This window comes from Oncorhynchus tshawytscha, linkage group LG04, assembly GCF_018296145.1.
Source record: "Oncorhynchus tshawytscha isolate Ot180627B linkage group LG04, Otsh_v2.0, whole genome shotgun sequence".
Taxonomy (NCBI): domain Eukaryota; kingdom Metazoa; phylum Chordata; class Actinopteri; order Salmoniformes; family Salmonidae; genus Oncorhynchus; species Oncorhynchus tshawytscha.
The window spans coordinates 62,966,829-63,255,186 of NC_056432.1; the positions used below are offsets into that span (position 1 = coordinate 62,966,829).

A 288,358-nucleotide genomic window follows, 5' to 3' on the forward strand; every position below is an offset into this window, starting at 1 on the left:
CATCTCCAACATCAATCCCCTTCAGAAACAGTTCTCAACATTATAAAAACAGTTGACTACGCAATAGTTGAGAGCAATGTTAAAAGTTAAGATAGTAATCAGTTGCAAACCATTACCTTGTCAGTCTGTACAGGAAGGGCAAATCTTTTGCACTTTGGCACAGACATTGCGGAGGTCTTTGATTGTTCTTTTAACACATTTAGGTAGAACATGTTGTATAAGCTGGGATCTTCATAGGCGATAACATCAAAGATGACATGACCATCCTCTTCAAAGGCATTCACGTGATGGTACACTATCATTGCCTCTGTGTAGTACTTTATGCCCACTTCTTTGCCTGTCTTTCTATCGATCAGGTGAATCAGGGTCTGTCAAAATTGAAAACACAAAGGGACATCATTTCCATGAAATGGAAAAAACAACGTACTTGCACTTACATTGGACTCATTAAATTCATTGCCAAAGAAAATGAGTCTTATAACCCTTACATTTTCCTCAGGGAAAAACTTTAGACAACTAGCCCAGTTGACCCCTCTCATGTATGCTGTGGCCATCTTGAGGATGTCCAGTTTGAATGGCTGCTCAATGAAGATGAAGTAGTTGTCAGTCATGCCGAAGCTGTGGTAGTAGCTGGGGCTGAGGAGGGAGCGGCAGGGCACTGTGCAGATCACCTCAAGGTTCTTCAAGGCTGGAGAAGCATTGGCCTTACCTGATTAAACATATAAACAGATCATTTACAACCATTTACAGCTATTTGTAATGTTTTGTGAAAACTATCTGCTTCATGGTCAGGATACTTCTCTATCCATGGTGTAAAGCAATAAGACAAAACCCAGAAAGGTGATGGGTAAATGGTTCTGCTAAATGTTAGAGATTGTAAAATACAAGGTTATTGCTCAAATGGGTTAAAACATGACTTCAACAATTTAAAAAAGGTCTTGACCACTGCTATATGAGACTATGCATTTTCATCAGATACCAGTGAAGTTCAGAGTTTACAAGGTCAGTGGTCTAAAGTTTAACTCCTGGGGGGCAGACGTCTCTGCTGGCTGTCTCTATTTCCTTTTAATTGGTATCTGTTTTAGACTTGACAACAGAGGTGTGGACAGTGATCAAGTCCAAGGCAGAAACAACCTGGGGACTGGTGATACCCTATAACTAGGAATTAACTAACTCAAACAAAGATAGACAAGGTGATATTTTTGAAGATATACAGTACCAGTCAAAAGTTGGTACACACCTACTAATTCAAGGGTTTTTCTTTATTTTGACTATTTTCTACATTGTAGAATAATAGTGAAGACATCAAAACTATGAAATAACATATGGAATCATGTAGTAACCAACAAAAAAAAAAGTGTTAAACAAATCAAAAATCTATTTTATGTTTGAGATTCTTCAAAGTAGTCACCCTTTGTCTTGACAGCTTTGCACACTCCTGGCATTCTCTCATCCAGCTTCATGAGATAGTCACCTGGAATGTATTTCAATTAACAGCTGTGCCTTGTTAAAAGTTAATTTGTGGAATTTATCTTTCTTAATGCGTTTGAGACAATCAGTTGTGTTGTGACAAGGTAGGGGTGGTATACAGAAGATAGCCCTATTTGGTGAAAGACCAAGTCCATACTATGGCAAGAAAAGCTCAAATAAGCAAAGAGAAACAACAGTCCATCACTACTTGAAGACATGAAGGTCAGTCAATTAGGAACATTAAGAATTGTACATTTCTTCAAGTGCAGTCGCAAAAACCATCAAGCGCTGTGATGAAACTGGCTCTCATGAGGACCGCCACAGGAAAGGAAGACCCAGAGTTACCTCGGTTGCAGAGGATAAGTTCATTAGAGTTACCAGCCTCAGAAATTGCAGCCCAAATAAATGCTTCAGTGTTCAAGTAACATAACAGACATCTCAACATCAACTGTTCAGGAGAGACTGTGTGAATCAGGCCTGCAAAGAAACCACTACTAAAGGACACCAATAACACAGAGACTTTCTTGGGCCAAGAAACATGAGTAATGGACATTAGACCGGTGGAAATCTGTCCTTTGGTCTGATGAGTCCAAATTAGAGATTTTTCGTTCCAACCGCCGTGTCTTTGCGAGACGCAGAGTAGGTGAACAGATGACCTCTGCATGTGTGGTTCCCACTGTGAAGCATGGAGGAGGTGTGATGGTGCTTTGCTGATGACACTGTCAGTGATTTATTTAGAATTCAAGTCACACTTAAACGGCATGGCTACCACAGCATTCTGCAGCGATACGCCATCCTATCTGGTTTGCGATTAGTGGGACTATCATTTGTTTTTCAACAGGACAATGACCCAAAACACACCTTCAGGCTGTGTAAGGGCTATTTGACCAAGAAGGAGAGTGATGGTGCTGCATCAGATGACCTGGCCTCTACAATCACCCAACCTCAACCCAATCGAAAAGGTTTGGAATGAGTTGGACCGCAGAGTGAAGGAAAAGCAGCCAACAAGTGCTCAGCATTTGTGGGAACTCCTTCAATACTATTGAAAAGCATTCCTCATGAAGCTGGTTGAGAGAATGCCAAGATTGTGCAAAGATGTCATCAAGGCAAAGGGTGGCTCCTTTGAAGAATCTTAAATATGTTTTGATTTGTTCTACACTTTTTTGGTTACTACATGATTTCACATGTGTTATTTCAAAGTTTGATGTCTGCACTATTATTTTACCATGTAGAAAATAGTAAAAATAAAGAAAAACCCTTGAATGAGTAGGTGTGTCCAAACTTTTGACTGGTAGTGTACCTCCCGCAGTAGTGTCTGGAACCTTGAATAAGGTGTATTTAGTCTTTCCCTTCTCCGCTATTGAAGTTCCCATGTTGTAGGCTGTTCCGTCTTTATCGTAATGTGGATGGGATGTCACCAGGTTCACAGCAAGGTATTTCATGTAGTCAACCTAGTGAGATAACAAGATAGGCTTATAAACAGGTGTGTTCATACGTATGGTCATCCAGATGGCAACGCCAGTATTAACTTTAAATGACCTTGTCCTGAGTCTCCAGAGTCACAGGATCCACTTTGCGGATGTAGTTGGTTTCAGAGGTTGCATAATAATCCTTCCCATATCGAATGAAATTGTTGCCACAGTTGTCAGTGAAGTCTGGGACCGTGTGGTTAAGAAAGGTGATCACCCTGGAGACAAAGATCATTTAAATCAGCAACAGGCAAATTCATAGGGACAAATTAAATTAAATCATCAACATTCAGATCAGATGCACTATCGTGCCTGATCTTTTGCTACAGCATGCCAAAACATAATTGATTTCAACATCTTGCCTTTTTAATGTGCAAAAATGAACCATCTGTAATGTACTACCTAGATATGACGTTTTTGCCTGGGTCCGGGTAGGCCATTGTCCCCATTTCAGACACAACAATTCTTTTGGCTGCCATGTTGTCTTTGTATGTGTCTCCACGTAAATATCTGCTTCTGTAGATTACCTCACCTGAAGAAAATAATTGTACACACACACCACACACACACAATGATTTACTTCTATTGAGAGTTTAATTGCTAAATGTGGGAATTAATTGTACTCACACAACCCATGGCGCCCATAGCACTAAAAAGCCCAAAAGCTTGCCAATTGGACTTATCATCAGATCATCTTGTTCGAGTTTCTATATCACAAAAAAGAGAAACACTTCCAGTCATTTTACCATCTTTGAATGTAAAGCTGTGCATCAGTGCCATCCCATCGAACCAGTGGTTGTATGTGGTATCCCCCACTGAGAATATGCCTGGCCCATTGCGCAACAACGTGCCTTGCAGCCAGCTTGGAAGGTTTCCTATATAAAACAATAGTTTAGTTTTACAAAACAGCATGAGGGGGGGTCTATGACAATGTGTCCACTCCGCCAGCAAGAATAAGTAAGATACAGCAAGAATAAGGCTGTGTCCTCTGTGATTTTCCTTCAAAATAAAAGTTGTGCAATTAAGATGGCGAGAAATAATACAAAAGGTCAAAATTCATAACAGTATATGGGGAAATGTTAGCAGACTTACAATTTTGTTTAACAATAAGAAGAAATGTATAAAGTTAATCACCTTTACAGCACAAGTAATATTATAGCATTGACATTATTGCATTAAAATAATTACTAGATAGTTATGGTAACAGTAATACAAATAAAACATTCATAATGATACTATTAATAACAATATTATTATAATAAACTTTAGAAAACACTTAAATCCCATAGTTAATTAGCCTATTCGTATTGCACGATGTTCAGTACATTTTCATATTGGACATACAGTACTGCACAACTTCCTGTACATTCTGGCATAGTAAAAGGGGGGCCCTTCTACTCAGGAGCACCACTAGTTTCGAAATCCACAGGGTTTACAACCGAGGAGCGTCACTGCTCATTCTGCACCCCTTAAAACCTTTTCCTGCAGTGGGCTAGGTCAGGGTCACAGAGTGAAACAGAAGTATACAACTCACACACAGGGTTATGGGCTTTAAACATTAAAAACAACAACTGTACCATACCAGATATGGACTTGAAATGTATACAATTGTTTGCATCCCAATATTACACTTTCACAGAAGACTGAAATATAACAATCATTTGACATGGAAAAAACAGATTTTCAGCGGCTTTTTTGAAATCATGTTTATTAATTATGAAAAATATTAACATTCAACCCACGAGGTCATTTGACTGCAGGAAAGTGCTACAGAGTGGCCTATCAGCTTAAATCCAATCAGTTTTTCATATTGGACATACTGCACTGTACATAATTCTCTGTACATTGTGTCGCAGTAAAAGGGAGGCCCTTCTACTCAGGAGTGCCACTAGTTTCCAAATCAGAGCGTACACCCAGAGGAGTGTCGCTGCTCATTTTGCAGCCCTTAAAGTGTGGCCAATCAGCTTAAATCCCATAGTATTTTCATACTGGAAATACATATTGCTCTCATTTACAGCAATGACTGGGGAACATTTACAGGGGAGAGGAGAGGGAATGAGCGAAATTGGAAGCTGGGGAAGATTAGGTGGCCATGATGGTATGAGGGCCATATTGGGAATTTAGCAAGGACACTGAGGTTCACACCCCTATGCTTATAATAAGTGATATGGGATCTTTAGTGACCTTTAGTTTAAAGTCCCATCCAAAAGATGGCACTCTGCACAGTCTACTCAGGAGCACTTCTAGTTTCCAAATCCACAGAGTTTACACACAGAGGAGCGTCGCTGCTCATTTGGCGGCCCATCAACTTAAAAATCCAATGTTTTTTTACACATTGGACATTCATAGTGCACTGTACAAATGGGACAGCAAGCCTCACAAGGGCCGCCAAATACACAGCGACGCTTCTCTGGGTGTAAACTATTGGATTTCATTTCCAAAATCTGTGTCCCGGGAGTACTTCGTAATTTTGGCCTGCTTCGCAACGGTCACTCTGGCTACTATAACTGTAGTAGCCTAGTACTGGTGAATAACTAATAAGAGAAGAAATGGTCTTTGTTCCAGGAATGGTCTTTGTTCCAGGCCTCCAGAATATTGTTAATTGACTATGAGATACAATTTTGAAAACTGGGTTCAACATTTTGCGAAACAACCACATCCATTAGCCTTTCACATGGACATTATTTAAATCATTAAAAGCCTATAACTATGCGGTTCGTGCCATAAAGCTATTAACCGTCAGATTGTGGCAAATTGTGGGATGTCGTCATAGATATTAAAACCAGGGGATCTCTCTGACCCTGTATGTGTAGCCCATCTATCTGATGCGTTCTGGTCAGAAAGAGTATAACGTTGTTGCCACCAGTAGCATTGAATGCAAGGGAAGCCAGCAAGCATTTGGCCTCCCTTGACAAAATATATATATATATACACACACTGCTCAAAAAAATAAAGGGAACACTTAAACAACACAATGTAACTCCAAGTCAATCACACTTCTTGTGAAATCAAACTGTCCACTTAGGAAGCAACACTGATTGACAATACATTTCACATGCTGTTGTGCAAATGGAATAGACAACAGGTGGAAATGATAGGCAATTAGCAAGACACCCCAATAAAGGAGTGGTATGAGGGCCCGACGTCCACAGGTGGGGGTTATGCTTACAGCCCAACACCGTGCAGGACATTTGGCATTTGCCAGAGAACATCAAGATTGGCAAATTCGTCACTGGCGCCCTGTGCTCTTCACAGATGAAAGCAGGTTCACACCGAGCACGTGTAACAGACGTGACAGAGTCTGGAGACGCCGTGGAGAACGTTCTGCTGCCTGCAACATCCTCCAGCATGAAAGTGGTTTGGCGGTGGGTCAGTCATGGTGTGGGGTGGCATTTCTTTGGGGTCCGCACAGCCCTCCATGTGCTTGCCAGAGGTAGCCTGACTGCCATTAGGTACCGAGATGAGATCCTCAGACCCCTTGTGAGACCATATGCTGGTGCGGTTGGCCCTGGGTTCCTCCTAATGCAAGACAATGCTAGACCTCATGTGGCTGGAGTGTGTCAGCAGTTCCTGCAAGAGGAAGGCATTGATGCTCTGGACTGGCGCCCGTTCCCCAGACCTGAATCCAATTGAGCACATCATGTCTCGCTCCATCCACCAACGCCACGTTGCACCACAAACTGTCCAGGAGTTGGCGGATGCTTTAGTCCAGATCTGGGAGGAGATCCCTCAGGAGGCCATCCACCACCTCATCAGGAGCATGCCCAGGCGTTGTAGGGATTTCATACAGGCATGTGGAGGCCACACACACTACTGAGCCTCATTTTGACTTGTTTTAAGGACATTACATCAAAGTTGGATCAGCCTGTAGTGTGGTTTTCCACTTTAATTTTGAGTGTGACTCCAAATCCAGACCTCCATGGGTTGATAAATTTGATTTCCATTGATAATTTGTGTGATTTTGTTGTCAGCACATTCAACTATGTAAAGAAAAAAGTATTTAATTAGAATATTTCATTCATTCAGATCTAGGATGTGTTATTTTAGTGTTCCCTTTATTTTTTTTGAGCAGTGTACATTGATAGCCAATCAGCATTCAGCTAAACTGTGAATGATCCTGGTGCACAAAAAAAAAAAAAAGGAAAGCCAGTTTGGATTTGGCTTCACACCAATCACATCAAGCCAGATTTCATTGAGAGAAAAAAAATATTTAATTCTTGCCTCTCCTTGTGTTGTTGTCCTCCAGTGTCTGGCTAGCTAAAATTGTCCCTTTTCTAAATTAGCCATGGACAGAGATTTGAACTTGTGGTTTTACTTAATTCTCCTTACTGGCCAATGATTATAAAGGCGATTCTGATCCAACCAAAAATTCATAAGTTGTGCCTCTGGCCTGAGAGGATAGAAGTTCAACATGTAGCTAGATGTAGTAGGCTAATGTTTACTAGCTGGCTAATCATTGGCCATGAAATGCTTGCAAGCAAGCACTTTAGCCAGGTAGCTTATGACAACAAAAACTAAAAGCTTGTACTGTATGACAGTCATTGATGTTTCGGGACATGAAAGAGAGGAGGATGGCACTGGCGTTTCTCTACAAGTAGGGTGAAGCAACATGTTTTTCTAACAAACACACACACACACACACACACACACACACACAACACACACACACACACACACACACAGCGAGGGAAAGAAAGAAGTACCATGGACAGCCACATGATATTTAGCATACATTGATTGGACTACATTGTTTTTGGAATATTTTGGTTGTCACTGTATTAGACTAAGCTTAGGTGAGTTGATGATGTTGCCATTTTGATGTTGCCATTTTGAAGTTGAAATGGTGCTGGAATAGTGGAAGCAGCTCCTGTTTTCTTTGGGACTTGAGGTAACTCTCAGGTGTTCTAAATCAATAGTTGTTCAGTTGTCTGAAAATCTCAGAAACATTGATTTAATTGACCATGCTGTAGGTCATGTAACTGTTTGTTATATGCAATATGCTTTGTGGACTCCACCAGACAGATGTTTTCTCTGGTTTTGTGATGAAACAAAGTTATGGTTGAATATATTCTGCCACTGCCTCTTCTTATTGTCTCGGGCTTAGGCCAATATCACGATGTCAAGGCATATGAACAGGATAAAAGAAAACAAAGCAATTATCACAACCCCTAAATTGTAATAGGCAATTTTTTCCTGGCTTGGCTTCTCTAGTGATTTTACCCACGCACTGCTACTGCCCTAGTTATACCTGTGAATGTTACTGCGCATGTTATGTTGATAATGAAAATGATCTAAAGTTTCCATAACCATCTCACCAGGTTACATACCTTTGAGGTCTGCCTTCACTGGATCAGGTCTTTCTTCTATGTTTTTAGCGTAGTCGTAGGCCATCCTTATTGAGATGAAAGACAAATATTCATGCGTTACCTTCCTTAGAAGTTATGAGAGACGAAAAAGGGTGTCGTTTATATATTAGACAAAAGAAACCACTCCCATTTCTGAGTTTCCAAGTAGTAGCCTAATATAAGCGCAAGACGCTTACATTTGAGTCATTTAGCAGACGCTCTTATGTGGAGCGACTTATAGTAGTGAGTGCATACATTTTCATACTTTTTTTCGTACTGCCCCGCAGTGGTAATCGAACTCACAATGCTCTACCAACTGAGATACACGAAACTATAGCATATCATCTTTCTGTTATCTTGTCTACTGACTGACTATATTGTGTATGTTCCTGATCGGTCATTAGCAGTTCACATATGGAGCGAGATACCTGCCAAAAGGTTGAACGTACATACCATTAGGATCATAAGAAAAGTAAACTTGAAATTTAATCTGTGAACATACAAACACCATGTTACGATTACCAACTAACATTTTAAGCTTGAACAAATCTTGTGTTGCAATTCTGACCTACAATAATACCTTTTAGAGTTTTGGCAGTGTCATCTTAAGAACGCAAAAACAATGACACCAAAAGGCCACACTAACAAGCATAAAAAAACGGAAGTCAGAGAAACCAGAATGAGGTATGTTGCACATTATCAAGTTAAAAGTCTCCATTCTCTATTACTCCTCAGTTGAGTTTACTTCACATATTGGTAGTTAATGTAATAGATTTGTTTGCCAGGGCAAATCTAGATAGCACTAGCTCTATTATGCCTTTTATCTCTGGGTGACGTGGACATCCCCATGCTCGCACCTTATCAATATATGACTAATTCAATATTGCACCATCCCATTCTCTGAGCTCTATCTGCAATCATAACCAGTTGTATCTACCAAGAATAATGAAACATATAATAATAAATGTTTGGTGAGTCTATGAATGATTTAATTATTTAATAGACTCACTGCTACTCAATATTTTTTTTATTGAATATTTTGATATTTCTTTCATCACTTAAAATCTTGCCAAAGCATATTCTGTAGGAGGGGTTCATATAAATGTAAAATAATTGTAGAACTCGATTTGTGTTTTATAACTGTTTTTATTATAGGGCTCCCCTTAACAGGAGACTCTAGCTCACAGGCCTTTAAATATAGCCTCTAAATACATTTTAAACAAAATAGTTGAAGAAGCATGTGCAGTGGCAGTGGCTGATAGAAAAAAAACGATTTGGCAATACGAATAGGCAATAGATAGTTATGACCATTCCACTCAGGACAGGTTATATACTAGACTTAATCAAGATTTTGTTTAGTCTCTTTTATTGATATGGATAGGTAGTTAAATGACTACAGACCCGTAGCACCCACGTCCGTAGCCATGAAGTGCTTTGAAAGGCTGGTAATGGCTCACATCAACACCATTATCCCAGAAACCCTAGACCCACTCCAATTTGCATACTGCCCAAACAGATCCACAGATGATGCTCTCTCTCTTGCACTCCACACTGCGGTTTCCCACCTGGACAAAAGGAACACCTATGTGAGAATGCTGTTCATTGACTACAGCTCAGCGTTCAACACCATAGTACCCTCAAAGCTCATCACTAAGCTAAGGATCCTGGGACTAAACACCTCCATCTGCAACTGGTTCCTGGACTTCCTGACAGGCCGCCCTCAGTTGGTGAGGGTAGGTAGCAACACATCTGCCACACCGATCCTCAACACTGGAGCTCCCCAGGGGTGCGTGCTCAGTCCCCTCCTGTACTCCCTGTTCACCCACGACTGCATGGCCAGACACGACTCCAACACCATCATTAAGTTTGCTGACGACACAAACCGACAACGACGAGACAGCCGACAACGAGACAGCCTATAGGGAGGAGGTCAGAGACCTGGCCGGGTGGTGCCAGAATAACAACCTATCCCTCAATGTAACCAAGACTAAGGAGATGATTCAGGTTGGGCCACGTACGGCCCAGTAGATCACTGGGGCAAAGCTGCCTGCCATCCAGGACCTCTACACCAGGCGGTATCAGAGAAAGGCCCTAAAAATTGTCAAAGACCCCAGTCACCCCAGTCATAGACTGTTCTCTCTACTACCACATGGCAAGCGGTACCGGAGTGCCAAGTTTAGGACAAAAAAGGCTTCTCAACCGTTTTTATCCCCAAGCCATAAGACTTCTGAACCGGTAACCAATGGTTACCTGGACTATTTGCATTGTGTGCCCCTCCAACCCCTCTTTTACGCTGCTGTTACTCTCTGTTTATCTTAAATGCATAGTCACTTTAACTATACATTCATGTACATACTACCTCAATTGGCCAGACCAACCAGTGCTCCAGCACATTGCCTAACCGGGCTATCTGCATTGTGTCCCACCACCCGCCAACCCCTCTTTTTACGCTTCTGCTACTCTCTGTTCATCATATATGCACAGTCACTTTAACGATACCTACATGTACATACTACCTGACAAACAGGTGTCTGTGCATAGCCTTGCTACTCTTTTTTTCAAATGTCTTTCTACTGTTGTTTTATTTCTTTACTTACCTACACACACACACACCTTTTTTTGGCACCATTGGTTAGAGCCTGTAAGTAAGCATTTCAATGTAAGGTTTACACCTGTTGATTTCGGCACACATGACAAATAAACTTTGATTTGATAAAATCTCTGTGTGATGGAGTTGTGAAATGGAAATGGCTATAACAAGCCTACATACAGGGTGGGATTCCTGCAAAAATAATTTCGGATGAGCCTAGCTATGACCACAGGGCTGGAGAAGGAGAGGTAAAATGTTTAAACATAGGCTTATTTATGCGAAACACGCACAAATAGCCGTCGTTTGGTAAGCCAAGCTGACAACACACAGTGGCAGCTAGTAAACTGGCTAGCTAGTTAGCTTATAGCATAGTAGTAATACCAGGGGAGAGCGATGCCTAAGGGGGGCAATCCGAATCTCACATCATATACCGTTAGCTGGGTAGGCTGACAATCTTCCTAGATGCTGTTATCTAGGGAAGTGACCCATTCGAGTTTTAAATAGTCGAAGGAAGACTAGTGCCCGGTGGCCACGATAACGAGCACTGCAGTGGAGGATATCTTGACAAGGTTAGAAACACACACACTAGCTGAAGTACGGTGGCCAACACCCACACTGGCTGGTGGTCTAAGACAGCACAAAACAAGAAATCCCAATATCCTCAGATAAAAGGGATAGGTAGGGGAGAGCTGTCACTCAGCCTTAGAGGGCGAATTTCATGCTCTGACCCACAGGTCACAGGCTGTTGGTGATAGACTGACAGTACAGTATATTATTTTATTTTATTTAACCTTTATTTAACAGTCCATACAACTCATACAGAGTTTAGCTTACCCTACCATGACCTGGGAAGATGCAATCTGAAAAACGGGAGCAGTGGAGCAGTCAACTTGCGCGATACAACTAAGCCATACTTTGCGAGAGGAAATAAGAGACAGTGAGAGGAAAGAAGAGACAGTGCTTGGACTGACGTACAGTTTTATATGAACTGCGGGCATGTCCTCCCACGCTGTCACCTGCGTGACTTTGTTGTTACTATTACTCTACCCGTGCGGAGCAGGAGGGATATGATCCATACTTTCAACCGTACTGACGGTCTGAAAGGTATGAAGTAGAACTATAGAGGCAATGAGTGTCTTTGTCAAAAAGAATGACACCGATTGGCCTATAGGTGACGCTGTTATAAGCATCCTTTAAACTCTCATATCCGCTTGCCCGTTTTATCTAGAGACTTGTAGTATGTACAGTGCCTTCAAAAAGTATTCACACCACTGGACTTTTTCCACATTTTCTTGTGTTACAGCCTGATTTTCAAACGGATTCAATTTAGATTTTGTGTCATTGCCCTACACACAATACGCCATAATGTCAAAGAGACCTTTTTACAAATGAAACCTTTTAAGCTGAAATGTCTTCAGTAAATAAGTATCCAACCCCTTTGTTATGGCAAGCCTCAATAAATTCAGGAGTAAAAATGTGCTTCACAAGTCACATGATAAATTGCAACCTCGAAGAACAGGGAAGTTTTCCAATGCCTCCCAAGGGGGTCCTATTGCTACAGGGGTAAAAATAGAAAAGCAGATATTAAATATCCCTTTGAGCATGGTGAAGTTATTAGTTACTCTTTGGATGGTGTAGCAATGCACTCAGTCACTACAAAGATACAGGAGTTCTTCCTAACTCAGCTGCAGGAGAGGAAGGATAACACTCAGGGATTTCACCATGAGGCCAATTAAAACATTTACAGAGTTTAATGGCTGTGATAGGAGAAAACTGAGGATGGATCAACAACCTTGTAGTTACTCCACAATTGTAACCTAAATCACAGAGTGAAAAGAAGGAAGCCTGTACATAATACAAATATTCCAAAACTCGCATCCTGTTTGCAATAAGGCACTAAAGTAAAACTGCAAAAAAAACTGTGGCAAAGAAATTAACTTTTTGTCCTGAATACAAAGTGTTATATTTTGGGAAAATTCAACAACACTGAGTAGCACTCTTCATATTTTCAAGCATGGTGGTGGCTGCATCATGTTATGGGTGTGCTTGTCACCGGCAAGGACTAGGGAGTTTAGGATAAAAAGAATAAAGCTAAGCACAAGCAAAATCCTAGAGGAAAACCTGGTTCAGATTGCTTTCTATCAGACACTGGGAGACAAATTCACCTTTCAGCAGGACAATAACCTAAAATCCAATGCAAAATATACACTGAAGTTGCGTACCTAGACGATATTGAATGTTCCTGAGTAGCCTAGTTATAGTTTTGACTTAAATAGGCTTGAAAATCTATGGCAAGTCATTAAAATAGCTGTCTGTCACGTCTACTCCCACTCCTCCCCTCTGGCATTCGACGTCGCCGGTATACTACCACCGATCCTGGGATCTATCATTACCCGAACCTGCACGTCATCATGAAGCACACCTGGACTCCATTACCTCACTTATTACCTCCCCTATATCTGGCACTCCCTTAGGTTCTTTCTCCGGTCAGTATTGTTCTTGTATTTATGCGTAGACGCCACTGTTATGTTGTCTCGTTCCATGTTTTTTGTTTTATTAAACGTTTCCCCTGCAGCTGCTTCTCGACTCTCTCCGTCTCCGTTATAGAATACTGACTCCAACAACGGAAATCAGCAGGAAAACAGAATACCTCCTAGACTGCCGACGAACAGGGATACCTTCTATGTCAACACAATGACCAGCTAGCACAACTGGGGGTGGCTATGGAAGAGGTTCTTCGCAGTGTGCAACATCTCAAACATACCCGGGAGGCGTTGCCATCAACTAGCGGTGGATACTCTACAACCAGTCGACCCAGCACAACAGCCCATTCAGCAACCCGCTCAGGTCAGCGATGCCAGTTTGTTCCTCCCGGATAAATATGACGGCATCTTATCTAAATGCCGTGGCTTACTACTTCAGAGCTCCCTCTACTTTACGCACTAGATGGGAGCCCCCACCACCGAGAGGTTCAAGGTTGCCACGGTTATTTCTCTGCTGACTGGGCAGGCGTTGGAATGGGCCACAGCTGTCTGGGAGAGAAGAGAGGAGCAACTAGATTCATATGAGGGTTTCATGGCTCTGTTCAAATGCATTTTCAATCAACCCCTGGAGGGCAGAGAGGAGGTGAGCACTTGAGGGACAGTCACGTGATCTTCCACCTCCTGGGGCAGGAGTGAGTATTCCATCTTCATCACTTTCAGCTCAACTCTTTTTAGTGTCCATCACACTATTTGACAGTCCCTAATGTATTGTCTACAGCATTAGTGGATTCCGGTGCAGCATGGAACTTTATTGACCAGACCCTTGCCTTCTCTCTTATCATCTCATACCCACTCTCCTCAACTTTCCAGGTTCAAGACCTCGATAATCGGCCACTGGGATCTGAAACCATTACACACATCACCCAACCCCTCATCCTCTCCATGGAGTCCATTCATCAGGAGAACATCCCCTTCTTCATCACCAGTGTACCAGTTCACAATATCATCCTCGGCCTCCCTTGGCTTCAATGCCATAACCCCACCATCTCATGGTCGAGGATGAGAATCACAGACTGAATACCCGAATGCCAGAGGACCTGCATCCCCATCCCCTGTGGTTCCACATCGGTTGAGAGTCCTGTGGTTGTCCTTCAGCCCAACATCCGAAGGTATACCAGGACCTGCGGGAGGTATTCTCCAAGACCCACGCCACCTGTCTTCCTCCTCATCGCCCCTGGGACTTTCCCATCAAGTTGCTGGCAAGGTCTGTGCTTCCACACAGACGCATTTACACTCTGTCGGTGGCTGAGACACAGGCTATGGAGGATTACATCCAAGAGGGGCTCCAACAAGGTTTCACCCGCACATCCACTTCTCCTGCGTAAGCTTGTTTCTTCTTCGTGGCCAAGAATGGAGGGTTAGGTCCATATATTGATTACAGAGGACTCAATGAAATCACCAAAGTACCATTACCCTCTCCCGTTGGTGTCGGCAGTCATCGATCAGTTCCGCGGAGCCTGGTTCTTTACCAAACTGGAGTGAACACAATCTCATCCTCATCTTGGAGGGGGATGAATGGAAGACTAGGTTTGGCACGATGTCTGGCCACTATGAGTACTTGCTGTTGCCAGGCATTCGTTAACGAGGTGTTCAGGGCCATGCTCGGGCCAGATTGTCGTGGCCGTGTATATCGATGACATCCTGGTCTTACTTATGTTCAGAGAGTGATGATGGATGACAAGAAGGTAGATGCGATCAGGTTGTGGCCAGTCCCAACCCCCCTAAAGGGGTTACAACGGTATTTGGGGTTTGCCAACTTCTACTGCCGTTTCATCAGGAACTTCAGCTCCATCGCCACCCCTCTCACCTCTCTCCTCAAGGGTGGTCCCCCGTAGGTTGGTGTGGAGCCCAGCAGCTGATGAGGCCTTCGATCTACTCTAGGGGTGTTTCACCTCTGCCCCATTGCTCAAACACCTAGATCCCACGATATCATTTGTGGTGGAGGTGGTCACTTCAGAGGTGGGTGTGGGGGAAGTTCTGTCTCTAAGAAACTGTCCCCTGCAGAGAGGAATTATGACATTGGTGATCGAGAGCTCCTGGTGGTGTCGTTGGAATTAGAGTGTAGACATTGTCTGGAGGGTGCCAAGGAACCATTCGCCATCCTCACTGACCATCGGAACCTGGAGTACATACGGACAGCGAGGAGCCTGAATGCGGGCCAAACAAGTTGGGCCCTTTTCTTCACAAGGTTTGACTTCACGCTGACCTATCGCCCAGGTTAAAAATAAACTAAGGCCGATGCCCTGTCCCGTCTCTATGATTCGGGAGAGGGTCCGTGTCCAGAATGCACCTATAATCCCATCCTCCCGAGTCGCAGCTCCTGTGGTCTGGGACATAGATGTGGACATTTGCCGGCCTCTGGAGAGGGACCCCGCACCCACTAACTGTACTCCCGAGCACATCTACGTTCCTATGGGGATAAGGGATCAGGTGCTGACCTGGACACACACATCTGTCGTCACTGGAAATCCAGGTATTTCTCGCACTACCCAATCCATTTCTGAGAAGTACTGGTCACTCTCAACATCAACTCCTGTTCCGTATGTGCCCAAACCAAATTCCCCTGGAACGCTCCAGCAGAGGAACTCCTTCCCCTTCCCGTGCCTCAGCGCCCCTAGTCCCATCTATCCATTGACTTTGTTACTGATCTCCCCTCCTTTGACGGTTTCATCACCATTTTGGTGATTGTGGATAGATTTTCAAAATCCTGTCGCTTAATCCCTCTTTCTGGTTATGGGCACCTTCACGTCATCCTGAGGCACACCTGGACTCCATTACCTCACTTAATACCTCCCCTATATCTGGCACTCCCTTAGGTTCTTTCCCCAGTCAGTATTGTTCCTGTGTTTGTGTAGACGCTACTGTTATGTTGTCTCATTCCATGCTTGTTGTTTTATTAAACGTTTCACCTGCACCTCAACTCTCAGCGTCTCCATTATAATTTCAATGATCAACAACCAATTTGACAGAGCTTGAAGGCTCCAAGTGATGGCCAGTCCAATTCTGGCTGTGCCGGGTGGAGATTATAAGAGTACATGGCCATTAAGACCAGATCATTCTTTAAGATGTTCAAATGTTTTTAGATGACCATCTGGGTCAAATAATAATCATAGTGATTCTAGAGGATGCAACAGGTCAGCATCTCAGGAGTAAATGTCAGTTGGATTTTCATAGCCGAACATTCAGCGGTTGAGACAGCAGGTGCGGTAGATAGAGACAGGGTCGAAACAACAGATCCGGGACAAGGTAGCACATCTATGTGAACAGGGCAGGGCTCCATAGCCACAGGCAGAACAGCAGAAACTGGATTAGCACAAGACCAGGTGGACTGGGGACAGGGACAGCCAGGAGTAGTCAGGCCAGGTAGTCCTGGGGCATGGTATTAGGTCTCAGGTCCTAGGGCTGAGACAGAGACAAAGAAAGAAAGAAGAGAAAGAGAGAGTGAGAGGAAAATGAGAGCGACCATGCCTAAGATTACACAGATCAGATAAGACAGGAGAATTACACCAGATAGGACAAACTGACCCTAGCCCTCCAGCACATAGACTATTGCAACATAGATACTGAGGACTGAGATGGGGTGGCGGGAGACACTGTGGCGCAATCCAAAGTTACCCACAGACAGGGCCAACCAGGCAGGAAATAACCCCTCCCACTTTACCAAAGCACAGCCCCAACAGTACCAAAGGGATAGAAATAGACCACTAACTTACTACCCTGAGACTAAGCTGAGTATAGCCCACGAAGATCTCCCCCACCGCACAAGCCCGAGGGAGCGCAAAACTGAACAGGAAGATCACGTCTGTGACTTAACCCAATCAAGTCAAGTATAGCGAAAAAAGCCTGACATGACATGATGCACCCTCCTAGGGACAGTACGGGAGACTGCAAGCAAGGCCGTGACTCAGCCCCTTTAATAGTAAAAAAAACCAATTTGGGGGGGGGGCTTGCTTGTTTTGCATGCTATTTTGGCATTAATACGTGTCACATATCAGTTTGCAAACAATGTAAAAAAATATATACATGTAATTGAGTTAATAAAGCTGCATACAAACATGGTCTCATTTTGGTTTTCTTGAGTAAGGCAGCTCCAAAATGCAGGTCTTTCAGCCTAGCTCAGTGCTTTCCTAGTTTAAAACGATAAACATTCCACATTGGCCATTTTGTCAATGAAGTATGAATTGTGAAGCACTCAAAACTGTTAACTCGGAAGTGCAAAATCTAACTTTAGTGAGTACTAGACAACTGGGACCTCGGGGAAAATGAGCTTTGACTGGGAAAAAGTTTTGAACTTTCATCCAACTCGAAATTTTAAATTGGGAACTCGGCCTCTTTCTAGAGCTATAAACTGAAGATCATTGACGTCATCATGATTCAACCTTTTTTTCTCTCGAGTTCCCAGTTGTTTAGCACCATAAATCCAGAGAATGCCAGACTTTCATGACAAAGTTTGATGACAAGATTTGCCCATGAAAGACCGCAGCGTCACATTCCTGTTCAAGTGAGCACGGCACAACAAGGTGAGTCCAAACATGTCTTGATTCTTCTGCTTAAATTATGTATTTTAGTTTATTAATTCGACCATTTAAAAAAAACAAGCACACAAAACTTAAAAGCCATACATGCACATGAGTAAAATCATCGAGGATAACACACAAAGTCTATAACTTATTTCCATTCTGGTCCTACTGAGGCAAGATTGAACACCGTTAAACACAGTATGGCATTGTGATAATAAACATAAAAACAAAGAAGAACATTATCTCATCATTGTAGTTACATCATAGCGGTTATTCATATGGGCACAGAAGACAAACATTTTTAAAGCTGCCCAGAGAGGATGTTGTTTTTATGGGCAGAGGCAACTCATTCCATTCTGAGGCTCCAGAATAAAAGTACCTTTCCCAGCATTACTCCTGAACCTGTATAAGCACACATCAGCAACGCCTGATCTGGTGCTGTGATTGTGTGCATCCCTAACATGGGTAAAGTAATCAGTTAGATATGTGCGCAGAACCATAAATACTCCTGTAAACCAAACCTAGTCTAATCTGGGACACCCTAGCCTTAACAGGCAGCCAGTTTAGTTCCTGAAAGCAGCTCCTGCCTATATGAGTACGTGGACTCACCTTCAATACTACCCTGATCAGCTTATTCTGGGATATCTGGAGCTTCCCCTTCATAAACTTAGATAAGCCCCCAAACCAGGAAGTACTAGCATAGTCAAAATGGCATTGAATGAGGGCAGTAGCTAGCACTTTCATGGAGTCCTTATCAAGCAGCTTGGACATTCTAGACAATAACTTAGTCCTGGCATTAACCTTCCCTAGCACTTTATTGGCCATGCTCACACCTCCCAAGCTTCCATCAAGGATACATCCCAAGTAGCTAACAGAGGTTTTAGTAGTCAGCACCTCACCCCCTCCACTCTGATTTCAGATGACCTACACAATTTAGGTCTGGATCCAAAAATAATTGCTTCAGTTTTCCCCAAGTGCAGAGAGAGCTTATTACCTCCAAGCCGTTTGTTAATGTTAGTAGGTTCTGTGCTAAGTATGCTCTCTAACATAGTTCTACTTTTGTGAGACACCAGAAGTGTAGAGTCGTCCACATAATGGAAAAGATGACAAGAACAAGCAACTTTTTCATATCGTTAATATACAGTAAAGAGTACAGGCCCAAGCACACTCCCCTGTGGAACGCCACAACTCATTGGTTTTGCCTGAGACAGTGAACCATTAACCTCTATTACTTGCTTGTAATATGCCAGGAAGGTATGTATATTGTAGCTAAGAAAGTAATACTAAGTGTATGTTGTGTAGTAAGCTGTTAGTAGCCCATGTGCCTCACACTAATAATTTTGTCTATTTTCACCTTAATTTCACCTACTGTTCTGACTTGGTGGTGCACATGTAGCCTATAACCTGTTTGTGAGAAATGTAATCATAGAATATTGTAATAGCTTTTATTGTCTACTTATATGTCCCCTTTATTATCCTACACATTTCAAAAGTGCTGAACAAAGTTATATTGACAAAGTCTGGTCTAGCTCGCTCATTAATGTCTTAATCGAAATGACGGATTGCCTCTTATGCGCATGTCATCCACTTATGCCATAGTTTGTAGATCTCAATTGTCAGTAGACACCACATTTGTTTAAGCAAGCCAGCCATTTCAGCTATGTTTTTTTAAAAGCAGTAAATGAGGCTGAATGAATTGTTTCGCTGCCAGACAAGGCTCCGCTGATAGCCAGGTGTAGCAGTGGTATAGTGCATTACGGGTATTGTTTATTGTTGTGTTGTGTAGTGTAGTAGCTTTGCTGGCATGCATCCCACTTGTTTTATTTTTGCCCCACCAAGATTTACATGCTTAAACCGCCACTGAACAGGTTAAAAAATGATTTTAAGCCTTGAGACAATTAAGACATGCATTGTCGGTGTGTGCCATTCAGAGGGGGAATGGGCAAGACAAAACATTTAAGTGCCTTTGAACGGGGTCTGGTAGTAGGTGCCAGGCGCACCAGTTTGTGTCAAGAACTGCAACACTGCTAGGTTTGTCACGCTCAACAGTTTCCCGTGTGTATCAAGAATGGTCCACCACCCATAGGACATCGAGCCAACTTGACACAACTGTGAGAAGCATTGGGGTTAATATGGACCAGCATCCCTGTGGAAAGCTTTTGACACCTTGTACAGTCGATGCCCGATGTTTGGTGCATAGTGAAAACAGTAGTGGTTGTCACGAACCGGCGCAAAGCCTGTAACAAAAAGGGAGACAACGTGGAGATAAGGAGTAACAAAATATATATTTATTAAATAATTAACTAAGTACAATATACAATGGTGTGTGTAATCAGTAAGGTAAGTGAGTGTTTTGCATGCATGAATGTGATAATGCAGGGTGTTGAAAGGTGCCAAAGCAAACAACCAAAAGGCCACCAAGAAACACAACAAAATCTAGAAAGGTGTCTGCATGGAGAGAGTCTCTTCCATGAATGTGGAAGAGGTCTATTTATCCTGGGACACACCTGGGCCCAGGTGTTTCCCATGTAGCTGACGACCCTCTCAACTCCACCCACCGGCATCCTAATAAGGAAACAAGAACAAAGAGAGAATACGGCAGACAGAGTGGGAGGGTCATCACATGGTCCTCGAACTTAACCTTAAGGAACACTGAAACTTACCTTCATTTGTCAGAGGACAAACCCTCCACAGAGACAAACATATTTCAGACAGATTAGATCTATACCAGGCAAGAAATATTCTGCGTAGACCAATTAGGGTTTCCAATCCCTCCAAAATAATGTGAACAATGGTGTGGAAAGCAGCACGAAGGTCTAGGAACACAAGAACAGATGCAGAGCCTTGATCTGACGCTATTAAAATGTAATTTACCACCTTCACGATAGCAGTCTCAGTACTATGGTGGGGTCTGAAACCAGACTGGAGCGTTTCTTATACATTATTTGTCTTCAGGAAGGCAGTGAGTAGTTGAGCAACAGCTTTATCTGAAAATTAATTAGTGGAATGGGAGATCCGATATTTTTTAAATTTAATTTCCGGGTCAAGGTTTGTCTCCTTCAGTAGAGGCTGTATTAATGCCACTTTTAGTGAGTTTGGTACACATCCGGATGATAGAGAGCCATTTATTGTGTTCATGTGAGAATTGAAAATATGTTTTGTTTGCCATGTAGGCTTTTTGTTTGAGCTGAAGCTGCAATACAGGATTATGCAACATATAGTGTGACTAGCTGAGAGGCTGTGGTTAAGCTTGGGCGTAAACAGTATTTAGATCGTTGACACATGCATAGAAGAAGTGTTGCAAACAGTTAATTTTAGGTTGGAACACGAAAACAGGAACTGAGCCTGCGGCCACAGTCTCTAGGGTGCGATCGCATTGATAATCTGCACAGCAACAACTACGCCTGCCAACTGCAGCGCCTGGGAGCTGGGATCAGCCTGTGTGCCAACGATAGGCTGAGCAAGTTTAAACCAAACTCAGCCTCTACTCTGATAGGCCAGCTCAGAAGCTGGAACTATTTCTGTCAGAGTATTTAAGAAGAACCTTGTTAGGAACAGACCAGTTCTCTGCTTGCCCTGCGTGGTGTTGCATTGAGCCCATGTACACGAAGATTGCATTTATTATACCTAATTAAAACTTGTTACTGAGAACAATGACCTAGTCTTACACTGTCCTTTTTCACCCGATCTGATTCACACGACTTAACAATTGGTGACCCCAACGTGATCTGGTATAAGGACTTCGCTGGAACTTTGTCCAGACAATTGGCCATCGCTGTCGTCGAAACGGAGTGCCTCACAAATACAGACCAGTCAATCAAAAGGTAAGCAGATACCGATTGTTGAAAAACTAAAACTCTGCATATTGGCAATTATCAAAATTATTTTGAGACACCCGTTTGATGTAAGTGACTAAAGTTGTGAATTCTGAACATCTCTATAAACCTTATACTGTAATAACTTCAATCTAAAAAACTATGCATCGTAAATGATATAACAAATGTGTGTGTATAATGTACTAGGTACTGGGTACCAGGGTTGAATGGGTTCACAGGAAAAACCCCTGTCTCCCATCGGTCCATGGTTTGCAGCACGCGATCCATGGCTGTACCCAGTTTCTGCAGCATGGTCGCGTGCTGCTGAACGCGCTCTTCCATTTGAAGCAGAGGGCTGGCTGTACCTGCTGACTCCATGTATTATGGTGCGTGATTCTGTCAGAGTCTATCTAGAGGATAGCGAAGGAGTCAGGCGCAGGACACAGGCAAGAGTAAAACCACTATTTACTCCATTCGAGAACTGAACAAAAATCCTGTTATAAAACAAATACAAAACAGGATACGAACGCCAACACACGAAAGACAATCACGCACAACAGAAAGGGAAACCAGAGGGTTAAATAAGGAACATAATCATGAGATGGGAACCAGGTGTGTAAAACAGACAAAACAAACGGAAAAATGAAACATGGATCGGTGGCAGCTAGAAAGCCGGTGACGTCGACCGCCGAACACAGCCCGAACAAGGAGAGGGAACAACTTCGGTGGAAGTCTTGACAGCCATAGGGAAAACGGCACACATTGTGATGAGACACCCACTGGAAATCAACAAAGATCATGGAGTGACAGAATTTATTGCCTCAAAACTATTTATTCTGTCAAGCAAAAGGAAATCCAATATCACAAAACTGATCATGGCAAAGCACATCATGTATGTGACCAAAGGAACCAACATGACGGATGGAATGGGAGAGGGAGAGCCACATATCTGCGAGGAAAGAGCAGCAAAACAAGTAAAGGTTTGAATAGACCTTTAAAATACGCCACTGGATGGGGTAGGAAACACCCTATTCACAGATGGATGCTGCTACAGGTCAAAAGACCCAGGAGAAGTTGACAGAATTAAGAGCATTGAGGAGAGCATTGGAGCTAAGCAAAGGAAAGAGAGTAAACATCTACACTGACTCTGCTTACGCACACGGGATTGCACACATAGATGGCCCACAATGGATGAGGGGCTACCTAACCAGCTCAAATTAACCCATAAAACACAAACAAGAAGTGCAACGGCTGATTGAAGCAATCAAACTACCAACAAGTGTGGCCATCATGAAGTGTAAAGGACGCAGTAAAGAAAACACCAAAATAAGGGAGGGAAACGACATGGTAGACCTAGCACCCAAAAATGCAGAACACACTGCACAGCAGATGGTACAGAGAATGAGAGAAATGCAAGACAAACTAACAATGGACACAGTTAGGCAACTACAAGAGGCAGCGGACATATATGAACAGACCGTTTGGAGTAGGCATGGAGCTAGGAGAGATCATTAAGGCATCTAGAGGGCACACACTGGAAAGACTGTGGCACCCACCAAGCTGCTTAGGTCAACGATATGAGAGGAACACAACAAAGCGCATGGAAGATGGGGAAGTGTTGCAAAAACTCTGGAGGTAGTATGGTGGCACCCACACATGCTAGACATGACCAGGGAAGTGTCAGAAAGTTGCGAGGTGTGCAGAAGCTACAATAAAGTTTCATTGGGAGCTGTCATAGGCAGTTTCCCTGTACCGGATGCACCGTTCCAGGACATTTGCATAGACTTTACAGACATGGGACAGGACAACAGAGTGGAAGGCAAGAGGTACCTACTGGTAATGGTAGACAGGTTCACCAGATGGGTGGAAGCCATCCCAACAGCAAGGGAAGATGAAAAAGTGGTCCTAAAATGGTTAAGAAGGGAATTTATACCAAGATTCGGGGTACCTAGAATGATCAGATCCGACAACGGTACACATTTTAAGAATGTGCATCTGAAGGAGGTAGAACAGGCACTGGGAATAACCCACAAGTATGGGTCAGTATATCATCCTCAGTCCCAGGGTTTAGTGGAGAGAGGTAACCTGACACTTAAATGAAAAATGGCTCAAATAATGGCAGGGACAAAGCTGAAGTGGATAGATGCGTTGCCTTTAGCTTTAATGTCAATGAGAAATTCACCCGGGTCCGACACCCACCTTACTCCCCACGAGCTATTGACGGGACAAAGAATGCCAGGCCCACCTGCAGACAATTTGAGCCTATCTAGGTTAGATATTGCTAAAGTTAGATACACAGACTACATGCAGGCACTAACCTCTCTGGTCGAAAGACTATCCACACAGGTGGTGGCGGTCCGAACTCCGGCTGTGGAGACCACGGACGAGAACAGAGATATCCAAGTGGGAGACTGGGTAAGAGTCAAGGTGCACTCCAGGAAGTGGACAGAACCCAGATGGGAAGGACCCTATCAAGTAAAAGAGGTATCTAGTCACTCGTTGAGAGTGAACACAAAGCGAAAGGACACGTGGTATCACCGTACCCATTGTGCTAAAGACTCAGCCCCGAGTAGGACCCTAGACCAGGTTGTATCAGACGTGGCAGAGTCACAACCCTAGGAAAATGTACCTTATGTACATTTGAGGGTTTATGCTACTAATTGTAGGAACAGAGGGATCTACTGTAGTGAATGGTAGCATTTCCAAGGCTCTTGAAGGACTAGACAAGCTATCTGCAGAAATAAAGAACATGGCAGGAGTGGAGAGGACTGGACTGTTCTCCTGGTTGGGTGAGTGGTTCGGTAGGTACACAACATTGGTGGTTGCTGGATTTCTGACCCTGGTTGCGGTATTGGTTGTATTAATGTGCTGCGGTTGCTGTCTGAGAAAATCTATTACAGACGTGGTTCATGCCGCTGGGATGATGCCCCTGCTCAAGGTGAAGGATGATGAGGCAGACACCGAGTTGGGGCTGATGGAAGATGATCCCTGGTTTGCTACAGGGGAGGTTAATGAGTGACACCCTAGGGGGTGTCAAAAGGGGGACTCAAAAATAGTTATTTCTTATTCTATAAACATTTATTACTTTTATTAATGCTATTTAATAACGAGTTGTTGTTCTCCATTTCAAAGAGGGTTTTAAGTTCCTAGGTGGCTGGTAGCCAACCTAGTACATAGTGGGATCGAATGGAGGACATGAAGGTATAAACATTGTTGCATTTATTTGAATCATTGCTGCATTTATATTCACACCCTAATGGGTGTGAAAAGGGGGATTGTGAGAACTGAGAATATGTTTTGTTTGCTATCTAGGCTTTTTGTTTGAGCTGAAGCTGCAATACAGGATTGTGCAACATATAGTGTGACTAGCTGAGAGGCTGTCGTTAAGCTTGGGCGTAAACAGTATTTAGATCGTTGACACATGCATAGAAGAAGTGTTGCAAACAGTTAATTTTAGGTTGGAACACGAAAGCAGGTACTGTGCCTGCTGCCGCAGTCTCTAGGGTGCGATCACATAGATAATCTGCACAACAACAACTACGCCTGCCAACTGCAGCGCCTGGGAGCTGGGACCAGCCTGTGCGCCAACAATAGGCTGAGCAAGTTAAAACCACACTCAGCCTCTACTCTGATAGGCCAGCTCAGAAGCTGGAACTATTTCTGTCAGAGTATTTAAGAAGAACCTTGTTAGGAACAGACCAGCTCTCTGCTTGCCCTGCGTGGTGTTGCATTGAGCCCGTGTTCACAAAGACTGCATTTATTATACTTAATTCAAACTTGTTACTGAGAACAATGACCTAGTCTTACACTTTGTCCCTTTTCACCAGATTTGATTCACGCGACTTAACATTCAACATAGGAGGGCCAAGCACAGGAAGTTGCTCTTTCAGTAGTTTAGTTGGAATAGAGTCCAGTAGACAGCTGGAAGGTTTAGAGGCAATGATTATTTTAGTGAATGCGTCAAGAGATACAGGATTACAAATGTTTAGTGTCTCCATTGATCTAAGGTCCTGGCAGTTCTGTGCAGTCTCAGGACAACTGAGTTTTGGGAAAATATGCATATTCAAAGTCCGTAATTTGTTTTCTAATGATCTTGATCTTTTTTGTCAAAGAAGTTTATGAATTCATCACTGCTAAAGTGAAGGTCATCTTTACTTGGGGAATGCAGCTTTTTACTTCGATTTTGCACAGTACTGTCTTTCCAAGCTGTGTGGAAGACTTGCCATTTGGTGGAGCACCATTACTCACATGAATGCCAAAGTATAAAATTGGTGTGAGTACCAAAGATAAAGTCAAAATCGGAACAATTTAGATCCAGACCAAAACTTTAAGACCTAGACCAAGGATCAGTGGATCGAGACCATGACCAGTTTAAATGGATAAAAATAAGATCCCGGGGCCTGAAAATATGGCCCAAAACATACATGCACCAGTTGTCACACAAAAGTTGGCATTTAAAAAAAAACTGAACTTGACATGAGAATGTGCTTATCCTCACACAAACTTTAGAAAGTTTCTAGTGGTTAAGGTATTGCATTGCAATTAAGGCAAAAGTAACCTAGTAGTAGCCTACTGGGCTGTCACAGCTGTTGAAGGATGAGGACCAAGGTGCAGCGTGGTGAGCGTACATTTTCTATTTTATCCAAAATAATGACGCCGACAAAACAATATACAAAACAAACCATGCCGCTTAATGCAATGTGCCATCAAACAAGGTTAACTTCCCACACACACAGGTGGGAAAAGGGTACCTAAGTATGGTTCCCAATCAGAGACAACGATAGACAGCTGTCCCTGATTGAGAACCATACCCGGCCAAAACTTAGAAATAGAAAATCATAGAAACACAAAACATAGAATGCCCGCCCCCAACTCACACCCTGACCAAACCAAAATAGAGACATAAAAAGGATCTCTAAGGTCAGGGCGTGACAGGGCAGACGTCAGTTCAACGTCCAGTTTTGATTTAGATTGGGTTGAGATGTCAACTAATGGGAATTCAACTTGAAATAGATTTTTTTTAAATACCATGCCATTGGATTTAGGTTAAACGTTTGGTGAAAAAAATACGAAATTGCCATACATTAATGACTTTTTGCAAATCAATTCATCATCACATTGGATTTTTTAATTTTTGGAATACAACGTTGATTAAACCAGTTTTTGCCAAGTGTGAGCATTGTGAAGGGATATATGATGACACTTATAACAACAACAAAAAAACAGGCAGCTAAATATAGCAATGTAATCATTTGCCTTTAGTGAGAATATTTATTTTATCTTTGCATTCTAAAATAATTAGAAATAGGCATCTGTTTCCTATTTTTTAATTTCCATGATCATTGCATAATACATTCCTCACCTTTTCTGACTGTGATGGTTTCATAATGGCAAAATAGCCAGCCTAAAGGCCTACAACAAGTTAGGATAGGCTATATATGCCCCATCTCTCATTTAATTGGACCCACTTCACATTAGTAAATAGATAAGCTACAGTATTTAAACTATTTTGCACTATGCGATCTGATCCGTAGCGCAGTTTAAAGGTAGAACTCACGTCCATTGACGTTTTTACACTATGTCTAAATACTGTAATGTCAAATTTCATGATCAGACCATATTTAATTTACAACATAATACATAACCATTGCAGAATAAATTCCTCTCCTTTTCTGGCCATGATGAGTTCATATTCCGATGTAGACATAGGTCTATAACAAATGACCTTGTGCATCTCTATTTAATTGGGCCTATTAGACAGGCTATTATAATAAAAACATTTTGCTCTGAAAGTATTGTTATTTCTGACCATTCACCATGAGTGTCACGGTCGTCGTATGGAATGGTTAGAATACATTCCTATTATTGTAGGAAGAACACGAAGAACACTTAAACAAAAACGAACGTGACCGCTATATAAACAATGTGCTAACGCGCAACATAACATAGACATAGATAATCACTCACACAATATGGCTGCCTAAATATGGTTCCCAATCAGAGACAACGATAGACAGCTGCCTCTAATTGAGAACCAATCTAGGCAACCATAGACATTCAATTTACCTAGAAAGGAAACAGCCCCATAAACATACAAAACCCCTAGACAAGACAAACACATACATCACCCATGTCACACCCTGACCTAACCAAAAAAACAAGGAAAACAAAGAATACTAAGGTCAGGGTGTGACAATTAGTGCCTGAGCTAGAGTTTCCCCAGCAACCTATGTGTTATCAATGGCATTTTAACTCCATTTTACTCTCAGATAAGGAGTTTGTCCATTTAATTTCTCCAGAAATCACCTTATTCCTAGAAATGTATTCATCCCAAAGTACAGTGGGGCAAAAAAGTATTTAGTCAGCCACCAATTGTGCAAGTTCTCCCACTTAAAAAGATGAGAGGCCTGTAATTTTCATCATAGGTACACTTCAACTATGACAGACAAAATGAGAAAAGAAATCCAGAAAATCACATTGTAGGATTTTTAATGAATTTATTTGCAAATTATCGTGGAAAATAAGTAAATGACTAAATACTTTTTTGCCCCACTGTATGTCCTGCTCTTCCATATGGGAGTCCCTCAACGCAAATCTACATGGCCAAATTATTTCTTATACAGCCAACAAAAACAAAGCTTGCTCTCAGTGACTTCGAGGCCTGAGCAAAGCCATAGCTACACTGGATAAGAAGTATGCTACAGATCCTTCCTCTGATCTATATAAAGAATGCCAGCTACTCCAATCTGAATTTGACGAGCTCTCTACTCTTATGAGTTTGATACAGAGTGTATGAGCAAGATGACAAGGCCAGTAAACTCCATGCACATCAGATCCGTATTCTGAGGCCTCACGTTTAATCCCGCAAATAAGGATCCTGTCTGGTGCGACCACAGTTATACATAAAGAGATCAATGATCAATTCAAAAAAATGTACTCTGCTCTACTCCTCCGAACCTCCGAATCTCCTCAAGACCCTTTGTTGATTGATTCTTTCTTTGATGGTCTGAATATGCCTTCAATTGATATAGACTCCCATGATGGTTTAGAAGAACAATTTACACCAGAGGAAATTGCAACTACAGTGTCCACATTGAAAGTAGTGAATCACCGGGTCCGGACGGTTTTCCAAACAAATTTTCCAGGATGTTTTCCAGTCTGCTTTGCCCATTCCGGTGTCAATTATTTGCAGAGTGTCTTAAAACATCAAAGCTACCGCTGAGTCTTTATCAAGCCTCAATTTCATTACTATTAAAGAAAAACAAGGACCCCCTGGAATGTGGATCTTATCGCCCAATCTCGCCTTTAAACTGTGACTACAAAATCCTAGCCAAGCTCTTAGCCATCTGAATGGAAAACTCGCTGTACCAAGTAAGGGTAGCCTAGTGGTTAGAGCGTAGCCTAGTGGTTGGAGCGTTGGACTAGTAATCAGAAGGTTGCAAGTTCAAACCCCCAAGCCGACAAGATACAAATCTGTCGTTCTGCCCCTGAACAGGCAGTTAACCCACTGTTCCTAGGCTGTTATTGAAAATAAGAATTTGTTCTTAACTGACTTGCCTGGTTAAGTAAAGTTTTAAAAAAATAGACTCTGACCAGAATGGCTTTATGAGAAATAGGCATTTGCTTTTAAATATTAGACGCCTTATGAATGTACTCCCCAGCGTCGGGGGACCCGGGGTGGTGGTCTCGATCAATGTGAAAAAAGCTTTTGACCGCGTTGAGTGGGACTACCTAACTGCCGCCCTTTATAGATTTGGCTTAGGTCACAAATTCATTGCGTGGATAAAGATTCTTAATTTCTCTTCCATGGCTTCGGTACAGACTAACAACTTGTTCTCTGACTATTTTCCCCTGCACCTTGGATCCAGACAGGGTTGTCCACTCTCCCCCTTGTTGTTTGCTTTGGCAATCGAGCCCCTTTCCGTCGCACTGTGCTCAAATGATGCTATTCAAGGTATACTCAGGACAAGCTTAGAGCAGAAATACCTTATTTTGTTTATCTCCAACCCTGATACCTCATTACCACATTCCATATCTATTCTTAAACAGTTTGGAGCAATCTAAGGGTACAAGCTGAATCTAGGCAAGAATTATATTTTTCCTGTAAATAAGGCTGCTTTAAGTACTCTTTTACAAGCTTTCAGTTTAAGATTGTATACTTTTTTCAATGTTTACCCATTTCTATTCCAAAATCTTTTTTTAATTCACCGGATCAAACATTCATGTATTTAATTTGGGATGGCAAGGTACCACGGATTGGTAGAAGACATTTACAAAAGCCTAAGGTATTGGGTGAGTTAGCTATACCAAATTTCCAGACATACTATTGGACTGCAAATTTCAGAGCCCTTTTATACTGGCTGCAGGTTGACTCTACTGGCCCAAATCCACTCTGGGTCCAGATGGAGTCTGAATCATGTAAACCTGCTGCAATTTCCTCTGTGTTGTGCTCCTCTCTCCCAGTGTTCCTAGGAAAAAGGTGTGTCAACCCAATTGTAAAGCAGTCTCTTAAATGTGGATTCAGTTCCGTTTAGCCTTTAGCCTTCAAGGCTTTTCTCTATCAGGCCCAATCAATCAGAACATTTTATTTTCTCCATCTTTAAATGATGGGACTTTTGGCATCTGGCACTCACTGGGCCTCTCCTCACTAACCCAACTATTATTTGATGATACATTTGCCTCTTTTGCTCAGCTACAGGAAAAGTTCAACATCCCCCAATCCCACTTCTTCCATTATCTCCAGACTAGGAACTTTGTTAGAGCTACCACACCTGAACTTCCCAATATGCATCTTTGAGCTAAACAAGCTTCCTAAGTGTGCAATTTCCGATGTATATGCAATCATTAATGACTTACAGAACCCTTCTTTGTTGCCTTTAAAGACTCGATGGGAAAAGGATTTGGGGGAGGAACTTGGGGATGACACCTGGGAATCGGTTCTGCACAGGGTGCATTCTTCCTCTTTTAGCACTAGACACAGCCTCATTCAATTCACGGTGGTTCACCATATCCACTGGTCCGGTGACAAACTCTGAAGAATATTCTCTGATTTTGATCCTACTTGTGTTCGATGTAAAACAGAACCAGCCACACTGTTTCATATGTTTTGAGACTGTCATAAATTGTCTGGTTTCTGGGAATTAATATTTCAATGTTTCTCTGATATGACACTGTTATACATCCGTCTCCCCTTATAGCCCTTTTTGTAGTACTGCCCATACGTACCCCCCTGTCAATAATTCAGTCGGACACTATTGCTTATTCAACTGTTTTAGCTAGATGTCTAATACTCCAGAACTGGAAGATGGCGCTTCCCCATTATATAAATATTGGGTGGGAGATGTGTTGTGCTCTCTGAAATTATAAAAATGCAATTCAACACACATGGAAACTCCAAACTGTTTTATGAATCTTGGGCTCCAAACATCATAAAACAGTCTTACTTTGAACAGTCCACCCTCTGATGGCATTCTTATCTGTCAAGCGGTGGGTGTAGCTGGTGCAGGGAAGTCAGGCGCAGGAGAGCAGAGATGAGTGAACAAAGAAGCACTTTACTGAGGCAATAGTAAGAACAGAACGCAACCGCATCACAAAAACAAATGCCCAAAGAACAAGTGAGGCAGCACAAAGTACAACAACCAAGTACAACAACCAAGTACAAAGTACCGGCTGCCACAAATCACAGGTACAAATAAAACCCGGCGCAACCCAGCCGGAAGCGTGCCAACCTAGACAATAAACAATACCCCACACAGACATGGAGGGAACAGAGGGCTAAATACACATAGTAATCATGAGGAGATGTAAACCAGGTGTATGGAAAACAAGACAAAACAAATGGAAAAATGAAAGGTGGAGCGGCGATGGCTAGAAGACCGGTGACATCGACCGCCGAATGCCGCCCGAACAAGGAGAGGGACCAACTTCGGCGGAAGTCGTGACATTATCAAAACAAAAATAAGTCTGGTTGGTGGAGCATTTCTTTGTGGGTTTTTTGGGAGGTCATTGATACTTATTTAATGTGAATTGTGGATGCCTTATTCCTCTTGCTCTGTCAGAGCCTAACATGCAAGCTTGTTTTGCCCCGTTTTTTATTTATTACATTGTAAAAAAAATATTATAATAACATTGTAAACTTTAATTTTGGTCCATTGGCTGGTCAGTCTGTGGTCATGACTTGAGTGTGAGTGTTTTTTCTCCAACCCTTTCTCTCATCTGTTTACAGCAACAATGGTGAGGTGACCACTCTGTTCCTGTATTCATTTTAATTTATTCAAGATTTTTATTGTTGCTAGTTTTTTGCACTGCATTTGCATGATAACTCTGAAAAAGCTGACAACAGGAGGGCCCTTCCAAGGCCTCTCTAATCTAGGGAGGAGAGAACAGCGAGAAACTGCCAAGGCTGGTAGAAAAGTGATAAAACTGTGTGTGTGTGTGCGTAGAGGGAGTTATAAAATGACATGTCTTTGCATTTCTGACTTTAGAACGTTCTCTGAATAAACCTTACAAACCTTTTGCAGAAGCTGAGTCTTTGCCTAATTATTATTAAACCCAGGGTCTTACAAACCTCGGGGATTGGTCAAAGCTTAAATAATTGTTTAGTTATCATCATTGGGATTGAAAATTCTCGTGACACATGTAAAACATCACAGTGTAACAGTGTAAGTTCAAAGCAATTTGAGGATCTTTACTCCATTTGGAAATACACTACATGACCAAAAGTATGTGGACACCTGCATGTCGAACATCTCATTCCAAAATCATGGGCATTAATATGGAGTTGGTGCCCACTTTGCTACTATAACAGGCTCCACTCTTCTGGGAAAGATTTCCACTAGATGTTGGGACATTGCTACGAGGTCTTGCTGCCATTCAGCCAAAATAACATTAGTGAGGTCGGGCACTGATATTGGGCGATTAAGCCTGGCTCGCAGTCGGCGCTCTAATTCATTCCAAAGTTGTTTGATGGGGTTTAGGTCAGGCCAGTCAAGTTCTTCCACACAAATCTCAAAAATATATTTTCTGTATGGACCTCGCTTTATGCAGGGGGGCATTGTCATGCTGAAACAAGGGACCAAAACTGTTGCCATAAATTTGGAAGCACAGAATTGTCTAGAATGTCACTGTATGCTGTAACGTTAAGATTTCACGTCAATGCAACTAAGGGGCCTAGCCCGAACCATGAAAAACAGCCCCAGACAATTATTCCTTCTCCACCAAACTTTACAGTTGGCACTATGCATTTGGGCAGGTAGCGTTCTCCTGGCATCCGCCAAACCCAGATTCATCCGTCGGACTACCAGTTGATGAAGCATGATTCATCACTCCAGAAAACGCATTTCCACTGCTCCAGAGTCCAATTTGGCAGTGAGCTTTGCACCACTCCAGCCGAAACTTGGCATTAAGCATGGTGATCTTAGGCTTGTGTGCGGCTGCCCGGCCATGGAAACCCATTTCATGAAGCTCCCGACAAACAGTTCTTGTGCTGATGTTGCATCCAGAGGCAGTTTGGAACTCAGTAGTGAGTGTTGCAACCGAGGACAGAAGATTTTTATGCTCTACACGCTTCAGAACTCAGCGGTCCTGTTCTGTAAGCTTGTGTGGCCTACCACTTTGCAGCTGGGCAGTTGTTGCATTTAGATGTTTCCACTTCACAATAAAAGCACTTACATTTGACCGGGGCAGCTCTAACAGGGCAGAAATTTGACCAACTGACCTGCTGGTCATGGTCCCACGATGAAAGTTACTGAGCTCTTTTGTAAGGCCATTCTACTGCCAATGTTACCTATGGAGATTGCATGGCTGTGTGCTTGATTTTATACACCTGTCAGCAACGGGTGTGGCTGAAATAGACAAATTCACTCATTTGAAGGGGTGTCCACATACTTTGTATATATGTGTAGCTTTGACCCTCTCAGCTATGTACTCTATGATAAGGTAACTAGAACTGGAGATAAGCATATCAATATTTGGTACAATCATAAGCTCAGTCTTCCTAGAATGTTTCAAGACAGAATAAGGAAACTGCAACCTAAGATTAAGGTTTGTATACTCAGCTAAAGCATATATAGCCTTAGTATTGTTGACTGCAAAAGGATGGAAGTTGTATGACCACTGTTATCATACCCTAAAGGATAATCCATTCTTTGATTGCATGTTCAATTTGTTTTGCAAGTGTGCTAATGCTAAGCAATCTCACAGACCACTTTCCCACCATCCATAACATTAACTGCATTTGGTGATTTATTTGGGGTGAATTATTACTTTAAATTAAGTCATGCCAACTTTTTGTAACAAATGTATTTATTTGAATGCTATGACCTCATGCACACTTGGATTAGACCTATTTTAATTAAATTAAACTCTGCTGTTATACAGTAGAAGCTAGATTGACGGTTTTGTTGAGTGATCATGCTGTCATACTTCGGCTTAGTGAAACTAATGCCAGCAATATGTTTTGTAGAACAGAAATACCAGGATTTTTTTCACAATACAAAATCTCAAAAATGTCCATTTCATAGAATTGGTATTTGAATTATTATTTTTTTATTCTCAAAACTATGACAAACTAAACTACTGAACCAGATTTATGACACTATAACCTACATGTTTCTATGCTAATGCATAAATGGTATGCAACTAGACAAAGTCTACTTGGAAATACCATAGAACGGAATGAAATATACTACTGTATAATATGTATCAGGGGCAATATAAAATGCATTAGCAGAAGCAAATAAGCATAATACACCTCCACATATTCATATTCTACAGTATAGTGGACCATTTAAATACAACCACAAACCATGATCGTTGTATCAACTGAGATAATCAACCAGTGTCATAAGTATGTCTTTCATGAAATAGTGCCATGATGCATACAAGATCATATGTTGGGTTTTGATAGGGTATGACAGTTAAACTAGGCTCATGAGGAATTTGTAAGTTATATTTTTCAAGATCAAATGGGAACATATTATTTTAAAAGTCCAAAAATGGACATACCAATTGCAGACTGAACCTTTAAATTAACTCACCATGGTGCCCATTTATGTAACTCATCTGATGTACTTGGCTATAAACGCTGTACCAGATAGTAGGCCTAATCTTTGGTCTCTCTTTGTTACGTCTCTTGAACATTCTAGGAATTACAGTTATGGTTGCATATTTATGTCAGTCAACACTTTTATTACGCAGTTGGTTAAGACAGACCTGTGAAATTGATTTCCGTGAACTCTGTGACACTGCCTGTAAGACTGAAAAGCCTCTCCATTCATTCTGCTGTCTGAAAGGTAAGGACAAGACTAAGGTAAGGCTTCTCCTTACTGTAAGTGCCATGTTGTGACAAGTTTTTGGGTGGAGAAAATAGTGGAAGGATAGTAGTCAATTACTCCAGAGTTACAATAAATAGTCTGTCTTGGGTGATTTCATTTTTGCTGTGTGAAGCTGTCAAAATGGCCTCTCATGCACAGTAAATGTAAATAGCAAAATGAGATGAAACTTTGCAGTGATCTGAAAAGTCAAATTATTTTATAAAGATACCCATCTAAATAAAAGCATCTCTGTATTGTGTCTATGCTGTGAGGTAAGGTCGGGGGTAAGACATCATGGCAGTTATTTGCACTGAGTTACCCAATATATTATACTTGTATATCATCATTAGTCTTATCCCATCCTAGAGATTGCACCAGGTTACCTAATCTTATATTTTGTAAGCCATTGGTACCATGCTAGCCTATGCCAATTTCTTGTTCACTGTGCATGCCTGGCGCTGAGGGATATCTAGTGTCTCTTATTAGTGCAGGTGAAGTCCCAGAGTCAAACCACATTTCCCATGGGGGAAGGGGAGCTACACTATCATACTAACTGATCTTATCATATTTCTAGTTTTTCAGTAATATTCTTTGTACATATTTGTGTTTTGTGGGGACAGATTGGTTCCTCTACAAACATCAAGAGTTGTGGATAAAGCAGTTTTTTCCCTCTAGTTTTTATTTGTTAGCAAGCAAACATGTAGTTTACTGGCACAGCCATGTTGTTGGACTATATTACACAAAGAAATAGACATTTGTATTACTGTAGTTGTAAGCAATATGCTCATTTTAGCCGTTATTAATTATAAGGTGATGACATGGTCAGACTTTAAGGCTAATTGTTCAAGTAAACATTTACAGATATCAGGGGATCCATTTTAAGCAAAGTCACAGAATGATTTCAGAATCAAACTCAGACAAACACACTTAAAACAAAACATTAACAAACAATAACTTGGCATTTAATGCACAACAAATGGTCAAATTTCATTCTAACTTTAGAGCATTAATGTCTTGTTTCAGTCTTCCTCTAGAATGTACTAAATAAAAGTATACATGTTTTTTTTATGAGTGAATTAAATAAAAGTATTTAATAAACACAGTATTCTAATGGATATTTACAAACCTAATGTAAGTACATTGTAGTGACTCATGGTAATAATCATCATAATGTTGAATGAGGTAATTATGTGCACAGAAAGTGCTGTAAGTACTCACTTTTGAGAGAAGTAATGGTCATAGCAATGCCACAACTGATTTGCAGCACACTATTGTTTTCCTTAATTACCTGTTGTACAGAAAAACAATATAATTTACAATAGGGTGACCAGGATAGACGGAATGGATACATTATAAACCCTTTTAACATACAAAACTATATTGTATACATCCTGATTTACAAAAATAGAGGTTGTCGTTCTCTGTCTAAAAATAGGATTTAAAAGACACTTTGTGGTAGACGTTCTGTAAACATAAATTCTGCAACATTTGAGCAAATACGATTGGAGAGGTAGCCTAGTAATTGAAGGGCCCGGGGCTAGTTTTCTACTAAGCTATGTGGAATTGTTTCAAGATGGTCATACCAAGGATCATTTAGCTATTTGATTTAGCATTTTAGGACCCCTGTAGGTATACAATTTTTTAAATAAAACAAACATTTGATAAAACATTGAATTTGTTCTTACTGCTATTAGCCTTTAGAAACACATTGAATAACAGATTCATACATGGAAAAACATTTACTTTTCATATCAGGTTTAGAACTTATACAGTAGGTTAGGATAATTAAAGTAGCAGGTTAGGAGAATTAGGTTAAGGTTAGGAGAGGGGTTAGTGTTAGCTAAAATGCTAAAATAATCACCTTAGATGTCAATTTGACAATCTGTATCCCATCTAGACATGATCTTGAAGCTCTGCCTCCTACCGCAGATGCGGAAGGCCGTCATCAGCGGATGTGGTGGATTGAGACGCAGCCCACGCAAAACAGATCTCAACTTTAAACAGAATGATTTTAATGGGAATTTTTGTTTAATATGCTCATTGTATTTCCATGGGGGCACGGACATCAACTTTCCATGGTTGGGAACAATACTTTGCCCTCTACAATGTTAAGGTACAATTCTGCCCTCTGCTGGCTATGTCAGTTGGTGCTCTGTGTGGGAATGAAGTGTCCATGCAGATCCATGTGAATGCTGGCGTCAATTGAGGCACGAGCAATTACCTCAAAGGTTTTGGCATTAAGGACAAGCATGAAGGGGGATATCTTTGGATTGAGTGAGACGACTGAGGACAAAATGACTCCTGAAAACAGAAAATAAATAAATGTACTGTTATAGTGACAGAGCTGATTAAATGCTTTTATCGTGCAGAAGTAGGCCTACTGCCTCTCACCGTCATCCTCCTCCACAGCTCCTGGTGAAGCAACAAACACAGGCTCAGAGGGGTAGCAGTCCTCCTCTGTCCACTCAATGTACTTTCTGGTCACGATGTCCACCTTCCCAATCTGTGTAAGTATTAATAGCACAAACAGCAGCATGTTGTCAGTGAGAAATGAGGAGGACCCACTTCTCTATGTTAAGGAGAATACATTGGTAAGAGACTACCTTATTTGGGTGTGGAGTCCACTCCACTCTTGAGCCATAGAAATAACGGTACTTCTTGCCATTGAATTTGTAGTTCATCCCTGGCAACTCCAAACCTGTTTGTGTACAAATGGAGATATGCATTTACGAAATGTTCCATAAAAAAAAACGAACAACTATTTGACTAACAACTGCTTGACTCCACTTTTACTAACATAGCATTTGACCTCTTCATGCAGTGGTATATAATTCATATCGATCACTGATGTTCAGTTGATAAAGTCTCACCTTCAAATATTGTTTCAGGCAGGCAATACAGCGAGCAATCTCTCTGCATCACTGCTTTGGCTGTTGTGTCTTTGAGCCTCACCAGATTTGTTCCATTTGGAGTATCCTATAACATACACGTATCCAATCTTCAGTTGATGTATAAACATGTAATGGTAACATTTAATTTGAACAGGCTTCGTATGAAGCTTATTTTGCCTTGAAAACATGTGAATTCATAGCTAGTTCATGAAAATGTCTAAGCAAAATATCACAGGCCCTGATCAGTTCTAGATGTGATATATTCACAATATATCACAACCTCTCATGCTTTAATGCCTATTATGCTCTATGGCTCCCTCTTTAAGGTGCCCGGAATGTTTGAACTGTTCATACGGAGCTGCTTCATGTAAAGTCTAACAGAGTTTAATACCAGCGTATTCATGTATTTACAGGAAAGTTGGAGTCTTATCAATATATACCTTGTCAACAGTGAGAGGCAAGACAAATCTCTGGCAGACTGGTGGGGAGAAGTTGACCTTGTTGGTCTCAATGAATTCATGTGTTTCCTTTCTCAGGTTCGCTAAGTAGAACATTTCATACAGATTGCTGTCTTTGTAGGTGATCATGTCAAACACTACATGGCCGTCGTCCTCGAAGGCGTTGATATGGTGGAAAACTACCAGGGCATCTGTGTAGAACTTGGTGGACACAGCCTTCCCAGTCTTCTTGTCGACCAGGTGGATCAGAGTCTAAAGAATGGCCAAGGGGATCACCAGAGAGAATGTAAGAATTTTGATTGTTGCCAAAGTTAGTTGAAGATAAAAATGAACTTTCCATGAGGTTGTGATCAGACAAGTGTATCTTACAATGTCCTCTTTGTCGTATTTGAGGCAGCTGGCCCAGTTGACGCTTCTAAATATAGCTGTGGCCAGTCTGAGGATGTCCAGTTTGAATGGCTGCTCGACAAAGATGATGTAATTCTCTGTCATGCCGAAGCTGTGGAAGTAGCTGGGGAAGAGGGTAGAGCGAAACGGTATATTGCAGACCTGCTTCACCTTCCGCAGGGCAGGCTTCTTATGCTCCTTATCTGGAGAGGAAAAGAACACTTTCCTGTGAACACTTAAATGTGTAATCATTCATGGAGGTTTTTACCCTAACATGTATATGGCCAGGAACCCCCAAAATTAAAATGTTCCGATACCTGATGCATTTACTGGAACCTTGAAGATGACATAGTTGGGCATGCCAAACCTCATGAGGGCAGTTCCCATGTTATAGGTGTTTCCCTCATCGTCGTAGTGAGGGTGTGCAGTCGCCAAGTTCAGAGCAATGTGATTCCTGTAGTTCATCTGAGGTTGAGTTTACAGGACAGGCAAAGGGAGAATATAAAGCAAGTGATAAGACATAATGGACAACAGTGATCATTTCAACAGATTTTAATTTACCTTTCCAATTACGTCCAGGGTAATTGGGTCAATTTGATTCATGTAGTTGACTTCTGATGAGGCATAGTAGTCCTCCCCATATCTAATGATGTTTATCAGGTTGTTATCTGTGAAGTCTGGGATGGCAGCGAGAAGGTAGGAGAAGGCTCTGAAAAAAGGACAAGATGCATCATGTATTATGTGTTTTTGGTTGTTTGTCAAGATATATTTTGTGTGGACATCCATGTAAGGGAAATGTCAAATCAAAAACAAATAAACTATAAATCATGTTTAAAAATCGATTTACTTTGAAAATATGTTTTTGCAGGGATCGGGATAGATCATTGTCCCAAATTCTGAAACAACAATCTTGTTTGCCTTAGTGTTTTTCTTGAAGGTGTCACTTCTCAGGAATTTACTCCTGTAGTACACCTCACCTGTAAAACACAAAGATTCGCAGTGCTATTCAGCCAGTTGGAAATTGACCATTTGTGGAAATGTATAATGTCTTGTTCCGGTCTCACCATCTTTGAAGGTGAAACTATGAATTAAGGCCATGCCATCAAACCAGTGGTTGTATTCAGTGTCTCCCACTTTAAAGAGACCAGGCCCATTGCGCAGCAATGTCCCTTGTAGCCACTCAGGGACACATCCTGCAAGCACAGAAGGTACATTGTCACACCCTGGCCTTAGTATTTTCTTGATTATTTTGGTCAGGCCAGGGTGTGACATGGGTGATTTATGTGGTGTGTTTTGTAGGTTATGGGATTGTGTTTAGTGAAGTATGCTAGGTAAGTCTATAGTTGCCTGGAGTGGTTCTCAATCAGAGGCAGGTGTTTAATGTTGTCTCTGATTGGGAACCATATTTAGGCAGCCATATTCTTTAGGTCTCTTGTGGGTGATTGTTCCTGTCTCTGTGTTTTGCACCAGTTAGGACTGTTGTTGGTTTTCACGTTATGTTTTTTTTGTAAATTGTTCGTATTTTTCATCTTTCATTAAAGATGTATAAAGATAACCACGCTGTATTTGTCCTCCTCTCTTTCACCAGAAGAAAAACGTTATCATTTTTACCATATTCTAATGTGATAAACCAAACAATGTAGAAGCTGATCCCTGATAAAGTTTGACCTTCAGCCTATATATTTTTTTTTGAATGGCAAATTTGATAATTGTTGAAAGTTTACGTTAGAGGTTCATTATACCTCATGTTATATAGGTGTGTGTCCGTGGAGGCTCCTCAGAGGAGGAAGGGGAGGACCAGCCGCCTCAGTGATTTTGAGAAAAATGTCAATTGTAAAACATTTGATAAAACTATACTAAATATAATCACGTCACCAAATAATTGATTAAACATACTATTTTGCAATGAAGGTTTACAGCACAAATAGGCCTTCAACTTGTAAGCATTTCAATTTAGGCTATCATTGTGGGTACTGATGTCTTGCGGAATTATTTTTTTAAACTCTAGTTGTGTTTTTCTAATGTATTATAGGGCTACACTTAAGAAATCCTAGCTCACAGGCCTCTAAATATAGTCTTTACATCTTTTTTTTTTTACAAAATAGTTGAAGCAGCACGTGCAGTGGCTGATAAGGAAAACAGATCTGGCAATAAGAATAGGCTATAAATGGTCAAGACTATTTGGGACCCCTTGGCTATACCACAGCAGCCCCACACGAATACAAAAAAGAAAGATCTGTAACCAAGTAAAGGGAGACAAAGTAAGAATTGAAAGTGTAAATGTTCATTCATATTCGTAACTTTGGGTTTTTACATTTACAGATATAATTTAACGTTTACGTTTCATGTTTCATGCATGGCTTTTTCCATATGATTTTCTTAAGATCCTAACAATACTTATGTTCAACTTTTTGGCAGCTATCTCGCTCCATATTTTCTCAATCAATTCTGCAGCAAACGAGAGTGGGAGAAGCTGTCTGTAACAAATCAAAGCAACTGCGAACACACAGGCAGAAAAGCACAAAGAGAGGGAGGTGCGACGAGAGAGCGGTCGAAAACGCTACTTCGGGGACTGCAGCAAGACAAATTGGTGCTGTCACGTTGTCGCGGCAACAGCGAACCGTCATCTAGCGACTTCTAGCGGAGCCAATAGCGGATCTCACTGAAAAATAGTTGGAAACACTGCACGTGAGATTAATCAGAATGTGCCAATGTAAAAAGTAAAATTGCTCAGAAGTAATATTTTTATTATGCAAGTCATTAGAAAATTAAGTTACTGAAATAGCAATAACACTGAGCTACCTTGAAAGATCGTTTTTTAGTACATAAAGGGATACGCCTACGACTTACCTGTTACTTCTGCTTTGACAGGTTCAGGTGATTCAGTCCCGTTCTTGCCGATGAGGAATTGAGACATAGCATCAGCTATTAAGGCTATCGGCTGTTATGTGGTACAGTGGCCCCTTATCAACTAGAATAGTTTATATCAGACTAGACTATGACCGGTCCGTCTATATCTTTGACGACAATAGTCTAGGGGTAAAATTCCACATATGTTACATAACTGTATCACGTAGGCTACTAGGCGCCATCTACTGGCTTGTTTATGTAAAGCAATCACAGTGATCACTCACTAAAACGAATACTATCGCCATCTACTGGCAGGTGTATGTATAACCAAACTAACATAATGGTGGTTATCTAACATGACGAAGAAACATAAGTCAGACTTATTAATGCATTTATTACAACTTTGAATTGACACTAGACTTCTCCTTTACTTCTACATCTCCGTTAACAAATTGACTTCTTGAACTTGGGGCGGCACGTAGCCTAGCGGTTAGAGCGATGGGCCAGTAACTGAAAGGTTGCGATATCGAATTCCTAAACTGACAAGGTAAACATCTGTCGTTCTGCCTCTGATCAAGGCAGTTAACCCACTGTTCTTAGGCCGTCCTTGTAAAATAAGAATTACTTCAACCGACTTGCCTAGTTAAAAGGTGATATATTAGAAATTGAATGTGCTTTTGAGTTTAAACTATTGAGTTTAAAAGTGTAATGGGCTGCCCCACAGAAAGTGTTATTACTGAAAACTAAAAGTCCTCGGTGTATCCAGCTCATCCCTCACCTGGTAAACAGCTGAGGGGTGGGGCTGGAGAATGGTAAGCACCCATATTCATAGACATGGATGCAAGGACTGCTCATCCATGAGATAACATTTTTAGTTTTAACCATGTTGTTTTGGAGCATAGTGTTCATTTACAGGTACATTGTTTACAAACAATGGAGTAAAACAAGTTTATATTTAGGGTTCTGATGGTGTTAGACAGTTTGATATGATCATCAGGCATTACAAATTACATTTGTCAAGAATCAATGGCTATATACAGTGTCATTATTTTACAAGTAAAAACATGTACAGTGCATCTGGAAAGTATTCAGAACCCTTGACTTTTTCCAATTTGTTACAGCCTTACTCTAAAATGTATTAAATCCCCCCCAATCAAACTACACACAATGCCCCATAATGACAAAGCAAAAACAGGTTTAGAAATCTTTGCTAATTTATAATAAAAAATAACAGAAATTCCACATTTACAAATCAAATCAAATTTTATTTGTCACATACACATGGTTAGCAGATGTTAATGCGAGTGTAGCGAAATGCTTGTGCTTCTAGTTCCGACAATGCAGTAATAGCCAACAAGTAATCTCACTAACAATTCCAAAACTACTGTCTTATACACACAAGTGCCTGATCTAATGTCTCTCCAGAGATGTTACATCAAGTTCAACTCAGGGCTCTCGCTGGGCCACTGAAAAACATCCCCACAGCATGATGCTCCCACCACCATGCTTCACCATAGGGATGGTGCCAGGTTTCTTCCAGACGTGATGCTTGGCATTCAGACCAAAGAGTTCCAGCTTGGTTTCATCAGACCAGAGATGCTTGTTTCTCATGGTCTAAGAATCTTTAGGTGCCTTTTGGCCAACTCCAAGCGGGTTGTCATGTGCCTCTTACTGAAGAGTGGCTTCCGTCTGGCCACTCTCCCAGATCTGTGCCTCGACACAATCCTGTCTCGGCGCTCCACGGATGATTCCTTCGATCTCATTGCTTGGTTTTTGCTCTGAGATCTACTGTCAACTGTGGGACCTTATATAGAGAGGTATGTACCTTTCCAAATCATGACCAATCAAGTGAATTTACCACAGGTGGACTCCAAGTTGTAGAAACAGCTCAAGGATGATCAATGGAAACAGGATGCACCTGAGCACAATTTCAAGCCTCATAGCAAAGGTCTCTTTTTTTATACATTTGCAAAAATATATATATTTTCGCTTTGTCATTATGAGGTATTGTGTATATATTGATGAGGAACGTTTTTTATTTAATCCATTTTAGAATAAGGCTGTAACAAAATGTGGAAAAAGTGAAGGGGTCTGAGTACTTTCCGAATGCACTGTATGTGCCAACCCCAGATTGCCCCTTTAAGACCTTTTTACCTTTCATGATAAATTGGTCCCCTCTCAAACTTCCTCTCCGCCTCCCCAACAGAGATGTTGTCTCTGGCTGTCATGGCCTGGATAGTGGCCTGGGACGGTATTAAAAAACAATAATTAACCATTTTAACTTAATGAATGGATAAAGGGAAGTTAAAGGAGTAGACAGGCATACAGATGTTAAAATTCATGAAAGTGTCAGTAGATGGTTAGACTTCATTGGAACCTCACCTCTGGCAACAAAACATCCAAAATGAAAATAGACAAACGCGAGCGGTATGGCCCATGTACTATCAACCAGTCTGGCAGGCTGCTACATACACTGAAGTCTGAGGCACTACTGATCAGTCTGCCAGGCTACTATCTACAGTGACCAGCCTGGGAAGCCCAAGCATTATCTATTCTAGGCATATAAACTAGTAAGCATATGTTCACCAAAAAGATTAATGTTGTGGGTTTTGTAGCTGAACTGTATTTGCATGTTACACAGCTAAGAGCCATTAGTCCATGAGCCAGACCCCCAAATTTGCTCCGTCAGGCTCACATGAGGTGGCGATGTCTCTGAGTGATTTTTTTGAAGGTCTACGTCCCTAGAGTTGGAAAATGTGTGATAGCAGTGCAGCAATTGGAGCCTTCTCCAGTAATAACTCTCATCCCTCAATCCCATACAATTTTCCCATAGGGGTTTTACCCTGTACAGAATGCTATTGCTCACATACAAGCTGTAATTATATATCATTGGAAAGATTGACAGCTATCCATCAGACACATTTTTGGAATTTTCAGGTCAACAGAAGTTTAACCTTTGACCTATAGGGTATTTAACAGAATGACCTGTATAAATTGCTTTAAGGAAACCCTGACACATTTTAAACTTTGACAAGTGGTTCTGAAAGGTCATGAAATATATATATATAATATATATATATATATATAATATAACTTTGAAAGCACTAGCTACAACTATTTTTTAATAATCACCCATATTATGCCATTGTGTGAGAGATTTGGTGCCTCTATCACCAAAGATACAATTAAAAAAACATAGTTGCCCCACTACATGGAATTCTATGGCTAAGCTTCCGACATTATAATGAATGTTGGAAGCTTATCCATAGAATTCCATGTAGTGGGGCAACTATGTTTTTGAATTGTTACTTTGGTGATAGAAGCACCAAATTTGACAAAAACAGCTAGAACAGGGTTTTAACCAGATTTGTAGATACAGGGCCATCACAGGATTCAGGTGTGCGGGTGAGTGTAATGAGACAAGACAGTCTGGGGTTGATGGTAATGAATCCAGTTCAGTGACACCTAGAAAGCCAGTGACGTAGACCTCCGAAGCTGGTGAATGAGCAGCAGTACCGGTGGGATCCGTGACAGCTTCCAACATTCTTTTATTTATTTTTTACCCCTTTTTCTCCCTAATTTCGTGGTACCCAGAAGCCAGCTGCACCAATGTGTCGGGGGAAACACCGTACACCTGGCAACCATGTCGGCGTGCACTGCACTCGGCCTGCCACAGGAGTTGCTAGTGCGCAATGGGACAAAATCCCTATGGGAAAATGAATGGGGATGGAGGGATGAAAGAAAGAGTGATAACTGGAGAAAGCTCCAATTGCTGCAATGCTATCACACATTTTCCAACTCTAGGGACATAGACCTTTAAAGAAATCACTATGAGACATCTCCACCCCAAGTGAGCCCGACTGATCCCGCCCTGGCTCATGGACTAGTATGCACACTCCACACAAAAGTGCACGCATGCACGCACACACATGCCTTTTCAACTATGCTTGCAAAAGATAACAGTTTGTGTCACAACAATTTCTCAGGTTATCTAAATTATCACGCAATTCTTTCAAACACAGATCATGTCTGTTATCTTTAAACACACGATAAGGCCACACACATTCAGGCATCTGGGAATAACACATTTAATATGTTCTGTTATCTCAGTGCAATTATTGTAGCGTATTAAGATTCATGTTGAGATGATGTAATGCAACTTGAGTTTAATCCCACACACTCCTTGGAGTTTATAAAATGTATCCAAATGGAAAATGCGTTCATCCACCATGGCCTGGATTCTCTTTAGTCAATTAGAAAATGTAGAGCAGGCCTATACTTTGGACCTAAGTTTATTTGCCTTTATCTGTGCACATAATTAGCTATTTGTGTTTATGGTTTTATAGAGGTCAATTCTACTGTTACTGATTACCACATAGTACAGCTGGTCTAGAGCAGCGCTTCCCAAACTCGGTCCTGGGGCCCCCCATGGGTGCACGTTTAGTTTTTTTGCTCTACCACTACACCGCTGAATCAAATAACCAACTCATCATCAAGCTTTGATTATTCGCATCAGCTGATTATTGCTAGGGCAAAAACCAAAACGTGCACCCAGGGGGGCCCCAGGGCCGAGTTTGGGAAATGCTGGTCTAGAGTCCCATATACGCCAACATTCTTTCATTAGATTACATTTTCATACACAAGGGACCTAAAACTGAATAAACTTTAAATTACATGATACAGTGGCTTGCAAAAATATTCAACTGTACTTTACAATACTCAACTTTACAACTGAGGATGTCAAAAGTCCAGAAGAGTTGGGCATTACCGTCGGGAGACAAGACCACTGTCTGGGTCAGTGGTTGATTGAAAAGTAATCTCACAGCAGTAACAATGTTGATCATGAAATTCTTGGCCCTGTAAAGTTTAATATGTGGTATAAATATAAAGAGTCTCTGTATTTTAGACTTTGATAACTCGGATGTTCTTTATCTGGGTCATTGGTTTGTTGCTGCCAAACCTGTATAAAGTTGATCTACACCTGCAAGCAGCAGTGTGTTACATTAATGACAGCCTTCAGAGGCACCCATTATTACTGTTGACAGAGGGTCCTTCCCTGAGGACCTTATTGCAAACCATTCACTATATGCCTGTGGTCTGTTGGTTTGTACACAAGGATTATGTCCATTGGAACTTCACAAAGAAAGTGCAGTCAGACATAACAGGTCATTCTGTAATGTCAGTCCCCTTTAAAGACACCATGTCAGCAGGCTGCCTGTAACAGTGAAGATGGACAGTACTAATCTCTCTGTGTTGCTCTTGATGGCTCTCCTCTTAAGCCTGTCTTGTGCTGAGGTTGAGATAGCACCTCTATTATGAGTTTGTGGCTCTACCGCATTCCTTCCTCACTGCACAGGGTTGGTGTGAGCGAGGTGGTGCACACCTGGCCTTCATTCTAAATATCGATACACAGCAGTTCCTACGGAAGCACCTGCAGCCAGAGCAGGACTGGTGGCTGGGTCTGGCACCTGCCTCCCCAAACCTAACACTGTTGCTAAAGGTAAGAGAGCAGCCCATTCAACTAAAGTGGGCATTATTTGATAACACTAATGCATTAGATCCTTTGATCATGCAAAGGATCTCCAAAGGGTGGGAGTAGAGTGCATTGTATTCAGTTGAGCAGAAATTGTACAGAAAACCGTTCAATTTCCACTGGTCTCCCAACCTAAGACTAAGATGCTGGGCTTGTTGACTCCCACGTCAGCTGGCCTCTTGCTGGGAGATTTATAATGTATTAATCTCAAACCATTGCTAGGAGACCATGCCACATTTAGATATCTCCTTTTAGCAGCTAATGAGGAACACTTGTCATTCAATAGTGTCTTCAATAGGGTATGCTGTCCAGTCCTTTGATTTTGTTCTCATCCCTCACGAGAACGCAAGCTATCATAGTATTTATCAAATTAACTAGATAGTACACAGTAAGCATGTCAGGTTGAACATCTAATATTGTGGGAAAATAATACTTTATTTCCTCTCCTTTGAAGAGCAGGTGTTCCTAATGTTTTGTACCCTCAGTGTATATAGAATATAATACTTTCATTGGTGTTTGTGCTGTAAATCCTCAGGTCCTCTCTCCTGGCTTGATGGCTCTGATGTCAGCTACTCTAACTGGGTGAATGACCCTGATCCAGGGGCTGGCTGTGGTCACATACTGAGGAGCTCAGGGTTTCAGTGGGAGGCAACAAGCAACTGTAGCCAGGAGCTGCACTTCATCTGCCAATTTGGTTTGTATTTGATGTGTGTGTGTTTGTGAGGCAGAGAGTGAGGAGTGCAGCTGTATAGAACTTTTAATATTGTAAAACAAACACAGCTGTAGCGAAGGAGGGAAATGCACTAAAACAAAATTCTACTTGAGGAAGGAGCTATTGTATAATCAACATAAAATATGTCTTTATCACACAGGAAACCACAGTACCTGAATAAAAGAAAAGCCACTGAGTATAGCCTTTCAATGGAAATGATGTGCTTTGGATGTAAAAACAATACAAAGAAATAGAAATACAAGGTAGTAAATATTGACCTTCGCATTTAAAGTATTCAACTCTTTGTGCTCCTGAGCTTGTGTTTCATGCATGAATGGCAGACATTTAGAGTAGGCATTGTAATAAGGATCCTCTATCTAAACCATGTGTACTGATACCCCTCCCATAAATGTAATGGCTTTTGTACAACTCAATTCTAAAAAGGACAACAGCCTAATGATGAAAACGATCATGGAAATCACATATAATTCACATTATTAGTAGCACTTTCTGTAGTGACAAAAGCAGGCCTACAATATATGCCCCTTATTATCTACACAGCTTATATCACTCTGCTACAGTATGTACTATGTAAAGTGATTTTCCTCTCCTGCAGTATATAGGAAGCAGTGGTTGCTGTACGGCTTTCGGACAGTACCTGTACTACGTGCTTCTCTGCTTGATTCTAATCTCTCTACCTCTTATCAGTTGGATTACACAACAACTAATCTTTACCACAATGTGAAAAATAACACAGCATCATCAGCCAATGAACTGTAGTTGTCCCTCAGACACATTCAAATAATACAGTAACACACATGAAAATAAATGAAATTCAAATACAGAATGCAATGTGATGCATTTCAAATTAAACTAAACTAAAATACCCAAGTAAGCCATTAACTTTGTTCTAGTTTGGTAAATTTCAGTTCTTGAATTTGAAGACATTGGCAAGCTTGAGCGGAGGCTAGCACCTAGCACACACAGTCATATTCATCACCCAGCTGTGTCTCTGGTCCACAGTCCAGAAAAACGTCATCCTTCAGGAGCCCATCGGGGAGTTTGGTGTCATCAAGTGCTATAGCATGAACCAATCAACAGATGGAGCAAACTGCAAGGCCCTGTATGGCAGTCCCCTTCAAATCCAGGTTGAAGTAGAAGCTGGTAAGTAAAACCAACATGAGCAGAAATAAAAGCATCTGGTCTTACATTTCCAAGAGTACAAATCTTGGTAGAATGAGACAACTTTTCTATCTACGAATGTGACCTACAAAGGTACGAATGTGACCTACAAAGTCCACCGTGGTGAGATGTTGGTGGCCAATTCATCAGCAGTCAGAGGAATCGTCCCCCACAACATCACAGTGGGATCAGAGGTGGAGCAACAACTGGGCTCTGGCTGCCACCAGCTGACCCTGCATGCCTCTAACGGGGTCTCGGTCTTGGGAGTGTCCGCTGAGCTGCAGGTGTGTCTACTGGAGCCTGTGGAGGGCCTGCTGGGATCAGTGATGGCTGAGGAGGGAGAGTATCCAGACTCAGACCTCTATGTTACTATCTCCCTTCTCTTCCAGGTGTCTGGAGCCAACGGCAGCATCTCAAAGACCAGAGACATTTGAAAACGGAAGCATGCAGGTTTACAATATCTCAACCACTATCCAAGGTACCTAACCTATCTACTCAAACTGTCATCCAACAAACCTTACGCAGAGATTAAAACAGAGACTGATGAAGATACCTTTTTTTTTAGAGTCTTTATAATATTATTGTTTATATTATTCATATCAAATGTTTTGTTACAGGATATTTGCAAGTGAAAGTCAGGTCCTGGATTGTCTTCTCACACATGGATGTGGATAACACAGCAGTTGTTTGTCACAACAGTTCAGACCTCAGGTAGGATGGCTATGCAAACACAGTATGTTAAATAGCTAAGAATTACAAAAATATATACTGTATATTTATTTTTCACTAATGTGAAGGTAATTATTTTCCTGCAGTTTTTCTTCACATATTTGTTTTCATCCCCAGACAGAAACGCATATGAGAGTTCGCCGAGCCTATACCTTGAGAATTTACTGCCAGTCCAGAAACTGATAGTCAAGACACTGAAAGCGTCAAACTTGAGGTAACTGGCTTAGGAGGACTATCTAATGGAAAGCAGAGCAAATTTGAATGTGAATGCAGTAAGTACCAGTTAAGGCCTTTAAGCCACAGGGCTGTTGAAGAGAACCCTCTCACCCCACCCTATTCCAGTATAAAATGAAAACAATGACTGTAAACTTTGTTTTATAACATCCATTTTCTGTAACAATCTTAATCGTTTTTTTCACTGTTTACTCAGTGTCGTGTCTCATCTTTTTACAGCAGGTGGTGTTTTCTAACCATTTTCCCTTTCCAACTCCAGTAGAAGAAGACTGTAAGGGTAAGGTAAACTGCAACGATAAAACAACGGACAAGACTTGTTTGATTGAAAAAGACTGTCTTCCAAACCCATTCGAGCACTTTTTGCTGTGAAGAGACGGATTGGCAATGGGAAATGGGTTGACTGGATTTAAACATTGCGATGCATCACGGTTACTCCAACAAAATTCAACAACTTTAGAATTTGGTAATATGGGGATAGGCCTAAAATAGTGAAGTGAATATATATGTCAGTATCATTATAAAACAGGCAATGACAATATTATACAAATTGCAATTTAAATATCACTACAATTCTAGTATCATCATCATAATCATCCTCAGAGAAGTACAAGTAACTTCCAAAATGAAGGAAACACCAACATAAAGTGTCTTAATAGGGTGTTGGGCCACCACGAGCCGCCAGAACTGTTTCAATGCACCTTGCATAGATTCTACAAGTGCCTGGATCTCTACTGGAGGGAGGCGACACCAATTGTCCTCTAGAAATTCCATAATTTTGTGTTTTGTTGATGCTGGTGGACAACGCTGTCTCAGGCGCCACTCCGGAATCTCCAATAAGTGTTCAATTGCGTTGAGATCTGGTGACTGAGACAAACACACACACACACACCTTAAACCCTGTATGCTCCTTTGAGACCCCTCTTTCAAAGTCACTGACATCTCTTCATCCAGCCATGGTAGCCAAAATAATGGGCAACTGGGCATTTTTATACATGACCCTTAGAATGAAGGGATAATAATAATTGCATAATTAACTCAGGAACCACACCTGTGTGGAAGGACCTGCTTTCAATATACTTTGTATCCCTCATTTAATCAAGTGTTTCCTTTATTTTGGCAGTTACATGTGTTGGACATCATAATGCTTTTGGACTGGCCTAAGTGGCCATACAGAATGTTGATAAATATCTGTAATGAATCGAGTTAGAAATTATTTAGCTTAAACTATTGACAGATCTGTAATCCTTAAGTGTACAACAGGGTAATGACATTAGCATGTTAATTGCCTGATTTAATTAGAATTCAGAAGTAAATTGGTCACATTTAACATGAGTTACTCTCATGCCTATGGAGCATGCTGTAATTACACTAATAATAATGTTGCATTAAATGCCCAATAATTACATAATAATGTATGTATTGCTTTGTTATTACAAAGGTAAACTGTTTCTGGTACAACACTGTTACTATTACCATTTGTATGATAACAATAACTGTCCATTGCTATGTATTTACAAAGCAATAATCAAGTTACTATGTTACAAAATGTGAATTCAATGTTTTTAAGATTATCTATTTTATGCTAAAAAACAGTACCTATATTATTTCAGTTGCCAGGATAATTGTAATACAGTGGATGTAAAATGTAACAAAAAATATGTACAATTAAAATTGGACTGTAACTCCAGTTGCCCAAAGGTAATATGGCATATTGAGGACCCAAAACCTTCAATAGTAAGTCTGAGATTCCTTTATTGTTGCATGCTGAATGCAATCATATTTTTTATTGGTATCAAACCAAATTTTATTTGTCCCATACACGTGTTTAGCAGATGTTATTGCGGGTGTAGCGAAATGCTTATTTTCATGTGTGAATGAGTTTCGTTGGAGTGCATGAATCAATTTATTGACTAACCCATGCTGTCTAATTTGGAGTTGACATATTGTAGATAAATAAAACAAATTGATGCATAAACCCATTATTTTTGGACTGCAGGTGATTGACTATACAATAGCCAGAGTTCAGTGTACATGAGGACAACATTTTGAACTCTGTGGTCTTCTAGGGTGCCCTGCAAAACTGTTACAACAACGCAGGGAAAAAGCCACTTAAGGAGAGAAAGATCAAGATGGTCAGAAAGAGTACACAGTCTGCAAAAACTACCTGAAAGAAGCTTCAGATAGGTTTCAGAATCTCCATGTGATAGTTTATGGTGAGTATCTATTCCTTGTATTCAATTCCAAAAACACTATAAGTACAGGCTAAATGTTTGGTTAACTCAGTTGATAACAGGATGTCCTTCAGATATGTTGAACTTGCATCAAACTGTTCTTTAGCGTATCGACAGAAAAAAAGTCAACCAATTGTCATATTTAGACATTTTCCCGACTGATCAATTCGCATTTTCTGTTTGAGATATTTATAGGAGCTGATTTTGGACTGATTCATCCTCAGAAAGTATGGACCTAATGTAACATGTTCACGAGTGGAAATAATATTGTTTTAAAACTGACCAAGGTGAGTATTCCTCTTTTTCCAGTGTTATATCTTTCAGGAGACCTACTCCCATCAAAACAGTTTAGCACCAGAGCCAGATTAAGATAAAATGCCATATTGATTTAGTTTTTAAAAAAGACATAAGTAATCAGATTGTTTTTCTTCTATATCTTTTAGGTAAACATCTGCGCTGCAGTTCTGTAAATAAAGTCACGTTCATCTTTTTACTTGTTGGGGAGCAACTACAGCTGTCGGTAAGGTGACTGTTACAGAATTGAACACAAAGACTCGTGGAAGTACCACAATCACCACTGAGGTTTGTTATTACCAAACAAAATCAATAATCAATTATATAATTTACTAATGATTTAATGTATGGGCTCCATCTTGCCTTTCATCTCCATAGTTCACATCCATTTAGTAATTGGAGCACTCATTTAATTGTTATCCCCCAAGGTGCAGCCAGCCAAGCCCGGTACCCCAGTGCAGGAGCTCCAATCTGCAGTGGCGAACACAGTGTCTAATCTACATAAGCAACCCACTACCCAATTAGGTAGTGCATTTAAACCCTCTCTCTTGATTCACTATTTCCCACTTGTTACAGATGCTGAGTTTGAAGAATAACCCATTTTCATGGAGCGAGGAGAACAATATTACCGGCACTGTGGGGTCTGTCTCCCTGACTAGAGAAGATGGTTCTGTCATCCCCATAGAGAACCTATCTGAGGAGATTGAGGTCAGGGCGCTGCAAATCCCTGCATATTCTATGTCATTTGAGAGTGAAACAACTCTACTGTTGCCTCTTTTTTGAAAAACATAATCTCTTCTTTGATGCTCAGATCTTCTTGCCAAGGCCTGAAGGAGGGCAAGCAAAAAGCACAATACTGTACTTGGGAAACTACAGCACACTGATGATCGACGTCCCTTCATCTGATGTAACACTGGTGCTGAAGATAAAGCCATCGAAGGACATAACCTTTCAACTGTTCCTGGGGTATAAAGACGACACAAACGATAAACAATACATAGCCAAGACTCAGATGCCTCACCAGAGCAACACGCAAGGTGATGTACCTCCTGAACGTACATATGAATCACGTAGACATAACAATTGTGAAGTATGATGAACGGATAACATTTAATGTTTAGAAAATGTGTGTGTGTATTTTGAGTCCAGAGGAGAGATACACCTGGATCCTGGGTCCCAATGATTTGACAGGAAAAGTTGGGGTGCATTACCTTGTGGTGAGGCCCATTGTAGAAGCAGGGGTTAAATCTGTCAATGCCACTGTGACTGTCACCTCCATTGCTGCAAAGTGCAAGTATTGGAATGAAACCTTATCCACCTGGAGTGAAGATGGCTGCAGGGTGAGTTCAACAAGTACGACACAACACCTTATAATAAAACAAAGGCACATTGCAGAATCCCTGCAATCCTAGACCAGGCCATAATTAAATACATAAACCAACTGTGATCTCCTTAGGTTGGTCCTTTAACCACGCTATTGGCCACCCAGTGCTTATATACGCACTTGACCTTCTTCGGGAACTCTTTCTTCGTCGTGCCCAATCTCGTAGACGTGTCACGTACAGCTGAGCTCTTTGCCACCTTTGCCCAAAATCCTGTGGTGGTGTGCTTTATTGGTTCCATCTTTGTTGCTTACGTATTGGTGGTAATATGGGCACGCGGGAAGGACATCCAGGACACAACCAAGGTCTGACTTGAAAAACCACTGCTACCATTTTATCATCTTTGCCGTTGAACTTGCTGTTGATGCAAAGTTTTACCTTCAAGTGTTTACTTCTTGTAGGTGAAGGTAACATTGTTGGAAGATAATGACCCCTTGGCTGAATACCGTTACATGCTGAATATCAGCACTGGGCATCGGCGTGGTGCTTCCACCTCCTCTCAGGTCAGTACCAACAGTTCCCACTGCTGCAGGACATCATATTCTGTTCTCTGATAAAACCACACTCAGTCACCCTGACCCTGTGTTGCTGCTGCAGGTTACTGTGACTGCTGGGCACGGAGGGAGAGAGTGAGCCACACCACCTCGCTGACCCTGACAAGCCTGTGTTTGAGAGGGGGGCAGTGGATACGTTCCTGTTGACCACACCCTTCTCTCTGGGGGAGCTGCAGAGCATCAGGCTGTGGCACGACAACTCAGTTGGACACCCTGCCTGGTAGGAAAGGGGGAGGAGGAGAAAAATCCATGATCAAAGTTTAACTTTGAAGTAAAGATCTAGGCCTAGTTAACGATACGTTTTCGTGCAGGTATATAAACAAAATATGGTGCAAGATGTAGAGACAGGACAGAAGTGGCACTTCCTGTGTAACTTATGGCTGGCCATAGATATAAGTGAGTGCACTCTGGATAGTTTTCTCTGTAGCCACAGAGATGGATTTGTAGAAATTCAGGTGACATGAAACTTGAATGCACCTTCGAATGGTAAAACATAAATAACAAGATAATTGTCCATTATGTAACAAGCTTCCTATACCGTATATTCTGCAGTAATCTGTTCTTCATGAGGACGGCAAAGGATTTCCGCGATGGCCACATCTGGTTTTCTGTGATCAGCCGGCCTCCAACGAGCACCTTCACATGTGTCCAGCGAGTCTCCTGCTGTTTCTCTCTGCTGCTGTGCACCATGCTGACCAGCATCATGTTCTGGGGCATCCCTACCGACCCCTCTGAGCAGACCATGGACCTGGGTATGGACGCCTGCACAGTATTGGTGCTGTATGGAAATAATAACGTGTTTTCAGAACATTAAGATTTTCTCTCTCTCTCTCCTGTAGGTCATATCGACTTCACCTGGCAGCAGCTGATGATTGGAGTTCAGAGTTCAATCATAATGTTTCTAACTCATCTCCTCCTTGTGAGTATCTTCAGAAACACCCGCCCCCGAGAGACGAAGCCTGGAAAGCCCAAGGCAGAGGTATCCAAGCAGGGGAAGACTGGCAGTGTCTCCCTCACAGCCTCTGTCCCCAAAGAGGGACAGAGAACTCACACCAGACACAGTCAAGGTAAAATAAGTCAATATATTAGTATTCCAATTGAAGCCAACATATCCCTACCATAAAAACAAATTTTAGATACTGTATGTCAGTCATGATTTGTAAGTAGACAATTGTAAGTGTAATCTCATCCTGACTGTCTTTATTCTGTATTCTCGCCACATTAGCAAGGCTGTTACTGTACTGTATTCTCTCGGGACATAAAGAAGATTGCTATGAAGAGCCCCATTCCACACCTGGAGTTAGAGATGAAGCCTGGACAACAAACTCTCTGCTCTCTCTGGTGGAGGACGTCATCCGGCAGCAGAACCGAGCCAGTGGAGAGTTCTACACTGATGCCTCCAAGAAAGAGGGATCGCTCATTCTCTCACTAGAGGTAGCCAATCTGCAAGGTACAGCCCGAGCCTCCAGATCCTACAATGATGATCATCAGTATTAGTTAAAAAATGTTAAACTCTGTCTGACCCACAACCTCAAACAGTCACACTCCAAACTCCACTATGGCCAAGACCAAAGAGCTCTCAAAGGACACCAGAAACAAAATTGTAGACCTGCACCAGGCTGGGAAGACTGAATCTGCAATAGGTAAGCAGCTTGGTTTGAAGAAATCAACTGTGGGAGCAATTATTAGGAAATGGAAGACATACAAGACCACTGATAATCTCCCTCGATCTGGGGCTCCACGCAAGATCTCACCCCGTGGGGTCAAAATGATCACAAGAACGGTGAGAAAAAATCCCAGAACCACACGGGGGGACCTAGTGAATGACCTGCAGAGAGCTGGGACCAAAGTAACAAAGCCTACCATCAGTAACACACTACGCCGCCAGGGACTCAAATCCTGCAGTGCCAGATGTGTCCCCCTGCTTAAGCCAGTACATGTCCAGGCCCGTGATAATGCCCTAGAAGCCGGTGTTTGAAGGATATATTAGCACAGTTGGCCAACACCCATGCCAAAATATCATCCAAACACCGGCTTCATGGGCATTATCATTTAAACAATACAGTATCAACTACCCCATTTAACAGTGACCATTGGCTACTGTAGGTGTATCAATGTCAGACCAATATACCAGATTTGACTGATCTTTCTTTTTTTTTGCAGCCCTCAGAGGAAGAGGAGATAGTGCTGATGCTGATGAAGTTCTGCAGCTTGTTCGGGATCAAATATAAGAAAGAAGATAAAGAAGAAAGTAACAGTCCCAGGGTGATTGCCAACAATGCCTCTGTTACTAAGAAAGGACCCTCCACTATATCCTCATAGATGCTTAGTTCTCAGTAAAGATCTGCCACTCTGTATGAATTGATATTGGAACTGCTTTCATTTATGTAGTTCAATAGGAGTATTAAAACACGTTATATCAAGACTTTTGCACCACTTGTACCTTTATTTGAGTATTTGAATGGTTACAACTAAGTTGTATTTTCAAATACTATTTTCAAATAACTGGGTTAAATGCATGAGTGTATAATTTATAATGGTCGAGAGTCTTAGTAGCGCGAGTAGGACAGTCAATATATTGGTAGAATTTCGGCAAACTAGTCCTCCGATTTGCTTTGATAAAATTCCCAGTTACAATAAATGCAGCCTCAGAATATGTGGTTTGAGGTGGGATCTAAATGGCCGTGGCGATGATGGAGGAGAATTGTCTTGGGAGATAATATGATCGGCATTTAATTGTGAGGTATTCTAGGCCGGGTGAACAAAATTACTTGAGTTCCTGTATGTTCATAGAATTACACCATGAGTCGTTAATCATGAAACACCCCCCTTTCTGCTTCCCGGAGAGATATTTATTCCTGTCTGCGTGATGTACTGGGAATCCTGTTGGCTTTACTGACTCCGACAGAGTATCCCGAGAGAGTCATGTTTCCGTGAAGCAAAGTATGTTACAGGCCCCGATGTCTCTCTGGAAAGAAATCCTTAATCTAAGCTCATCAACTTTATTATCCAAATACTGAACATAAGCAAGTAATATACTCGGAAGCGGTGGGTGGTGTGCACGCCTCCTAAGTCGAACCAGCAGGCCGCCTTGAGTGTCTCTCCTCTGCCGGCGATGTTTTGGGTCAGCCTCTGGAATAAGTGCAATTGCTCTGGGGAGAGTGAACAAAGGACCTGCTCCAGGGAAGTCGTATTCCTGGTCGTAATGCTGGTAGTTCTGGTGAGTTACCGCCACTCTAATATCCAATAGTTCTTCCCGGCTGTTTGTAATGACACAAAACATTTCCTGAGTTAATAATATAAAAAGAAATCATCAAAAAATCAAAACACACTGCAAAGTTTTCTAAGAGCCAGTTGCGATGCTGTCATCTCCGGCGGCGCCATCTTCAACCACCGGTGTTTGCATCAGGTCTACCATCCTCTATCCCAAAAATATAAATAAGCCACACAATGAAACAATGGAAACGAATACAGTTGGTTATTGGCTAAGCTAGCCCTACCATGCATAGATTAAGCAGAAATCTAGCTTGGCTAGACTGGCCCATAGTTGCATGGATAAACTGCAAGCTTGGCTAGCGACTGTAGCTAGCTACAACATAGGTGCTTTTCGCAATGCGGGTATATTTACAGAGGCCTCCATCATTCTGAAATGGAAGAAGTTTGAAACCACCAAGACTTTTCTTAGAGCTTGCCACCCGGCCAAACTGAGCAATCGGGGGATAAGGACCTTGGTCAGGAAGGTGACCAAGAACCCGATGGTCACTCTGACAGAGCTATAGAGTTCCTCTGTGGAGAAGCTTCCAGAAGGACAGCCATCTATGTAGCACTCCACCAATAAGGCCTGTATGGTAGAGTGGCCAGACGAAAGCCACTCCTTAGTAAAAAGCACATGACAGCACGCTTGGAGTTTGCCAAAAGGCACCTAAAGGACTCTCAGACCAAGAGAAACAAGATTCTATGGTTTGATGAAACCAAGATTCAACTCTTTGGACTGAATGCCAAGCGTCACGTATGGAGGAAACCTGGCACCATCTCTACGGTGAAGCATAGTGGTGGCAGCATCATGCTGTATTTTCTTTCAGCTGCAGGGACTGGGAGACTAGTCAGGTTCGAGGCAAAGATGAATGGAGCAAAGTACAGAGAGCTCCTTGATGAACAGGATGCAGTGCCATCCATTTTGTCACCAAAGCCACATATACCACCCACCACTGAGACCTGTATGCTCTCGTCGGCAGGCCCTCGCTACATATTCGTCGCCAGACTCACTGGCTCCAGGTCATCTATAAGTCTTTGCTAGGTTAAGCTCCGCCTTATCTCAGCTCACTGGTCACCATAACAACACCCACCCGTAGCACACGCTCTAGCAGGTATATTTCACTGGTTATCCCCAAAGCCAACACTTACTTTGGCCGCCTTTCCTTCCAGTTCTTTGCTGCCAATGACTGGAACGAATTGCAAAAAATCACTGAAGTTGGAGACTTATATCTCCCTCACTAACTTTAAGCATCAGCTATATGAGCAGCTGACCGATCACTGCAGCTGTACACAGCCCATCTGTAAATAGCCCATCCAACTACTAACCTCATCCCCATATTGTTTTTATTTACTTTTTTGCTCAGTTGCACACCAGTATTTCTACTTGCACATTATCATCTGCACATCTATCACTCGTGTTAATTTGCTAAATTGTAATTACTTCGCTACTATGGCCTATTTATTGCCTTACCTCCTTACTCCATTTGCACACATTGTGTATAGATTTTTCTATTGTGTTATTGACTGTACTTTTGTTTATCCCACGTGTAACTCTGTGTTGTTTATTTTCACACTGCTTTGCTTTATCTTGGCCTGGTCGTAGTTGTAAATGACAACTTATTCTCAACTGGCCTACCTGGTTAAATAAAGGTGAAATTTAAAAAATGAAAACCTGCTCAGGACCTCAGACTGGAACGAAGGTTCACCTTCCAACAGGACAACAACCCTAAGCACACAGCCAAGACAACGCAGGAGTGGCTTCGGGATATGTCTCTGAATATCCTTGACTGGCCCAGCCAGAGCCCGGACTTGAAACCGACCGAACATGTGCAGCAACGCTACCCATCCAACCTGACAGAGCTTGAAATGATCTGCAGAGAAGAATGGGAGAAGCTCCCCAAATACAGGTGTGCCAAGCTTCTAGAGTCATACCCAAGAAGACTGTAAATGCTGCCAAAGGTGCTTCAACAAAGTACTGAGCAAAGGGTCTGAATGCTTATGTAAAAGTTTAAGTTTTTTATTTGAAATAAATTAGCACAAAAAAAAAGTTTGCTTTGTCATTATGGGGTATTGTGTCTAGATTTGATGAGGGGAAAAAACAATTTGTCAATTTTAGAATAAGGCTGTAACCCAACAAAATGAGGAAAAAGTCAAGGGGTCTGAATACTTTCCCGAAGGCACTTGTTTTGGAGGGGCGCGGGGGGCTGCCACACTGTATATGTACAGTTGAAGTCGGAAGTTTACATACACTTAGGTTGGAGTCATTAAAACTTGTTTTTCAACCACACCACAAATTCCTTAACAATCTATAATTTTGGGAAGTTGTTTAGGACATCTACTTTGTGCATGACACAAGTCATTTTTCCAACAATTGTTTACAGACAGATTATTTCACTTAAAATTCACTGTATCACAATTCTAGTGGGTCAGAAGTTTACATACACTAAGTTGACTGTGCCTTTAAACAGCTTGGAAAATTCCAGAAAATGATGTCATGGCTTTAGAAGCTTCTGATAAACTAATTGACATAATTTCAGTCAATTGGAGGTGTACCTGTGGATGATTTCAAGGCCTACCTTCAAACTCAGTGCCTCTTTGCTTGAAATCATGGGAAAATCAAAAGAAACCAGCCAAGACCTCAGAAAAAAAATTGTAGACCTCCACAAGTCTGGTTCATCCTTGGGAGCAATTTCCAAACGCCTGAAGGTACCACGTTCATCTGTACAAACAATAGTACGCAAGTATAAACACCATGGGACCACGCAGCCATCATACCGCTCAGGAAGGAGACGCGTTCTGTCTCCAAGAGATGAACATACTTTGGTGCGAAAAGTGCAAATCAATCCCAGAACAACAGCAAAGGAACTTGTGAAGATGCTGGAGGAAACAGGCACAAAAGGTATCTATATCCCCAGTAAAACGAGTCCTATATTGACATAACCTGAAAGGCCGCTCAGCAAGGAAGAAGCCACTGCTCCAAAACCGCCATAAAAAAGCCAGGCCATGGTTTGCAACTGCACATGGGGACAAAGATCGTACTTTTGGAGAAATGTCCTCTGGTCTGATGAAACAAAAATAGAACTGTTTGGCCATAATGACCATCATTGTGTTTGGAAGAAAAAGGGGGAGGCTTGCAAGCCGAAGAACACCATCCCAACCGTGAAGCACGGGGGTGGAAAAATCATGTTGTGGGGGTGCTTTGCTGCTGGAGGGACTGGTGCACTTCACAAAATAGATGGCATCATGATGGAGGACAATTATGTGGATATATTGAAGCAACATCTCAAGACATCTGTCAGGAAGTTAAAGCTTGGTTTCAAATGGGTCTTCCAAATGGACAATGACCTCAATCATACTTCCAAAGTTGTGGCAAAATGGCTTAAGGACAACAAAGTCAAGGTATTAGAGTGGCCATCACAAAGACCTGACCTCAATACTGTAGAACATTTGTGGGCAGAACTTAAAAAGCATGTGCGAGCAAGGAGGCCTACAAACCTGACTCAGTTACACCAGCTCTGTCAGGAGGAATGGGCCAAAATTCACCCAACTTATTGTGGGAAGCATGTGGAAGGCTACCCAAAATGTTTAACCCAAGTTAAACAATTTAAAGGCAATGCTACCAAATACTAATTGAGTGTATGTAAACTTCTGAACCACTGGGAATGTGATGAAAGAAATACAATCTTAAATAAATCATTCTCTCTACTATTATTCTGACATTTAACATTCTTAAAATAAATTGGTGATCCTAACTGACCTAAGACAGGGAATTTTTACTCAAATTAAATGTCAGGAATTGTGAAAAACTGAGTTTAAAGGTATTTGGCTAAGGTGTATGTAAACTTCCAACTTCAACTGTATGTATATGTATGTGTGTATTTCGGAGGGGTTGGGTTAAAAGGCGGAAGTAGAATTTAAATTGGACCTTGTGTGCAATTGACCATTAAACTGATCTTAATAGTAATCTATTGTATTGGGAGCTATGGAGGGGGTGGATAACAAAATGTTGCTGGATATGTACTGCACAATCCCCCTCCAAAACGACACATTCTTGGTTAGTAAAGATCCTACTGAGTATTTTCCACCCCACTTTAGCTAAGACAGTATAGTTATTTTCTCTACAGCCCAATATTCTAAAATTACCAGTGTCAGCATTTTATTATTTCATTATTGAATTTTTTATTTTTAAACCATATATATATATTTTGGGATTTCATAAAATACTTATTGCCTTACCTTATTGCCACAATAAAAGGGGCCAATTTCAATTTCAATATCTTTTTAATAAGCTAATGATATAATTACAATCTGTTGAAATGCAGGCTTTTATTTTATTAAGTTTTCCTCATTCCCCTACAAAAGTGACATCAAATTGACTGGCAGTATAGTACTGGGTTGAGAGCGGGAACAGTTAATTGTGGATCTAATACTTCTACTACTATTTTGATATGTCCTTGATATACGTTGAAAAGGACCGTCTGACAGTAAAAATATATTGATTTCTTATAATTTGAATAAGGCAGGTTAGAGCTTCAGCTAGGGTTTGAATAGTGGTTGGATATACAGTATAAAGGTCTCTCTCTAACCAGAGTAGCCTACTGGAGTGTATAGCACTGCGTACTGGACACAATCATCTTATACTGCATGCAGGCTGCAATGAGTGCTACATCATTGGCAACCTTAAAGAAAGAGTCAAACTCAGAGGCTGTTGACAGACGGGCCAGAGGACCTTATTATAGCCCATTCACTGTAGGCCTTTGCTCTGTTTGTTTGTGAACAAGGATAATGCAACCAATGGGAACTCACAAAGCCAGACTGTAAGGCGGACAGCCCTTTGTTGGAGCCAGAATGTTGAAGTGGTGACAGGGAATTGCTGACGTCAGTCCCCTTTAAAGATAGCATGTCACCAGGCTGCCTGTAACAGTGTACAGGTGAAGGGGTGAAGATGGACAGCACTAAGCTCTCTGTTTTACTCTTGAATGCTTTCCTCTTATGCCTGTCTTGTGCTGAGGATGAGATAGCACCTCTATCCTGCCCAGAGTACCAAGAGAGCTTTGACGGCTCCTGTTATGAGTTTGTGGGTCCACCTCGTTCGCGTTCCTTCCTCAGTGCACAGGGTTGGTGTGAGCGAGGTGGTGGACACCTGGCCTTCATTTTAAACGACGAAACCCAGCAGTTCCTACAGAAGCACCTGCAGATGGAGCAGGACTGGTGGCTGGGTCTGGCACCTGCCTCCCCAAACCTAACACTGGACTCTGCTGCTGCTGAGGGTAAGAGGACAATTGAAGAAAACACTAATTGCCATCAACATACTGTACAATAATAGATATGATTATGTAAAGGAAATCAAAGGTTGAGAGTAGACTGTCTTGTGCATGGATGTATTTGCAAGTTATTTTATTGTGTTAGAGTGTATTATTTAAAGTCTTATGAAATTGCCATGATATGAGGGAATTGTGATGTAAAAGGACCCATAAGCACTAACAAGAGAAGTTCATAGGATCATATCAAATCTAGCATCATATAAAAGCTATATTTTTTTAAATGAAGGAATATATACATTTTTCCGACCATTTTCTATCCTAAATATTAGGAATAACAAGCAAAGGCTTTGACTGCAGGTCAAACAGATGGAAAAGGGGTCTTAGATCTACCAGATGTTGGTTCAGATTTGATCCGATCCGAACCAATAAAATGCTGTCTTGTTTTGGGAGGAGCTCATTATTAAAATAATAGCCAGTGTGTAGAATAATACCCAAATATGCAAAGGTGGATATACAATTGAAGTCGGAAGATTACTTACACTTAGGTTGGAGTCATTAAAACTTGTTTTTCAACCACTCCACAAATTTCTTGTTAACAAACTATAGTTTTGGCAAGTCGGTTAGGACATCTACTTTGTGCATGACACAAGTCATTTTTCCAACAATTGTTTACAGACAGATTATTTTATTTATAATTCACTGTATCACAATTCCAGTGGGTCAGAAGTTTACATACACTAAGTTGACTGTGCCTTTAAACAGCTTGGAAAATTACAGAAAATGATGTCATGGTTTTATGAGCTTCTGATAGGCTAATTGACATCATTTGAGTCAATTGGAGGTGTATGATTATGATGTTATCCATAATAATGTTGTTGGGTGTGTAAATCCACTTCATTACTGTAGGTCAATATCCAAAAGAGGTTCAAGGTTATGGTTTCATGTCATAGCTGACACCCCATTGTCTTTTGAATCTTCCTTCGGAGCAGATATTTAACTGAGTTTTTGGAAAACGTGGTCCCGTAAAAACCTGAGGGAGATTTTACCAAAATTTTGTTACCAAATATGCATCTGCACAGTTTTTCCAGTAAATGTGTTTTTGTAAAATGTTCAGTTTAAATTGTTAAAAGTAGTCTTATGTAAAACATCAGCGCAATTACAGTGCATTTGGATATTATTCAGACCCCCTTGACTTTTTCCACAGTTGGTTACGTTACAGCCTTATTCTAAAATGGATTAAATACATTTGTTCCTCATCAATCTACACACAATAAACCATAAGGACAATGCAAAAACAGATTTACATTTTTTGGGGCAAATTTATAAAAAATAAATAACCGATACCTTATTTACATAAGTATTCAGACCCTTTGCTATGAGACTCGAAATTTAGCTCAGGTGCATCCTGTTTCCATTGATCATCCTTGAGATGTTTCTACAACTTGATTGGAGTCCACCTGTGGTAAATTCAATTGATTGGAAATTATTTGGAAAGGAACAAACCTGTCCATATAATGCCAAGAATCACATCTGGAGGAAACCTGGCACCATCCCTACGGTGAAGCATGGTAGTGGCAGCATCATGCTGTGGGGATGTTTTTCAGCGGTAGGGACTGGGAGACTAGTCAAGATCGAGGCAAAGATGAATGGAGCAAAGTACAAAGAGATCCTTGATGAAAGACAATGCAGGAGCGGCTTGGCGACAAGTCTCTGAATGTCCTTGTGTGACCCAGCCAGAGCCCAGACTTGAACTCATTTGAACATCTCTGGAGAGACCTGAAAATAGCTGTGCAACGACACTCCCCATCCAACCTGACAGAGCTTGAGAGGATCTGCAGAGAAGAATGGGAGAAACTCCCCAAATACAGGTATGCTAAGCTTGTAGCGTCATACCCAAGAAGACTCGAGGCTGTAATCGCTGCCAAAGGTGCTTGAACAAAGTACTGAATAAACGGTCTGGGATATTTCATTATTATTATTTTTTTTTAATACATTTTCAAAAATTTCCACAAACCTGTTTTTGCTTTGTCATTATGGGGTATTGTGTGTAGATTGATGAGGGAGAAATTTTAGAATTTTAGAATAAGGCTGTAACGTAAAAGAATGTGGAAAAAGTGAAAGGGTCTGAATACTTTCTGAATGCACTGTACATTACCATGGAATTGCCCATGATGACTTTGTCTGAGAGTAGGCCTAAATATTTCATTGATATTTGAAAGAGGTAATAGTGTTTTGGGGTTGTTTTTTCACAGAATAATCCTACTCCTTTGCTGAGCTGTGGCAGAAGTATTCCTCACAATCATTTTTTTTTTCATGATTATTTGCATCAGAAATCAGTTCAATTCCCAGTCTCCTAAACTAACATGATCCGCCCACCACTTCTCTTGAGACAAAGATGGTTCCTCTTGGTCTTGTTTTATCAGTAGACCTTCTTTGATCTGGCAGTAAAACTGGAAGTAGACACAGGCTGGGTTTGGTGGCTATCTCTCAAGTCAGCTGGCCTTCCTGTGTCTCGCTGGGAGATTTATAATGTATTTACCTCGCACCATTGCTAGGAGACCATGCCACATTAAGATATCTCCTTTTAGCAGCACCTGGCTGATGAAGAACACTTGTCATTCAATTGTATCTGCTGTCCAGTCCCTTGATTTAGACAGGCCTTTTTTATTCCCGTACAAAGGACCAACTTTATCACCTATTCACAGCCGGCTCCTGTGGCATTGACTTTGTTTTCTTACGTCATATCCCTTACACTGCTTTTCAAGTGTTTTATTACGTGAATTAGAGTATTAACAGAATGATGTATCAGGATGAACAGCTGGGATATCATTTTGTAGGAATATATGTCACAAATATAATATAATATAACAGAGTACTTACATACTTTATTTCCTCTCCTTTGAAGAGCAGGTGTTCCTAATGTTTTGTACCCTCAGTGTATATAGAATATAATACTTTCATTGGTGTTTGTGCTGTAAATCCTCAGGTCCTCTCTCCTGGCTTGATGGCTCTGATGTCAGCTACTCTAACTGGGTGAACGACCCTGATCCAGGGGCTGGCTGTGGTCACATACTGAGGAGCTCAGGGTTTCAGTGGGAGGCAACAAGCAACTGTAGCCAGGAGCTGCACTTCATCTGCCAATTTGGTTTGTATTTGATGTGTGTGTGTGCACACATGCATCTGTGTGTGCACACATGCAGAATAACAAGGTAGCGAGGAATATACTGTATGCGCTTGCTATTCCCTTTAACTCTAATTATTAAACCTTATTTACTTCTTTGTCTCAGAATCTGGGCGCTCCATTGCTTGTGCTGCCCACAATGCAACACTACAGTGTGGTTCTGGTCAGGTGATAGAGATTGATGACAGCTTCTATGGTCGTAAGACGGTTCACTACTGCCGGACGAGTCCCACTTCTTCAGCCACCTCCACACAGGAGGAGTGTAGCTGGATAGATGTTGTAGATTCAGTGACAGGTATGGTGTGAAGTCTAATGTTTTTGAAACTTTTGAAATATTGTGCAAGGTGTATTTTGTCCATCACTCAGGATAGTGATATATGTTTTGGTTTGACTATTGATTCAAGAATAGTCATGTTCTTACATTGTATGAGTAAGAACAGTAAAGGTCCAATGCAGCCGTTTTTTAAAATCTCAAAATCAAATCATTTCAAATCAATTCATAACAATTAAGTACCTTACTGTGATTGCTTTCAATTAAAATGGTCAAAAAGAAACAAAAATAGCTTCTTAGGATAGAGTCATTTCTAAAGCAAGAATTTTGCTAGGACTGTCTGGGAGTGGTCTGAGTGGGGAGGGGAAAACTGAAAACTAGCTGTTATTAGCAGAGAGGTTTGGATTTAACTATATTTCTTATTGGTCTATTAACTAACTTATCGCCTGGTGATGTCGCGAGGCAGGCCAACACTCCATCCCACCAAAACAGGCTGACATTTCACACAGTCTTTTCAAACAGCTCTCACACTAAAAGGGCATTATCATAATTTGCACAATATCACAGTATTATTCCAGCCTAATAGAGTAGAAATACAGTGGGGAGAACAAGTATTTGATACACTGCCAATTTTGCAGGTTTTCCTACTTACAAATCATGTGGAGGTCTGTAATTTTTTATCATAGGTAGTACACTTCAACTGAGAGACGGAATCTAAAACAAAAATCCAGAAAATCACATTGTATGATTTTTAAGTAATTAATTGACATTTTATTGCATGACATAAGTATTTGATACATCAGAAAAGCCAAACTTAATATTTGGTACAGAAACCTTTGTTTGTAATTATAGAGATCATATGTTTCCTGTAGTTCTTGACCAGGTTTGCACACACTGCAGCAGGGATTTTGACCCACTCCTCCATACAGACCTTCTCCAGATCCTTCAGGTTTCGGGGCTGTCGCTGGGCAATACGGACTTTCAGCTCCCTCCAAAGATGCTCTATTGGGTTCAGGTCTGGAGACTGGCTAGGCCACTCCAGGAACTTGAGATGCTTCTTACGGAGCCACTCATTAGTTGCCCTGGATGTGTATTTCGGGTCGTTGTCATGCTGGAAGACCCAGCCACGACCCATCTCCAATGCTCTTACTGAGGGAAGGAGGTTCTTGGCCAAGATCTCGCGATACATGGCCCCATCCATCCTCCCCTCAATACGGTGCAGTCGTCCTGTCCCCTTTGCAGAAAAGCATCCTCAAAGAATGATGTTTCCACCTCCATGCTTCACGGTTGGGATGGTGTTCTTGGGGTTGTACTCATCTTTCTTCTTTCTCCAAACGCAGCGAGTGGAGTTTAGACCAAAAAGCTCTATTTTTGTCTCATCAGACCACATGACCTTCTCCCATTCCTCCTCTGGATCATCCAGATGGTCATTGGCAAACTTCAGACATGCCTGACCATGCGCTGGCTTGAGCAGGGGGAACTTGCGTGCGCTGCAGGATTTTAATCCATGACGGCGTAGTGTGTTACTAATGGTTTTCTTTGAGACTGTGGTCCCAGCTCTCTTCAGGTCATTGACCAGGTCCTGCCATGTAGTTCTGGGCTGATCCCTCACCTTCCTCATGATCATTGATGCCCCACGAGGTGAGATCTTGCATGGAGCCCCAGACCGAGGGTGATTGACCTTCATCTTGAACTTCTTCCATTTTCTAATAATTGCGCCAACAGTTGTTGTCTTCTCACCAAGCTGCTTGTCTATTGTCCTGTAGCCCATCCCAGCCTTGTGCAGGTCTACAATTTTATCCCTGATGTCCTTACACAGCTCTCTAGTCTTGGCCATTGTGGAGAGGTTGGAGTCTGTTTGATTGAGTGTGTGGACAGGTGTCTTTTATACAGGTGCAGTTAATACAGGTAATGAGTGGAGAACAAGAGGGCTTCTTAAAGAAAAACTAACAGGTCTGTGAGAGACGGAATTCTTACGGGTTGTCATGCATGTCATGCAATAAAATGCAAATTAATTACTTAAAAATCATACAATGTGATTCTCTGGATTTTTGTTTTAGATTCTGTCTCTCACAGTTGAAGTGTACCTATGACAAAAATTACAGACCTCTACATGCTTTGTAAGTAGGAAAACCTGCAAAATCGGCAGTGTATCAAATACTTGTTCTCCCCACTGTATATACAGTGCCTTGCGAAAGTATTCGGCCCCCTTGAACTTTGCGACCTTTTGCCACATTTCAGGCTTCAAACATAAAGATATAAAACTGTATTTTTTTGTGAAGAATCAACAACAAGTGGGACACAATCATGAAGTGGAACGACATTTATTGGATATTTCAAACTTTTTTAACAAATCAAAAACTGAAAAATTGGGCGTGCAAAATTATTAAATATTGTAAAACAAACACAGATTCAATAAAGGGCCCAGCAATTCAATAGAGGCAGCAATTCAACTTAGTTTCACTTTAGCAGGATGCTATTACCAAACAACTACATGATGAACAATATTTAAACATTGAGCTATTAGAACATGTTTGCATTTGCAAAGCATAGAGCAGAACTGTAAATAGTGTAAAACACACACAGCTTCAACAACGGCACCAGATGCACTGAGGCTGCAATAACACTTAATTGCACAAAGCACCAAAAAAATATGTATTTGTGTCTTAACAAAAACCATAATAGAGGTACATATGCTGGTACAATGTCAAGACTGAAAGTAAAGCCACAAAATGTACCAGTTTTAAATGGTTGTAATACTGTCAATGAAATCTAAATGTACTGCACTAAATACGGACCGCAGGTTTAAGCCATTGCTTAAGTTAGTGCTTCATGTATGAATGACAAATAGAATAGGCATTGTGATAATAATCCTTCCTCTGAACAGTGTGCACACAATTTATATTTTCAGAGCACTTGGATAAGTCTATTATAATGATAATGTGGATGATGATCTTAATGATGATTCTGATGACAATTATGGTGGAAAACACTTCTATTTCTTCACCTCTCATATCTCTATTTAATGTACATTATTTCCAGGAGACTGCCATGGGCTGCAGGCGTGCCAAGCCATGGCAGATGTGGCCTCTTTTGGTGAACCATGCCCAGGGCTTGGAAGCTACCTGTCTGTGGAATACAACTGCAAAGATGGTCAGAACATTCTACCCTGTTACTGTCTCTCATTCCCTCCCTTCTACATTCCATTTAAATACTCAAATATGTTTTCAGCTAGTGAAGTGCTCAATTTACGTTTTCTCTAATGTTGTATTTCAACACATTATGAGTGGCGGCTAGCACACACAATCTAACCTAGCCATGTCTGTGGTCCACAGGTCTCCACTTATTAATGAGCAAGTTGGCTGCCGTCTTTGACAATGTCTCCATAACAGTGAAGTGGCTTCTCCATCCCTTCCAGGGCAACCTGACCTGCACTCTAAGTGCTGGAGATGGGCACAACATTGATCCTTATAGTCCAGAAGAGTGAGTAACTGAGTAATGTATATCACACAACATCAAAGCCAAAAAGTCCCTAATTCATTCACAATTAATGGAATTTACCCTCTCACAGGTTGGAGAGCAGTGTGGTTCATAAATACACCCGTCCGGGTGTCTTCATAGTTGGGGTGGAGTGTACCACCAGTGAGTGGCATGTGACAGCTCAGAAAGCAATCACCATTCAGGAGCCCATCGGGGAGTTTGGCGTCATTAAGTGCTATAGCATGAACCAATCAACAGATGGAGCAAACTGCAAGGCCCTGTATGGTAGTCCCCTTCAAATCCAGGTTGAAGTAGAATCTGGTAAGTAAAACCAACATGAGCAGAAATAAAAGCATTTGGTCTTACATTTCCGAGAGTACAAATCTTGCTAGAATGAGACAACTTTGCTATCTACAGGTACGAATGTGACCTACAAAGTCCACCGTGGTGAGATGTTGGTGGCCAATTCATCAGCAGTCAGAGGAATCGTCCCCCACAACATCACAATGGGACCAGAGGTGGAGCAACAACTGGGCTCTGGCTGCCACCAGCTGACCCTGCATGCCTCTAACGGGGTCTCGGTCTTGGGCGTGTCCACTGAGCTGCAGGTGTGTCTGCTGGAGCCTGTGGAGGGCCTGCAGGGATCAGTGATGGCTGAGGAGGGAGAGTGTCCAGACTCAGACCTCTACGTTAGTGTCTCCCTGGACCGGGGGTCCCCGGTGAAGCTTCTCTTCCAGGTGTCTGGAGCCAACGACAGCATCTCCGAGACCAGAGACATGCAAAACAGAAGCATGCAGGTTTACAATATCTCAACCACTATCCAAGGTACCTACCCAAATACAATCAGAAACAATGACAGAAGATAGGAAAAGATTACACGTTTCCTTGTTAATTTATATCAGTTGTTTTGTTACAGGAGATTTGCAAGTGAAAGTCAGGGCCTGGAATGTCTTCTCACACATGGACGTGGATGTGGGGAACACAGCAGCAGTTTGTTACAATAAATCAGACTTTCAGACAGAGGAGCATAAAAGGCTTCCCCGGGCTAATGTGGAAATCACTTCTGATCCAGAAAGTCCATCTGACTTCACTCAAAGTGTCACACTTGGGTTAACTGGCTTGAGTGGAGTACTCGGAATCAGTGAACCTGGAATACTACTTGAATGGGAATGCAGTAAGTACCAGAGCTGAGAACACTCACCTCTCAGTTCAACTCATTAGTAGGCTACAGTAACAAAGTCTGTCAAGACTTTTACGTGGCCCACTTGTTCAAGTCTTATCTTCAAGGCCTGTAATAGTTATAAATCTGAAATCCGAAGATTTTACTTTTCAGTTCAGGCACAATCTTTCTATGAATAGAATTGTTCTTCTAAACTCACTAAGTAACAACGGCGGTATTTCTCTGGTTTCCGGGTGACCGTATAGATTGTGTAGGACCTTTAATGTCCTTTCAGCACAGATGTTATACTCAAACCATGTTCCCCATTTATTCCAACAGATGAACAATGTAAATGCAGAGACAAAACAAACCAGGAGACTCATGTGATTATAGCAGCCTGTCTTCCAGACCCATTTATTTTTTATATATACAGTTTTACTGTGCAGAAGAAAAATGGGGCTGAAGTGGCTAAAGCAGAGAAATGCATCACTGTCACTCCGCCAGAATTCACCGATGTTACCATAAGGTAAAACGAGGGAGGGAATGGCTCATTAGACAGATGTATAGTCCCGAGTGACATTTTGTTTGTTAGGAGAGGTTTGCATTATCAAACGAAGAAGCTAAATGGCTGATTTGAATCAAATTCAAAGTTACAGTAATCTATGTCCCAGAAGATCTATTGTATGATAAAAGTTAACCTTTGTTCTTTTAGTTGTTCTAATTGTAACCCAGTGAACATAAACAACGATGTAACCCTCAAATTGGAGTGTACCACCGCAATGAGTTGCCCAACAGTAGTTTGGCATGTTGAGGACACAAGACCTTTGACAGTAAGTGTGAGACTCCTCTATTGTGCACACAAGCATATTTATGAATAGTGGTTTCAGTGCATGAATAGATAGAATTTATGTTGTCTAATTTAAGATTAGATATACTTTATTACTCCAGACAGAAATATGTCTGCTGTTAACCAACCCCTCCGACATGCACACAAACACACAGGTGTTTGAACACACATACACACAAACATACATTCATTTGTAATTTGTCACATGAGCAAAATAAGTAACCTGAAATGAACGCATGCGCAGCTGGATTGTACAAAAGCTGTAGTCATTCTGTACAACGACAGTGTCTATGAAGGAAACAGATTTCATTTGGAGCTAATTTCTTCTAGGGAGACCTCAAACACTGCTACAAAAAAGCAAAGCAAAGACCACTGCTACACAGAATAGATGGTGGCAATGAATACATGGTGACAAGTGACAATCTGAAAAATGCCCAGTCCAGATCTCTGAATCTCAATGTGATAGCGTATGGTAGGTATTCATTGATTTTAGAGTATGTGTTGTTACAAATGCTTTAGTTACAGATAATAGTAGGATGAGCATCACTTATGTTGAACCTGACATCAGAATGTCAAATTAGCCATTGTAATGTGGGCCATAAAATGAATCAAGTGTTCCAATGTGTTATATTTTAGGTAGTGTATCATTTGATCATGGATATTTAGAGTAAATAGTGTACAGCCAGACCAACATTTACAGAATGCATTTATTTACATTAATGTAACCTATTCAACTTTTTGTTGTAGGTAAGACGACATCTGGCGTTGTCAAGTACACCATTCAGATACCAGGTGTTGCAACACTTGCACCTGTTGCCACTAACATACCGCCTGCTACTACCTTACCGGCTGCTACCACCATCTTACCGGCTGTTACTACTCGTCCAGCTGCTACTACAATACCTGTTGCTACCATCCCACTGGTAGCTACTGCCCTACTGGCTGCTACCACCATAGCGGCAACTACTACTGTATCTGTAACTGTACCTGAAAGAACAGCCCCAACTACCATCACCAGCCTCCCTTCCTGTATAATTTCCCCTCAGTCAGGCACAGTTCTAGATGCTTTCAATATCACCTGTGCAACAACCTCCTGCTCCACAGGCAAATGCCAATATTGTTTCAAAACTGACAAAGGTGAGTTGTCAGAAATCTGTCGACAATGTAGTCTATTTCAAGAGACTTTCCCCTATCAAAGATGTTGAATAGTAGGACAGTAAATCAAAATAAAAAAATTCAGTTCCCTGTATACAGATGAAGCTTCATCCACTGTATGAAAACACATTATATAATATTTATTTATATTTCAGATAAACATTTGCGCTGCAGTTATGGAAATGAAGTAAAGTCAATCTTCCTACCTCTCGGGAACAAAAGTTACAACTACAGTCTGTCTGTGGTGGTTACTCTAACAAATGGGGATAGAAAAACCAATGCCACGATCTCCACTGAGGTTTGTCATCAAGTAAAAATCCTATCATTCACTTAATGATTTAATGCATGGTAACTGTCCTGCCTTTCTGCTCCATAGAGCTCACATATATAATGTAGTATCTGGAGCTCACATTTGATTGTTGTCCACCAAGGTGTGGCCAGCCAACTCCAGTTCCTCAGTGGAGAATCTGCAGTCTGTGGTTGAGAACACTGTCGCTCAGCTAGAGCAGCAGGGGTTGCTCACTGGGGAGACCCTAGGACAGATGTTCAAGTCTGTGTCTGACATTCTGAACAAGGGCTCCAGTGAGGATCAGAAAGGTGCCAGGGAGGAGGTGAGAACGGGATAATATTCTAAGGTCATAGGGAGCATGGGCTTTGCTGCCAGGAATGTCTACGCCAGGGATTGGCAACCCACGACCCGCTTTTGTAGTCTCATGGATCAATTTCCAAAAACGAAGCACCAATAATTATAATAGTTTATAGCCTTTATAGACTAATAATGAGCAGTTTATATCATGTACATATACTCATCATGGTTGGCTCCAGGCATAAGCGGTCACTTAGGGCCCCTGGCTGCTAAGACGGGGATCAGTCAAATAAATTGGCCCACGAGGTACAAGGCCAAGTCTCGCAGACCTGCGAGCCACTGCAGCTCGTCATGATGAGTTCACATTTTTTGTTTCCCCTCACCCCCATCAAAGTTGGCCATCCCTGGTCTAGGGACTCTGTGTATTGTTGAACGTAAGACATTACACTAAACTAAAAGAGTTATGATAAATGAGTATGAAGTTCAAGACAAAAGGAAGTGTCTCTTTAGATGGATGTTTGTGAGGTGTTCTGATTGATGTTCCAGCTGCGAGAACAGATGCTGAGCACCATGACTGCAGTGCTGAAGAATGTCCCCAACAACACTCCTCAGGAAGTGCAGCTGACGGCCAGAGCAGTGGCAGGGATCACCAAGAGGAGGGAAGAGGTCAATTCCGCTGCTCAGGTACAATTGGATATGAGAGCAAGGCAACATAATCTTTTCCAAACATGTATTGCTGAAAGAGAGCAGAGATTTAGTTCCCAATGGTCTATGTTATGCTGTGGATCTTTTCCAGCTAGAAGCTAGCTCCCTGGTGGCAGAGCTCAGCTCTTCCCTCCTCTATATGAATGTCAGTGAGCATGGTGGACAAGAGATGGTGCAGGCAGCTACACCAATTGTAGAGGCAGCCAGCAATATCCTGGGAGTCTCTTCAAATGCAAGCACACAGGTGATATACAGTTGAAGGCGGAGGTTTACATACACTTAGGTTGGAATCATTAAAACTTGTTTTTCAACCACTCTACAAATTTCTTGTTAACAAACTATAGTTTTGGCAAGTCGGTTAGGACATCTACTTTGTGCATGACACAAGTAATGTTTCCAGAGGCAAAATAAATGCACACCTATTTAGATGAGGTGCTGGCTAGCGGAGTGGAACACTTAAATAAATTAAGGAGAGCCGCACACTAGGAGCTCAGATGCAAAAATATTTATGTACAACGTTTCGACAGACAAGCGGTCTTCATCAGGGTATTAGCTATAAACTATACAAACTATAGTTTTGGCAAGTCGGTTAGGACATCTACTTTGTGCATGACACAAGTAATGTTTAAAACAAATGTTTACAGGCTGATTAATTCACTGTATCACAATTCCAGTGGGTCTGAAGTTTACATACACTAAGTTGATTGTGCCATTAAACAGCTTGGAAAATTCCAGAAAATGATGTCATGGCTTTAGAAGCTTCTGATAGGTTAGTTGACATCATTTGAGTCAATTGGAAGTGTACCTGTGGATGTATTTCAAGGCCTACCTTCAAACTAAGTGCCTCTTTGCTTGACATCATGGGAAAATCAAAAGAAATCAGCCAAGACCTCAGAAAAAGAAATGTAGACCTCCACAAGTCTGGTTCATCCTTGGGAGCAATTTCCAAACACCAGAAGGTACCACATTCATCTGTACAAACAATAGTATGCAAGTATAAACACCATGGGACCACGCAGCCGTCATACCGCTCAGGAAGGAGACACGTTCTGTCTCCTAGAGATGAACGTACTTTGGTGCAAAAAGTGCAAATCAATCCCAGAACAACAGCAAAGGACCTTGTGAAGATGCTGAAGGAAACGGGTACAAAACTTTCTATATCCACAGTAAAACAAGTCCTATATCGACATAACCTGAAAGGCCATTCAGCAAGGAAGAAGCCACTGCTCCAAAACCGCCATAAAAAAGCCAGACTACGGTTTGCAACTGCACATGGGGACAAAGGTCGTACTTTCTGGAGAAATGTCCTCTGGTCTGATGAAACAAAAATATAACTTTTTGGCCATAACAACTATCGTCATGTTTGGAGGGAAAAGGGGGAGGCTTGCAAGCCGAAGAACACCATCCCAACCGTGAAGCACGGGGGTGGCTGCATCATGGTGTGGGGGTGCTTTGCTGCAGGAGGGACTGGTGCACTTCACAAAATAGATGGCGTGATGAGGAAGGAAAATGATGTGTATATATTGATGCAACATCTCAAGACATCAGTCAGGAAGTTAAATCTTGGTCGCAAATGGGTCTTCCAAATGGACAATGACCCCAAGCATACTTCCAAAGTTGTGGCAAAAAAGGACAACAAAGTCAAGGTATTAGAATGGCCATAACAAAGCCCTGACCTCAATCCTATAGAACATTTGTGGGCAGAACTGAAAAAGCGAGTGTGAGCAAGGAGGCCTACAAACCTGATTCAGTTACACCAGCTCTGTCAGGAGTAATGGGTCAAAATTCACCCAACTTATTGTGGGAAGCTTGTGGAAGGCTACCCAAAACGTTTGACTCAAGTTAAACAATTTAAAGGCAATGCCACCAAATACTAATCGAGTGTATGTAAACTTCTGACCTACTGGGAATGTGATTAAATAAATAAAAGTTGAAATAAATAATTGTCTCTACTATTATTCTGACATTTCACATTCTTAAAATAAAGTGGTGATACTAATTGACCTGAAACAGGGCATTCTTACTAGGATTAAATGTCAGGAATTGTAAAAAACTGAGTTTAAAAGTATTTGCCTAAGGTGGATGTAAACTTCCGACTTCAACTGTATATAGCTTCACTGAGTTCCCTGATGAGAGTTATGAATTATGGTTACTTTTCAGCCCTTTTCAGGACTACTGCATTATGTTTGTCTTTCACAGAGAAAGGTCTCAAAGACTCTCCTGAACAGTATGGACAATGTGCAGAGTGCACTGTTAAATGGTAAAAAGGTTGGCCAGGAGCCTGCCATTATCAAGAGCCCTGAGATCAGTGTGTATGCTAACAGGTAAGAGACAGAGCGTTGGAGTGGAAACATTACTATAAAAAATGCAAGGCCTGTCACATAAATGTAACTTGAAATATGTCATTTGTATTTACAATACAATATCTCAAATACAAAATGCTCCTGTTAAGTTGCCTCAATTTTGAGTTACAGTATATTATACACTCTCTTCTCTTAGGATGTCTCCAAATAGCATTCAGATGCAGTCTATAAACATCCCAGATAGCTCCTCTGCAAGCTTTTCCTTCCCTCCCCTGGGTGCTGATGTCCTTTCTCCAGAGGAACCAGTGGATGTGCGAGTAAGTGTGAATGTCTGTGAGTGAATGTGTGGAGGTTAGTGAGGGATTTATCACAGAAGTGAATACGGCAGTGAAAGTGTTTTTTTTGTGTGTCAAGCATTAGGGAGGTTTTCATTTGGTTAATTGTTCATGTAGTAATTGTCTATTAGTATATTGTGGACGGTTTTAACCCTCATTCTCTTGTCTCATAATTTCCTTATTTTTTACAGATGCTGAGTTTTGAGAAGAACCCTTATTCTTGGAGTGAGGGGGGTAACATCAGTGGTGCCATGGCGTCTGTGACACTCACCAGACAGGATGGATCAGCCATCCCTGTGGAGAACCTGTCTGAGGAAATTGAGGTCAGAACCCTGCAAACGTGTACCAATTTTAGTGGGGCTTTTCTCTTGAGAGCCCTTGATGTCCAAGATGTACAGTATATCTTCTAAGATAATGTCCAAGACATATACTTTAAAGACTATATGATCAAGTAGACAGAATTATGATTACAGTTGTATATATTACAACATCTTCTATGATTCTCAGATCCTCTTGCCGAGACTTGAAGGCGGGCAGGTAAACAGCACAATCCTTGAACTGGGAAACTACAGCACACTGATGATTGACGTCCCTTCACCAGACATAACACTGGTGCTAAAGATGGAGCCCTCAGAGGACATACCATTTGTACTGTTGCTGGGGTATAAAGACTACCCAAAGGACAAGCAATATGTAGCCAAGACGCAGATGCCTCATCAAGGCAATTCACAAGGTGATCAACCTCCTGAACTGACTTCTTGTAAATGGCAGACATAGAACTATTGTGAAGCATAATGAACCAACAACACTGAGTGTTTAGAAACATAAATGTGATTGTGTTGTGTTTATTTTGGGTACAGAGAGATACACCTGGGTCCTGGGTCCCAATGATTTGACAGGAAAAGTTGGGGTGCATTACCTTGTGGTGAGGCCCATTGTAGAAGCAGGGGTTAAATCTGTCAATGCCACTATGACTGTCACCTCCATTGCTGCTCAGTGCAAGTATTGGAATGAAACCTTATCCACCTGGAGTGAAGATGGCTGCAGGGTGAGTGAAACAAGTACTACACAACACCTTATAATAAAATATTGGCACATCACTGCAACCAGGCACTGCCAATATCAAATGCATAAACTGACTGTGGTCTCCTTAGGTTGGTCCTTTAACCACGTCATTGGTCACTCAATGCTTATGTAACCATTTGACCTTCTTCGGGAGCTCTTTCTTCATCATGCCCAACCTTGTGGATGTGTCCCGTACCACTGAGCTCTTTGCCACCTTCTCAGACAACCCTGTGGTGGTGTGCTTTGTTGGTGCCATCTTCATTGCTTATCTCTTGGTGGTCGTGTGGGCACGCAGGAAGGACATCAAGGACATAGCCAAGGTCTGCCTTGAACAATCGCTACCGCCATTTTCTAGACAATTTTTGTCCAGACTATACAGACACCTTGAGAACATGCTACTCTGGTGACCCAATCAGCAGATTTCCAGTGCTTAGATTTACCAGTTTGAGAATGCATCATCCTGTTGGTTTGCTGTTGATGCATAGTTTCATCTTCAAGTGTTACTTCTTGTAGGTGAAGGTAACATTGTTGGAAGATAATGACCCCTTGGCTGAATACCGTTACATGCTGAATATCAGCACTGGGCATCGGCGTGGTGCTTCCACCTCCTCTCAGGTCAGTACCAACAGTTTCCACAGCTGCAGGACATCATATTCTGTTCTCTGATAAAACCACACTCAGTCACCCTGACCCTGTGTTGCTGCTGCAGGTTACTGTGACTCTGCTGGGCACGGAGGGAGAGAGTGAGCCACACCACCTCGCTGACCCTGACAAGCCTGTGTTTGAGAGGGGGGCAGTGGATACGTTCCTGTTGACCACACCCTTCTCTCTGGGGGAGCTGCAAAGCATCAGGCTGTGGCACGACAACTCAGGGGGGCACCCTGCCTGGTAGGAGAGTGGACGGGGAGGATGTCTCACAGTAGTAGAGGGACAGATGGATTTTACGTTAATTAAAGCTGACGTTTGAAATTGTAAATGTAGTTGACAATAACGGTTTTCATGCAGGTATATAAACAAAGTGACGGTGCAGGATCTAGAAACTGGACAGAAGTGGCACTTCCTGTGTAACTCATGGCTGGCCATAGATATGGGCGAGTGCATCCTTGATAAAGTCTTCCCTGTTGCCTCTGACATAGATTTGAAGAAATTCAGGTGAGGTAAAGCATGGATGCACCTTGGTATGGCAATATATATATCCCAGGACAATTGTCCATCATGTAACTAAATCTTCTTACATTGTATATTCTGCAGTAATCTGTTCTTCATGAAAACGGCAAAGGATTTCCGTGATGGCCACATCTGGTTTTCTGTGATTAGCCGGCCTCCAACGAGCACCTTCACATGTGTCCAGCGAGTCTCCTGCTGTTTCTCTCTGCTGCTGTGTACCATGCTGACCAGCATCATGTTCTGGGGCATCCCTACCGACCCCTCTGAGCAGACCATGGACCTGGGTATGGATGCCTGCACAGTATTGGTGCTGTATGGAAATAACAACATGTTTTCAGAACATTAACATTTTCTCGCTCTCTCTCCTGTAGGTCATATCGAGTTCACCTGGCAGCAGGTGATGATCGGCGTTCAGAGTTCAATCATAATGTTTCCAATTAATCTCCTCATTGTGAGTATCTTCAGAAACACCCGCCCCCGAGAGACGAAGCCTGGAAAGCCCAAGGCAGAGGTATCCAAGCAGGGGAAGACTGGCAGAGTGACTCCTTCACAGCCTCCGTCCCCACAGAGGGAGAGAGAACTCACACCAGACACTGTCATAAAGGTAAAAGAAGTAAACAATTTGATATTTAACAGAATTTGTGATCAAGAGTCACCCCCAGTTTGCATCGCCACAGTAGCAAAGCTGTTAATACAGTGCATTCGGAAAGTATTCTTTTCCTTTTTCCATATATTTTGTTACGTTACAGCCTTATTCTAAAATGGACTAAATAAATACAAATCCTCATCATACCCCATAATGACAGAGTGAAATCTGTTTTTTTCCCTCAAATGTATAAAAAACAAAAACAAAACAGACCTTATTTACATAAGTATTCAGACCCTTTGCTATGAGACTCAAAATTGAGCTCAGGTGCATCCTGTTTCCATTGATCATCCTTGAGATGTTTCTACAACTTGATTGGAGTCCACCTGTGGTAAATTCAATTGATTTGACATGATTTGTAAAGGCACACACCTGCCTATATAAGGTCCCACAGTTGACAGTGCATGTCAGAGCAAAAACCAAGCCATGAGGTCAAAGGAATTGTCTTAAAGCTCCGAGACAGGATCGTGTCGAGGCACAGATCTAGGGAAGGGTTCCAAAACATTTCTGCAGCATTGAAGGTCCCCAAGAACACAGTGTCCTCCATCATTTTAAATGGAAGAAGTTTGGAACCACTAGGACTCTTCTTAGAGCTGTCCGCACGGCCAAACTGAGCAATCGGGGGAGAAGGTCCTTGGTCAGGGTGGGGACCAAGAGCCCTATGGTCACTCTGACAGAGCTCCAGAATTACTCTGTGGAGATGGGAGAACCTTCCAGAAGGACAACCATCTCTGCAGCACTTCACCCATCAGGCCTTTATGGTACATTGGCCAGACGGAAGCCACTCCTCAGTAAAAGGCACATGACAGCCCGCTTGGAGTTTGCCAAAAGGCATCTAAAGGACTCTCAGACCATGACAAACAAGATTTTCTGGTCTGATGAAACCAAGATTGAACTCTTTGGCCTGAATGCCAAGCACCTGGCACCATCCCTATGGTGAAGCATGGTGGTGGCAGCATCATGCTGTTGGGATGTTTTTAGAGGCAGGGACTGGGAGACTAGTCAGGATTGAGGGAAAGATGAATGGAGCAAAGAACAGAGTGATGAAAACCTGCTCCGGAGCGCACAGGGCCTCAGACTGGGGTGAAGGTTCACCTTCCAACAGGACAACTACCCTAAGCACACAGCCAAGACAACGCAGGAGTGGCTTTGGGACAAGTCTCTGAATGTCCTTGAGTGGCCCAGTCAGAGACCAGACTTGAACCCGACCTGAAAATAGCTGTGAGGTGACGCTCCCCACCAACCTGACAGAACTTGTGAGGATCTGCAGAGAAGAATGGGAGAAACTCCACAAATACAAGGGTGCCAAGCTTATAGTGCCATACCCAAGAAGACGCTAGGCTGTAATCGCTTCCAAAGGTGCTTCAACAAAGTACTAAGTAAAGAATCTGAATACTTTTATGAATGTAATATTTAAGTTGTTTTATTTTAAATAAATGAGCAAATAAACCGTTTTGGCTTTGTCATTATGGGGTAGTGTGTGTAGATTCATGAGGGGGGAAAAACTATTTAATCAATTTTAGAATAAATCCAATCAAATTGTATTAGTCACATGCGCCCAATACAACAGGTAGTCTAGCTATTACGGTGAAATGCTTACTTCCGAGCCCCTAATCAACAATGCAGTTTAAAAAAAATATGTATAAGAATAAGAAATAAAAGTAACAAGTAATTAAAGAGCAGCAGTAAAATAACAATAGCTAGACTATATACAGGCGGGTACCGGTACAGAGTTCATATGCGGGGGGCACCGGTTAGTTGAGGTAATATGTACATGTACAGTGCCTTGCAAAAGTATTCATCCCCCTTGGCGTTTTTCCTATTTTGTTGCATTACGACCTGTAATTTAAATCGATTTTTATTTGGATTTCATGGAATGGATATATACAAAATAGTGCAAATTGGTAAAGTGAAATTTAAAAAATTACTTGTTTAAAAAAATTCAAAAAAAATTCAGACGGAAAAGTGGTGAGTGCAAATGTATTCACCCCCTTCGCTATGTAGCCCCTAAATAAGATCTGGTGCAACCAATTACCTTCAGAAGTCATAACATAATTAGTTATATAAAGTCCACCTGTGTGCAATCTAAGTGTCACATGATCTGTCACACAATCTCAGTATATATACACCTGTTCTGAAAGACCCCAGAGTCTGCAACACCACTAAGCAAGGGGCACCACCAAGCAGCATCATGAAGACCAAGGAGCTCTCCAAACAGGTCAGGGACAAAGTTGTGGAGAAGTGCATATCAGGATTGGGTTATGAAAAAATATCAGAAACTTTGAACATCCCACAAAGCACCATTAAATCCATTATTAAAAAATGGAAAGAATATGGCACCACAACAAACCTGCCAAAAGAGGGCCGCCTACCAAAACTCACGGACCAAGCAAGGAGGGCATTAATCAGAGAGGCAACAAAGAGACCAAGGATAACCCTGAAGGAGCTGCAAAGCTCCACAGCGGAGATTGGAGAATCTGTCCATAGGACCACTTTAAGCCGTACACTCCTCAGCGCTGGGCTTTACGGAAGAGTGGCCAGAAAAAAGCCATTGCTTAAAGAAAAAAATTAACTAATACGTTTCGTGTTCGCCAAAACATATGGAAGAAGGTACTCTGGTCAGATGAGACTAACATTTGAGCTTTTTGGCCATCGAGGAAAACGCTATGTCTGGCGCAAACCCAACACCTCATCACCCCGAGAAACTATCCCCACAGTGAAGCAGCATGGGGACTGTGGGGATGTTTTTCATCGGCAGGGACTGGGAAACTGGACAGAATTGAAGGAATGATGGATGGTGCTAAATACAGGGAAATTATTGAGGGAAACCTGTTTCAGTCTTCCAGAGATTTGAGACTGGGAAGGAGGTTCACCTTCCAGCAGGATAACCTTCCAGCACCTTCCAGCTAAAACAACACTCGAGTGGTTTAAGGGGAGACATTTAAATGTCTTGGAATGGCCTAGTCAAAGCCCAGTCCTCAATCCAATTGAGAGTCTGTGGTATGACTTAAAGATTGCTGTACACCAGCGGAACCAATCCAACTTGAAGGAGCTGGAGCAGTTTTGCCTTGAAGAATGGGAAAAAAATCCCAGTGGCTAGATGTGCCAAGCTTATAGAAACATACCTCAAGAGACTTGCAGCTGTAATTGCTGCAAAAGGTGGCTCTACAAAGTATTGACTTTTGGGGGGGTGAATAGTTATGCAAGCTCAAGTTCTGTTTTTTGTCTTATTTCTTGTTTGTTTCACAATAGAACATATTTTGCATCTTCAAAGTGGTGCAAATCAAATGATACAAACCCCCCCAAAAAATCTATTTTAATTCCAGGCAACAAAATAGGAAAAACTCAAAGGGGGTGAATACTTCCGCAAGCCACTGTAGGTAAAGTTGGAAGTTTCCATACACCTTAGCCAAATACATTTCAACTCAGTTTTTCACAATTCCTGACATTTAATCCTAGTAAAAATTCATGTCAGGTCAGTTAGGATCACCACTTTATTTTAAGAATGTGAAATGTCAGAATAATAGTAGAGAGTGATTTATTTCAGATTGTATTTATTTCATCACATTCCCAGTGTGTCAGAAGTTTACATACACTCAATTAGTATTTGGTAGCATTGCCTTGAAATTGTTTAACTTGGGTCAAACATTTTGGGTAGCCTTCCACAAGCTTCCCACAATAAGTTGGGTGAATTTTGTCCCATTCCACCTGACAGAGCTGGTGTAACGGAGTCAGGTTTGTAGGCCTCCTTGCTCGCACACGCTTTTTCAGTTCTGCCCACAAATGTTCTATAGGATTGAGGTCAGGGCTTTGTGATGGCCACTCCAATACCTTGACTTTGTCGTCAGTAAATTTTGCCACAACTTTGGAAGTATGCTTGGGGTCATTTGCGACCAAACTTTAACTTCCTGACATGTCTTGAGATGTTGCTTTAATATATGCACATAATTGTCCACCCTCATGATGCCATCTATTTTGTGAAGTGCACCAGTCCCTCCTGCAGCAAAGCACCACCCCGTGCTTCACGGTTAGGATGGTGTTCTTTGGCTTACAAAACTCCCCCTTTTCCTCCAAACATAACAATGGTCATTATGTCCAAACAGTTCTATTTTTGTTTCTTCAGACCAGAGGACATTCCTCCAAAAAGTATGATCTTTGTCCCCACGTGCAGTTGCAAACCGTAGTCTGGCTTTTTTATGGCGGTTTTGGAGCAGTGACTTCTTCCTTGCTGAGCGGCCTTTCAGGTTATGTCGATATAGGCCTAATTTTTACTGTGGATATAGATACTTTTGTACCTTTTTCCTCCAGCATCTTCACAAGGTCCTTTGCTGTTCTGTTATTGATTTGCACTTTTCATACCAAAGTACATTCATCTCTAGGAGACAGAACGCGTCTCCTTCCTGAGCGGTACGACGGCTACGTGGTCCCATGGTGTTTATACTTGCGTACTATTGTTTGTACAGATGAACATGGTACCTTCAGGCATTTGGAAATTGCTCCGATGGATGAACCAGACTTGTGGAGGTCTACAATTGTTTTCTGAGTTCTTGGCTGATTTCTTTAATTTTCTCATGTCAAGCAAAGAGGCACTGAAGGTAGGCCTTGAAATACATCCACAGGTACACCTCCAATTGATTTAAATTATGTCAATTAGCCTATCAGAAGCTTCTAAAGCCATGACATCATTTTCTGGAATTTTCCAAGCTGTTTGAAGGCACAGTCAATTTAGTGTATGTAAACTTCTGACCCACTGGAATTGCGATACAGTGAATTGTTGGAAAAAATTGCTTGTGTCATGCACAAAGTAGATGTCCTAACCAACTTGACAAAACTATAGTTTGTTAACAAGAAATTTGTGGAGTGGTTGAAAAACCAGTTTTAATGACTCCAACCTAAATGTATGAGAACTTCCAACTTCAACTGTAAATACGTTATTCTCTCAGGACATAAAGAAGATTGCTCAGTCACTCTCCAAGGCTATGAAGAGCCCCATTCCACACCTGGAGTTAGAGATGAAGCCTGGACAACAAACTGATATCAACTCTCTGCTCTCTCTGGTGGAGGACATCATCCGGCAGCAGAACAGAGCCAGTGGAGAGTTCTACACTGATGCCTCCAAGAAAGAGGGATCGCTCATTCTCTCACTAGAGGTAGCCAATCTGCAAGGTACAGCCCAGTTGGGGGGGGCATTGCACTGCTGGTTAATCTGATGTTCTGGTAGCTTGTCCAGAGATGCAATATTTACAGTATTTAGTGGCCAAAGTTTAATCATTGCTGTCAGTCAGCAAAAGTATAATCATATGATATTTGGCTCAAACTCAGAAATTATAACCAGATTAAAAACAGCTAGGATCCAGAACCCTGTGTCACCTCTCACCTTACAAGAAACCAAAAGATCCCTGTGTGCCACGTTGACAACCGGGATACTGCCTCTGGCAATTAAGGTAAGCAGGTTAAATGCAATAATTGAAGAGCAGCTAGGGGCGATTTAGGGCAGGTTGAGAATGAACTGTATTTTACATTTACATTTTGATTTACATGATAATGTAAGAGTAACTGTGTTTGATAAAATGCAACAACTGAAACCAGAAATTAGATATGAAGAGAAACTGGAATGCTTATTTAGAAAATAAGTGTTGCTGGTCACAAATGTTTCCAAAGCATGGAAGATACATCAAGATAAGCTACACTGAGTATACACAACATTAAGAACCCCTGCTCTTTCCATGACATATACTAAGTGAATCAAGGTGAAAGCTATGATCCCGTATTGATGTCACTTGTTAAATCCACTTCAATCAGTGTAGATGAAGGAGAGGAGACAGGTGAATTAAATAAGGATTTTAAAGCCCTGAGACAATTGAGACATGGATTGTGTGTGTGCCATTCAGAGGGTGAATGGGCAAGACAAAATAGTTTAGTGACTTTGAACAGGGTATGGTAGAAGGTCCCAGATGCACCGGTTTGAGTGTCAAGAACTGCAATGCTGCTGGGTTTTTCACGCTCAACAGTTTCCCGTGTGTATCAAGAATGGGCCACCATCCAAAGGACATCCAGCCAACTTGACAGCTATGGGAAGCATTGGAGTCAACATGGGCCAGCATCCCTGTGGAACGCTTAACAAACCTTGTACAGTCCATGCCCAGACAAATTGAGGCTGTTCTGTGGGTCAAAGGGGGTGCAACTCAATATTAGGAAGGTGTTCCTAATGTTTGTACATATTTTTTGTCAAAATTGTTCAAACTCAGTACATTTGGTTGGGAATAATTTATGGACAACAAATATTCAAACCTTGTCCCTGATTTCCGAGCTAATTTAAGTCAGGACCACGCAGGAACACTTAACCCCTATTGAAAAGCCACTCCGGTGTGTCTTTGGCAGTACCCATAACATGATGCTGCCACCACAATAGTTGAAAATACAGAGGATCAACAACATTGCATTCACTCCACATTACTGACCTGTATGAAAAGTGAAAAGAAGGAACCCTGCATAAAAAAAATCCACTCCAAATCTGTTTGCAACAAGGCTGTTAAGTAATACTGCAAGACAATATGGCAAATTAATGTACTTTTAAAAATGACAGGTTTGGGTCAAATACATCACACAGTAAAGCCCTTTGTAATTTCAAGTATTGTGGTGGCAGCATCATGTTATGGGTATGCTTGTCACCAGCAGGGACTGGGGAGTTTCTCAGGATCAAAATAAATATGACAGGAACAGTTGAATTTTAACTGGGGAGTTTGTATGTGTGCATATATATAATTATTGTCTTTGCTACTGCAGATACAGTGCTCCTACAAGCCCATGTGGGCTGGGCATTTTGAAAATGCAAGACACTTTAATAATGAAATAAATCAAATCAAGAATTGCTGTTTTCAGAGACCAGCCTGTGTGGGAGCCCTGAGAAGACTGGGGATGGGAGACAGAAAAGGATCAACAACAGCCAATATCTGTACAGGCAGCTACGCCATGTAGAGAAGGAGCTGAGCCTACTGGGACCTTCTCGCTTCCCCAACCCAGACAGCTACTGCCGGGCAGTGCAGCAGGTCCAAGGCATGAGGGGTCTGCTAGAGTCCCACCTCTCCTCTTCCAGCCTGGGAGGGGACCAGCTGTCTCAAAGCCCCAGCCCAGCAGAGAGCAGTGAGGGAGACAGCAGTAGTAAGAAGCAGGGCGGGCTGCCCTGGTGGTTTGTGTTTATTGGCTGGATTCTGGTGTTAGCCACCAGCGGAGTATCAGGATACTTCACCATGATGTATGGGTTGACCTATGGGAAGGACCGCTCTATAAGCTGGCTCATCTCCATGGTCGTGTCTTTCTTTGAGAGCCTCTTTATCACTCAGCCGCTGAAGGTGAGACCTACAGTACAATACATACTGTACAATGTCAAATGCCGTGCAGCATGTATCTGAAATCTGGGTATTACTTTGTGGATTTCCTATCACAGGTGCTTGGTTTTGCAGCCTTCTTTGCTCTCGTTCTAAAGAAAGTTGATCAGGAGGAGTATGGGGATGCAAAGTTTGAGGGGGAGCTCCGAAACCCAGGTGCTTTATCTTCAAGCTAATTTTCCATATCTCAGGCATAACAACATATAAATTCTGCTTTCCTAAATCATTGTTATGAATATTGTGTTTACTTGTATATGAGATAGCTAAGACTAGATACAGCTTGTTTTCAACTTTTACAACCATCTTGTCCACAGATGACCCTGATGTGGTGCGGGCTGTCAGGAGGGATAGCACATGCAGCTTCTACCAGCCCCCTCCTCCAACAGACATCGAGAGGATGAGGAGCAACATGATCAAGGAGCAGAAGGTCTTTGCCCTCATCAAAGAGATTCTCAGTAAGAGGAACCGCTTTTTCATTCACCGCACTGTCATTCACCGCACTTATTGGTTAACATACATGTTTAAGGCCTATGATTCTGTTGCAGCCTACATGGGGTTCATGTGGATGTTGCTCCTGGTGGCATATGGCCAGCGGGACCCTAATGCTTACTTCCTGACTCAGCACATTCGGCAGAGTTTCAGCCAAGGGATCTCAGACAGCATGAGTCACAAAGATGTGTTCACCTGGGCAAATACCGCTCTTCTCAGCAACCTCTTCGGAGAGTACCCAGGTAGGATTCTCTAAAGAGGATGTTTATTTCAGAGAGAACATTAATTTCTAGAAAGTTAAAGAGAAAATGTATAGCTGGAAGCGTGCTAGCGTTTTATCTTTTGCATGCTGTGTTATAGGTTTCATCACTGATGGGAACTCCAAACTGGTTGGTAATGCCCGACTTCGCCAGGTGAGGGTGCAGAAGAACTCCTGCCGCATCGCCCGCTCCATGCGCCAGGCTGTACCTGACTGCCATGCTCCATACTCATGGGAGGTGGAGGACATGGGCTCCTATGGGCCAGGCTGGAACCGCTCTGCGAGCGAAAACGCCTCAAAGACCCTCCACAGTCCCTGGCAGTACCAAACCCAGGCCAGACTCAGAGCCCAACCCACCTGGGGCAGTGTGGTCCTCTACAAGGGAGGGGGGTTTGTGGTGGACCTGGGCCCAGAGTCACAGAATGCTAGCAGGTAAATTAACATTTACAGTACTTAATGTTTAAAAATGATCACAATTATCAAACCATCTTTGTGGTAGAGAAAGATGTTATTTTATTCATCCATGTATTCTGTCCCTGCAGTACCCTTCAGTATCTGTTTGACAACACCTGGCTTGATATGTTCACCCGAGCAGTCTTTGTAGAGTTCACAGTGTACAATGCCAATGTCAACCTCTTCTGCACTGTCACACTCATGCTGGAGACCACAGCTGTAGGTGAGACAGTTTTTATATCACTCCATGAATACAGCACGAAGTAAGTATTTTAAAGGCGTCCAAAGCTCAGATTGTCAGCACCTGTCTTATTCTCTCAGGAGCGTTCCAGTTTCGCAGTGAGCTGCAGAGTGTCCGACTATACCAGTCCACCGGTGGACTCCATATCTTTGTCATGGCATCTGAGGTCATCTATTTCCTCTTTATCCTCTACTATATGTATGTTCAGGTAAGCGTTCATTTAAATACCTTTCTTATGTGTATAGAGTATAACATCTGTGAAACAATGGTCTAGTACCATTGTTCTGGAATTCCTCCTCAGTCTAACTCTTCTCATCTCCTCACAGGGAAAGCTGATGAAGCTGCAGAAGTGGGCTTACTTCAAGACAAAGTGGAACCTGCTGGAGCTCGCCATCATCCTCCTGAGCTGGAGCGCGCTGTCTGTCTTCATTAAGAGGACCCTGTTAGGGAACCGGGACATGGAGTACTACCACAACCATAAAGACCAGTGAGTTCACACTGGGTTGGGGTATCACGGGTTTCTGCTTTAGTTTCGCCAGTCTGCTACCCCTATTGTTGATCAGTTGCTCCTGTGTGATGTTCAACTTCTCCGCTCTCTATCCAGGTTTGCCAGTTTCCATGAGACAGCCACAGCAGATGCAGTGCTGGGGTATCTGATCGCATTCCTGGTGCTACTGGCTACAGTCAAACTGTGGCATCTGCTGAGGCTCAACCCCAAGCTACACATGATCACAGCCACACTGCAACGGGCCTGGACTGACATATCAGGCTTCCTCGTGGTCATCACCATTATGTTCCTGGCCTATTCTATCGCTGTAAGCGTCTTTCTGAAACACCTAACCTAGAAGTTGTCCATGGTACAGTCATTCTTCAACTTCATCCTCATTCTCTTCTTATGTGATGTTGTGCTTGTGTATGATGGGTGTTCCCTCGACTTTCTGCGTGAGTGTCTAAACTGTGATCATTCTCTGTCTGCAGTCTTATCTAATGTATGGCTGGAAGCTGTACTCATATAGGACTCTCCTGGATGCTGCTCTGACCATGGTCAGCTTACAACTGGGCATCTTCAACTATGATGAGGTTAGTAAAGTAGGACAGCTCTACTAGACTCCTGATTACTGCTGTAGTCATGATGGGAGCTTTGTGATTAAATTCTGTAACTTCTCCTTCTAATCCAGGTTCTTGATTACAACCCGGTGCTTGGTGCGTTCCTCATCGGCTCCTGCATTATATTCATGACCTTTGTGGTTTTAAACCTGTTCATCTCAGTCATCCTGGTGGCGTTCACTCAAGAGCAAATACATCACAAGGTACTGCACATCAATCGTTACACTATGTAAAATTAACCTTGTTCTGGTCACATTAGGTTGTATTTGAATATCAAAATATAGAATAGAATCAACAGGGACCAATACCTTAATACATTTTGACAGAGGTGGTCACTTGACTATCAATTCTGAGCTGTCTGTTCACTATTCCACAGCCCTCAGAGGAGGAGGAGATAGTGGATCTGATGCTGATGAAGCTCTGCAGCTTGTTTGGAATCAAAATGATGAAGAAGGAGGAGAAAGAAGACAGTGACAACCCCAAGGAGAATGGCATGACTGCCTCAGCAACTAACAAAGGATTCTCCACTATATCCTCATAGATGTTACTTCTAAGTACTGGTGTATCACTCTGTATGTATTCATAGTGAGCTGTCATTTTCATTTCTGTTGCTTTCTAGGAGCGGTGATGCTTTTGTTGACTTGTTGCCTCTAGCTGTTCAATTATCTAACATATCACGCATAAATGAGGCTATTTGTGCCGTTTTGTGATCTAATGCAAAGCTTTAAAAAGAAGTTAGAGGAAATAACAGCTCCTTCTGTTACCTCACACTCTGTCAGAAATACACATATGTATGGTTACTATGGTAACATGTTAGGAGACAACAATGAGGAGAGAAGGATACAAAGATAATTCCAATGTTGTTGTATTAGTAATATGTTTGTTGTGAAATTAATAAAAATGGTTGAAACATTAACCAAATGAGCTGCATAAGAATAAAAAAACTATAAGATTTATATGGAGTAGATAACCAAATAGCCAATTCCCTTCACTCTTTGAATCCATTAAAAAAAGATAGTGTCTGGCAGGTGGGGAGAACGAAGAAAAAAAGCCAGTCCGTAGTCCGAAATGAGCATTGCTTCATTTTTTGTCCTTCTTATCTTTCTTAGTGTCTCCCTTCTCTTTTTCCTTGTCCTCTTTCTTCTCTTTCTTGCTGTCATCTTTTTCCTGGCCTTCCTTCTTCTCTGCATCTCGGTTGGCGATCTTGTTGTTGAGGTTGTGAAGAGCAACCACGGAGCGGATGAGTGAAGCCAGGTAAACCACCAGCATCTGGTCATTGGTCTTGAGGTAAAATGCCTTGATGAACTCTTGAAGGTTGACGTCAGGCAGCAGGTTGAAGACATCCTGCAGCTGGTAGATGATCTGGTGGTTGATGGGCAGCTTACCTGCGGCAACTTTGTCCAAATACCCTTTGATATCCACTAACTTGCAGTTGAGGCCCTTTAGGCCATGCACCTGGTTGGTGATGCGTTGAGACCGGGTGCCAACTGTTGTGTCCTTGATGTCTCTGGATAGAGATACAAATCATTTTATTTTAGAATCTTGCATGTTTGAAGTTACCCTGTTTCCCTCTTTGGTGGCAAAACTGGCCTTACATTTTTATGGTATGAATCAGACTTGGGTTCAAATACTAGTTCAAATTTTTCAGTTACTTTCACATACATTTAAAGTACTGTCCAGGCAAAAGTTTGGACACACCTACTCATTCAAGGGTTTTTCTTTATTTGTACTATTTTCTACATTGTAGAAATCAAAACAATGAAATCACACATGAAATCAAGTAGTAACTTATATTTTGATTTGTTTAAATATATATTTAAGATTCTTCAAAGTAGCCTTGATGACAACGTTGCACACTCATCGCATTCTCTCAACAAGCTTCACCTGGAATGCTTTTCCAACAGTCTTGAAGGAGTTCCCACATATGCTGAGCACTTGTCGGCTGTTTTTCCTTAACTCTGCAGTCCAACTCAAGTCAGGTGATTGTGGAGGCCAGGTCATCTGATGCAGTACTCCATTACTCTCCTTCTTGGTCAAATAGCCCTTACACAGCCTGGAGGTGTGTTTGGGGTCATTGTCCTATTGAAAAACAAATGATAGTCCCACTAAGCGCAAACAAGATGGGATGGCGTATTGCTGCAGAATGCTATGGAAGCCATGCTGGTTAAGTGTGCCTTGAATTCTAAATAAATCACTGACCGTGTCAACAGCAAAGCACCCCCACACTATCACACCTCCTTCTCCATGCTTCACTTGAGAACCACACATGCGGCGATCATCACCTACTCTGCGTCTCACAAAGACACGGCAGTTGGAACCAAAAATCTTACATTTCGACTCAGACCAAAGGACATATTTCCACCAGTCTAAATGTCCATTGCTCGTGTTTCTTGGCCCAAGCAAGTCTCATCTTATTGGTGTCTTTTATTAGTGGTTTCTTTACAGAAATTCAAACATGAAGGCCTAATTCACGCAGTCTCCTCTTAACAGTTGATGTTGAGATGTGTCTGTTACTTGAACTCTGTGAAGCATTTATTTGGGCTGCAAAGGCTGGTAACTCTAATGAACTCATCCTCTGCAGTAGAATTAACTCTGGGTCTTACTTTCCTGTGGTGGTCCTCATGAGAGCCCGTTTCATCATTGCGCTCAATGTTTTTTTTTTGACTGAACTTGAAGAAACGTTCTTGAAACTGTTTGCATTGACTGACCTACATGTCTTAAAGTAATAATGCGGTTGTTTCTCTTTGCTTATTTGAGCTGTTCTTGACATGGACTTGGTCTTTTACCAAATAGGGCTATCTTCTGTATACCACCCCTACCTTTTCACAACACAACTGAAAATAAATTCCACAAATTAGGTGACTGGTACTATATGTATTCAGAAACATTTTACTTGGAAAGTAGTTGAATATTTTAGTGTACACTGAACAAAAATATAACCGCAACATGTAAAGTGTTGCTCCCATGTTTCATGAGCTGATGTCAACATTGTGACCAGAGTGCCCTACGGTGGTGGTGGGGTTATGGTATGGGCAGGCATAAGCTACAGACCATGAACACAACTGCATTTTATCGATGGCAATTTCAATGCAAAGAGATACCGTGTCGAGATCCTTAGGCCCACTGTCGTGCCATTAATCCACCGCCATCACGTTTCAGCATGATGAGACATGTGGCCGTGCATTAAGGATCTGTACACAATCCTAGAAGCAGAAAATGTCCCCGTTCTTCCATGGCCTGCATACTCACCAGACATGTCACCCATTGAGCCCGTTTGGGATGCTCTGGGTCAACATGTACAACAGCATGCTCCAGTTCCCGCCAATAACCAGCAACTTCGCTGGAGGAATGGGAAAACATTCTACAGGCCACAATCAACAGCCTGATAAACACTATGCAAAGGAGATGTGTCGCTCTGCATGAGGCAAATGGTGGTCACACCAGATACTGACTGGCGTTCTGATCCATGCCCCTATTCTATTTAAGGTATCTGTGGCCAACAGATGCATATCTGCATTCCTAGTCATGTGAAATCCATAGATTAGGCCCTAATAAATGTATTTAAATGGACTGATTTCCTTATATGAACAACTCAGTAAAGTCTTTGAAATTGTTGTATGTTGCATTTATATTTTTGTCCAGTATATTTAGAAATACACTTGGAAAGCATTGAAAACACTCGAATACACACCCATGCACCCAGATATTTGAAAATAGTATTTGAAAATGGTTTCAAATACAATTTGGTAGACTTTTTAAAATATTTATTTATTTATTTTAATTTTACAAATAAACATTCAAATACTCAAGTAAAAGTACTTGTTTTGGGCTGTGTATTTGAAAACCCTCAGAGAAAAGTATTTGAAATACCAGATAATCAAATATAAATATATATGTATTTGAACCCAGGTCTGGTATGAAAAAAATATGAGCAATAATACAAGAACAGTAATTTACATATTGAACTTCAAGACCAATGACAAGAACAAACACATTGACCACATGCATGGGCCCAGTCTTACAGGAGTAAATGCTCCACGCCCACTTCCTCTGCTTCTTCAGCACCAATCTCACTGGTGACATGTTCAAAGGTCTTGGATGTGGGAGTGCCATCCTAAAAACAAAAGGAATGTTACAACCATTAGACCGTCTCAAGCAAATGTGCAGGTTTTCCTCAACATTAAAGCTCAAAAGGCATCTGTTGCTCCACAGATGGAGAGGGGGAGGGGTCAGCCAGATCAACAAGAAACCAGAGTGTAATCAAAGAATGGACCGTGGTTGTAGAAATAGGTAACGTTAGGAAACTCACCTGCAAAGCTGTTGGACACATCAAGAACCTTCTTATGCCATGAGCCGAGCAGTACACCCACAACCCTCTTCTGACTTCCAACTTTACGGATTCTGATCAAATACAGCATGAGAGTAGGCTGTTAGCTACAGACACGGAGTTTCTGAACTGTCTTTGCTACAGACATGTGACAGCATTATCCCTGACAGGAGAGCGCGGATGGAGCTAACGCGTTATAAGCTGGTTAACGTTAGCTAGCTACAACAGCTAGTAAAGTGCATAAAATGATGCACTAACCGTAGAGGAAACCTGCCATTTGTGTAATATGACAACTTGTGTATTTAGCTAGCGTCTAGCTATACTGTATAGCATTAGGTGAACCATAGCCTTCTGAGGTGAATCAGCTAGTTAGCTAACGTTAGCTTGGTTGCTCTACGTTAATTTACTGTCGCTAGCTAGTCGCTAACGTTAGTTAGCTAGCTAGCTAAACTTTACTGTTATGTGGGAAACAACAATAAGTCCACATTTTATAACAATCATCAACAACTGTCTAGCTCATTCGAATCATTTACCTGTTAAAATGATCCACCACACTCAGGAGCACCAAGGGATGGACAATCACTTTTTCAACAGCCAAATCCGGCATGTTTATGTGTGAATTAAATTCAATAGAAAATATTTTCGCGATAGAGAACCACAACCACCGTCAGTGCTCCACAATCCTTCGCGTAGGGTCATGTGACCAAAGAGCCAAAGGGGATGCATTCATTTGAATACTCTTTCAAAAACATTTTTAGGCGGGTGAAATATCTTAATTTGACATGCTATTGTTTTTACCCAAATGAGTTGAGAATATACTTTGTGTAGATTCATTGCGAAGTTCATGTTCATTTTTTTTTTGTATGAATTCCTCCATGGGTTCGGCTGTCCCTGCTTTTAACACTAGAGGGCTGTAAACGCATAAATAATAACTCTTACAAATCAAATCAAATTTTATTTGTCACATACACATGGTTAGCAGATGTTAATGCGCGTGTAGCGAAATGCTTGTGCTTCTAGTTCCGACAATGCAGTAATAACCAACAAGTAATCTAACTAACAATTCCAAAACTACAGTTTATACACAGTGTAAGGGATTAAGAATATGTACATAAGGATATATGAATGAGTGATGGTACAGAGGAGCATAGGCAAGATACAGTAGATGGTATCGAGTACAGTATATACATATGAGATGAGTATGTAAACAAAGTGGCATAGTTAAAGTGGCTAGTGATACATGTATTACATAAGGATGCAGTCGATCATATAGAGTACAGTATATACGTATGCATATGAGATGAATAATGTAGGGTAAGTAACATTATATAAGGTAGCATTGTTTAAAGTGGCTAGTGATATATTTACATTTCCCATCAATTCCCATTATTAAAGTGGCTGGAGTTGAGTCAGTGTCAGTGTCAGTGTGTTGGCAGCAGCCACTCAATGTTAGTGGTGGCTGTTTAACAGTCTGATGGCCTTGAGATAGAAGCTGTTTTTCAGTCTCTCGGTCCCAGCTTTGATGCACCTGTACTGACCTCGCCTTCTGGATGATAGCGGGTGAACAGGCAGTGGCTCGGGTGGTTGATGTCCTTGAACCCATCTGGACAAGAGGAATACCTATGTGAGAATGCTGTTCATCGACTACAGCTCGGCATTCAACACCATAGTACCCTCCAAGCTCGTCATCAAGCTCGAGACCCTGGGTCTCGACACCTGTACTGACCTCGCCTTCTGGATGATAGCGGGGTGAACAGGCAGTGGCTCGGGTGGTTGATGTCCTTGATGATCTTTATGGCCTTCCTGTAACATCGGGTGGTGTAGGTGTCCTGGAGGGCAGGTAGTTTGCCCCCGGTGATGCGTTGTGCAGACCTCACTACCCTCTGGAGAGCCTTACGGTTGTGGGCGGAGCAGTTGCCGTACCAGGCGGTGATACAGCCCGCCAGGATGCTCTCGATTGTGCATCTGTAGAAGTTTGTGAGTGCTTTTGGTGACAAGCCAAATTTCTTCAGCCTCCTGAGGTTGAAGAGGCGCTGCTGCGCCTTCTTCACGATGCTGTCTGTGTGAGTGGACCAATTCAGTTTGTCTGTGATGTGTATGCCGAGGAACTTAAAACTTGCTACCCTCTCCACTACTGTTCCATCGATGTGGATAGGGGGTGTTCCCTCTGCTGTTTCCTGAAGTCCACAATCATCTCCTTAGTTTTGTTGATCTTTATGGCCTTCCTGTAACATCGTTGAGTGTGAGGTTATTTTCCTGACACCACACTCCGAGGGCCCTCACCTCCTCCCTGTAGGCCGTCTCGTCGTTGTTGGTAATCAAGCCTACCACTGTTGTGTCGTCCGCAAACTTGATGATTGAGTTGGAGGCGCGCGTGGCCACGCAGTCGTGGGTGAACAGGGAGTACAGGAGAGGGCTCAGAACGCACCCTTGTGGGGCCCCAGTGTTGAGGATCAGCGGGGTGGAGATGTTGTTGCCTACCCTCACCACCTGGGGGCGGCCCGTCAGGAAGTCCAGTACCCAGTTGCACAGGGGGGGTCGAGACCCAGGGTCTCGAGCTTGATGACGAGCTTGGAGGGTACTATGGTGTTGAATGCCGAGCTGTAGTCGATGAACAGCATTCTCACATAGGTATTCCTCTTGTCCAGATGGGTTAGGGCAGTGTGCAGTGTGGTTGAGATTGCATCGTCTGTGGACCTATTTGGGCGGTAAGCAAATTGGAGTGGGTCTAGGGTGTCAGGTAGGGTGGAGGTGATATGGTCCTTGACTAGTCTCTCAAAGCACTTCATGATGACGGAAGTGAGTGCTACGGGGCGGTAGTCGTTTAGCTCAGTTACCTTAGCTTTCTTGGGAACAGGAACAATGGTGGCCCTCTTGAAGCATGTGGGAACAGCAGACTGGTATAGGGATTGATTGAATATGTCCGTAAACACACCGGCCAGCTGGTCTGCGCATGCTCTGAGGGCGCGGCTGGGGATGCCGTCTGGGCCTGCAGCCTTGCGAGGGTTAACACGTTTAAATGCCTTACTCACCGCGGCTGCAGTGAAGGGGAGTCCGCATGTTTTCGTTGCAGGCCGTGTCAGTGGCACTGTATTGTCCTCAAAGCGGGCAAAAAAGTTATTTAGTCTGCCTGGGAGCAAGACATCCTGGTCCGTGACTGGGCTGGATTTCTTCTTGTAGTCCGTGATTGACTGTAGACCCTGCCACATGCCCACGTCCCCTCCTGTCATAGTTTGATTCTAGCATGAAAGTGCTTTTGAATTTAGACATTTTACCTATTGTCAATGTTGCTCATGATGGCAATACAGACAGGGATCTTGGTGGACAAATTGGTGGACAAAAATTGTATCCTAATTTATTTCCCATCGTTTATAGCTGTAGCTCTTAGAGTTGGTGCTTCACTTTATACTGAACTCTCTTCTCGCGTTTCTTTAGAGTAAATAATAATCCGCCTTTGGTAACTTAATTATCCTCATGCTCATCCAAGGTTAGAAGTAGTTGCCACATGATGTGTGCATGACATGCTTCACCCTGGGTGTGTTATCTAACGTACATAATATTTCGAATTTTGGTTGTGTGGTATTTTCTGGTTGTGTGGTATTTTCTACAAAGGTTGATGAGGCTTCTTGTGATTGAGGAGTTAGGGTAGTGCCTTTATACACTAATAATGAGCAGTTTATAAACTACTTATAACCCTCGTTATAAATCCTTAGGTTGTTGCTACAAGCTGGGCAGGGAGCTATTTTATTGCAGGCCAACAGTCTATTTTACTTCAAATGTAGCCTACCGGTAAAACATTTTTTATGATTAACCGTTTCTTGTGTCCACCATAGGAGGCAAATTAAGATGTTACCACTGAACAGAAATTATTTGGAAGGGTGGTCAGAGAGGCCTGATGATCATCAAAATCAGGGGGTAAATAAAGGCATTAAATCCCAAGGACAGGGTCATAAACACTAAGGCCACAGGTCGTTTGAAGTTTATTTTTCCGTGTTCCTTTCTTTTTATAGAAAGAGTAATGAATGAACTTGTGAATTTGAAGCAACTGATGAAACATTAACTCAATGCACTGAGAAAGTGATGATCAAATACACATTTAGACCATGACATGTGAATGGCTATTTTAGGAGGCACGTGGTGAGTGCAGTGGTGAGATTAGGTCTCTGCATTGTTCGGAATGGGCCCGTAAATAAGCATTTAACTGTAAAATCTACACCTATTGTACTCGGCGCATGCAACCAATACAATTTGATTTGATGTCCAATGATGTTGGGATGTGATCAGGCAGAAGTCAGGATAGAGTACTTTAATGCCTATCTGCAAACCTGCAAACTTTCTAAAGGGTTCATATGACATGAATAACGAAAAAGTCTCACATACCTCACAAGATCTACAGTACAGTGCAGTACACCCATTGTTACAGTCATGCCCCAATCAACAAATTGGTTTCTGCAATTACCTTGCTGCTGAGTTAACTTTGCTCTTGGCCATTGTTAGGATTTATAAGCATATCATTATTCATTCCACTCAAGAAGCCCATTGTGTTTTATAATTGTTGTTTTTAAAAAGTCTGTATATCTATTTAAACTTTTGAAAGTTATAGGAGTTGCAGTGCCACAGTCTTTGTTAACTAATTTAATATCACATATGACATAACACGTCAGAAGTGTCCAATGTGATGAGTGGATGCACCTGCATGACTTATAGCCACTATGCCCGAAAGAAAGAAAAGCTGTGACCAATCTCATCATGACCATTTGCTTGTGCATTATCCTATAACTACATTACAGTTAGGGGGAGATCACCAAATGCAAGAATGAAAATTATTCGATTTACTTTTCCCTTATATGTGTAGGTTTAGTGCTTTTACACGTTCAATTATGCACATTTCACACTAGTTGTAGGCCTACAATCATGTGACAGATTATTGTCCAGTGGCTACTGTTTTATCTTGGCTGACGGGTTTGCGTCATGGGTGGGCGGGGCTGTACAGAAAATAGACGAACTGAACATATTTGACAAATACTAATGTAAAGGAGGCAGAAAGAAGCGTGTTACACAGGCTAATAACGACTGGTTCAAGATATACATAGCCTATATGTCAAATAGCGTTTTGTTTAGTATCAGTATATTTATTTCCCATTAATTTGGTGTCAGAGAAATATTTATTTCTAGTTTGCTAGCTCAACGACGGTCATATCTGAGGGGGTCCGATTTCCCCTCTTCAGATGCATTACGATGCCCTCTGATTTTATATCCCTACTCAGCGCGGATCTCGACTTGAATTCCCCCAAATCCCTATATTCCAAAGGTAATACATCTATTTTATGTTAAGCGGAGACTGTCCTATTTTCTTGTTTGTGTTGTTTTGGTTCTGTTCGTTGATATACGCTGTTGTTATTCTCGTACATGTGTGTTGAGAGCGCTGCCCTGTGTTTTTACTGCACCGGTCGGCGTGAACGCCAGCGCACCGTGTCGCTTTGGCATTGAATCTAACCTAAACCGTGGCTATATAGCTGCTGCCGCGTTCAGAACAACTGGGAAATCGGAAATATCCGTTTTACAATGCATTTAAGTAAACTGGGAACTCGGGGAAAAAAAGAGCTCCGGTTGGGAAAAATCGGTTTGAACGGTCATCCAATATGGAATTCCAAGTTGGAAATCGGAAACGCATCTTCCTAGCGCGCCGACTTTTCCGACCTGAAGATCACTGACGTCATGATTTGACCTCGTTTTTTCCAAGTTCCCAGTTGTCTTGAAAGCACCATCAAGTGATCTGTTGCGTATGAGAGCCATATGTAGATTATCTAAGAAAGCAGAAAGTTGCCTCTTAATTATAGGCTAGTCTTATGAATGTAAGACATTTTAAGATTTTGATACCATTCAATGTACCTTTATATGATATACAGACTGGTATCTGATAATGGACCAAAATCTGCTTACCTTGATGCAATGTCAACATGTTACTCTTGTTCGTCACAAGTCAACTAGGCTATTTATTCAGCTGGTAAATGATTACACTAACTATTTAATTTTTATTTTCCATGTAATTATGGTAATTAAACTATTTGTTTTTATGGTCCCATACCCTACACATATTTTAGGTGCTGTCGTGAGTGTGAGAGGATAAAGACTGCCTCATTGATGTCACAACACAAAAATAGTTCATTCCTGATACCCTATGTTGAAAGCATATTCATGCATTCAGTCGAAGTGTTTACCAACACTATGCCAGCAGTAATTGCAATATTTAATGTAAACAAACACACTCATCACTCAGATGGTGGTTTTAAAAAAGAGGCAGATACTAGAGTACAATATAGGCCTAGGCCCTATTTGTATGGTGTAGTTGTAGGTCTAAATAGATTATATTCACCACGGCCTAGTCCCACTGAACAACAACCAAGGGGGGGAGTGCACTGGTTGTCTGAACAGTTTTCATATATTTTGGCAATATGACTCAATACAGCACTTCAACAACATATCTATAAGCCCTTTGACAAACAATGGTATTAATGTCCAATGTCACAGTAAAAGTTCATTGTGAAACAAACAGCCCATGGACTTAGGCTAGCCTATGTCTCTTTTTTTTACTCCCTCAAATCCCCTACAAAGTGGAAAATGCAGTCTTTATTAAAATCAGAACTTTTTTTGTAACCCATTCCTGAAAACATGTTTTTAATATCCTGAGTATACTGCAGAGATATATATTCTGCTTGTAAATATACACACGTCTTTGGTTCCTAGTACAGGACCCCAGTAATCTCTGTGCAATTTAGTCTGAGAGAAATTCAACTTTTATCCTGGTATCTTTTATCAAACCCCTAATTACTATACATTTACCAGCATTTTCATGCAGTAAGTCCAGAGGGTGCGTGTGAATATTCAACTTCAATCGCACTGTTAGGCAAGTAGGGACTCTGCGGGTGTAGTGTTGCACCTGAGTCTTGAGTTCCTTAGCATTTTAGAGGACTCTTCAGTCTTCATTGCCTACTTTCAAAGACAGATACTGTATAACTTAAGCTGCATTTCCCTCAACTGAGAAAGGGGAAAAACAGTGTGTATGTTTTTCTGATGTCTTTGGTATGTTTGTGGTTTGCTGAAGGTATCCATAAGACTTTGACTGTGGTTTTCAACTGAATTCACAATAATCTGGGTAACCTGAAGTATAAAGGGCTGTATTGACTTTCTGTTAGGTGCTGAAATAGAGAAGTGGGTGTGTCTGACCGTGCTGTGCATTGCTGTTAATCCTCTACCTGGCTGGCTGCTGGCAGTGACCACACAGAGGCTGTATGCCCAGAGTAATCTCTGTACAAACGATCAGATTGTATCTGTGGCTCAGATTTGCTGAGAGTAGCCTAAATATCATAGGCCCAGCAGTGTTGGAGAGGTGGCAGACTGAATCCCAGAGGGGGTCAAAGAGCCACCCTTAATTTGTGTGGTTTAAAGCCAGCGGAGTGAAGAAATGACTTAATCATCCTCTTGACTAATGTCAGGGAGTTGCTCATAAATGGGTCAACTTGAGTTGGCCTGATTTGAGGCTGTTTTGGACTGCCCCATGTCAGAATATGCAAATGATTTGGCTAGGCCTAGTTTCTTCACTGAAAGTCTGCTTCTTGAGGAGCTAAAGATGGATATCATTACAGTAGGCTCACATGGCTATCTATTTTTTCTGTCACTACTTTTTTAAGGGTGGAATGAGTGACCGGGCATGTATGATTCTCTACACTGGCAGGCCCCTTACATAATCATAATCCAAAAGATGTTGTGCGGGCTTAGAGGACGTTTATCCACTTTTGTAATAAGAAGGGAAAGTAGAGATTTGAGGAAGAGAGAGCATCCTCAAAAAAAATGTATTTAACTAGGCAAGTCAGTTAAGAACAAATTCTTATTTACAATGACAGCCTACCAGGGAACAGTGGGTTAACTGCCTTGTTCAGGGGCAGAACAACAGATTTTTATCTTGTCAGCTCGGGGATTCGATCCAGCAACCTTTCGGTTACTGGCCCAACGCCCGGTCACTCTTGTTCTTAACCACTAGGCTACCTGCCGATACCTTCTCATAGACTTCCAGTCATTGAGCCAACGACTATCCTTTTAAAAGCACGTCTTGGCAGAAATATATATATTTTTTTGCAGTGAAATTAATATAGGGGAGACACTGGGATGATAAAGCAGATGTTGCTGTCAGCCGAAGCATGGTGATAAGCATTACATAGACAGGACAGAGTGCAATGAACGTCCACCGTTCTGTTGACTCTCTTAACCTGATTTTTAGGCTATAAGTGGTAGTTTATTAAATCAATTGTCAAACACCTAAATACTTGTACGTAGGTTACATCTATTACAATGTAATGTGGCTGGTATAAAACTGTACAAGGACTTTTATGATGGACAAGCAACAAGCATTTCGCTACACTTGCATTAACACACTCTGCCAACCATGTGTATGTGACCAATAACATTTGATTTGATTTGGGTAAGGATTTTCATCCTTGTGTATTTTAGAGTATTCTTTTCATGTTAAAGGATAGAAATATATGTGAATTGAAACATGCAAAGTGTGAATGCAAAGTTTGCCTGCAGCTGAAGTTGAATCCAAAACATGAAACATTCACAGCTTACATGGAAGTTGGAGCAGACAGCTGTTTCCCTCATGGCTGCGTGAGGTTGTGTCGTCATACTGTACTTTTCTTTGCTGTCATTTATGGATCATATTGTGGTGTCCCCCTCTGGCTCAGAGAGAGTTCCAGGGGCCTCTGGGAGCTCTCTAATGAGGCAGTGAATCACACTACACTGCAAACACGGCTGTGGAGATGGAGCCAAGCATATGGCCATGTCTCTGCTGTCCTGAAAACATGGCAGAATGCCCTAGAGGTGAAACACTTCTATTTCTAGCACATCTCTCCTATTACATCTGTTTTTAGTCAGAATTCACATAGTCTATATGTAGATGTAGGGGCAGTGAGGGCTTAGGTTGCATTTAGTACATCTCAGTTGGGTTTTGTAATGTGATCCAGGTACAGTACCATAGATGTAAGAATATTTGAAACTGTAGGACAAGGGCATACTTTGCTTGTCTTAGGGCTGGCAATTGCGACAGACCTTACAATATGATATCACAATACTTAGTTCTGATACGATAGAATCTTGATCATCTCAATACATATGTGTTGTGTTTTGATATTCCAAACATATTGCTCACTATATGTCTGCTGCAGAGAGAAGAGAGCATGATAACATTTTGTTTTGATCAGTCATGATAATAAAAGCTGAAAAGATGTTGGCTCAATATTTTTCTAAAGAAGATTGAGGATATAGGATGAAAAGTACTGGAGGTTTGGCGCAGGTACAGCCACTAGTGCTAGCAAATGCTACCTAGCAAAAAAAATGTTTTGCAATTTTCTTTACCCCCATCACTAGAGTGTGACCATTTTGCAATGTGACAGGCATTTTAGGAGAAGGTGTAACTACCATTAGAAGTCAAATGGAATTGGTAGATTACAAGGCAAGATATTTGAAATGGCCAGCCATACAATGAAACCTTTACTCCTGAACACTTACTTCACTGTTAAGTTAACTGGTTGGCCCAATTTACAAACCCTGTGGTTTTAGTAAGCTTAAGAGCTCAGGCCTAGGGAGACTGGTCCCTGTGTTAATGACTGTATTTCACAGTGATGCTTTCCATCAGTATTGGTGTCTTTGTCCTACCCTGGACCACAGATCTCCCTTTGGCAGAGGCCCTCTTTATCTCTACTAAACTGGCCCACCAGAGCCCATAGGGTCAATCATTAACCATCACAAGGGAGCGGCTGCTTTGTGTGTAAACCTGTGCTTGCGCTCAATTAATATTGACTCTGCTATGTTAAACAAACTTGGCGGCATGCGCTTAAAAATATTTGATTGCCTTGAATGCTAATATATTTATGATGATGAAAGACCAAAGACCTCAGAGGGACAACAAATGAAGCCAGTTTTTGATTAGATTCTTGATAATAATTTTACTTGTTTGACTTTCTCATCGGAACAATGAGACTACAATACCAATCTCCTCTCTCTTTTAAAACCGATGAACAAACATTCAGTCCCACACTCCTGTGCTTGCACTTCTACCTCAAATCTGCAGGCATGGCATACATAGAGAAAGGACGGATTAGTGATCTCTCTTTTTAACCTTTGGGATCATCGTTTAGAGAGAAGCCAGAATCAGCTATCCCACTCTTTTTCTGCTCCACACAATTGAATTTTGCTTAATCACAGCAGTTGATGGTGTCAATTTCACACTACTACCCAGGCACACTTTTGAAACATGCCCTAAAGCCTTCCGATGAGGGTGTGCAAAGTTACGGCCTAGGTTATATTTTCTCAGACATTTCCTTATGAAATAATCTCCTTGTTCACTGGATGGTTGCTTGGGTTTTTATTCATGGTTTTAGAGGCTCGAAAGTTCATTTGTTTTGTGTTTCAAGAGGTACAAAAAGTTTTCCTCTCAAAAATAATTTTGTGGGCCTCCCGGGTGGCGCAGTGGTCTAAGGCACTGCATCGCAGTGCTAGCTGTGCCACCAGAGACTCTGGGCTCGAGCCCAGGCTCTGTCGCAGCCGGCCATGACCGGGAGGTCCATGGGGCCACGCACAATTGGCCTAGCGTCGTCCGGGTTAGGGAGGGTTTGGCCGGTAGGGATATCATTGTCTCATCGTGCACTAGCAACTCCTGTGGTGGACCGGGTAGTGCAGTGCACGCTAAACAGGTCGCTAGGTGCACGGTGTTTCCTCCGACACATTGGTGCAGCTGGCTTCCGGGTTGGATGTGCGCTGTGTTAAGAAGCAGTACGGCTTGGTTGGGTTGTGTTTCGGAGGATGCATGGCTTTCGATCTTCGTCTCTCCCGAGCCCGTACGGAAGTTGTAGCGATGAGACAAGATAGTAACTACTAACAATTGGATACCATGAAAAAGGGGGGTAAAATAAAAAATTAAAAACATAATTTTGCCAGAGACCAAGTTATAATACGCTGGGTATTATATGTCATGCAGGGAAGATTATGCCAGCTGGGATGCTACAGGTACAAGGGCTGCAGAGGGCTGTTACAACGCCATCCGTGTCAGTGAGTTAGGCTGAGTTAGGATCCACAGTGGGTTAGTTAGGGGCAAGTGTATGTCACCACCAACATAGAAGGAAATGGGTCGGCATCACGTCCGCTGTGTTGACATGGCTGAGAGTGGTGGTTCTTTCACTTGGTTCAAAGAGCCAATACAGATGACAATTACGGGTGTAGGATCTTAATTTGACCTGTATTGTCGCAGCAAAATAGTCCTGCAGCAACAGGATTTGAACGTTTAGTCTATAATGTTGCTTCATCGGTGGTTAGGTAATTAACTGGTCAAAATGAGGCTACATGAAACTTGGAATACTGTTAATATAACTGTGTTTTAGTGCAGTAACTGACATGATGAGGATTTTCTGTAAATCACAATCTGCATTTCCTGTAAATCAGGAAAATTCTCAGCAACAAGAGTGATCAAATTAAAATCCTTAATCTGTATGTGAAAACAACACGTTTTCAGGAAGATGATAGGTTTACCAATAGCCTAGTTTTTTCACCCAATGTTATTGTTCAAACTATGTCTTGGGCCAATGTGTTTAACAGGTTCACAATGCTTTTTATGTTCTCAGAGTACAATGTTGTCAATGAACAAGAGCTGTCAGCACTAGCTGAGTTATTAAAGCGGTGTATGCATAAAAGTGAGACTTGTTTTGAGAAATGAAATTTGAACGCACAGCCCACTCCCCCTCAACAAACTAGCCTACTTCAAACCAGGCTGCACACTAAGTCTTCACTTATGGACCTAAAACCCACATTTTGCCATGACTTATTCCATGTTCATATGACACCTGAGTGAGAGTGAATATCAAAATCAATGAGGGTCCTGACCTCTAGGGGACCCTCATTGATTTTGATATTCACTCTCACTGGGAACATGCCTTGAGTGCCCAGTCACTAATTCATGACTAAAACAAGGTTTAGATTAGCTGGCTAGACTAACTTACCTCGCAAACTAAACTGTTAGCTGACATGGGCTTATTGACTGGCTGCCAGTAACTGACATAACGAGTAATACTTCCTTTTGGTTGGGGGTCCCATAGCGGCCGTGGGGCCCTCCCCCATAACTTCCTTCTCCCCCATAACTTCCTTTTAGAAACTCTCAGAGGTTAATGGTTAACACTAACCAAACCTCAGTAAAGAGGAGCAATTTGCATCAGGTCAAATCATTACCTCTTCCAGTATTTACTGTGATCTTGTTTAGACTTTAACCATTCTATGCGTGGGCGGTTTAACCTCCTAGCACCCCTAGCAACAGTCACTGATAGTAACATCAACACTTGTCATTTCACCTTGCAGTGGTTATCATCCTTGTTCTCGAATCAAATTGACAGATTATTTTATTTTTATTTTACCCCGTTTTTCTCCCCAATTTCGTGGTATCCAATTGTTTAGTAGCTACTATCTTGTCTCATCGCTACAACTCCCGTACGGGCTCAGGAGAGACGAAGGTTGAAAGTCATGCGTCCTCCGATACACAACCCAACCAAGCCGCACTGCTTCTTAACACAGCGCGCATCCAACCCGGAAGCCACCTTCACCAATGTGTCGAAAGGAAACACTGTGCACCTGGCAACCTTGGTTAGCGTGCACTGCGCCACCCGGGAGGCCCAAATTGACAGATTTCTGACGGTATTATGCTACGAGGCTTTCATTTATCTGTTCTTTTTTCTTATGTACTTTTTTTGTTTAAAATGACTGCAGAACAATGTAGCCAGTGGCATAGACACCCTGATCATAATTTGGCAAGGGAGTACTAGGTCAGATGAGTGTGAGAAAATATGTAGAGCAAAAGCCACAATGGTTGCAGGGCTACAATCTCTATAAAGCATGTCAAGAGGTTGGCAATACAACAAGGCCAGTTGGTTAAGGCCTACCTTTCTCAAAAGTCACTGCTGTGAATGAAGTGCCTTGTCTCATTGAGTTTAAAAGTGTGTCTTTTATCAGTACTGTTAAATGCCATTTGTGATTTTGGTGAACTTCAAGACTGTGGTCTCATGTGACTCTAATTGATTACATAGGGCTTGCATTTCAGAAACCCTCTTTTAGGAGCTATTGAAGGGATTCCCAGATCAGTTGTCTGTTGGGGACAATTCAAGAAAGACACAATTGTGCAGGAAGAATGACACATCGTGCAGCAGGTAGCCAAGAAGTTAGAGAGGCGAGCCAGCTACCAGAGGGTTGCCAGTTTGAATCCCGGGTCTGAAGGGGGGGAAATCTGGCGGAAAGTGAGCCAGGCAATTGGAGGGTTGCTGGTATCCTAGATGCCATTGCCTGCCGCTGTGCCCTTGAGCAAGGCAGTAAACTCCCCGTAACAACTGCTCCATGGGCGCCCAGTGTGGCAACCCCTACTCCAACCTCTCCAACCTGTATGTGTCTTTTGGTGGGGTTGGGATAAAGCAGAAGTCACATTTCGGTTAGACATTCTGTACAATCAACAAAGTGATCATAATCTTGTGCCACATGATCTGCACGTACCCAAGTTCTAGCTTATCTTTGGAATCAGAACTTGGCACTATTTGATTTCTGCTACTGGCAGTAACTATAAGGAAATACATGTCGGCCTTATGTAGGCCTATGCCGTTAACAGCATAGTCTCTGACCAAATAGGGCCTTAAATTGGGCGATACAATTGCCCAGTCTCAACACTGTCCCTTGGCTTTTGTCTCAGAGACAGATCCTGCTGTATTCAGTGATACCCTGTGCCCACAGGGTACCCTGTGCCCACTCCGGTGGTAGATTCATTCTCATGTTTAGTATTTCAGAAATCTCTTGTTGACAGATGCACGTAACATAAATGGTAATAGCAGCTGTCGACAGAGTGTGATGCGACGACTAAAGCCTGCTGCATGCTTCCCAATCGAAACATTTTGTGGATATATTATGAAAACATTTGGTGAAGTTTTGGTGTTTGGCAGGGTTTTTTTCATCTGTTCACGCGCACACAAAAAATTCTTACGGCGAGTCGAAGTTTGGTAGCTGAAGTCTGTTCCCCTTCGTCAGTGATTGGTCAACAGTACTACTCCTAGTAGGAGTGGGAACTATGGACAGGATTTATCAATAGTGTTTGTTGTCATTGAATGAGAGACAACTAGTTTTCATACATTTTTTAAAACTTAAATACTCCAGTTAGATGTGAAATTGCACAACTAAGACCTCCTTTGCAAAATCGTCCAAATGAATTACAGGTTTCTTGATTTATCTTTGAGTAATTATTTTGAGGAAGTGTTACTGGGTATGTTGTTGCTACAGCATCTCAAGAGGGAAAAATAATAATTTTGCTGCTTTTTTTTCTAGTTTTTCCAAGCAAAGGTGTTTTTTAAAGGACCACGCGAGGCACAGATGTTCACTTTGCCTCGCCGGGTTCTGCTAGGAGCAAACCGAACCTAGTATGCTGACGCCATTTACGTGGAGCTTTCAGGTACACAGATTTTTTTGTCACTGGTCTTTTGGACAAATCACGATTTAGCAGGTCCTCACATCTTTCAAATTTCAGAAGGGGAAGAGGTATCTGGGCTGTAGACTTGCCCCAAACTGTCTGAGAGTTTATGTTTAGAGGGGCGGAGACCGCTTGTCTCATTAGTAATTTTTCAAATACGTCTCCCCCCTATAACCTAATCGAGCAACTGACGCAATTACGCAAGGTTTTAGTTCTGGATGTCCGAGGTTAGTGGTTTATTAAATCCTCTTTGGCCACAGGTGCTGTACCAGTGATAGACGGGATTGTCTGGGAGGTTGGCTGTGGCGCTCTCTGCTCTCGCTGTGCCTCTCCCTCGTAGGAGACTGATTTGTGACGCCTTTCTGTGAAAACCCAAATGCGTCTCCGAGCTCTGATCCCTCTGTTTCTACCCAGAGCGAAATGAAGACTTTTTTTTACGTCAACAAAGATGTTAAATATTTAGAGGGCTAAATCATAGCTGTCAGGAGCTTTTCCGTTAGCAGCTGAGGAGACACGGTCAGGTTTCAGTGTAGGCTTACAGCTCTTCTAGTCCCTCCTCAAAGAGCTTGGCTCCTTATGTGGACTTCGTGACATGTCTGTCCCACTTGGATCCACCGCTAATGAGCATTGTTCATCAATCTTAACCAAAGACCATAAGCCTTTTCCTCTTGTGGTAGTTTTCAGATAACCCCTTGCTCTTTAGTGCTATTTAAAGTCCTATTCCTGATTTGTGATTATTGTTAAAGCTGTTTCTCTCCTCCCTCCCTCTGCTCCTGCCATTGCCACACCAACACGTGTTCTGTGTCAGAGAGCTTGCCCAACAATAGATTATTATACACAGGAGGTATGCCAAGGGCTTTGGCAACACTGTGACTTCAAGGGGGGTATAAAGAGACAAACATTCCAGCACACCATAACGGTTGTGCAATCTCAATTTCCTGTGTTTTCATTCCTTTTTCCTGAGTCACCTGTTAGTTCCCAGGGAGGTGGGGGCAGAAAGAATGGCACCTTTTGGAGTGACAGTGTCCTATTGTTCCCCCTAACATCCTGTCATAAAAAATATATATATTTTACGTTTTATGTAAGTAGCTTAGCTACCTGTCTTAAGTCTCAATAACTTGTAATTGGGAGCATAATAAGGTTCACTTTCACTGAAGTACAGTTAGTTATCATTTTACCTCAGCTGAACTGCCTCTTAGTCACAGCCTGATAAATTGTGAAATGTTAGAAGGGTTTTGGTGAGTGGGAAAACCAGACGTCATCATCAGGTATGACGGTGCCCCACTGCCAAGCTCTGAACCAGATGGAACCTGTTTCTGGTTAGAGATGGGACTGATTACATTTTATCTCAGGGCCTCTTGCTTGATAGCACTGTTTAATCAATCTGTGTGGCAAAAAAAATGGGCTACTACCTTTCTCAAAACGTATCTGGAACAGCATTCATTGTCCCTCATAGTTTTGAATCCCATCCAATACAGCCTTGGCAACCGAACAATTCTGCTGAACTAAATTATGTAGCTTAATTCATTTTGTTCTTCTCAGGATAACACCCTCGCCTACAAACATTGCAAACTGAGTTGCCATCAATTATTTATTTGTGGTGGTGTTGGCATGTACCATTGCTCTGATAATAGCCTCATTCTCCCATGGTTATTTCTAATTAATCAGCAGACATTCTAAAGCCTTAATTAGATTTTGTGCCAAATCCTCTTAGGTGATTAATATACTGTATGTGTGGTCTTAGTATGGCTGGGAGAGGTGAGACTGAAGGACAAATTAGCACTGCCGTGCAGCACTGGCCAAGGCAAAGACCGCTCCAACCCCACACAGCCCTCCATGCGGCACCATCATGGTCCAACTGAAGAATTCAATCAGGATTGTGGTCAATGTGTACAGCAAGCCTATCACATCAGGGGTTAAATTATACAAATGGGTAAATACACAGTTGGTTTCATTTTGGTTGTTCTGACTGCTGTTGCTGCAGTCCTTCATAGTGCTCTGCTCAGTAATAACCTATGTTATTTTCATGTTTGTCGATTATTCTAAATGCATCCACAACCTCCCTCCCCAACCCCCATGAAGGGGGAGCCTCAAGGCCAAAACAACCCTTCCTAACATAAATTGTTAATGCCAAATATTTTATCAGCTTATTTCAACATTCTTATCAGCAGAGTCAACATGCGCCCGTAGCAAAATCAAGAGCAAATACACAAAGGTTCCAAATTTGGAGCCTTGTGACGCCGCAGGCTATTTTTAAGCATATCACTAATAACTCTCCTGGGCTTTATAGATGGATGGTAGGAAAGGAGTCTCTGTTTCCCCATGCTCTACAGAGCTGACGTTTGACTGTGGATTTCATGGGCTGCTGGGTAAATGGTTTGGAGTCTTTCATAGTTCTCCTATGTCAACATGGCTGGTACTGATAGAGCCTCAACCACTAACCATTGTTCATCAATCATTCACTTGGGAAGAGATGCATTTTTCTCCTTCATATGATCCTGGGTAAATCAGTATCAGACTATACCAGTATTGCAATTTATTTTTTCCATGACAAAAATGAAACCATGAAGCAGACTATTTGGTCCTTTAACCTGCTGTGTGTAAAATATTCTGTACTATAGCTTGGAAAATAAATAAATGTGACTCTGGATGACAACATAATGATGTTTGTTTCCAACATTAGGGCTGTTTTCTGATTCATTAGATACTGATATCTTCCTGATCCTAGTAAATAGTATTTCCCTTTTTGTCTTTTAACAAAATCTAAATCTAATCCATTTGTATTTGTCACATACAGAGTTTACAGCAGGTATAAAGGGGGAAGCAAAATGCTTATGTGCTAGATCCACTGAGATATAAGAAGAACTAGAAACTGCCTACAAGATGGCCGACCGTTGTTTTCAACTTAATCTTCTCACGTTCGCATATACCGTTCTGTGGTTGCTGCCAACTTTCTTACTGGGTCTACGCCGCCTGCGCGTTAGCACTCTGTGCGCACTGGACAGACAGCAGTATCGCGCGAACCTGCTCCGAGAACTCAGTCAAAGCAGGTGGGCAGCTAAACAAGCCAACCGGCACTTCCCCTGGCTAGCTGGGGTCATGACCTCAGAGCAAGAATATAAAATGTTAACTTCTGCTGTGAGTGATGAAAAAAATATTTAAAAGGACTCTCAGCGACAATTATTTGAATAATTCAATGGTTGTTTTGTGCATAAAGGGGGTGACTAAAGTCTTGTTGCAAATTTTATAATTCGACTTCTCTACGGAGCCGTCAATGGGAATTGTCTTTCTTGGCCAGGATTCAGTTAAACTGCAATACTGTAGGTGCAGTCAAAAGTATGCTTCCAGACTGGAACCCTGGCCCCTTGATTAGCTCCCTCAACAATGCAGTACTTCAGTCAATAACAATAATACCCGAAAAAAGAGTCAAAAATAACAAGTAATAAGAGAGGTATTATGCATAGTAATAATGGACTGTATTACGATATTTTTATACATATCGATTGGGTAGTGACTTGGTCACGCAGTGAAATAAATATAATATAGTAGAACTGCAGTGTTGACTGTGTGTGTGTGAGAGCTATTAGTACATGTGGGGGCTTGTTTGTGTGTGTAGTCAGTAGGGCTGGGAATTGCCATGGACTTCACAAGACAATATTATCACAATATTTAGGTGCCGATACGATATGTTTTGCGGTTCTCATTATGCTAATATATACCATGGGGCAAAAAAGTATTTAGTCAGCCACCAATTGTGCAAGTTCTCCCACTTAAAAATATGAGAGAGGCCTGTAATTTTCATCATAGCTACACTTAAACTATGACAGACAAAATGAGAAAGAAAATCCAGAAAATCACATTGTAGGATTTTTAATGAATTTATTTGCAAATTATGGTGGAAAATAAGTATTTGGTCGCCTACAAACAAGCAAGATTTCTGGCTCTCACAGACCTGTAACTTCTTCTTTAAGAGGCTCATCTGTCCTCCACTCGTTACCTGTATTAATGGCACCTGTTTGAACTTGTTATCAGTATAAAAGACACCTGTCCACAACCTCAAACACTCACACTCCAAACTCCACTATGGCCAAGACCAAAGAGCTGTCAAAGGACACCAGAAACAAAATTGTAGACCTGCACCAGGCTGGGAAGACTGAATCTGCAATAGGTAAGCAGCTTGGTTTGAAGAAATCAACTGTGGGAGCAATTATTAGGAAATGGAAGACATACAAGACCACTGATAATCTCCCTTGATCTGGGGCTCCACGCAAGATCTCACCCCGTGGGGTCAAAATGATCACAAGCAAGAATTCCAGAGAAAAAATCCCAGAACCACACGGCGGGACCTAGTGAATGACCTGCAGAGAGCTGGGACCAACGTAACAAAGCCTACCATCAGTAACACACTACGCCGCCGGGGACTCAAATCCTGCAGTGCCAGACCTGTCCCCCTGCTTAAGCCAGTATATGTCCAGGCCCGTCTGAAGTTTGCAAGAGAGCATTTGGATGATCCAGAAGAAGATTGGGAGAATGTCATATGGTCAGATGAAACCAAAATATAACTTTTTGGTAAAAACTCAACTCGTTGTGTTTGGAGGACAAAGAATGCTGAGTTGCATCCAAAGAACACCATACCTACTGTGAAACATGGGGGTGGAAACATCATGCTTTGGGGCTGTTTTTCTGCAAAGGGACCAGGACGACTGATCCGTGTAAAGGAAAGAATGAATGGGACCATGTATCGTGAGATTTTGAGTGAAAGCCTCCTTCCATCAGCAAGGGCATTGAAGATTAAACGTGGCTGGGTCTTTCAGCATGACAATGATCCCAAACACATCGCCCGGGCAACGAAGGAGTGGCTTCGTAAGAAGCATTTCAAGGTCCTGGAGTGGCCTAGCCAGTCTCCAGATCTCAACCCCATAGAAAATCTTTGGAGGGAGTTGAAAGTCCGTGTTGCCCAGCAACAGCCCCAAAACATCCCTGCTCTAGAGGAGATCTGCATGGAGGAATGGGCCAAAATACCAGCAACAGTGTGTGAAAACCTTGTGAAGACTTACAGAAAACGTTTGACCTCTGTCATTGCCAACAAAGGGTATATAACAAAGTATTGAGATAAACGGTTGTTATTGACCAAATACTTATTTTCCACCATAATTTGCAAATACATAAATTTAAAATCCTACAATGTGATTTTCTGGATTTTTTTTCTAATTTTGTCTGTAGTTGAAGTGTACCTATGTTGGAAATTACAGGCCTCTCTCATCTTTTTAAGTGGGAGAACTTTCACAATTGGTGGCTGACTAAATACTTTTTTGACACACTTTACATATACACACAGTGGGATCCAAAACTACTGGCACCCCTGACTGGCAATACACAAACAATACTTACAAAAATATAAACAATATAATTATAGAGAAACTCAAAATACCAACATGTGAGAAATACTGTACTTTATTAATGTTTCAATGGAACCAACCAAAATCATTTATAGATCCTCCAAATCAGGTTTTCACAATTAATGGCATCCTTAAAGATGATTGTAAATAACATCTAACAAAATTAAACCAGGAATTAAATTCCACTTATTTAAGTTGATCTAAGTCTTAAGAAACTATATTCAGCCATTACATCACTTCCTGTTTCACTAGGGTATAAAAATGAGGTAACGCATGCAATATCCCTTTGTCATCCAACACCATGAAGAAAACAAAAGAACTGGCAGTTTAAAAGAGACCGGTGGTTGTAGACCAGGTTTCAAAAAGCACCATCAGACTCCACCTCCACAACCACAGGCTCTTTGGAAGGGTTGCCAGGCTCATTCTGACACCAAAACAAAGATGCAAGTGCTTGGAGTTTGCCAACCGTCATTTAATTTATGACTGGAAGAAGGTGCTCTGGTCAGATAAGACCAACATTTAACATTTTGGTCAGATACAGCATCGGTATGTTTGGCATCGAAACAGAGATGCATAATAGGAGAGGCACCTCGTACCCACGGTGAAATATGGTGGTGGGTCAGTGATGTTCTGGGGTTGTTTTAATTCCAGAGGTCCAGGGGCACTGGTTAAGATTGATGGCATAATGAATTCCACCAAGTTTCAGGCAATTTTTGGCTGAGAATCTGGTTGCCTCTGCCAGAAGGCTGGGACTTGGCCGTAGGTGGACTTTCCAACAAGACAATGACCTAAAACATACCTCAAAATCCACACAGAAATGATTCTGTGACAACAAAATCAATGTTCTGCCATGGCCATCTCAGTCACCGGACCTCAATCCAATCGAAAACCCGTGGGTTGAGTTGAGGAGGGCAGTTGAGAAGCGCAAAGCCAAGAATGTGAAGAATCTTGAAAGGATCTGCAAAATCTCTCCAAATGTGTTCTATAACCTTGTCAAACATTACAGGAAAAGACTCCATGCTGTTATCCTTGCCAGAGGTGGTTGCACTAAGTACTAAATTAGGATAAATAAATCAAATAAAAGGAGTGCCAAAAATGATGAAACCTTGAATTTGGTGAAGTGTATTTTGTATTAAATAATTGTATGATTTTGGTTAGTTCCATTGAAACATTAATAAAGTACAGTATTTCTCACATGTTGGTATTTTTAGTTTCTCTCTATAAAAAATATAAACAATATAATTTAAAGTATTGTTTGTGCATTGCCAGTCAGGGGTGCCAGTAATTTTGGATCCCACTGTATAAATACTTACATTTTATTGCTGTTCCGTGTTACAAACATATTGCTCACCATATGTCTTCTGCAGAGGGACGAGAGAGCCATGAGAAAATGAATTTGATCAGTTGTGGCAATAAAAGTGCTCAAACCAAATTGGCTCCCTATTTAAAAACAAGATGGAGAACAAGCTATGAAGGAAAAATACTGGAACTTTGGTGCAACTAGCACAAAAATATTGCGATATTGTCAAAATGAAACGATACATCGTCCAAAATGATATCCCGATATGTAACTGTATGGATTTTTTTTCATCACTAGTCAGTGCAATTAATCTCTACGGTGCAGATACTCTCTGAGGTAAATGAACTCTAATTTCAGTGTTTTCTATGGCTGGTTGTTTTTCTGATTGTCCTGTTTGGGAGGCTGAGAAGCTAAAAGCTTGGCTTGGTGATGTCATGCAGTGAGTGTATTTGTGCGTACTGAGTGACCACAGGCCTCCTTGTTGCCTAAGCATGGTTTTCCCGCTGGCTGGAGAAATGCCTATGTGGGCACACTAAGCTCATTGTGAAGCAGCGTCCTTGTGAATATGGGGGAATGGGGGAATGGCAGTCCTGTGATGTGTCCTATGAATGAGACAAGCAGTAACAAGATAGATATTAGCAGATGGACCCGATTGTGACTGACAGCCTGATGGTATGCAATCGTACCGGTAAATTGACAGTTGATGAGTCGGATTAAATGATTGTCGTAATAGGTAAAGAAGGAAGTGTTTAAAATGGCTAAATAAAGGTTGGCAATAAATAGGTTTAGCTACTTAAGAATCATACTGCATGTTTATGGACTAAAATCTGTAGATCGGTGCGTGTATGTGTGTTCTCACTTCTCAAACTATGGCAGATTTCAGCTGTTCAGACAGAATGTGCATCGTCGTTTAATCTTTTTTTGCTACCCTCGCTCTCTCTGTTAAATATATTATCCACAGATATGGCTTCGTAGTGAATGTAATCACCATTAGCTAGTTCTCATAGTCTCTGAAAACTCAACAAATGATTGAGTTATTTCGAATTTAGTCATGGCAGCTGAGTTGTTTAGAGGTGCGTCCTGACGGCAACAAAAAAAAAATCAAATATATTCCAGATCACAGAAAATGACTAAAAATACTAGTTTCATAACAATTCATGATCACAAATCATGACGTTATGTTGGACCCATTTGCATTGAATAGATATTCTCAAACTAACAGCAGTGCCTATATGATGTCCTTCCATACAGGCGTGACATGCTGGAGTGATTCTGCTATGCAAATGTTGTTGATCAGTAGGCTACTATACGTCCCAAATAGAAGGGAAACAGATTGTCATCTGTAGCATCCACTGATCAGCTAAAACAAGCTCAATAACTCAATGCATGCACACACTCTTATTGAATATGCATTCACATGTATTGTGAGTAGGCCTATGCCATCTTAATTTACCCAGTTTATCAAGAGATTTACCATTCAAATAAAAAGTTATGAAGTTAGATTGGTAAAAAAAAAAAAGAATGCAAATGTATTGTTAGATTTTCTTTAATTGATGAATTAATGCATACATGGCTGTCTCTGGGAAATTTAATGAAATTGAATATCGGCCTAAAATACCAAATTAGTATGGACATTAGCCCTAAAAAATCCATATCGGTCGTTCTCTAAACAGAACATGCAACTCACAGATGCAACAGCATTCGTCCTTCTTACTGAATTCCGATGTGCAGTTTGAAGATGTTAGAATAACTGTCCACATAATGTTTCTCAGCCAACAAGATGAGTAACGAACAGCAAAATCTGTAGCCTATGTCAATCTACTATCCTCCATAGTAAAAAAGTTGACCTACTCTGTTGGTCAGCTTGTTGTTCTGTGCGAGAAAGAAATTCCAAACAGACTCTGGGACAGTTGTGCGACAACAGATCCCATATTCATACAACTAGTACATCAAAATAACTTTAAAAAGCATTGAGGCTGATGCAACAGATCAGAACTTTTGGCTTAAAATTATGTTAAACAATTATTTCTTAACATTATAGCTGTGTGGCAATGCACACACGTCAGTAGGCTATGCGTGAATGTTCCTTCCATAATGCAATTAGAGAGAAAACAACATGGTTATCAAAAGCACACTGCACATGCAAGTGGTTTCATGTGACAGAGATGAATGAAAATATCCATTAGAAATTTTGAGAGATGGGAGATCTAAAGATGCAGCAACAAACATGGGTTGCTAATATGACTAGGATTGTGCCTTAGGCTACTGGACAATGAAAGAAAGTTGAATTTGAAAAACCAATAGAACATGAGAGAAATCGGCTAATTGTTTCAGTGGCATATGGAGTTATTTTTTTAAATAATTGCCTCCTCGTTTATAGAAACGGATTTTGGCTCGGCTACTTTGAAGCAATGTAAAGACATGCCTCATGATATGAAGTAAAACGTTAAGGTTTCACACAATACGTATACGTTTTCAAAATGCATACTGCTTCCAGCTCTTGTGGTGGGATTATCTGAATCCTGCCCACTGTTGCCTAAGCACTTGAATGGCGAATGAGAAGCGCTCTTCAATTACCAGTTGAGAAATAAAAAATAGTATATATCTTTAAGCGTGACCATCAAATCTGTAGAATTGTTGCACAATGATTGGGCTAATAGAATCACGTTTCACTCCAGCAGCAACAGGATCTGTAGCAGCAGCTCTCGCACAGATCTTCCACTCAAATTACGCTCTGTATCTGTAAACTGTGCATGCGTGATAATTAAGAATCATAACAACTAACAAAAATTCACGCACAATTTAATTCCACAGTAGGGCTCACTGTGACTGGCTAGTTTATCCTGATGATGGTTGGTGGTGTTGTCTTGCGAACCAGTCGGAGGTAGGCCTAGTCTGATTCCAAGAAGTGGTCTCTGGTCACCGTGAGATTAGCTGGACAGAAACAGGAAGCAGGTCACGATCTCTGAGCCTTGCATGACACCAACGGCTGCCCTTAACCCAGGACCTGGCTGCCTTTCACAAACAAACACAGATGGAGAAAGAATAAAGAGTGAGAAGACCAAAGATGCATAGACGACACAGATCACATTCTGAGAGGTGATATGGGACCTGATAAAGATAATGCACAGTCTATAAATCAAACCTCTCAACTTACCTTGTGATGCGTTTCACTCAATGGTTAACAAACCTCGGCTAGTTTGTTTCTTCCCCTGTCATACTGAATGGAATAAATGACACACACTAGGAAGCACATGGAAGGGAAATTATAAACATCCACTCTGTTAACCCCTCTGTCCATGCACTGCTCTTGCATTGGTCTAAAATTGTCTTCTTTCATCTCAGTGTTAAGATATTGTTTGCGTGAGACGTTATGGCGCTGTACTAATGGTCAACCACACAGATACACACTGGACTGGTTGTGTGGAAAGAAGCCTGAAGTACATCTGCTCTCACCTAACCTCTACACTCCTCGTGACTCCTTCCAAACATTCTACTGCAACTGGTATATAAATCAAATATTGCCACTCATTAAGTAATTTATTTGAGCTATTTGCCCCAACAACATTGTTCCAAGTAGTACAGTGATTTGAAAATACAGATAAAATTGAGAATCCTCATCTTGTTCTTTGTGATCAAATTCACCTAAAATGTTCCTACGAAGCAGGAAGTGCACTGGACGCTGAGGGCATGGGCTCCTGTGTAAGTCACACATTGTGTTTTGTTTTTCTTTCAGGTGGTTGATTCCTCTCTGTCTCTGTGTGAAGAATAGATCTGCTCTGGGATTCAATTCCATGGAGAGCATTGTCATAAAACATTCATCAGTGGATGGTTTAGGTGACAGGACATGGCACAGGAAGTAGGTGAGAAGACCAGACCTGCTCTATTGGATTAATGAAGCCATTATGTTTTTTTCTCAGGTAGTGAGAGATTGTGACTAGTCTGGGGCTGAGGATGGTCACATTTGCATTTGGTTTCCGGTTTTCAGGTACCCTAGATGGAGATATGAATGTTCCTTTGGTTATGCACAGATAGAGACCCCAGTTCAGCTGTGTGGTGGGGCAATGTATTGGGAACCTGTAGGAGTTTCTTCTATGACTGGAACTGTGTGTGGGAGAGAACATAAAGTAATAGTTGTTTCTGTTGTGCTTTTAACCAAACTGTTTCCACAAGACTGTGACTGACACACATCATCACAGTGTCTTTGTTAGTCTTTTTTGCAATGTCCTTGTTGGAGGTGTGCTGGTGACCACATCTATAATGATGTCACTAGGCCGTGTGGTCCTTGTTTACACCTCTATTTGGGCAGCGGGCACAGCAGCAAGAGATGAGGGTTGATGATGGTACGGTGACATTGGTAACGCGCAGGCCAACTGTGCTATGAATTGAGCTTGCCCCCTAGATGTCAACACATGGAGGATGTGAACATTTACATTAATCCCTGACACCAGAGCTGGTGACCCCTCATATTTGTTCTCCACCACCCCTCCAGTTTTCCTGGAGAGAGTGAGAGGGGACAGATTTGCTGTTGGGTGATACAGATTTTATCACTGTTGTCAGGTTTGAATCATGCCTCTGTTAGGTTGGCCAAATTGAACCGAAGCATTTTAGATTGTCATAGTTGCCTTTGGGGAAACCATCCTTGGTGATATAGGTTACTGTAGTTGTCAGGCGCATTTGAATCATGCCTCTGTTAGGTTGGCCAAATTGAACCGAAGGGCATTGCAATGGTTGAGATTGTCATAGTTGCCTTTGGGGAAACCTTTTTGTTGTGGCTTGAGTGGACTCTTGGTGATATAGGTTACTGTTGGGTGTGAGAATCACAGTGGACAGGGTAGGCTAGGCCTACTTGTCAAATAAGTTTTGGTTGACATTTGTGGTGAATACTTTTAGCACTTATTTTTGTCACAACAATTTCACCATGTTTCAGTCATACATTTTATCAAGTCGCATGGGTGGCAACATCTTCCTTCCTGTTGAACAAATTTGAAACCACTTTTGACGTCATCATTCAACATTCCTCACTCAAAATCGTATTTTTCTGTGTCAATGTTTTACAAAGTAGGCCGGCCGGCCGTATGTGACTTGTGCTTCAATGGTTTGTGTTGGTTTGCCATTAGGAGTGTATTTTGCGAAGATGTTGAGTTCTCCCTCTGGGCTCATACCAGAGTAGCACCTGATTTGAATATAGAGTTGATTGATGGCTGCCCAGACCCTTTGACTGCTTTAGATGTCAGGGTAGGCCGTGGGTGGCGTTCAAAGATTTGAACGATTATTATAATTTTTTTTTTAACACGTGTGTGTTACCATTGCTTACTGAGATGATTCTGCAGTATTTACAGTAACTCTGGCAGTTGTTGAAATAGCCACCTGTAATATTAGGCTAACTTATTTAGGGATATATGTGTCTGTTTTTCTCCTCATTAGCTCAGGAGAAGAGACAACTCTCTTCTGGAAAGTGCCCCCATGTTCCCTGTTACTATGGTGTCAGTGGCAGCCCTCATGTAGGCTTGGTTGTAAACATATCAGGAGTGTTGTAAATAGCTCACTGCAGGTGCCAGCCCTCTGAATGTGTTTCTCCCTGCCTGTGTTGCACATCAGATGTGCTGCTGTGAAGGTAAGCCTATTCTTTATCCTTCCTAGTGTCTCTTCATTTAGTGTTGTCCCACCATAATGTAGCCTAGCCACCCTGCACCTTTATCCTACTTTGGCTGTTTGTGTTTTTCTCAATGGCCTCCATTTCTATTTGACAAGCTTCAAATGACAAGTTGAACAAGCTGATAGAAAAAGGTTGGTGAACACCATAACAAGACAAGTGGTGGGAGGGGAGGGGCACAGAAGGGGTGTTAACAGTCATTCGGCCAAAAGCACAGTGCCACGCCCCAGGTGCTAGGGCTAGTGAGAGCAAGCAGCAGGAATGTGAGGGAAATGAATGGGAGTGTAAGTCCTGCCTTTCCCATGGTGAGTGGTCTCTCTTTACACTTTTACTTCGACATAGAGTTGTGCAGTAAAAACTGAACACAAGGGTGGCACATGCTATGGGAACGATTTTTAACTGTGTGGATGTTTAGAGATCCACTTCGCTTGGATTTGCCTCTAAAGAAGTTGAATCTTTGAACAGTAGGCTACATGTGGCAGATCTTAGGCTTGGCAGAGTTGGGCTAAAGAAATTGTACCTGTATCTTAATTTGTACCCTATCATCATTGCATGTGTAGTAACAGCATTATTTATTTGAGAAATGGGATGGTGGCATCTTTCCCTTCATTCATTTTAGTTTAGAAGCAGATCAAATCAAATAATTGGCATCTTAAATCCAGTTTTGGAGCTGTGAACTGATTCACTTTCTGAACTGTGACGTCTGTCAGAATAGGAGAGGAAATTAAGTTATCCTCATTTTCAGTCTGACTTGATCAAATTCACAGAACAGCAAAACAGAGCGTATTAGAATGGAGGCAACACATGGTGTCAAGTCAATGTGTTTATTTAGCCAGTTAATGATATTGACCCTTGTTTTTCTTTTCCTCATGCGAAAGGAAAATCGTGTTTAGCGATGTGAAAAGAAAGCACTGTGCTCTGTTTGCGAGGGAGGAAACTATGCAGCAGAATAGGAATTTTCACTCTTTATAAAGTCCTGGGACTGTGGAAACACTAAAACAGGCCAGCCACTGATTCGAGAGCAGAGCTCTGAGAGCAGAGTACACACTTTCTGTCTGTGCGGTCTGCATTCTGTTTACTGGAAGGGCCCCGTGCAGAGTGCACATGTTCCCGCATGTGCCATCAGTGTGGCCAGGGAGGACTGGTAGAGGGACTGGTAAACGGAGTGGCAGACTCAGAGAATGGGAGAGAAAGTGTGTGTTTGTTTATGCCTTTCTTTTCTGAAGGGGTTACCTAACGTAGAAGCATTCAAACCACACCAGGTCCCCTTGTGCCGCTGCAACGTGAAGCAGGGATGAGGAGGCGGCGGACTTTGTCATTTTCAGGCCCCTCTGTGTGGGAAACTGTGCTTTCATCCAGAATGAGCCATGCTGTGGGACTCTCAAGGCCTGTGGGCTTGTTTCACTGCTTGCTTCCCAGGTTAGTCTGTAGTAGACAGCCAGCGGTAACAATGGGAGGGTTAAGTATCTGATACACACACCAAACCCCGGGACTCAGCTGCAAGTAATTAAAGCTGGCAGTTGACAGAGAGTCAGGCAACTGTAATGGTCACTGTAAGTTCATACCATAATATTTGGAAGATGAATAGGGTCTGGCAGTAAACGTGTTGTATTGTTGTTGACCTAAGGCTTTCTAGCTCCCCTCCCTCTGTCCTGTTCACCCTAATGGGGGAGTCCGAGGGAGACAGGCCCTCTGTAAATCCTGCTCTCTCTACTGTAATCACTTCTGAAATGCTACTTATTGACATGCGAGGGCTTTTGTTGTGACCTGCATAGTCTTGTTTTTTCCATAGAAGTCGTTTATCCCTGAGGTTTTACCGTCTCGGGTTTGAAAGTAAAAGATGGTTTCCTTCTCAGAGAACCCTCAGCAGGCCATTCATTTGATTCTAATTTGACACGACTGCATGGATTCATTCAGATCTGGTGTTGCAATCTCAATCATAAAGAGAAAAGTAGCTATTGAGCTTTTTGTCTTGTAAAATATATAAAGTATCAGCAGGGGCTTTACTAGGACACTAAAAGCAATCTATTCAAATGATAATTGGGATAGGGAATTTGGTGCTCAGTAGGACTTGTTTGTTTGGGCTGACGATGGCCCTATTCCCACTACGAGATATGAAGGTCTGAGGAGCGGGGTGGTGAAAGAAAATTCAACTTTTCAATTCACATTACATCCTTGCTTTACCTTTCGTAGTGGCAGGCAACACAACATTCTTTGTCCGCAGCTCAAATTTAACATAAATATCACAGTAGCCACTAGCCATAAAGCACGAACTATTCAACAATATCCAACTTTTCTTCTAAAACATATAACATTGTTGAATAATGCAACCAAACCATATTACACTCTTGAATAATACAAGAATTCACAAGCATGTATGTGCAGACAATTAAAGGGTTTGTTTTCTCGTCCATAGCCTACACTCGTTACATTTTAGCATAGAGTTGCTATAACGGCATGTTATAGCAAAGTTAGCCTATCAAAGCTGTTTTATATGGAAGCCCATAACTGCCACAAAAAAATAAAATTCCTCATGATTTGTCAATGTGCACAATTAGTCTGATCTTCAGTCTGATCAACTGTAGTCTACTGATAACAACCACAGCTGCAGGTAGCCTAGAGAAGCCTATGCGATTCCATCCCATCTGCGCCTGGCCAGGGGAAACATAACGTCATGTTGTTATAGCCTACACTGTGTATTTATAGTTGGGATATAACGATTCACCCGATTTTTCAGTTGTTTAACATCGGTCGGTGGACCTCAAAACGATCCAAATGTAGCATGCATAAGTCAGAAAATCGATTCAAACATTGCGAATCGCCGGTTCACTTTTTTTCTGTGACAACTGATGTGTCCTCTCATATATTGTCAAACTAGCCGTATAACTGTGTTGACAATCATTGATCTACAAGTCATTTTGCATGCCGAACAACCCCAGAGAATATCAGTAGCCTAGTCAAACTGAGCACTGTGCCCAGCTTTGCGTGCTGACCAACACGGGTTAGGCGGCCTGTCCCTGCAGGATCATGTACATCTGTGCGGCACCTTTAGCATTCAACTGCTAAAATGGCTTGCACGATATTAGGCTTTATTAGTTGATTGACAGCATACGTAATTTTCTAGATGGTTATCAATGTGCTGTTGAAAATGGTGTTTTACCGGAATAAAAGTAAGCTACCAGAGACTACTCTCAACTGGCTATACCTGCTGAACGGGGCTTACAATAGATTTTATTTCAGGGGCCTCCCAAGTGGCTCAGTGGTCTAAGGCACTTCATTGCACTAGAGATCCTGGTTCGAGTCCAGGCTCTGTCACAGCCGGCCTCGACAGAGAGACCCATGGGGCGGCGCACAATTGGCCCAGCGTCATCCGGGTTTGGGGAGGGTTGGATACCACGTAATTGGGGAGCAAGGGGTTAAAAAAGAAATAATAATAATAAGAAGAAGAAATATATATGATTTCAATTGTTCAGGTTTACCATCAGCAATCGTTTTGGTACTTTTGCTTTAAATGTCAAACGTTCAAACCAGTCGGTTTTGAGATGGGGTGAAATCCAAAGTTGCGCTATATTCATTGACTATGTCATAGCTAATTTGTAAACAATAAATATTGATACATTACTTGCCCAAACACTTAATCTGCAAAAATGACAAATTAATTAATGGGCACAATTGATTTCAGAACCAAAGTGGGGAGACAAAAAACATAAACTACATTGCCCCCCTAAATCTGATAGTGGTGGTAGATTTCTAGTCTCTCTTATGGCTCAGATCAGGCTCAGTGCAGCCGGCACCTACTGCGACAATTTCAGAATGTAACAGGCTGTTACTGCAATTTCAGGTAAAAACTCAATAAAACAAGTCTCAAATATTAGGAAAACGCCTATACATTTCAGCCGTTTCAAAAACATTGCTCTGGTATTGCCATTTATACTCTAGGAGTGTTGGCTCAATGAGACAATTCTGTTCGCACTGCCCTGCTTCAAGGGGGCAACTGTCGGGTGAGTGTCATGCGCTACCTCTGAAGTAAATCAAATCAAATCAAATTTTATTTGTCACATACACATGGTTAGCAGATGTTAATGCGAGTGTAGCGAAATGCTTGTGCTTCTAGTTCCGACAATGCAGTAATAACGAACAAGTAATCTAACTAACAATTCCAAAAAAACTACTGTCTTATACACAGTGTAAGGGGATAAAGAATATGTACATAAGGATATATGAATGAGTGATGGTACAGAGCAGCATAGGCAAGATACAGTAGATGATATCGAGTACAGTATATACATATGAGATGAGTATGTAAACCAAGTGGCATAGTTAAAGTGGCTAGTGATACATGTATTACATAAGGATGCAGTCGATGATATAGAGTACAGTATCTACGTATGCATATGAGATGAATAATGTAGGGTAAGTAACATTATATAAGGTAGCATTGTTTAAAGTGGCTAGTGATATATTTACATCATTTCCCATCAATTCCCATTATTAAAGTGGCTGGAGTAGAGTCAGTGTCATTGACAGTGTGTTGGCAGTAGCCACTCAATGTTAGTGGTGGCTGTTTAACAGTCTGATGGCCTTGAGATAGAAGCTGTTTTTCAGTCTCTCGGTCCCAGCTTTGATGCACCTGTACTGACCTCGCCTTCTGGATGACAGCGGGGTGAACAGGCAGTGGCTCGGGTGGTTGATGTCCTTGATGATCTTTATGGCCTTCCTGTAGCATCGGGTGGTGTAGGTGTCCTGGAGGGCAGGTAGTTTGCCCCCGGTGATGCGTTGTGCAGACCTCACTACCCTCTGGAGAGCCTTACGGTTGAGGGCGGTGCAGTTGCCATACCAGGCGGTGATACAGCCCGCCAGGATGCTCTCGATTGTGCATCTGTAGAAGTTTGTGAGTGCTTTTGGTGACAAGCCGAATTTCTTCAGCCTCCTGAGGTTGAAGAGGCGCTGCTGCGCCTTCCTCACGATGCTGTCTGTGTGAGTGGACCAATTCAGTTTGTCTGTGATGTGTATGCCGAGGAACTTAAAACTTGCTACCCTCTCCACTACTCTTCCATCGATGTGGATGGGGGGGTGTTCCCTCTGCTGTTTCCTGAAGTCCACAATCATCTCCTTAGTTTTGTTGACGTTGAGTGTGAGGTTATTTTCCTGACACCACACTCCGAGGGCCCTCACCTCCTCCCTGTAGGCCGTCTCGTCGTTGTTGGTAATCAAGCCTACCACTGTTGTGTCGTCCGCAAACTTGATGATTGAGTTGGAGGCGTGCATGGCCACGCAGTCGTGGGTGAACAGGGAGTACAGGAGAGGGCTCAGAACGCACCCTTGTGGGGCCCCAGTGTTGAGGATCAGCGGGGAGGAGATGTTGTTGCCTACCCTCACCACCTGGGGGCGGCCCGTCAGGAAGTCCAGAACCCAGTTGCACAGGGCGGGGTCGAGACCCAGGGTCTCGAGCTTGATGACGAGCTTGGAGGGTACTATGGTGTTGAATGCCGAGCTGTAGTCGATGAACAGCATTCTCACATAGGTATTCCTCTTGTCCAGATGGGTTAGGGCAGTGTGCAGTGTGGTTGAGATTGCATCGTCTGTGGACCTATTTGGGCGGTAAGCAAATTGGAGTGGGTCTAGGGTGTCAGGTAGGGTGGAGGTGATATGGTCCTTGACTAGTCTCTCAAAGCACTTCATGATGACGGATGTGAGTGCTACGGGGCGGTAGTCGAAGTAATATGTGTAACCAACGTTATATTAGTAAAAGTCTAGTAAGTGTGAAGAGACTCTATCTGCAGAACCATAGATAGTCCTATTGAATGGAGGAGTTGGATGTGTGAATGTTCTGGTCGTCATCACAAGTAGTGTAGCGCTTGAAGTCACCTCCCTCCACACCCGCTTTCCTCCAGTCCTCCTCAGCCCCTATTGTTTTCATTGTGGTGCTCATCAGCATACTTAACATGGCTCGGGGGGCATTGCGCTCTTGTTCCTCGAAATAGCTCCCTGACATTTTTCAGGGAGGGGGCCTAGCAAGACCTCCCAGTTCCCTGGCACAGGCACGTGGGGATGGGGGTTGGTAGGTGGTAGGGGCATCCGGGCAGCAGCTGATAGGCCAGGCTGTGGAGACATGGTAGGAATCTGGACTGGGTCTGTATTTATCACTATAGTGCATTTTATAAACTGCTAGGTCATTTTCCAGAGTGCTGGCCAGGCAGGATAATGCTCTGGGCCTGGTACAGGGACAGTGTCAACTGACAAAGGCATGCTGTACCATGTTTATGAAGGTTATTGTTTTCGTTGTTTAACATTTTCCTTGATGTTTATAAGGAGAGCCTATAAGTATAGGTGAAAGGAAAAAAAGAACCATACTCACAGAATTGTATTTTACAATTTTACTCAAATTTTGAAAAGGAGGAGCTTCAAATTTAAACTTGTCTTTAGATTTCTGAAAGAGCTTCATCTACAGTAAATCTGCTGACTTCTTTGTAAGTGCTCTCATGCTGTTAGATTATGAACAGCCTTTCAAGTCCTTACAAAGGGACTCGACTCATCTCCTGAACCCCCCCCCCTCTCTCTACACAGAATCAGTGTATGACCTTCTACCCAAAGAGCTGCAGCTGCCATCCTCCACTCAGCAAAACCCAACAGCAGCCATGAGCCAGAAGAGCGGTGGAGAGGCAGTTCCTCCTCCCTCAGCTGCCCTTGACTCAGGTAAGCCCCTCCTCCTCTACCCCCTCTTCTCTTCTGCCTCCATGGTAACAGTGAGCAGTGCTGGTAATGGTTCCATCCTGTTTCCTGGAGTCAACCCTTCTTTAGGCTACCTGCAAGACCACTTCCAACTACATTAGGGGTAGGCAGCACACAGCCTGTACCTGTAGGCTTACACCTGCATGTAGAGAGTACAGCCAATAGGCAAGGAGCAGCTGCTGAAGACCGGAGTTATGAGGCCTTATTGCCCTCTCCCTTGGGCGTCCTGTGGCCCTCAGAAAACATACTGCACACAATGCCAGCCAGCCATCCCTGGGCCCTGGGGGCTTGCTCACATCTCTGAAGACTGAACAGTTCTGACTGTGAGTGATGGGAACGACCTGTTCCTGTTTTTTTGTTTTGGTGTGCATTATCCCCTGGGTTTTACACAGAGATAATTATTGCAGACATGCAGAACTATGAGCACCTTTATATCATGATCTGTTGCTGGTTTCTATAAACCTCACAGCTCAGATGTAATCAGCTCCAGCTGCAGCCCCTTTTAGAATCCCAATCAGAGGGCTAGACTGAAAATGAGCTGTAGTAAAGCATTGCCTGGTTTTGTGCTGAAACAATGATTCTATACAAGGACTCTAGGATCCAAACATCTCTTTATGACACAGGCCTACAGGTTGCAAGCAGATCAGAAAGGCCTCTTTTTAATGTGCTTTAGAGTAGACATTTTTAAAGGTTTTCCCATCAGGGCGTAGGGGCTGTTACACACAATCAGAGAGGGCATTCTTGCTCTCCATAGAAATCCAACTTCATGATCCTAGCTCAACAATTGGCTAAACGGATTGCACTGTTTTCAGTGGTTGGGTTATGCCAAAACAAAGTCATGCCTACAGTCCTTGCTGGGAACACTGTGCCTTGCAGTTGGAGTCTAAAGAAACTCTCTTCATTCCATGCCATTAGAGGACACCCCTGATTCTTTCGGGGCACACAAGACCTACGGAGTCCCCATCTTCTTGGGCTGTCTGAATTATCTTCAATATGGCAGTCTGTCTATTTGGGGTCCACTAAATCACGAAAGGCAAAATGTACCCCATTAATTGACAATAGCAATTGGCTCCCAGTCTGTTATTGTACATTTGTGAATATAGATGTTATAAAAATGCAAACCATCTCTCTTTGGGACAAGACACAAGTCAGAAGCCGGGTACAAAACCATTTCTGTACTGCTCACAAAATCATTGTTTGAGATCCAAAAATGTTAAGTAATTCAGTGATAACTCTTTGCAAAATTCCAGAAATATCACTAACTGTTTACTTGTGTGTTTTGCAGCTATTTTGCTTAACCAGTTACTGCCACACCATTAGTTCAAGTAGTATCTTCTGACACCATGCATCAGTCTGTGTAAGGCTAAATAGTACATCTAGTACACTACAGTACTTGCACATAAGGAATCCAGAGAATCTAGTATGTTTGCAACTGTAGGCCTAAATGTTAATTAAACCAATATCATATTCAAAGCAAGAGGAAAAAATATAAAACAAAACACCTTTTTCTGGATAAATCTGTCACAACCTGAACGTTCAAAATGCAATTCACTTTAGCTCTTTTTACTCTGCCCCTTACCAAAGTGCCCCGGTTTAGAGTGAGTTTCAGTAGAACCAGAAGTCTGTTGCCTTCGGACATCAGTGCTTCAATGCAGCCAATGCAGCCCTCAGACAAGGCGGGACATACTGACTGTAGCTGGAGGAAGGTGAAGTATTTTTCAGTTTACATGAAATTTAATTTGGGACTGTAGGTTTTACTGCAAATTGGCCTTACTTCTTCTGGCTATCTCTTCTTCTTTTCACTTTTTTTGTGAATTTTATTTTGTACCACAAATCTTTCAAATCAAGTATTGAAAAAATACTTTGACATTAAAATGTAGGTTTCTATTGGTTACCTGTCAAATGAGGACAACTTTTTAATTTTAGGCTGTCCAGCAGTTCAGGTTATTTTTTTTTGGTCACACCAGACAATTTTCCCCATCGCTTTGGCTCTTTGTTCAAGTAGTTTCTCCCTCCCCGTATCCCTGCACAGCCTTCCTCCATTTGCCAGCCATATAGCTCTCTGCTGAAGCATCTCTGCCCTGGCCTTTTTACACCTTTACTGTTCTGTGCCGTTACTGTACTTTGCAAGGCGGGTGCATGCTGGCTGTGATATTACCCTACTCCCATCACCCATCCGTGGCCTGCCCTGCTACTTTTTATAGCTTGGCCTGGCTGTCACCACATCCCTGATGCCAGTGTCCTTACTGTTTAGCTCTATGCGGCTGCACACTTCCATGTTCCTATCCCTGTTCTTATCCCTGTCCTACCACCCCTGCCTGTAACTTTAAGGCTTGGTTACTTATGTTTGTCCTCTCCCCTGTTCCCTCCGTTTTGAGATATGGCTGAATGGAGATGTAGCATCACTCTAGGTTGGATTCAGCTGTTATGTAGGAATGTCGGCTATTTTTAGTCAACTCTGGCCATACAAAATTCATATTGCTTTTACTTTGTTGATTAGCTCACCCCTTTTTATTTTTCTAATTGATGTAAGATGTTATTGATTTCCATTTAGAAGTCTGAAATGAGCATTAATTATTTGTTGTCTGAGGTCAACTTTCTTCCTTGCCTTTCAGTCAGTCTACAGTCGAGGCCAAAAGTTTTGAGAATGACACAAATATTCATTTCCACAAAGTCTGCTGCCTCAGTGTCTTTAGATATTTTTGTCAGATATTACTATGGAATACTGAAGTATAATTACAAGCATTTCATAAGTGTCAAAGGCTTTGATTAACAATTACATGAAGTTGATGCAAAGAGTCAATATTTGCAGTGTTGAACCTTCTTTTTCCAGACCTCTGCAATCTGCCCTGGCATGCTGTCAATTAACTTCTAGGCCACATCCTGACTGATGGCAGCCCATTCTTGCATAATCAATGCTTGGAGTTTGCAGAATTTGTGGGTTTTTGTTTGTCCACCCGCCTCTTGAGGATTGACCACAAGCTCTCAATGGGATTAAGGTCTGGGGAGTTTCCTGGCCATGGACCCAAAATATTGATGTTTTGTTCCCCGAGCCACTTAGTTATCACTTTTTCCTTATGACAAGGTGCTCCATCATGCTGGAAAAGGCATTGTTCTTCACCAAACTGTTCCTGGATGGTTGGGAGAAGTTGCTCTCTGAGGATGTGTTGGTACCATTCTTTATTCATGGCTGTGTTCTTAGGCAAAATTGTGAGTGAGCCCACTCCCTTGGCTGAGAAGCAACCCCACACATGAATGGTCTCAGGATGCTTTACTGTTGGCATGACATAGGACTGATGGTAGTGCTCTCACCTTGTCTTCTCCGGACAAGCTTTTTTCCGGATGCCCCAACCAATCGGAAAGGAGATTCATCAGAGAAAATGACTACACCAGTCCAATCCCTGTACCTTTTGCAGAATATCAGTCTGTCCCTGGTGTTTTTCCTGGAGAGAAGTGGCTTCTTTGCTGCCCTTCTTGACACCAGGCCATCCTCAAAGTCTTCACCTCACTGTGCATACAGATGCACTCACCTGCCTGCTGCCATTCCTAAGCAAGCTCTGTGCTGGTGGTGCCCCGATCCTGCAGCTGAATCAACTTTAGGAGACGGTCCTGGCGCTTGCTGGACTTTCTTGGGCACCCCGAAGCCTTCTTCACAACAATTGAACCACTCTCCTTGAAGTTCTTGATGGTCTGATAAATGGTTGATTTAGGTGCAATCTTACTGGCAGCAATATCCTTGCCTGTGAAGCCCTTTTGTGCAAAGCAATGATGATGGCACATGTTTCCTTGCAGGTAACCACAGTTGACAGAGGAAGAACAATGATTCCAAGCACCAGCCTCCTTTTGAAGCTTCCAGTCTGTTATTCAAACTCAATCAGCATGACAGAGTGATCTCCAGCCTTGTCCTTGTCAACACTCACACCTGTGTTAACGAGAGAATCACTGACATGATGTCAGCTGGTCCTTTTGTGACAGGGCTGAAATGCAGTGGAAATGTTTTTTGGGGATTCAGTTCATTTGCATGGCAACAAGGGACTTTGCAATTCATTGCAATTCATCTGACCACTCTTCATAACATTCTGGAGTAACTGCAAATTGCCATCATACAAACTGAGGCAGCAGAATATGTGAAAATTAATATTTGTGGAATTCTCAGAACTTTTGGCCATGACTGTATATGGGAAAACATTTTGTAAAAGGAAATCCAAATTGGATCTAATGCCAAGCCATTTAAGGGAGGTCATTTCAAGTAGTGCAGTTCACAAGAGAGTCTGTTTTTCCGTTTTAAGTAGGTAATTGCAGTGGGAGTCTTTTTATAGGTGAACAGCCATTAGAGAGGGAAAGGACCTTATGTTACTTTTGCCCATAATTTCATTCAGTTCATCTTTAGGAATGTTTGTTCAGTTCAGACCTTACTATCCCAGCCACTCCTTCTCCTGCTTCCCACCCATGCTAAAGGGTCCGAGTTTGCTTGTGCCAACTTAGCTTCTGCATGAGTTTAAAGTGGAAATGCATTTTATTTTACAAGCTCCAAAATGACACTCAGCCTGTACATTGAACAGCACCTGATCAATATCGTCATCCACACACCTCAGCAATATATTGACAAGTGAACATACTCCACAAAGCCTTTGAAATGTTCTTCCTTTCTTTGTTTCAATAATATTCAGCAAATGCACAAAGTGAATTGCTTTTTTGTTGATTGGATGCAAGTTGTTTTGCTATTAATGAATTTAACTTGCATTTTAGCTGGGCCCCACAGGTGTCGTGGTGGGTTGGGGTACTGTGTCTGTCTATCAGTAGTGAAGACATTTAGTCCCAAGGGCTCTTAACCCATCAAAATTCACCCAGGGTGTTGAGTAGGTCCGTCTAAACTTTTAGACTTCTTATTATTTTCATTTACTGCATTTACCATTTTTTGTATTGTATTGCAACTGAGTTTTTGATGTCAAAAGTTTTGTTTCTTTAATTCTGCATTTAAATGGTAGTGGAACATATTGTAGAAGGAGTGGAGTTAAAGGGACATAAAATGCAAAAAAATGTCATCGATTTCATATTCATCATCTCCAGCACCACCCCAACATCAACATATGCGGAAAAAGGTGCATTTCTGTGTTTTGTAGTAAAAAATATAAAGATCTGTTTTTCCAATGACATCATCAACCAATTAGTAGGTAATATCTACTCAAAATGTGTCAATCGCACGATGCACACCGATGTCGTCATTGGAAACACTTATCTTCCGCTATCTTTTTTTACTATAAAACATAGAAAAGCTCCATTTTCCCTTATGTTGATTTTGGGGTGGTGCTGGAGATGATGAATATGACGTTGAGAAAAGGTTTTCCTTCATGGGTTTAAGGGTACAGAAAAGCAGAACTTGGGCTAGGATGGAACATGCAATGGTCCCATAGGTGGAGGCATGGGTCTTCGGTAATGCGTTTACAATAAGAGCAAATGTTCTGTGTTTATTTGAAAATGTATTAAGTCCACGCTGTAATACACCTTGAGTATTATTGCCTCCATCTGCTGGGACTGGGCAATAATCACATTGGTTTTAAGAGCATGGTGATTTGCAGCCACTTTCAGCATTTTTGTTAAGTGGAAATTGGTAGAGTTTGTGGAAAGAATAGCCTAAATATATTGAGTGATACTACCGGTACTACCATTTTATGGCCGAAACAAATCGTTCCAGTGCCTTCAGAAAGTATTCATACCCTTTGACTTATTACATATTTTGTTGTGTTAAGACCTGAATTCAAAATGTATGAAATAGTTTTTTTCTCTCCCCCATCTACACGCAATACCACATAATGACAAAATTAAAACATGTATTTAAACATTTTAGCAAATTTATTGAAAATGAATACAGAAATATTGAATTTACATAAGTTTTCACACCGCTGAGTTAATACTTTCTAGAAGCACCTTTGGCAGTGATTACAGCTGTGTACGTCTGCTTTCCACACCTATTTTAAACACTGTCAAATTGGTTGTTGATCATTGCAAAAACTCGGCCACTTGGGAATATTCACTGTCTTGTTAAGCAACTCCAGTGTAGATTTGGCTTTGTGTTTTAGGTTATTGTCCTGCTGGAAGGTGAATTAATCTCCCAGTGTCTGGTGGAAAGCAGACTGAACCAGGTTTTCCTCTAGGATTTTGCCTGTGCTTAGCTCCATTCTGTTTTATTTTTTTTATCCTGAAAACCAGTCCTTAATGATTACATTACATCATCCTCAGGTTTTGCCCATCACAGCCATTAAACTCTAACTGTTTAAATGTCACCATTGGCCTCGTGGTGAAATCCTTTGGCAGTTTCCTTACTCTCCGGCAACTGAGTTAGGAAGGATACCTGTATCTTTGTAGTGACTGGGTGTATTGAAACACCATCCAACGTGTAATAACTTCACCATGCTCAAAGGGATATTCATGTCTGCTTTTTTATTTCAATGTCTGCCCTTCTTTAGGAGGCATTTGAAATCCTCCCTGGTCTTTGTGGTTGAATCTGTGTTTGAAATTCACTGCTCGACTGAGGGACATTACAGATAATTGTATGTGCGCGGTATCATGTTAAACGCTATTATTGCACATAGAGTGAGTCCATGCAACTTATTGTGTGACTTGTTAAGCAAATTTTTACTTCTGAACTTATTTAGGCTTGCCATAACAGAGGTTGAATACTTATCGACTCAAGGCAGTTAATATTATTTTTTTCTACTTTGACGTTATGGGGTATTGTGTGTAGGTTAGTGACAAATCTCAATTGAATCAATTTTAAATTCAGGCTGTAACATCTACTGTGTGAATACTTTCTGAAGGCACTGTATAAAATTTGTTCATAATTGACACAATTTTATGTATGAAGTTCTCTAGCTTCAACCTATCTGTACTCTGTTCCTCTGGATGTCTCGGAACCAAACCTCCTCAGAGTAATTATACATGAAGCCTTCAACCTTTTGTCCTCAATCTCCCTTTGAATATTGAATTGCAATGCATTTCGTTAGCCAGGGTATTATGCACAAACGGAGCAGGTGATGACTCAAAATTCAAGCAAGAAATAAATCCTGAATCCCTGCCCTTCAAGTCAGCCATTTTGGTGGTTATAGCTGTCCTATTGGCCAGCTGTCTTTTTCTATTAGAATGGATGGGCTCCTATTGAACAGGTTGTCTTCATTACCACCTGGCGCTCAGCATTTCAAGGTTATCAGATGTACTGTGCGGTTTACAGGTATAATAGTTTGTCAAGATCAAAAGGTTTAACACCAGGCAATGCTTTACGAGGGCCAATTTCCTGGACCCAGATTAAGCATACTCCTGAATTAAAAAGACTCTCCAATGAAAGTGCTTTTTAGTCCAGAAATAGTCTTAACTTGACATGATGATGACCAAAAGACACATTATGCTTTAAAGAGGCTTAACAACAGGGGTTAAAAGGTTTATGTGATAAATGCCTCTTTCTGTGGCCAGGTGTCTTTCTCCTGTGATAAATCAGACTTCCTGATTTTAAATGATTTATACCCTGGATAAAGAGATGCAGCAGTGCTCTCCTCCGTCCTCCCTGTAGGTGTCTCTGGGTTTTCTCTTCTTTAAGACCTGGCTACATTTTAAACAAACAATCAGCCCTGCGTGTTTAGACTAGAAGGCTAATGGGGGCGTGGTAGAGGGAGGGACGTAGAGGGAGATTCTATCCAACAGTTCTACTGCTCCACAGCACAGGCCAATAACAGAGGGATTTCATTCTCTCCCGCAGCGTTTGCTGTCCTGACGTTTATTACACGGTTGTCTTTAGTTTCATTACACTCAGAGCAGGGCAACTCGTTTTATATGAGAAAAAACTAGATTACCTCCCTCTGGACAGACAGCAGGACATAAAAGGGCAGTTGTTTGAAATGTGTACACAACTCACGGATGGGACCATTTACTCAGGCATATTTGCCAATGTACAGTAGTCTACAGAAAGCTTTTAGGCCATATACATAAGTCTGGAGGGAGCTGTGAACCTTTACAAAGCTGGAGAGATTTACTGGACTGGGTTTCTTTGAGGCCTTTGTTTCTCCAGTTTCTGTGAGTGTTTTTAAGTGTGGTGAGAGGGCGCTCAAAGTGGCTGCAAATCATTCACTGCGGTTCCAATCTTAGCAGGGCCTGTACGTTTCTCATGTTTGCTACGCTTCCACAAATCTGCATGAACAGCACATCATGAAATGTGTTTCAAAGGAATGTGTCATATTTAGATTTTGTACTTGACATCATTTTGTAATTAACTAATCCTTCAGCATTTCAAATCCACTGTTCTGTTATGTTTATTCTTGTTTTAAAACTGATTTTCATTTGATATTACATGGTTGTGAAAATGGAACTAGTTCTTTTTGTTCTGTGGGAGGAAGCTTACAACTGCCATGGAGAACAAATTGCTGTCTTGCTGCCATGGGGAACAAATTGCTGTCTTGCTCGATACCAATCGAACTAAAATTATTCCTGTCTCTTGAATAAAACATTTAATTATAATCTATTGGGTAAAATAGCTGCTCCCTACCATCTGCAATCAGGTGGAAGTTTTTTGTCTGTTTGCTAGATTGCTTCTGTTTGCAGAAATCCATACAATGTGCTGTATGTTTTGAAAGCATTCCTGTTCATCAGAGCATAAATAGATGTATGGCTTTATACATTTCTTCTTTTTATCATGGCTACTCTTCAATAAATTCAAATAGTTTAGCCACTAAAATTAATTTGAGAAAAATTAATGATGTTCCATATTGTTGCAGTAAGGGATAGTTCCTACATATGAGTGCATTTGGAATGGGAAAAGGGAGAGGGCTTGTGGGTGGAATGTAAAGTGACTGGAATTTCTTCATAGACAATGCACCACATTGGCTTGTAATGAGTCATAGATATCTGGCATTCTTCCGATTGCCAACAAAAAGCTATCTTATTTTTCAGTCAAAAGCACTGTAGCTACAGTTTCGAATGATGTGCCGCTTAGTTGCACCTCTTATTTTTCATTGTTTTTATTGACATGTTGAATTCACAGTAGCGATAAAGGTTTTACAAATCAGGATAGCTTGTCTACCTCTCCTCTCCCTTTCTCCTGCAGCAGTCTTCAGGATTTCACCTCCATGCTCAGACCTTAGCCTAGGGCTAGGCCCTTAGGCCACCAAAGGCTTCCATTTCTTCCATCATATCATCTTGAGTAGACAGTCGGGTATTGCGTGTTTATTTCCTACCATGGGGTGTCATAAGCTTTCTCCAACTCCCATGTTTTTTGTCGCCCTTTTATGCCAGTAGCCAAACTATCCAGTTTGTTTTCACAGAAGTGGAAGATGACAATCTACCATGCAGCATCTGCCATTGCACCTGCTTGAAGCTGCACTCTACTGTACCCTGCATTGAGGACCTGATAACTAGGAATGCTTTTGAAATGTACTCCACATGACATACTCCACATGACATTCAGAAAAACATATTGAGCAGGAATAGAACGAGACCCTTGAATGACGGTTCCATTTTCACATATTCTTTTTGTTCAACAGTTTTTTTTTTTTTTTTAATTACATTTGAATGTTCAGCTCTTATTGCTCATTCGCTGTCTCGTTTTTATTCCAGGAAGTTCCCTCTGAAGCAGGGAGTGTCTGCATATAAAATGGTCTGCAGTTCTCTGCTTCATAGGTCAGAAGCTTGTTTATTTTGTCTCTGTGGCTACGTTCAGTCCCAACTAAATTGTTTGAACCTGTATGAGAAAAAGCTCTATTTGGCACGCATCATCTTACACACCAGATAATCTTCATTTCATTTGAACATCCCTCTACGTGTAGATTTCCCAGTTAATTTCTGTTCATGGCAAATGCTATTGAAAATCAAGGTCCAGTGTCACTGAAAGATGGCTAGAGAATTGGATTACTGCACGTTCTGGGACACAATTTTTTTGCAGATTGAATTAGAAACTCTCTACGTATCAATTTCAGATAATTAGATATTCATGTCAGAAAATGCATGACTTTCCATGTATATTATGTCCTATAATATGACTCTTTTCCCCCATTTTTTTGTGTTAGAACACACTACATACACTCTCACACACATAGACACACTCACACATCATGATGCAATAAAAGAAAAGGGAAAATTATAATTGGATGACCAAAGAAAAGGAAAAAAAAACAAAAAAAACAATTATGCACAAATTTCGCTGCTTGAATGGGACTGCTAGCCAATGCTGGTTGAGATGCATTTATTTACTGTCTAATTATATACACTGTAGATGCCACCACCGTCTCCTCTTCTATGACCATGGGAGGCCCTCGCAGTGCTTTTCCCACCTCTTCCAGCTCCACCATGCACTCCAGTACTTCAGCCACCGACCACACCTCTGCTCATACCGGCATCGCCGCTCCAGACGAAGGTGTAAGTAGCAGAGCGGTGGCGGAGATGCTTGGCGCCGAGGGCGGGACTGGCAACAGTGGGAGTACTGGTGGCGGAAGGGCTGGCGGCGAGAAAGGAGGAGGGGCTGGATCCCTAGGTGGAGGAGGAAGAGGGGGGGCATCCCAGGAGGCCCAGCAGCACCACCAGATGACCCCTTCCAAGCGGCGCACGGTGCTGAACATCTCGCCTCCGCCCGAGGACCTGTTTGACGACAGCCGCATGTCCTGCCAGGAGGATCAGCTCCAGGACTCCGAGCTGAGCAACAGCATCTGGATGGATGACTCCGCCTCCAACTTCAGCATCGTCAGCTCCAGCTCCTACAACGACAACACAGAGGTGCCCCGGAAGTCGCGCAAGCGCACCCCCCGCCAGCGACCCGGGCCCAAGCCTGCCTCGGCCGAGGAGGCCAGCATGGATGTGTTTGATGCAGACAGTGCCAAAGGTCCTCACTTTGTGCTCTCACAGCTGGGCTCAGACAGCAAGGCCTGTACCAAAGGAAGGTGGGTGCCCCTAGATCTCTTTTACAGTGAAATTAGCCCATGTGGAAACATATCTAGCCTACTGTTTACTTCCTTTTGGTCTGCAGAGTTAACTTTCCTGTTCTTTTACATCTCTGAGATGGCTCTATGGACTTTGGTTGAGTTTCCGTTTTCAGTTTGAATCTTGTCTGGAACACAGAATGGAAATACATTTAGAAATACATTAAGACAAGTTAAATGTCATAAAATTATTAATTCATCGAAAAACACTTATAAACTTATACCATTACAACTACTATTGAATGGACATCTCAACAGAACTGTTCATACCTTGCCTGATTTTGAAGAAGTTTATCTAAATTTGCTCCATACTTATTCCCATTGTTAAGATATGTAAACCCCTATACCACAAGTGGAAATCGAACCAAACCACTGGTTTGTCTGTGCTTGAAGAAGAGCTGGCAGATCAGAGGCTAGGGAGGGGCAGGATACCACAGCACAAACAATGGTCAGCCATGGTGAATCACACTGAGCCTCTTTGAAAAGTGTTGAGAAAGCAGAGCAGATTAAATAAACCAATAAGTCCATCTCCTAAGAGGTTCTGATGGACCCTGCTTGGTAGTGAGCCTCCAAACTCTGCATTGCTCACTAGTGTCACTGGGAAACCATGGCAGCTATTTGGGGATCCCTCACTAGTCCCCTGCTGCTCTCCAGTTCCGAATACCCCCTATGCTCCACCATACACACATACTGACACTCACTCACACACAAACACACACAGATATTTGCTGGTGGGGGTCACAGCTTGGCTGGAACTTTGATAGTAAGTGGATGGTCTCCAAGTCCTGTCAAGTTCTCTTCCACTGAGAGGAAGCTTGGTGCCAACAGTGGAGCTGATCTTTCCTCCCCTTACATAAATGAACACAAGGAGGAGCGGAGAGGAGGAGTGGAGGTGAGGGTTGCTGCCACTGCCACCCAACACCAGGTTGTGCGGCCCTCAGTCCCCAATGATTACAAGGTCACAGGCAGGGTTAGGGTTAGCAGGGGACAGTGCTGTGAATGAGTGAAAGGAAACAGTCCCCTGCATTAAATATATGTGGAAGTGTATTGTTGTTAGTGTTGCGTGTTTCAATGTAGGTTGTTTAGGAGCTGTTGGGCTTACACAGTACCTAACCAGTCTGTCTTGCAGTTCGGCAGATGGCTCCCAAACAACCCATCAGAAATGTGGGACCCTAGCGAGCCAGTTCCCTCAGAAGAGTGAGTGCAAGGAGCTGAAGATCCTGGTCCAGCCTGAGACCCAGCACAGAGCCCGCTACCTGACTGAGGGCAGCAGGGGGTCAGTGAAGGACCGCACTCAGCAGGGCTTCCCTACCCTAAAGGTACGCCTTAAACCAGCACCAGGACCAGGGGGGCTGTGGCCTCTAGGGCTTTTTGTGGATGGTCAGTGCCCCATACACGTGTCACTGTTTTGACTCTACCCCTTTGAAAGTATGCCTTTATCTGTCCTTTATCAAATGTCACCATCAACCTGCTCCATACTCATTGTTACATAACACCTCTACATTGGCTTAACATTCTTAAGTCAGTGATTCAGTGATTGTCACAGGCTATGTAGAAACTTGTATAAAAAGTGATGCAACATATCAACCCCAGGTTATTTTCTTTTTATGAAACAAGGTTTAATAGCTAGCGGTTACAACACACCTTGGAAGGCAGCACTCAGGTGGTAGAGCATGGCTCTTGCAAAGCCAGGATAGTGGGTTCAATTCCCATGAATGAATGACTAAGTCGCTTTGGATAAATGTGCCTGCTAAATACAATATAGTATATAAACTACATAAACACAACAGATTTTCTTGTCCACCGAGAAAAGAGGTAACTATCATTATTCTCTTGAAATGATTACAACCGCAAATCGTGACTTTGTTTGCATTCCTTTGTCATATCTCAGTATCAGCAATGTATTCCATATTTCAAATGTTTTACTCTCAAAGTAGACAGCAAAACAGACAGTTGTGCAGTGACAGCTCTGTTATCATAGAATGCTATTAGATATCATCTTACTAAGCAGAAAGCTGCCACTGTCTATTCACCTTTGTATGTTATTTTAGCTCCACCCCACTTGCACAATATATTCCACGCTCAAAATTCTCTAGTGACTTACAAAAATAGGTAGAGTTGACTTTGGAGCAGCTGTGCTATTTTCTGATTTGAGTGTTCTTTGTTTCCTTCTTGTCCACAGCTGGAGGGTGTGAATGAGGCAGTGGTGCTGCAGGTGTTTGTGGGTAATGACGCTGGGCGTGTGAAGCCACATGGGTTCTACCAGGCCTGCAGGGTGACGGGGCGCAACACTACAGCCTGCAAGGAGGTGGACATAGAGGGCACCACTGTCATTGAAGTGTCCCTGGACCCCAGCAATAATATGACCCTGGCGTATGTATCTGCTTATTGCCATAGCTGTTGCAATTCTGTAAAATCACACATACTGGAGACTGCTCCTCTTAGTAGATCTCCAATGGGAGTGCTTTGGGGGCTGTTGCAGCCGCTCGGGCCTTGTTCAGCAGGCCTGCTTGCCAGTCTAACATCTGTGCTGTGTGTGTCTCTCTCTGCAGGGTGGACTGTGTGGGGATCCTGAAACTGCGTAACGCTGATGTGGAAGCTCGTATCGGGGTGGCCGGCTCCAAAAAGAAGAGCACGCGTGCCAGGCTGGTGTTTCGGGTCAACATCTCCAGGCCGGACGGCTCGGTGCTCACGTTACAGACACCGTCGTCCCCCATCCTGTGCAGTGAGTGGCTTTAGGTTATTCATAGCATCTGCCCACCGGAGTTCTCTCAGGAACGCTGTCGGAGCTTAGAGCTGACGCACGTCACCAGGGGATTAGGGGGAGGTTCATTCAGGGGGTTGGGTGGACAGGAGGAAAATGAAAAGGAGCTTGGGTCAGGACAATGATGTAAATAATGAAGTCTCCATTGGGAGCCGTTACTGTCAAAATTTGACTGGATAGTCTTACGAGCATTTGTAATATAGGTTTGTTTTATTGTTTTCATCTCGTTTTTAAGTTCCACGCTGAAGACTTGGACACTTTGAAGAGTTGATTCAGTCTAGAAGTTCCATTTCTAATGCGTTATGTATGCTTAGCAGATCATTTTCTAATTTAAGTACATTTTCAGAGACCATGTCTATAGACTCTCTTCAGCATCATGTGTTCCTCCCGTTGTGGGCATAGCGTGTGGCTATGAGTGGCAAAAACAGGAAAGACTGCTCTGGGGTATAAGAAATTCTATTTGTCGGTGGTTTTAGAAGCAGAACTCCAAAAAAACGAGGGAGAGAAAGAAAGGCCGGTGAAAGAGGTGTGGACTTTTTTGTTTACAATGCCAGAGTGCAATCCGACCAAGCAAAAATCTGTCCAGAACATATAAATCTCCAATGGCGTCTGTCTGTGTGTGTTGTGGAGCGGGGTGGTGAGAGTGTGGAAGGCCTGTGAAAACTGGGGAGGGAGGAGGAGTGGGAGGAGTCTGAGCTTGTTGTTTATAGAAACTTGGGGATTTCTATTTGCCTGTGAGAAAGGGGGACTGCAAAGAGTGTCAACTTTACCTATAGTACAGTCATTTTACTGTCTGGTTAATGATCATATACTGTAAAATAACAAAACAAATGTACTTAAAATCTCAAGTACATGCACATACACACCATTTTTTAAACACCAGCTCAGCTCACATTTTTCCTGGCAAAGCAATTAAAGCACAATTACTATTTCCCCACGATTACACATGTGCCTTCCAAGAAATCACAAGGTACTCTTGAGCAATTGGTTTAAGCTTTTCTGTCAGCTTCCCCTAGTTCCTCCGAGAAGGCCAGCAGTTCTGTACTCGTGACAGAATATTAGTTAAAGAAGCTAGGTCAAGCAGAACTCAGAGCCTGACGGTCTGTTGGTGTCCTGTCTACAGCCCAGCCTGCAGGGGTGCCTGAGATTCTGAAGAAGTCCCTCCACAGTTGCTCGGTGAGGGGGGGTGAGGAGGTCTTCATCATTGGGAAGAACTTCCTCAAGGACACCAAAGTCATATTCCAGGAAAATGTATCAGGTAGGTCTACACAACCAATTATTGTCTGAAATCCAAGTCCTTACAGTATATGAATAATGAAAAACATTTATATTTGTTCCTTTACCTACCATACTAATGAAACCGTTCATTGTTTTCCCCCCTAAGATGAGAAGTGTTGGAAGGCAGAGGCTGAAATTGACATGGAGCTGTTTCACCAGGTAAATAAGCTTATTCTCTGCTTATTGTGGTCCAAATCAAATCAAATCAAATCAAATGGTCCTAGAATGATTCATGCTAATGATTTAACAGGGTGATTAGATAACAGCAGCCATTTGAGATTTGTAGGTTTAGATGTAATCATCTTAAATTGCTACTCACTCAGGGAGGTGAATGGCCTCATTGTTTTGTCACCTAATTACTGTGAGCCACGGTGGTAAGTAGGTCTCAACAGTCCTGCATAAACCTTTGCCCTTGGGAGCCAGAGGGTCAGAGCTTCGTTAGCTAAGCCTCAATCAGTTGCCTGAGCCCTGGGGTGTTTAGATGTCTTTCACATGTTATTCACAATTTGTAACCATGTGTAACCAGGCAAACTCTGTAAATCATCGCCACACCTTCTACTAGTCAGCAAAGTTTGAAAGGTGTTGCACATCTGAACTAGTTGATGACGTATGGAGTCTCCAGTTCATCGTCTGTGCCAGGATTATGTCCATTGTGGCTCTCTCTCTCTCTTTCAACTCTACATTGTGCTGACATCACTTGATTATTTAATCTAAGTAATTTTGCGCTTGCGCCTGTTTTATAAGGGATGTTGACACGTTTGTCACATGACTTGATGTATGTAATTATAAGACTGGGGCTACTGTACATTTCTGTTAGCTAAGTCGATTTGTCTGTTATGCGTTTCCCCTCAGAATCACTTGATTGTGAAGGTTCCTCCTTACCAGAACCCAGCCATCGCGTCTGCAGTGTGTGTGGGAATCTACGTGGTGACCAATGCTGGCCGATCCCACGACGTGCAGCCTTTTACATACACTCCAGAACCAGGTCTGTGATAAGTCCATGAACAAATGATCTTTTGTTTCACCTTCTGCGCCACATTAGGACCAAAACAACATTTCCTCAGACCATGTCTTCGGCCAGTGTAAATTACAACCATTACTCTACCACGACAACTGTATTAGGTGGATATATCATCTAGCCTGCTGTAAATTTACCATTACAGTCTTTAGTACAGGAAGCCATGTCAACTTGGGAACAGGGGGGTATTTGTCTCCTCCTTTTTCCTCATCACTTCCAGGCATCAAAACGTCCTTTGGGCACTGTGGCACGAACTATCAATGAGCGGGCAGGAAGTGACAGGGAAAGGAACTAAAACAATGAAACAAAACATGGAAGTGTAGATGATCCATCTAAAAACAAAAATGCCCTTCTATATACAGTATGTACTAAACATGATACCGGATTAGGCAGCGCCCTATCCAAAAAGTCAAGTCATACAGATTTAGTCCTGATTGTTTTTCACTCTATACAGTTTCATTTCATATTATATTTTTTGTATATGAAAACCTGACATGCAGACGAGGGAGAATGAGACTGGGTATGAAGAATAAGGTCATCTGATTTGCATGTCCTTAACTCAACCTGCTTATCTGTGTACGTCTCAGTGGACATATCTGTGAAGAAAGAAGTTCCATCTCCAGGCAAGCCCTGCCCTTTTGATCAACGGATGAAAGGTATAGTATATCTCTACCATGCTGTATGGTGTGTTCTTGTTTGTAATGCATAGGTGTGTGTGTGTGTGTGTGTGTGTGTGCGTGTGTACTCCTTCCTGTATGACAAAATTGTAACATTGTCCCTACATGCCCCTACAGTAATTGATGGTGCCTTGATGCCCCCAATGTTGCCTCTTGTGAAGAGAGAAGAGGTCACTCCAATGGAGGTCTCCAGCAACCTCCCTTCTGCTGGCGTGTTCAAGGTAAAAGCTCTACAAATGGATTCCCAGCCTTGGCTGTGATAATGCCTCATTAAATAGTAGAATCATATCCATATGAACCATATCGATCTTTCCCCCAATATATATGAAAAGCTAGCAGGTATCATCTGTTTTTTGTATTCTCAGCAGACCCCCGATGTCATGTGTTCCGCCCAGCAGACGCTGGACATGAGTTCTAACCTTCCCCCCAACAACAGCCCGTTCTCCAACTCCTTGCCGCGGCCTGCCAAGGACCCTGCCGAATCCCAAACAGCAGTCTTCAACAGTGCAGAGGCCCTGAGCACCATACAGAAGCAGGACATTGCACTCACCAACTCCTTCCCCGTGCCTGCAGACTCTCTACTCCAAACTGGGCCTCAGCAGTTCCTCCTGGAGCCCAGAGAGGGGCTTGGTCAGGACAGGGCTGGCAACAATGCTGGGGCGGTAGGGAGGCTCAGTCAACAAGTGGAGGCCCCTCAACCTGCCCCCCAGCAGCACCAGCTGCCCATATTCCCCCCAGACGAGGTGGCCCAACTGGAACAAGCAGTGAGACAACTGCAGGCAAAAGGGTACTGCAGCCAGCAGCAACAGCGACAACAGCAACAAATTCAACAACAACAAATTCAGCAACAACAGCAGCAACAAATTCAGCAACAACAGCAACTACAGCAACAGCAACTACAGCAACAACAACAGATTCAGCAGCAACAGGTTCAGCAGCAACAGGTTCAGCAGCAACAGGTTCAGCAGCAACAGGTTCAGCAGCAACAGATTCAGCAGCAACAGATTCAGCAGCAACAGATTCAACACCAACAAATTCAACACCAACAAATTCAACACCAACAACAGCAACAGCATGTGTTGGAGAACCTGCGGCAGGAGCTGTTTAAATCACAGATGCCAATGCAGTGTGACATATTTCAGGGCGGTTCTCTAGGTGAGAACACTGAACAGCAGGGTTCCCAGCAGGGCATGGTGCAGAACCATGGTTCCCTCTTTCAGCAGGCCCAACAGCAGCAGAGGCAACAACAGAAACAGCAGCAGCAAGCAGCACTCTTTCAGCAAGCCAATGAGCTCCTGTCCATTCAGACCAACTTCCTCCATCAGACCCCTTCTCATCCCTCTCCACCCCTCTTCCATAATCCCAGCCCCCTGGCTGAGGCACAGGACCCACAGGGGGCGCTGTTCCACACTCAGAAGGCCTCTCCCACCCAGGAGCAGGTCCAGGCAACCCTCTTCCAGAACACCCTGACAGTGTTGAGTAGGACCAGCCTCTCCCCAGAGCAGCCCCCCTCTGCCGCCAACCTGTTCCTCCCCCAGAGTGCCCTGCCTGGTCAGCTCTCCGCTAGTGGCAGCCAGCAGCAGCAGCTGGCCTTCCTCAGTGCCCTGCAGACCTCTGCCCCTGAGCCCCAGTCAGTGTTCCAGGCTCAGACCCAGCTTTCTCCTATCCAGCAGGGGACCCCCATGGAGCAGCAGCAGCCCCCCCAGCCTCAGCCACCTCAGCAGAATTCTATGTTTCAGAACATCTCCCCTCATCCACCTGCAAACACTCTCTCTCAGACCCAGCAGCAGCAGGCTGGCCTACTGTTCTGCAGCAAACACCTCTCCACTCCAGAGCAGCCCCCCAGTCTGCTGTTTAGTGGCCAGGGCCAGATGCCCCCCATGAGCAGCAGCAGCCTGAACTCTCAGGAGCCCCAAAACCCCTCCATGCTGTTCTCTCAGGCCAACATGGTGACTGTTAGCCAGCAGGAATCCTCTGAGCCCATGGCCTTCCAGGACCAGAGCCAGGTGGTGGGGAACCCCTCAGAGCCTCGCCATCACAGCCTGTTCCAAGAGCAGCAGCCCATGCAGCTGATCACCAACTCCAACAACGGCCCAGAGCAGCCCGTCTCTCTCTTCATGCCCCAATCCAACATGTCTGCCCTGCAGGCTTGCATGGCTGCCCGGGAACTCCCGCAGACAGGCATCTTCAGCACTCAGAATGGGGTGGCAGGCCTGCAGACCACCACCTCCTCCCCCGTACAGCAGCCAGGGTCTCTGTTCCAGACAGCAGTCAGTGGGAGCCTCAACCAGCCCAGCGAGGCCCAGCAGCCAGGCCTCTTCCTCTTTGGGATTCAGAATGGTAAGGATTCATGATTATGTGATCTGTCCTTTTATCAAATGTCATATTTTTTTTAATATGCTCCAGAAAAGCGTATGACATTGTTTGGTTTTCGTTAGCATTTCATGTGGCATGTAGTCAGTGACTACCCCTTTCTTCCCCATACAGAGTGTGGCCAGCTGATAACCTCTCCTGGAACCACTCTGTCTGATCAGATCATTGCCATCAGTCAGTCTGGTCAGAACCAGAGAGAGAGCGAGGCCCAGATCCAGTCGCTGCTCAACCAGTCCATGTCTGAGTCAGGGAGCATGCAGAACAGCATGACCGCCTCCCAGAACATGGAGAAGATAGATGACCTGCTTGTCAGCCTGCAGGAGCAGGGCAACAACCTCACTCGCTCCTACTAGGCCTGCTATAGGTTTCAGGTGAATGCTCATCTTTCTATTAACATGTTAAAAAGTTTGTTTTAACAATGTGTTTAAAACAGTTGTACTTTCGTTGTTCATTTTAAACATCTTTGAGGGTATTTCAGAAAGCAGGATTAACCATTTGGAATTCTAGTTCCAATTTGTATCACTGACTACTGTTTACATGCTTCTATGTCTTTAAACATGTAATTGCCCCTCCCTTTAGGAGCCCAGAAGACCCCAGTGTGGACCCCCATTACAGATGGCAGAAGACCCCCAGTGTGGACCCCCATTACAGACAGCAGAAGACCCCCGGTGTGGACCCCCATTGCAGATGGCAGAAGACCCCGGTGTGGACCCCCATTACAGACGGCATAAGAATGAAAACAAACTCAATGGTGGGCTCCTGTCCGAACTCCAAGTTACATGTAAGCCTCAGCGGCCTTTTTCTCCAAGGACAGTCTTCATGTGTAGATGCTCCACAGTGGCGCCGAGCGGGGTACCAGTCCTCCACTGCATCTAAACCTGGACCTCAAAATAGGACATAGGTTGTAGTTACCCCACAACTGTCATTGTATCTCGCAGCTAGTCGCCTCCAGCTCTTAATGAAACATGACACTATGTAATGTTTGGCTAACTCATCAGTTCTCAGAGCAGCACTTTGCGGTGTGGTTTTATAAGGATGGTGGTGGAAGCTAGCACAGCATTCTGTCTTCTCCAGGACCAGAGTGTGGGCTCACAATTGTTTAGAACGCATTGTTGTCCTTTTTATACGATATTAAAAGTATTTTAGGAAATAGCAAAAGAAAATATACAATTCATGAAAAATAAACCTTTGTAATATATTTTGACTTTAGTTCTTTCAGCACTTTACGATGCTTTCAGATTGTGGCCAGTTACTCATTAAGTTGGCCTATGCATTCGCTAGTCAGCTATTTAGTCAGTACATCTCGACAACTTTATTACTCATGCATGTGTTTTGAGTTATGGCTTTAGTTTTTTTATTGTTCCTTTCATGAAATACCAGTTTCTTATTGGCAGCCATCTTCCCATTACCCATTCATGAGAATAACTCCAAATATTTGAGTATTACACCATGGATTTCTTTCCCTGATTAGACTCTGTAGTACGAGAGATGCTCTAGATTAGGGTCAATGTGGATCAAGAGAAAAAAATCATCCAGCTTTTCAATTATTAATTTCCAGTCTACATAATTAAATAGGCCTACATTTTGAATAAATCAGAACCATATATGTGTACTATATACCAGTGTGCACGGTTGTCTGATGTAATTAAAGAGTATATTGTTATTTGTATCATTCTATTGCAAATGTAGATAATGTGTTGTTTTGTGATGATGTCTCCATGGAAGATGTTTGTATTAGCTAACATCTGGCACGCACAAACTGGACTTTTATCCATAGATCAGAGAGGAGTTTTCCGTATGTTTGTCTTACTGTAAAATACCAACTCTCTTGCCTACAGTGGGCCACCCCAGGACCTGAGTCAAGGCCTCAAGTCACAGCCTCCTTTTTCGTCTTCATGAATGGCCAGTTTTATGGCTCATATTGATTGGTGTGTTCATATTTGTCGTTTGAGACTCGCCATGTTTTGACAGGACGAAAGTGGTGAAAGTGACTGGAGCAGTTATCTGTTTTGCCTTGAGCATGAATGGTTGTTTGTAGTTGGATTATTAGTGTCAGGCGTGATATACAGATGTATGATCTTAATGTATGATCTTTTGTTGCTGAGAATTTTCCTGCACTGGAAGAAAAACTTTTTTATTATTATTTGTATTTTATAATTTTTGTATATACTTTTGTTGTACTTTTTACCCCGAATTTCATGATATCCAATTGGTAGTTAGTCTTGTACCATCGCTGCAACTCTGCAACTGCAACACGACTCTGCCAAGCCGCTCTGCTTCTTGACACACAGCTCGCTTGTGTGTCAAATTTCGAACTTTGAAATTTCAGACTTGATTTACCCTAATGAAAAATGTATCAACCTCTACAAAAATGTCCATTAATTATAATCCACAGAATAATTCACATTTCCTTTTGCTGCAGGATTATTTTTCTGCTATAGCAAACTGGCTCAAATTAAGACCCTACACCTGTACTGCTGCCAAACTGGTTTGTGCTTTTATTCTTTACATGTGAGTATTGGGCTGGAGTGGAGCCAACAGTAAGATTGTGTCTTGTTTTTTGTCTGAATCTGAGTATACACATGAACAAGGGGCTGGTCTCTGATGACAACAATAACAGCTTCGTTGAGTGCCTCCATCTTTCTCTCTTAGTGTTGTATTTTATTGTGTGTTCTTAACATCATTACTTTTTTTCACTTTAAAAACAAGCAGATTTTTTAAATGGAAAGTATTTAAATTATTTTTAGTAATGTGATTGGTGGGGCCCCATATTCCCCATCCCAGAGCTTGAGCTGTGTTCTTTTAGATATTTAAAGGGACCCTACTCATGAAGAATGAACCGTTAAGTTGCTTTGGAGAAAAGAGCTGTCTGTGATTGGCCTTCTTCAACTCTTGTGAAATACTAGTAGTTTTGTTTCCAGTAGTCATGAGTATTTGTGAATTTTTATCATATTTACAAATATTTTATCATATCTTTTTTACTGGTGTAGTTCTAATACATCTTTTCAGAAATCATATCTAATTTATTTGGTATTTCTTGTTTTAGATATTGTCTAAATTGTGTCCCACAATCATATTTGTGCTACAAATGACTTGATGTACAAGTTTGGTTCTGATTTAACTCCGTAATTGTATTAATATTAGTTATGTGGATTTGGCCCTTCCCCACCTGTTGAAACTGTAGTTGGCTGTGGTCTTGTGTGACATATCTGTCAGTGAAGCTTTTCTTCTCCTTGTAGATGTGAGGACAGGGATACAACTTTATGATTGAGGGAGTTAAAATGTAACATGTACACTGAGTCACATGTACATTCCTGTACATTGTTTTCTTCCCTTTGATAGATTTCCGTATGCCAGGTTGAGATCAATTGTACAGTATGTTTGTCCAAATCTGATAGTTTAAAGTCAAACCCTTGTGATATCATCCATGAAACATTTAACCTATACTGTCACATCTACAACTTATTTCACCTCTTGAATAAGGAAAGAGCAGGAAGTTATTGGACAACTATGCCAGTTATAAAGCCATACAGACAGTTAAAACAGCATCTATTAAATATTTGTTAATAGGGTTTACAAAAAACTCCAAACACAGAATGTGTTTGTTACCTCAACCAGAGCAGGTTGCTAATCAGGCCACCTTACTCAACATTGGACCAATTTCAATGATAAAGTACATTCTTTATATATAGTATACATACAATATTTTGTTAGCAACATGTTAATGTTTTGTGTTATGAATACACAATAAGATTATTGTTATTTTCAAGCATAAGGATATTGAGGAAAGAAATACCTATTTTGAAATGTAACCCATGAATATCCCATGTAGTATGAGCTTTGACAAAAATATTTGTCAAGTAGGCTACATGTTTTACATTGATGACGACATGAGTCTTTGTAATTGAGTGGCGCTATACTTTATTGTGCCGGTAAAGGTTTAATTTATTGAAGACCTAAAAATTAACGACTTTTCCTACTCAACCAATGACTACAGAAATGCAGGGGTCACCTTGAAAGTTCATCTATATTTTTACCATATTTGCACCCAGACTAACCAATGATTTATGACATCACAGCGTACAGCAAATATATTTTAGAAGTATTGCTCAGTACATTGGATGATATACTTGTGCCTTGACAAACTTTTTATAGTAGAGACCAGATTTATCTTGTACCAGTGTTGCCTATTTTATTCACCGCTGTGACACTATTGTCAGTGGTTATTAGCCCTTGATAACTAGTATCTTGCAAGCCATACGACTTGTGTGCTTCAAATGCCGTACAGAAATGAGTGACCAGATAAATGTATAGTGTTGTGCAAGTTCTTGTGCATCTGATTTATTTTCACGAAAATATGAATTGCATTTGTTTCACGTCGTTGCAATTTAAGTTTTGTCTCAAACTGCTATGCAGCTTGATTCAATATAAATGTATATCTGTTACTTTTTTAATATATATTTTATCTATCTAGCCTCTCTTGATTGTTCATTGCAAAGGGGAAACTATAACGAAATATTGTAATTATGTTAATTATTTATGTAACTTTTTGAAATAGTATTGATACTGTGTGCCACCGGGATTTGTTTTTATTTTTATGATTGGGCTTGTGTCAGTCAAGACCAACACATATTTCACCTAATTCAAACAAAGTTGTCATTCAGAATTTTCATCATGTGTGTTTTGTTTTTATTGTAAATGTCATCAGTCAGTCTGTTCACACACTGTTCTGTTTGTGTCCCCTTAACCTGTCTGGCTTTGGTTTGATGTGAAAGTCTGCTTTGTTTCCATGAGGTTAGTAGGATAGTAATGAACCTGTTGATAGCATTGACAGGTTATAGGTATGGGGAGTGCATATCACCTATGTGTTTTTAGCTACTGTGTGAACAACTGTTAAATATTACCTTTAAAAAAAAAATGAATCTATATAAAAATGTCTTTTTGCTTTTGTTGGGGCATTTGTATACTCTTGCAATTATATTTATGTAAACCTGCTGGTATCTATATTAATAAAGATAGATGATACGTTTTCCTTTGTCTAGTTGATTTCCCCACCCTCTGATGTTTGGTTTTCGTTCGATTTTTGCATTGATCAAATTTTTGGTTTTGCTCAGAAGAGACAGAAAGACAACATGAATTTCCCATACCGTGAAAGATTGGAAAAGGCAAAATCACAAGCACACCAATCTAATTACGTTTCAAGATTAACATAAATAATCATTAATCAAATGCGCCATGGCCTTACCCTAGTTGTCCATCCAAAACATGTTTTAACATTATGAAGGGAGGAGAGCGAGGGAAGTAGAAAGGGAAAAACATGCTTGCATGCTCAGAAACCAGATGAATATGATCACATATTAAAATGTCATTTAATATTGTGATTAGAGATTTATAATTAGTAAATGACCTGTGTTCTTCAATGAAGAAGGTGAGGGTTTGGCCGTCATTGTAAATAATAATTTGTTCTGAACTGACTTGCCTAGTTACATACATTTAAAAAAATGAAGATCACCTGCAACAAAATTAACTAACCTGATCCCCCTGGTGGTCTGGGTGCAGTACTACTTTTGCGCAGTGTCTTCTGTGACTGATCCCCTCGAACACGCTGAGACGTCATTGCGTACAGTTCAACGTCAAAGTGTGTATACGTGCGTTGATCTCGTTTGGAGCTGGAGAGGATGGAGGGCCAGGATAGAAGTAAGGTAATGTGGTGTAGGGAAACGGATCGATGGAAATGACCAAGTGATGGAAAACCTGATAGTAATGAAAGATGTGGTGTGCTTGAATGATGGCCGAGGGACCAGGATTGATGTAGCCATAGGGAAGGAGTCTGCCTTGGCCCTCACTCTGGTGTCTAGTGTGATAGCAGGAATCATTTGAGTGGAATGTATGGGAGGAGTTGACAGTAGGGAGTGATCATTATCCCATACTATGTTACAGTAGGTCGGAGGAGGTGTCAGTGGAGTAGACCGGTGGGTGTTTGGAAGGGCAAAGTGGGATCAGTTTCAGGAGCTGAGTGAGCAGGTGATGGCTTGGGTGGATATAAGTGGGGATGTGGATAGTATGAATACCTGAGTGGGACAGCTACTGTGGCTATACCTAAGAGTTCAGGAAGGAGGAGGAGGAAAGCAGTCCCATGGTGGACGGAGGAGTGTGGGGCAATGGCAATGGAGGAGTAGAAAGAGGGCATTTAGAGTACTGAAAAGGACGCATGACTTCCAACATCTGATTCGGTATAAGAAGGCCCTGGTGAGGAGAACTATCCGTCAGGCAAAGAGGTCATGTTGGCGTCGGTTCTGTGACACCATTGGAAGGGCGACACCTGTGGGAGAAGTGGGGTTAAAGGGAGTGAGATTATCCAGTGTTGACGAATGGGGAGGATATGGCAGTAACAGATGAGAAGGCAGAGATGATGGCCAAAATGTTTGTCCAAGTGCATAGCACAGCAAATTTGGCAGAGGGGCAGAGGGGGAGAGAGAGAACAAGAAAGGAGCACCCAGGAGTGCTGGACAGGAGGGAGGATGTAAATGATGTGTTGAATGCACCATTTCCCATGTCAGAGGTGAAAAGGGCAATAGGTAAGGCTGGGTTATCTTCACCTGGGAAATATGAACTGTGCTATGTTATGTCGACCCATCTTCTTGATGGGGCACTGGATAAGGTATTGGTGTTGTACATCAACGTGTGGGAGGAGGGGAAACTACCAGGCAGTTGGGAGGCAGTAGTGGTACCAATCCGGAAGCCAGGGAAGGACCCAGCGAGGCCAACAAGTTATTGGCCAATAGATTTAACATCACGTGTGAAAGATTATGGAACATATGATTACGGCGGGGCTAACTTCCTTCCTGGAGAGCAAGGGGCTAGTATCACCACATCAGAGTGGGTTCAGGAAGGGAAGGGGGACTATGGACCCAGTGCTCTGCTTAGAATCAGAGGTCAAAGGCTCAGGTGAACAAGGAGAATGTTGTAGCTGTCTTTTTGATGTGGAGAAGGCGTATGATATGATGTGGAAGGAGGGGTTGTTAATCTAGCTTGATATTATGGGGGTAGGAGGAAGAACGTACAACTGGTTAAAGGATTTTCTGTTTGGAGGTACAGTTGAAGTCGGAAGTTTACATACACCTTAGCCAAATACATTCATAATTCCTGACATTTAATTCTAGTAAAAAATTGGGTAGCCTTCCACAAGCTTCCCACAATAAATTGGGTGAATTTTGACCCATTCCACCTGACAGAGCTGGTGTAGCGGAGTCAGGTTTGTAAGGCCTCCTTGCTCGCACACACTTTTTCAGTTCTGTCCACAAATTTTATATGGGATTGAGCTTTGTTATGGCCACTCCAATACCTTGACTTTGTTGTCCTTAAGCCATTTTGCCACAACTTTGGAAGTATGCTTGGGGTCATTGTGCATTTGGAAGACCCATTTGCGACAAAGCTTTAACTTCCTGACTGATGTCTTGAGATGTTGCTTCAATATATCCACATAATTTTCCTCCCTCATGATGCCATCTATTTTGTACACCAGTCCCTCCTGCAGCACAGCACCCCACAACATGATGCTGCCACCCCCGTGCTTCACGGTTGGGATGGTGTTCTTCGGCTTGTAAGCCTCCCCGTTTTTCCTCCAAACATAATGATGGTCATTATGGCCAAACAGTTCTATTTTTGTTTCACCAGATCAGAGGACATTTCTCCAAAAAGTATGATCTTTGTCCCCATGTGCAGTTGCAAACCGTAGTCTGGCTTTATGGCAGTTTTTGAGCAGTGGCTTCTTCCTTGCTGAGTGACCTTTCAGGTTATGTCATTATAGGACTCGTTTTATTGTGGATATAGAAACTTTTGTACCTGTTTCCTCCAGCATCTTCACAAGGTCTTTGCTGTTGTTCTGGGATTGATTTGCCCTTTTCGCACCAAAGTCCGTTAATCCGCGTTAGACCGAACGCGTCTCCTTCCTGAGCGTTATGACGGCTGCTTGGTCCCATGGTGCTTATACTTGCATACTATTGTTTATACAGATGAACGTGGTACCTTCAGGCGTTTGGAAATTGCTCCCAAGGATGAACCAGGCTTGTGCAGGTCTACAATTTATTTTCTGAGGTCTTGGCTGATTTCTTTTGATTTTCCCATGATGTCAAGCAAAGAGGCACTGCGTTTGAAGGTAGGCCTTGAAATACATCCACAGGTACACCTCCAATTGACTCAAATGATGTCAATTAGCCTATCAGAAGCTTCTAAAGCCATGACATCATTTTCTGGAATTTTCCAAGCTGTTTAAAGGCGGAGTCAACTTAGTGTATGTGAACTTCTGACCCACTGGAATTATGATACAGTGAATGATAAGTGAAATAATCTGTCTGTAAAAATATTGTTGGAAAAATTACTTGTCATGCACAAAGTAGATGTCCTAACCGACTTGCCAAAACTATAGTTTGTTAACAAGATATTTGTGGAGTGGTTGAAAAACGAGTTTTAATGACTGCAACCTAAGTGTATGTAAACTTCAGACTTCAACTGTACATAGGGCATCAGCCTCTAAGGTGCAGGGTTTCAGTAACCGGGTGGTAACCAGCTAGTGATGGCTATTTAACAGTCTAATAGCCTTGAGATAGAAGCTGTTTTTCAGTCGCTTGGTCCCAGCTTTGATCCAACTGTACTGACCTCGTCTTCTGGATGATAGCGGGGTGAACCGGCCGTGGCTCGGGTGGTTGATGTCCTTGATGATCTTTTTGGCCTTCCTGTGACATCGGGTGCTGGAGGGCCGGCAGTGTTCCCCCGGTGATGCATTGGGCAGACCACACCACCCTCTGGAGAGCACTTTGGTTGTAGGCAGTGCAGTTGCCATACCAAGGGGTGGTACAGCCCAACAGGATGCTTTCAATTGTGCATCTGTAAAAGTTTGTGGGGCCAAGACAAAGTCTTTAGGGGCTAAGACAAATGTATTCAGCCTCCTGAGGTTGAAGAGGCACTGTTGTGCCTTTTTCACCACACTGTTTGTGTGGGTGGACCATTTCAGGTTGCCAATGATGTGCAGTCCAAGGAACTTGAAGCTTTTCACCGTCTCCACTGTAGTCCTGTCGATGTGGATAGGGGCGTGCACCCTCTGCTGTCTCCTGAAGTCCATTATCAGCTTCTTCATTTGTTGACATTGAGGGAGAGGTTATTTTCCTGGCACCACTACGCCAGGGCCCTCGCCTCCTCCCTGTAGGTAATCAGGCCTGCTACTGTTGTGTCGTCCGCAAACTTGATGATTGAGTTGGAGGTGTGAGTGGCCACGCAGTCATGGGTGAACAGGGAGTACAGGAGGGGGCTGAGCACGCACCCTTGTCAGGCCCCTGTGTTGAAAATCAGCTCAGTGGAGGTGATGTTTCCAACCTTCACCACCTGGGGGTAGCCCTTCAGGAAGTCCAGGACCCAGTTGCACAGGACGGGGTTCAGACTCTGGGCCCAAGCTTGGAGGGTACTATGGTGTTGAAGGCTGAGCTATAGTTAATGAACAGCATTCTTACATAGGTATTCCTCTTGTCCAGATGGGAAGGACAAGGCAGCTACCTGGTGGATAACGATACACCGCTTGGGGAGAGTAATTAGGCCTTTGTTGTTTTCATTCATGGTCAATGATGTTTACTCTCAGGTATGGCGCGATATTTAGAGGTCGTCATCCAGGTCCTGGATGCCAGGAGACAGTGGAGCGTGTATTGATACAGTGTGGGCAGTATGAGAGGGAAAGAGAGAGGCAGAGATCTTGTATGGGGGAGAAGGGAATACAGGAAATTAGTTTAAAGAGGATATGTATATTGAATAGAACGTCATTAGATATAGTCTCAAATATTTGTATCTTTTTTAAGAGAAACGTGGCTGGCAGGTAGAAGTTCATTTCTCCCTTGCTCTGGCCCACAGTCCAGTACAGAAGGTGGCGGTAATGCACCATAACTTGGATGCCAACGCCCGACAAAGCCTTGCGAAAGAGAAAAATAAGATGGCAGACGTTATGGAGGTGGATGCAGAGAAACTAAGCAAAAAGCCATTGTCAATTCACTCGTTTATTGGACAGCATTTATGAAGACGTGTGCAACACGTTGATGGTGTGTGTGGATCACTTCCGTGTTGTTATTCCATAAAATCAGTAGGATATTGTTGCACACGGTTGCATCAGATCGGATAAAGCACAATGGAAAAATAAGTGTACCATAGCGAATGTACATACATATTCTAATGGTCCATTAGGGTCAAGCAGCTTATCACACGTGCTGCTTGCAGTTCATTAATGTACACGTATGCATGCTCTCCATCCTATTCTGTGAGTGGATATAACTACAAAACCGATATTGCATCGTATAAATTACCCAAGGTTATTTGCTGATTTGAAGTTTCTTGTTTTCATGTAGGTTGATTAACAAAACTACGTTTTAGCTAACGAAGTGTTTGCCTTTTTAGCTTTATCATAATGAGTCGCTTGCCAAATTCACCAACCTTGCAGGTCATACTGATGTGCTATTTATGTGAAGAAACATTGAACTCATCAGTATTTTGCATTATTCTATAATCTCACTTCTGTAATGGGATGGCTTGCTAGCTAGTGTATTTAGCTTGCTACTTCTGGGCTACGTGGTCTTGTAACGGTTTTCTTCTGGTGAAAGAGAGGCGGACCAAAATGCAGCGTGGTTATTTTTGTACATCTTTAATAAAGATGAAAACAGAACAATCTACAAAACAAGAAACCGAAAGTCCTATCTGGTGCCACAAACACAAAGACAGGAACAATCACCCATAAAACCTAACACAAAACAGGCTACCTAAATATGGCTCCCAATCAGAGACAATGACTAACACCTGCCTCTGATTGAGAACCATATCCGGCCCAACCACAGAAACAGACAACCAAGACATCCAACATAGAATGCCCACTCAGATCACACCCTGACCAAACAAAACATAGAACATACAAAGCAAACTAGGTGCGGACTCCGGCCGCAAAACCTGAACCTATTGGGGAGGGTCTGGGTGGGCATCTGTCCGCGGTGGCGGCTCTGGTGCTGGACGTGGCCTCCACTTCACCATAGTCTTAGTCCGCCCCATTGTCCGCTTCCGTGGCCTCCTAACCACAGCGACCCTTCTAAATGAACCCACTGGACTGAGGGGCAGCTCGGGACAGAGGGGCAGCTCGGGACAGAGGGGCAGCTCGGGACAGAGGGGCAGCTCGGGACAGAGGGGCAGCTCGGGACAGAGGGGCAGCTCGGGACAGACTGACGACTCTGGCAGATCCTGGCTGACTGGCAGCTCTGGCGGATCCTGGCTGAATGGCGGCTCTGGCGGATCCTGGCTGACTGGCGGCTCTGGCGGATCCTGGCTGACTGGCGGCACTGGCGGATCATGGCTGACTGGCGGCACTGGCGGATCATGGCTGACTGGCGGCACTGGCGGCTCCTGGCGGCACTGGCGGCACCTGGCAGACTGGCGGCACTGGCGGCTCCTGGCGGCTCCTGGCAGACTGGCGGCTCCTGGCAGATTGGCGGCACTGGCGGCCCCTGGCAGCACTGGCGGCGCTGGGCAGACGGGAGACTCTGATGGCGCTGGGCAGACGGGTAGCTCAGGCGGTGCTGGAGAGGAGGAAGGCTCCGGCGGCGCTGGAGAGGAGGAAGGCTCCGGCAGCGCTGGACTGAGTGGCTCTGGCGCCTCTGGACTGAGGGGCTCTGGCGCCTCTGGACTGAGGGGCCCTGGCGCCTCTGGACTGAGGGGCTCTGGCGCCTCTGGACTGAGGGGCGGAAGCTCTGGTAGCGCCGAACAGGCGGTAGCACCTGTCTTGATGGGACGGAGAAACAGCCTGGTGCGGGGAGCCGGCACTGGTGGTACCGGGCCGGGGACACGCACCTCCGGTTCAAGGAACAGGACACACCGGGTTGTGAAGGTGTACTGGAGACCTGGTGTGTATAGCCGGCATCAAATCCTCCGGAACGCCAACACAAGTTTCAGGTTGAGTACGAGGAACTGACACAGGTGGCATCGGACAGCTAACACGCTCCTCAGGGCGAATGCCGTGCATACTATTCCAAATCAACTGCTCTCTCGCCTCACACTCCCCCAATTCTATTAACACCTCCTCGAGTGTCTCCTCATCTCCCATCTGTTCTCTCTCCTCCATTCTGTCCAATAACTCCTCGACCCTCTCAGACTCAGCCCTCAGCTTCGCCGATAGCTCCGATAACATCCATGGCTCCTTACGATAAACAGGGGGAGTTGGCTCAGGTCTGACACCTGACTCTCCCACACTCTCCCTGTGCCCCCGCCCCAAGACATTTTTGGGACTGCCTCTCGGGCTTCCAGACGCTCTGCCGTGCTAGCTCCTCATAATGCCGCTTCTCTGCTTTCGCTGCCTCCAGCTCGGCTTTGGGGCGGCAATATTCCCCTGGCTCTGCCCAGGGTCCTTTCCCGTCTAGGATCTCCTCCCAAGTCCATTCTTCCAAATAGTGCAGCCTCTCCCACTGCTGCTGCTGCTGCTCCTGCTGCTTCTCCTGCTGCTGCTTTTGCTGCTGCTGCTGTTGCTCCTGCTTTTGCTGCTGCTTTTGCTGCTGCTGCTGTTGCTCCTGCTGCTGCTTTTGCTGCTGCTTTTGCTGCTGCCTCTGTTTGCCACGGCGCTTGGTCCTTGGTTGGTGATTCTGTAACGGTTTTCTTCTGGTGAAAGAGAGGCGGACCAAAATGCAGCATGGTTATTTTTGTACATCTTTAATAAAGATGAAAAATAGAACAATCTACAAAACAAGAAACGTGAAAAAAAACAAAACAGTCCTATCTGGTGCAACAAACACAAAGACAGGAACAATCACCCACAAAACCCAACACAAAACAGGCTACCTAAATATGGCTCCCAATCAGAGACAATGACTAACACCTGCCTCTGATTGAGAACCATATCAGGCCCAACCACAGAAACAGACAACCAAGACATCTAACATAGAATGCCCACTCAGATCACACCCTGACCAAACAAAACATAGAACATACAAAGCAAACTATGGTCAGGGTGTGACAGGTCTGACTGATCAGCTCAGAATGAAAGTGAAAATGTTCTTCCTACTCAGTGGAACAAGTACCCAATTGTCATAAAGTAAAGATACCTGAATAGAAAATGACTCAAGTGAAAGTCAGAGTAAAATATATTCCTTGAGAAAAGTCTGTTTGTTTTTATGTATACTTAATTCTCAGAAGTAAAAAATACTATTACTTTTATTACTTATATTTGGCAAGTCAGAAAGCATGATTTTTGTTTAAAAACAAAATCTCAAACACAAAGTAGACAGGACACACCAGAAAGCATTTTTTTTATATACATTGGATAAAAACACAGACTACAAAATAGTATATCTATATCAAACACTACACTGGTTACCTTGTAACCCCACTTCTGAGAAAATGGCCCTTGTTTTGGCACACCTACTGGAGAGTTCTTATTTCTCTAAACCCATTCAGCAGAGTTCACACCCTCTTAAGCCTTAGCCCCACCCATCTCTTTAAGTATTCACATGTGAGGCCATGTGCGAAACAAACAAAGTTTTCAAGACTTCAAGTGGTGAAAGTAGCAGCAAAAAGTATTAGTACACTTTATCTAGTCCTTGGCCTAAATCCTAATCTGACTTTGGTGCAGGTCATGTTGTTCTTCACATTACCATCTCTGGTAAACACACACGATATATCAAATCAAAGTTTGTCACATGCACAGGATACAGAAGGTGTAAAAGCTACAGTGAAATGGTCTTGTCTTGCATGTCTGCTTTTGCAATATAAAAAATAGAACGTGTCCAGATGAAAATATTGGATAAATATTTTATTATTAAATGATGCTTACCCGGACACACTTGTCTAAATTGATGGTTCATGTGAAAGAAATGCTGTAACCACCCCCCAGCCATAAATAGCTAAGTGGATGGGTCACAATTGTCTAGACATGTACACATGTTCATGAAATACAGGCATTGGACAAAGGTATATGGACACCCCTTCAAATCAGTTGATTCAGCTATTTCAGCTACACCCATTGCTGAAAGGTGTATAAAATTGAGCACACAACCATGCAATCTCTGTAGACAAACATTGGCAGTAGAATGGCCCGCATTGAAGAGCTCAGGGACTTTCAACGTGGCACTGTCATAGGATGCCACCTTTCCAACAGATGTCGTGGAAATTCTAACCAAGTTAGAGAGACTCTGAAGTAATGACAAACAATCATCTGGTGATCACTGAGAACCTCAAAACAGAGTTGGGTTAAGATGGCAAAGATACAACCTCTTAGTCTACATGACAAACAACATGTGTGGAATGGGTCAAAGGGTGAGGTTTTGTATTTGAGAAAGGAGTATCCCCCAGCCAGATATAATTTGCTGTGAAAACTGTTCTAATTGTATAGAAACCAAAGTTTGGCCCCTAAGACAAGGTTATTCTTATCAGCTGTCCATACCAGAGCCATCTCCTCCCTGGTACCTCAGAGTACACAAACACCAGAATACCAGGCTCTGAGAGAGGACAAGACCATCCTAAATCAGTTGCTAGCTCAAACCCCAGAGGCCAACTCAGTTAACACAGACACAGATGAGGAAGTACTGAGAAACCGTATTCGATGCATAAACAGTATTAACACAATCTCGTAATTTTCTACCATATAAGTCAATTTGTCAAATCTCTGCCTTGCTAGAGCTGCCCCAATCATCTGTAAGTGCTGTTATTGTTTAGTGGAAACGTCTAGGAGTAATGTCTCAGCTGCCAAGTGGTAGGCCACACAAACTCACAGAATGGGACCACCGAGTGCTGAAGCGCGTAGCGCGTAAAAGTTGTCTGTCCTCGGTTGCAACACTCACTACTGAGTTTCAAACTGCCTCTGGAAGCAACGTCAGCACAATAACTATTTGTCGGGAACTTTGTGAAACGGGTTTCCATGGCCGAGCAGCCGCACACAAACCTAAGATAGCCATTGGACTCTAGAGCAAGTGGAAACGCATTCTCTGCAGTGAGGTATCATGCTTCACCATCTAGCTAGCTAAACAATAAACCATAATTCCAACCCATACAGTGCAAACAGATTGTCATAGCTAGTCACTGTTGGATTCTGGGTGAAACTTTGAACATTGTTATACTCAGAAGTATAGGAACATTAGTTGCAAAAGAGACATGAGGGGTGCCATAATGAAGCTTGGGAGGGGCTGAGTGCAGGGAACACTGATTGCATGTGGCAATACTGAGTCACTCCGGTTCACACTGACAGTGTGCAGAAAGTAGTCCATCACAACTTTTTCTCACTGATCTTTCTCACTCATGCATGTAGCACAATGGCAACATTAAACGATTGATTAAATAATAAAGGGATGATGCCTTTCTATAACATGGCAGTGTTCTCCTCTCAGATCTATAAATAAGTCTAGTTTGTGCATGCCAGACACAAGCCAATACAAACATCTTCCATGGAGACATCACTACAAAACACATTATGTACATTTGCCATAGAACGATACAAATAATAATATACTATTTAATTACATCAAACAGACAACCGTGCACACTGGTATACAGTGTATTCAGACCCCTTCACGTTTTTGTTACGTTACAGCCTTATTCTAAAATAGATTTTCCCTCGTCAATCTACACACCATACCCCATTATGACGAAGTGAAAACAGATTTTTAGAAATTGTAGCAAATGTATTAAAAATAAAAAACATAACATATTTGATTTGGTAAAATAAGTATTCAGACCCTTTTTCTATGAGACTCAAAATTGAGCTCAGGTGCATCCTGTTTCCATTGATCATCCTTGAGATGTTTCTTGGACATTGACCAAGTTATTATTATTGTAGCTGTCTGCCACAGCATATTGGAGTTGAAATTAAATAAGGAGCTGAAAGTGTAGACGTTCATTTGAGGGTATTTACATCCAAATCGGGTGACCGGTGTAGGAATTACAGCACTTTTTATATGTGCCCCCCTTTTTTTAAGGGACTAAAAGTAATTTGGACAATTGGCTGCTCAGCTGTTCAATGGCCAGGTGTGCGTTATTCCCTCATTAGTTAATTTACAAATAAGCAGATAAAAGGTCTAGAGCTGATTTCAAGTGTGACATTTGCATTTGGGATCTGTTGCTGTTAACCCTCAATATGAAGTCCAAAGAGCTGTCACTGCCAGTGAAGCAAGCCATCATTAGGCTGAAAATCAAAACAAACACATCAGAGAGATAGCAAAAACATTATGTGTGACCAAATCAACTATTTGGTACATTCTTAAAAAGAAAGAACACACTGGTGAGCTCAGGAACACTAAAAGGCCTGGAAGACCATTGAAAACAACTGTGTTGGATGACACTTAATTATTTCCCTAGTGAAAAAAAAAACCTTCACAACAGTTGGCCAGATCAAGAACACCCTCTAGGAGGTAGGCGTTTCTGTGTCAAAGTCAACAATCAAGAGAAGACTTCACCAGAGTAAATACAGAGGGTTTACCACAAGATGTAAACCATTGGTAAGCCGCAAAAACAGGAAGACCAGATTAGTTTGCTAAAAAAAGCCTATACAGTTCTGGAACAACATCCTATGTGAAGATAAGACAAAGAGAACTTGTACCAGAATGATGAGAAGGGAAGAAACTGCTCATGATTCGAAGCATTCCATCTGATCTGTGAAGCATGGTGGAGGTGGTGTTATGGCGTGGACATGTATGGCTGCCAATGGAACTGGTTCTGTTGTATTTATTGATGATGTGACTGCTGACAAAAGCAGCAGGATTCATTCTGAAGTGTTTAGGGCTATATTATCTGCTCAGATTCAGCCAAATGCTTCAAAACTCATTGGACGGTGCTTCACAGTGCAGATGGACAATGACCCAAAGCATACAGTGGAAGCAACCCAATTATGTTTTTAAGGTAAGGAAGTGGAATGTTCTCCAATGGCAAAGTCAATCACTTGGCATGAATCCAATTGAGCATGCATTTCACTTGCTGAAGGCAAAACTGAAGGCAAATAGCCCCAAGAACAAGCAGGAACTGTGTCACTGTCCAAATTCTTATGGACCTGACTGAATAAGGTCCCACAGTTGACAGTGCATGTCAGAGCAAAAACCAAGCCATGAGGTCAAAGGAATTGTCCGTAGAGCTCCGAGACAGGATTGTGTCGAGGCACAGATTTGGAAGTATACCAACAAATTTCTGCAGCATTGAAGGCCCCCAAAAACACAGTGGACTCCATCATTCATAAATGGAAGAAATTTTGAACCACTGAGACTCTTCCTAGAGCTGGCTGCCCGGCCAAACTGAGCAATCGGGGATAAGGGTCTTGGTCAGACGCCTCACAAGTCCTGAACTGGCAGCTTCATTAAACAGTTCCCGCAGAACACCAGTCTGTGTCAACAGTGAAGAGGCGACTCCAGGATGCTGGCCTTCTAGACAGAGTTCCTCTGTCCAGTGTCTGTGTTCTTTTGCCCAATTTAATATTTTATTTTTATTAGCCAGTCTGAGATATGGCTTTTTCTTTGCAACTCTGTTTAGAAGGCCAGCATCCCGGGGTTGCCTCTTCACTGTTGACATTGAGACGGGTGTTTTGCGGGTACTATTAATGAAGCTGCCAGTTAAGGACTTGTGAGGTGTCTGTTTCTCAAACTAGACACTAATGTACTTGTTCTCTTGCTCAGTTGTGCACCGGGTCCTCTCACTCCTCTTTCTATTCAGGTTAGAGACAGTTTGTGCTGTTCTGTGAAGGGAGTAGTGCACAGCGTTGTACGAGATCTTCAGTGTCTTGGCAATTTCTCGCATGGAATAGCCTTCATTTCTCAGAAATAAGAATAGACTGACGAGTTTCAGAAGAAAGTTCTTTGTTCTTTGTTTTCCATTTTGAGCCTGTAATCAAACCCACAAATGCTGATGCTCCAGATACTCTGACAAACAGTTTTCAGCTGTGCTAACATAATTGCAAAAGGGTTTTCTAATGATCAATTAGCCTTTTAAAATTATAAACTTGGATTAGCTAACAACATGCCATTGGAACACGGGAGTATTGGTTGCTGATAATGAACCTCTGTACACCTATGTAAATATTCCATAAAAAAATCAGCCATTTCCAGCTACAATAGTCATTTCCAACATTAACAATGTCTACACTGTGTTTCTGATCAATTTTATGTTATTTTAATGGACCAAAATTGTTATTTTCTTTCAAAAACAAGAATTTCTAAGTGACCCCAAACTTTTGAATGGTAGTGTGCATCTGTTACTTTTTTAATATATATTTGATCTATTTAGCCTCTCTTGATTGTTCATTGCAAAGGGGAAACTATAACGAAACATTGTAATTCTATGAGTTATTTATGTAGCTTTTTGAATAGTATTGATACTGTGTGCCACTGGGTTTTCATTTTATTTTTATGATTGTGCTTTTGTCAACCAAGACAAACACATTTCACCTAATTCAAACAAACTTGCCATTTTTGGGGGGGGGATCAGTAGTGAACCTGTTGATAGCACTGACAGGTTATAGGTATGGGGAGTGCATGTCACCTATGTGTTTTTAGCTACCATGTTAACTGTTAAATGTTACCTTTAAAAAAATGGATCCATATAAAAATGTATTTTTGCTTTTGTTGGGGCATTTGTATATTCTTGTAGTTATGACATTTTTGGCCGATACGATATCCGATATTTTCCTTGCCAAAAAACGATACCCATAACCGGAACTTAAAATGTTAGTAGCCTTTTAAGCATTCTAGTACAGTTAAATAGTTGAAACACACACACACACACACTGACCAAAAAGTTATTTTGTTGGCATTTACATATGTCCCCATTACCAGTAAAACATAATGAAACCCATTTCTTTCACTTACTTGCTGTGCTGTTTCGTTGTTCATTTGTTCAGTCTCAACCAGGATTTCGTCATAAATGTCAAGCAGTTAAGTTTCAGCTCTGTCTGTCTGTGGCGTCTCTCCCTCGGTGCACACTGTCACTGTGTCCGTTTCCATCTTGTCCAGCTCTGTCTGTAACATTTCACGTAAACCCTGTTTCTTGTCTGCATCGAAGTAGCGGTCCTTGTACCTAGCATCAAGCTTGGTGGTGACACAGTAGACTCAGAGAAAGTGCCACCAGATCACTTGTTCACAGCCTCTAGTAGAGTACTTTTTGAAGTTAACCTGACGGTCTGTGTTGGTATTTTTGTTGAGCAGGTGTTTCTATGCCATGACAGTGTATCACGTCTGCTGCAGACGCAGTTGACCTTATTTCTTGAGTCAGTTGTTCGAATGGAGCTTGGAGTGTTCGTGTTTCCAAGTTTCAAACATGTTCTCAAATGCCATTGAAATGGCAGCAGTGCTATGAGAACCAGCACATTCTTGGGGTGGCAATACGGCTTTCCTCAGTAGGAAATCCTTGTTGACCCACTGTGCTGTCAGACTCATCATGCTCATGTGGGCTAGGTTATGAATGCTGTGTTTCACGTGTAGCGCTTTATTTTTTGTGGCGTCATCTACCTACGTTATATAGGTATGCACGTCATCTTTGACATCGGTTTTGCACATCTGCGTTAAACTAGACATCGGGCCGATGCTGATGTTGGCATTTTTAGCTAATATTGGCCTATTCCAATATGCTTACTGATATATTGTGCATCCCTAGTAGTTATATTTATGTAAACCTGCTGGTATCTATATTAATAAAGATAGATGATGTGTTTTCCTTTGTCTAATTTATTTACCCACTCTGATGTTTGGTTTTAGTTCAATTTTTGCATTGATCAACTTTTCTTTTGTTGTTCAGGAGACACATGTATTTCCCATACCGTGAAAGATTTGAAATGTCAAAATCACAAGCACATCAATCTAATTACGTTTGAAGAGTAACATAACTTATCATCAATTAAATGCATAGTGGCCATACCCTAGTTGTCCATCCAAAACATGTCCTAAAATTATGAAGGGAGGGAAGGATGCTCAGAAACCAGATGAATATGATCACATATTGACATGTATTTTAATATTCGCATTAGACATTTATAATTAGTAAAGGACCTATGTTCTTCAACGAAGATAAAAATGAAGGCCACCCATGGAGTTATTTGAAACAACAAAACAAACTCATATGATCCCCTGGTTGTCTGAGTGCTGTCCTACTTTTACGCAGCGTCTTGCGTCAGACTGATGCCCTCGAACGCGTTGAGACGTCATTGCGTACAGTTGTGTGTGTGTTGGCGTTGATTTTGCTTGCAGCACTCACTTGCTGCAAGAGGAAGATGGCTGACGTTATAGAGGTGGACGCAAGTGAACTCAGCAAAAAGTAAGCCAATGTCGATTCACTTTTCTATTGGAAATAATCTATGAAGATGTGTGCAACACGTTGATGATGTGTGTTTCACTTCCGTGTTATTATTCGATCAAATGTTTCGGATATTGTTGCACACAGTTGCATCAGATCGGATAAAGATCGATGGTTAAACGAGTGTTCCATTGCGAATGTGCATACCAATTCCAATGGTCTTTTCTGTCAAGCGACATGGATGCTCTTCATCCTATTCTGTTAATGGTGATGATCACAAAATCCATATTGCACCGTAGAAATTACCCAGGTAATTTGCTGAAGTGAAGTTCCTTATTTTCAGCTAGGTTTATTGACAAAACCACGTTTTAGCTGAAGAAGGGTTTGCCTTTTTGGCTTTACCATAAAGAGTTGCTTGCCAACTTCACCAACCTTTCAGGTCATACAGATATGCTATATATTTGAGGAAACATTGAAGTAGTCAGCTTTATGCATCCAAGCTAAATATCCTATTTCACTTCCGTAATGTGATGGCTTGAAAGATAGTGAATGTAGCTAGCTACTTCTGGGTTACGTGGTCTGATCAGCTCAGAATGAAAGTGAAAATGTTCATACTTCAGTAAAAGTGAAGTTACTGTAATAGAAAATGACTCAAGTGAAAGAGTAAAATATTACCTGAGTAAAAGCATTTGGTTTGAAATATACTTAATTATCAAAAGCCAAAGAAAATGCTTGATTTGGACACTCAAACGTGACTAGGCAGGACAAACTCATTTTCACGATGTCAGGTATATCATCAAAATAAATCAATTACAGAAATATTTGGACCCATTCAGCAGTTTTTACCTGATTTTAATTAGAATACTATTGGAAATTAATGTTAAATTCCATTGTTATTCCGAAAACAAATTGAAATCAGCTACAAAATGGTGTATCATACACTGCACTTGAGGAATAATGGAAGTAATTCACCTTTGAAAGTTAATAAACATGTCACCACTTTCGAGAAAATGGACATTGAATGTTTTGGTACACCTACTGGAGAGCTTTGTCTACATCCATTCAGCATAGTTCACACCCTTCTTAAGCCTGTCCCCACCCATCTCTTTAAGGATTCACATGTGAGGCCATGTGCTAAACAAAGTAAGAGTAGTGTAGTAAATAACCAAAGATTTCAAGACTAAATGTGTTGAAAGTAGTAGTAAAAATACACTTTACCAAGGCATATATCCTAATCTGACTTCGGTGCAGGTCATATTGTTCTTCACATTACCGTCTTTGGTAAACACACACTATATATCAACATGTATTTGTCACAGGCACAGGATACAGAAGGTGTAAACGGCACAGTGAAATTGTTATTTGCATAGTAAGTGTCCACATAAAAATATTTTATAATTATTAGATGATGCTTACCCAGACACACTTGTTTAAATTGATGGGTCATGTGGGGGAAAAAATGCTATAACCACCCCCCAGCCACATCTACCTAAGTGGATGTGTCACTATTGTCTAGACATGTACATGTGTTCATGAAATACAATAGATGGTTGTAATCATCCCCAGACACATCTGGCTAACTTGATGGGTTGTGTAATCATCTGGCGAGTCTCTTGTTTAGGTAGCTAGCTAGCTAAACAGTGAACCATAATCCCAACCCATACAGTACAAACGGATTGACGTACTGAGTAGCTCATGTTATAAACAGAAGCATGCTACATTGCAGACTAATCCTAACTCATCTCTCGGCATGTCCATCCCATCCATTATTTCAGCCAATCATGTCTAGCGGGAAGGTTCCTGTCTTTTTCTGTAGCTAAATCAACTAGGCTTGTAATTTAACATGTTGATTCATATTTACAGATGGCATTCAAGTTTGTTATTAAGGCACATGAAAGTTCACATTCTATTTTTATCCCCAAAAATGTTTTACATTTAATTCTCTTGTGTATTAGCGCCGTGCGACATTCGCCTAGCTTCCTGAAACGGGCCATGTTTTGATTTGGGGGTCGCCAAAACGAAGGGAAATGCAACACTTATTTGTCAATCACTCATATCGATATCACATTGTAATCAATAGAACAAGGTGGGGGGTCAGGTTGCAAATCCTGTTCAAAGGAACCCTACTGAAAAAGCACATGGAATCTGGGAATAGTGTGCATATCACTGGTTAGAGGACAACTTGTAAAAAATAGCCAGCTACATTTTCGATTGTTGCATTTTGTTCAAAGTGGGTTGCCAACGTGGAAAGGTTAACGTGACACTATTTTGTTAATCACTCATATTGATATCACATTAACATCAATAGAACGGGAGGAAATAATTGGGTTGTATGCGCTATTTAAAGTTGAACTGACGGCGCTTTAACTACTCAGCAGATATGAAGAAATGTAACTAATCCTGGGGATTGCAATACAATATACCTAGCAAGGGCAATGATCACAGGTCAGTCATAACGTGGCTAATCAGCTATCATATCTATTTATGTAGCTATTTATTTAGTAAGTTAAAGCATGGCGCCTAACGTTAGCTAGCTAAGTAGGATGTCATTGGGTAAGTGAGTGAGTGACTGACCCTTTCCCCTCTTATTGTTTTTCGGTGGCTACAGCTAGAGATACAGATGTCATTTAGTCATTCTAGGAGGCTGCCGAAATGGAAAAGAAGCTAAATCAGTTGCTTGGTTATTTAACTTAACCAAATCACGACCGGAAATAGGATATCAACACTGACAAGGGTTGGTTGTTCATTTTGAATGACGGTTTGACTCTTAAATCCGTATATTGGTGTGAGGCCAGGGACCTTTATAGAGAGACATCCCTGACTCAGAGAGACATCCCATATCTCAGGGCCATTTGAAAATGATGGCAGAGTTTTCGAACTGCAAAGTCCTGCAACTTTTACTCCAATGTAGTGGAGTAAAAATTGTCAAAATATAAATAGTAAAGTACAAGACACCCCCCCAAAAAATGACTTAAGTAGTACTTCAAAGTATTTCTACTTACTTTACACCACTGTTACTAAACCCGTTAACACCGAACAAAAATATAAACGCAACATGTAAAGTGTTGGTCCCATGTTTCAAATTCACAGAAATAAGTCAGCTGTGCTCTGTGTGTGTGTGTGTGTCTCCAGGTCTGGTCATTGACTGGTGTAGCACAGTAGGTCATCCTGCCTCACCATGCTGACTCTGGTGGTCAGAACTGCCAGGCACCAGGTGTGCCAAGCCTTTGGGGTCAGGGCTCAGGGGGTAAAGTTCGCTCTCCCCAGTGCAGCGTCAGTCCCAGCTCTAATTCAGGGGAATCGCTGGCGAGGTGACAAAAGGTTGGTGGCTTTTCCATTCAGTGAGAAAAACAACCACCCTTTTGTCATGAATGATTCCCTTTTTAGGCATTACTTGTATGGCTTTATTAAGTAGTCCCCTCAAACCCGATGCAGAGTCCACTAGATACCCTGATGTTACCCTCTGTGTCTGTGTTGTTGTTGTCAGTGAGCTGAAGAGACGAATGAAAGCTGAGAAGAAGGCATCTGAGAAGGAAGCCAAAGTCAAAGTGCAGGTTGAGCAGAAGGAGACCAATGACCAGGCAGATCAGAATGCAGATGAGGAGACCCTGGACCCTAACGTGAGCTATATGGATGTTTATGTTCATCCTTCCCTCCCTCTTGTGATTTGCTTGAGAACATTTACTGCTGATCTTAGTAGAATATTACTAAGTCAAGGGTTTTTCCTTATTTTTACCGTTTTCATCATTGTAGAATAATAGTGAAGACATCAAAACTATGAAAAAACACATATGGAATCATATAGTAACCACAAATCTAAATATATTTGAGATTCTTCAAATAGCCACCCTTTGCCTTGATGACAGCTTTGCGCACTCTTGGCATTCTCTCAACCAGCTTCATGAGGTAGTCACCTGGAATGCATTTCAATTAACAGGTGTGCTTTGTTAATTTGTGGAATTTCTTTCCTTCTTAATGCGTTTGATCCAATCAGTTGTGTTGTGACAAGGTAGGGGGATATACAGAAGATAGCCCTATTTGATAAAATACCAAATCCATATAATGGCCAGAAGAGCTCAAATAAGCAAAGAGTCCATCATTACCTTAAGACATGAAGGTCAGTCAATACGGAACATTTCAATGACTTTGACAGTTTCTCCAAGTGCAGTCTCAAAAACCATCAAGCGCTATGATGAAACTGGCTCTCATGAGGATTGCCACAGGAATGGAAGACCCAGAGTTACCTCTACAATCTGCTGCAGAGGAAGTTCGTTAGAGTTACCAGCCTCAGAAATTGCTTCCCAAATAAATGCTTCAGAGTTCAAGTAACAGACACATCTCTGTTCAGATTTTGTCCTTTTGTCTGGAGTCCAAATTGGAGATTTTTTTTGTTCCAACCACGTGTGTATTTCCCACCATGAAGCATGGAGGAGATGGTGTTATGGTGTGGGGGTGCTTTGCTGGTTACGCCATCTGTGATTTATTTAGAATTCAAGGCACACTTAACCAGCATGGCTACCACCGCATTCTGCTGCGATACGCCTTCCCATCAGGTTTGGGCTTAGTGGGACAACCTTTTTTTTCAACAAGACAATGACCCAACACACCTCTACGGCTGTGTAAGGGCTATTTTACCAAGAAGGAGAGTGATGGAGTGCTGCATCAGATGACCTGGCCTTCACAGTCTCCTGACCTCAACCTAATTGAGATGGTTTGGGATGAGTTGGACCGCAGAGTGAAAGAAAAGCAGCCAACAAGTGCTCAGCATATATGGGAACTCCTTCAAGACTGTTGGAAAAGCATTCCAGGTGAAGCTGGTTGAGAGAATGTGCCAAGTTGTCATCAAGGCAAATGGTGGCTATTTGAAGAATATCAAATGTAAAATATATTTTGATTTGTGTAACAACACTTTTTTTGCTTACTACATGATTCCATATGTGTTATTTCATAGTTGATGTCTTCACTATTATTCTACAATGTAGAATATATATATATTTTTAAACTTGAATGAGTAGGTGTGTACAAACCTTTGACTGGAACTGTACATGCAAACCTGACATTTTGTAACATGACGGTGTTCTAAAACTTTTGACCGGTGGTGTATTTCTCAAAAATAGGGCTGTAGTAATTGAGCTCATGTACATTTGCAGTAACCTCACTTTATATTGTTTATCCCAATAGCAATACTTTAAGATCCGCACTCAAGCCATCCAGGCTCTGAAGGGCACGGCAGAGGACCCATACCCTCACAAGTACAATGTAGATCTGTCGCTCACAGAGTTCATTGAGAAATACAACCACCTACAGCCTGGAGACCAGCTAACAGACATTGTCCTCAATGTATCAGGTACTGACAACTGTTTTCAACTATTGTGTGTTGGAATAATGTGTTTTGATGGTCAATCTGTATTTTTGACATATGTGAAACTCTGTTGTTGGCAGGTCGTGTCCATGCCAAGAGAGAGTCTGGGGCCAAGTTAATCTTCTATGACTTGCGAGGGGAAGGCGTCAAGCTGCAAGTTATGGCAACCAACAGGTACAGAACATGGTCCTTCCCAGAACTACACTACTCATGTGAGCTCATAACTCCCACATGTATCTTTTCTAACCCCTTCTGTCAATCTTCCCTGTCAGGAGCTACAAGTCTGAGGAGGAATTTGTGCGCATCAACAACAAGCTGCGGCGTGGTGACATCATCGGTGTTCGTGGTAATCCAGGAAAGACCAAGAAGGGCGAACTGAGCATCATTCCCATAGAGATGACCCTGCTTTCACCTTGCTTGCACATGCTGCCCCACCTGCACTTTGGTCTCAAGGACAAGGTGAGCACCTTCACAATCCTGTAGTGGACATACAGAAAACATGTCAGGCCTTCAAATGAATGAGAGATGATACAGGACACCTTTAATTCATGTAATCTGCAGAAGAAATTACAATTTTTAGGGATCCTCACACTATCTCTAACCAATTGCCTCCAGGAAACACGATTCCGTCAGCGATACCTGGATCTGATTCTCAATGACTATGTGAGGCAGAAGTTTGTAACACGTGCCAAGATCATCACTTACCTCCGCAGCTTCCTGGACGGGCTGGGATTCCTGGAGGTGAGGGAAATGGGCACTTGTGTCAGGGAAATTACATTGGAGTGTGGAGGAGTTCCGGTTAAGAGTTCAAGAGGAGTAAAGCTGTCTTCTCTTTGATGTGGAAAGTCATTTTAAAGGCTTCTTTTTCACAAACATGGTTTTGGATGGAGATAGGTAACTGAGACTTTAAAACCACAACACACATTTTTTACAGATTGAGACGCCCATGATGAACCTGATTCCTGGTGGGGCTGTGGCCAAACCCTTTGTGACCTACCATAATGACCTAGACATGAACCTTTACATGAGGATTGCTCCTGAGCTCTACCACAAGGTAACATGTCCCCTGAGGAAGGACCAATAACACATGAAAAAACACTTTCAACTCCACGCTCATATTTACGTGTCTTCTTTCCCCAGATGCTTGTGGTTGGGGGGTTTGACAGAGTGTATGAAATTGGACGGCAGTTCAGAAACGAAGGCATTGACCTCACCCACAATCCAGAGTTCACCACCTGCGAATTCTATATGGCCTATGCAGATTACTATGACTTGATGGATATCACAGAGAAGCTTCTCTCGGGTGAATGAAGGGGGTGTTTCTACTTCATCATTCTGGAATGTGAATATATATATATGTGTGTGTGTATATATATATGTGTGTGTTACTCACAGTGATATGTAGGTGTGTCGCTGGTAGGTTCCCTTACTAACTGGTCTGCTCTCTCTCTTTCCATCAGGGATGGTCAAGCACATCACTGGAGAGTACAAAGTGAAGTATCATCCAGAGGGTCCAGAGGGCCCGACCTATGAGATCGACTTCACTCCTCCCTTCAGGAGGGTCAGCATGACGCACGACCTGGAGAAGGAGATGGGCGTCAAGTTCCCAGCTGCTGACACCTACGACAGTGACGGTAGGAGAATGAATGGCGGTCAATACAGTGCCACAGCTATACCTCTATATATTTATAGAATTTCCTAGGCTGTCTTACTGACCTGTCCCTCTCCACCCTCCCCAGAGACCCGTACATTCTTTGATGAACTGTGTGCCCAGAAAGGAGTGGAGTGCCCTCCTCCTAGAACCACTGCCCGCCTCCTTGACAAGGTGTCTTTCTAATCTACATCAGGAAACCCTCCTCCTATAGCCCTTCCATGTTGTTGACATCACGACTAAACTGAAGTTGATGTTTATCCCTGCAGTTGGTGGGAGATTTCCTGGAAGTTACGTGTATCAACCCCACGTTCATCTGTGACCACCCACAGATCATGAGCCCCCTGGCCAAATGGTGAGCTCTTCCTATCCATATTACACTCATTTAAAAACAAGCACAAGTGCTCTTATTCACATTCCAATGGACTGCAGTTTACCATTTGAAACTGAGTCATAGGTATTGCAGTGCCCCCTGCTTGTCAATCCTGATGTATCTATCTATGCTCTCCTTGATCTCTCCCCATACAGGCACCGGTCAGAGAAAGGCCTGACGGAGCGTTTTGAGCTGTTTGTATTGAAGAAGGAGATCTGTAATGCCTACACTGAGTTGAACGACCCTATCAGACAGAGGGAGCTCTTTGAGCAACAGGCTAAGGTCAGTGTGCCTGGGCAAGTCGGCTGAGTAATGCTAGAAACTACAGTTGAAGTCGGAAGTTTACATACACTTAGGTTGGAGTCATTAAAACTGGCTTTAGAAGCTTTTTCAACCATTCCCTGTGGATGTATTTCAAGGCAAAACTTTCTTGTTAACAAACTACCTCCAGTGGGTCAGAAGTTTACATACGACTGTGCCTTTAAATAGCTTGGAAAATTCCAGAAAATTATGTCATGGCTTTAAAGCTTCTGATAGGCATGTATTTCAAGGCCTCCTTCAAACTCAGTGCCTCTTTGCTTGACATCATGGGAAAATCAAAAGAAATCAGCCAAGACCTCGGAAAAACAATTGTAGTCGGTTAGGACATTACTCCCTTAAGGGGAACTGACCTCACCTCCTGACCTCAACCCCTCCTTCCCCTAGTCCATAGATGTCAGTCTGTCTCCCCTATCTCAACCGTTGCTCTACTCCTTTCCACCAACACATTCCAAAGCTATCCGTCTTCCCACAGAGAACCATTAACTTCTGACACACAACCCTGTCTCTTTCACTCTTCCTATTCAAGGCTTCTTCTCTATCATTTATTTAGTATCTCAATGCTCAAAGTTTAGCCGATTCCAACAGTACTACATTAATCTGTACAAACAATGGTACACAAGTATAAACACCATGGGACCACGCAGCCGTCATACTGCTCAGGAAGGAGATGCGTTCTGTCTCCTAGAGATGAACGTACTTTGGTGCAAAAAGTGCAAATCAATCCCAGAACAACAGCAAAGGACCTTGTGAAGATGCTGGTGGAAACAGGTACTAAAAGGTTTTGAGAATGACACAAATATTAATTTCCACAAAGCTTGCTGCTTCAGTGTCTTTGGATATTTTTGTCAGATGTTACTATGGAATACTGAAGTATAATTACAAGCATTTCGTAAGTGTCAAAGGCTTTTATTGACAATTACATGAAGTTGATGCAAAGAGTCAATATTTGCTGTGTTGACCCTTCTTTTTCAAGACCTCTGCAATCCGCCCTGGCATGCTGTCAATTAACTTCTGGGCCACATCCTGACTGATGGCAGCCCATTCTTGCATAATCAATGCTTGGAGTTTGTCAGAACTTGTGGGTTTTTGTTTGTCCACCTGCCTCTTGAAGATTGACCACAGGTTCTCAATGGGATTAAGGTCTGGGGAGTTTCCTGGCCATGGACCCAAAATATCGATGTTTTGTTCCCCAAGCCACTTCGTTATCACTTATGCCAAGGTGCTCATCATGCTGGAAAAGGCATTGTTCTTCACCAAACTGTTCCTGGATGGTTGGGAGAAGTTGCTCTCTGAGGATGTGTTGGTACCATTCTTTATTCATGGCTGTGTTCTTAGGCAAAATTGTGAGTGAGCCCACTCCCTTGGCTGAGAAGCAACCCCACACATGAATGGTCTCAGGATGCTTTACTGTTGGCATGACACAGGACTGATGGTAGCGCTCACCATGTCTTCTCCGGACAAGCTCTTTTCCGGATGCCCCAAACAATCGGAAAGGGGATTCATCAGAGAAAATGACTTCACCCCAGTCCTCACCAGTCCAATCCCTGTACCTTTTGCAGAATATCAGTCTGTCCCTGATGTTTTTCCTGGAGAGAAGTGGCTTCTTTGCTGCCCTTCTTGACACCAGGCCATCCTCAAAGTCTTCACCTCACTGTGTGTGCAGATGCACTCACACTTGCCTGCTGCCATTCCTGAGCAAGCTCTACTGGTGGTGCCCCGATCCCGCATCTGAATCAACTTTAGGAGACGGTCCTGGCGCTTGCTGGACTTTCTTGGGCACCCTGAAGCATTCTTCACAACAATTGAACCGCTCTCCTTGAAGTTCTTGATGATCCGATAAATGGTTGATTTAGGTGCAATCTTACTGGCAGCAATATCCTTGCCTCTGAATCCCTTTTTTGTGCAAAGCAATGATGATGGAACGTGTTTCCTTGCAGGTAACCACGGTTGACAGAGGAAGAACAAGGATTCCAAGCACCACCCTCCTTTTGAAGCTTCCAGTCAGTTATTCGAACTCAATCAGCATGAGAAAGCAATCTCCAGCCTTGTCATCGTCAACATTCACACCTGTGTTAATGAGAGAATCACTGACATGGTGTCAGCTGATCCTTTTGTGACAGGGCTGAAATGCAGTGGAAATGTTTTTTGGGGATACAGTTCATTTGCATGACAGAGGGGACTTTGCAATTCATCTGATCACTCTTCATAACATTCTGGAGTAACTGCAAATTGCCATCATACAAACTGAGGCAAGCAGACTTTGAGAAAATGTATATTTGTCATTCTCAAAACTTTTGGTCATGACTGTATATCCACAGTAAAATGAGTCCTATATCAACATAACCTGAAATGCTGCTCAGCAAGGAAAAAGCCACTGCTCCAAAACCGACCTAAAAAAAGCCAGACTACGGTTTGCAACTGCACATGGGGACAAAGATCATACTTTTTGTAGAAATGTCCTCTGGTCTGATGAAACCAAAATATAACTGTTTGGCCATGATGACCATCGTTATGTTTGGAGGAAAAAGGGGAGGCTTGCAAGCCGAAGAATACCATCCCAACCGTGAAGCACGGGGGTGGCAGCATCATGTTGTGGGGGTGCTTTGCTGCAGGAGGGACTGGTGCACCTCACAAAATAGATGGCATCGTGTGGAAGGGAAATTATGTGGATATATTGAAGCAACATCTCAAGACATCAGTCAGGAAGTTAATGCTTGGTCACAAATGAGTCTTCCAAATCGACAATGACCCCAAGCATACTTCCAAAGTTGTGGCAAAATGGCTTAAGGTCAACAAAGTCAAGGTATTGGGGTGGCCATCACAAAGCCCTGTGGGCAGAACTGAAAAAGCGTGTGCGAGCAGGGAGGCCTACAACCCGGACTCAGTTACAGCAGCTCTATCAGGAGGAATGGGCCAAAATTCACCCAACGTATTGTGGGAAGCTTGTGGAAGGCTACCCAAAACGTTTGACCCAAGTTAAACAATTTTAAGGCAATGCTACCAAATACTAATTTAGTGTATGTAAACTTCTGACCCACTGGGAATGTGATGAAATAAATAAAAGCTGAAATAGATCACTCTACTATTATACTGACATTTCACATTCTTAAAATAAAGTGGTGATCCTAGCTGACCTAAGAGGGAATTTTTACTAGGATTACATTTCAGGAATTGTGAAAAACCGAGTTTAAATATATTTGGCTAAGGTGTATGTAAACTTCCGACTTTAACTGTTTGTAGTAGTAGCGGGCCACTGAACTGAAGTATTTTCCGAAAAGTCTTCCCTTACGTCAACTTAGTTACCATTGGTGCTTCATTTTCTTTCTGATATTTTCCTGTTTGAGTCACCACCCTGTAAATCTTGATGAGCTACTTATTTTTAGTTTCTCATCTAGCTCCTGTGTGTATTTTTGTGTTTTATTAGGCCAAGGCAGAGGGTGATGACGAGAGCATGTCTGTTGATGAGACTTTCTGCACGGCACTAGAGTATGGCCTGCCACCAACTGCTGGCTGGGGCATGGGCCTTGACCGTCTTACCATGTTCCTCACAGACTCCAACAACATTAAGGTACAGTCAAAGTACATACAGGCAGAGGCCAATGTAGATCCTTTACAATCTCTAAAGCCTTGTTCACACTGTAGGCCTTAATGCTCAAATTAATGTCGTTTTTAAGCTCGTTTTGAAATACTGACTGTCCAAACAGGAATTTACAAGTGACCAAATCCGATTTTTGTATGTTCAGACAGCAGTCATTTGCAGACATGGCTATGCTAGTTGTCATAGTAACGACTGGTGTGTGCGCAGTGGTTTAGGCTGATTGGTGGTGCTCCTGCTTCCTATCACTCATGTTATGTAGCAAGCTAAGGCGAGAACAATGTCTGCAATGAATGTTTCCCTGTTCCTTTAAATGTTAAAAGTCATAGTGTAAGAACACTTATAAAGCCTCAAACTATAAGCTGATCCACCTTTCAAAAGGAGTCCTTTTTGGCTAGCCACAACAGTCCGCTAGCTAGGTAGCTGTTAAGCTTTCTAGCACATTCACTCATTTGTTTGTAAACCATTAAAAAGCTAGTTAGCTACCACATGTTCTTATCAAACTGTCAAACTGTCAACAGAGTAGCTAGCAAACAAGATAAGTCAAAAACAGTTGGGAGTAAATAAATCACATTTGACCGTTCAGACACAAGTTGCATGGCCAGGAATCAGATTCACCTACGAAGGTGGTTTGAAATATCCGATTCCATGTGCTTTTAGATTTTATAATAGATTTTAATTGTATATGCACAAAAAAAAAAAAAGCTTTTTAGTCACTTCAAACTGCCAATGTGTACAAGGCGTTAGGCATGCATGTTTATTTTTATGCTGTAGGGGACATTGTGTTGATGCGTGTTTACACACACACGCACTACAAACTTGAATGCGCTTCAGCAGGACTCTGTGTCTGTGTGAAACCACCTGATGTTAATTATGTTTCACAGGAGGTGCTGTTCTTCCCTGCCATGAAGCCTGATGACAACAAGACAGCCCCTCTCACAGAGGGCACCTCTGTGTAGTATTGTGACCTCGCCTGCTGGCAGATCTCTGCAGGGGTTGGCATGGTGATGAAGCCTGGGTAAATAATCTGATTGGTCTGTTGGTCTGACTGTGTGTTCCGGTGGTGTTGAATGTTATTCATTTTATCATATGGTTTGAATCTTACAATCTGCATTATTAAGGGAAATAAGTTACTTTTTAAAATTATTTTTCCACCTTTACATAGTTGAAACATTCAATTGTGTGCTGTTTTGCCTTGTATTACTTTGCGGTTGTCTCTTTTCTGTCTTCCCTCATTAGAGTGGTGGACATCCAAGCCCAATGTAATGTCAGTGAATGAGGGTTTCTGGACATGTTTGTGTTGTGTTATTGTATGCCATACAGTCAACGACTTATTTTTACAAATTCTATGTTCACCCATACAACTGCCATTGTCACAAAAATAAAATGACAAAAGTGAATCTGTATTCCTACGATGGAGTTACATGTGAAAGTATGTGTCTGCAGCTGATATACTGTTGTAGTAGGCTTAAGTTACTGGTCTGTGTTCTTTAGCCATGGTGTTTATTATGTACCTTTTCATAAGCTTTTGGATGAACCAGGGGTGTAGTCATTCAGCCGAATCTGTGCAAAACATTTCTTAAAACTGAAGCGAACGAAACGGGTAGGGACGCACCCGCAATTTGTCCAATTGAAACAGTTTGGCAGAATGACCACCTATTCTGTTAAAATGTTTTGTCTGTCTTTTCATTTTTCCAAATGGGAAACATTTAGCAACACTAGAGTTTCTATTGGACAAATTCAGGTAGAGCAATCCATTTCATTCTGCATCTGTGTTTCTTAAACGGTAAACTGTTTGTTGCAAGACATAATGAATATACCCCTGGTGACTGAACTCTTGACAACTAATGTGCACCCCACCTATATGGATCCCCTAAGAAAGGATTGTGGGATGACCTGTGTACAACACAGTTGGTTCGAGGAGGAGGAGCACAAGGTAAGTTCATTTCCAGTGAATGAAGTCGTTACTTTCTAGTCATGCTGCAAAGCACTGTAGGACCCTAGTGTTAAGTCTACCAAGAAAACCATTTGTTTAATGAAAGCAACACTAGGTTCTAGGAACTGTTGCCCAATCTCAGAAGTTGTGTACTACAGTACAACGGATACAATAGAAACATTGAGAGTTAGGGCTGTAATATTCATGAAGGAAAAACTAGTTAGTCATAACCCAGTTTCTACAACCTACCAAGCATAATGAGAATGGTCCCGTACACCTGTTCAGACGTTGCATGAATCAACCAATGGTTGTGTGCCACGTCATCGATTGACTGATTGTTCTAACATCTGTTGGTGAGATGATAGTTCAAATACATATCCAGTTGGTGTAAAATATGGCATGCTTCAGCAACGCCTGGGCAGAGGAACGCGCCCAAACCTTATAGTTAGTTCCACAATGCCATAAAGATGCAGAGTAGACTTTAGACTGAAGAAGATCTAACACTACCAACTATGCGAAAAAGCCATTAGTATCCTAAATATTCTGTTGTGCATCTGTTACGCCTGGGGAGTATCCATATAAGGAAAAACCTTATTGGCAAATACGGTTCAACTTTCACAAAGTCCTGCTGAAAAGCCGCTTCTATTTCATGTCGAGAGCGCGCAAAGGGTGATGGTGCGCGTTCCACTCAGTCAATTGCATGTGTAATCATTTCGGCCGACACTGAAGATGGCGATGAGAGTAGCGTTCCGGTGCCTTACTGCAAACTTTTCCCCAGTACTGATTCAGCGTTCTCGACCTGTACAGATATCCGCAAGTCGGCTCTTATGGAAGGCCAACCCCGCACAGTCACTGAGCACAGCCTCACGACTGTCCACAGGTAACAATTTGTTACAATGTTGCCCAAATTGGCGCACTCGGTGTTGCATGCTACATTTATTAACATCACAATTGATGTACGGGTCTGTGGCTACACATTCCAGTCACAGAGGGGGATAATCGCACACTGTTTTGGTCAATCCCCCACGGTACATTTTTACACGTCAGTGAGAGTGTGAACAGCGATTTTTATATTTTTGTGGTCAGCATGTACAGGTTTGTAAACAGTTTAGGACGCATTCCCTGCTACGATAAAGTTTGGGCGATGGGTCAAATAACAAGTAGCCAAATGTTGGCCGTTACGTGGTCTAAAAGTAAACTATTCTCTTGTTATTCCCAGACAGAAATCAATGGAAATCAACGTTTATTTTCTTAGACGACACTGTAAAACGCGGTCTTAAAAAAACATTAGGGCTTGTTAAGCACTCAAGACACCCACTGTCTCGTGCCCCAATGTAATGGATAATTACATAGAGCAAATCACGCACGAGTTGGGACGTAGGCAAGTCAAATGCTGGTCGGGAGTAACAAATTTGAGCATACATCTATATTTAGCATATTTACCACATTTGTAGTCTGCAAATAAATGCATGGTGTAATTTTTGGGTGGTGGTTTAGTCTAGAAATTATATTGAAGCTCTCCATTAAGGTAAGGCTCTCTTGTCTTTCAGACAAACCAGCCATCATGCCTCAGCATCTTTCACAGTTCACAATCTGGTTCAAACCTGTATTTTTCTGCCTGATCTGATGCTAGCATTGGAAGCTGTTGAGGCATTTAATTCCTCCCCAGCATATTGGGGAAAATTGACAGAGGTTGACATAAACCACGTTTTAATGTTTCTTGCTTGAACTGTGGATTACATATTTGTACAAAAAATATATAAAATATTACTAGTTAATTTAATAGAATGAACAGCCCACATAGCAGATTAGAGGAAGGATGTTTAAATGTGTGTGCTCCCTCCCACCACTCATACTGTGTACAACTATACTACAATGTACAGTAATAGCTAGAGAATGCTGGTACATTGTATGAGCAATTGACATCACAATGGTGATAGTAATACAATTCACATCTTGTTTGACATTACAGGGCTGAATGTGGGGCAGTGCATGAATGGTATCTTTTGCCACCTTCCAGTATTTTAAATGAAGTTTGCTGTGTTGCACAGTACTTTTTGGCTCTGGTCCATAGTACATTAGTGTCCTTTGGACAGTTAATAACAAGTGCAATGTTTGGGATGGGTACTTAGTTAGGTATCCCCCCCCCACTAAAGTTTGGAAACCCTAAATTAATGGTGTTGTACTCCTAGAACACAGAAAAATGGCCATGTCAACTAGTCAGTGTAGTGTACTAATACATTATTAGTTTGAATATTAATATTTGTGCTGTTTTTCTATGCACATGCATCCCATTATCTGATGTGAATGTCTATTTTTACAGCCCTGAAATTCACAGACAAGCATGAGTGGGTGCGAGTAGAGGGAGGAATTGGCACTGTTGGCATCAGCAAATTTGCTCAGGTAGGCAGTTTGGTTGATATTTTTATCAATGATTTAGTGTGCTACTGTTTCCAAATGACTTATCTGACATTTATTGGTCTACATAATGCCTGTATTGTCTTGAGAGATTTATTTTGGAACTTTGTACTTTGTCCTGCAATACAAAGACATATACCAGAATGACAATTTTACATATGTATGACTATTTTCTTAGGGTAATTGATTACTTGTATTATGCCTGGCTTAAAAATTGAGGCTCAATCTGATATTTGTGCAAGAACTTGAAGTTTACCACAACTTACATTGGCCTTATTTTATGCTTTCCCAGAATTTCCTCAACGTGTACTTCAAATATGAATATTTTGTGTTAAAATTTCTGTGTAGCTGCTAAAATGTTAGAATTTGTGTCCCCCCATTGTAGGAAGCATTAGGTGATGTGGTATATTGTGGACTCCCTGAGGTGGGGCAAAAACTTGAACAAATGGGTGAGATTTTTTTCAGGTTTAAGTTTCCTCCCACAAGTAAATTACTCTTGTGACCATGAGCTTTGTTGCCAATAAGGAGGGTCATGCATGTCCTTTGCTTGTGTTTCAGAGGAGTTTGGTGCTTTGGAAAGTGTGAAGGCTGCTAGTGAGCTGTACTCTCCGCTGACTGGAGAGGTAACTGAAATCAACACAGAGCTGGCAGTCAACCCTGGACTAGTGAATAAATCCTGCTACGAAGTGGGTGAGTATCTTATGCAAGAACAAGTGACAAGACAAATCAGTTGATAATTTAGCAGACACTCTTATCCAGAGTGACTTACAGGAGAAAATTAGGGTTGTTTTGCTCAAGGGCACATCAACAGATCTTCACCTATTCCGCTTTGGTTTTCGAACCAGCGACCATTCGATTACTGGGCCAATGCTCTTAACCGCTATGATACTTGCCACCTTATGTGAATTATTATATATATTTTTTTTTGGTGAATACTCATTCAACACACTTAACCCCCCTGCCCTGACAATTTTACTGATGGTTGTTCTCCTTTGACTTCCAGGCTGGCTAATTAAGATGACTATTGACAACCCTGCAGAACTTGATGGCCTCATGGACGATTGCTCTTATGAGAAATTTATCAAATCACTTGATGAGTAGACTGCTCGACTCTCCATGTTCTTTTTTTAAAATGTTCTTTTTAATGATGATTACAGGTCTTTCACACTAATCCTATCTGGACTGGCTGTAAAATCTCAGCTAAAAATATTATATAAAGTAGCCATATTTATTTTGACTAATTGTTTGATAACCTAAATGATAATTAAAAATGCTCACCTAGGTGCTTTTGCTGATTAAACCACAAGACAACCTGAAGGGTTTGTTCCCATGTTCTGTTGGCACAATGATAAATCCTGTTGGCACAATGATAAATCCTGTTGGCACAATGATAAATCCTGTTGGCACAATGATAAATCCTGTTGGCACAATGATAAATCCTGTTGGCACATAAATAAGAGTTGATTACTTCAGGTGCTTGGTTTGAACTGAAAAAAATGCAGAGAAGTGGCAACAGGTTGGAAATGAGAAGTCAGATACAATCCATTGTTTTTTCATTATGGCTTTTCTATTCCATCTGATGGGAAGGATGGAATACAGTACTATTCACTTGCTTTACATAAACCACCTTAAGTCATTATCTAAGTCTAAACTTAATTTGATGTCTGGCAATGCAAGACTAGTCAAAACCAAACCTTGGCTGGTAGCCTGGCACTTCCAAAGACTCCCACACTTGTAGATTGACATTTTTTCAGCAAGATCACCTTCTTTAGAACAAAAGACTACAGCACAAATGAATCAAGAATCAAATCTATTTGTGATATTTTCCTATTTTGAGGTAACATCTGACATCAGGAATATGTGGATAATATTGCATTTGTTGTGCTGTTTGTACACACTGCCTGTGATTGTTGACATGGCTCACTAATATCTACTGCTATACATATCATTCTTAGTCTGTTTTTGGTGTAGGTCTATCTATGCATAGATTGCATTTGGATTATTCGTTGTGTTATTTGGGTTACCTGGATTTGTTCTGACATTCATATATTGTTTTTGATTATTTGTGTACTTGTTTGGCATTGTTAGGAGCTAGGAACCCAAGCATTTTGCTGCACCTGCTAAACCTCTGCTAAACTGTGTGTGACCAATAAAATTTGATTTGATATGCTGCTGCTGTAATTTCCAACCCAAGTGATTCAAGCTAATGGTAACTGAAAGTTACACAAGTGATATTAACACAATATATCTGCACAGTATCATCATTGATTTATTAAAACATAATCAGCCCTGTCAGTTAATGGAACAGTAGTTTACATTGTAAAGGGGATATTTCACATACTGTGAAGGGTGTGTGTGGACCTATTCCTAGAAATTACCCTGCTTCAAACTAGACCTTTTGTTCTGATGCCTAACTGGTGAAAACCCAGAGAGATAGAGAAGCACTTGTCATTGCTACATTGAAGCTTGGCACACCTTGACCTTTGCCCTTAGATTAAGATCGAGATGAGGTGCAAGGGGGGATTGATCAATATTAATGGCAAAAGTGGGCACAGGATCAGTGCAGCAGAGAAACTGAGCATATCTTTGACTATGAATGGGGCTTTACTACTTTAACATGAGAATACAATTTGGCTGTCGGACAGAAAATATCCTTCCGGGATGGTCCTCTCTTGACACAATGAGCAAAGTGATGGTGTTGCTGTTTGTGTGCACTTTAAAAAGACTGCCGCATATGATTTCAAGAACGTATTAGGGTTAAATATTTGGATGGACAACACTCCTATAATGAAAACATGTCATTCATAATGATCATTACAACAATGAGAATGGAAAATTGGGCGATACTCAGAGAAATTGGCAATCTGAAACAGGCCCGTAAGTGAAATGTGTGTAACTTTATTGTGCGACTGCAGGGACCTCTTGTGGTGTACCTACATATAAATCTTGATTTGGGTGGACGACCATTAGATAAAGAACAAATAATCTGTCATGCATGCTTGTTGCATGACAGATTATGGTTGTTTCAATATGTGTTGTATTGGGACTTGAATAGGATAAACAAAGCACGTTATTACAAAGCATTATCCCAAAACAAGAAGATTTGGTTTACTAACAAAAAAACGTACAACAATGCATTCTGAACAAGATATATTTTTTAACTCAAACTCTTCACACGTGGATATTAGTACATCCGGTTGACACTCCATTGCGTCTACCATTGGCTGCCATCTATATATCCCACAATGCACTATTTTAGGACTTCCTTTTTCCTTTCGGCCATTTTCCGCCCCAGACGGTATGTTGAAATAAGCTCACTATTTTTCAGACGAAATCGCTTTTCATCCTCAAATATATCGAAGTTGATGTGACTTTTATGTGTTTGTTGCGAAAGTTTATGATGTTGTCGTTAAGAATATATGACTATTGAAGATTTTGTTGAGCTAAAGGCTAAGAAAAATGCGACCCAGATAGGTTGACAACTGAACCTATCTGGGTTGTAGACGCATGTATGTCTATGTTGTCAGTGACTTTACAAGTGTTTCATTGTCACCACCCATTATCGACAATGAACTCCAATGATTACGGAGTCATTATCACAGTAAAATATACGTCTGTTTGTGTTGGAATTCATTGTTGCACCCCAGCTTGCCTTGACGTGAAGGCTAACATTTAGCCTATTAAGCACTTCGTCAGCCATTTTTTTCCTCTGCTGGAAGGGTTGATCTTATTGCTAAATGTGATTACCTTCTACGCCTACATGTGTTAATGTCAACTTCTGTTTCAGGGAAGTAGGCAACCATGGCACCCAGCCGGAATGGCATGCTTTTGAACCCACACTTCCACAAAGACTGGCAGACGAGGGTGCGCACCTGGTTCAACCAGCCCGCAAGGAAGACTCGCAGGTAGGCCTTGATTAGTGACTTTGGTTAAGTAAAGTATAATGGTTGGATAAATGTTAACTTTTGGTTGAACTGTCTTACGTTTCAAACGTCTACTGTATGCAAACCTACCAGCTATTAACTAGCATGGGTATGTTAGGTAGCAGTGTGGATTGAATGATGCTATGGTGTAATTTTGTTGTGTAGCTGTGTATGTAGGTGATGATCATTCAAATATAACTTTCTATATAAACTCAGCAACAACAAAAAAAACATCCCTTTTCAGGACCCTGTCTTTTAAAGATAATTTGTAAAAATCCAAATAACTTCACAGATCTTCATTGTAAAGGGTTTTAATACTGTTTCCAATGCTTGTTCAATGAACCATAATTAATGAACATGCATCTGTGGAAAGGATGACACTAACAGCTTACAGATGGTAGGCAATTAAGGTCAGTTATGAAAACTCAGATCACTAAAGAGGTCTTTCTACGGACTCCGAAAACACCAAGAAAGATGCTCAGGGTCCCTGCTCATCTGCTTCGAACGTGCCTTAGGCATTCTGCAAGGAGGCATGAGGACTGCAGATGTGGCCAGGGCAATAAATTGCAATGTCCGTACTGTGAGACGCCTAAGACAGCGCTATAGGGAGACAGGACGGACAGCTGATTGTCCTCGCAGTGGCAGACCACGTGTAGCAACACCTGCACAGGATCGGTACATCTGAATATCACACCTGCGGGACAGGTACAGGATGGAAACAATTGCCCGAGTTACACCAGGAATGCACAATTCCTCCATCAGTGTTCAGACTGTCCGCAATAGGCTGGTCTGAGGGCTTGTATGCCTGTTGTAAGGCAGGTCCTCACCAGAAATCACCGGCAACAACGTCACCTATAGGCACAAACCAACCGTCGCTGGACCAGACAGGACTGGCAAACAGTGCTCTTCACTGACGAGTCGGGGTTTTGTCTCACTTTGGGTGATGGTCGGATTCGAGTTTATCGGCGAATGAATGAGCGTTACACCGAGGCCTGTACTCTGGAGCGGGATCGAGGTGGAGGGTCCATCTTGGTCTGGGGCGGTGTCACAGCATCATCGGCCTGAGCTTGTCATTGCAGGCAAAATCAATGCTGTGCATTACAGGGAAGACATCCTCCCTCATGTGGTACCCTTCCTGCAGGCTCATCCTGACATGACCCTCCAGCATGACAATGCCACCAGCCATACTGCTCATTCCGTGCGTGATCTGTGTTCTGTCATGGCCAGTGACGAGCCCTGATCTCAATCCCATTGAGTACATCTGGGACCGGTTAGATAGTAGGGTGAGTGCTAGGGCCACCCCCCTGGGAACTTGCAGGTGGAAGACTGGGGTAGCATCTCTCAGCAAGAACTGGGAAATCTGGTGCAGTCAATGAGGAAGAGATGTACTGCAGGACTTAGTATCTGGTGTAGCCACCAGCTGCTTGATTTTGCCCCCCCTTTGTTCAGGGACACACTATTCAATTTCTGTTAATCATGTGTCTGGAACTTGTTCAATTTGTCTGAATCTTATATTCCTGAAAATATTTACATATTTTAAGTTTGCTGAAAATAAACACTTGGCAGTGAGGATGTTTTCTTTTCTTTTTTGCTGAGTTTATGAACAGACTCCTCATTTTTCAGGCGAAAGGCCCGTCAAATCAAGGCTCGTCGTATTGCTCCACGCCCTGTGGCTGGTCCCCTCAGGCCTCAAGTCAGGTGTCCCACCATCAGGTATCACACCAAGGTGCGTGCCGGACGTGGCTTCACCCTGGAGGAGCTCAAGGTAAGAGGGAAATTAACAGTACATTTACCTTTCGAATAATAACCTCGAGGTTTATGCAGTGTTAGTTCATTGTGAGACTGAACAGCCTGAAAGACAGGTTTGAGTTTTTATTGAATATATTTTAGCTTGCAGACTACTAGAACCTTTTACAGCAATCAAGTGATGACATCTCTGTACCTCCTTGATGATTCAATTTGAACCTATGCTGATGTCTGCTTGTTTTAATGTGTGCTGTGCATATAAAAAAAAAAACTCAAAAGCTGGTCAATTGACTAATAACTTTGGACTCAAGACAGTTAACTCATTTGTTTGACAGGCTTTTTGTCTGAATGTAGCAATCTACTTGTATTGAATTATGTGCAAGCCTTCACACTGCTAAAAGTCCAGGCATGGCTAGCAACTAAATGCCCGACAGTTCTTAAATATTTGGTTCTTGCATGTGCTTTGTATTCTAGGCTGCTGGTATCCACAAGAAGACAGCCCGCACCATTGGCATCTCGGTTGACTCCCGCCGCCGCAACAGATCTTCGGAGTCCCTGCAGGCCAATGTACAGCGCCTGAAAGAGTACCGCTCCAAGCTCATCCTCTTCCCCAGGAAGGCCTCCGCACCGAAGAAGGGAGACAGCACTGTAAGTGTCAGTCATAGAACATTGGGTTTGGTGTTTATAAACATGGGCACGCATAACCATATTGTTTAAGTGATTGCTTAATTTGAAGGTCAGATGATACATATTTGCAGTGTGAAGACTTCAGCAGTCATGGATAACATTCCCTGTTAAAAGTGATTCTAGAATATTAGCTCATAACTGGGGCAATAATTGCAATTGTGATCAAAGCTGGATCTTGAGTAGCACTGGGCCTGCAGTCAAGTGATGACAAATTCTCCGGAATCTCTGTACTACCTTGATGATTACATTTGAACCTATTATCTGATGACTGCCGGGTTCGTGTGCCCATTCTGTAGTTTCTGAAACGACCCATTAGAAAGTTTTGAAGTTAAGATGTGGAAATTGGTTTTCAAGCAGGTCTGAAGGTTTTGAAATGTGTGTACTGCTTTTTGTGCAGAGTAACATTGATCTGTAGGGGCAGGATATTAACCAGACTTTTGTGCTATAGATAATACTGTCTTAGACGTGTTGGAATGTCATTTAAAATATTGTTTACACATAACAGATCTGCATGGTTATCTGGACTACAACTTATGTGACAACTTTAGGGGCTCCGATTTAGATTCAGTTGGTGTGCAATTAAATGTTTGAGGACTCTTCTCTTCACCCCAGTTGCGTTTTAGATTGACTGTACCGTCTTGCATGTGCACATGGTAGATGTTACTTTTCCTGAATGTATTAAAACTTTTCCCTTTCTCCAGGAGGAGGAAATCAAGATGGCCACGCAGCTCTCTGGTGCTGTCATGCCTATCAAGAATGTACGTATCACACATTCATATCTCTTGATTCACCCCCCAAAAAATTAAGTTCATGTTCTTTATAATACACTGATTAGGGTTATTGTCTGTAAATGGGAAGACCAGGTCATAATTTAAATATTAGGATATTTATTGAGTATATGTATTGGACAGATATGTTAGAGCTCTTTCAGCAGTCAAGTGATGACAAATTCTCCGGAATCTCTGTATTGCCTTGATGATTCTCCTTGAACCTATTATCTGATGACTGCCAGATTGTGCTGGGCCTTAACTTACAGAAGTGGACACACAAATAATTAAGGCATTGAGTAATGGCATGGGACTCTGCTAATCCATTCATTGTATTTGACTTTCTCTTTGACTGAAATGCCTCTCTACTCTTGATGAGTATATCTTTACATCAACATTGTTGTTAATTGGCTCTTCTCCCTCTGCTGCAGGTGCACAAGAAGGAGAAGGCCAGGGTGATTTCTGAGGATGAGAAGAACTTCAAGGCTTTCGCCAGCCTGCGTATGGCTCGTGCCAATGCTCGTCTCTTCGGCATCCGTGCCAAGAGGGCAAAGGAGGCGGAAGCGGAGAGTATTGACAAGAAGAAATAAACCGCTAGTTTCTATGGAACTTTCCAAAATAAAAGAACGTGTACAATATTACTGGTCATTTTTCAATATGAAGGGTCATGTTTGTTACCATCTTGTACTCTTAATTTTTATTGCAGTTGTGGGGACATTTCTGATCAATGACGATAAACACTCAACTTTGGGACATTAGAAAAATAGATTTTCATGCTTTAGTATTTCAATGATCACATTTGATGGATTATAGAAATACAGGCATCGATGCGAACATTAAATAGAATGTTGACTGTTGCCCAAGAGACCAAGGGATGGAATTTCTTGCCCAGTCACGACCAGCAGGTGGTGGTTGTGCTACGTTGTAAATCCCTCACCCTGGCATTTTCAAATTGTATGTGGAAACCAGTCTTCTGAATATGAGCTATACACTTTGGAAGTGGTCTTTTTGAATCGTCTCCAACGAGTGAAATGGAGAACAAAAGTCCTTAAGCCCTAAAATTCATAAGGCGTCTGGCAGGAGTAAATTCATCCACAAACTCTTATCTTAAATTACTGCATTATTCATTAATTTCATATGAACCCATTCAAAAGATTACGGGATGTAAAGCCAAAGTGGTGGTCACTTTCAAAGTGTTTTTGATTCCCTTACTCTGAATTCCTAAATATGAAATGGCTTTTTTCACAACGCAGTCTTATAAAACCTCAATAGAGTGGTGTCCTTGGCACGTCTACTGGCTCAGAATAGTTCACTGCTCATGTTAGTTTCCCTGCTAGCTCAACCAGAATCTTGTGTGATTGACTTATGAGCCATGCTCCAGCCTTCTAGAAGTTAATGAAAATGCGGTTTTGAGTTTTTTTTTGTTGTTGTGTGTAATTGTGTAATTACTAGATTCTTAACCTAGCCCTGGAGGGCAGGTGCATGGATCTGAAAACCAGTCAGATCTGGTGTGACCACCTTTTGCCTCATACAGCACAACGCATCTCCTTTGCATGGCGCTGATTGTGGTATGTTGTACCACTCTTCAATGACTGCGAAGTTGCTGGATATTGGTGGGAAAGGGAACACGCTGTCATGTTGATCCAGAGCATCCCAAACATGCTCAACATCTGGTGACTGCAGGCCATGGAAGGACTGGGACATTTTCAGTTTCCAGGAATTGTGTACAGAGCCTTGCACATTGGGGCAGTGCATTATGCTGAAACGTGGTTGATGGCAGGGGCTCAATGGGCCTCAGGATCTCTGCATTCAAATTGCCATTGATAAAATGTAATTATGTTTAGCTTATGCTTGCCCATACCCCCACCACCATTATGGGACACTGTTCATAACATTGACATGAGCAAACTGCTCGCCCACATGACGCCATACATTGTCTGCCATTGCCCAGTACAGTTGAAACCAGGATTCATCCATGAAGAGCACACTTCTCCAGCATGCCAGTGGCCATTGAAATGGCTACGATGCCGAACTGCAGTCAGGAACAAGACCCTGGTGAGGACAAATAGCATGCAGATGAACTTCCCTGAGACGGGTTCTGACAGGTTGTGCAGAAATTCTTCAGTTGTGCAAACCCACAGTTTCATCAGCTGTCCAGGTGGCTGGTCTCAGACGATCCTGCAGGTGAAGAAGCTGGATGTGGAGGTCCTGGGCTGGTGTGGTTACAAGTGGTCTGCGGTTGTGAGGCCAGTTAGACGTACCACCAAATTCTCTAAAATGACGGAGGTGGCAAATGGCAGAGAAAATAACATTCTACTCTCTGGCAACAGCTCTGGTGGACATTCCTGCAGGAAGCATGCCAATTGCATCTGTGACATTGTGTTGTGTAACAAAATGCACATTTTAGAGTGGCCTTTTATTGTCCCCAGCACAAGGTGCACCTGTGTAATGATGCTGTTTAATCAGCTTGTTGATATGCCTCACCTGTCAGGTGGAAGGTTTATCTTGGAAAATGAGAAATGTGCACAACATTTGAGAGAAATAAACTTTTTGTGCGTATGGAACATTTCTGGAATCTTATATTTCACCTCATGAAACATGGTACCAACACTTTAAAGGGGGAAACCTAGTCAGTTGTACAACTGAGTGAATTCAACTGAAATGTGTCTTCCACATTTAACCCAAACCCTCTGAATCAGAGGTGCTGGTGGCTGCTTTAATTGACATCCACATGTCAATGTGCCTTCGGAATGTATTCAGACCCATTGACTTTTTCCAATTCTTTTACGTTACAGCATTATTCTAAAATTGATTAAATAAAAAATAATTAATCAGCAATATACACACAACACCCCATAATGACAAAGCAAAAACAGGTTTTTAAAAATGTTTGCAAAAAAACCCAGGAAAACCTTATCTACATAAGTATTCAGACTGTCAATTTTGACTGTCTCAAAATTGAGCTCAGGTGCATCCTGTTTCCATTGATCATCCTTGAGCTGTTTCTACAACTTGGTTGAATTCTATTGATTGGACATGATTTGGAAAGACACACTTCTGTCTATATAAGATCCCACTGTTGACATTGTATGTCAGAGCAAAAACCAAGCCATGAGGTCGAAGGAATTGCTTGTAGAGCGCCGAGACACAGATCTGGGGAAGTATACCAAAAAATGTCTGCAGCATTGAAGGTCCCTAAGAGCACAGTGGCCTCTATCATTCTTAAACGGAAGAAGTTTGGAACCACCAAGACTCTTCCTAGAGCTGGCTGCCTGGCCAAGCTGAGCAATTGGAGGAGAAGGGCCTTGGTCAGGTGAGGTGACCAAGAACCCAATGGTCACTCTGACAAAGCTCTAGAGTTCCTCTGTGGAGATGGGAGAACCTTCCAGAAAGATAACCATCTCTGCAGCACTCCACTAATTAGGCCTTTATGGTAGAATGGCCAGACGGAAGCCACTCCTCAGTAAAAGGCACATGACAGCCCGCTTGGAGTTTGCCAAAAGGCACCTAAAGACTCTCAGACCATGAGAAACAAGATTCTTTGGTCTGATGAAACCAAGATTGAACTCTTTGGTCTGAATGCCAAGCGTCACGTCTGGAGGAAACCTTGCACCATCCCTACGGTGAAGCATGGTGGTGGCAGCATCATGCTGTGGGGATGTTTTTCAGCAGTAGGAACTGGGAGACTAGTCAGGAATGAGGGCAAGATCAACGGAGCTAAGTACCTGCTCCAGAGCGCTCAGGACTTGGGGCGAAGGTTCACCTTTCCTAAGCACACAGTCAAGACAATGCAGGCGTGGCTTCGGGACAAGTCTCTGAATGTCCTTGAGTGGCTCAGCCAGAACCCGGACTTGAACCGCATCGAACATTTCTGGCGAGACCTAAAATTGCTGTGCAGCGACACTCCCAATCCAACCTGACAAAGCTTGAGAGGATCTGTAGAGAATGGGAGAAACTCCCCAAATACAGGTGTGCCAAGCTTGTAGCGTCATACCCAAAAAGACTCGATGCTGTAATCCCTGCCAAGGTGCTTCAACAAAGTACTGAGTAAAGGGTCTGAATACTTATGTAAATGTGATTTTTATTTTTAATAAATTGGCGGAAATGTCTAAACCTGTTTTTGCTTGGTCATTATGGGGTACTGTGTGTAGATTGAGGGGAACAAATAATTGAATTAATTTTAGAATTATGCTGTAACCTAACAAAATGTGGAAAAAGTCAAGTGGTCTGAATACTTTCCGAAGGCACTGTACATTGACATTCTACCACCAATATGGTATTCTCATGCACCTGATACCTGCACTGTGAGTAATATCCTGGGGAAGAGATTATAACCACAGAAAAGGCAGAATCTGTGGGAACATAAGGACAGGGGCGATGAAGTCTGACATCATTGTTCCTATGCCCCTCTGCTAGAATGACTGCCACAGCATGATGTCTTAAAGTTACTTGAATGTCAACTGTAGCAATGTATGCTATAATATCAATTATACAACCAATACACTGTAGCTTTTGACTATGTATAGGAAGGCAGCCTTGAGGTGTGTGGGCTTTACCTTAAAAATGAATGCAGTATCGTGCTTCTACACCTGCATTGCTTGCTGTTTGGGGTTTTAGGCTGGGTTTCTGTACAACACTTTGTAACATCAGCTGAAGAATTGCTTTATACATTTGATTTGATATCAAATTGAATGTATTCTGCTCTTGTATGATGTCATGTCTCTTGATTTGCTCAGCAGTGTTCATGGGAGGAGGCGGGGAGGGCAGTGGAAGTATTACGCAACGTCACATTTCCTCTGCTCCTGCACACTCTGTCAGCCATGACAACCTCTGACCTGAGCAGAATAAAAGATCAGGTGAGAACCGCACAAGATTCTGTCTCCACCAGGTGTGCTTTAATGTCTTCTGTTCTGATTATTTACTTCAGATTGTGCTGCTGGTTGTTTATTCATGTTCTGACTGACTTTTTGAGTGTTTAAACTGTAAGATTATACAATCTGTTCAATGTAGCTTTGACTTAGTCTTTCCCAAAACATAATTTATTAGTGTTTATTTCTTGAATGTTCTCCCCTAGGCCTGTATCATGGCCTTAGGATCCAACAGGAATCAATTGAAAGGTTTATGACTGACAACTTTCATATTAGGTCACTCAATGGATAGTGTTGAGGTAAGAGGATAGGCTTCGTTTCTAATTCACTGAGCCATATTTAGATCAACTAGATCATGTTAAAACAAAAGCACACCAAATAGATTAAGTGGAAATTAGAGCAACCATAGCCAGTATGGGAGCCTCTAGAATCAATGAAGTAGTGGGAGTTTGCCCAAAAACCTACATGTAAGTCAATGTGTCTAAGAATATCTTAACACAGGGGACCTGCTGGGTGGAGGATTACATATGAAGTTACACAAACTCCTCACCAGTGCCTGCACAAATTCCATTTTCATGTTTTCCATTATTTTTGTTACCTGAATGGCTGGAATCATTAAAGTTGGTTGGTATGTAGTTCTCGTAATCAAAATTATTTTCTGTTATGTTGAAAGCAAGCAATCAATTTTTACGGGAAAACATTTGAACTACACAACATCATAATGTCTGTCTGGGAGCTGGAGTGGTATAAACAGCTAGATAGCTAGAGGACTCTTGATAAATATATGCATAAGTACACAGGAAGTCCAGAGGGAGAGGCTTTAGTGTTGGCACAGCGGCAACAGATGGTTCTGCTTAAGAGCTACAGCATAATGGAGCTCAGGTGTATGGCCCAGGGCACTGTTGGGTCCTACTTGCAATGAATTCCCATCGAGTTCGAGACACAGGAGGTGAGAATCTAAGATGATAAGGCAACCATTCTTTAGGCTACAACTGCAGTTAACCCTCTTGCTACCGTGGCATCAAACCCCTGTCGTTGCCATATTAATTATTGTACTCGTGAGCTTATGCACATTTACTAATAAGAATTATAACATGCAGGAAATAAGTTGATCACCATCAGAAGGTCATAGGTCAATGGAACAGCACTATCTCTGTTTTATAGAGACAAAAAGCCTTGGAAGGGAGGATGTTTCCTGCTGCAGGGTTTGTTGATGTGATCATGATGAGGGACAAACAGCCCAGTAAAGCGAATAATTAAAATAGAGCCAAACGTTTAGTCGAGTGCTGTTTGAATAAGTAGCTCTCTGCCCAATGCTGATTAGCCTCCCTATTCGCTGCCAATAGTCTTTACGGAGGCCTAGTTTTTATAAGGAGCAAGACCCCAAATGCGTACCTGTGGAGTGCTCCTTGACTGACCACCGGTCAAGGAGGTGAAATCAACAACAGAGGCCATAGGATGTATTATCACCAATGATGTTGTATCCTCGTTAGAGAACATTTGGAGAGGAATTGCTAAGTCAGACATTTTCTCTGCATCCCAGAATAGGCTTCACGCAGGCATATAGTGCACTTTAATTCTTTTACCCAGCCTATTGTCATCCAAGTGGGAAGGCAGAAAGGATATGTGCTGTAGGTGGGACCCCCACCACTTATAATTGCTACAGTTAAGTGCTTTGAGAGGGAAATGTACACCTCTGAACACACTTCATTGTCAGCTGTAAAGCTATCATGTTATATAATTTTTAGCGAGTTCACAAAAACGATATGGGCCTTGTGGGTGGGCTGAAAAAGGCTTCATATGAAGAGAACAGAGTGTATGTGTGTGTGTCAAATTATTTTAAAACCTGCCCAACACTTGTAGATATTCAGATCATTATAGCATTAGCTATAGCCCTTTTATTGGTATTAAATAGTCTAAAACGTGTGTGTGTGTGTGTGAGAGAGAGAGAGAGAGAGAGAGAGAGAGAGAGAGAGAGAGAGAGAGAGAGAGAGAGAGAGAGAGAGAGAGAGAGAGAGAGAGAGAGAGAGAGAGAGAGAGAGAGAGAGAGAGAGAGAGAGAGAGAGAGAGAGAGAGAGAGAGAGAGAGAGAGAGAGAGAGAGAGAGAGAGAGAGAGAGAGAGAGAGAGAGAGAGAGAGAGAGAGAGAGAGAGAGAGAGAGAGAGAGAGAGAGAGAGATTTCCTGTTATTTACAAGAGTAGCACTGTCTGCGATTAATCTCCATTGTTTCTCCATTAGAGCTCAGTGTCACTTAGGATCCTTAGCTGTCTGGCCAGCCACATCAGGGCGTTCACACACAACATGTTGTGCCATCACCTGAGGATCTGTCTAATTCAATATCTGCTGTTTGACTGTCAAGTGTCTCTTCCTGTGTTTCCTGGGGTTGTAATTAATTGAGCTCTGTGAAAGACAGCAGTCCTTTCAATGATACTAAATGTCATATCTAGCCACTGGGTGTAATGTAGTTACATTGTGTCATACTAATAGGCCTATTACTGGAGGGAGAGACTATGTATCTCTTACTTGATGTAATTGAGTGAATATTTCTGGGTGGATTGCAGACACTTATTTTGCCTTTGAGCTGAGCAGATATGATCTGGCAACAAGGTACTATCTTGCAGTGTTTGATATGCAGCGACAAGCCAGTAATACAAATGCAAGCCCATTGGAATTTCTTGTGGGGGGGAAAGCCTCACATTGTATGTGGACAGTATAATATGTAGCCCATTAGTGTTGAGGAAAACAACATTTGTGGTTGTATATTTGTAATCTGTATGCTTTTAATTGTCTGTTGGTCACTGTATTTTATTTGATCAATAGCAGATTAAATCAAAAGGATAATCAACAAATGCATAAATGCTCTGGTGGTCAATTTTAGCTAAGGCTCATGTGAAAATGAGCAGAAAGGTGAGATGATTAGTGTGGAACAGCCGCCAAGAGAGTGTTCTTGTATCGCTATTGTGAACCGCTGTCGCACCTCTACGTCTCCCCCTAGCGGATTCTGGTGACATTGCGAGCTTTATCGGTGTCGTTTGGCAGATCCACTCCCTCGCTCTGCTGTCACACACCCCTTGCTTCTACCACTTTCCCTCCACTGTTCCTGAGTTTCGGAAAATCAAGCAGTGTGTTGAAGGAAAGGTAACAACAAGTGTAAGTTCAGGGACCACGTCAGGTAGGAACAAGCAGCAAGTGTTTGGATGTATTATTTTGAAGCATGTGATGCAAGTTTCTGAATGATTGAGGTAATCGAACAAAATAATGTTATTGCAGAGTATTTTTGGAATAGTATACGCTCATGTTGTATTGTTATATCATTCATTGTGAAATGCTTGGATTCATTTAGAGGTTGTGGAGCTGCATTGATAAACGACCAGTTAAGCCAGTAATGTAGATCAGTTTATATATATTAGGTGACGATAATTGAATGAATAAGGCAGTCGCGCTTCTCTCTTTCACCCTCAACAAATCATGCTATAGTTATCGTAGGAAATAATTTAGGTTGAGACCAAAGTTGAGAACAAAATCTGTATGAGTTGCTTAGTTGGATAGAAGTCATGTCAATTACAATTGGACAAGTCTTGAGTAGTCATTTACCAAGCTTAGCTGTCTATAACTGACTCTCTACCAGATATAAGACAGATATATACTAGATAGACACAGTAGATATGAAATTCACGTGCTACGCCCGGTTTAACATGACCAGGGAGGGGTGTGTGCCCATGCAGTTGTTGTTTCATTGGTCAGACAACAGGCTGGAGACATATTGCTGTTCAATAATAGGTTATGAGAATCTCATCTCCACATTTGTTTTTTTATCTGTAACATTTATAGATCAGCACTCTTATTTTTGGCATTTATGTTCCACCATCATATTATATGTCATTGCAATATATTACAAAAAATATTATAAGAACATGGAACCAACTGAACGTTACAAGTGTTGGGCAGATTATTTCGAACTAATTACAACTCCCGGTTATTGGTTGTTTTATAGTAGCCAATAATCTCAATATGTGTTCTATTTTATGAGTCATATGAGCCCTTATCATTTGTTCTTATTGTTTCTAACTACCTCGTCAAACACTTATGATTGCTGCCAAGGGCGCCTGATCTAATGTAACATAATTGCTTCAACCGAGCCTCACCCCACTGGAGAGCAGCAGCTGAATGACTGAAGGTCGCTGTCCATTAGCGGTGGTGCTGAAATAGGGCAATGTGGACTCTTGCGCCTGGGCAGGCTTTGTCAATATTATAATTTTTTACTGAGTAGTAATTCACCTGTTATTATTCAATCACCTTCATAGCCTACCTCATATGCAAACTTCTTCTGGTCAGAACTTGGATTCTGCTACTATTTATTTGAGTATCTGTAATATGCTCCTTTAAGATTAGGATGATGGTAAGGTTCAATAACATGTTGTTTGTGGATATATGCTATTTTGCAGATATTTAAAAGCCCAGTGCAGTCAAAAACGTGATTTCCCTGTGTTTTATATATATATTCACACTATGTTGGAATAATACTGTGACATTTTGCAAATGATTATGCCATTTTAGTACAAGAGCTGTTTGACAAGACCGCCTGAAATGTCAACCTGTTTTGTTGGGATTGAGTTTTGGCCTGCCTGGTTTCATCACCAGGCGGTAATTAGCCCAATAAGAAAGACAGTTCCAAACCTCTTTGCCAATAATAATCTAGTTTTCAGTTTTCCCCATTCAGACCACTCCCTGACAGTCCTAGCAAAATTATTTCTTGAGAAATTGCTCTTTGTTAAAAAAGTACTTTTGACCATTTTAATTGAAAACAATCACAGTAAGGTACTTTATTGTTAGTCAGAAATGATTTGATAATGAGATAAAAACAGCTGCATTGGACCTTTAATTTGTGTTTTCTTTACATAGGTACAGTACCTGTGTGGAGTTTGAAGAGAAGGATGATTGGGAGCACACACTTTTTTAACCCAGTTGTGATGCTCATGGACAACTTTTTCATGAAGAACACATGAAAACACACTTTGGCTGGTCCTGAATCGTAAATGACTCTCCACAGCTTTCTGGTCATCTAATCACGACTCCCCAACCTCCATCCAGCTCGGCCCACCCTGTCTGTTATCTCTGCAGACATTAAAGGACACCTGTCTTCATCTCAAATACAGACCTCTGCAAGAACTCTTTTCCCTTTTGTAACATTCACTACCAAGTCCAAGGATCCATTCTTCTATGTATCTAACTCTGTGAGATTTCAGTGCCTCGCTCGGTTTGATTCCCTTAGCCGTCCCTAGTAGTTCCCATTACTCTGAGCTCTCGGCAGCACCCACCCTCTCTTGCTCCTTACTGGTTGACTCCTTTGGTCCTGAGCCAGGATGAATGATGTCCAGGATGCTACCTCTCCAGGGGCCGCTCTAGGTGGCCCTGTCGCCTGCGTCTCCAAAGTGGAGCTGCGCGTCGCCTGCAAGGCCCTGCTGGACCGAGACACACTGAACAAGTCTGACCCATGTGTCATACTCATGGTGCAGAACCAGGGACAGTGGACAGAGGTGAGTACCCCCCATCCCCTGTATGTCCCCAACCTACTGGCCTGGTAAAGTCTTAACTAACATGGTTCGCTCCATAATGTACTGATTGTATGAACAATAAGCAATGGATGTTGATGCTAAAACAACTAAGCCTGTGAAGCGCAAACGCCAGTAATGAGCTGCATAAGTATCTCTATGATGTTGACATGTAACATTGGGTAGTATGACCCCAGTTTATTAAAATAACAATGATTCCGTGTCTGACAGAGTTGGATAGCATGAGGTGAACCAGAGTGAGTGCTTGTTTCTACTGAATGGAAGGCATTGTCACCTAGCAGGATATAGCCGGCACAGTGGGAGGGGCAGCCTCTCTCCCCGCCCTCCATTTCTCCATATCAAAGCTGAGCCATATTTAGAGAAAAAAAGTATTATCTGGAACGGCAGCTTGAAGACAGGAGTGAGATTTAAGGAGGGAGCTGTTTGTGTGAACGTGTCAGACTGAAGGATGAAATCTTAATCCTGCTCCCATTATCCCAACAGCTGGGCAGTGCACCAGATCACAGAGAACAAAGTAGAGCCAGGGAGAAGTGACATATCTGGTGCTGGCTTGGTGGTATTGTTGCCATCTTCTTTTCTTTTGAAATTTATTCTGATTTATAGAGTAGCTACCTGAAAATGAATTGAAATTCTCAAACAGATCACCGAGAACATTGTTCATAGGAGGAGGGACGGGGACAGGAAATCTTATTTTCCTTTTCACGCTTCTTCCTCTACTCTCCGTATCTCTTTCTCACTATCTCATTCTAAGTTGCGGGTCATAGTTTCTTGTCTGCCTTGGAATTACACTGGTACTCTATCTGTAATATGAGCTGGGGGTGTGTGAGTTATGAATAGCATATTTCCCATGATGCAGTATATCCACTATATATGACTGATATTCTGTATATCTATAAGGCAGTTCGAATAAAGGTGGTGGCCAAAGAAATCCATCCATCTTTGTTCCTTCAGCCCATTGCGTTCCCATTTGAGATGGGATGATTTGAGATGGGATTCCAGCCTGGCACTGTTCCAGCCTGGTACTATTTTGAACAGAAATACAATGGTTCATTGGATCAGTCTAAAACGTTGCCATCTCAGTCCAAAACTCAGTCATACACTGCTGCCAGAATCTAAACTGTGCCTAGATTCCTAAGTCATATATTGGCCTTTCTCTTGCATTTCAAAGATTGAAAAAATAAAAAAAATCTTTGTATTATATTTGACCAGCTCTAATGTGTTATATTCTCCTACATTAATTTCACATTTCCACAAATTTCAAAGTGTTTCCTTTCAAATGGTATCAAGAATATGCATATCCTTGCTTCAGGTCCTGAGCTACAGGCAGTTAGATTTGGGTATGTCATTTTAGGCAAAAAAAATGTTTAAAAAGGGTCCGATCCTTAAGAGGGAAGCCCTGCTCTTCCATAACATAGACTGACCAGGTGAATCCAGGTGAAAGCAATGATCCCTTATTGATGTCACTCGTTAAATCCACTTCAATCAGTGTAGATGAAGGGGAGGAGACGGGTTAAAGACAATTGAGACATGGATTGTGTATGTGTGCCATTCAGAGGGTGAATGGGCAAGACAAAATATTTAAGTGCCTTTGAACGGGGTATGGAACTGCAATGCTGCTGGGTTTTTTACGCTCAACAGTTGCCCGTGTGCATCAAGAATGGTCCACCACCCCAAAGGACATCCAGCCAACTTAACACAACTTTGGGAAGCATTGGAGTCAACATGGGCCAACATCCCTGTGAATTTGATTTATTTATTTAACCAAGGTCTCTTTTAAAGATGACATAAATGACAGAAAATAGACATGAATATAAAGACAAAATGCAGAAAGAAAAACCCAGTGATAAAAAACAAACACATACATCAGTAATACGGTCCTCAATCAGCTTTCTGAATCGCCCTAGAGGCACCAAAACATCACATTCATCAAAAATCAAATCAAATCAAATCAAATCAAATTTTACTTGTCACATACACATGGTTAGCAGATGTTAATGCGAGTGTAGCGAAATGCTTGTGCTTCTAGTTCCGACAATGCAGTAATAACCAACAAGTAATCTAACTAACAATTCCAAAACTACTGTCTTATACACAGTGTAAGGGGATAAAGAATATGTACATAAGGATACAGTGCCTTGCGAAAGTATTCGGCCCCCTTGAACTTTGCGACCTTTTGCCACATTTCAGGCTTCAAACATAAAGATATAAAACTGTATTTTTTTGTGAAGAATCAACAACAAGTGGGACACAATCATGAAGTGGAACGACATTTATTGGATATTTCAAACTTTTTTAACAAATCAAAAACTGAAAAATTGGGCGTGCAAAATTATTCAGCCCCTTTACTTTCAGTGCAGCAAACTCTCTCCAGAAGTTCAGTGAGGATCTCTGAATGATCCAATGTTGACCTAAATGACTAATGATGATAAATACAATCCACCTGTGTGTAATCAAGTCTCCGTATAAATGCACCTGCACTGTGATAGTCTCAGAGGTCCGTTAAAAGCGCAGAGAGCATCATGAAGAACAAGGAACACACCAGGCAGGTCCGAGATAGAGGAGCACTGTGCAAGCGATAATATTGAAATGGAAGGAGTATCAGACCACTGCAAATCTACCAAGACCTGGCCGTCCCTCTAAACTTTCAGCTCATACAAGGAGAAGACTGATCAGGGATGCAGCCAAGAGGCCCATGATCACTCTGGATGAACTGCAGAGATCTACAGCTGAGGTGGGAGACTCTGTCCATAGGACAACAATCAGTCGTATATTGCACAAATCTGGCCTTTATGGAAGAGTGGCAAGAAGAAAGCCATTTCTTAAAGATATCCATAAAAAGTGTCGTTTAAAGTTTGCCACAAGCCACCTGGGAGACACACCAAACATGTGGAAGAAGGTGCTCTGGTCAGATGAAACCAAAATTGAACTTTTTGGCAACAATGCAAAACGTTATGTTTGGCGTAAAAGCAACACAGCTCATCACCCTGAACACAACATCCCCACTGTCAAACATGGTGGTGGCAGCATCATGGTTTGGGCCTGCTTTTCTTCAGCAGGGACAGGGAAGATGGTTAAAATTGATGGGAAGATGGATGGAGCCAAATACAGGACCATTCTGGAAGAAAACCTGATGGAGTCTGCAAAAGACCTGAGACTGGGACGGAGATTTGTCTTCCAACAAGACAATGATCCAAAACATAAAGCAAAATCTACAATGGAATGGTTCAAAAATAAACATATCCAGGTGTTAGAATGGCCAAGTCAAAGTCCAGACCTGAATCCAATCGAGAATCTGTGGAAAGAACTGAAAACTGCTGTTCACAAATGCTCTCCATCCAACCTCACTGAGCTCGAGCTGTTTTGCAAGGAGGAATTGGAAAAAATGTCAGTCTCTCGATGTGCAAAACTGATAGAGACATACCCCAAGTGACTTACAGCTGTAATCGCAGCAAAAGTGGCGCTACAAAGTATTAACTTAAGGGGGCTGAATAATTTTGCACGCCCAATTTTTCAGTTTTTGATTTGTTAAAAAAGTTTGAAACATCCAATAAATGTCGTTCCACTTCATGATTGTGTCCCACTTGTTGTTGATTCTTCACAAAAAAATACAGTTTTATATCTTTATGTTTGAAGCCTGAAATGTGGCAAAAGGTCGCAAAGTTCAAGGGGGCCGAATACTTTCACAAGGCACTGTATATGAATGAGTGATGGTACAGAGGAGCATAGGCAAGATACAGTAGATGGTATCGAGTACAGTATATACATATGAGATGAGTATGTAAACAAAGTGGCATAGTTAAAGTGGCTAGTGATACATGTATTACATAAGGATGCAGTTGATGATATAGAGTACAGTATATACGTATGCATATGAGATGAATAATGTAGGGTAAGTAACATTATATAAGGTAGCATTGTTTAAAGTGGCTAGTGATATATTTACATTTCCCATCAATTCCCATTATTAAAGTGGCTGGAGTTGAGTCAGTGTCAGTGTCAGTGTGTTGGCAGCAGCCACTCAATGTTAGTGGTGGCTGTTTAACAGTCTGATGGCCTTGAGATAGAAGCTGTTTTTCAGTCTCTCGGTCCCAGCTTTGATGCACCTGTACTGACCTCGCCTTCTGGATGATAGCGGGGTGAACAGGCAGTGGCTCGGGTGGTTGATGTCCTTGATGATCTTTATGGCCTTCCTGTAACATCGGGTGGTGTAGGTGTCCTGGAGGGCAGGTAGTTTGCCCCCGGTGATGCGTTGTGCAGACCTCACTACCCTCTGGAGAGCCTTACGGTTGTGGGCGGAGCAGTTGCCGTACCAGGCGGTGATACAGCCCGCCAGGATGCTCTCGATTGTGCATCTGTAGAAGTTTGTGAGTGCTTTTGGTGACAAGCCGAATTTCTTCAGCCTCCTGAGGTTGAAGAGGCGCTGCTGCGCCTTCTTCACGATGCTGTCTGTGTGAGTGGACCAATTCAGTTTGTCTGTGATGTGTATGCCGAGGAACTTAAAACTTGCTACCCTCTCCACTACTGTTCCATCGATGTGGATAGGGGGTGTTCCCTCTGCTGTTTCCTGAAGTCCACAATCATCTCCTTAGTTTTGTTGACGTTGAGTGTGAGGTTATTTTCCTGACACCACACTCCGAGGGCCCTCACCTCCTCCCTGTAGGCCGTCTCGTCGTTGTTGGTAATCAAGCCTACCACTGTTGTGTCGTCCGCAAACTTGATGATTGAGTTGGAGGCGCGCGTGGCCACGCAGTTGTGGGTGAACAGGGAGTACAGGAGAGGGCTCAGAACGCACCCTTGTGGGGCCCCAGTGTTGAGGATCAGCGGGGTGGAGATGTTGTTGCCTACCCTCACCACCTGGGGGCAGCCCGTCAGGAAGTCTAGTACCCAGTTGCACAGGGCGGGGTCGAGACCCAGGGTCTTGAGCTTGATGACGAGCTTGGAGGGTACTATGGTGTTGAATGCCGAGCTGTAGTCGATGAACAGCATTCTCACATAGGTATTCCTCTTGTCCAGATGGGTTAGGGCAGTGTGCAGTGTGGTTGAGATTGCATCGTCTGTGGACCTATTTGGGCGGTAAGCAAATTGGAGTGGGTCTAGGGTGTCAGGTAGGGTGGAGGTGATATGGTCCTTGACTAGTCTCTCAAAGCACTTCATGATGACGGAAGTGAGTGCTACGGGCGGTAGTCGTTTAGCTCAGTTACCTTAGCTTTCTTGGGAACAGGAACAATGGTGGCCCTCTTGAAGCATGTGGGAACAGCAGACTGGTATAGGGATTGATTGAATATGTCCGTAAACACACCGGCCAGCTGTTCTGCGCATGCTCTGAGGGCGCGGCTGGGGATGCCGTCTGGGCCTGCAGCCTTGCGAGGGTTAACACGTTTAAATGTCTTACTCACCTCAGCTGCAGTGAAGGAGAGTCCGCATGTTTTCGTTGCAGGCCGTGTCAGTGGCACTGTATTGTCCTCAAAGCGGGCAAAAAAGTTATTTAGTCTGCCTGGGAGCAAGACATCCTGGTCCGTGACTGGGCTGGATTTCTTCTTGTAGTCCGTGATTGACTGTAGACCCTGCCACATGCCTCTTGTGTCTGAGCCGTTGAATTGAGATTCTACTTTGTCTCTGTACTGACGCTTAGCTTGTTTGATAGCCTTGCGGAGGGAATAGCTGCACTGTTTGTATTCGGTCATGTTACCAGTCACCTTGCCCTGATTAAAAGCAGTGGTTCGCACTTTCAGTTTCACGCGAATGCTGCCATCAATCCACGGTTTCTGGTTAAGGAATGTTTTAGTCGTTGCTATGGGAACGACATCTTCAACGCACATTCTAATGAACTCGCACACCGAATCAGCGTATTCGTCAGTAATACCGTCCTCAATCAGCTTTCTGAATCGCCCTAGAGGCACCAAAACATCACATTCATCAGTAATACGGTCCTCAGTCAGCTTTCTGAATCGCCCTAGAGGCACCAAAACATCACATTCATCAGTAATACGGTCCTCAATCAGCTTTCTGAATCGCCCTAGAGGCACCAAAACATCACATTCATCAGTAATACGGTCCTCAATCAGCTTTCTGAATCGCCCTAGAGGCACCAAAACATCACATTCATCAGTAATACGGTCCTCAATCAGCTTTCTGAATCGCCCTAGAGGCACCAAAACATCACATTCATCAGTAATACGGTCCTCAATCAGCTTTCTGAATCGCCCTAGAGGCACCAAAACATCACATTCATCAGTAATACGGTCCTCAATCAGCTTTCTGAATCGCCCCAGAGGCACCAAAACATCACATTTAACAACATTTTAAAGATTGTTCCACAAATAAGGTGCAAGAAAACTAAAAGCTGATTTAGCTAAGTCAGTAGAGACCAAAAACATTTCAAGAGTAAACCAGAGAAACCTTGTAGAGTCCATGCCCTGACGAATTGAGGCTGTTCTGAGGGCAGAAGGGGGTGCAACTCAATATCAGCAAGGTATTCTTAATGTTCCTCATTTTTGTGTACACTCAGTGTATGTTGCAATTAAGCCCCAATGTTTTCGCCTCTCCTCCAGGCATTGCCAGATAATGATTAACAGTGACAATGCCAAATCGTAGTGTGTTGAGATGGGAAGCATTTATTGAGGCCCAGTTAATGTTTATGAATGAGAAATGTGTTCCGAGGCTTTGGCAATAATGACGCTTGGCTGATAGTGTTGAGCACACACTAATCAATTTGTCGCTATGGTAATGCAATAAAACAACATTTCATGAGGAAATTAACCTGGGTTCTCTGCAAGCTGAGCATTTGAGTAGTTTACATAACTCCCCTAAATTCAGCTTGAGCATTAGGAGGTGATATAATTGATACAACCTAATGCTCCGAATAACCATATCATCCATGTCAGTGGAGAATGCATCTCAAATGGGAACGCAATGGGCTGAAGGTGGGCTGAAGGAACAAAGATGGATTTCTTTGGCAACCTTCTATAATTCAAACTGCCTTATAGATATACAGAATATCAGTCATATATGGCGGACTTCAAATGACTGAATTCGGCTATTTCAGAGGTATAAAATCATGCACACAGCCATGCAATCTCCATAGACAAACATTGGCAGTACAATGGCCTTACTGAAGAGCTCAGTGACATTCAACGTGGCACAGTCATAGGATGCCACCTTTCCAACAGTCAGTTCGTCAAATTTCTGCCCTGCTAGAGCTGTCCCGGTCAACTGTAAGTGCTGTTATTGTGAAGTGGAAACTTCTAGGAGCAACAACAGCTCAGCCACGATTTGGTAGGCCATACAAGCTCACAGAACGGGACCTTCAAGTGCTGAAGCGTGTAAAGATCGTCTGTCCTCGGTTGACACACTCACTACCAAGTTTCAAACTGCCTCTGGAAGTAACGTCAGTACAATAACTGTTCTCTGGGAGCGTCATGAAATGGGTTTCCATAGCTGAGCAGCCGCACACAAGCGTAAGATCACCATGTGCAATGCCAGCGTAGGCTGGAGTGGTGTAGAGCTCGTCGCCATTGGACTCTAGAGCAGTGGAAACACGTTCCCTGGAGTGATGAATCACGCTTCACCATCTGGCAGTACGATGGACAAATCTGGATTTGGCAGATGCCAGGAGAAAGCTACCTTACCGAATGCATAGCGTCAACTGTAAAGTTTGGTGGGGGAGGAATAATGGTCTGTTTTTCATGGTTCAGGCTAGGTTCTTTAGTCCAGTGAAGGGAAAACTTAATGCTTCAGCATACAATTATATTCAAGACGATTCTCTGCTTCCAACTTTGTGGCAACAGTTTGGGGAAGGCCCTTTCCTGTTTCAGCATGACAATACCCCCATGCACAAAGCGAGGTCCATACAGAAATGGTTTCTCGATATCGGCGGGGAAGAACTTGACTTGCCTGCATAGAGCCCTGACCTCAACCCCATTGAACACCTTTGGGACGAATTGGAATGCCCACTGCGAGCCAGGCCTGATCGCTCAACATCAGTGCCTGACCTCACTAGCAAGTCCCCAACACAATGTTCCAACATCTAGTGGAAAGCCTTCCCAGAAGAGTGGAGGCTGTTATAGCAGCAGTGGGGGGACCAACTCCATATTATGCCAATGATTTTGGAATGAAATGTTCGACGAGCAGGTGTCCACATACACTGCATGACTAAAAGTATCTTAACCAGAAGCGGTGCGTGGGTAAAATCACTGGGGAAGCCAAGGCAGATAAAAATCCTTATTACAACCTGTGCTGTGATAATTGTGTTGTTTTCTCTATAACCTGTTAGTTTGCCTGCCTTGCAACTGTGATATATAGGCCTAAGGCAGACACAATAAGCAAACACAGTGGCAGGACAAATTCAACCACACCTTTGTTTCACCACAAAACCAGAGAGCAACATCTGTCTGGTGAAGTCCACAGAACATATTGCATGTAACAAAAGTTACATGACCTACAGCATGGTCAAGAAAGTTCATGTTTCTGACATTTTCAGACTACTAAACAACTACAATTTAGAACCACAGAGAGGTACTGCAAGTCACAAAGAAAACAGGATCTGCCGCCACTATTCCAGCACCATTTCAACTTCAGCATTTCAACATCATCAAATCACCTATGCATAGTCTAATACAGTGACAACTAAAAGATATCAAAAACTACTGTATTTAGTCCAATCCATGTAAGGTAAGTACATATGATGAGGCTGTCCATGGTTCTGATTTATTTGTGTGTGTGTGTGTGTGAAATTATTTAATGTTGACTAAGTTGTCTATGACTGTCATACAGTACACTCTTATTTTTTTGTTGTCCTAGTCTACCTGGCTAAAATAATTGGCGCTAGCCCAACTTCCTTTCATGGGCAATGTTAGCCTTCTACATTTAGCTACATATTGAACTTCCATCCTCTCAGTCCAGGGGCACATTGTAGTTTATGGTTGGTTCAGAATTGCCTTTATAATCATTGGCCAGTACAGAGAACTAAGTAAAAGCACAAGTCCAAATCCCTATCTCCATCTAATTTAGGAAAGGGGCAATTTTAGCTAGCTAGCTAGCCACCGGAAGACAACAACAAAACGAGATGCAACAATTCAAGTCGTTTCTATAGATGCCGTATTTCTCTATGATAGGACTGAAGCCAAATCCAGACTGGCTTCCCTTGACACTTTATTTTGGTACGCCAGGACCATTCACAGTTGAGCTCAATTCTGATTGGCTATTATTTTATACTTTATACTTTTAGACCAAACGCTTGCTGGTTTCCCTTGAGTTCAATGCTATGGGCGGCAGCAATATCGTACTCTTTATGACCAGACCGCATCAAATAGATGGCCTACACATACAGAGACAGAGGGGCTGTTTCTCTCGCTCTGATGCTTTCTCCGGTGAGATACAGTCAGCCTCTTGCGAATTAAAGGTCAATTATGAAAACACATAGAGACGAAAGATGCATTATTTTATGTTTTTTTCTTGGTAAATGATTTGGGAAAGCCTGGCTTCCCTTGGCATCCATCAATACATGCCACTGATCTTAACCATATCAGTGCTGTTGATATACAGTGGCTGAAGCCACTTCATGGTTTTACTACAGATAGAATTCAGCAAAACAGAGAGCTGTGTCGAGATAGTTGGGCTGGGGAAGAGGCCTTTGAATGAACACTCCCTTGGGATATGATGTCTTGTACTACTCTGTATTTGAGTCTTTGGTGGCCCACTCCTTTGCTCTCATCCATCTGAACAGGGAAGCAACATTGTCATGCAAATAATTTGCTCATCCTGCTGAAGGCTGAGAGAGAACGGGTAGCTAAATCCACACAGATCTCGCTTCTCTCTCTCTCTCCTGCCGAACGAATGCAACACATTATTTATACATTTTATTCAATATTCTGCCCATATGAATGAATGTATATACAATATTCTGCCACCAGCCAGCCGTCGTTCCCCAGCCAATCACGCACATGTGGTGGGTGTGCAGACGAAAGACTTGCCGACAAAGGAAGGCTTCTGCAGCCTTCACTGTAAAATATAACGCGTTGCAGCAGTGCTTCCATGGACACAAGGGATCAAAAAAAACTCATACATTTTTAGTTGAAGATGTGATTATACGTATTTTATAAAAGTTAGGTATCAAGAAATCGACTCACATTTTTCCTCTCTGAATCCCCCTCCACCTGTAGCGGTTTTGCATTCTAGTGTTTGTCACTGATACCACCTTCTCTGTATGAAAATTAGTTAATGAGAGTCCTCTGTTCTCTGTTGGGTAAAAAACATGGTCAAATCATGACATCAGTTATCTTCAGGTCGGGAAGCTCTAGAAAAGATGCCCGAGTTTCCGACTTGGAATTCTGAGTTGGATGACCGTTCAAAAAGATTTATCCCAGTTGTTCACAGTTGTTTTGAACACGGCATTACACCCCTACTCTTACGATAAGTGCCATGGAATTTTTTATGCCCACAGACAGTCAAGACACCCATTTTAAAATCCCATCTGAAAGACCCTACTCAGTGCAATATCCCCTTCACTGCCCTGGGGCATAGATCCCTACAGTGAGGGTGTCATAATACCCATAAAATCTAGCGGTCAAACAGGGAAATGGTTCCAATCATTTTTCCACCATACATTTTTCCCATAGTGAATTTTAGAATAAGGGCTGTGTTTCGTATAGGCTTACCAAATCAAATCAAATCCAAATCAAATTTATTTATATAGCCCTTCGTACATCAGCTGATATCTCAAAGTGCTGTACAGAAACCCAGCCTAAAACCCCAAACAGCAAGCAATCCAGGTGTAGAAGCACGGTGGCTAGGAAAAACTCCCTAGAAAGGCCAAAACCTAGGAAGAAACCTATAGAGGAACCAGGCTATGTGGGGTGGCCAGTCCTCTTCTGGCTGTGCCGGGTGGAGATTATAACAGAACATGGCCAAGATGTTCAAATGTTCATAAATGACCAGCATGGTCGTATAATAATAAGGCAGAACAGTTGAAACTGGAGCAGCAGCACGGTCAGGTGGACTGGGGACAGCAAGGAGTCATCATGTCAGGTAGTCCTGGGGCATGGTCCTAGGGCTCAGGTCCTCCGAGAGAGAGAAAGAAAGAGAGAATTAGAGAGAGCATATGTGGGGTGGCCAGTCCTCTTCTGGCTGTGCCGGGTGGAGATTATAACAGAGAATTAGAGAACGCACACTTAGATTCACACATCCGAGGACACCCCCAGACAGGGCCAAACAGGAAGGATATAACCCCACCCACTTTGCCAAAGCACAGCCCCCACACCACTAGAGGGATATCTTCAACCACCAACTTACCATCCTGAGACAAGGCTGAGTATAGCCCACAAAGATCTCCGCCATGGCACAACCCAAGGGGGGGCGCCAACCCAGACAGGAAGACCACATCAGTGAATCAACCCACTCAGGTGACGCACCCCCTCCAGGGACGGCATGAGAGTCACCCTGGCGTGACTTTTTGATAACCATGTAAATCTCTCTCAGACAAGGTGACTTATAATAATATTAGTCTCTATTTACTCTCAGATTCGAAAATCCTAATTAGCATGAAAGTAGGCAAGACTACAAATCCAAGCTCCTGCACGTCATCTCTAGCTGACACCTTTGCTAACAGGTATTGTGTCAATTTAAAACTTGCCCAAGACAGTTCACAGAATTGTCAATTTAAAGATATTTTGGCAAGTTATTAATTCCTAAATTTAGCTAACATTAGATATGTGTTTCTTATTTAACCAGGCAAGTCAGTTAAGAACAAATTCTTATTTGCAATGACGACCTACCCCTGCCAAACCCTCACGACACTGGGCCAATTGTGCGCCACCTTATGGCCGGTTGTGATACAGCCCGGGATCGAACCCGGGTCTGTAGTGACACCTCTAGCACTGCGATGCAGTGCCTGAGACCGCTGCACCACCCCAAATGATTCTTACATTTACCTCGATTAGGCAGTCTCGTCCAGATCGTCATTGCATTTGTAGTATTTTATGATAGCCACATTAGCAGCTAAATAGCATTTCATTTTGTGGAGGTAAGTACAGGCAAATATATTGATAAAAGTCACCTTGTCCATTTACACGGTTATCAAAACTTCTTGCCAGGGTAATCCTACACCAGACACAGCCCTTATTTGAAGTATTTCTAAAATCACCTATGGGAAAAACAATTGGAACCATTTTCTTGTTGGTCCGCTAGGCTTTACGACTCATACTGTGGTACTCTATTGGGAGCTCCTTTGGCCAGAGTGCCCCCTACTGGCCCTCCAACCTCACTTCCAGCAGCATCTGGTCTCCCATTCAGGACCGACTCTGCTGGCAAGCAGGAGAGAGTGAGGAGAGAGGGAGCTGACTCCCTGGGACCTCAGAGATCCCTCCATACGTCGGACAGTCACATCTCTGTAGACTTTCCCTACCCCCCCAGATGAATGGGCATCACAGGGGTAGACATCACACAGACACAGCCCTTCCTCTGTGGCTCTGGGTAGCTTTCTTCACACACGGAAACGAACTTGTCCGTGTTCACAAATATGTCCAACCAGATAGCACAGGAAGAGATGGAGAGAGAGAAAGACTGAGAGAGATGGAGAGAGAGAATGAGAGAAACAGTGAGAGGAGGAGGCCTAGAGAGTCTAATTAAAACATGTCTCAGCTGTTATCTCCTGAGAAATTAACCACTCGTACTGTTTGCAGGGTCAGTAATGAATAACAAGACAACCCACCCCCATTCCTCAGGTCACCTGTATCAGTATACATAATAACATTGTCTTTAACACTCTTGAGGTGTCGTTAATTAGGACTGGCAGACTAGACACTTTATTCCACAGTGATTGTCAGTGAGAAAAGGTGCATGCTTTCTCTGTTGCTTCTCATCAACCATTGTGAGTGTGTGTGTATGTGCGTGTGTGTGTGTTCTCGTCAGCTCAAGGCCAACAGCATGAGGCAAAGCAGTAGGATTAACTCCTGAATATCTGAAAATTAACGTGGACGTGGACGTGCATGTGTGTACTATAGTGTGCCATGTATGTTCATGGAGTTTGGTGTGTGGGGCCCATGTTGACTCTGACTTTAGAGAGCTTTGACAGAGCTGCTGATCAGGCAGCTTCATTCTTGATTTGCGCTCTATGGACAGGTGGGATTTGGCTCTGCTATTGTAAGGTTGTTAGCGAGATTGATGGCTAGGCCTGTATTGAGATTGATGGCAATCTCTAGACTATTTATTTTTTAGATCAAACTATGGAGATTATGTCAATGTCAATTTGCCTTTCATATTTAACTATCTGTGTTTGACGACTTTCTGACTTTATCGTCTGTTTTACCATTTTACCATTTTACCGTTTTATCACAACTTTTTCCTCAAATTAAAAGAAATGGAAAACGAGTAAAACATTTATGGCATTTTAAGTTTCTACCAGATGCCTTAGGCTTGAATTATTTTTCAATATGCCTTTTCAATAACTCCAGTTTGAAATCCATTGATTCACTTAAACCATGGTTCAAACACAGCTTTTTAGGTCACTTTAATTTACTCATAGCATCTTTAGGGGGCACATATGCTTTTGATGATGAGTTGACTCCACTCAGAATACCTAGCTTGGAGAAAAATGACCAATCATTTATCTGGTACTGGACATAATTGGATGCTGGATGCTACTGGATGGGACATCATTTGTCTGGGTGCTAGATGGGTACACTCTGGCTGGGTTTACATAGGCAGCCAAATTCTGATATTTTACCCAATTATTGGCAAAAGAGCTGATCTGATTGGTCAAAGATCAGAATCGGGCTGCCTGCGTAAACGCAGCCTCTGTGCTCCACTGAAAGCAGGTGGCAATGTGGAGAGTTCAGGCATGAACCAGGTGTATTAGATAAACAGGTGTATGTCCAAGCATGGCAATGGATGAGCTGTGTGTTTGCTGAGCTCTCAGCCCTCAGTCCACTAAAATCCTCTCTGCTGTCACTGTCTGAACAAGAGCTTCACAAGATTTACATTTTGGTCTAATCAACAGGAAAACAAACAAGAACGCCAACAGTGGCTGTAGCGGTGATCCAGGTGCAGATGGGTATTTGGCTGTAGTTCCTGCATTCCCATGTGCCCATGAATGCATCACCATGTCCCATACATTAATTAGCATTGCAAATGAACTGATACAATGTACATTGCATATAAAACTGCACTTTTCATGTTTAATTGGTAGGAAGCTCTCATTAGAGAGTTGAGTTGGAGGTCCGAGTTTCTCCAGTAATATCGAACAACGTGTCCACATTCTAACGCTGTGCCTTTTTCTCCCCTCTTGTCGCTTCAGCTTGACAGGACAGAGGTGATCAAGAGCAACCTGCACCCGGTCTTTGCCAAGGTCTTCACCCTGGACTACTACTTTGAGGAAGTGCAGAAGCTGCGGTTCGAGGTCTACGACATCCATGGCACCCACAGTATTGGCGCCCGCGACGACGACTTCCTGGGTGGAGTGGAGTGTACACTCGGCCAGGTCCTGTACTGAATGTCTGACCCTGCTCTCAAACTGCTTTCGTACTAACTGTCCGGTAATACTTCTCACTGCTTCACTAGTCACCAGTCATTCATAGTTTTCCTGTGTTCCACAGATTGTAGCCCAGAAGAAGATGGTGAAGCCTTTATTCCTAAAGTATGCGAAGTACGCTGGGAAATCCGCCATCACGGTAGGTTCCCCCTACTCATCACCCTATTGATCTCGCTCACCATTGGCTCACTGTTGCAGTAACAGTGGCAAAATCAAATGCAATGACTTGTTAAATCAATTCAAGCAAGTAGATGATGTGAATCCTGTGATGTAAGGATGCTTCTCTGTACAAAGAATCATGACTCATATACAATATCTGTCATGACAAAGAGAGGGGGACGTTAAAGCACAGAGTGTTGTTTCAGTTGGATGGTCTCAACACCATCTGCCAGGCCAACATTACATTGCCATACAAAAGGGAACAACACAGAGAAACTGTGTTTAACAAGCCTGCAGATCTGACCTTTAGTGGAGTGGGAGGAAGAGTCAGTGTTCCTCACTGCTCCTGTTAAGTCAGAGGTGCAGAGTCTGTGATCTCTGTGCCTTCTTATACTGCAGAGATGAGAGAAAAGAAAAGAGAAAAGAGAAGGAGTTTTAACCAAGGAGTGAATCCGATGTCAACAACAGACCTTTTGCCTTATTGAGACCTATCTTTATTGATTTTACCCTAACAAACTATGCATAAATTGCCCTTGGAGAGAAAGGCTGAGAATGAGTTGCTTGTGATGGAAATGGCCAAAGTACAGATGGAATTGAGGATCTTTCCCTTCGGCTAGTGTTGCCATTATGGCCATTGATTGGGTGCGATCACATGACGGCAGCTTGCTGTGAGGCGGTTTTGGGGGATATAATGGGTTTGTTTAAGCACGTCCTGTAGCAGTGTGGGCTTAATGCATTCTAGTGAATTAGTGCTAACCTGTGTCATGGTGTTTCTGAAAATGGCTTTTCCTGATATGATAATGGGCCTGGGCTTTGTTAGGTCTGTCCGTGAGATGGATCCCAATGACATGGCGTCTGCCTGTAATGTGCCTGCAGGCTAATCTGGAAGGTGACAGAACAACAGTCAACTGTTTTTATTTTGTGTGAAAAATTCCTCCCCAGTCTTTGTAACACATCTCTCAGATATGCATATGGGGACATGGGATGTGGAGAACAGTTGATAAAATGGTAGGGATTAAGGTACCGTTGTGTGCCGTTACCGTGGCTCCCACTGGCAAGCATCACATTACAATGGTCTTCTGACTGGAACGTTCATTGCCGGGCCATAATCCCACACACAATACACATTATGCCTACACAAAACTCACCAGGACAATGGCACCATGATATGAGATACAATAAATCATATTCATCCAAGATGCACACTGTACGTACAGAAAGCTTGACAAGCTGCTGATACGACACATGCACCAAGTGTTATAGCTTTGCTGTGTTGTATTATTGATAAGCTGAGAGAACCATAGAGTTTGTTACTGGACCATTGCCACACTTCTGTCTGAATGACAGAAACCATACACTTTACTGTAGAAATGTTCTTGTTGTTTTGAGTCAACAGATGTTGTTCATTATTGTAGTAGTCGTGCATTTTAACACAGATAAAGTCCTGTTAGATAGACAGCACTTGATTCACTGGCTTACCGGCGTATAATGACACATATTTAGGAGGTGAGGGGCAGTAAAGGGCCAATACAATTTGTCCTAATGTGTTGAGATGACTTGTAACCTTCTAATTGTTCGTCAGGAGTGGTTCTGAAGGTGAGCAGCACTCACTGTAATGGGCTCATTGTAGTGAACTTGAACTCTTTGGGCTCTGACCACACCATTAGCTATGCAACACTGTGTCTCCTTTTAGAGTGCTCCCTTCTCCCTAAGTTCCTCTCCCCTCTCATCTCTCCTTTCTCCCCTCTCCCCTCTCATCTCTCCCCTCTCCCCTCTCATCTCTCCTTTCTCCCCTCTCCCCTCTCCCCTCTCATCTCTCCTTTCTCCCCTCTCCCCTCTACCTCTATTCAATTCAAAGGGGCTTCATTGGCATGGGAAACTTGTTTACCTTGCCAAAGCAAGTGAAATAAACAATAAACAAAAGTGAGAAGACACAAAACAACATTAACCAAAAACGATTAGAATTTAACTGAAAATATTGAACTCAAAAATGTTTTTAAAAAGATAGACATTTAAAGTGTTATGTACAGTGTTTTAGCAATGTGCAAATAGTTGTAGCATGAATAGTAGGGGAAGATAAATAAACAGATAAATATTGGTGGTATTTACCATGTTGTTTGTGCTTTACTGGTTGCCCTGTTTTCATGGCAACGGGCCACAAATCTTGCTGATGTGACTCCACACTGCAGTATTTCACCTAACAGATATGGGAGTTTATCAATGTGTGATTTGTTTTCAAATTATTTGTGGGTCTGTGTGATATGTGGGAGATATGTATTTCTAATGTGGTCATATGTTTGGCAGAATGTTGGGAAGTGCAGCTCAGTTTCCACTTCATTTTGTGAGTAATGGGAACATAGCCTGTCTTCTCTCGAGAGCCAGGTCTGCCTATGGTGGCCTTTCTCAATAGCAAAGCTATGTTCACTGAGTCTTTACATTGTCAAGGATTTTCTTAATTTTGGGTCAGTCACAGTAGTCAGGTATGTTCCTACTGTGTACTCACTGTTTAGGGACAGATAGCATTACAATTTGCTCTGTTTTTTGGTCACAGCAAAAGTGTGTCAAATAGTTCTCTTAGTGTTTTCTCATAATTTGGTTGGTTCTGATTGTGTTGCTGTCCTGGGGCTCTGTGGGGTCTGTTTGTGTTTGTGAACAGAACCCCAGAACCAGCTGGATGAGGGGACACTTCTCTAGATTCATCTCTCTGTAGGTGAGGGCATTGTGGTGGAATGTGTGGTCATCGCTTCCTTTTAGGTGGTTATAGAATTTAACAGCTCTGCATGTATTGTTTGGGGCTTTGCGTTGTACACAAAGTATATTTTTTGGCAGAATTCTGTATGTAGAGTCTCAAGTGGGTGTTTGTCCCGTATTGTGAATTCTTGTTTGGTGAGTCGACCTCACAACCATAGAGAGTAATGGCTTCTAGAACTGATTGAAGTATTTTTTGCCAGATCGTAATTGGGATGACTGGTTGTATATTCATTTTGATGGCGTAGAAGGCCATTCCTGCCTTATCTGTTAGATCCTTCACTGCCTTGTGGAAGGTAACTGTCGTGTTGATGTTTAGGCCGAGGTAGGTATAGTTCTTTGTGTGCTCTAGGGCAACGGTGTCTAGATTTCATTTGTATTTGTTGTCCTGGTAACAGAAGCTTTTTTGGAACACCATTATTTTTCTCTTTACTGAGATTCATGGGGGCCCAAGTTTCACATAATCTGTGCAGAAGATCTATGTGCTGCTGTGGGCCCTGCTTGGTTGGGGACAGAAGCACCAGATCATCTGCAAACAGTAGACATTTGATTGAGTCCAGAAGGGTGTGGCCGGATGCTGCAGACTGTTCCACTGCCCTCGCCAATTCATTGATATATTGTACACTGATTGTACAAAACATTTCCTGGATAGAGACTGACCAGGTGAAAGGTATGATCACTTATTGATGTCACTTGTTAAGTCCTCTCCAATCAGTGTAGATGAAGGGCAGGAGAGAGGTTAAAGAAGGATTTTGAAGCCTTGAGACAATTAAGACATTGACTGTGTATGTGTGCCATATATAGGGTAAATGGGAAAGACAAAATATTTAAGTGACTTTGAAAGGGATATGGTAGTAAATGCCAGGCGCACCGGTTTGAGTGTAGTCAAGAACTACAACACTGATGGGTTTGTCATGCTCAACAGTTTCCTCTGTGTATCAAGAATGGTTCAGCCAACTTGACACAACTGTGGGAAGCATTGGAGTCAACATGGGCCAGCATCCCTGTGGAATGCTTTCAACACCTTGTAGAGTCCATGCCCCGATGAATTTAGACTGTTCTGAAGGTAAAATGGAGTGCAACTCAATATTAGGAATGCCTTCCTAATATTTTGTACACTCAGTGTACATATTGAATAGGGTGGGGCTCAAGCTGCATCCCTGTCTCACCCCATGGCCCTGAGGAAGGAAATCTGTGTGTTTATTAACAATTTTCAACTGAACACTTGTTGTTTATGTACATGGATTATATAATCTCTCTCTCTCTCTCTCTCTCTCTCATACTATCACCTGCTTTTTCACAAAATGTAGCATGTCTGTAATATTCCTTTAAATATGCAGAATAATACACTTTTTAGCTATTAGTGCATTCCTTTTGGGGGCCAACCAAACAGTCTTGTTGACTAACTTTGGACCCAGCTCCCATGCAGTCGTTTGGCCAGCTCTGCATTACAGTAATGTTACCACATCCGTTTCTGGGCTTGAGTGAGCTTTCTGTTGAAGTTTTAAAGTAATAACACTCATGGTCCTGTCCACATGTCATACAACTGGCTGTCTGCCTGCGGAAAATAAAATATTCTCATTGGCAAACATTTGACTAACTAAAAATAACTTTTTTCAGGTACACGCTGAAGAAATTTCTGGCAACAATGGATATGTTGAACTGTTCTTCTGTGCCAAGAAACTGGATGATAAGGTAAGGGATTAGGGGCCTTCTCCTGATGGAAATGTCAATATAGTTCATGGGTGAATTTGTGCTTATTGCTGGCTGTTGAACCTCTCTCCTGTAATTGTGACTTCAAGATTGGATCTTTCTTTTTGACATAATCAGTCATTAACAAGACAAGAAAGATATACAATGATGATATGGATTTTCTACACTTATAAATGTAACATTTATTTAGATCCATATGCTTTACACTGTATTTACTGGAGGATATGACATACAGGCATCCAACATACAGTGGGGAGAACAAGTATTTGATACACTGCCGATTTTGCAGGTTTTCCTACTTACAAAGCATGTAGAGGTCTGTAATTTTTTATCATAGGTACACTTCAACTGTGAGAGACGGAATCTAAAAAAAATCAAGAAAATCACATTGTATGATTTTTAAGTAATTCGTTTGCATTTTATTGCATGACATAAGTATTTGATACATCAGAAAAGCAGAACTTAATATTTGGTACAGAAAACTTTGTTTGCAACAGAGATCATATGTTTCGTGTAGTTCTTGACCAGGTTTGCACAAACTGTAGCAGGGATTTTGGCCCACTCCTCCATACAGACCTTCTCCAGATCCTTCAGGTTTCGGGGCTGTCGCTGGGCAATACGGACTTTCAGCTCCCTCCAAAGATTTTCTATTGGGTTCAGGTCTGGAGACTGGCTAGGCCACTCCAGGACCTTGAGATGCTTCTTACGGAGCCACTCCTTAGTTGCCCTGGCTGTGTGTTTCGGGTCGTTGTCATGCTGGAAGACCCAGCCACGACCCATCTTCAATGCTCATACTGAGAGAAGGAGGTTGTTGGCCAAGATCTCGCGATACATGGCCCCATCCATCCTCCCCTCAATACGGTGCAGTCGTCCTGTTCCCTTTGCAGAAAAGCATCCCCAAATAATGATGTTTCCACCTCCAAGCTTCACAGTTGGGATGGTGTTCTTGGGGTTGTACTCATCCTTCTTCTTCCTCCAAACACGGCAGGTGGAGTTTAGACCAAAAAGCTCTATTTTTGTCTCATCAGACCACATATCCTTCTCCCATTTCTCCTCTGGATCATCCAGATGGTCATTGGCAAACTTCAGACGGGCCTGAACATGCGCTGGCTTGAGCAGGGGGACCTTGCGTGCGTTGCAGGATTTTAATCCATGACGGCGATGTGTGTTACTAATGGTTTTCTTTGAGACTGTGGTCCCAGCTCTCTTAAGGTCATTGACCAGGTCCTGCCGTGTAGTTCTGGGCTGATCCCTCACCTTCCTCATAATCATTGATGCCCCACGAGGTGAGATCTTGCATGGAGCCCCAGTCCGAGGGTGATTGACCATCATCTTGAACTTTTTCCATTTTCTAATAATTGCGCCAACAGTTGTTGACTTCTCATCAAGCTGCTTGCCTATTGTCCTGTAGCCCATCCCAGCCTTGTGTGGTCTACAATTTTATCCCTGATGTCCTTACACAGTTCTCTGGTCTTGGCCATTGTGGAGAGGTTGGAGTCTGTTTGATTGAGTGTGTGGACAGGTGTCTTTTATACAGGTAACGAGTTCAAATAGGTGCAGTTAATACAGGTAATGAATGGAGAACAGGAGGGCTTCTTAAAGAAAAACTAACAGGTCTGTGAGAGCCGGAATTCTTACTGGTTGGTAGGTGATCAAATACTTATGTCATGCAATAAAATGCAAATTAATAACTTGCAAATCATACAATGTGATTTTCTGGATTTTTGTTTTAGATTCCATCTCTCACAGTTGAAGTGTACCTATGATAAAAATTACAGACCTCTACATGCTTTGTAAGTAGGAAAACCTGCAAAATCGGCAGTGTATCAAATACTTGTTCTCCCCACTGTACATTTCAGCGTTTGTTCTATTAAGTCTGAATTGAACTTGGCTTTCTGTAAATGCTGGTTCCCCGTTGAGACAAGCATTGTGAGAATAGTGTGTCATGAACCTTTGACAGATAGCCAGAGGAAGATGAGGGTGAGATCAGTGTGTGCGTGTGTGCGTGTGCGTGTGTGCGTCGCTAAAGCGATGTTACGGTGTGGTTCTCTGTTTGCAAACAGCTCCTCCACACAAAGCATCCCACAATGGACCACTGGCCCTGAAGCTCTGCAGGTGTCTGTTCTTCCTACAGTAGCAACAAGCCTTACCAGAACACCTCCACACTTACCCTCTCTCTCTCTCCTTGTCTCTCAACTAATATCTCCGCCTTTCTCCTTCTATTCCTCCTTTACTCAGCATATTTCTCAGGGTCTTCCTCCTTTTCTCTGCATATCTCTCAGGGTCTTCCTCCCTCACGTTCTCTGCCTCAGGCTAAAATATACTATTTGTGATTATCTGGAAAATACTGTTTTCCCCCCTTTTTTACTACCATTCCATTTTTGTCTGTAATTTAGGAATTTAGACATTTCAAGTATCCTGGCTCTGAAAGGCTACCTTGCAATATTCAAAGGACATGATCGACTTGTCCTTTTCAACTCTAAATTCCTGTGCCCTAACACAAGATGAGGAACTCAATCCAACATGGGGCTCTCTGTGCAAAGACAGCACAGAAAGCAGTAGTTTTTCAATAAATGGCTTGGTGGAGAAAAGCTATGGGAAATGCATGGTGAGCTCAGTAAGAGGTAGTTTGTTGTCGGTAGAGCATTTAGGAGGGTTACGAAAGATATTTGGCAGCAGATTTTGGGTGCTGGAGCACTGAGGCACCTACAGTAGAGCTGGCACACCCACACAAGGCTCAAGGCAGAAGGTTCATATCTCAGTCAACAAGATTGGAATAACTCTCTGACATCAATGATTATAGCAGAAATCTTCTTCCTGCCTCTCTATGCTCTCAGAATGCTACCAAGCAAAGGGTGCGATTGGCCTCTGACTCTAAGCAGTGTTGGAGAAAGTTAACAGGGAGTGGAGGTAAAGTTTTGCTTAGTAAGTATTCATCAGAGCAGAGCCCAGGCTCCTGTGTAAGGCATTTATTAGAGTTAGCAAGTTACAGTCTTTTTGATTGGCTGATTGGACCTAACCCAGTAGAAATAGGGTGATGATGAGCAATTTCATGTGGAAATAAAAACAGATTTCCAATTGCACTGTTTGTGATTTAGAGACAAACAATAAAGGCTAATGAAATCTTCAGTGTACATTGGAGGCAGGGAAACTCCTCAATGGTGGTATGGTGTGCTCTAAAACATTCTCTTTCCTTTTCTTACTGACATAATTACATTTCAGTTGCCCAACCCTGTCAGCAAACTGCTTTAACTTCCAAAAAGGTTATTTGGCTGTCCCCATAGGAGAACCCTTTTTGTGTTTCAGGTAAAAGCACTTTTTGGTTCCTGTTGGAACCATTTTTGGTTTTATGTAGAACCCTCTGTGTAAAGGGTTCTACATGAAACCCCAAACAGTTCTATTTGTAACAAAAATGATTCTAACTGGAACCTAAAAGAGTTATTCAAAGGGTTCTCGTATGGGGACAGCCGAATAACCCTTTTAGGGCGGGAGAAAAATAGTCAGAGAGCTGGAGATGGAAAGTGTGTGTGTGTGGGGGGGAATGGCCACATGCTCAGGCAGATTAATTACCAGGCTACTATCTTTGTATGGAATCTGTCCGTTCCAATGACTTTGAGGATCCCATTACACTGAGAAATATTACTCCAATAGACTATGCACATGATCTATACCATTCAAGCTATAAATACTGCCTGCTTCACGGTGGTGATCAGATGATGATGAGGCACTTTAGTAATGTAGTTGATTTACCAGCACAATGGTTGATGGTTCGTACAAAGTACCTTTTCAAAGGTTTGCATTTAAACTTCTTGAATGTTTAACCTTTTGTTTTCAAAGTACTCGAGAAGTGAGATACGTAGAAAATATATATAATTGTAGATGGAAAGAGTTGCTGTGACAACCACAGTATGAGCAACATGGATCAGGCAATGAAATATCCTCCATTTATTTCTAATACTGTAATGCTGCCTGAAACGCTATCCAAGGTACTGAACAAACTGCTGGAGGACATTATGGAACTTGTAACATTATGGAACTCAGTAGACCGTGCTGGTCAAAGGTAACTTAATTAATGGTGCTGATTATATAAGTGGTGAGAGCTGTTATTGCTGGACAGGGATTAAATGTTGAATGCACGTCAGTCCACAGTGACGCCACTGGCAAGGGGTTGCCGTGGCAACGATATTGGGGGCTACCTCCCTCTTTCCTCCCTGGCTGTCCCTGTGGAGCTGTATCAGGCTAATGCAGCGAGAAACGGGGACATTAAATATCTTGTTTTGTGCCCCCCTCTCACTCTCTCACACACTCGTTCTTTCTCCCTCCATTCCTTTCTCTAACACTCTCACACACATACACTACACGATGTACAGAAATACTGTCTGTTGAGCCCTAAACCATCAATTGACCCAAACAAGCTGTAGTTGCTCTCAGCCTTACCTTGAGACTCTATGTCAAATGACTCTTTCACACCCTTTTCCTGATTTGATTTGTTACAGCAGTGAACAATACACCACATGCACAGGCAGGGGACAAGCTGTGTCAAATTGAGCACCAGGAGGACCAAGCTAACATGATGACATCTGTGTGTGTGTGTGTGATTTCAACAACTTGTTTGTTATTTGATTGTCTGAGATAAATGACTGTACATTAATGGCTCAACTAGAATTAGTGTTTTATGTTTGATTGGTTTGTATATTTGGCAGGATCTCTTCAGTAAGTCAGACCCCTTTTTGGAAATATATCGAATCAACGATGATGGGACGGAACAGCTCGTTCACAGAACTGAGGTAATAGACACATTCATTCCTCCTCTCTATATCTACCTCTCCTTCTCCATGTGTGGTGAAAGTTACTCATGTCTAATGTGCTCTTGCTGTTGCAGGTAATCAAAAACAACCTGAACCCTGTGTGGGAGCCCTTTAAAGTGTCTCTCATCTCTCTGTGTAGCTGTGATGAGGACAGGAAGCTCAAGGTAAGAAACACAGGAAGTCATAGTGTGATGGTTTAACGTGGCCGCTGTGGTGTTGATGAATGAATGAACGGAACTGGTGAATGAAGTAACTTACTGGTGAATGAACAGTCAATATCAGAGGGTTCTGTCTGTCACTGTCTGGTTGTGTCACAGTGCCTAGTCTGGGATTCTGACTCCAGGGGAAAACACGACTTCATCGGGGAGTTTTATGCCACCTTCAGAGAAATGCAGAAAATTGGCGGTGGAAGCAAGGTCAGTCGAACGGAGAGTGAGTGCTGTCAGTCACTGTTGAATGTTTGATGTGTGTCACGGATGTGTCACTTATCTCTGACAAAGACAGAAACAGGTGAAAGGAATGTCGCGCTGCTCTTCTATCTTCTGCAAGTCGTACCGCAGGTCTGCAGCAGACGTCACGACTCGTAACTGTGTCTCTGTATGTGTTGTCTACCTCTTGTGTTGAAGGTCACATGGGATTGCATGAATCCAAAGTACAAACTGAAGAAAAAGAACTACAAGAACTCTGGGGTGGTCATCCTCAGTGACCTCAAGGTTAGAGCCAACATTTACAGCTCCTGCTCAGCAACTCTCCACTATTGAATACATAGAGAATCATCCCCGTCTCTTTGCTATACGGTTCTACTCTCTCAGAACATGTACACATAGTGCTGATGAATTAGTACTGCTCGTTTCAGAAATGCGATCATCCTCAGTTTACTGTCCACCCCCACAACCCAAATCTGTAAATGACTACATCTGTGGGTGGCTGTCACCGTGCTTTTCCCCCTATGTTTTCAGTTCGCAGGTCTTTTAAAGTATAGTTGTTTTGGTGTCTCTCAGGCTTCTTGTTTCGGCAGCCTATCATTTGGATGATTTCATTTGGATTCATTAGTTTACTGCGCCCCAGCTCATGTGATTGCTGCTGTGTCTCAGTTTGAATCCTCTGCCGCCCCCACTGGGTGTGTGATCTCTAACTGGCATGGAGAGAACACACTGCACATCACAGAGCTGCTGCCCTCAGACTAAATGAAATCATCACCATTCTCCATGTTCATGCTTACTACATAATACTTGTTTTCTAAACACTGATTGCTACTGAGTAGTGGTTTAATAATAGTTTTAAAATACATACTTGTTCTTTTGTATATGGAACAGCCATTGGTTAAAACTGGAACTCATCTAAAAACATTGATGAGTACTTTACCGAGTCTGAACCCCCAACCTCTGGGGTTTAGTTTAAAAGCTTCCTCTCTGTTCTGCAGCTTCACAGAGTGTATTCCTTCCTCGACTACATCATGGGAGGATGCCAAATCCACTTTACAGTAAGTTGAGCAGCCGATGCATGCACTAGCAGGTCATCATCACTTAGCAGCATGGTACAACGCTATGCTAACCTTCAAAACGTGTACGATCCACTGACTGCCTACACATTCTATACATGTTAATGGTTGCTTGCCTTCGTTAAGGTGTTGGAATAGACAATAGACGTAGTATTTTAACCTGCCTTTGAAATTTAAACCAGTGTTCCATTTCCAGGTTAAGTGCTGTCATCAAGGCCAGTGTTTTGATTAAATGCTACGTTCTCTAAGTGTGAAACATTACATTCTGCATTTTTTAAACTAATTAAACATTACCCCGCTGACTGGCATTTTCCGTTGTTTCCGGATGATTCTCTCACTGAAGGCTAGCTCCTTAGAAGGATAGCTGAGGCAATAATGAATATTCATTTAGGGGAACGGCTATGTTAGGAGCACAGCTTCATTGTTGCATAGACGGCCTTAGGTATCACCTTCCACAGATTAAGAACACTATAGAAGTCCTTTGATAATGCACTAATCATTTTAAAAAATACCTGCAGAATATTTACATGTTAATTTCCCTTGTTGAGAAGCTGCAGTTCTCCCTGTGCCCGTATCTTTAGCACTGCTGACGTCAAAGAAGTGAAATATCTCTGTCCTTTTGTCACTCCTTTTTGACATGCCCTCAATGCATCCTGCACATATGTTGGTCATATAAATTGCTCTGAGAACATCTGCGCAATGACTGGACATAAAAATAGAAAATGAACAGACGGCTTCAGCAATGTTCATTTACGTATCTTAGATATCTATGTTTTCACCATATATTATACAGATTCACTTGCGTAAGCAGTTATGCAATTATGCTTGAGGACATGATTGCGATGATATTACAGTATTTAAGACCTTGTGAGAGCGCTCCCGGGTTGAAATGTCACTCAATGGCGCAGGCTCCAGACACTTACACAAAGGAAGTCAATTGATTTGTCATAATCTTCCTCTATAGAAACACAAGTTTGACAGAGCACTGTACAGCGTAGCCTGCTTCAACACAATCTGCATGGACAGGTAGACGCTAGGTCTAGTGTTTTATGGTGTTTGGTTTGTTTACAGTCTTCTATGAATCTGTCATTGCTCTAGGTGGCCATTGACTTCACAGCCTCCAACGGAGACCCACGGAACAGCTGCTCCCTACACTACATCAACCCGTACCAGCCCAATGAGTATCTGAAGGCTTTGATAGCAGTGGGGGAGATCTGTCAGGATTATGACAGGTTAGTCAGCACCATGCCTCTCTGCCCAGCCTTATCTTGATCTCTATCTGTGGGGCTGCTCTCTGTATGTCTATCAATGGGAAATGTAACTTTAACCCGAGACAGTGGTTCTACTCCATCTAATTCCCAGCTATGAGGAGGTAATGGAATTCGTGGAATGCTGAAATAGAATAGAATTCAGAGGATCCTTTCTACTACTCACTGAAGCATGAGTTGGAAAATGAATGACAGAGTTGAACAATTATTACAATGATAAGGCCTCGATTCAATCAGATCGAGTGATAACTCACGTTGTTTTGCCAGTGTTGAAGGTGTAACTGCGGTATGAGCCCGCAAATCGGCGAGTGGCTGTTCTTGTGTGTTACAAATCACTCCCTTCCTATTATTCCTACCGCGTTAGAAGTTCAAAACTGCGATAGAAAGTGTGCATGTTTTCATGTTAATTTGGATGGGGATAGGCTATCAGTCTAATCGAGGTGTAGACAATATAACATCACACATTCGAGTGTCTGAACTTGTAATGTGACTGCATGAACTTCTAACACGGCTGCATGGGATTTGTCCCATATAAAGGTGGGTGTGGTTTTGCTGCATCCAATGGCAGTGTCCGAGATAAGGTAACGCAAGGAGCCGCTTGTGGATTTGACACCACCAAAACAAAAAAAAACAGTAATTTTCATGCATTAATTAAATTAAGGTCCACCTGCAATTCTCATGCCCACTGCCGACACTTTCATTAAATCCCTATAGTTCCACCTTACTAGGAGGAAATTAGAGCAAACAAATTGCCTTTACACATACATTACAAATGCATGAGGAGGCCCTGGGGAAATCTCAGATGAAGTTGCTTGGAGGCAGAATCAGTGTTTGAGATGAGGCTAGTCTGCTTAGATTTACTGCTGCCTCTGCTGTAGACAGCAGGTCTTGTTCCATCCGTGGTGGCGGATGCAGCATTTCCTCTGTCCTGTGGTGCTCACTGCACCCTGTGATATCCTATTCTGTCTCAGCCTGGCAAAGACTGCCTGTGCCTGGCGGAGCGGCCAAATCCCCCTCCACGGCCCGATCCAGAGGAGAGGACACCCAGCCTGGCGCAGTGGCACAGCAGGATTAGCAGAGGCAGAGAGGGACAGTAGCAGGATGGGCAGAGACAGGGAGGGACAGTAGCAGGATGGGCAGAGACATGGGTAGAGAGGGACATAGGGCAGAGGGCAGAGGAGAGGCAACAGCAGAGCCATAGGTAGAAGTGGAGAGATGGCAGAAGAAGGGTGCACAGGGCTCTTAAGGGTTTGGGGAGATAATGGTTTCAATGGCTGGGGAGAGTTGGAGAGACAGTCTGTATATTTTAATTTGTGTGTGTGGTCACATGACTTTCCTTATACTGTATTTGTTAAGGATATGTCATTGACTGGTTATTATATTATTGTTACACTCCTCATTTATAAATGACTAATTCAATATTTATTCAATATACACCAGGGCTATCGGAGACAGTCTTGTCAGACACTGGTTAATTAGAAACAAATTATTTCAAATTGGGTCTATTTTAGAGGAAAGATCCTCTTGTCTGTCGGCACAGAGCCAAATGAGGATTTACACTGTGAGTCATGCCAGTGTTGGCTCCTCCTCTTGAATGTGTGGAGAACGTTGGCTGCCTAATTAAAGAATGCAAGAGATAACTCTAGAACAGCAGAAGACCTGCTGGAGAGACACAAACTCTAGCTACCTGGAAAATAGATGTGTAGGTAGCTAACTCAGTTTGGTGTTGGGTGTCACAAACATGCCTTTAGGTGTTGTGCCTACGTTACATATTGTGGGTTATCTCCTCCCACGCCAGGCTGTTATTCAGGTGCACGACGTGGGCATGCAGGCCTCTTGTGGTGAACATCAGGTGATGTTTGATCACTTTTACACAGTAGGTGCTGGATTAGGAGCCGGGCACCTTTTGCTCTGAGTGGGAAGTGGCTGGTTCTCCTACTGAGAGGGGAACGGGGCTCAGTGAAGACACCCGCCTGCAAGATCCGCTCTCACACCATGTCACGTGGAAGTGAAAAAGAGGTGCCAACATGGAGCCCACACATTGGTGCCATCCCTATTAACAGGCCTGTGAACAGCCTCACATTTGGCTCTCCCACTCTTCTTATTGGTGTCACGTTGAAATATGGCTGTCTACCGGGGTGGTAGTCCTCCACAGCATAGCAGTCTGTGAGACATAATTAGTTCTCTACTTGGGACTTATCACTTAGTACAGCCATGTGCTGCTTAAGAAAAGACACAGAGATGGACTACTACTCCACACACACTGAACCAACCTGTAGGTTGTGATGTTTAATCCAGGCTCAATTGGAAAAAGGCATAAGAATCCTAAAACGTTGAGCACAATCAAAGAGAATATGTATACCACTACACAGAAAGGCTACTTCCCAAAGAATGTCTATTTTATCTGGGGGAACCATAGTCAGATTTGAAAGCCCATTTCTTTCACTCTCGGGAACTTGTGGCACCTCTACATTTTCTCAAACACCAGGTTCTATTCCCACAAAGTATTAAACTGACTGATAGAACAGAGAAGCACCAAGCATCAGAACTAAGTAGCAGTAGCTCCAGTGGAAGTATTTGTACAGCATCTTCTCTTGATACTACAGGAGCTTTGGAACATATTGACTGCATTTGCGTCAGAGGAGAAAAGTAAGATAAATCGCTGAGGAAACTTTGAGAAGTTGTTTCAGGTCGATCTCGCCGTTATGTTAAAATTATAAGTCTGATGTATTGTAATGAGCTTTCTGTTTGGACAAAACACCACGGACTAGATATAATAGAAAGATACAAGACAAACAACAACAGCAGTATGTCAAAGATAGCTATTCAAGGCAGCGATATCAGACATCAGTGGTTGAGTAGTTTGAATTGTATTATAGAACTTGAAACTGGCTTTGCCACCGCCGAGCAGAGAGAATGTTGTAGGCTCATTTCTCATTCGCCCATTGTGATGGATCTCCTTTGCATTACAGACAATAATTAACAAAACTGTCCGCCCAACTTGACCCTGCATGCAGTTTATTCAGTCATGTGTCATGATTTGCTGTGTTTTCGGCACGTTGTGTTGCAGCCAATTTTGTTCTCGTACACCTCCATTGCTCCTGCAGGTTATTCCTGTCCTTTCTCCTGGATAGCGCTGTCCTGTGGGATTCATTAAACGCAGGATTAGCCATTGACAGAATCTGCGTAAATCTCCCCACGGAGGGTGGAGGGAGAGAGGAGGTCCACTTTCCCCTCTTTCTTCATCTGAGGATTAAGGAGTTGAGGATTAAGGAGATTAAGGACCAAAGTGTTGATGGAAGGAACAAAAAGAGAGCATTTCTATAACTCGACTGGGGGCAGAGAGAGAGAATTCATGTCTGCTGCCTTCCTTAATTGATCCAAGATGTTTTACCAGCTCTCTTTTCCCTGGGTTGATAGAAAGGGAAGGGGATACCTAGTCAGTTGTACAATTTAATGCATTCAACTGAAATGGGTCTTCCGCATTTAAACCAACCCCTCTGAATCAGAGAGATGGGGCCTTGAGTGTCTGTTCTTAGAGGGGAGTCTGAGCATCTTCCTCTAATGGACAGAACGGAGTCTGTGTGTCTGTGCGTGTGTCTGTGCGTGTGTCTGTGCCTGTGCATGTGTCTGTGCGTGTGTCTGTGCGTGTGTCTGTGTGTGTCTGGTGCCTGTGTCGGTGCTTGTGTCTGTCTGTGTGTTTGTGCGTGTGTCTGTGTCTGTGTCTGTGTCTGTGTGTGTGTCTGTGTGTGTGTCTGTGCCTGTGCCCGTGTCTGTGTCTGTGTCTGTGCGTGTGTCTGTGTGTGTGTGTGTGTGTCTGTGTCTGTGCGTGTGTCTGTGTCTGTGCCTGTGCATGTGTCTGTGTCTGTGCGTGTGTCTGTGTATCTGTGCATGTGTCTATGCTGTGTCTGTGCGTGTGTGTGCGTGTCTGTCTGTGTGTGTGTCTGTGTGTGTGTCTGTGTGTCTGTGCGTGTGTCTGTGTCTGTGTCTGTGCGTGTGTCTGTGTCTGTGCGTGTGACTATGTGTGTGTGTGTCTGTGTGTCTGCGTGTGTCTGTGTCTGTGCGTGTGTCTATGCGTGTGTGTGTGTGTCTGTGTCTGTGCGTGTGTGTGTGTCTGTGTCTGTGTCTGTGCGTGTGTCTGTGCGTGTGTGTCTGTGTCTGTGCGTGTTTCTGTGTCTGTGTGTGTGTCTGTGTCTGTGCGTGTGTCTGTGTCTGTGCGCGTGTCTGTGCCTGTGTCTGTCGATGCTCCCCTGTTAGTCTTTAGAGAGAAAAGAATGAGCAGCTGTAAGCAAACTGTGAATATCGGGGATGGCAGCAACCTTTGCGCAATTGGAAACCAGTTGCCTTTGTAGTGGCCTTGGTTGTTCGGACAGCTTCTCTCTTTCTCATGAGAGAGCGGCATCCTGAGAGAGTATACCATCTCCTGAGACAGAGGAAGCCCAATTGAAGATTACTATGTTTAGAACAGAGATGATCATTCTTAATTCCCAAGGGTGGATGATGAGACCAGAAGGGTTTTATCGTCTGTTTTTCCATTAACGTATCACGTATCAATCAGCCAGAGATGGGATATTAAAGTTTACAGTCCTTTAGTTGTCTCTAATGAGGGCTTTACAGGCAAATCTTCAATTGAATGCTTATTACTTCCTGCTTTAGTGTTCCCAGCCCATGTCACCACTCTCTCCCCTTCCTGCTGCAGTAAATAAATTAAAACAGCTCCTTTCAAATGCTGATGACTGAAACCAAGATGTTATTATGGAGATGTTCATTCAGATTGCCACGGTGCTCGAGACTCCACTTTTTTTCTGCATGAAAGCAATGTCCCAATAGCAGAGATAAAATCATGTATTTAGGCAGTATTACTAATGTGATGGAAAAGAAGCTAGCACAGCCCAGCACACATGTTCACAGTGCCATGGATTGGAGAGTGGTAGATACACACATTCCCTGTCAGAGAGAGAGAGAGAGAGAGCTGTAACTCACTAATCATTCCATCTCATATTTGAATCCTTTCTTCAACCCTCTCTTTTTGCCGTTGTCCTACTGTGTCTTACACTCTCATTCTCCCCCACAGTTCCTGCTTTCATTCCTCCAGTGCAGTGCTCTCCTGCCCTCCTGACAAAGAGTAATGCATTCAATATGGCAGAGCATATTCTACTACATCAGCTCAGCATATTAGAATGATACCGATAATGATGTGGCGAATACAGCAATTGTGACGGCACAATTACCACTTGTTGGCGGGGAGTAACATAATCTCACCCCATAGGTGCAAACTGACAGCTGGGACAAAGAAGCAAATCTTAAATTGCCATTTGAGTGTCCTAACTGGTTAAATTGTAAACAAGTTTTAAAAGGAGGGATTTGCAGTGTAGTTTGTCCTGTGTGGAAGAGATAAATTACAGTAATGTTCTTGACAAGTATCTTCCATTTGATCAGTGACCGTGTAACTCTACTGTAACAGCGACAACAGTATTATTGTATGATTGATTTACTTTACATTTTAGTGACAAAAGATTTTCCGCCTTGGGATTTGGTGCCAGAATTCCACCCAATTATGAGGTGAGTATTATCTTGTTTAGTTGTAATAATATTTCCCCACACTGCTTATTTCCCCTCCATCCTCTCCCCTCGGTATTTGCCCATGCCCTGAGTCTATATATTGAACGGGCTGATTGCCCTATATCCTGACACCATTCGTCACTCTGTCAAACTCTCACATTTCAAATTCATAATTGAGTTTATTTTTATTCACAAGCCCCTTCTCTGGAAATACCAACCTGTCCCCGAGAAAATAACATGTTCGGAGGAATTAGAATAATGGCAAGCAAGGCTCCTTGGTGTTGATGGCCACTTGTCAGAAGGTTTCAGGAGCGAGACAGGGGCGTTGTTTTAGCAGATTTGGCATGGAGAACAGAGATCTGGCTGTTGTTTTAACTAGCACCCTGGGGAGAGGGTTTGAAGTGCCGCGCACGCACGCACACACACACACACACACACACACACACACACACACACACACACACACACACACACACACACACACACACACACACACACACACACACACACACACACACACACACACACACACACACACACACACACACACACACACACATCGCTTTCAGACACACAGACTGTTTCCAGAGATGGAGAATCACAGGCACACTGAAGTACTGGCAGGTCAACAGACCGGGAAAATATCAAATAAGGCTATCAGACTCTGCTTCTGTTCTGTTCTGTGCATTGGTTTATAAATAGTATTGCCTACTGTAAGTTCTGTAATTATGGCTTAATGACATCTGTCTTGTCAAAGATACATACACTGGACCAAAAAGACTTGTTTTGATTGGATAGAAAAATGCCACGTCTGAACACTTTCTGAACCCCAGGCTGCTAAAATGCTATAAAACCAAATCTGTAACTTCTGTATTGTTGCTGTCACTTAGAATAGTCCAAGAGCCCAAAGCTGTTGTATTTACCCAAAATAGTAAAAGTTCTCAAAAGGCTGTGTGGCTGTGGCTTTGTTCAATAAGATAACTGGACCACTTTGTATCAGGAACAGGGTCATTCTCATACTCAAAGTAAGCTTTATGTGGATTTATGGTCCTATATTTTCATTTATTCCACCGCTACTCCAGACATTCAAATGATCGTAAAATGTGGACTGAAATAAATGAGTGTCCTTGAAGACCCCAGTTGTATTTCGAATGAGGCATAGGGATTTTGTCTACACTCATTTCCAGTACAACAGTGTCTGACCTTGTTTTATTTCCCAACAAACAGGTGTCCCATGACTTTGCCATCAATTTCAACCCAGAGGACGATGAATGTGAAGGTAACAGAGATGAAACCTCCTCTGGGTACCTTATACTTCTGAACATCTCAGCAGCTCTGCCCGACCCTCCATCAATCTAAATCCACTGACATTTTACAATGAAAAATGTGCATACTGGATAGCATGTGGAGCTTGAGAGTGCTTTCCCCGCTCTCAGAATCCACCTTTAATGGACACAGAGCACTACAAATGTACATTTCCAGTAATACTTTGTCCCTTAGTTATTGTGCTCCAGCCCACCTGTCTCCCTCCTTTCCTTCCTCAATGTGCCACTTTAAGGCGTGTACCCACAGTAGAACGCCTGTGTTTGTGTGTGTGATCAGAGATTCAGGGGGTGGTGGAGGCCTACCAGAACTGCCTGCCTAAGATCCAGCTGTATGGCCCCACCAACGTCTCTCCCATCATCAGCAGGATAGCCAAGCTGTCAGCAGGAGAGGAGACCATCAAAGATGCCTCAGTAAGTGTCCCTTTACTGCGGTAATGGAGTGATGTACAGTACAGGCCTGCATGATATGGAGAAAAGTAAAAATGTCCATAACTGATATCCCACCCATTGAGCCTCCTTGGATGAGCTGTCCCAGGCTCAGCTCAGCTTTTACCCAATTAATACCAGTCAGCCAATACAGACCATGTAGGTGTATGATTGTGTGGAAATGAAAAACATGATAGTGATGTCATTCACTATTAAATGTTTTTGTCTAATTAAGTGACAATGCCCGAGAAGCCGTGTTTGGAGGATATTGGCACGGGTGTTAGTCTCGGGCCTGCAAACGGTGCCAATATATCTGCCAAACACTGTGTTTGAGGGAATTATCACTTTTATGCAATGGGATACCAGCAATTTCAAATAATGAGACATATTACCATTAAACATGTTAATTTATTCATACTATCTCGTCCTTCCACAAGATAGTCCCGACACAAATCTAGGATTGCTACCCAAGCCGGCTGGCTCAGTTGCTGGAGACACGACCCAGTCTTTATTCTATAGACATTTGTTCTAAATGTTCTGTTGTCATGCTGACTGGCAACGTTCTTATCCCCTTATTGCTAGCTAGCCAACTTGGACTAACTGTCACAAACAGTGCAGCCAGAATGACAAAAGTAGCTGCATTTGTTTATTTAAACTGTTTTCTAGTGACATTTGGATACAGCTATACCAATGAGCGATTTCGCCTGGCATAGAACATTTGCTCTCTCACCAGTACACTGTTTGGAGGAGCTAGCCAATGACACAGCTAGCACAATTACTTCAAACTGAAGCTGGAAAGAGAAATGTAAACGATGTACGCTGAGAGTCGGGAAGCAAGTTCAGGGAGTGAATACATTTAATAAATGACAGTACAGCGCACCGACATGGAACAGGAACAATGACAACTGGGGAAGAAAGCGAAGGGAGTGACATATGTAGGGCAGGTAATCAGGGAGGTGATGGAGTCCAGGTGAGTGTCATTATGCGCAGATGCGCATAACGCTGGTGACAGGTGTGCGCCATAACGTCACCCTGGTGACCACAGACAGCAAGACAACAAGACCACAGACCACAGACAACAAGTCTCTGCTGTTGAAAACCAAATACTAGTCTAAAAGAAATGGGAGATAATGTCTAGATGCTTTTTACAGTGGAGATTAAGTTTATAAATTGTCTGGCTGGGCTGATGAGACAGTGGATTGCGCAGTGAGATGGAACAGTAAATAGGCATTTCATAGCTTTAGCCGGTGGTAACTTGTGAAATAGACACCAGCAGGAACTCGATTTTAACCAATCAGCATCCCGGATTAGACCAACCCATTGTATAAATCTGTTATAATTTATTGAGGTTCTGCAAAAGCACCTTTAAAATCTCTCAATGAAACGTGGTAAGGTTTGAGTTAACAAGAATGCCCAAGGCCTTTAATATCAATGTGTTCCTACATGAGTTTGCCCTCTGGCTATTCCCATTACATTTGAAACACTTTTTCATCATTCTGTCCGTTTCTTCTCCTTCGTCCTTGTACTGATCTTCATTTATTATTCAATCATCCCTTCTTCTTCTGATCAGTAAATGAGAACAAAGGATCAACAAAGGATCAATGCAAAAATAATTCAGGACATGAGTTAAAACTGCAGCCGGGGCACTTTAATGCCTAAGGACTCATGGGGCATCTGAGTGGAGAATACATAGGAATATGATGATAGTTTTGGGACACTGTAAAGTCCATGGAGAATAGGAGCACATCCTCCCAGCTGCCCACTGCACTGAGGATAGGAAACACTGTCACCACCGATAAATCTACGATAATCGACCATGTCAATAAGCATTTTTCTATGGCTGGCCATGCTTTCCACCTGGCTACCCTTACCCCGGCCAACATCTCAACACCCCCTGCAGCAACTTGCCCAAGACCCCCCCCCGCTTCTCCTTCACCCAAATCCAGACAGCTGATGTTCTGAAAGAGCTGCAAAATCTGGATCCCTACAAATCAGCTGGAGTAGACAATCTGCAACCCCTGTTACTAGTCTGTTCAACCTCTCTTTTGTATCATCTGAGATCCACAAAGATTGGAAAGCTGCTGCGGTCATCCTCCTCTTCAAAGGGGGAGACACTCTAGACCCGAACTGTTACAGACCTATATCCATCCTGCCCTGCCTTTCTAAAATCTTCGAAAGCCAAGTTAACAAACAGATCACTGAACATTTAGAATCCCATCGTACCTTCTCAACTATCCAATCTGGTTTCCAAGCTGGTCAGAGGTGCACCTCAGACACGCTCATGGTCCTAAACGATATCATAACCGACATCGATGAAAGACAGTACTGTGCAGTCGTCTTCATCGACCTGGCCAAGGCCTTCGACTCTGTCAGTCACCCGCATTTTTATCGGCAGACTCAATAGCCTTGGCTTCTCAAATGACTGCCTCACCTGGTTCACCAACTACTTCTCAGATAGAGTTCAGTGTGTCAAATCGGAGGGCATGTTGTCTGTCTCTATTGGGGTGCCACAGGGTTCAATTCTCGGGCCGACTCTTTTCTCTGTATATATCAATGATGTCGCTCTTGCTGCTGGTGATTCTCTGATCCACCTCTACGCAGACGACACCATTCTGCATACATCTGGCCCTTCTTTGGATACTGTGCTAACAAACCTTCAAACGAGCTTCAATGCCATACAACACTCCTTCCTTGGCCTCCAACTGCTTTTAAATGCTAGTAAAACTAAGTGCATGTTCTTCAACCGATTGCTGCCCGCACCCTCCCGCCCGACTAGCATCACTACTCTGTACGGTTCTGACATAGAATATGTGGACAACTACAAATACCTAGGTGTCTGGTTAGACTGTAAACTCTCCTTCCAAACTCACATTAAGCATCTCCAATCCAAAATTAAATCTAGAATCGGCTTCCTATTTTGCAACAAAGCCTCCTTCACTCATGCTGCCAAACATACCCTCGTAAAACTGACTATCCTACCAATCCTTGACTTCGGCAATGTAATTTACAAAATATCCTCCCACAGTCTACTCAGCAAATTGGATGCAGTCTATCACAGAGCTATCCATTTTGTCACCAAAGCCCCATATACTACCCACCACTGCGACCTGTATGCTCTCGTTGGCTGGCCCGCACTACATATTCTTCGCCAAACCCACTGACTCCAGGTCATCTGTAAGTCTTTGCTAGGTGAAGCCCCACCTTATCTCAGCTCACTGGTCACCATAGCAACACCCACCCATAGCATGCGCTCCAGCAGGTATATTTCACTGGTCATCCCCAAAGGCAACACTTACTTTGGCCACCTTTCCTTCCAGTTCTCTGCTACCATTGACTGGAACGAATTGCAAAAGTCACTGAAGCTGGAGTCTTATATCTCCCTCTCTAACTTTAAGTATCAGCTGTCAGAGCAGCTTACCGATCACTGTACCTGTACACAGCCAATCTGTAAATAGCACACCCAACTTTCTCATCCCCATATTACTACTTACCCTCTTGCTCTTTTGCACCCCAGTATCTCTACTTGCACATCATCATCTGCACATCTATCACTCCAGTGTTAATGCTAAATTGTAATTATTTCACCTCTATGGCCTATTTATTGCCTAACTCCCTACTCTTCTACATTTTCACACACTGTACATAGATTTTTAATAAAAAAAATTCTATTGTGTTATTGACTGTACGTTTGTTTGTTTGTAACTCTGTGTTGTTGTTTTTGTCACACTGCTTTGCTTTATCTTGGCCAGGTCGCAGTTGTAAATGAGAACATGTCCTCTACCTACCTGGTTAAATAAAGGTGAAATAAAAAATACAAATAAATAAAAAATAAAAGTAAAAGTAAAAAATTCTTAGGCAAATGTAGGATATCTGTAGATGTTGAGGATTTTCTCATTCGTACTGATAACCTGCAGGGAGAGAGAGAGGTGTTGATAGGACTAGAGATGAATGCATTATTACTTTTCTCAGTGGGAGCAGTCAGATTTCAGAGGATGACGTGTTACACACAGACAAACCAAGGGCACTGAAGTGTGTAGAGACAAAAGGTCAACACGCAACCGCAACCCTCTCCTCTTTCCTCTCTCCTCCAGCGTTACCACATCCTGCTGATCCTCACGGATGGCGTGGTGACAGACATGGCAGACACACGCGAGGCCATCGTGCGTGCCTCCTACCAGCCCCTGTCCATCATCATCGTTGGCGTGGGTAATGCAGACTTCACAGACATGCAGATCCTGGACGGGGATGACGGGGTGCTGCGCTCACCCAAAGGAGAGCCCGTCCTCAGGGACATTGTGCAGTTTGTGCCCTTCAGAGACTTCAAAACGGTCAGTATTGCCTTCCTTCCCTTCCTCATTCTATACCTCCATCCCTCCACCTTCCCTTCCTCATTCTATACCTCCATCCCTCCACCTTCCCTTCCTCATTCTATACCTCCATCCCTCCACCTTCCCTTCCTCATTCTATACCTCCATCCCTCCACCTTCCCTACCTCCCTCTACTCTGCTATGCCGCAGTCATATTCCAACCAAGCCAAAAGAACAGAGAGGTGTGGGTCTCCAAGTTCTCAGAAACTGCAGTACTTTTTATAATAGCGATGCTGGCGGCCATTAAGTCTCACAGTGTGACCTCCAAAGCCCCTTCAGTAATAGCATTACCCTCCAATGGGGCTTTGAAGACATGCTAACAGCCAGGCAGCCTCTCCTCTGCTGGCCTTGCCAGTGCTACAGATGGAGGAGCTTCAGAAAAACCTCCTAAAAAAATACTTTTTCGTCACCAGGAAAGAAAATCCATTAATTTAGAAAAGTAATGATGAAAAATGCAAAAATGCCTTGATGTGATTTGTCTGTGTGCTCCCCAAAGCCCTCTTTCCTTTTGACCGCTGCCCAAACAACGGAAAACACAAAGCCCTCTTTCCTTTTGACCGCTGCCCAAACAACGGAAAACACAAATCCCTCTTTCCTTTTGACCGCTGCCCAAACAACGGAAAACACAAATCACTCTTTCCTTTTGACCGCTCCCAAACAACGGAAAACACAAATCACTTTTCCTTTTGACCGCTGCCCAAACAACGGAAAACACAAATCACTCTTTCCTTTTGACCGCTGGAAAACACAAATCAAAAACAACGGAAAACACAAATCACTCTTTCTTTTGACTTTTTCCTTTTGACCGCTTTTCACTCTTTCCTTTTGACCTTCCCAAACAACGGAAAACACAAATCACTCTTTCCTTTTGACCGTTTCCCAAACCCAAACAACGGAAAACACAAATCACTCTTTCCTTTTGCTCCCAAACTTTCCTTTTTTGACCGCTGCCCAAACAACGGAAAACACAAATCACTCTTTCCTTTTGAAAACCAAATCTGCCCAAACAACGGAAAACACAAATCTCTCTTTCCTTTTGACCGCTGCCCAAACAACGGAAAACACAAAGCTCTCTTTCCTTTTGACCGTTTCCCAAACAACGGAAAACACAAATCACTCTTTCCTTTTGACCGTTTCCCAAACAACGGAAAACACAAATCACTCTTTCCTTTTGACCGCTGCCCAAACAACGGAAAACACAAAGCTCTCTTTCCTTTTGACCGCTGCCCAAACAACGGAAAACACAAATCACTCTTTCCATTCTTCCTTTGTTAGGTTAAAAAACAATTTGCCCAGAGTTTCATTGGATTTAGGTGCCACTGAAAATGATTGCTTTAACCCTTTGGGGTCTTGTGCCAGAACTGTCCAGACTAAAGCTGTGTTCTATTTTTCACAGGCCTCGCCTGCTGCCTTGGCCAAATGTGTCCTTGCGGAGGTGCCCAACCAGGTGGTGGAGTACTACAGTCACAAGGCCATCTGCCCCATGCCGCCCGTCCCATCATGTGACTCTCCCACCTCCCTTGCCAACACCCCTACAGAATCACTGCCAGCAGTGGGGACCACGGCCTGACCACATCTTAGTCCAGAGAGAGAGAGGGTGCAGATCGCTGCTCTGGACCAAGAACCATGGTCATTAATATTAGTCTTGTTATCATTCCTTTTCCATTCGTACAGTATTCACACAGAGACTGGAACAGAAACCTTTGGATTGTTTTCTCTCTCCGTTCGGATCATGTCCCTCTGCCTGGCTGTGCATCCATCTGCCTGTTCAGCATGATGCTGGAGGATGCATGCAGGTGAATCCCTCCCAAAGTTGAACAACTATGGTCACAGGCTCTCTGTCCCCTTCTGCCCTGATACTGGCATCTTGGCCCTCAGCTGATTGTTTTATGACTTTCAAGGCTCTCCAAGGCTTCAGTCTGCTTCTCTTCTGTGTCCATCTTGCTCTGCTGTGTCTCTCTGTCTTACTGCCCATCACTGGTATTGTCTGAAGAGCCTGTCAACTGAAGGATTGGGGGAGGGGGAATCTAAACATATCAAACCACATGAATCTTTCAATTATGAGGAAAGAGATTTAGGTAACACTTTATTTAACTTTTCCTAAATGATGCCTGCACAGAAAGGCAGTCATATACAGTATGGGTCAAAAGTTAGGGACACACCTGCTCATTCAAGGGTTTTTCTTTATTTTTACTGTTTTCTACATTGTAGAATAATAGCGAAGACATCAAAACTATGAAATAACACATGGAATCATGAAATAACCAAAAAAGTGTTAGGTAGGGGGGTAAAAGACCAAGTCTATATTATTACAACAACTCAAATACTCAACTCAAATACTCAAATAATAAAATAGAAATGACATTCCATCATTACTTTAAGACGTGAAGGTCAGTCAATCTGGTGAAATTGCAGTCGCAAAAACCATCAAGAGTTAACTGCACTTCAGATTGTAGCCAAAATAAATGCTTCACAGAGTTCAAGTAACAGACATCTCAAAAACCACTGTTCAGAGGAGACGGTGTAAATCAGGCCTTCATGGTCGAATTGCTGTAAAGAAACCACTACAACAGGACACCAATAATAAGAAGAGACTTGCTTGGGCCAAGAAACACTAGCTATAGACATCAGAATCTGGCATTTGAGATTTTTGGTTCCAACCGCTCTGTATTTGTGAGAAGCAGAGTAGGTGAACCGATGATCTCTGCATGTGTGGTTCCCACCATGAAGTATGGAGGAGGAGGTGTGATGGTGTGGGGGTGCTTTGCTGGTGACACTGGCAGTGAATTATTTAGTATTCAAGGCACACTTAACCAGCATGGCGACCACAGGATTCTGCAGCGATACGCCATCCTATCTGTGTTGCGCTTAGGGGGACTATCATTTGTTTTTCAACAGTAGAATGACCCAAAACACACCTCCAGGTTGTGTAAGGGCTATTTGACAAAGGAGAGTGATGGAGTGCTGCATCAGATGACCTGGCATCCACAATCACCCGACCTCAACCTAATTGAGATGGTTTGGGATGAGTTGGACTGCAGAGTCAAGGCAAAAGCAGCCAACAAGTGCTCAGCATGTGTGGAAACTCCTTCAAAAGCATTCCTCATGACAGTAAAGCTGTCATCAAGGCAAAGGGTGGCTACTTTGAAAATCTCAAATCTATTTTGATTTGTTTAATACTTTTTGGGTTACTACATGATTTCATATGTGTTATTTCATAGTTTTGATGAAAAACACTTGAATGAGTAGGTGTGTCCAAATTTTTGACGGGTACTGTACAAGCCAACTTGACATTTTGTAACATGACTCACACTAATATTACCTTACAGTACAACATTTTAAAGCTTAGTGATTTATTACAGATTAAGCAATGTGACGTACATACATGTTATGTCAATCTCAGGTTTATAATGACCTTATGCAGGCATGATGGCAGAGCATTCAAATTAAATGTTACAGAAGTGTATACATGATAAATAAGTCAACAAATTCAAACAAATATATGTACAGTGTAAATGAATGATAAAGTTCGACATCAAGATAAATCAGATCTTTATCAACTGTTTTGCCCATTACCTCCATATGAAGCATACCTTTGGGATTTATCTTTTTCTCAACCTGACCTATCTGGAGCCTTAGCCAGTTACTTTTCTTAACTGAATTAACGAGGAACGTTTTTAAATGGGGCTCTTCGTGGTGTTTGTGTCACAAGGCTGTGAACGATATTATAGGTCTTTCAAAAACAAAATCTTATTCCAATGCGATAACCCTGCATCGCATTACTCATGTGAAAGACCTCACTGTACTGTCTAGTAAAGAATCTAAATACGGTGGAATTGATATGATTTCTATTGTTCTATTGTTTGACGAGTGCAAATGTCACAGGAGTACACTGACATTAATGAGAAACCAGAGAGTGGGATCATGGCCTTGTATTCACATTGACTTGTTTGGATGAGATGCTGCTGACTTATGGTAAGCAGCTTTACGTGCACATCCCTCCATGATTAATATGTCCTGTAACCATTATTTTCCCCTTGAGGAACTATTTTGTTCTCTCTGTTGACACTTTGACTTGTTGATTGTATAACTCATGGGTAAGAAGTCTTGCACGTAGTTCCATAAACTTCTTCTGCTAAAAATTCTACTGACGTAGTTTAGGTGCATCAGGTATCTACGTCAGATATGATGCAAACAGAGGTAACCTGAATCACTGAAATCGTATTATTTTGTCTGCCCATATTTTTTTACATACACTAAGAATAACACCTAAAAACAGGTTGCATTCAGTATAAAGATTGCAAATGTTTGCTCATAATGGAGAAATACGAGGAAGATTACATCACAGCTGTCTGGAATATTGTAAAACTGTCTCTAATCCTTATCAATACCTTTCTCTGGACAGTGACAACCACATGTAGGCTGGAATTCAGTTGAACCCGCCATAGATGGTCAATTAGCATAATATGGGTTTTTAGATTTTGATGCCAGTCCGTGCCATTGCCTCTGTCTCCTTTGTTGATGCGACTTTGTGATTATCAAGTTCACTTTGGCTTCTCCCTCAATGCTTGCATCTCTCCCAGGTGGCCCATGTGCTCTTATGTACATAAGTGTGGCTAAACTCCCCCGGTACAGTGCTCCTGTGTGCTGTGGTCTGAGCTCCTTTGAAGAACAGTGAGTGTGTATCTGTCACTAAGGACCACAAGCTTCGGCCTATTGATTCAGGACTCCCAGATCTGGAGTCCTCCTTGATCAGCTGAATGTAAATAACCCTGAATGGACTTTCATCTCCACACTGGGGCTCTGCAGTGGGACGTGTAGGATGGGGAAATGGATGTAGAACATTTGCCAATGTTCTGTTGGACTGAGTTCTGACATCAATGGTAATATAATGAAGTACTTTATATTTATTACATTAATGATTTGTTTGTTTTTGTTTGGATATCTACTATGTGTTTGTTTGAATATGATGACACCATTTCTCAAGATGGCATACTGCAATGGATTTATTTATCACATGAATGGATATCGCATTTTTATGATTACTGTTGTGCAATGGCAGGAAACCTTACCTATCAGATCTATATTGAGAAATGTATGAATCATTGGCAAGATGATGGGGTACACTGTTATCTGTTACAGCCCCATGGTCCATATCTTTATTGCACAAGCTAAAACAGTGTGCATTTTCATAAAATTGGCTTGTGTGCAGCCCAACATATGCTCACACTAAGACCATACATACATTACACACTCCGAGCAACAGCAAGTGATATCATGCTGATATGAATCAGTATTCCTGTTCATGAGGGGGAACGGGATTTGAATACCATATGCTCAAGGCACAAGTATCAGCACCTTCCTGTTGTTTCTTTGCTGTGCTGTACTGTTGTTCCCATCCTGGACAACATGGCCCTGGACAACATGGCCCTGGACAACATGGCTCATGATTTAATGTTGCCCTCAGGCACAAGCCAAAGCACTCTCCATCAACTCAAATCATCCTTTGCTTAGTTCATTTTCAGAATAAACCCTTTAGAGCAAATGCACAGTCAGTTGCAGGTATTGCTAACCCTGATGCATACTGTATCTAGCGGTATTGATTTCAATGGTGGATGTCTCCTTTTAAAATATTTATGCAGGGAGAATGACTGGTTTTAAATGAGCACTGCAAAGAGTACATAATCTGAGGTATTTATTTTACATTCACCACTGACAAACATGGGCTTTAAACACTACTGTACTATGGGTGGAAGGTCATTCAGGCTAGTCTATTGCCCTGCTGTGTATTCCCTAAACCACTGGATGATTGAGGTCATAGATATTTTATTTCTAAAAAGAGAATTCATTGCATGCTTACTTCTGTTGTTAAGATGTGTTGTGCATTCCTTTGGAGTACGATATGCTGATAGACAAGCCTGCATTTGCACAAACCTCTGTTCATGTTGTGGATGCTCTCTTTATCTTGCATTTAGGCCAATAAATCCAGTCAACTGCATGATAGTGTCTGTGATGTCTCATCCCTGTGAAAAAAAGTGGAAATATTCGCCCCCATTCTTCTTCCATGTTTTTGAAGTGGAAAAACTAAATAAAGCTTTAGTATTTATTGCCATTTGATTTGATCGTTATTCTTTCATTCGATTCAGGTTATCAGGTTGTGGGAAATTACAGCGTACCATTTGGGGGTGGTAAGACAATATCGGATAAAATGTTGCTACAATAGGAATTTATCACAGATTTCCATTACATCGGCCCCTGTGAGTCCCACATCTGACTCAAAGCACTTACTGATGCCTTTAAACCACCAGAGAGATGGAGTGACATCCCCTGTTCATTTTCTGGGACCTATAACATGTTTTTTGCCTTGTGGTTCAATTTAAATGGGAAAGAGGAATACAATTGAGAGAGGAATGCAGCAGTCTTTTGAGAGACGCAATCTCTGCTCTCGTATGATTTCCCCGGTGTGGCGAGAGCTTTAGACGGGATACTCCATGCGCACGCTCACTGTGGCCAGGTCAGCGAGGATGAGGCTGTATAGCGTCAGTACATGTAATGGGGGTGAAGACTGCTCCTTCAGACAGTTCCTTTCATTTAACGGCTGTTGTGCGAGAGCGCTGCATAGCGGCTGTTTCCATGGTGACAGGGATTTGTGAGAATACCTATGTTTGGAGAAGACCAGGGACAGAGGGGGGTCAACTGCTCGGTCCGGAATAGAGTGAAGTTTTCCTTTAAAGACTTTTATTTTTTTAAACAGAAGCCTTGACTGACTGTTGTTCAGTGCCCTCACAAGGCCAGATAGAATCCACAAGCCACCCCAGCTGAGCTCTATGCTCGAGGCTAAGGCTTTGCTGGCTAAAGATGCTTCTGAAAGTCTTACTGTAAAAACCCTGCTCCTTCCATCACATGGTTGTAAAGAAGTTTATTTTTAAACCTCATAACTGCCGGGCAAAGTAGTGGTAACATTGATAAAACATAATGTTGGGGTTGAAGTGATATCCTGGGAAAGGAATATCCCACAATCCTGATGCTGCTCTGCCCACCATTTGAGAGGTATTGGATTCCTCCAGCAGGCATGGCTGTAGGGAAGAGCCATGCCTCATATATCAGCGATAATGCCTTGCATTACAGCTGTAAGAAAACACTTACATTTGCTCAACTTGCCATTGGCTCAACCATTGGCTCAACTTACACCAAGGCAAACAATTTGACTATATTAGCTCAGACAGCTACTAGGATACACTTTCATGCTAAGTTTAGGACCTCATATTTAAGCTTATAGAGACTCAACCTTATGTATAGAACAATCTTAAAAGTATATATTTGGTTTAGATACAAGCATCATGATACCTCTAACACAATAAATCCATTTGACTTGGTTAAAATCTTTATTTTTTATTTTTTTATACCTAACTTGATTACCACTTTTTCCATGTGGTTTCTACCGTCTCGGACTCCATGAAATGATGAGCTCTTTCTAAATATCTGGTCAAATTATACATTTTGTGTATGGTTTCCTAGAAACAACGGTGGCTGAACTTACCCCTCTCTCCCTTACTGTTCTCCTGTCTATATTAGCATGGATAATGAAACTGAATGGACCCATTCCTCTGTAATGGGGAAACACTGTCTTCTCTCTGCAGACCCTTTGTGCCCTGATTTACAGCCACAGATTCTTCAAAGTAGGGTGGCTTTGCCTTGATGACAGCTTTGCACACTCTTGGCATTCTCTCAACCAGCTTCATGAGGTAGTCACCCGGAATGCATTTAAATTAACAGGTGTGCCTTGTTAATTTGAGGAATTTATTTCCTTCTAATGTGTTCGATCCAATCAGTTGTGTTGTGAAAAGGTAGGGGGGGTTACAGAAGATAAAATATCAAGTCCATATAAGAACAGCTCAAATAATCAAAAAGAAACGACATTCCATCATTATTTAAAACAATGTCAAGAACTTTTTAAGTTTCTTCAAGTCAAATTGAAGAAACTTTCTCTTGTGAGGTCCGCCACAGGAAAGGAACACCCAGAGTTACCTCTGCTGCAGAGGATAAGTTCATTAGAGTTACCAGACTCAGAAATCAGAAATTCCGGCGCCGACAGAGATGGCCGCTTCGCTTCGCGTTCCCAGGAAACTATGCAGTATTTTGTTTTTTTATGTGTTATTTCTTACATTGTTACCCCAGGAAATATTTGGTTTTATTGGATATAAGAGCAACGTCAACCCACCAACATTACGAGCAGGAATACGACTTTCCCGAAGCGGATCCCCTGTTTGGTCCACCACCCAGGACAATGGATCGGATCCCAGCCGGCGACCCAAAACAACGGCACCGCAGAAGGGGCAGACGGAGCGGTCTTCTGGTCAGGCTTCATAGACGGTCACATCACGCACCGCTGAGCATAATACTCGCCAATGTCCAGTCTCTTAATATCAAGGTAGACGAAATCTGAGCAAGGGTTGCCTTCCAGAGAGACATCAGAGATTGTAACGTTCTTTGTTTCACGGAAACATGGCTCACTCGGGATATGTCATCAGACTCGGTACAGCCAACTAGCTTCTTCACGCATCGCACCGACAGAAACTAACATCTCTCTGGTAAGAAGACGGACGAGGGTGAATGGATTATGATTAACGAGACATGCTGTGATCATAACAACATACAGGAACTCATACAGGAACTCAACTCCTTTTGTTCACCTGACCTAGAATTCCTTACAATCAAATGCCGACTGCATTAACTACCAAGAGAATTCTCTTCGATCATAATCACAGTCGTGTAAATCCCCCTCCAAGCAGACACATCGATGGCCCTGAAAGAACTTCATTTGACTCTATGTAAACTGGAAACCACATATCCTGAGGCTGCATTTATTGTAACTGGGGATTTTAACAAGGCTAATCTGAAAACAAGGCTCCCTAAATTTTATCAGCATATCGAATGCGTGACCCGGGCTGGCAAAACCCTGGATCATTGTTTTTCTAACTTCCACGACGCATATAAATCTGACCACGACTCTTTTGTTGCTCCCAGCCTATAGACAGAAACTAAAACAGGAAGCGCCCGTGCTCAGGTCTGTTCAACGCTGGTCCGACCAATCGGATTCCACGCTTCAAGATTGCTTCGTTTACGTGGACTGGGATATGTTCCGCATAACGTTGGACAATAGCATTGATGAATACGCTGATTCGGTGAGCGAGTTTATTAGCAAGTGCATCGTGATGTTTTACCCACAGCATCTATTAAAACATTCCCCAACCAGAATCCATGGATTGATGGCAGCATTCGCGCAAAACTGAAAGCGTGAACCACTGCTTTTAATCAAGGCAAGGTGACCGGAACATGACCCAATACAAACAGTGTAGCTATTCCCTCCACAAGGCAATCAAACAAGCTAAGCGTCAGTATAGAGGCAAAGTAGAGACGCAATACAACGGTTCAGACACGAGAGGTATGTGGCAGGGTCTACAGTCAATCACGGACTACAAAAGGAAAACCAGCCCCGTCGCGGACCACGATGTCTTGCTCCCAGACAAACTAAACAACTTATTTGCTCGCTTTGAGGACAATACAGTGCCACTGACATGGCCCGCTACCAAAACCTGCGGGCTCTCCTTCACTGCAGCCAATGTGAGTAAAATATTTAAACGTGTTAACCCTCGTAAGGCTGCCGGCCCAGACGGCATCCCCAGCCGCGTCCTCAGAGAATGCGCAGACCAACTGCGCATGTCTGCTGTTCCCACATACTTCAAGAGGGCCACCATTGTTCCTGTTTCCAAGAAAGCGAAGGTAACTGAGCTAAATGACTATCGCCCCGTAGCACTCACTTCCGTCATCATGAAGTGCTTTGAGAGACTAGTCAAGGACCATATCACCTCCACCCTACCTGACACCCTAGACCCACTCCAATTTGCTTACGGCCCCAATAGGTCCACAGACGACGCAATCGCAATCACACTGCACACTGCCCTAAACCATCTGGACAAGAGGAATACCTATGTAAGAATGCTGTTCATCGACTACAGCTCAGCAGTTAACACCATAGTACCCGACAAACTCGTCACTTAGCTCGAGACCTTGGGTCTCGACCCCGCCCTGTGCAAGGCACAGCAGCACCTCTTCAACCTCAGGAAGCTGAAGAAATTCGGCTTGTCACCAAAAACATTCACAAATTTTGTGTCACAACCGAAACAAACAGCAAATGCATCCAACAAGTTTGCAGAGTCACAAACTTGATGTAATCATACTAAACTTTTGATTACTTTAATACACATATCAATTCATTTGTACCAATACATTTGGTCCCCTAAAATGTGGGGACTACAGTATGCACAAAAAGTAATGTAATTTATTAATGGTCCAGCCGATATAGATTAAAGTTGACAAGCTGAGAGTCTGCACTTTAACCTTATACTCATTGTATCATTTAAAATCTAAAGGGCTACAGAGTCAAAACAACAACACCATTTTCACTGTCCCAATACTTTTGGAGCTCACTGTACGTACAGAGAACTTATAACATCACTCTCTCCCTATCTCTTACACACAGACGCACGCACGCACACACACACACCTCCACTAGCATCCCTTGGCTATCAAGACTTGCTGAGATTGCAACTCAAAGGTATAGTAGTTTGAATATGATGGGAGTGAAGATATACAGAATCTCTATAATGTAGGCCCTATGTTTTATTTTCTCATTCCAATGCATACTGTAGTTATTTTATATTCTAGTGACAAATGGTCCTGGCAGTATTCCAAAACGTTATCCGTCATCTGAAAGGAGCAGCAATTGCATGCTATATAACTTTGACTGCCACCAGTCTTTGGCAGACAATTTCTGTTAGAGTCAGTTGGCAGTCATCAAAGTAGAGTGATGAGAGAAAGTAGTTTACAGAGTGAAGACAGCTCCGTGGGAACAACCCTGACGACAGGAGATACATCAGTTTCCTATCTAACGGATGGCTATATGGCGCATAGACTTTTACTTGAGGCAAATAAACCCACAGGAATAAAGCATTGTCAACCTATACTGTCTGAAATCTTTCTTTTTACTTGAGGCAAATAAACCCACAGGAATAAAGCATTGTCAACCTATACTGTCTGAAATCTTTCTTTTTACTTGAGGCAAATAGACCCACAGGAATATAAAGCATTATCAACATATACTGTCTGAAATCTTTATTTTTACTTGAGGCAAATAGACCCACAGGAATATAAAGCATTATCAAAATATACTGTCTGAATCCTCTCTCTATCTCCCTCTCTCACTCACTCTCTTTTCAAGCAGACCACCATAGTCCACGACCCGTGCCCAAGATTTCCAAGGTAACCTGCCAAAATGACTATGGCCCTGATGCACTCACATCTATAGCCATAAAAGGCTTTGAAAGGCTGGTCATGGCTCATATCCTTCGTAGCTCATTTGGTAGAGCGTGGCGCTTGTAACGCCAGGACAGTGTGTTTGATTCCTGGGACCACCCATAAGTAAAATGTTCGTGATGTGATTTCCTGGATTTTTGTTTTAGAATCCGTCTCTCACAGTTGATGTGTACCTATGATCAAATTTACAGACCTCTACGTGCTTTGTAAATAGGAAAACCTGCAAAATCCTGTAAAAATACTTGTTCTCCCCACTGTATACTGTGTATATATATATATATATATATATATATATATATATATATATATATATATATATATATATATATATATATAGTATATATAGTATATCACAAAAGTGAGTACACCCCTCACATTTTTGTAAATATTTGAGTATATCTTTTCATGTGACAACACTGAATAAATGACACTTTGCTACAATGTAAAGTAGTGAGTATACAGCTTGTATAACAGAGTATAGTTGCTGTCCCCTCAAAATAACTCAAACACAGCCATTAATGTTTAAACCGCTGGCAACAAAAGGGAGTACACCCCTAAGTGAAAATGTCCAAATTGGGCCCAATTAGCCATTTTCCCTCGCCAGTGTCATGTGACTCGTTAGTGTTACAAGGTCTCAGGTGTGAATGGGGAGCAGGTGTGTTAAATTTGGTGTCATCGCTCTCACACTCCCTCATACTGACTGGTAACTGGAAGTTCAACATGGCACCTCATGGCAAAGAACTCTCTGAGGATCTGAAAAAAAAGAATTGTTGCTCTACATAAAGATGGCCTGGGCTATAAGAAGATTGCCAAGACCCTGAAACTGAGCTGCAGCATGGTGGCCAAGACCATACAGCGGTTTAACTGGACAGGTTCCACTCAGAACAGGCCTCGCCATGGTCGACCAAAGAAGTTGAGTGCACGTGCTCAGCGTCATATCCAGAGGTTGTCTTTGGGAAATAGACGTATGAGTGCTGCCAGCATTGCTGCAGAGGTTGAAGGGTTGGGGGGGTCATTCTGTCAGTGCTCAGACCATACGCCGTACACTGCATCAAATTGGTCTGCATGGCTGTCGTCCCAGAAGGAAGCCTCTTCTAAAAAGGATGCACAAGAAAGCCCGCAAACAGTTTGCTGAACCATGTCCTGTGGTCTGATGAGACCAAGATAAACTTATTTGGTTCAGATGGTGTCAAGCGTGTGTGGCGGCAACCAGGTGAGGAGTACAAAGACAAGTGTGTCTTGCCTACAGTCAAGCATGGTGGTGGGAGTGTCATGGTCTGGGGCTGCATGAGTGCTGCCGGCACTGGGGAGCAACAGTTCATTGAGGGAACCATGAATGCCAACATGTACTGTGACATACTGAAGCAGAGCATGATCCCCTCCCTTCGGAGACTGGGCCGCAGGGCAGTATTCCAACATGATAACGATCTCAAACACACCTCCAAGACGAGCATTGCCTTGCTAAAGAAGCTGAGGCTAAAGGTGATGGACTGGCCAAGCATGTCTCCAGACCTAAACCCTATTGAGCATCTGTGGGGCATCCTCAAACGGAAGGTGGAGTGCAAGTTCTCTAACATCCACCAGCTCCGTGATGTCGTCATGGAGGAGTGGAAGAGGACTCCAGTGGCAACCTGTGAAGCTCTGGTGAACTCCATGCCCGAGAGGGTTAAGGCAGTGCTGGAAAATGATGGTGGCCACACAAAATATTGACACTTTGGGCCCAATTTGGACATTTTCACTTAGGGGCGTACTCACTTTTGTTGCCAGCGGTTTAGACATTAATGGCTGTGTGTTGAGTTATTTTGAGGGGACAGCAAATTTACCCTGTTATACAAGCTGTACACTCACTACTTTAAAAAGTGTAATTTCTTCAGTGTTGTCACATGAAAAGATATACTCAAATATTTACAAAAATGTGAGGGGTGTACTCTTGTGATAATGTATATATATTTATAAATAACTGTTTTTGATTTGTTCATTATGGGGTATTGTGTGTAAATTGATGAGGGAAAAACCTATTCAATTCATTTTAGAGTAAGGCTGTAACAAAATGTGGAAAAATAACATTTTCCAAATGCTCTGTATGTAAGAACGCTGTTCATTGACTACAGCTCAGCATCCAACAGCATAGACCCTGGGACTGAACACCTCCCTCTGGATCCTAGACTTCCTGACGGGCCGCCCCAGATGTTGAGGGTAGGCAACAACACATCCTCCACGCTAACCATCAACATGGGGGTCCCTCAAGAGGGTGTACTCATTCCCCTCCTGTAATCTCTGATGTGTTGGGGAATTATTCAGATATGGATCATGTTTCAATATTGTGGGTTGTCTTATCACAAAATGGTATTCTGTTGGCTATTGCATCATTGGGGATGTTTTACAAAAAATCTGATAAGGTCTGATAAATATTAATATATTAAAACCAATTTAAATTCATATTTGGAAGAAAAATCTCATTTGACATTTCAGGAGCAAGCGTATTTGACCATAAAAAATAAAATGGTGGCGCATCTTTGTTGCTTTATCTTCTGAACTGACTTAACCTTCCCTTTCAAATGCCAGAGCAGCAATCAGCCATGGACAAGATAGAAAGACATATTAGTGTGGGGTCTTAGATAAGCGCTTTGAAAGGTTCATTTTATTTCCATCTTAAAAGTTCAGGGTATTCATTTCTTAATCAGGAGCCTAAATCCCGGGACATATAATTAGCTCTATTAACCAAGCCAACCAGCTATGGCTTCAATAGAAATTACCTCAGTGCCGTGGAGGTTGGTTATTAGACCATCACTAGATAGCAGTGTTCAAAGAGAGAAAGACTGGCTCTATTCCAATAAGTAAAGCACAACCTGAATTCATAATGTTGTAAATACAGTACACTTGTCTGAACTCTCTCCATCGATCTCATTCCTGTTGGCAGCTCATTACTGGCAATCATTATGTACTGAACAAAAATATAAACGCAACATGTAAAGTGCTGGTCCCATGTTTCATGAGCTGAATAAAATATCTCTGAAATGTTTCATTTAATGCACAATTTGTTTACATCCCTGTTAGTGAGCATTTCTCATTTGCCAAGATAATCCATCTACCTGACAGATGTGGCATATCAAGAAGATGATTAAACAGAATGACACAGGTGGACCTTGTGCTGGAGACAATAAAAGGTCACTCTAAAATGTTAAGTTTTGTCACAAAGCACAATGCCACAGATGTCTCAAGTTTTGAAGGAGCATGCAATTGGCATGCTGACTGCAGGACTGTCCACCAGAGCTGTTGCCAGATAATTGAATGTTCATTTCTCTACCATAAACCGCCTCCAGTGTTGTTTTAGAGAATTTGGAAGTACGTCCAACTCACAACTGCAGACCACGTGTAACCATGCCAGCCCAGGATCTCCACATCCAGCTTCTTCACCTATGGGACCGTCTGAGACCAGCCACCCAGACAGCTGATGAAACTGAGGAGTATTTCTGTCTGTAATAAAGCCCTTTAGTGGGGAAAAACTCATTCTGATTGGCTGGGCCTGGCTCCCCAGCGGGTGGGTCTGGCTCCCTAATGAGTGGGCCTATGCCCTCCCAGGCGCACTCATGGCTGCACCTCTGCCCATGTAAAATCATGTAAAATCCATAGATTAGGGCCTCATTTATTTATTTTAATTAAGTTATGTTTTTTATATGAACTGTAACTCAGTAGAAATGGTTGAAATTGTTGCACGTTGGATTTATATGTTTGTTCAGTATATTTGTTGAGAAGCAAATATAGACTTCTATGTGGTCTGCAGTTAGGTGGGATTGAGGGCTGGTCGTGGGTTAGACAGAGGGATTTTAAAAACTTTTTTGGGCTAGTCATTACAGCTATTGCATTTGTGTGGCTGTAAATAGTGGATATTGAGAAGAAAAGTGGAGGGTATACTTTTCCCACAGCACACGGTGCATAAGGGAGAGAGATGAACCGGTCACAAGAAAGTACTAATGTGTTGTAACGCAACCATTCTGTCTTTTTGTGAATAAATAATCTAATTGAGGTACCAAATGAGATTCACCTCCAATGGTTTTCTGTCTCTGTTGCTTATAAATGGGCTTAATTTTGTCTGTCCTGGTCCTATTCTCTCACCAGATGACTAACACTACTGGATGCATAACGTGGGCAGGCATTAGAAAAATTATTTGTTGTAATCAACAATAAACAATAGTATTCGCATAGGTAACTTCAGAACCAATGTTCTGAGCTTGTTGTTGGTCCCTCAGCACAGATAGTTGTCATAGTGTTGTAAATAGTAGGAGAAAAACTCACCTTTCAGTCAAATAAATGAATGTAATTCAAGGTTGCTGCTGCTGTAGGTTTGTTATATGGAAGCAATTTACAATCAGAAAAAGAAAGCCACATTAAGGTGGATTTATAGTCTACAGTAACTGTATGTATAGTATGCATGTAGGCTTGTTGTATGTATGATTGGACTGATCTGATTTTTAAAACTATAGTAATTGGGCCTTGACTTGTGTGATGGACATATAGGATACATCTTTCTCTCAGTTGACTCACAACATGCCTCTGATATTCATTGATTTGCAACTGCAGCACAATGCTCCCTGTTTTCAATACATGGATGTTCACCTTGTCTTTTTTTTGTGTGTGTTTTTTTGTTGTTGATTTTTACCCCGTTTTCTCCCCAATTTCGTGGTGTCCAATTGTTGTAGTAGCTACTATCTTGTCTCATTGCTACAACTCCCGTACGGCTCGGGAGAGACCAAGGTTGAAATTCATGCATTCTCCGATACACAACTCAACCAAGCCGCTTAACACAGCGTGCATCCAACCCGGAAGCCAGCAGCACCAATGTGTCAGAGGAAACACTGTGCACCTGGCAACCTTGGCTAGCGCGCACTGCGCCCGGCCCGCCACAGGAGTCACTGGTGCGAGATGAGACAAGGATATCCCTACCGGCCAAACCCTCCCTAACCCGGACGACGCTAGGCCAATTGTGCATCACCCCACGGACCTTCCGGTCGTGGCCGGTTACGACAGAGCCTGGGCGGGAACCCAGAGTCTCTGGTGGCACAGCTGGAGCTGCAGTACAGCGCCCTTAACCACTGCGCCATCCGGGAAGCCCGATGTTCACCTTGTCACATCCCTGTTTTGTATTTTGGTATTTTATTTGGACCCCTATTCGCTGCTGCTAAAGCAGCAGCTACTCTTCCTGGGGTCCACACAAAACATGAAATATGGCATAATAAAGAAATCAATAGACAAGAACAGCTCAAGGGCAGAACTACATACATTTAAATGATTAACAATGATTATGCATTCTATCTGCTGAGTAAACAGCGCATGGTTATAGTCCTACTGAAATTGGTTAATTTACAGTATGCTGTGGAAGGCTACATGTGATATGTAGACCAGTATTGTCAGTGTGCATCTCCCTTGGATTGCAGAAAAGCCCTGACCAGTAGCAGATCCCTCCCTGAAGAGACAACATTAATCAATGACCATATAACCTTAGCCAATTACAGTCTCACCTCTGCCCTTAGACTAGCCTCACCCCCCTCCATCAGCTCTTACTGTGACCTAAATGAAGGCCAATCCTAACCTGTGACAGAATTTTAAATGAAGTTACTGCACTCACATTAAATTAGCATTTCTGGTTGGTTACAATATGCTGCAGTATGTGTAGTAATGCATCCCAGAATAAGCCACGGTTTCACTATGCTTAGTTGGGAAGAGGTATTACATATTTTTTGTTGAACAATCCTATCATGATCAACTGATGAGAGTATTGAGCAAATGTAGGTAGTCCCAGAATCCATTGTGTCCACATGACAGCATTCAATGTGATATTTTTCTCATGGTCAAATGTGTTTTGTGGCAAAGGGAAGGAGTGGGGAATAGTCATGGTTATTACAGCAAACAGATCCTGTGGTAGTGATAAAGCGTCAGGCGAATATCCCAAAATGTCAGGCACATCATGAGACGCGTGGGTGGAGGCCTGTTGGAACCAGAGGGAGGCAGCCTTGCTGCGATAAGCCTGAGGGGCTGCCATTCTCACAACTGTGAGGGACATCAAACTGCCTTTTTAACACTCAGGCTTGGCCTGGCTTTTCAGAAAAGGAGACAGAGTGGACTGGAGAGAGGTACAATTAAAATGTAGTAAACGGCAAGAACGTCACTCAGAAACGAGGGGGTTATTATTCCTTAGCATTTCAGAGGGATATGTTGTAGGAGTTACAATTCCTGTATTGTTTGATATTGAGACCATTTTCAAGTGTTATATTCATTCCCCACAAATCCCATTACCGTCTGTACTGATGATGATGGTTTACATTCAAATGATGTGCGGTATCATTCTGCATGTCCTTTATTGTTTTTTTATGAGTAATAGAGAGATTCAAATAAATGGCAACATGCAGGCAAGGACACCTTTTGTGTGCCTACTGTACACTTGACGTGTCCAATCTGTCTTTCAATTGTCACCTGACAAGAGTTATGAATAATATTACATCAAGTAATATTACATCTATTTACTTTGTTATGTCATTTAAAACAGTTCTAAAGATCTTCCAATGGTAAATCTCTTTGTCTGAAAAGGAACTCTTTGAGAAACTTCCCAAAGTGAAAAGCCTAATTATTCACAGAGGGAGGTAGCAACAGTATGAGCATTTTGTGATATCTTGACAATCGCCCAACAGTCCCCAGCTGGCTGCCTCCATGTCACACGTGACCCCTTCCTTGACCTCCACACAGGCTACCTGTCAGAACACAAACCGCACAGAGGTACAGTGCCTTGCGAAAGTATTCGGCCCCCTTGAAATTTGCGACCTTTTGCCACATTTCAGGCTTCAAACATAAAGATATAAAACTGTATTTTTTTGTGAAGAATCAACAACAAGTGGGACACAATCATGAAGTGGAACGACATTTATTGGATATTTCAAACTTTTTTAACAAATCAAAAACTGAAATATTGGGCGTGCAAAATTATTCAGCCCCTTTACTTTCAGTGCAGCAAACTCTCTCCAGAAGTTCAGTGAGGATCTCTGAATGATCCAATGTTGACCTAAATGACTAATGATGATAAATACAATCCACCTGTGTGTAATCAAGTCTCCGTATAAATGCTCCTGCACTGTGATAGTCTCAGAGGTCTGTTAAAAGCGCAGAGAGCATCATGAAGAACAAGGAACACACCAGGCAGGTCCGAGATACTGTTGTGAAGAAGTTTAAAGCCGGATTTGGATACAAAAAGATTTCCCAAGCTTTAAACATCCCGAAGAGCACTGTGCAAGCGATAACATTGAAATGGAAGGAGTATCAGACCACTGCAAATCTACCAAGACCTGGCCGTCCCTCTAAACTTTCAGCTCATACAAGAAGAAGACTGATCAGAGATGCAGCCAAGAGGCCCATGATCACTCTGGATGAACTGCAGAGATCTACAGCTGAGGTGGGAGACTCTGTCCATAGGACAACAATCAGTCGTATATTGCACAAATCTGGCCTTTATGGAAGAGTGGCAAGAAGAAAGCCATTTCTTAAAGATATCCATAAAAAGTGTTGTTTAAAGTTTGCCACAAGCCACCTGGGAGACACACCAAACATGTGGAAGAAGGTGCTCTGGTCAGATGAAACCAAAATTGAACTTTTTGGCAACAATGCAAAACGTTATGTTTGGCGTAAAAGCAACACACAGCTCATCACCCTGAACACACCATCCCCACTGTCAAACATGGTGGTGGCAGCATCATGGTTTGGGCCTGCTTTTCTTCAGCAGGGACAGGGAAGATGGTTAAAATTGATGAGAAGATGGATGGAGCCAAATACAGGACCATTCTGGAAGAAAACCTGATGGAGTCTGCAAAAGACCTGAGACTGGGACGGAGATTTGTCTTCCAACAAGACAATGATCCAAAACATAAAGCAAAATCTACAATGGAATGGTTAAAAAATAAACATATCCAGGTGTTAGAATGGCCAAGTCAAAGTCCAGACCTGAATCCAATCGAGAATCTGTGGAAAGAACTGAAAACTGCTGTTCACAAATGCTCTCCATCCAACCTCACTGAGCTCGAGCTGTTTTGCAAGGAGGAATTGGAAAAAATTTCAGTCTCTCGATGTGCAAAACTGATAGAGACATACCCCAAGCGACTTACAGCTGTAATCGCAGCAAAAGGTGGCGCTACAAAGTATTAACTTAAGGGGGCTGAATAATTTTGCACGCCCAATTTTTCAGTTTTTGATTTGTTAAAAATGTCGTTCCACTTCATGTTTGAAATATCTTTATGTTTGAAGCCAAGGCACTGTATACAATTGAGCATACAAGATAATAGGTCCTGCTGGCTTCATGTCCCAAATAAGACTTATTTTCCTGTTATGACACTGTCTTCTCCTGTTACCCCTGAACCACTCCTCTTTTTCCTGTCTTGTTTTAACCACTTTACCTACTAAACAGAACTAAGTTCTAATGCTTGGGTCAGGTTTGTTTATTTTTTGGTTGTCATTAAGCAGACGCTCTTATCCAGAGTTACTCACATAAATGTTTTATTTCTTTAATTGTTTATTCACATGCTGTATTTCTGCCACTGTTCTACATTGTTGTTTTTGATGACACAGTTGTCCATTATCTTGTGTTCAGTATTCATGACTCACCCCAGACACTTATACACACAGGTCAGATTCAGGATTCACCTTTAACACATCATTGCATTGTCCTCAAGTGGTTGCTGTCAAACGGCAAACATACCCTCAGCTACTGGGACACAAGCAAACTATTCAGGAGTCAATTTGACCCTGCAAAACAATTAACACTGCTATTATGTTGTGTTCTGCGTGACGAAGTGGCTTCAAGCCCAAGCTATGTGTAGAACGTACTCCCAAGCTGGCCCTTGTTTTCAAGATTGACCCCCAGGCAGTGAGCTGTGGAGGGAGGCAATTGACTCACTGAGACCGTGGAGGTAACTGGGCTACATAAGCACTGGCATAGAAATCATGTTCTCCTGCCAGAGCAATCACAATGCTCCTGCTCCAAATCACTTGTTTTGTCTTGTTACCGTGGTGAAGCTGTATGACCTGCAGGCCGGTCCACTGGAGTCACAATCATTGGCTTTACCCCTGTGCTGAATATTCCCATAGCAGCCCAGAAGGTACTTAGAGACTGACAGTGTAGAAAAGCCATGTAACGATTAATGATGAAAGCCATACTTTGCTCTAATTCTCTGCCTGTGTATCTATGTATGCACGTGTGGGTATGTGCGCACGAACGTGTTTGTGTGTGTCTAAAATAAAGATAAATGCTTTGCTTCCCAAGTGTTGCTCATTGACAATTGCCCCCCTCCCCATTCTGTGATTTCGTGTTTCAGACTATTGTTGACATGTTTGCAAATATCTGAACAATATTACAAAGCTAACTGAATGTATGGTAGAATATCTTACCAGACAACTCCATTTGGCTGTGGTTTTGCCTCACTTTCACAGGAGCCAGGAATTCCAAGGCTGTTTGTCCACTAACCTTGAAACAATCTGCAGGCCTGTGGTCAATGTAGCAGGCCGATAGGGACACCAGTGATGACGCAGACAGGCAGGCAGGAAGAGGCGTTAGAGCCGGGTCCACATCTGATCTCCTCCACACCACAGTGGACCTGTAGAGGATCAATGGTAATTAATTACAGCCTACATTGTAGTATAGACAAGAGATTCTGGATGGGCGTCAACAATGGAGCATCATCCAATTAATGGAATGGCAAGAAACTAAGGTATTTTACTCTTCAGTAGCTATAATGACAGTTTTTGTTAGTTTTTTCCAAGGACATCAAAAAACATCATCGGCATGCCACTTAGGCTCAACATGGCTCTACATGTCCAGTAGTGGGCTGTCCTTAGTGTTCACTGTGATGGGTGGTACCTTTGCAGGGTTATGGAGTTTATCTATGTTGATACCATAACCGAAAATATCTTAAGATTCTGTATCAGACTAGTCACACAAGGTGTAGACATACGTATCTCAATGGTGTAGACTGCCTGTCGTGACGTATTTCTCTGTCGTTCAGCCAAAATCAGAAAATAATGATTACACCTAACTGAGACCTCAGATTACTACAGTCTGAAGATCTGCATCCGAGTCAACCTCCTTCCCACTGCAGTTCCACCAGAAGATCTATAAAACGACAGGAACACTTGTTCTTATTTATGTTTGTTCGCTTCTTAAGCTTCCCTGGAGTAAGACTCCTCTGTATAGTTTATGTGAAAGTTTCCCTCCCATGACAGCATATGGCCCTGGTCCATGAGCTGAGGTTGCATTACACTGGAGCTGCAGTGTCAGCGGTAATACTCTCACTAACTTTAATTCCCTCATTTGATATTCAGACAGCAGGGTTGGGTGGGTTACTTTATAAATGTAATCCATTTCAGTTACTAGTTACCTGTCCAAAATTGTAATCAATAATGTAACTTTTCCGCATGTAACCCAACCCCTCTGAATCAGAGAGGTGCGGGGGGCTGCCATAGTAGACATCCATGTCTTCGGTGCCTGGGGAAAAGTGGGTTAACTGCCTTAATCAAGGGCAAAACGACAGATTTTATCCTTGTCAGCTCAGGGATTCGATCCAGCAAAATTTCAGAAACTGGCCCAACGCTCTAACCACTAGGCTACCTGCCGCCCCAGCTTTACATTAAAAACCAAAGTCTATCAGTATTCCAGTCATTCCAATAAATGTTATACCCGTTGATCTTCAAGAATAGGACTTGGAAATATGGAAGTATAGATTAGCCAAATTGTTAACATGAGCATAACCCAAAAACTAAGGACTTATTCGCCAGCCCTGCTCAGTTGTTTATGATTTTGTTGTCATTTTTTAATTTATTTTTTATTTCACCTTTATTTAACCAGGTAGGCTAGTTGAGAACAAGTTCTCATTTACAACTGCGACCTGGCCAAGATAAAGCATAGCAGTGTGAACAGACAACAACACAGAGTTACACATGGAGTAAACAATTTACAAGTCAATAACACAGTAAAAAAAAAATAGTCTATATACATTGTGTGCAAAAGGCATGAGGAGGTAGGCGAATAATTACAATTTTGCAGATTAACACTGGAGTGATAAATGATCAGATGGTCATGTACAGGTAGAGATACTGGTGTGCAAAAGAGCAGAAAAGTAAATAAATATAAACAGTATGGGGATGAGGTAGGTAAATTGGGTGGGCTATTTACCGATAGACTATGTACAGCTGCAGTGATCGGTTAGCTGCTCAGATAGCAGATGTTTGAAGTTGGTGAGGGAGATAAAAGTCTCCAACTTCAGCGATTTTTGCAATTCGTTCCAGTCACAGGTAGCAGAGAACTGGAACGAAAGGCGGCCAAATGAGGTGTTGGCTTTAGGGATGATCAGTGAGATACACCTGCTGGAGCGCGTGCTACAGGTGGGTGTTGCCATCGTGACCAGTGAACTGAGATAAGGCGGAGCTTTACCTAGCATGGACTTGTAGATGACCTGGAGCCAGTGGGTCTGGCGACGAATATGTAGCAAGGGCCAGCCGACTAGAGCATACAGGTCGCAGTGGTGGGTGGTATAAGGTGCTTTAGTAACAAAACGGATGGCACTGTGATAAACTGCATCCAGTTTGCTGAGTAGAGTATTGGAAGCTATTTTGTAGATGACATCGCCGAAGTCGAGGATCGGTAGGATAGTCAGTTTTACTAGGGTAAGTTTGGCGGCGTGAGTGAAGGAGGCTTTGTTGCGGAATAAAAAGCCGACTCGAGATTTGATTTTAGATTGAGATGTTTGATATGAGTCTGGAAGGAGAGTTTACAGACTAGCCAGACACCTAGGTACTTATAGGTGTCCACATATTCTAGGTCGGAACCATCCAGGGTGGTGATGCTAGTCGGGCGTGCGGGTGCAGGCAGCGAACAGTTGAAAAGCATGCATTTGGTTTTACTAGCGTTTAAGAGCAGTTGGAGGCCACGGAAGGAGTGTTGTATGGCATTAAAGCTTATTTGGAGGTTAGATAGCACAGTGTCCAAGGAAGGGCCAGAAGTATACAGAATGGTGTCGTCTGCGTAGAGTTGGATCAGGGAATCGCCCGCAGCAAGAGCAACATCATTGATATATACAGAGAAAAGAGTCGGCCCTGTGGCATGGAGGACTGGAGGACTGATTGGGCTCATTGATTTGAAAAAAAAAATGCTGCGCTCATGGAATGGCTTGCTTTGATCACTACTGAAAAGTGCTATTTACATGTGAAAAATGAATGCCATATGCTGCATTTGCTACAGGCCTATTGTTTATCTTTTTGTTGGTGACACTTTGATATCTTGACAATATGCAGCTGTTTAAAGGGTTAAATCCACAGATGAAACAATAACAAAACGGCCACCCAGCCTCTGTTTTGGTAAAAAGCTGAAGGATGGGCCTGGAGAAATTTAACCACTCTCAGATTAATAGACAGAGCTATGGATGCAAGGACTGACCATCCGTGATATCCAAATGATTATTTTAACCATGATATGACGTTATACAGTGTGTGTTTACATTTACAAACATTGGGGAATAACAAGCTTATATTTTAGGTTCTCATGGAGTGTGAGGCATTTATCTCATGAGGCATAAGTTATATTCTTCAAGAATCAATGGATATACAGAACCAGTCAAAGGTTTGGACACACGTAGTCATTCAAGAGTTTTTCTATATATTTATTGTTTTCTACATTATAGAATAATAGTGAAGTCATCAAAACTATGAAATAACCCACATGGAATCATGTAGTAATGAAAAAAGTGTTAAACAAATAAAAATATATTTTAGATTCTTTAAAGTATCCACCCTTTGCCTTGATGACAGCTTTGCACACTCTTGGCATTCTCTCAACCAGCTTCATGAGGTAGCCACCTGGAATGCATTTCAATTAACAGGTGTGCCTTCCGCACCATTGGAAGAAATAGCTTGGACTGCAGCCTACAAAAGTCTATTCCTGCTCTTATTCCGTGATCCATCAAACCCATTTGGCGTGTCATCATAGTTGTCTCTGACTTTTGGTCAGGTGGAACAAACTTAAATTTGCACCTTTTTCAATGCTGATTTGAATGGCATTGTGAAAAGTGTCCAATTTTTTTTCCTCACAAACATCCTTTCTGAATTTAAAAGTCAGTAATCATCTAGTTTATCAAAAGTATCTGTAATCTGATCACAATATTTTTGCTGGTAATGTAACTGATTACAGTGACCATTTTTTTGTAATCCCTCACATTACATGTAACCCGTTACTCCCCAACCCTGATAGACAGCAGTTGTCATATATATTAGTCGACGTGAGTAATGTGCTGCAGATGCAACATTCCGCAGCGACACCACATTGACAAGTAATAATTCAAACCATCCTGTATTTAATTCAGTGTGCGGCTAATTATTTCCTGTTTAAAACGTGTGAGAGTGTGAAAGATTAAGAAACATTTGGAACAGAAAATGAGGGAAGTAGGCTTAAGTGAGAGTAGCTGGAAGACTGCTGGCTATAATGTGCTCATTGGATTTTGATTAAAACAGTTTGGATGGCAGAACCCCTATCAACATCTGCCAGGTGTTTGCACACAGATTAGACAAGTTCTCATTTCTCTGCCAACAATCCCCGCCTGGTCAAATCTGTCTCCCCTGGTTCCCCAGTCTCTTAGCTATCCCTATGGACTACCTCCCTGGCCCATTCAGTACTCTCTCTGAGTAGGCCTACGTAATACTGCTGTCTCTGACTATATGGGCAGTTTTTGGTCTGGAGTTTAGAGTTTTCACTGTGGTCAAAAGAACAGATGCCCTCACAGGTCCTATTGTCAGCTCAGACAATGTGTGTGTGTGTTTGTGTGTACACGCGTTTGTGTTTGTGCGTGCGTGTGTGCGAATGAGCGTGTTTGTGTTTGTGCGTTTGTGTGTTCCCTGCTGACCAGACTGACACACTCCTTGTGGCAACAGGACAACGATAATAATTATAAATCAAGATTCATTGCACACTCCATCACAAAGAGGTAATGAGAAAGTAGTATTGTTATCCAGCGCACAGCCCATTCTGTTCTCGCTCCAGCAGTGAGGTTAAAACTGTCATTAAAATGACATTTTCCTCATAAAATCAAGGGCATCATTTCCTATTTGTAAAACAAGCCTAAATTGAAAATGTTAGTAAATCAAATGGCCAGGAGGACTTAGCGGTGAACAGTGTAGACAGGCAGATGCGTGGATGACAGAGATATTAAATCACAGTCTCAAGTGAAACGGAAACAAACAGTAAAGTAAACAATACAGAGTGCCCAGGGCTGATGGGGAGATTGGGAATTACAGGCCTGTAATCAGACCAAATCTATTACACGACACGCAGAACTCAGCTGGAACCCCAGATCTGGTAACTCTCCTGGCATGAGGCAAAATGTTCACTGTTTGCAATGTAAAAATGCCAATAAAAGCGATCAATGTTCATTTGAGTTGCCTCCTCTGTAAAACTCCTGCCCCCTAAAAAACTTAATGTGAAAATGTGCCCAATATTCTAAGAAATGATTTGTGTTGGGCCGGCCCGGGTTTATAATTTGCACAACATTGTAGCCTAGAGACCAACGTGTAGCAATTGTGGTGGTGAGAGAGAGAAGAGCACCTGAATCTTTCACATAACTAGAGTGAGATTCACTGAAATTACAGTACATCATTCAGAATGCTACACCACGGAGTAGGCCTATAATTTAGCCCCAGAGGATCAATAGTTTATATAACCAAATTGCAAAGTTGTAGTTTGTTTGTAGCCTAATCACAAGGTACAGCCTACAGTCGGGAACTCGTGGCAATCTGTCAGTGAACAGCATGCATGCAGCCTTTCTGTCACACCTGCTCCTGCTCTCCTCTCTGAAGCTCGAGGATGGCAGGCTGCTCTTCATTACGCACACCTGCCACCATCATTACGCGCAGCTGCACAATATTGGACTCACCTGGATTCCATTACTTTGGACTCCATTACCCCCTCTATTTGTCTGCTCCTCAGTTTGTTCCCTGTGTCAGCATTAATATCGTTATTTTTCCCCTGTCCAGACGCTGTTCCTGTTCTGTTTCATGTCCGTTGTTGATTAAAAGTGTACTTGCTTCTCGTCTCCAGTGTCAAACCTCACTGAATGCTGACAACCACTAAAGGAAGCATCAGGGAGTTTTGGTGTTTTGTTTTGGTTGGTGACGTCAGGTCCGGGTGCTGTCGCCGATGGAACAGCGGGTGCCTCAGCTAGTTCATTGGGCTTCCACACCTTAGTTGGCTCGAGAGGTCTTCTCGCCTCGACAAGCTCGGCAGGCACCCACCCCACGTCATGCTTCAGCCGGCCCATCAGGCTCCCACGCCTCAACTGGTTCGTCAGGCTCGCACGCCTCAGCGGGATCATCAGGTTTTCACGCCTCAGCCGGCTCATTGGGCTTTTACGCCTCAGCCAGCTTGTCCAGCGCCCATGCCTTGGCCGGCCCGTCAGGCTTGCTCCTCAGTGTGTTCCCTCTGTCAGCATTGATGTTGTTATTTTTCCCCTGTCCAGGCTGTTCCTGTTCTGTTTCATGTCCATTGTTTATTAAATGTTCACTCCCTGTACCTGCTTCTCATCTCCACCGTCAATCCTTACCCTTTCACAATATTTCAAATACAATCATGGGAAAACACAGGTTGGAAAGCAAATGTCTCTATCACGTTTGAGGTATGACCAGATACAGACAGAGTTGAAGAAACAAAAGTTTATTCCTAACAACAGTGACAGGCAAACAACAGGTCAAGGCAGGCAGGGGTCAATACTCCAGTGAGGGCATAAAGGGGACAGAACGGCAGGCAGTCTCAGGGTCAGGACAGGCAGGGGTCAATAATCCAGTTAGGTGGGGTAAGGTACAAAAACGGCAGGCAGGCTCAGAGTCAGGGCTGGCAGAACAGTCAAAACCGGGAAAGACTGGAAAACAGGAAAACAGACAGGAGCAGAGAAACAAACGTTGGTAGGTTTTACAAACAAAAGGAACTGGCAACAGACAAACGAAGAACACAGGTATAAATACACAGGGGATAATGGGGAAGATGGGCGACACCTGGAGTGGGGTGGAGACAATCACAAAGACAGGTGAAACAGATCAGGGTGGAAACAGGAGACAAGGGGCTGTGAGACATGGGTTTGACTCTGGACACATGAAAGGTGGGATGTATACGAAGGGTACAGGGCAACAGAAGACGAACATCAGAGGGGCTAATAATTTAAGAGATTGGAAACGGACCGATAAACCAGGGGAAGAGTTTGCGGGATTCCACCCGGAGGGGCAGATCCTGGGTGGATAGCCATGCCTTCTGCCTGAGACAATACCGGGGAGCTGGGGTCCACTGATGATCTGCTTGGGCGGTCAAACAGGTATCTGGGCAGGTATGCCAAACTATTTTTTCTGCTCGAGGAAGAGCAGGGGCTGATACCCCAGGGAACACTCAAATGGCGACAGGCCCGTGGCAGAGCAGGGAAGGGTGTTGCGGGCGTATTCCACCCACACAAGCTGCTGGCTCCAGGTGGTGGGGTTGGTGGAGACCAGGCAGCGCAGAGTAGTCTCGAGGTCCTGGTTGGCTCGCTCTGACTGGCCGTTGGACTGGGGGTGGAACCTGGAGAAAAGGCTGGCTGATGACCCAATGAGGGTGCAGATCGCCTTTGAGAACTGAGGACCCCGGTTGGAGACCATGTCCATGGGCAGTCCATGGATCTGGAAGACGTGCTGCACCATGAGCCTGGCCGTCTCCTTGGCAGTGGGTAGCTTGGGGAGAGGAATGAAGTGGGCGGCTTTGGAAAAGCGATCCACCACAGTCAGGATTCCGGTGTTGCCATCAGACTGGGGGAAGACCCGTGATAAAGTCCAGGGAAATGTGAGACCAGGTATGGTGAGGGACAAGCAGAGGTTGGAGAAGACCAGCTGGAGCGTCTTATTTTGTGCACAAACTGTGCAAATGGCGATGAATGGGGAGACGTCAGGGACCATGGTTGGCCACCAAAAGCATTTTCGCACAAAATCCAGGGTCTGATGGGAGCCTGGGTGGCAGGCAAGTCTGAAAGAGTGAGCCCACTCCAGGACAGCGGAGCGGACCACGTCAGGCACAAACATCCGCTTATCTGGACCCCCCAGGGTTTGGCTGGAAATGCTGTGCCTCCCAAACCTGCTTCCCCACTCCCTAGCTGAGTGTCATCGCCAGGCATGAGGTGGGAAGAATGGTCTCAGGTTCTGGGGAGGTTGTTGTGGGGCTATAGCAGTGTGACAGTGCATCTGGCTTGATGTTCTTGGCTGGTAGGACAGTAAGGTAGGACAGTCCTGGCTGGTAGGACAGTAAGGCCCATCTGGCCTGCCTGGAATTGAGGCACTTGGCGGTACAGAGATATTCCAAGTTCTTGTGATCGCTCCATGCGATGAATGGATGTTCCACCCCTTCCAGCCAGTGCCTCCACTCCTCCAACACCATCTTCACCGCGAGCATCTCACGGTTCCCCACATCGTAGTTCCTCTCTGTGGCGTTGAGGCGATGGGAGAAGGAGCAATCATGCAACTTGAGGTCCAGGGCAGACCGCTGGGACAGGACAGTCCCCACTCCAACATCAGAAGCTTTGGCCTCCACCAGGGACGGGACGGATCAGGATGAATCAAGATGGAAGCTGTGGTGAAGCGGTGTTTGAGATCCCGGAATGCCTGATCAGCAGCTGGAGACCATGTGAACGGAACCTTGGGAGAGGTGAGTGCAGACAGGGGGGGAGCCAGGGTGCTGTAGCTCCGAATAAAGCGGCGATAAAAGTTGGCGAAGCCCAGGAACCGCTGCAGCTGGATTCTGGACGTGGGCTGGGGCCAATCCACCACTTCTCTCACCTTCCCAGGATCCATCTGTACGCTTCCTGCAATGATGATGTAACCCAGAAAGGGGATGATGGAGTGATGGAATTCGCACTTCTCAGCTTTTACAAAAAGATGGTTCTCCGAAGGCGTTGAAGAAACTGTCGGACGTGGAGAATGTGTTCTTGGGTGGAGCGGGAGAAGATAAGGATGTCATCGAGGTAGACGAAGACAAACCGGATGAACATGTCACGGAGAACATCATTAACTAGAGCCTGGAACACACCAGGGGTGTTGGTAAGGACAAAGGGCATGACCAGGTACTCATAGTGGATTCTTTCATCAAAGAATCCTCCATTTGCAGCAATTACAGCCTTGCAGACCTTTGGCATTCTAGTTGTCAATTTGTTTAGGTAATCTGAAGCGATTTCTACCCATGCTTCCTGAAGCACCTCCCACAAGTTGGATTGGCTTGATGGGTACTTTTAACGTACCATACGGTCAAGCTGCTCCCACAACAGCCCAATAGGGTTGAGATCCGATGACTGTGCTGGCCACTCCATTATAGGCAGAATACCAGCTGACTGCTTCTTCCCTAAATAGTTATTGCATAGTTTGGAGCTGTGCTTTGGGTCGTTGTCCTGTTTTAGGAAGACATTGGCTCCAATTAAGGGCCGTCCACAGGGTATGGCATGGTGTTGCAAAATGGAGTAACAGCCTTCCTTCTTTAAGATCCATTTTACTTTGTACAAATCTCCCACTTTACCACCACCAAAGCACCCCCAGACCATCACAATGCCTCCACCATGCTTGACAGATGGCGTCAAACATTCCTCCAGCATCTTTTCACTTTTTGTGTCTCACAAATGTTCTTCTTTGTGATCTGAACACCTCAAACTTAGATTTGTCTGTCCATAACACTGTTTTCCAATCTTCCTCTGTTCAGGGTCTGTGTCCTTTTGCCCATCTTAAACTTTTCTTTGCTGCGACGTCCTGGAACAGGCTGCGCTGACTTCAGGCAGTGGGCGTGGTATAACGGGCTCCAGCCCATGATGGCACTGGCAGATCAGTCAATGAGGCAATTGTGTCGTTGGAGCCAGGAGAAACACTGGAACCTGAGGAGACTTAATGAGCAGAACTGGATCATCTCGCTGTGGTTTCCTGACACAAGTAGGTTGATGGGGATGGTATTGTGGGTGACCCGGCCAATAGAGTGCCCGTCCAGTGCTCTAACATCCATGGGAATGGAGAGGGGCTGAGTGGTGATATCCAGATCGGAAGCCAGGGTAGCGTCCCTAAAGCTCTCATCAGCCCCAGAGTCGATGAGTACCTGGAGAGATTTTGACTGGTTCCCCCACAGCAACATGGCATGGAAAGGAATGTGAGTAAGGGGAGAGGAAAAGTTATCCGTATGGCCCACCAGACTACTTGCTCCTACTGGTAACCCTGGTCTTTTGATGGACAGGTAGAGACCAAATGACCAGTAGTCCAGCAATACAGGAAACTCTTAGTGTGAAGCCTGTATAGCCGTTCAGAGGAGACAGTCTAGCTCTGCCTAGTTGCATGGGCTCCGGAAGAGGTGCATCCTCAGTCTTCAGGGGCTCTCGTAAGAACTCGGGTAGCCTCGTGTTCTCTCAGCAACGGAGCCATCAGGAACTTCTGGGATACCCCAGGGGGGTAGTGGAATCAATTCTCCTCTCCTTTCTTCCTTCTCGTAGTCATCCATCGATCTGAATGGTCAAGGCGATGAGCGAGTCGAAATCCATCGGTAGTTCCCGGGCTGCAAGCTTGTCTTTAACTTCCTCTGATACTCCGTGTAGGAACGTGTCATGCAGCGCTTCCATGTTCCAAGCACTCTCAGCTGCTGCAGTGCAGAAATCCACCGCGTAGTCTCCCACACTACGGGAGTCTTGGCGTAGCTGAAGCAGCTTGCGAGCGGCCTCTCGGACGGACAACTGAGGATAAAATACCTTCCAAACTTCCTCCACGAACACCTCCAAACTGAGGCAGACGTCGGAATGTTGCTCCCACACCGCCATGGCCCAGGCGAGTGCCCACCCGGGCATCAGCTTTAGAAGCTTCTGATAGGCTAATTGACGTAATTTCAGTCAATTGGAGGTGTACCTGTGGATGTATTTCAAGGCCTACCTTCAAACTCAGTTTCTCTTTGCTTGACATCATGGGAAAATCAAAAGAAATCAGCCAAGACCTCAGAATAAAAATTATAGACCTCCACAAGTTTGGTTCATCCTTGGGAGCAATTTCGAAATGAATGAAGGTTATCTGTACAAAAATAGTCTGCAAGTATAAACACCATGGGACCATGCAGCAGTCATACCGCTTAGAAAGGAGACGCGTTCTGTCTCGTAGAGATGAACGTACTTTGGAGCGAAAGTGCAAATCAATCTGAGAACAACAGCAAAGGACCTTGTGAAGATGCTGGTTGAAACGGGTACAGAAGTAAAAGGGACAAATATTGTACTTTTTGGAGAAATGTCCTCTGGTCTGATCAAACAAAAATAGAACTGTTTGGCCATAATGACCATTGTTATGTTTGGAGGAAAAAGGGGGAGGCTTACAAGCCGAAGAACACCATCCCAACCATGAAGCACGGGGGTGGTTTGCTGCAGGAGGGACTGGTGCACTTCACAAAATAGATGGCATCATGAGGGAGGAAAATCATGTGGATATATTGAAGTAACATCTCAAGACATCAGTCAGGAAGTTAAAGCTTGGTTGCAAATGGGTCTTCCAAATGGACAATGACACCAAGCATACTTCCAAAGTTGTGGCAAAATGGCTTAAGGACAGCAAAGTCAAGGTATTGGAGTGGCCATCACAAAGCCCTGACCTCAATCCTATAGAGCATTTGTGGGCAGTACTGAAAAAGTGTGTGCGAGCAAGGAGGCCTACAAACCTGGCCCAGTTACACCAGCTCTGTCAGGAGGAGTGGGCAAAAATTCACCCAACTTATTGTGGGAAGCTTGTGGAAGGCTACCCAAAATGCTTGATCCAAACAATTTAAAGGCAATGCTACCAAATACTAATTGAGTGTATGTAAACTTCTGACCCACTGGGAATGTGATGAAAGAAATAAAAGTTGAAATAAATCATTCTCTCTACTATTATTCTGACATTTCACATTCTTAAAGTAAAGTGGTGATCCTAACTGATCTACGACAGGACATTTTTACTAGGATTAAATGTCATGAATTGTGAAAAACTGAGTTTAAATGTATTTGGCTGAGGTGTATGTAATCTTCCGACTTCAACTGTAATTGCTGAGAATCTACACTGAAATAACATATAAGCGCAACATGCAACAATTTCAAAGATTTTACTGAGTTACACTTCATATAAGGAAATCAGTCAATTGAAATAAATAAATTTGGCCCTAATCTATGAACTTCACACATGACTGGGAGTAAAGTCATGCATCTGTTGGTCACAGATATCTTAAAACAAATAACTAGGGGTGTGGATCAGGAAACCAGTCAATATCTGGTGTGCCTACCATTTGCCTCATGCAGCTCGACACATCAGTTGATGAGGCTGTTGATTGTGGCCTGTGGAATGTTGTCCCACTCCTCTTCAATGGCTGTACGAAGTTGCTGGATATTGGCGGGAACTGGAACATGCTGTCGTTCACGTCGATCCAAAGCGTCCCAAACATACTCAGTGGGTGACATGTCTGGTGAGTATGCAGGCCATGGAACTTGGACAACGGGCTCAGGATCTCATCACAGTATCTCTGTGCATTCAAATTACCATCAATAAAATGCAATTGGTTCACTTTCCATAGCTTTTGCCTGCCAATACCATAACCCCACCACCACCATGGGGCACTCTGTTCACAACGTTGACATCCGTGAAGTGCACACTTCTCCAGTGTGCCAGTGGACATGGAAGGTGAGCATTTGCCCACTGATGACGGTTACAAGGCCGAATTGCTGTCATGTCAAGACCCTGGTGAGGACAACGAGCACACAGATGAGCTTCCCCGAGACTGGTTCTGACAGTTTGTGCAGAAATTCTTTAGTTGTTTCATCAGCTGTCCAGGTGGCGGGTCTCAGATGATCCTACAGGTATATGGAGATGTGGAGGTCTTGGGCTGGTGTGGTTACTCTCGGTCTGCGGTTGTGAGGCCAGTTAGTTGGACGTACTACCAAACTCTCTAAAATGACATTGGAGGCGGCCTATGGTAGAGAAATTAACATTAAATGATCTAACAACAGCTCTGGTGGACATCCCTGCAGTCAGCATACCCATTGCACACCCCCTCAAAACTTGAGACATCTGTGACATTGTGTTGTGTGACAAAAGTGCACATTTTAGAGTGGACTTTCATTGTCTCCAGCACAAGGTGCACCTGTGTAATGATCATGCTGTTTAATCATCTTCTTGATATTCCAAAGCAAATTTGTGCACAACATTTTAGAGAAATACGTTTTTTTGTGGGTATGGAACATTTCTGGGATCTTTTATTTCAGCTCATGAAACATTGGACCAACAATTTACAAGTTGTGCTTATATTTTTGTTCAGTGTACTTATCTTTCCCATGGAAATACTCTCCTTCACAAAATAGAAAGGACAAGAGCCAGGCTCTGCACGTTGGAAGTTGATATTACCTCTACTGCTTCAGTCAATGACTGAAACACATGATCTCATCCACTGATGGACAGGTCAGTAGCTTCTACAGCTTAAACACCCCTCCATTGACTGAGACATACGTAAATGTTTCATACATCTACAGCAAGTGGATACCCACAAAAAAGTCAAACATATTGGTTTTGTTGACCACGCTTTTTATTTTGTGTTGTTTGGGGTTCAGATAACACATTTAATCTCATGTTCAAACCTTCTCTTTCGTGATTGATAAGTGGCCACTATAGATTTATGTGAAATGTGGACGTGAAATCCGTAAGCAGGAAATTGTATTTTTCATAGGCAATCTGTTAGGCTTACTGTGCCAGAGACTGATGCTATGATATAGTTTCAATGTCATGGAACCCCGGCTTGTGACAGACACCAAATGAGCAGCCATTAACCCAAAATGTATTTTGTTGCATACTGCCATCAAGCATTGCAGGGAGAAACAGTGATGAATATGTTTGGTATACAAAATCCCATCTATAGTGAAGGGGCTAGGCAATGACAGTGCTTCCTATCTTGCTGAGCAAGAGCTGAGTAATTACCCTCACAGTTCTAGTAGGGACATTTTGTCTGCTGAACATTACAACAGCTTCCATTAGACATGTCATTCAGAGCAGTTTGTAAGGCAGAGCAAGAGTGTTCATAGAGTCCAATGACGTTCAGAGATTCATCAATGGTCCTTGTTTCCTCTCTCTTTGTCTGTCTCTCCTGTTCTCTCGCTCGCTTTCTCTCAGATTCAGGGAAGCTTTATTGGCATGAATGACAAGGCCAATGTTGCTATAGCGAAGTGAGATAATGACAACAATAACAGTTAAAAAAAATAGTAATGGTGATTAGAGAAAGGGGAATGCATATACAGTGGGGCAAAAAAGTACATATTTAGTCAGCCACCAATTGTGCAAGTTCTCCCACTTAAAAAGATGAGAGAGGCCTGTAATTTTCATCATAGGTACACTTCAAGTATGACAGACAAAATTAGGAGAAAAAAATCCAGAAAATCACATTGTAGGATTTTTTATGAATTTATTTGCAAATTATGGTGGAAAATAAGTATTTGGTCAATAACAAAAGTTTATCTCAATACTTTGTTATATACCCTTTGTTGGCAATGACAGAGATCAAATGTTTTCTGTAAGTCTTCACAAGGTTTTCACACACTGTTGCTGGTATTTTGTCCCATTCCTCCATGCAGATCTCCTCTAGAGCAGTGATGTTTTGGGGCTGTTGCTAGGCAACACGGACTTTCAACTCCCTCCAAAGATTTTCTATGGGGTTGAGATCTGGAGACTGGCTAGGCCACTCCAGGACCTTGAAATGCTTCTTACGAAGCCACTCCTTCGTTGTCCGGGCGGTGTGTTTGGGATCATTGTCATGCTGAAAGACCCAGCCACGTTTCATCTTCAATGCCCTTGCTGATGGAAGGAAGTTTTCACTCAAAATGTCACGATACATGGCCCCATTCATTCTTTCCTTTACACGGATCAGTCGTCCTGGTCCCTTTGCAGAAAAACAGCCCCAAATGATGTTTCCATCCCCATGCTTCACAGTAGGTATGGTGTTCTTTGGATGCAACTCAGCATTCTTTGTCCTCCAAACACGACGAGTTGAGTTTTTACCAAAAGTTCTATTTTGGTTTCATCTGACCATATGACATTCTCCCAATCTTCTTCTGGATCATCCAAATGCTCTCTAGCAAACTTCAGACGGGCCTGGACATGTACTGGCTTAAGCAGGGGGACACGTCTGGCACTGCAGGATTTGAGTCCCTGGCGGCGTAGTGTGTTACTGATGGTAGGCTTTGTTACTTTGGTCCCAGCTCTCTGCAGGTCATTCACTAGGTCCCCCCGTGTGGTTCTGGGATTTTTGCTCACCGTTCTTGTGATCATTTTAACCCCACGGGGTGAGATCTTGCGTGGAGCCCCAGATCGAGGGAGATTATCAGTGGTCTTGTATGTCTTCCATTTCCTAATAATTGCTCCCCCAGTTGATTTCTTCAAACCAAGCTGCTTACCTATTGCAGATTCCGTCTTCCCAGCCTGGTGCAGGTCTACAATTTTGTTTCTGGTGTCCTTTGACAGCTCTTTGGTCTTGGCCATAGTGGAGTTTGGAGTGTGACTGTTTGAGGTTGTGGACAGGTGTCTTTTATACTGATAACAAGTTCAAACAGGTGCCATTAATACAGGTAACGAGTGGAGGACAGATGAGCCTCTTAAAGAAGAAGTTACAGGTCTGTGAGAGCCAGAAATCTTGCTTGCTTGTAGGTGACCAAATACTTATTTTCCACCATAATTTGCAAATAAATTCATTAAAAATCCTACAATGTGATTTTCCGGATCTTTTTTCCTAATTTTGTCTGTCATAGTTGAAGTGTACCTATGATGAAAATTACAGGCCTCTCTCATCTTTTTAAGTGGGAGAACTTGCACAATTGGTGGCTGACTAAATATTTTTTTGCCCCACTGTACATACACGTACATACCCATACATATACATATGCATACATAAACATACATACATACATGCATACATACATACATACATGTACCTATATACGTTTTCATACTTTTTTAGAATACACCTTTATTATTCCCAGCAAACCCTACCACCCCTCCTCCAATTGATTAAACTAATAAACAGTACCACTTAGGCTTCTACCTTCAGTTTACACATATTATACACATTTTACAGACACAATCTATTTTACAATAGTTACATTTTGTTGGGTTTTAGTCCTTCCTCTATTTCTGATGTTTGATTTCAATTTGTAACTGCTATTTCACAGCATTTCTGAGCCTGTATACATTTTACAGACCCCGTATGTTTTACATTGGTTATGTTGTTATTAGTCCCACCCTTCAGCTCCATTCAACCCCTCCCATCTATCTCTTAACACCATCCATTTTGGATTTCTATTTGTCATATATTTTTCAACTGTGCTGTGATAATGCACAAAAGGGCTGAACCTTTCTATTCTCATAGCTTCTACAGATTGTAAATTAAAGATAAAAATGTTTGCTAAAATAATTATTATATTATTGATTGATTGACTATGGCTTTTCAAATCACCTAGTAATCCTATCTGCAGCGTTAGTTTAACAACAATATTTGTTGTATTATTTGTTCTGTTTTTAGGTGGATTAAACTGAAATTGCAACCAACTTTCTAAGGCTTGTTTAAAAAGAATGATATTTTGGAGATGATTTCCTTTTCAAAAAAACAAAAGTGAGCAGTTGTAATCTGAATAAAGGGAAAAAAAGCAAATCTTGAACATGGGGTGAGACATTCCTATCAATTTACTAGAGAACCAGTTTGGATTTAAGTATAACTTTTGTATGACTGATGCCTTTAGTGAGAGGTATAATGCTTTAATATTTAATAATTTCTGCCCTCCGAATTCATATAAATGTTATATAAATATAAATAGGCCCATTTATATAAATAGGCTCATTTAATTTTGTATGGCTTGCCGTTCCAAATAAATTGAATATTTTTTGTTCATATAATTTAAAAAGCAGGTCACTAGGTGTAGGCAAAACCATAACCAAATAGGTCAACCGTGATATGACTAAAGAGTTAATCAGGATGATTTTTCCACAAATTGACAGGTATTTTCCTTTCCATGGTAGCAAGATCATATCTATTTTTGTCCACATCAGACCATTTTATTGGTAAACTAATGTAAAATTGGAATTTTTTTGTGATCCAATACGTAATATAGTACATTTGGTTTTAATCCAGAGAGGCTAGAAAAAGTATCTAGATCCTCTAAGAGGCCGTGTAGAGATTCTAATTGTGGTTTTAAAAGAAAATATGAATCATCAGAGTACAATGACACCTTTGTTTTTAAGCCACGGATTTCTAATCCCTTAATATTATTGTTGGATCTAATTTTAACAGCTAACATTTCGATGGCAATAATAAATAGATATGCCGATTCCTCCTGACAGAGCTGGTGTAACTGAGTCAGGTTTGTAGGCCTCCTTGCTCGCACACGCTTTTCAGTTCTACCCACAAATATTCTATAGGATTGAGGTCAGGGCTTTGTGATGGCCACTCCAATACCTTGACTTTGTTGTCCTTAAGCCATTCTGCCACAACTTTGGAAGTATGCTTGGGGTCATTGTCCACTTGGAAGACCCATTTGATGTCTTGAGATGTTGCTTCAATATATCCACATCATTTTCCACATAGTCTTCCACATAGTCTTCTTGGGTACGCTAAAAGCTTGACCCACCTGTATTTGGGGAGTTTCTCAAATTTCTTCTCTGCAGATCCTGTCAAGCTCTGTCAGGATGGATGGGGAGCGTCACTGCACAGCTATTTTCAGGTGTCTCCAGAAATGTTCGATCAGGTTCAAGACTGGGCTCTGACTGGGCCACTCAAGGACATTGAGACTTGTCCCGTAGCCACTCCTGCGTTGTCTTGGCTGTGTGCTTAGGGTCATTGTCCTGTTGGAAGTTGAACCTTCGCCCTAGGCTGAGGTCCTGAGTGCTCTGGAGCAGGTTTTCATCAAGGATCTCTCTGTACTTTGCTCCGTTCATCTGTCCCTCGATCCTTACTAGTCTCCCAGTCCCTGCCACTGAAAAACATCCACCACAGCATGATGCTGCCACCACCATGTTTCACCATAGGAAGGGTGCCAAGTTTCCTCCAGACGTGATGCTTGGTATTCAGGCTAAAGAGTTCAATCTTGGTTTCATCAGACCAGAGAATCATGTTTCTCATTATCTGAGAGTCCTTTAGGTGCCTTTTGGCAAACTCCAAGCGGGCTGTCATGTGCCTTTTATTGAAGAGTGGCTTCCGTCTGGCCCCTCTACCGTAAAGGCCTAATTGGAGGATGCTGCAGAGATAGTTGTCCTTCTGGAAGCTTCCACAGAGGAAATCTGGAGCTCTGTCAGAGTGACCATTGGGTTCTTGGTCACCTCCCTGACCAAGGGCGTGTTCATAAATTCACTCTATCTAGTCCGATTTCAGAGCACTCTCACCTGAGTGTGACAGAGCGCAGGATAACTGATGAGTTAACGAACACTCAACACCTGTTGAATATGGCCAGTGTCAGTAAAAAAGCTTACTTAAATTGTTGCCAGCTGCACAATTACAGTCACAAACACTCTGGATAACATGAAAACAGCCTAACCAGCGCTGCAAGGCAAGTAAAATGGTCAGAGTGAGCTGTTCTCTCATTTATGTCTGGAAGTAGCTAGCAAACACTCGGATCAACCGTACTCCTCGACCAGAGCATACATTGTGCTCTCTAAATGCTCCGAGAGCGAGACGCTCTGAATTTACGAACGGACAATCTGGCAATGCTCTGAATTTATGAACGCCCAGAGTGCACTTTGACTGTTCTCTGGCACTCCAGAGTGAATTTATGAACGCACCACAATGGCCTTCTCCTCCGATTGCTCAGTTTGTCCGGACGGACAGTTCTTGGAAGAGTCTTGGTGGTTCCAAACTTAGTCAATTGAAGAGTAATGGAGGCCACTGTGTTGTTGGGGACCTTCAATGCTGCAGAAATGGTTTGGTAACCTTCCCTAGATCTGTGCATCGACACAATCCTGACTTGGAGCTCTACGGAGAGTTCCTTTGCCCTCATGGCTTGGATTTTGCTCTGACATGCACTGTCAACTGTGGGACCTTATATACAGTATATCACAAAAGTGAGTACACCCCTCACATTTTTGTAAATATTTGAGTACATCTTTTCATGTGACAACACTGAAGAAATGACACTTTGCTACAATGTAAAGTAAAAGTAGTGAGTGTACTTAGGGGTGTACACACTTTTGTTGCCAGTGGTTTAGACATTAATGGCTGCATGTTGAGTTATTTTGAGGGGACAGCAACTTTACACTGTTATACAAGCTGTATACTCACTACTTTACATTGTAGGAAAGTGTCATTTATTCAGTGTTGTCACATGAAAAGATATACTCAAATATTTACAAAAACGTGAGGGGTGTACTCACTTTTGTGATATGCTGTAGACTGGTGTGTGCCTTTCCAAATCATGTCCAATTATTTGAATGTACCACAGATGGACTCCATTCAAGTTATAGAAGCATCTCAAGGATGATCCATGGAAACAGGATGCACCTGAGCTCAATTTCGAGTCTCATAGCAAAGGGTCTGAATACTGATGTAAATAAGCTATTTCAGGTTTTATTTGTAATACATTTGCTAAAACTTTTTTAAAAAAACTGTTTTAGCTTTGTCATTATGGGGTATTGTTTGTAGATTGATGAGGGAAATAAATAATTGAATCAATTTTAAAATAAGGTCTGAATACTTTCCAAATGCACTGTACATCCCATACATACCTAAATACATCTCTGCTATACAACCGTCTCAGAACCAGCCTGCTGGGCCCATTAAAGATACAATTTTCCAACAGTACAGACAAACTGACTGCAACACAAAAGGCTAATGATTTGCGAATAAAAGCTGGAAAATGGAAGCCTATTGAACTGCACTTTTCACTGCACAGGTCAGCAGTATAATGAAGTTCCCCAACCTAAGCTCATAATAGAAATGTTCAATTACGACCATGAACACCCTGATTCAACCACCACCATCTCTACAGGAACTTCTGCCTGTCATGGTGGGATGAAAATTGGCCTCAGACAGAGAGATATACTGCTGAAACCACTACTACATTACTCCCTCACCTCAATTTCACATTCCATGGTTAAAGATACTGTTGACACCTTTCTTGTAAATATGCCCAGATGTGGCCAGCATACTTTTACCTATAGAGAGAGAAAACATTGTCAAATATTTTCAATCCATTTCTCTGGAGTGTGATGTGGTGGCATTTCGGATGACTGACAATGTGCACTGGAGGTTGAAGTTGAGTGGGGGAGTTTAAAGATATTGCAGCAAGAAAACGTTCTGAGGGGCGTGAAAATGAAATCCCGCACACCGATTTGCATAAGAGGAGCAGACAAAAATCCACATGCATCCACATGCACGAATGCACATGCAAAACTATTATTTTAACCAAACTGAAAATATCAGAGCAACTTAACGTGTTTGTTTCCACATTGGAAAATTGTTGAGTGCCTCTGTAATAATTTGGAGTATCATCACATTACATGAACTTGGGTAAATAAAGCGCTTTGTGGAATTGCACAGAACAGAAGCCCTGCGTGGCAGGAAATGGGCTCTGGCAAGGTGACGGAAGGCTGCTCTCTGATGAGTAATAAGCTCTGGTTTGGTGATTTACCAGACTGAAGAGAGATGATTGGCTCTGGGACTGACGATACTGTGCTTGACTAACCATTACTGATTAGCTGAATGCGAGTGTTTCTCTGCTGCTGAAAATACGTTAGCTAAACCCACTGAGTCCCACCTCTTGGCATGGGCAGCCAAGCCAGAACTGATGGTTTTGACTGTCACAGTGCTGATAGGCTGGACACCTCAGCTTTATTGCAATCCAACATAGTAAAAGACTGGATGCCCTAGTTTCACCAGACAGTGGAGTTGGTGCTGGGGAACTTGGCTGATACAGTAGGTATTTTCATGAGATTATGAATCATTATTTCAGCGTGTGTTCTCTTGGCCTAATGAGGGGGTAAATTCATCATGATTCCCATCAGTCCTTGCTCAGCGCCCGCCAGACACATCTATTTCTCCCATCCATTCATTATGTACCCTAGTTTCTGCCAGCGCCTCCCCAGCTTACACTCCCAGCTGATCACTATCAGGAAACAAATTAGAGAGGAAATAAAGTGAAGCAGATCATCAAAGGTCTGAGTGTGTAATGTCTACTTTCTTCTGGCGAGCAAAAGCTCTATAAAACAAATCAATTTAAATCCAATCTGGGATCGTTTACCTGGGAGGCAAGACAAGAATAACTTTAATTTCTGTGTTAAGGTGTTTGGATTCGAAACAGGCACACTCCAATCAATTGAAAGGGAAATAACCAAATCCCGTTAACTTACATTTCTAACTGCCTGTTTCAGACATTGGAATTACTTCAGAGGGACTTGTGAATGGCGGCATTGGATAACGACCTACACTGGAGCAAAGGCCAGCTCAATGTTCAGACTTCTCGAAGTGGTGTTAGGGTTTGACCTGTTCGGTTGTTATTAGTTCTTACTCTGTCACATGCTCCCATTATGCTCCCTGTCCAGCATCCCACCCTGAGCTTCTGTGCTCCAGACTGGACCTGAAGGTTCTCCGTGCTCTCTGAGCCCTAACAGAGCCACCACTACCAAGCCTGAGGGAGGGAGTTAGGGGGAATATTAGGCAGTAGAGGTCCATGGAGGGATTCCCTTACTCAACCTTCAGACAACAGCCTCATGGACTAATTATGTTCTATTGTAGATCAGTAGCCAGTCATGTGTCTCTGCTGCTCTTTGTTGACCTCATCTCTCCAGACGGCCCTGACTCATAATTGTGTCTGAGAGGAAGAATACAAAGCAGATGGAAATCTCAAGTGGGGGGAAATGGACCACTGAACATTGATATACAGCACAAGCACTTATTTAGATGTCCTTATAGGAACTTTTTAACAAGAAAAGTTATCAGGTGCAGTATTACGAAACCAATAACTAGCCTGCTAACATTGATACGCTCGCTAAGTCTAGGGGTTCTAGGCCTAGTTGACTGGTCTGAAACCTGATTTAAGGTGTGTATCTATGTGAGAAATCAGGGGATGAGGACCGTGTTGTATGTACATGTGCCCAGGAGACAGGAACCTTACCTTAGGTCCAGGGCCAGTTCAGTCGTGAGTTGGCTCCTCCTGGGTTGGCTAGCCCAAGCAGATTATTGTTTGTTCAAAACGATGACCGAAATACATATACACAAAAATAAACTAAAAATGACATTTTCCAAAGCTAAGGATTCAACCCACATGGCCCACATGGCCACTAGTCTAGAACACCCAACCCTAGGAAACAGTGACTAGGGTCTGGTTTCAATGACTTATTGACTCTTTTAGCAACTTCGATAAGGGGAAATAAAACATTTCCGGGTGGGTCCTCTTCAGACAGACAACTCTCCCAACAAATCATGAGGCAGAGAAGCCAGAAAGTTGTGATTCGAAAAGTTTTCAAACAAAACCTTTGCAACGGTTTTAGTGAAGGTAGTTGATGCAAACTATCAGTTTGCGAAATGCACTCATTAAAAATAACTTGTGATCTCCATCCTGCTAGCTATTATTTTGTATTTTAATCAAGCTGATAAGGTGGTGATGTAGGCAGATATGTAGTTCCTCTAAATCAAAAAAGATCAAGCTTTATTTCTACAGCACATTTCAGACATGGAATGCAATGTGCTTTACAGGAAAAAACATGTAAACAATTAAAACAAAAGCTGAAATATTTATTACACAACAAACATAAGATAAAAAACTAAAGAACACAAACTGAACAACTAAAAAGTAGCCCAAGAGAAAGCAAAGCTAAAAAATGTGTTTTAAAATCTCTTTAAAATATGTCTACAGTTTCAGCCCTTCTCAAGTTCTTCGACAGGCTATTCCAGAGGCTGGGAGCAAAATAACGAAAGGCTGCCTCTCCATGCCTCTTGGTCCTGGGCTTTGGGATAGTTACAAGGCCAGAGGACCTGAGGGATCTACTGGGTACATAACTTAAATGCATGTCTGAGATGTATTGGGGTTCACAATCATGGATTGCTTTAAAAACCAATCTAAGAATTTTAAAATGTATTCTATTACTCACAGGTAAGCCAGGGCAGAGACCTTAAAACCGGTGTAATGAGTGCTCTCTGTCTGGTCTTGGTCAGTACCCATGCTGCAGCATTCTGCATGTTTTGCAGTTGACCAATGGCTTTCTTGGGTAGACTACACAGGAGAGCATTACAGTAGTCAAGCCTGCTTGCAATAAAATCAGACTGAGAGAGAAATAGCCACACCTTGGTAATGTTCCTCAGGTAGTAAAAAGCTATTTTGGTAATGTGTGATTAAAAATGTAGTTCAGAATCTAAAATAACACCTAGGTTCTTTTATTTATTTATTATTTTTACCCCCTTTTCTCCCCAATTTCGTGGTATCCAATTGTTAGTAGTTACTATCTTGTCTCATCACTACAACTCCCGTATCGGCTCGGGAGAGACGAAGCCATGCGAAAGCCATGCGTCCTCCGAAACACAACCCAACCAAGCCGCACTGCTTCTTAACACAGCGCGCATCCAACCCCGAAGCCAGCCGCATCAATGTGTCTGAGGAAACACCGTGCACCTGGCAACCTGGTTAGCTTGCCCTGTGCCCGGCCCGCCACAGGAGTCGCTAGTACGCGATGAGACAAGGATATCCCTACCGGCTAAACCCTCCCTAACCCGGACGACGCTAGGCAATTTGAGGGTTCCCCTGTTAAGGACAGCATACTGTATTTGACTGTCACATTTTGTTCATTTGAATAATCATAGTCATTCCATCGCTTCACACTGACTGTGAAAGTATCATGCAGTATGTATTTTAGTAAATTATGTATCCGTGCTTTTTTATTTTAATCTGATATTCTCTTTGGCTGCGACAGTTTTTATGTACAAACCATCTGGCCGGTGAAAATGAAAACAACCTATAGGAGGAGATGAAAGAGAGCTGTCAAGGCACTGACAAATATATGACTAAAGCCAGGCACTCACCTTTCACTTACTGCCAGAGCTAAAATGCCCACACATTGCAGCTTCTGTGGACATGTAGAGGTAACACATCACACATCGTTGAGACCATCAGTGTTTAGGACCTCTGATTACATGCATCTAAACCTAAGCTGACGAGGTGGAGCAGGCAATTTACCTCGTCTCTCAGAACCACAGGAGTTTGTGGATATGTGTTTCTCACCCATTTCTAACTCATGGGAAAATTTGTCAGTCCTTATGGGAGTGTGATGAGACACAGATTATCCATTATATTGACCAGATTGTAAGGGGTGCGTAACCGGTGGCAGGGAAGTCAGACGTAGGAGCGCAGAACTAGGTAATAGCCGGAGCAGTTTAATAGCAAAACCAACGGCATCAAGAATAACATGACATGGGTACAAAACCCCTCGCCCACCAGTCAGCATGTGCACAAGCACTTACAATAAACATTACCACACAAAGACATGGGGGGGATCAGAGGGTTAAATACACAACACGTAATGAGGGAATGAAAACCAGGTGTGTGGGAAAAAAAGACCAAATAAATGGAAAATGAAAAATCGATCAGCGATGGTGACGTCGACCACCGAACACCGCCCAAACAAGGAGAGGAATCGACTTTGGCAGAAGTCGTGACACAGATACTCTAGTGGCCGCATTAACAATGAAAACAAATGTCTTAATAAACGGAAGGCAGTCGGGAGGTGGCAAGATCAGTTGGGACCATTCTAGCCAATGAAAGGGCAGATATGCTTGTGAACAATAGCCACAACGGTTTCCACTCGTTACCACAACCACAAAGTCAATATTGGCGAGATCATGAAAACAAACAATTGCTTTTTTTGTCTTAAATTAAGGTTAGGGTTAGGCATAATGTTATAAGTGTGGTTAGGGTTAGGTCTAAAAATATTTAAATTACAGAAATTGTAGAAATAGGCGGGGTTTATGACTTTGTGGTAACTAGTGATGACCAGGCACAACGCTGATATAGTGTTTTTCTCAAAGTTGCCAGGATGTCACATGTCCTACTTATATCAGTACACTTGTAAAAACCTAATCATTATGAAACATATATTCGATAAAATAAGCCACAAGTAGCAAATAACCAAATTGGACACTCTCATTGACCTCCATACAAAAACTCCTCGCTTGGTGAGTGGGAAGAAAAATTAGAAAACAGATTTTGGGCGCAGTTATGACTCTCACATCACCTCTTCCTCTCTGGATGAGAGCAGGCTTGGCAGAGTGAGAGGAACAGCAGGAGAGGGTGGTGGGGTCAGAGACAGGCCAGGAAGGCGAGGGGATGGGGTGGTGGTGGAGGTCTTTAGTCCTCTGTGGGCCCGTCCATCCATCACAGGAAGTCACCTCATGGAGCAACAGCTTGGATTTCACACCTCACGGTCACTGGAGGTTCTCCTCACTGAGGGGAGAGGAGAGAAGAGGAGGCCTGACTTTATCTAGATAGAGTACCATTTAGACTGCTAAACAGGTCAGAGCATTGACAAGGGTAGACAATCTATTTCCACTTGACTGGGTACAGTAATTTCTCTCTCTCTCTCTCCTTATATATGCCTCAGAGCGAGGGTCATGTTTTATCTGCTGTGATTGGAACTTAATTATTGTGTCATTACATGTGCTGGCTCATTAGTGATTACTGGGATTACTTTTACTGTGCTTCCTTAGCACTCCTGACATTGCTCTTAGCAAAGGAGGTAATGACGATGACTTACAGTACCTTCTGTTCAAGGACAGCTGAAGACCTTACTGTACTTGTAGGGTTAGCTCACCAATGGTGTGTATGCACCTTGAGGTAGCTAGTGGGGTGGAGAGGAATCATCCCCACATGTCTCATGCTGACCACCATAATTTGTGTTCCCAAGAATTCTAAGGCTACCTGCCACAATGACAACTGCCCTGTAACACTCACATCTGTAATCATGAAGTGCTTTGAAAGGCTGGTTGGATAGGCTGCAGGGATAGGCAACAACACCTCCGCCATGGCACACATCAACTCTATCATTCCAGACATACTAGACCCTCTCCAATTTGCATACCGTCCCAACAGATCTACAGACGACGCAAACTCAATTGCACTCCACACTGCCCTCTCCCGCCTGGACAAGAGGAATACCTATGAGAGAATACTGTTCAGTGACTACAGTTCAGAGTTAAACACCATAGTGCCCTCCAAGCTTGTCACCAAGCTCAGGACACTGGGACTGAATACCTCCCTCTGCAAATGGATCCTGGACCTCCTGACAGGCCGAACCCAGGTGGAAGGATAGGCAACCTCACGTCCGCCACGCTGACACTCAACACGGGGGCCTTCTAGGGGTGTGTGCTTGGCCCCCTCTTGTTATCCCTGTTTATCCACAACTGGGTGGCCATGCATGACTCCAACTCCATTATCAAGTTTGCTGACGACACAACGGTGGTAGGCATGATCACCTATGACGCTGAGACAGCCTACAAGAAGTAGGTCAGAGACCTAGCAGTGTGGTGCCAGGACAAAAACTTTCCCTTAACGTCAGCAAGACCAAGGAGCTGATCGTGGACTATAGGAAACAGGGGGCTGCAGCGGTGAGGGTCAAGAGCTTCAAGTTCCTCCGTGTCAACATCACTGGGGTCTTAACATGGTCCCCTCACACCAGCACAGTCGTTAAGAAGGCACGGCAGCACCTCTTCTCCTCAGGAGGCTGAAACAGTATAAGACATGGTCCCTTAGATCCTCAGGAACTTTTGCTGCCAAACTATTTACTATTATTATTATTCCTGCTACAAGTCACTTTCTCCTCATCCCTGCCTTTATGTATATATACCTCAACTACTCCAGTATCCCTGCATTGTACATATGGTACTGGCACTCACCCTGTATACAGCTTACATTCTTCTTACATTTGTTTTCCTCCCTTAAACAACACCTTTCACTGCACCTATCTGGTGTATGTGACAATAATAATAATAATAATAATAATAATAATATATATATATATTCAGTTGAAGTCAGATGTTTACATACACTTAGGTTGGAGCCATTAAAACACATTTTTTAACCACTCCACAAATTTCTTGCTAACAAACTGAAGTTTTGGCAAGTCGGGTAGGACATCTACTTTGTGCATGACACAAGTAATGTTTCCAACAATTGTTTACAGACAGATTATTTCACTAAGAATTCATTGCATCACAATTCCAGTGGGTCAGAAGCTTACATACACTAAGTTGACTGTGCCTTTAAACAGCTTGGAAAATTCCAGAAAATGATGTCATGGCTTTAGAAGCTTCTGAATGGCTAATTGACATCATTTGAGTTCATTGGAGGTGTACCTGTGGATGTATTTTTTTAATTTTTAAATGTTACCCCCTTTTTTCACCCCAATTTCATAGTATCCAATTGTTTTTAGTAGTTACTATTTGTCTCATCGCTACAACCCCTGTACGGGCTCGGGAGAGACGAAGGTCGAGAGTCATGCATCCTCCGAAACACAACCCAACCAAGCCGCACTGCTTCTTAACACAGCGCACATACAACCGCACCAATGTGTCGGAGGAAACACCGTGCCCCACAGGAGTCGCTAGTGCGCGATGAGACAAGGATATCCCTACCGGCCAAGCCCTCCCTAACCGGGACGACGCTAGGCCATGGACCTCCCGGTCGTGGCCGGCTGCGACAGAGCCTGGGCTCTGGCACTAGGCGATGCAGTGCCTTAGACCACTGCGCCACCCGTGAGGCACCCCCTTGGATGTATTTCAAGGCCTACCTTCAAACTCAGTGCCTCTTTGCTTGACATCATGGGAAAGTCAAAAGAAATGAGCCAAGACCTCAGATTTTGTACAAAAAATAGTATGCAAGTATAAACACCAATGGGACAAGGCATACCGCTCAGAAAGGAGATGCGTTCTGTCTCCTAGAGATGAACATATTTTGGTGCGAAAAGTGCAAATCAATCCCAGAACAACAGCAAAGGACCTTGTGAAGATGCTGGAGGAAACAGGTACAAAAGTATCTACATCCACAGTAAAACGAGTCCTATATTGACATAACCTGAAAGGCTGCTCAGCAAGGAAGAAGCCACTGCTACAAAACCACCATAAAGAAGCCAGACTACGGTTTGCAACTGCACATGGGGACGAAGATTGTGTCTTCTGGTCTCATGAAACAAGAATAGAACTGTTTGGCCATAATGAGCATCATTATGTTTGGAGGGAAAGCCGAAGACCACCATCCCAACCGTGGAGCACGGGGGTGGCAGCATCATGTTGTGGGGGTGCTTTGCTGCAGGAGGGACTGGTGCACTTAATAGATGGTATCATGAGGAAGGGAAATCATGTGGATATATTGAAGCAACATCTCAAGACATCAGTCAGGAAGTTAAAGTTTGGTCGCAAATGGGTCTTCCAAATGGACAATGACCCCAAGCATACTTCCAAAGTTGTGGCAAAATGGCTTAAGGACAACAAAGTCAAGGTATTGGAGTGACCTGACCTCAATCCTACAGAAAATTTGTGGGCAGAACTGAAAAGCGTTTGCGAGCAAGGAGGCCTACAAACCTGACTCAGTTACACCAGCTCTGTCAGGAGGAATGGGCCAAAATTCACCCAACTTATTGTGGAAAGCTTGTGGAAGGCTACCTGAAACGTTTTACCAAAGTTAAACAATTTAAAGGCAATGCTACCAAATACTACTTGAGTGTATGTAAACGTCTGACCCACTGGGAATGTGATGAAAGAAATAGATGCTGAAATAAATGATTCTCTCTACTATTATCCTGACATTTCACATTCTTAAAATAAAGTGGTGATCCTAACTGACCTAAGACAGGGAATTTTTACTAGGATTAAATGTCAGGAATTGTGAAAAACTGAGTTTAAATTTATTTGGCTAAGGTGTATGTTATCTTCCGACTTCAACTGTATATATATATACATATATATATATATATATATATACATATACGTTTTATTCCTCATGTTTTTTAGTTATACTATTATGGTATTGAATAATAAACTGCTGAGAAGGGCTTGCAAGTTAAGCATTTCACTGTACTTGAGCATGTGAGAAATACAACTTGAAACCTGAAACTTGGAACTCATACAACTCATGGGGGTAATTATCCAGTTTTGGCACAGATA

General features: G+C 42.6%; 10 protein-coding genes and 2 non-coding genes across 29 annotated transcripts in view; 9 read left to right on the top strand and 3 right to left on the bottom strand.

The window, feature by feature from the left end:
• The window catches only part of LOC112249158 (beta,beta-carotene 15,15'-dioxygenase), a 9,915-nt gene extending 1,527 nt beyond the window's left edge, over nt 1-8,388 (bottom strand). Inside the window, exons 1-8 of one of the 3 annotated variants that reach the window (XM_024418854.2) lie at nt 8,267-8,388; nt 3,686-3,814; nt 3,342-3,471; nt 3,010-3,157; nt 2,771-2,921; nt 489-709; nt 117-368; nt 1-19 (exon numbers count right to left, since the gene is read on the bottom strand). The exon at nt 1-19 is cut by the window's left edge and continues 87 nt beyond it. In XM_024418854.2, the coding sequence (XP_024274622.1) occupies nt 1-19; nt 117-368; nt 489-709; nt 2,771-2,921; nt 3,010-3,157; nt 3,342-3,471; nt 3,686-3,814; nt 8,267-8,330 (1,114 nt within the window). In that variant the 5' untranslated portion in view covers nt 8,331-8,388. Of the gene's footprint in view, nt 20-116; nt 369-488; nt 710-2,752; nt 2,922-3,009; nt 3,158-3,341; nt 3,472-3,566; nt 3,647-3,685; nt 3,815-8,266 lie in introns of all 3 variants that reach the window. The other 2 variants (XM_024418853.2, XM_024418855.1) reach the window with 2 other exon arrangements.
• A 27,617-nt stretch (nt 8,389-36,005) lies between these two features.
• Nucleotides 36,006-43,884, bottom strand: LOC112249159 (beta,beta-carotene 15,15'-dioxygenase). Of its 3 annotated transcripts, XR_002953317.2 has the most exons (12): nt 41,652-41,823; nt 39,866-39,994; nt 39,649-39,778; nt 39,363-39,510; nt 39,119-39,266; nt 38,784-39,004; nt 38,397-38,666; nt 37,936-38,041; nt 37,669-37,763; nt 37,457-37,568; nt 36,927-37,366; nt 36,006-36,353 (listed from the first exon to the last, which is right to left on the bottom strand). XR_002953317.2 is itself a non-coding variant. In XM_024418857.2 (11 exons), exons 1-11 carry the CDS (start codon nt 43,810-43,812, stop codon nt 37,206-37,208), a joined length of 1,527 nt encoding a protein of 508 aa, XP_024274625.1. In that variant the 5' UTR covers nt 43,813-43,884; the 3' UTR covers nt 36,006-37,205. The 3 variants fall into 3 exon arrangements, 2 of the variants coding, with proteins under 2 accessions (XP_024274625.1, XP_024274624.1); XM_024418857.2 differs by lacking the exon at nt 41,652-41,823 and adding an exon at nt 43,806-43,884 and having other exon boundaries at nt 36,006-37,366; XM_024418856.2 differs by having other exon boundaries at nt 36,006-37,366.
• A 9,565-nt stretch (nt 43,885-53,449) lies between these two features.
• LOC112249570 (polycystic kidney disease protein 1-like 2) lies at nt 53,450-56,927 on the top strand. The gene is made up of 8 exons (XM_024419369.2): nt 53,450-53,603; nt 54,117-54,253; nt 54,350-54,451; nt 54,571-54,722; nt 55,055-55,254; nt 55,342-55,569; nt 55,728-55,952; nt 56,666-56,927. The coding sequence occupies exons 1-8, from the start codon at nt 53,450-53,452 to the stop codon at nt 56,731-56,733; spliced, it is 1,266 nt and encodes a 421-aa protein (XP_024275137.1). The 3' UTR covers nt 56,734-56,927.
• Nucleotides 56,928-62,702: 5,775 nt separating this feature from the next.
• Nucleotides 62,703-90,710, top strand: LOC112249571 (polycystic kidney disease protein 1-like 2). Its single transcript, XM_024419370.2, has 35 exons — nt 62,703-63,027; nt 66,008-66,166; nt 66,309-66,497; nt 69,516-69,626; nt 69,809-69,956; nt 70,045-70,274; nt 70,371-70,778; nt 70,870-70,943; nt 73,546-73,725; nt 74,247-74,384; nt 74,497-74,649; nt 76,605-76,729; nt 76,905-77,025; nt 77,235-77,366; nt 77,551-77,776; nt 77,904-78,091; nt 78,198-78,428; nt 78,622-78,723; nt 78,818-78,996; nt 79,114-79,260; nt 79,360-79,559; nt 79,647-79,879; nt 84,865-85,087; nt 86,804-87,273; nt 87,369-87,465; nt 87,624-87,764; nt 87,855-88,040; nt 88,159-88,489; nt 88,600-88,733; nt 88,832-88,959; nt 89,078-89,238; nt 89,356-89,566; nt 89,730-89,831; nt 89,930-90,061; nt 90,235-90,710. The coding sequence occupies exons 1-35, from the start codon at nt 62,703-62,705 to the stop codon at nt 90,397-90,399; spliced, it is 6,480 nt and encodes a 2,159-aa protein (XP_024275138.1). The 3' UTR covers nt 90,400-90,710.
• Nucleotides 90,711-94,904, bottom strand: LOC112249160 (26S proteasome non-ATPase regulatory subunit 7). The gene is made up of 4 exons (XM_024418859.1): nt 94,719-94,904; nt 94,168-94,259; nt 93,881-93,972; nt 90,711-91,365 (listed from the first exon to the last, which is right to left on the bottom strand). Exons 2-4 carry the CDS (start codon nt 94,186-94,188, stop codon nt 90,939-90,941), a joined length of 540 nt encoding a protein of 179 aa, XP_024274627.1. The 5' UTR covers nt 94,189-94,259; nt 94,719-94,904; the 3' UTR covers nt 90,711-90,938.
• Nucleotides 94,905-99,183: 4,279 nt separating this feature from the next.
• Nucleotides 99,184-151,905, top strand: nfat5b (nuclear factor of activated T cells 5b). 11 transcript variants are annotated; one of them, XM_042321030.1, is made up of 15 exons: nt 99,184-99,496; nt 119,160-119,286; nt 127,647-127,775; nt 138,067-138,727; nt 139,896-140,085; nt 140,949-141,139; nt 141,319-141,491; nt 142,654-142,788; nt 142,915-142,967; nt 143,661-143,793; nt 144,414-144,482; nt 144,621-144,724; nt 144,869-146,843; nt 146,991-147,247; nt 147,456-151,905. In XM_042321030.1, the coding sequence occupies exons 2-14, from the start codon at nt 119,271-119,273 to the stop codon at nt 147,227-147,229; spliced, it is 4,068 nt and encodes a 1,355-aa protein (XP_042176964.1). In that variant the 5' UTR covers nt 99,184-99,496; nt 119,160-119,270; the 3' UTR covers nt 147,230-147,247; nt 147,456-151,905. The 11 variants fall into 11 exon arrangements, with proteins under 11 accessions (XP_042176964.1, XP_042176961.1, XP_042176963.1 ...); XM_042321033.1 differs by lacking the exons at nt 99,184-99,496; nt 119,160-119,286 and adding exons at nt 129,396-129,517; nt 137,412-137,474 and having other exon boundaries at nt 127,649-127,775; XM_042321032.1 differs by lacking the exons at nt 99,184-99,496; nt 119,160-119,286; nt 127,647-127,775 and adding exons at nt 127,785-128,134; nt 129,396-129,517; nt 137,412-137,474.
• A 603-nt stretch (nt 151,906-152,508) lies between these two features.
• LOC112249161 (lysine--tRNA ligase) lies at nt 152,509-179,846 on the top strand. 3 transcript variants are annotated; one of them, XM_024418860.2, is made up of 15 exons: nt 167,088-167,165; nt 170,277-170,465; nt 170,632-170,764; nt 172,326-172,491; nt 172,587-172,680; nt 172,779-172,965; nt 173,122-173,247; nt 173,441-173,560; nt 173,647-173,809; nt 173,967-174,140; nt 174,246-174,331; nt 174,427-174,512; nt 174,686-174,812; nt 178,276-178,419; nt 179,331-179,846. In XM_024418860.2, the coding sequence occupies exons 2-15, from the start codon at nt 170,323-170,325 to the stop codon at nt 179,403-179,405; spliced, it is 1,824 nt and encodes a 607-aa protein (XP_024274628.1). In that variant the 5' UTR covers nt 167,088-167,165; nt 170,277-170,322; the 3' UTR covers nt 179,406-179,846. The 3 variants fall into 3 exon arrangements, with proteins under 3 accessions (XP_042176974.1, XP_024274629.1, XP_024274628.1); XM_042321040.1 differs by lacking the exons at nt 167,088-167,165; nt 170,277-170,465 and adding an exon at nt 152,509-152,578; XM_024418861.2 differs by lacking the exon at nt 170,277-170,465 and having other exon boundaries at nt 167,049-167,165.
• Nucleotides 179,847-180,691: 845 nt separating this feature from the next.
• On the top strand, nt 180,692-184,248 carry LOC112249163 (glycine cleavage system H protein, mitochondrial). The gene is made up of 5 exons (XM_024418863.2): nt 180,692-181,262; nt 182,706-182,785; nt 183,186-183,249; nt 183,359-183,490; nt 183,804-184,248. Exons 1-5 carry the CDS (start codon nt 181,112-181,114, stop codon nt 183,899-183,901), a joined length of 525 nt encoding a protein of 174 aa, XP_024274631.1. The 5' UTR covers nt 180,692-181,111; the 3' UTR covers nt 183,902-184,248.
• Nucleotides 184,249-186,013: 1,765 nt separating this feature from the next.
• On the top strand, nt 186,014-190,561 carry LOC112249162 (60S ribosomal protein L13). Its single transcript, XM_024418862.2, has 6 exons — nt 186,014-186,098; nt 186,588-186,705; nt 188,347-188,488; nt 188,944-189,117; nt 189,858-189,914; nt 190,355-190,561. The coding sequence occupies exons 2-6, from the start codon at nt 186,602-186,604 to the stop codon at nt 190,511-190,513; spliced, it is 636 nt and encodes a 211-aa protein (XP_024274630.1). The 5' UTR covers nt 186,014-186,098; nt 186,588-186,601; the 3' UTR covers nt 190,514-190,561.
• Nucleotides 189,359-189,446, top strand: LOC112249776. Its single transcript, XR_002953435.1, has one exon. It is a non-coding gene; the product is annotated as a small nucleolar RNA MBII-202 (small nucleolar RNA).
• On the top strand, nt 190,096-190,180 carry LOC112249777. The gene has a single exon (XR_002953436.1). It is a non-coding gene; the product is annotated as a small nucleolar RNA MBII-202 (small nucleolar RNA).
• A 7,294-nt stretch (nt 190,562-197,855) lies between the features above and the next one.
• On the top strand, nt 197,856-241,200 carry LOC112249165 (copine-7). 2 transcript variants are annotated; one of them, XM_024418867.2, is made up of 16 exons: nt 197,856-198,032; nt 199,693-200,327; nt 214,654-214,836; nt 214,952-215,026; nt 219,415-219,489; nt 224,211-224,294; nt 224,390-224,479; nt 224,633-224,731; nt 224,942-225,028; nt 225,739-225,798; nt 226,915-227,048; nt 232,592-232,646; nt 233,874-233,925; nt 234,249-234,382; nt 238,489-238,725; nt 240,161-241,200. In XM_024418867.2, exons 2-16 carry the CDS (start codon nt 200,154-200,156, stop codon nt 240,332-240,334), a joined length of 1,713 nt encoding a protein of 570 aa, XP_024274635.1. In that variant the 5' UTR covers nt 197,856-198,032; nt 199,693-200,153; the 3' UTR covers nt 240,335-241,200. The 2 variants fall into 2 exon arrangements, with proteins under 2 accessions (XP_024274635.1, XP_024274634.1); XM_024418866.2 differs by having other exon boundaries at nt 197,856-197,962.
• Nucleotides 241,201-288,358: the final 47,158 nt, after the last annotated feature.

Bases quoted from the DNA above. Each gene is read 5' to 3' on its own strand.
- LOC112249159 (XM_024418856.2), bottom strand. From the start codon at position 41,718: ATGTCTCAATTCCTCATCGGCAAGAACGGGACTGAATCACCTGAACCT. The intron at 39,005-39,118 runs GTATCGGAACAT...TTTCCTCTCCAG, and splicing joins GGTTCCAGTAAATGCATCAG to ATAAGGAGCATAAGAAGCCT. The intron at 37,764-37,935 runs GTGAGACTTTAT...GTACACAAACAG, and splicing joins GCCTGAAACAATATTTGAAG to GTTTGGAGTTGCCAGGGATG.
- LOC112249570 (XM_024419369.2), top strand. From the start codon at position 53,450: ATGATCGACGTCCCTTCATCTGATGTAACACTGGTGCTGAAGATAAAG. The intron at 54,254-54,349 runs GTCTGACTTGAA...TACTTCTTGTAG, and splicing joins ACATCCAGGACACAACCAAG to GTGAAGGTAACATTGTTGGA. The intron at 55,255-55,341 runs GTATGGACGCCT...TCTCTCCTGTAG, and splicing joins TGAGCAGACCATGGACCTGG to GTCATATCGACTTCACCTGG.
- LOC112249571 (XM_024419370.2), top strand. From the start codon at position 62,703: ATGGACAGCACTAAGCTCTCTGTTTTACTCTTGAATGCTTTCCTCTTA. The intron at 63,028-66,007 runs GTAAGAGGACAA...GTAAATCCTCAG, and splicing joins GGACTCTGCTGCTGCTGAGG to GTCCTCTCTCCTGGCTTGAT. The intron at 88,490-88,599 runs GTAAATTAACAT...CTGTCCCTGCAG, and splicing joins GAGTCACAGAATGCTAGCAG to TACCCTTCAGTATCTGTTTG.
- LOC112249160 (XM_024418859.1), bottom strand. From the start codon at position 94,188: ATGTGTCCAACAGCTTTGCAG. The intron at 93,973-94,167 runs GTGAGTTTCCTA...TTTTGTTTTTAG, and splicing joins TGTGTCCAACAGCTTTGCAG to GATGGCACTCCCACATCCAA. The intron at 91,366-93,880 runs GTAAGACTGGGC...ATCTCTATCCAG, and splicing joins GGCGTGGAGCATTTACTCCT to AGACATCAAGGACACAACAG.
- nfat5b (XM_042321027.1), top strand. From the start codon at position 99,424: ATGCCCTCTGATTTTATATCCCTACTCAGCGCGGATCTCGACTTGAAT. The intron at 141,492-142,653 runs GTGAGTGGCTTT...TCCTGTCTACAG, and splicing joins GTCGTCCCCCATCCTGTGCA to CCCAGCCTGCAGGGGTGCCT. The intron at 142,789-142,914 runs GTAGGTCTACAC...TTCCCCCCTAAG, and splicing joins ATTCCAGGAAAATGTATCAG to ATGAGAAGTGTTGGAAGGCA.
- LOC112249161 (XM_024418860.2), top strand. From the start codon at position 170,323: ATGCTGACTCTGGTGGTCAGAACTGCCAGGCACCAGGTGTGCCAAGCC. The intron at 170,466-170,631 runs GTTGGTGGCTTT...TGTTGTTGTCAG, and splicing joins CGCTGGCGAGGTGACAAAAG to TGAGCTGAAGAGACGAATGA. The intron at 170,765-172,325 runs GTGAGCTATATG...TTATCCCAATAG, and splicing joins AGGAGACCCTGGACCCTAAC to CAATACTTTAAGATCCGCAC.
- LOC112249163 (XM_024418863.2), top strand. From the start codon at position 181,112: ATGGCGATGAGAGTAGCGTTCCGGTGCCTTACTGCAAACTTTTCCCCA. The intron at 181,263-182,705 runs GTAACAATTTGT...CTATTTTTACAG, and splicing joins AGCCTCACGACTGTCCACAG to CCCTGAAATTCACAGACAAG. The intron at 183,491-183,803 runs GTGAGTATCTTA...TTTGACTTCCAG, and splicing joins TAAATCCTGCTACGAAGTGG to GCTGGCTAATTAAGATGACT.
- LOC112249162 (XM_024418862.2), top strand. From the start codon at position 186,602: ATGGCACCCAGCCGGAATGGCATGCTTTTGAACCCACACTTCCACAAA. The intron at 186,706-188,346 runs GTAGGCCTTGAT...CTCATTTTTCAG, and splicing joins CCCGCAAGGAAGACTCGCAG to GCGAAAGGCCCGTCAAATCA. The intron at 188,489-188,943 runs GTAAGAGGGAAA...TTTGTATTCTAG, and splicing joins TCACCCTGGAGGAGCTCAAG to GCTGCTGGTATCCACAAGAA.
- LOC112249165 (XM_024418867.2), top strand. From the start codon at position 200,154: ATGAATGATGTCCAGGATGCTACCTCTCCAGGGGCCGCTCTAGGTGGC. The intron at 200,328-214,653 runs GTGAGTACCCCC...TTGTCGCTTCAG, and splicing joins ACCAGGGACAGTGGACAGAG to CTTGACAGGACAGAGGTGAT. The intron at 232,647-233,873 runs GTGAGTATTATC...CCCAACAAACAG, and splicing joins GAATTCCACCCAATTATGAG to GTGTCCCATGACTTTGCCAT.